The sequence below is a fragment of the Mytilus galloprovincialis genome, chromosome 1 (assembly GCF_965363235.1).
Source record: "Mytilus galloprovincialis chromosome 1, xbMytGall1.hap1.1, whole genome shotgun sequence".
Lineage (NCBI taxonomy): Eukaryota > Metazoa > Mollusca > Bivalvia > Mytilida > Mytilidae > Mytilus > Mytilus galloprovincialis.
The window spans coordinates 18,933,949-19,198,418 of record NC_134838.1 but is presented as its reverse complement, the minus strand read 5'-3'; the positions used below and the strand labels follow the sequence as shown (position 1 = coordinate 19,198,418).

The following is a 264,470-nucleotide window of genomic DNA, read 5'->3' as shown; positions in this document are numbered from 1 at the left end:
AGTGTTTTGAGGGTCCCAATTGGGTTCAGACTAAAGCATCCACTTTGGTTCTGGGTACGAGGGGGGCGAAGCCCCCTCAAGAAAACGAGTTATGGAGAAAGAGATACCATTTATGTCACTAAAAACTCACAAATAGCATAATACTTTAAAGTCTTATTTGTTTATCTCTTATGTTTAATTTACTAGTATTTATATTGTGTTGATTTGGAATCTAACAGTGGTGATTGGTTTAAGACAAAATGTCCAAACCAGTGACTTTGATATGTGTCTGAGACTACAGTACTATGACCACAAAATAATTACGTTTTGACTGGTCAGTACAGGAAGTGACCAATCTCTGTGTTATAGTAGTCTCAGTATGTGTATAAAAGGAGCCGCGCTCGATAAAAACCTCAGACTGCTAATTTTTACACAAAGGTTCGTGGTTCGATTCCCGTTCCGGGATAAAAATTCAGGGACTGAATTTTCGGCACTCCCTTGACACCATTTGCGAGTATGGTCTTAAGGAAACGATGATAGTCCGTCGGAAGGGGACAATAAATGGCTAACCCGTGTTAAGAGAGAGCCATATCTCTTGCACGTAAAAGACACCCTTGTAGATTTCGAAAAAGAGCAGGCTAATGCCGCTACAAGGCAGCATTCGCACTGACGTTATGACGTTACGCGCGATGTTCGTACATATACGACGTTACGCACGGTATTGCGTCAATACCGTGTAATCCACCAGGCCATACTAATAAACAGCTTTTCTATAAAATCATAACTGTTAAGTTATATAAAACTTGTATCCATAGACTAGACAGGTAAATACTATTCCGAAAAAAGTACAAATTGTTTTATCATATTTTACTATAGTCTAAAATAAGGACAACATATTGACAAAACGTCAAAAATATGCGTGTCAGACGTAACAGACTATACGCATAAGAACTTTAGCAGGGGTGTTTGTGTTCTTCAAAACAGTGTTATATCCACGAAAATTCGAATGAATGATATGCTTTATATATAAAGTATTACAATATTACTGAACATGCGTTCCTGTAACGACAAACGCTATTTTTTGGCAAAAACAAAAAGTGTTCATTATGGTCAGATTTTGGAAAATGTTAAGATATCAAAATTTATAGGTTTTAAGATATAAGATTACATGATATTTCGTTTGTGTAAATTAGGCTCACAAAAGTGCATAAATAGACCATATCAAAATAGAATTTTTGCAGCACTCACACTACATATAAAAATGCAACGACTTCTGGCAATTGTCTTGCAAGATGTCCAATGTCGGATTTCGCCGCTTTTTACAAATAAATTGTCATTTGCGACGTTATTTTTTGAAAATTTAGATTAGTTGCATGCTAAATAGTGCTTTTCTGTAATTGTGCTTTAACTTTACTACAAAACAGCTACATACTTTTTGATAATTTGCGTAGTCAAAACGACTCCGTTTTCAATGAAATGAAATGTCTTGCAAGTTTGTCCACTGAACGATTTTCATACGTTTTCAACGTTGTCGATTCGGGGTACGCTATTTATGGTGGATCATCTGTATATATTTCCTCAGATAGAATTTTCTTGATAGTCAGATAATAAACAATAAGACCACAAAGTATAAAAAAAATCCGATGACTGGGTTTGTTCGTTTAGATGAGGTTCTTAAGTTGTGGAAAAGTTTTGTATACCGAGAGGATAAAAAGTCATCTTTTTCAATTTTGGGAAGCGTAAAACTGCGATTTTTTTTTATTTCTCTGCAATAAGTTTCATACGTACAGAACTTGAAAGGGAAATTAAAATTGGTCCTGAAGCGTAGCTATATACCTCTCCATATCATACAAAGCTTGTAAACATATGAGATGAATTATAATTAACCTATTTTTTGGACAATCTTTCCATTTCTTTATCTAATTGTACCGCTATTAAAGAAAGTAAAATGAATTTTATAAGCAAGACCCGTTTAACTTGTAATTCCCGACAAACTTTGTATAAGTTAAAGCAAAATATATCTCTTTTCTTTTCGGATCTAATTTGGAAACATTGCATTTTTTTTTTCGTTTTATGTCAATTGGTCTCTAGTAGAGAGTTGTCTCATTGGTACTCATCATACCATATATATATCTTCTCATTTCATAAAGACTTATGCATTACGCAAATACGATATATTTTGTTGTTTGTTGCTTACGTTACTTCTAGTGGGAAATACTGCATGCATATTCAGTACAACTAAACATTAAGAAGTATCCATATTGCTGTGCAATACAAAAATTGCACGCGAAATTAAAAGACTTATCCCAAGTAATAATTAATCGCCGTAAAACGTAAAAATTGGACGTTACCGTTTGAGACGCAATATCGTGCTTAACGTCATAAGCGTAACACAACGTCGCGAATATTTCGTAACGTTTAAACCAAAACTTCGACTGAAACGTTGTTTTTAAGCAAGTGTGACATTCTTGTAAGACTCCACAAAGTCGAAGATGCGTTTTAACTACTTATTGAAAATTGATGTATTTTAGATTTTTGAAAAATTAAGAAAAATAACATTTTAAAAAATCATAAAACTCTATCATTATAAGAGCACTGATAAGCAAACAATTGACGTAAATTTGAGTTGAGTTCGTTTTTACGTCAACAAATGGCGGTGCGACAACCCTGTAAGCCTTAGAAAAATCGTCCATAAATTACCATATATCATTTTCTAGGATATTTGTCTTTAAATTCATAAAATTAAGCAAATTAACATTGATGTAGTAAATACAAATACTGACCTATTTCCATTTCAGATACATGTTTTTTTTTTATTTTTAAATCTGAAATCCCAATTATTTTTCCCGTGGGACAGATTTGTCTTTGTAGTATGGAATGCTTTTATTTCTATGATGTCATTATAGCGACATAAAAATATGCAATAAAGACTGAAGGAACCTTCCTGTTAAATAATGGAAAAAAAATGTATTTCAAAAATTTAAATAGTTTAGACGAAAATCATAGTTTAGTGGTTACAATAAATGAAATATGTTACGCGGGACAGCCTAAAAATGGCCGTTTTTTTAATGAAGCTTGTCGCATGCAGCATAAAACATAGTTTTAACAATTATTTTTTTTTTCGTTTTTATTTTAAAAAACATTATTTTTTAAAATAAGTAAAATTGCAATGAATATGATATCACAAAATTGTATATTTTGGACTTGCATCTTGCCAACTACATCGATTTTCCAATGAGGTACGAACATCGCGCGTAACGTCTAAGAACGTTATTGCGTCAATGCCGTGAAATCCGATAGAGCAATTTGATAAATAGCTCTTCTATGAAATCTAAATAGTTCAGCTTTATGAAATTTTTATCCATAGATTAGGCAGGTATTACTGTTTCCAAAAATATAAAAAAAATATTCTTCAACTTTTCATAATAGTTTCAAATAATGATACAAATATTGCCAAAAACGTCAAAAATATGCGTGTCAGACGTAACAAATTATTCGCAAAATAACTTTTGCGGGAATTTTTGTGGTCTAAAAAAGAGTTTAAAATCTGCGAAAATTCGCATGAATGATAAACGTCATATATAAGTTATGAAGTCATTGCTGTTTTTTGTGTTGATGGAACGGTCAATTAAAGCTGATTTTTTTCAAAAATGAATAATCCTCGCCATGGTCAGGTTTCGGAAAATGGTAAGTTATCAAAAGTTACCGCTTTTTAAAATATCAGAAGATATAAAATTTTGTTTTCATAAATTATTCCTACAAAAGTGCTTAGATAGACCATTTCAAATCCGGAATTTTACAGCACACGCACCACAAATAAAAACGCATTGGCTTCGGGAAAATGTCTTGCGAGATTGTCCAATGTCGAATTTCGAGCTGTGAAGTCGAAATGACTTCGTTTTTTAACCAATCAAATGTCTTGCAAGTTTGTCCACTGAACAATTTTCTTACGTTTTGAACGTTTGCGATTCGGGACGCTATACATATATGTGTTTTCAAATTATTTCTAAAAGTTTGTTCTTTGTTTTGGTGTTAAACAACGCTACATGTATACGAGACATTTGTTGTATTTTATTGACTTGTCATCATAGGTAGGAGAAGCCGGACATCAGGCGAACTTAAGTTAAAATATTTGCAATAACTGTCGATTAGGATCGGAGTCGAACAAATCTCGCCACGAGCGTATCTTAAAATCGCCGCAGGCTTTTTATCACTTTATATGAACTCATTATGCCAATCACCCTCCCTGGCCATCGAAATTGAAAGCAGTTTGTATTATCATATGATATATGAACGACATTTCATTGTTTTTAAATAACAAGTACGGTTCGATTTCATGTTTTCAGATCAGAGGACAAAACAAAATAACAAAATTACAAATTTCGAAAATAGATAGAATCATAGAAACCACGATAAAAACTGTAATATATAATAGTAGATATAATCAAATAGAAAATGAATAATTAACTTAAATGAAAAGAAAAAAAAAAACATATGGAAATTTGTCAATAAATAGGTAAAATATTTCAGATGACTGGGGTTGTTCATTTAACCAAGATTCTAAAGTTGTGAAAGGGCTATATTACTAGAGGATAAAAGATCAACCGTTTATTTTCAAGCTTGTGAAGCGTAGAACTTTTAGCGATTTGCTATTCATCTGCAATACGGTTCATTTGTGCTGAAATTGAAGGAGGCAGTAAAATTGTTGTACCTGAGGAGTTACACCTCGATATTATACAAAGCTTGTAAACATATCAGATGAATATAATTATTTTTCACGCAATCATTCTCTTTCTTGATTTATTTACTCCGTTGTAAACAATAGAAGTCTTTTTCATTAAAATCTTTTAACTTATCATCACACACACCCCTCCACCTCCCCCCAAAAAAACACAAAAAAAAACCAGTAACATTTAAAAACAGATAAAAGATAAAAGCACAAAACATAAAAACTATGTTATTTAAGCAACATGAATTGCTTCCTCCCTTCCCTCTTTTCTTAAATTAAAAGGGTGACCAACGCAATATATAATATACTATAGGCACTATTTAAAAGGGTGACCAACGCAATATATAATATACTATAACTAGTGTGGATCTAGCCGGCGTTAATATTCATGAGGCTAGCCGTCAATAATATTCATGAGATCAAAACCGCGTTCGATGAAATGTTTTGGGTAGTTATAAGATTGTGACAATAAAATAAATTTTGCTGTCAATATCCATTATGGTTATGCTATTTATAGCAATATAAAGTAATTAAGAAATATTAAGCCAATAGGTGTCTTCTGTAAGGTCCGCGTCATTTAAAATGAAAGTAAATGAAAAGTTTAATTGCATTGCCTCACACAACACAAAACAATTATGATCATTAAAATGTTGTTATTATTGAATCAATGTAAACTTTAATAATTAAAACAAGATGATTAAATAGAGGGTAATAGTTCAGTTCGAATTCGTTGTATCTTGGATTCTATATCCCCCCTTTGAACCCTCTACTGACAAACTCGTACGGGTCTAGGGTACAAGTGCTATGGGCCATTTTAAAGGCAATAAGTACCTCTTCCTCTGGTATCATTGCCCACGTGGAGAATCTCTTCGTTTGGCCAGCCGGCAATAGTTCATTTTCGAATTTGTGATATACCAGGGTACCCCCCTTATCCTTTTCTGACTAACTCGTACGGGTCTAGGGCATAAGTGCTATGGGCCATTTTAGAGGCAATACCAACCTCTACCTCTGGTATAATGGTCGGTGTGGAGAATCTCTTAGTTTGGCCAGCCGGCAATAGTTCAGTTCGAATTCGTTGTATCTTGGATTCCATATCCCCCTTTGAACCCTCTACTGACAAACTCGTACGGGTCTAGGGTATAAGTGCTATGGGCCATTTTAAAGGCAATAAGTACCTCTTCCTCTGGTATCATTGCCCACGTGGAGAATCTCTTCGTTTGGCCAGCCGGCAATAGTTCATTTTCGAATTTGTGATATACCAGGGTACCCCCCCCCCCTTATCCTTTTCTGACTAACTCTTACGGGTCTAGGGCATAAGTGCTATGGGCGATTTTAGAGGCAATACCAACCTCTACCTCTGGTATAATGGTCGGTGTGGAGAATCTCTTAGTTTGGCCAGCCGGCAATAGTTCAGTTCGAATTCGTTGTATCTTGGATTCCATATCCCCCCTTTGAACCCTCTACTGACAAACTCGTACGGGTCTAGGGTACAAGTGCTATAGGCCATTTTAAAGGCAATAAGTACCTCTTCCTCTGGTATGATGGTCAATGTGGAGAATCTCTTAGTTTGGCCAGCCGGCAATAGTTCAGTAAGAATTCGTTGTAAACCGGATACCATGTCCCCCCTTTGAACCCTCTACTGACAAACCCGTACGGGTCTAGAGTATAAGTGCTATGGGCCATTTTAAAGGCAATAAGTACCTCTTCGTCTGATACCATTGCCCACGTGGAGAATCTCTTCGTTTGGCCAGCCGGCAATAGTTCATTTTCGAATTTGTGATATACCAGGGTACCCCCTTATTCTCTCCTGACTAACTCGTACGGGTCTAGGGCATAAGTGCTATGGGCCATTTTAGAGGCAATAATATGAATTGTTAATAATGACTCAGATTGGTCTCCATAATTTTGAAGAATCATATGTCATTGAAATAGTAATTGACAGTTGTTATTTTTCTGTTATTTTTATTTCTGCAATTAACTATGTTTCTATTTTTCTGATATGTTTAAATAGAAAATACTGTCGTAATATTGTATGTTTTAGTTTCATGATTGGACTATATTTGTAGACAACGAACAAATGACCATCAATTCTCTGTCATTCCTAAATTTCTATATTTAATCAATTTTTTAAATTTATTGTAGCTTACATTGATTTAATTATCACAAAATTTTAATAAGAACTGTTCTTTACTTTATTTGTTTGTTGTAATGTCCCGTTTAATTTCTATATTTAATTATTTTTTTTTTAAACTTGTTATTGCTTTAGTTTACATTACTTCTCTAATCACAGAATGTTAAAAGACCATTTCTTTGTTTTATATTTATGGAGGCATTTACATTGTTTTTATTACATTTACAATGTTGTTTAAAGTCGCAGACCTTGAAGAAGACCCAAAGTTGATTCAATAAACGCGGACCTCGAAGAAGACACCCATTGACATGCCTATTTGAAGTAATATCAAATATAAATAGGAACGTTATTTAATTATAATTATCGTTCATAGTTTCTAACAACACTTCTTCGAACGCAAGTCATCTCATGAATATTATTGACGGCTCATGAATATTATTGAAGGCTGGCCTCATGAATATTAACGCCGGCTGCTATCGACGGCTAGATCCACACTAGTTATACTATAGGCACTATTTTCTCAACCAAATACCTATTTTGTATTGTTTATTTTTGCTTCCGTAACTACCAGTAGGACATATTTCATACATATTCAAGACTGAAGTATCCATATCGATCAAAAATGATTACAAACAAAACGAACAAAGTATACTCGATTACCGACGTAAAACGTCAAATTTTGACGAACTACCAATTGGGACGCAATATCGAGCGTAACGTCACTAGCAAAGTGGAAAGGGATTAAGGCGAAGTGTACGTAATTGCACGCCTCTAGCGGAATACGGGATTAAAAACGTTTGTCGTTAGTTACGCAGGTTATCTCCCTTACTCCAAGAAAGGACACATGAAAGAGAAACTACTTTCTGCGGTCTATAATGAATCCAACAAGCAGCCTGTGCTGTCTTAAACCTCATAGAAATTATCTAAATAACTCCAATTAGAAATCACAGCATTCTGTACGTTGTTCTGTGTGCAGCCTGATTTAAAAACACTTTTTTTTTTGTTTTAGACGCGTAGGAGAAGGTATTTCGAGTTTATGATATCAACAGAAAGAAAAAACGCCTCACAACAAAATTATAAACAAATAAACATGTAACAATTTTCTTCTATTGATATCAAATTAATTAAAATGAAACCTGAATTGACCCAACAATATCGTTTTAAAAAGCCGTAGTCTTGAACGAAAAACACAGTACTCAACGTAAAATTGTGTAATAGGTTACAAATAATTAATGAAAGACGTGTGAATTAAATTGTTTAAATAAAAAGACGTTGAAATGTTCGTATTTTGTGCAATTGAAAATTTTAGGACATGATTTATATTCATATAAGAAATCAGACGATACCAAGAGAATAATGTGACCACTAGTGCAAAACTTACCAGTCGGAAGAACAAAGACCGACAACAAACAAAAAATAAACAAATTTTGCCCAAAAAATTACTCAGTAACTTAAAAATTCTCTCTCTCTAACATTTATCTTAAAATAAGTAAAAATTACGTCATTCAACTCCCAGTTTTCAACTTTTTCTACATGTGCAGAAAATAAACAGGTGTCTTTAAAAAGTCAAAATATGCATAACGCTCCTGCCTGCAAAACGGAAGATGTCATGGTCGTATCGTGGTGAGGGCATTCCTATTATATACAATAGCAGAACATTTCCCGTACGGTTTGAATTTCAAATTTTCTACTTTATAGTAAAGATTTTTGGAATCAACAGAATATGCTCCTTAATTAAAGTCACCGAAAACTGACTATTTATCATGTGTCTGTTTTTTTCAAATATTTGCTTAGTATCTTGCATTGTAACTCAATAAATCAATGTGTTACCGGGAAAAAGGGTTTACAGTACACATATTAATTTTTTTTAAAAAGCAACCGTATACGTTTACATATTGACAGTGGTTTTTACCCTCAGATTTGCTGAATTTTAATAAAAAACGTGCAACGTTATTTTAAAAGACATGAAGAAAAATTAGATGATTATACACCGCACTCGCGTCTGCGAGCGTTAAAATGTATGAATGTCATTAGTTTTAATTTTATAAATCTCCAATAAATGGCTTTGTCTATGAGTGTCTATTTGTTTAGTCTGACTCTTGTGTGTATATGACTGTTCACAGCCAGGAGCCTATAATTCAGTGGTTTTCGTTCTGTAACTTTGTGATTCATTTTAATTCAGGCCGTTAATTTTATTGCTGAGAGGTTTATTTTTGAAATAATAATCGTACATGAACAACATTTTTAAAAGGATATACCTTTTTGGTCTTATTTGATTTATGTGATACTTGTTGTATTTTTAGTAATGACACTCACAAACGACACACACTCTCTGGTTTGATATCATTCTCGAATACATTTTTTTTTTAACCCCAGCCAACCAGTGCCGATCCTTACTTCTTAATGATGCACACCTTACGGAGAAGCATTAAACATAACAAAAGTATAGGTCATAATAGACAAATACATAGAGATTAATACATGGCCTTTTCCATATCAGCCTGGGTATCATCCCGAGACCCCCCATATCAGCCCGAGACGGAGTCGAGGTGCTGATATGGGTCGAGGGATGATACCCAGGCTGATATGGAAAAGGCCATGTATTAATCGCTTTATCATATACTTCCGACAATAGTTTTATGTAAGGCAAATAAACTAATGCAATAACTAAAACAGTCAAACACTTTATAAAGAAAATTAAAATTATGAATCAAATATACTATAACAGCATCATTAACTCCGTATATATTTATGGTAACATTTCCTATAGAGGCATTTTGAAACATTGAAAATTTGGAAGAGTTTTACGATCATTACTACTCCATGTTTGTTGTACTATAAAATGATTCATAATTGTCAATGGCATTTGTTAGCAAGTATCAAACTATCCCCACAAAAGTTCCCGTAAATTTTGACGTCGTCATAAAAAACATCTGACGTCACAATGGAAAAGTAAACAACCGATACCGGAAACACCGGAAGTAACTTGCACGAGAGGCACTATTATGGGTTTTGTGCACGAGATGCACCTGATATGGGTTATCAGCCCGGGTGGGAAATTATGGCTTGTGTACTTCCGCTCATTACACATATGCAAAAGCTATCATATCAATGCTAAGTATATGATAAAATACAATAGTACACAAAACGTAACATAAAGAACAAAGACCGAGCAACACGAACTCCAACAAAACGGTATATATTTCATACAAGTATAGGACTATATGAAGCGTCGTAACTGTTGCGGCGACGTCAATAACGTTGTCGTTGTTTTTTGGGTTTTTTTTTACACTCAAGATTCAACTTTAACAGGGTATAGCTTGAAAAGTAGCACGGTTGCTAAGGACTTTCTTTGCACCAATCAATTCCTCAGACATTTTAGAATCGTCTCATAAATTTAAAAAAAAATCGATTGTCTAATAAAATAGAAAATATTGGAAATGTAACAATTCCTGCCGAATTTCACAATTTTCCCTATATATCCTTTGTAATTTTGGTGTATGATGCTGTTAACTTCAACAGCTCGTATCTCAAAAACGAAAACGGTTACCCCCTTTTTTTATTTTATTTTCCGATTTATTTTTACAAGAAGAATCTACATGTAAAATTTTTTAAAAATCCATTGTGTAGTTTAATTACGTACACTTCGCCTTAATATAAGTTACAATAACTTGTTTCCCAATCCACTATAACAAAATATGTTTAAACTAAAAAACCCTTCTTTTTAATCTATTTAAATAAAAATATTTTTTTTACCAGAATTCAAGTGTACGCCCGGGCGTTTTGACGTAAACGTATAACTACGCGCCTGGTAACACAATCTCAATGTTCTTTATTTTTTCAATCGTAAAAATTGTTAACTAGTCTTTTCATTTGTGTTTTCCTCTAAAGAGAAAAATCTTTATCTTTCTATTTTTCTGATAGAAGGACCTTTTCGTGATAGACTTATTTTTCCCACTCTTTGACACCTCACCATCTTGCAAAAGATATGTTGCAAAGAAGAAAGCGGGCTGAATTTTCACATAGACGCAGTGAGACACATATAACAGTCGACGCCTTTTTGGAAGTAATTGTACCACATTTGTTTTTTCTTGATGTTTGCCTAACACAAGACTGCGAAGACATTTACAATAGACTTATAAATTCAATGCAAACAGAGAGCTAAACAGTCGGTGAAAAAGTTATTGAGGTTCTTGAAGCCGTGAAAAGAAACAACACTTCTATCTTGTGAAAGGACAAGCCATCAAAAACCAAGACATTCAAGGTCAGATAAATCATGTCAGACGGACATTTACTCCTTTCAATCATTATATCATTTATACCAAATTTATTACACGGGGAACGGACGTTATCACGAAACCTTAACGTTTTGTCACTGAACCATGGAAATAAGGTCAAAGATAAGAGATCATATGCCAGACAAAACTCTCAAACTAGAAGACGACTGTAAAAATTCTGCGACACACCGACGTGAAAGCGAGACGGTAAAAAAACAAACCTTAAAATGAAATCAGGTGAAAATCCCACCAAACACTTAGTAAAACATGTTTTAAAAAAAACTGAAAAAATTTACATTCCCGATAAAAAGAAAAGAAAATGTGAAACTTGTTTTCCTTATCATGTAAAATAATAAAAGTAATGGTGGCGATAAATTACTGCGTTACTTACACGAAATCATGTAACGGCAATTCATTTTGTGTACAATGATTTCTTGATAAAATAAAAACAGGTTTGGTAACATAGAACGTATAGCTAACACAAAGGACTATGTGGTCGAATGTACTTTACGTTCATGAATTACAATCGGTTGCTCTCCAAAAGCGTGCGAAGCCAAATCCCAAATATAGACATCGATTTGCATATAAATGACAATAAGTCAATGGAGTCGTTGTTGTGACGCTATTTCTAGAAAATACTAGGTACAGCAAAGGGAATTAAGTTAAAGTCTTCCAGAAAAAGGGCGACTGTTTGTAACTCAACTGCATGCCGAGGAGAAATTAACCATATCTGTGATTTCATCTTTAATCAGTCTGTAGTTGATCAGAGTACATAGGAACCAAAAGGTAAGTTGACCACTAGGTTTAGTCGGTTGTGTACTATAATTAGAGGATTTGACTCTATGATGCATCATTGGTATCCATTATATTAGCTGTTATGGCTCATGCGAATAAACAATTTTAACTATTCATTTTATAGAGGCAATTTTTATTAAACGGAACTTATTAATTCAGGTACAAATTACAATACATTTTGAACGAACTTTTTTTTTATGAATTTCGACTTATAGTTGAATGTTTGTTGAATGTTGTCAATTTCTTAGAAAAGTGTACTTTCTAAATGTGAATCAAGCAATTTCTACAGGATGATTTTTTGTTCATTGCCACATCGTCCATCAGTAGCCTGTAGTTTTTTCTCTCTCCCAAGTGCTGTCAATACGTATTACCCTCTCGTCAAAACCTGGACAAGTTGACCTGAACTTTAACATTCAGAGTAGATTTGTGATACAGTAAATGTAAAGTATATCTGTATCTCTGGTCATGTCAAAAAGGCGTGCCTGTAAAAAAATATTCCACGACTTCAGGACTAAAAAAATTGTATAAAATTGTAGCTATTGTACGACAAAATTGTACACTATATCAGAATATTTTTGTATATAACTACAAAAGCTGGGTATGACTTGACCTTTACTCTTTGGTGAATTTGAGCATATATGGCAAACAAAAACAAAAAACAAAATGAATAAAGCAAAAAATAGTAAAAAGGGAAATGATGATCAGACAATATATGCTATATAGAGACAGAGAATTCGGTCTAGGAGTACCCGTTTTGCAATACAAGAAAATATGGTTTCTCTTGTATGAAGGTTTATTCTCCACGATCAAAAAACTTAACTGGGTAAAAAAAATACTATGACTGAGGCAAAACGAACAAAATGTGCAACCCCGAAAATATTTACAGCAATTAAATTATAACCACACTGAGATTCTACTGAAATTATTTGATGGTTGAAAGTTGCACAGTTTATACTAACTTAAATTGTAATTTTGATAATTTTAGTGGTCAAATTGCTCAATTAAGATTTAGTCTTGATTAATAAACGTCAATGCAACAGCCGATCCCCAATATCTTTAGGAAATTTGTATCATAAATCACGGTACAAAACGTCTTCTTTTTATCATTTTCTAAAGATCAGCATTTGATCTGATACAACCAGAACCATGTCTATACTATAAGTAAACGCATCAATAACTTGGCGACCTTAAAAAGTCATTAGCTTGCAAGTGATAATTCCACCTGATTGAAACCGTATTCTTGTGACCTTTAATTGAACACTTTGCTGGAGATGGCGTTACACATGTAAAAATGTCTACATTTAAAGTGAAACATAGACGAATCATTACATGTTAATGCGATCCACAAAAGAAAAATCCATCTTAAGCAGGTAAAACTATGTTAAGCATACTATTTTAACCTACATTATGAATTAAAACAGACCCAGAAAAATTCAATTGCACGTGGTCGCTATCTATTTATATTCACAGAGTTTATGTTTATATCGGAATATATGATCATCGGTGGTCTTCGGAGGTTATCTCAATGATTAACTAGATGAATGATAAACAAAAATAATCACGAAATGCTGATACATTTTATCGAGTCTATGTATTATTCATTTCAGACTTTTTGTAATTTAGATATACCGTGATATACGTTTTTGTATGATGAGAATTTAAGTAAAATTGGTAAACATGAATTTGATAGCTAATGCCCATTGAACATATATTACCCAAAATCATTTAAAAGACAAAAAGCACCAATATACTACCAAAGACAAAAACTGACAACGTTCCTGAATTGGGACAACCGCATGAAATTGTAACAATGAATTATTTTTTTTAGTTTCACTATGGCGCGCGGAATCAGGGTCATAAATATCGATTTTAGTATATCCTAAAATGATTTCAGTATATACTAAATTACATTTTAGCATACCCTAAATTGATTTTAGGATATCCTAAAATGATTTTAGCATATACTAAAATCATTTTAGGGTATCCTAAAGTCAATTCAGTATATACTTAAATGATTTTAGGATACCATTCAGCTTATACAGAAATATATAGGCGCGGAATCAAGGTCATAATAAAATAACGATTTTAGTATACACTTAATTGATTTTAGTATATCCTTAATTCAATTTACTAATAGATTTGTTCACCAATGAAAATATCGCTTTCTGGACGAGTTGCAAAGTTACAAAATTGCAAATACGAAAATCGAACCAACTGAAAATACATGTTACATATTTGATTTTTTTGCTATCAGTTGAAATTCGCTGGTTACTGTGGTGGTCTGCAATTGAACGAAGAGTTGAGTGCAGTCATACAGACACAGGAAGGCAACTGCCACATCCTTTTCCTTAACTTCTAGTTAATTCACTCAATAATATCCATATTCCTGTTTTGACAGATTGTTTTCAATGTATAGCTGACCGTTCATGTCTTCAATACTCATAACTCGTTACTTATACCAATTTACTAATAACTGGAGTTCCTTGTGTATTTTTTCTAACTTTTATCTTTCTTCATAGCCATGTCTGTTGACGACAGTTCGGAGGCGTCATCCTCAGATGATACATGTTCTCCAACATTTAGAAGGAGAAGAAAGTGCTATAAACCAACTAGAAGTGCATCAAAAACAGACCCATCATTCAAAGGCGCAACAGTTTCTATGATGACCCACGTGAAAGATGGAGACAGTCACCTATTCATATCAGCACACTTCAGGTAGTTACAGTATAATAAATAGCGTAAGTCGAACCTCTGCCCTGCATCACCATCGATATGACTCTTTGTTGAACATTAAATTGTTTGCTTCTCCTCTAAATATATAGAATTTAGGAGCACGGACAAGCACTTTAGACTTTAGTTTGGAACAATTGTGTCTTCCTGTAATGCCTTTGAACCTCGAAAATTTTGAATATGGAAAATTATGGTGGCCGGATGCGGCCATTTCTATGGTGGCCAGATGCGGCCATTTCGCCTTTTCGCGTTTTCGTGTTTTCTTCCTTCACTTTGCAAACGCGAAATCGGGAAATCGAAAAATCGAGAAATCGAGAAAGCGAAATAAAAATAATGAGAAATCGAGAAATCGAGAAAGCAAAAACGCGAAAACATGAAAGCGAAAAATGAATTTCTCGATTTTGCGTTTTTGCTTTCTCGATTTCCCGATTTCCCGATTTATCGATTTCCCGATTTCTCAATTTTTCGATTTCCCGATTTTGCGTTGGAAAAGTGAGAGGAGAAAACGCGAAAACACGAAAAGGGGAAATGACCGCATCATTCATTTGCGTTTTTGCGTTTTCGCTTTCATGTTTTCTCGTTTTTGCTTTCTCGATTTCTCTATTTCCATTCGCGTTTTCGCTTTCGTGTTTTCTCGTTTTTGCTTTCTCGATTTCCCGATTTCTCGTTTTCGCTTTCGTGTTTTCTCGTTTTTGCTTTCTCGATTTCTCGATTTCTCGATTTCCCGATTTCTCGATTTCTCGATTTCCCGATTTCTCGATTTCTCGATTTCCCGATTTCTCGATTTCTAAATTTTCCTATTTCTCGATTTCCCTATTTCTAGATTTCCCGATTTCTCGATTTCGCTTTCTCGATTTCTCGATTTTCCGATTTCGCGTTGAAAAAGTGAGAGGAGAAAACGAGAAAACACGAAACGGCGAAATGGCCGCATCCGGCCACCATAGAAAATAGCATTGTTCGGTGGGTAGCTTTTACAGCTACCAGTTATGATTTTGGGAAGTATGAAAATCAATAAATTTTTATCTCATATCCAAATACATAGAGTCGTATTTGATAATTTTTAATAGTCAAATATCACAAATCTCAATGTTGGACGTGTATCGTCAGTTCGTCAATGTAGACCCCAAGACGGTGACGTTTGACATCTGTAAATTCGTCACGCAGCAACTTTCTAGTATCATTTCTAAATTTTACATGACTAAGATTGTGAATAAAACAATATCAAAAGTGCATTTATTTTTTATTTTATAGTAATGTGAATTATTTGCTGAATAAAAGAAACCATGAATGTGGAGAATCTTTCTATGGATTGTATGGCTCTTTGAGTGAAGATGAAGATTTACCAGAATCACAGGAAACAGCTAATTATTACATCCCTTGTTCGTGTAGGTTATTCTTTAATACCACGACCTATAATATCAGTATTTTTCAACAGAATTTTGTCTTTAGACTCAAACAGTATTACTAGTTATCATCGCTGAAATGCACAAGCCAATCCAGATTTTTTTTTTACTGTAAATGATTGCATAATCCTTTATGACATTAGGAAACTGCAGCCAAAAAACGGCTGTGACGCTCGAATAAAAGAAATGACCAATTTAAGTTCAAAGTTAAAGAGCATTGATAACCCAAAATTCCGATAGTTTTGCCAAATATATAGCTTAGGTGATCTCTTCCTAGGGTAGAAAATACTTGGGGTTTCGAAAAATTATAAGTTTTATCAACAGTTAATTTATGATTATGACCATATCAATGATAACTCATGTCAACACGAAAGTGCTGACTACTGGGCTAGTGGTACCCTCGGGAAAACAACCTCAACCGGCAGTGGCATCGCCCTAGTCTTTATATATATATCACAGACATGGTCGCCGATCTTCCTAGCTGCAAATTCATTTCATTTTTTTTTATAGGATTGCTACAGGGAACAAAATATGATCTTGTGAAATAAGTGGAAAAAAGCACAGGGACTCGGTTAGCAGATTAAAATTTTGTAAATCAATGTTTTTAATTTATTTTTTTATTATTTCCTGTCTATTTGCATTACTATATTAACGTATTTAACGTTGCCTTCACTATTTCTTTGTTTTCTGGCAATGTGCAGTTTACTATCCATATCCATATACTGAAAAAACCTAGGTTTTTTCAGTATATGGATATGGATAGTAAACTGCACATTGCCAGAAAACAAAGAAATAGTGAAGGCAACGTTAAATACGTTAATATAGTAATGCAAATAGACAGGAAATAATAAAAAATAAATTAAAAACATTGATTTACAAAATTTTAATCTGCTAACCGAGTCCCTGTGGAAAAAAGATCGACATAATATAGCATTAAAATAATGTTCCGAGAGGTAGCTTCCGTCTGATATTTAAAGAAATATGACGTATAAAAAAAATATATAATAGAGCTTTCTACACGTAAAAATATCGGAGTTATCTCGGGTTTCACTTTTCTCAAGATTTTTTTTTAGACTGTGGACAAAGAAAATAAGATTTATTGATTGGCCTATAACGCCACTTTCAGCCTTATACCATATTTCTTGACGGTAAGTTTTAATTGGTGGAGGAAGTCGGATTGCCTAGAGATAAACACCGACCTTTGGCTGAAAAACTGACCATCCTTGTCAATTAAGATCGGAGTCGAGCGCACCTGCCACATACGTGGTTCGAAAGCACAACCGAGGACCAAAGACACAACTTGAGAAAATATCTCCTTTATATATGTTGAGGATTGATAAATTCCCCCGTAAATGTAAGCAATATTACATGCCAACATAGGGCCTTCAACAATAAAGAAAAACACAAACCCTATCGTTTTAAAAGGCTAAAAAATGACGAAATGTAAAAAAAATATCAATAAAAAACGACCGACTTGACTTATAAACAAAACAAGAAACCAGATAATATGTTTAACCCGCCACAACCTGTATGAGGTGCCTCTACCAAGTCTAAATATGATATACTGCGACCAACGACAACCACTGAATTACAGGCTCTCCTGACTTGGTAGTCTAGAGGCTCTGCATACAGATTGTGGCGGGGTTAACATATTATTCTTATCATTAGTAGCCTTTAGCTATGAGCATTGTCTGCATGTAGTCAATGATTATCATTTCCGAGACTAATTTTTACAACTGAAACTGTAATCTGATTTGCATGTGTACATAACCAAGAATTCATGTTTTGAAACCAAAACAAGTGTGAAATCTGGCTCATGAATACCTGCTTCCTGCTTAGTGGTTGAAAAAAACCTGAGTTAATATAGAATAGAATATATTAACGGGGGAGAAACTTAGTCAGACAGTATTGCTTCTTGGTAGTCTTCGTTGACATAAATAATGGACTCGTCCAATATTGTCAGAAATGGTAAATAGCGATACATTGCTGTATTTTTTTTTTAATAAAAAACGTTACTTCCACTATTACTACCTCTAAACTGACTGAAGTTACTTTTGCTGAAGATCTGTTCCATAATTATCTTGTTTTCTATTTGATTACAGCCAAAATGTGTGCCTCCTGTTCCACAAGAAGAACACCATTATGGCGAGATGCTGAGGATGGTACTCCATTGTGTAATGCATGTGGTATAAGGTATAATTCTATTTCTGGAAGTTGATTAATTTTTAAATATGATATTTACACACCTTTCATATCTTGTGAGAATTTGTTAGCATTTCAAAGCATTTGCAATTATCTATCAATCAACGAATTTTGTTTTGCAAGATGTTTATTATATAAGTGTGGATATTATGTTTGGATTTTAGCAGTGTTTTCTGACAAAAAGAGTTCCCTGTTTTTATGCATCATTTATGGGTATTATGTTTTTCGGGCTGTGCGTCTGTTCGTTCGTTCGTACGTTCTTTCGTTCGTCCGTCCGTCTGTCTGTCCCACTTCAGGTTAAATTTTTTGGTCAAGGTAGTTTTTGCTGAAGTTGAAGTCCAATCAACTGTAAACTTAGTACACATGTTCCCTATGATATGATCTTTCTGATTTCTAATGCCAAATTAGAGTTTTGACACCAATTTCACGGTCCACTGAATATAGGGAATGATAGTGCGAGTGGGACATCCATGTACTTTGAACACATTCTTATTTCCCATGACAAACAGTTCTATATAACTTGCACATTGACAGTCAACCTGTACCAAACACTAAAAATAAGCAGAATCGTTTATTTAATAGTTTTTTTTGAATTTTCAATGTTGTCATGATGAAAACACGAAATTGTATGGATTACCAAATAACTCTGAAAGCGGAAACGAAAAATTTAAATAAAACTATGAACATGCATGGAGTGCAATAATGGATCCATGTTTTATATGCGCGAAATATGAATGTCTACTTTAAAATTAACTGTCATGTATCTCATATTTGTCCTTTCTTTTTTTCTGTTGCTTCTTTGGGTGATGAAGACATCATCATCGTTAACGTTTTTTTTCATAAGTAAACTCAATCAAGATTTTATTATTTGTCCTATAAATTGAGACTGTGGGGAGAACAATTTGAGAAATATTGCCGAAAACATATACTTTGTCGTTTTTCTGTAGGTTCAAGAAATATCGTATGAGATGTGGCCACTGTTGGCATATTCCCAAGAAGGATGTCAAGACTTATCCTAATTGTCCTGTATGTGGATCAGTCCTACGAATAACTGTTGGTCGTCGGTCAACGTGGTGAAAATACAGTTTTATAGCATGAGAGAATATTAGCTAGATTGAGAGTGTAATCAAGTGTGACGTTTTTTAAATGCAGCATCAGTAAAATTATAACAAATAGTCTTAAAAAATACCAGGTTTTATGTTGTGATGTAAAAAAACATTTTGACTTTAGCTGTTTATATTTTTTTTACGATAGGACCATCTTAAGTTTATAAGATATTTTAGATTTGTTTTTATTGTTTTTACAAAATATTGTAAATACATATTGGTTATTTTTTTCGATTCACGCAAAATTGCAAACAATTATTCATGCCTATTGATAGTTAATGTTTAACATCTTATGGTATAAAATACCTTCCGGCTTTTTAGACATTGCCCAAAATAATGGCGTTTGTTGTTTTGCTACTTCAAGTACGAGTTTGTGTTCCACTTAGTAGCATGATCAGATTATCTACCAAAAAAATATCGAGAAATAAGATTAAAATCTCCCTCTTTGTAATATTCTCTCATGTGCACATTTAAAAGAGGAGGTATGATAAGAATCCCTTTCAAGGTCCCAGACCCTGAAACTGCAAATGAATTGTTACAAATATTAAGCTGTGAAATTCTTGGCATAATATGATTTAATTTCACTATGCTAAAGTTTCACTGTGGTGAAATAGAAATATCAGAGTTTCCATATTTGACCTAAAATGGTCGTTTTTACATATACTGTGGAAACAAATTACTTGAGCACAGTCATTTTTGTAAAGAAATATTATCCACATTAACGTCTTATGTATAGTTACCTTGAAATAAAGAACAAAGACTGTGGCTAACGCTAAAATGCATTATAAAAGATCTCAAAACGAAGTAAATATAGTTAGACTTTTTGCTGTTTTGCCATTAAATGCAAGGTTTGAATTCTGTATGCAAGACAAAAACAAAATGAATACTGTCATGGCTTCTTACAACAGATCAAATGTCTTATGAACATCTGAAGAATGTCATTTGATTTATTTAAAGCTTAAATTTTTAATGTCAAGAGGGACATGACATTGACCGTATCGGTTCCACCTTATCATACCTCCCCCTTTCGGGGATTTAACTAAATAAGTCCTCAACCCTTTAGTTTGTTCTAGCATAACTTTTTTTTTAGTTTTTATTATTTTTGAACTATGTTAATTTTTGTTTTCTAGAAACACAGATAGTGTTTTTACATTCTTATTTTGTTGAACCATTCATGTGATACCCAAAATACTCTTTATTGTTTATTTTTTAGTTCTGATAAGGCAGTAACCATTTGATTTTCTGGGGGGGGCTATGGTTTTTTTTTCTGTGCAAACTTTTTTTTTCGCCTGCGGCGAAAAACAATCTATTTTTTTCGCGACAAGTCGAAAACAATTTTTTTCTTTCAATTTTAGCATTACATATAGTGGCAGCTGAGGGTGAAACAAACAATTTTTTTTTCTCAGAATCAAAAACAAATTATTTTTTTCTCCAAAAACTTGAAACAAACTTTTTTTTCCAAAAAAAACCATAGCCCCCCCCAGAAAATCAAATGGTTGCTGCCTAATTGTGTTTGTTTTTAAAGACATATCCCCCCGTGGATATAATAATTATCACATGTATGGAAATTTATAAAATTATTTTGTTCTTAATATTTAAACACAGGTAGTGTTTTCAATGTTTGGTTAACTTTTTTGATATACTCTGGATTCACATGTTTATGGGAGCCAGATATGACTTCCATTTATTTCTCGACTTCTGCTTAGGCTAACTTTTCTAGTGATTGCCTAACTAATGCGTGTTGACATTGTGTAGTGTAATGTTAACAATATCATACCTATTCATGATTTTTTTACAAGGACAGAAACTGTCCCTATCATGTACCAATGAGAATGATTCACATTGGACGAAAATCACTTCGAACAGTACATCGTGTTGTATTGACTTTGCTTATATTTTGACATTCCACTTTAAACACCCACAAATGATAAGAATCGTATCGTAATTGATGTTGTATTATGGAAACGCCAGATTGCTTTAATGTCCCTGCCAAATAAAACCTTTTTTTCTGAGTACTAAATATGTTATTTTTCTAACAATGCATATTACTAAATTGTATGCGGCTTAGATGCAATATATTTGCTGAAAAAACAAGTAGTTCAAAAATATGTTGAACACGACCACAAACTGATTTTTTTGGCATTATAATAGTGCAATTCCTCAAATGTATGTGATCTACAAAAGTGATATCTAAAATAATGAATTTGATATTTCAGAGAATCTATGAAAAATATATTTATTGTTATTTTTGTAAATTTTATGTATATAGAGTTATTTTTGATAATAAATTTATTAGTTAATACAGTGTTATTATTTAACAATTTGAAGAAAAATTAATCTTCTTATGTATTGTCTTTATCGGCAGTATTGTATCTCATGTATAGCTGAGTGATTGGAATTGTGTCACCATAACCTGGTTAGCTTGCTTGTTAGCTAAATTGTGAATTCATTGTAAGGTTAGGTAAACTACCCTACTTTAAGAATATTTTTTTTTTTTTTTTTTTTTTTTACATAAATAAGGCCGTTAGTTTTCTCGTTTGAATTGTTTTACATTGTCTTATGGGGGCCTTTTATAGCTGACTATGCGGTATGGGCTTTGCTCATTGTTGAAGACCGTACGGTGACCTATAGTTGTTAATGTCTGTTTCATTTTGGTCTTTTGTGGATAGTTGTCTCATTGGCAATCATACCACATCTTCTTTTTTATATAGTCCGACAGAAAACCAATCTATCTGTCTGTTGGACTATGCTACTTCGAAAGGAGGGTAGTATACCTGACCTAATAATGGCTTCACGGTTCAGCTAACAAACAAGCTAACCAAAGATAAATTTACCTTTCGCTACACACTCAATGGAATCCGCTGTAATTGTGATTACTCTTTTATAGGACCGTATAGAACATCCCCGTTTAGGTGGTATTCCACAAAGAAACGCCTGCAACTATTCAACATAATATTCTAGTGGCAACCTGAAGGGCAGCAGTAGTAATTCAATTATAATAGTTTTGAATTCCTGGACATATGGTATATCATTAACTTTTAGATATTTGAAATAGCTCTCGTTGCAACAAATGAAATTGAGAATGGAAATGGGGAATGTAACAGAGAGACACCAAGCCGACCAAAGGACAGAGAACTGCCAAAAGCCACCAATGGGGTTTCAACAAAGCGAGAAAATCACGCCTCCTTCAGTTAGCCCCTAAACAAAATGTGTATCTGAGTTCAATGAAAATGGACATTACACTTAACTCCAAAACATAGCATATGTGTGCTGATATGGCGTAAAGCAAACCCCGATCAATCAATCAATCATCGTACATAGACTGAACATTGGTTGAAAGTATGTGGGGACTATTTTTTTCACCGTTTTCCATGTATTTTCTATAAAAAGCTGATGCAAAACTAAACTCGCTGATGCGAATATTGGTTTGGCTAATAATGGCCTTGCTGACAAATGGAAAAATCTTCCGTTTTCGTGTCACACAGGAAGCTTTTTCAACCTTTGAATTTAATAAATGTAAACCCAATTCGTCTACCACACATACATTTTGCACACAATAGAAGAAGGCTGCATGTTTATTTGCTATATACTCAGAACGTTGTCGGTTCTTTTTCTTCTTGTACTCATGTATGCCCGTCATGTCCACTTTTTACATAGTGTAAAAGAATACGCCAAAACTGGCAAAAGAAAGAAAATGACAATAAAAGGACAGCGTCATGTATAAGTGTGAGCTATTTGTCACTGAACATAAGCCATTACATATGTCACATAGAACATAGTTATAACAAGGGTGTTCAAGACATTGACTACATAGGAAAATTTCACTCATCGATTTCATGTGACTATAAATTCCTGTGAATCTCACGTGAAATTCACTCTAAACAAGCTTATGCTTGAAACTCATGGAAAATTAGTTCATGTGAGTTTCACGTGAAAATCACATGAACTTTTTTCACGTGAAAGTTTTGAGAATAAGTAGTTCAAATAACATTTAAAATATTAGATTTATTTGAAATCATGAAAAATATCCACGTGAAATACATGCGAGATTCCTGTGAAATTCACGTGAGTAAATTTTGCCTATGTACCCATGGAGATCTTATACAGAACATAATATAGGGATAGTCAAGATAAATACTACCTATGATGATCTCGCATTGAGAATGTCTCATAAAGGGTATATGTTCAAGATATTGACTACCAATGAAGATCTAACAGAAAATTATTATAACAGGGTTGTTCAAGAAACTGACTACGGTATCCATGCCAATCTCATATAGAACCTCTCATATATGGTACATGTTCAAGATTTTGACTACAAATGAAGATCTTACACAGAACATTACTACTACAGGGGTGTTCAAGATATTGACTCCTAATGAAGATCTCAGAACTGAAGGTTTAAGATATTGATTATCAATGACGATCTCACACAGAACAGAATGTTTTAGATATTTAATATCCATGACGATCTCACACAGAACAGGGTATTCGATATATTGACTACCCATGATTATCCCACACAGAAAAAGGGGTTTAAGATGTTGACTATCCATGCCAAGCTCGCACAGAATAGTGTGTTTAAGATAGTTACTACTAATGACGATCTGACACATAACAGGGTGTTTGAGATCTTAACTACTTCTGACGATATCGCAGACAACAGGTAGTTTAAGATATTGACTACTCACAACGATCTTACACAGAACAGGGTAATCAAGAAATTGACTTTTCATTATAAGTTTACACACAACAGGGTGATTCAGATATTGACCACCCATGACAATCTCACACAGAACAACGTATTCAAGAATTTGACTTTTCATATCGCACACAGAACAGGTGGTTTGAGATATTGACTACTCATGGCACTCTCACACAGAACAAGGAGTTTAAGATATTGACTACTTATGACGATCTCACACAGAACAGGGTGTTTAAAATAATGGCTAACAGTGACGATTTCCCACAGAACAGGGGTTTTAAGATATTGACTACTCATGGCAATCTCACACAATTCATGATGTTTGAGATACTGACTACTCATGACGATCGCAGACAAACTAGGGTGGTTGAGTAATTGACTACTCGTGACGTTCTCACACAGAAAAGGGTGTTTGAGATATTGAATACTCATCACGATCTCACATAGATCAGGTGTTTAAGATATTGACTATCCATGATGATCTTACACAAAACAGGGTGTTCAAGATATTGACTATTGATGATATCACACAATACAGGGTGTTTAAGACATTGACTACTCATGACGATCTCATACATAACAGGGGGTTTAAGTTATTGACTACTCTTAGTGATCTCATACAGAACAAGTTGTTCAAGATATTGACTACTCATGAAGATCTCAAACAGAACAGGGTTTTTAGGATATTGACTTTCCATGTTGATCTTACATAATACAAGGAGTTTAAGATATTGACTATCTATGACGATCTCACACAGAACAGGATGTTCAAGATGTTGACTATCCATGACGATCTCAAACAGAAATAGGTGTTCAAGATATTGACTTCTCATGACTATCACACAGACCATGGTGATTGAGATATTGACTATCCATGACGATCTCACATAGAACAGGGTAATTGAGATATTGACTATCCATGACGATTTCACACAGAACAGAGGGTTTAAGATATAAACCATCAATGACAATCTCACTAAGAACGGGGTGTTCTAAATATTGACTACCCATGACGATCTCACAAATAACAGGGTGTTTAAGATATTGACTATCCATGACGATCTCACACAGAACAGGGTGTTTAAGATATTGACTACTAGTATCCATGACGATCTCAAACAGAACAGGGTGTAAGATTTTTACTATACATGACGATCTCACACATAATAGGGTGTTTAAGATATTGACTATCCATGACGATCTCACATAGAAAAGGGTGATTCAGATATTGACTATCCATGATGATCTCACATAGAAAAGGATGATTGAGATATTGACTATCCATGATGATCTCACATAGAACAGGGTAATGAAATATTGACTATCCATGACGATCTCACACAGAGAAGGGTGTTGAAGATATCAACTATCCACGACAATTTCACACAGAACATGAAATTTAAGATGTTGACTATCAATGATGATCTCACAAAGAACCGGGTGTTCAAGATATTGACTACCTGTGACAACCTCACAGAATATAGGGGTTTGCAATATTGACTTCTCATGACGATCTCACACAGAACATATATATACCTTATGGCTAAAGGGTTGTGGATAGTAAAAAAAACACAGTATGTAATGTTTTATGAAATTTATTTTTGTGACAACAAAGGCCACAGCTTACAAGACATGAACAGTGCATACAATATAGAACCTACACTAAAGTCCTGTAAGCCTTAGGATTACAATGAAGCAAAACTATAAACCTCACATCAGAGGCACTGATTTTATACATCAACTTCTTAACAAACTTGTATAATAAAATTCTAAATTAGTTGGTCTCTTAATTAGTACTTTTCAACCAATTAACAAACTATATCTTTTGTTTAGACAATGTCTTAACATGTAAATCTCAACAACATATTTCTCATGGATACTGTAAATCTTAATACAAAGTTGATTTAAAGAAATCTGATTTACAATCTTTTACAGTTGAAAACAAGGTGAAATTCTGATCTAATATTAAGTAACAGCTTGCTGAAAAAGACATAGCTGCTTAAGACCAATGGTTTGAATACAGATTATTTTAATTATTCATGGTTTTTAAAAGTTTTTTCTATTTTTTTTTATAATGTACCAGTTATAGATAATGGTTGATAATTTACAACTTTTTAACAATACTTAAGTGGCTTAAGTACAAAAAGATTTCAATTTTAAGCCAAGGTTCATGTTATCTCGCCAAAACTTTTTGTAAAAAGTATTTGTGTGTTAAATTCTACAGCATTATCCATTTTCAGATACATGTACTACTACTGTGCATGTATTTCTGATATTCATTACACAACTTATCTTGTAAGGATGATTTGTATCTTTATGTGAGAAAGGTAGATAACTCCTAACATAAACCATGTAAAACTGTAACATATCCATAACTATCAATGTGTAAGGCAAAATCTTCACAACCAATTTGTACAACAAGATTTTTGGGGATATGTAAACATATCCTCACTATTATATAGTAAACTACTCCATCCTTAATAATCTCATGGTATAATTTATAACCAGATTTACTGTAATACTTGTAGTTTAGAAAAAGTTACATTAACAGAAGATTTTAAATTGCTTTATGTTGCCAAATCAATATACAAAGGTCCATCTCTGTATCCTTTTCTTCTTCGATTTTTCCACATACAATGTCATTTTCTTAACTCAGCTATTTTGGATAAAAACAATAATAAGAAATTTGCCAAATGTGATTTGTATATAGAAACAAGAAATATTTAAAGGTCGATTCATTTTTGATTTTACATCTATAAGAAAACGCCAATTCTTTGAAAATAAATTGTTGTAAATTTCTTTCAATCACATGTTTGCAATTAGTTTTAGGTTTTAGGTTTTTGCTAGGGTTTTGTATAACATGCACCACATGTCTAACATGTGACCTAGAAAAATATATATCAATCCATGCTGTATGTGTCGAAGAAATTAAATGAACTGGTCTATTTTAAATTGTCAATTAACTTGACTTAAAAAAAAAGTAAAATATATATACATACACAGAATATCACTCAAATCTTAGGATTTCATCATAAATAATGGTGACTAGATCAGGTTACTTTGGTATTTGATTTTTATATAAAAATATACAGAAAACTAAGAAAATATGGCTGTGAACTATATACAAAAATGTTACCATGACAACTATATTCTGAGTAGACACAGCATTGAAATAAAATCAAATGTATTTAATGTTTTATTCTCTTACTGCCATTTAGACTTATTTTGATTAACCTCAAAACAAAAATCAAAAACAAAAAAGGGGAATAACTCAATAAAATAATCAAGAATACTGAAAGGCAATGTGTAAAATACAGTGAACTGAAATATACTCCTATTCAAGAAAACATGTCTCACAGTCTGAAATAAAAAAAAATAGCTGAGTGTTTTTAGTTACTCCACTAAATCTGTGACTCAGAACTAATATGTTGCATCTTTTTATCAAACTTAACTTGAAATTAAATCATGAAAATAAAATGATGATATATTTATAACTAATTGTTAAAATGAGTTGATAGCACACTTTGAAAAAATGTACTGTAAATTGGTTAATTTTTCGTGGAGTTAAAAGTTTCAGGCTAGAACCAGAATTTGAGGCTTTATTTTCGAGTATTTTTCATCTTCCTAAAAGATTAATTTGTATAGTGTGAATATTTTTGTAATTCAACCTCAATGGTGATTTTAGCGAAAAATAAACTCACGAAAAATATCCCATTTTACAGTAAATGATGGTAAAATGCTGTATCTACTGTAAACTTATACTGATATATTATGCAATGCAAAACAATACTGTCATCTACTTATATATATATATATAATATTCAAAAAACCAGCAACAATGGAATCATGATGTAATATATTGCAAAAAAAAAAAAATGAATATATCCCATCTTTAAGATGGTTTAGCACCTTCAAATCTAACTGAATTTTTAAATCAAAAACGATTTTTCTTAAAACCTATGTATTCTATTTTTCAACAATTTTTCCTGCCAGAAATGCCGAAAAGTGGAAATCAAATTATGGTAAAAGTTGAATACCTATAAACGATAACATTTTTATACAGTAATAATCAAAAACAAGAATTCCAAACAAAGCCAAAACTGGTAGTGATTTTGTAAAATCAAAACAAACAAATATAACAATCAACACAAATAAGCACTTTAATGTGACAATTTAGAGGCTGCCAAGCACAGACAAACAAATAACATTTCAAACAGTTACTTCCCTTTATGCCTAATTTTCAAATCACCACAGTCTTAAACTTTTCTTCTTTATTCCAAAGTTTTTAACAAATTTGACATCTCAATATTCCCTACATGAATTAATAAACTTTGTTTTATGTCATGTGACTATGTCATGTGACTAATGAGGTACGAGATGAGAAGTTGGTTCCTACATGTACATGCAAAGCACATCTGAGACCTGGTTTGTTTAATGAGCTCTAATACACCGGTCTGTAATAGTTAACATTATTTTTGATTGGCAAGGGGAGATAACTAATCACTAACACTCGTTATAATCTACCGTCCTTTGTTCTGGAATGTAACTATTCTGTGACATTAAATTTGAAAACTTTTGACACTCAGACACGTCTATTGTAGCTGGTCCAGTTAAAGTATTACAGTTTGAGACATTAGGTTTATAATTGGATGAAGCACCACTACTAGATGATTGTTTACTACTAGCTATTGAGCCAGCTGGTGATAATTTTGAAGGTCCATTATGGTTAGGCATCTGATTGGGTGGAGGTCCTCTTTGCATTAAAATAGGACCTTGACCAGGGTACTGTTGCATTTGTTGCGGACCTAAGTTAGGATAATAATGAACACGTGTTGAATCCTGGTAATTTGGAGGGGGTTGGCCCATTCCTGGATGGACCATTCCCGGATGGCCTATCATTCCTGGATGTGACATTGTTGATGATGGGTCTGATCCGCCACTACTTCCTGTCAGCCCAGTCAGTGCTGTTGTATTACTTGGACCAGTGCTACTATGATGGCTAGGTCCACTTTGAGAACTCTGATGTGTACTGCCTGAATGTGCTGAATGACTCTGACTTAAGCTCCAGTGGGGATTTAACATTAATACTTCCGTCTTCCATGCTCGAAGACGTGCATGTATTTCTCTAAAAGTGGGTCTCCTGTTGGGTACTTCATGCCAACATTCAACCATAAGACCATATACTCTTGTTGGACACTCCTCTGGTGAAGGCAAGATTTGCCGAGCTCTTACAACTTCAATAACTTCTGGATTAGAATAACCATAGTATGGCTGTAAACCGAAGCTGAATATTTCCCACATGACAACACCAAAAGACCAGATATCTGTTTCTGTGGTGAATTTTCCGTACAAAATGGCCTCCGGTGGCATCCATCTTACAGGAAGTATGGATTTACTTTGAACTCTGTAATAGTCTTGTGAATAAATATCTCTAGATAGACCAAAATCTGAGATTTTAACACACATATTGTCACCAACAAGTATATTTCTGGCGGCTAAGTCTCTGTGTACATAATGATGGCTTGACAAGTATTCCATGCCAGCAACGATTTGTGTAGCAATGTGTAATAAGTCACCGTATTCTAACGCATGTTTTAAACCTTCCGATTCATTGGATAACCCAACATCTGAATTAGGTGAATGAGTAACAAGGTATTCATGCAAGTCACCTAGTTGCATGTATTCAAATAACATACACATAGGTTCTTGTTTCATACAAACACCAAGTAAACACACAATGTTTCCATGTCTAAGTTCAGACATCAGGTCAACTTCACGACGGAAATCGTTCTTAACTTTGGGTAAAGAATTCTCCTTCAAAGTTTTAATGGCTACTTTAGAAATCATATTATCACCATAGAGACCAAGCACTTCTCCTTTAAACACTTTCCCAAACTGACCTTCACCTAATTCCTGTAGGAACCGGATAGAAGATATCGGAAAGTCTCTTACGTTCATGGCTGACTTCAGTGGAACAGTTTCCATGTTAGTGGCCGGCTGGTCCACTTTAGTTTTGACACCAGCATCTTTTTGTTTTTTATGTCTCTGACACAAACATGCAATGGCAAGTAAGATTATCAAAGCTAGTGGTACAATTATTCCTGGTACTAAATACATTAATTTGTTCACTGGTTCTGCTCCAATAGCTCCTTGACCGGGACCAGCACCAACTGAAAAGGAGTGAAAAAAAAATGGTTGATTGAAATATAACATGCTGTTACCTATCAAGATATAAAATGTTTTTTTCAAATTTATTACTATTAATTCAGAAATTTTTGCCAGGTTTTTTTTACTTCATCATTTATTCAAAAGTTACAAGAAAGGAGTCACAAAAATAACTCACTTTTGTATTTTGATAGGATATTTTCAATACTGCATTTTTTTAAATCGCTATCACCTATCTCATATTTTAATTTCAGCTCAATTTTTTTTCAACAATTGCAATAATAATGAAGGCAAAAATTTCTATTATCTTTTCTCTTTGGCAAGTATAATGCATACATTGATGATATTAAAAGTTTGTTGTAAGAAAAATGGATTTATGAATGCAAGTCATATTTATTATGTATTTGCTGCTGAAAAGGTCTGTTATTCTACAGGAAAGGAATGTTAATTTGGAGATTGTTTCAGTGATAGCACATTAATTTCATCATTGTAAAACAGCAAAAACCAACAATATCAAGGGGAAATAACCACTTAATATAAAATCTGGAAAATCTGGAATACAATATGAAATACTAACATATAACCAGTACAGAGTTTCTATTGCAGCAATTCATCTTGATAGTTGACTGTCTTGAACAATGATCAAGATGATCCCTGCCATAAACTTTTAAAGTATAAATTAAACTTTTTTTATTTTAAAATAAATGAGGTACAGATGATACTCTTGCATGTAATGTTATAAAGGGACATAACTCAAGACCTGTAAAAGTGATGCTATCCAAATTTTGTACTTGATATGAGTTTTTTGGTAATAAACATTATGTATAATATTTGGTTGAGGCAAACTTAAGTTAGAGAATGGAAACCAATCCTGACGTATTGATGGACAAACAGACAGATAAGGGTAAAACTTAATACCTCCTCAGCTACACTGGGGGCATAAAAATACATACCACATTTAGGGATATCACATAATTCTGTATGATGATATGAAGGATCAGTATAGCACCATGGTCCTGTATATGTACCATTCGGGTTTCTACACAGATGATGGTTTCCTACAAAACATTTTTAAATAATAATATTAAATATTATTCTTAATAAAAAGAACAAGAACATGTTTCCTTTGACCATATGTTACACCATGCCCCGCTCCCACAATCACATTTCTATATTCACTTCTCTGTGCTATCTCGGTCAAAACCCTAATTTGGTCACTCCATGATGAAAATGTGTACTAAGTATCAAGTTGATGTAACCACAAACTACCTCAAGCCAGATCTTGCACCTGATATAGGTTGGATAGATGCAAAGACCAGAAAAGTATCAAAGACAGGGCATAAAGAGAGGATGAAATATTTTGTTTTTATCCAAACAAAGCTGAGAGTCTCATATTTTTCTATACAATACAAGAAGTTCTAAGTTTGTGTCATTCATAAACAAGAATGTGTCCCCAGTACACGGATGCCCCGTCCGTACTATCATTTTCTATGTTCAGTGGACCATAAAAATGGGTGAAATCTCTAATTTGGCATTAAAATTAGAAAGATCATATCATAGGGAACATGTATACTAAGTTTCAAGTTGATTGGACTTCAACTTCATCAAAAACTACCTTGACCAAAAACTTTAACCTGAAGAGGGACAGACGGATGAACAGACAGACAAACAGACGTACGAATGAACGGACGGACGCACAGACCAGAAAACATAATGCCCATAAATGGGGCATAATAATGTCCATAAATAGGGCATAAAAATAAGTCACAAGAATCAGACCAAAATATTTTAAATATTCATATGTCATATGTTTTTTGAAATGAGAGCAAAAAAAGGATGAAAATAGATGAGCATATTTATATTTTCTATTGATGCAAATACAAAAAGTTCCCAGTTTTTGTGTGATTTGAAAAAAATCCTTTACATGATTCAAACAAGCTATGAAAATATTTTTATGTCATTAAAATATGTTACGCAATCCTGTTATCAGGGCACAGAAAATCTTTGTTTTGCTTCACTATATGATATATCGATCATAAATGGAAAAGAAATGATCTTAACTTATCAATATACAGATAAATGATGATTGAATCATTGAACTCACAAAAACTTTATAACTCAGACATAAATTAATGTGTCTGTCCCAAGTTAAAGCTAATGTCTGTACTTTTTTTTGTCAATTTAGATTTTAATGTCTCATTTTTACAGTGATAAAAGGATAAACATATGATAAAGATGTTTGTCTATCATGTATGCCACCCTTTCCATGCTTTCGCCTAGAATGTTGTTTGGTGAAAGTATCATTGAAATTTGACGAAACCTTTCATTTTTTAATCATATGCAAACTTAAGGAAGCTGGCTTGTCATGTTTTGGATTTTTTGTCAGATTTTCAGAATCCTCTGGTTTCATCTATTTGAATGCCTTGAAAAAATTTGCCCAGTGACCCCCATTTTTCTTTTTGTAAATCCTTTACATATATAATGATAAGCCATCTGTAAAATTTTTAATTATTTTTTAATAGTTTTTTAGATCTTAAACTTGTCAATGATAAAGCTATGAAAAGTCAAGAGAGAATAGTTTCCCGTTAAATTTCAATGGCTAATATCTCGAAAACAAGCCCGGTGACCTATATATTTTTTTTGCTCTTTGGATTCCTTTATTTATCCCTTATCAATATAAACTAGTGTTTTGAAAAGATAATTATTTTGAAACTGAGAAGCGAAATGCCTAAAAGGCTTACAGTTGTCTAACAAAAGTTGCAGGAGAAACATTTGCTCAATACAGAGCTTTGGTAGTCATCGTTAAATTAAAAAATGATGCTCATCTTTTAAAATAACAAGAATGTGTCCAAAGTACACGGATGCCCCACTCAATCATTTTCCATGTTCCATGGACCGTGAAATAGGGTAAAAATCTAATTTGGCATTAAAATTAGAAAGATCATATCATAGGGCACATGTATACTAAGTTTCAAGTTGATTGGACTTCAACTTCATCAAAAACTACCTTGACCAAAAACTTTAACCTGAAGCCAAAAACTTTAACCTGAAATTTGCACTATCATTTTCTATGTTCAGTGAACCGTAAAATTGGGGTCAAAACTCTAATTTGGCATTTAAATTAGAAAGATCATATCATAGGGCACATGTATACTAAGTTTCAAGTTGATTGGACTTCAACTTCATCAAAAACTACCTTGACCAAAAACTTTAACCTGAAGCCAAAAACTTTAACCTGAAGCCAAAAACTTTAACCTGAAATTTGCACTATCATTTTCTATGTTCAGTGAACCGTAAAATTGGGGTCAAAACTCTAATTTGGCATTTAAATTAGAAAGATCATATCATAGGGCACATGTATACTAAGTTTCAAGTTGATTGGACTTCAACTTCATCAAAAACTACCTTGACCAAAAACTTTAACCTGAAGCCAAAAACTTTAACCTGAAATTTGCACTATCATTTTCTATGTTCAGTGAACAGTAAAATTGGGGTCAAAACTCTAATTTGGCATTTAAATTAGAAAGATCATATCATAGGGCACATGTATACTAAGTTTCAAGTTGATTGGACTTCAACTTCATCAAAAACTACCTTGACCAAAAACTTTAACCTGAAATTTGCACTATCATTTTCTATGTTCAGTGAACCGTAAAATTGGGGTCAAAACTCTAATTTGGCATTTAAATTAGAAAGATCATATCATAGGGCACATGTATACTAAGTTTCAAGTTGATTGGACTTCAACTTCATCAAAAACTACCTCGACCAAAAACTTTAACCTGAAGCGGGACAGACGGACGAACGAACGGACGAACGGACGCACAGACCAGAAAACATAATGCCCCTCTACTATCGTAGGTGGGGCATAAAAACATATTTGACAAATAGATGTTTGTTTTCTTATTTCTTTATCAATCACTAACCTAGATCAGGATATTCACTGCCTTTAAAATGTGGATTATTTTTCCAGTTTATACATGGCCTTCCAGACCGACTGTGATTGATAGATCCTTTGTACTTCATGCCATTACCACCATAACATGTGTGAACTAAAAAGCAAGCAATCAGTAAATAAGCATTGAAATGTACACAATGTGTTGATATCAAAGAAAGTATAAAATCATGTTACAAATCCCTTTTGTAAATAATATATTACAGAAGTTTGAAAATAAAATATAACCACTAAGTATAGTGTCTGACTAGGGATATTATTGTCTACCATTTTAATTCTGATTGAATGGAAACTTTTAACAGATGTAGCCAGAATTAAAAAAAATAAAAAGTTATAAAACAAGTTTTCTCCTTTAATTTGCCAATATTTCATAAAGCTTTTTCATTGTACTATTACCTAACTTTTAGTGGTGTTATTAATGACAATTTCCGTATATTGTTTATAATGCATTAGTTTAAGTGTTCTTCAAATTATCAATAGTACAATGTACTTTACAAATAACATAAATCAAGCAATTTAGGTTTTAACAACTAGCTTTTTTTTTTTAAACCTTTCAGTACAATCTGAATAGCTTCTATAATTAACAAAGGAATCTTTGAATGGATATGCTTGACTTTGTAATTTCTCAATTTCTGTAAATCATAAAGATAATTTTACCTTCTGGTCGTTGTGTAGGATCAATGGGTACATTAATACCTTTACATTTATCTCCCTCTGGGGTACCTCTAGGTGGTAAGTCATAGCACTTAGGAAGGAATCCTTCCCCTTAAAAAAAAGAGTACTTAAATTATAAAAATAGTGCTACTAGTTCTGAGTTGTGTTCAATGCATGTGCTTTTGCATTTTTTTTTAATGTCTCATTAAGACTTTAAGATGAAGAACAGCAAATAAAGTTTTTCTATTGTTTTTAATTTTGTCCAATGCCTGTAGGGATTTTGTTTGGTGACTTGATACACCACGACCCCTGTTTTCAATTATATATATTATTTTCAGGATTTTTGGTATCTAAATCCTTCACTGTCCAGGAAACTGCACCTTATAACTACAACTGTAACAAATTGAATTCTGTTTGAAGTCATTTGCAAAATTTTAAAATGTATTTTATCTACTTGAACATCAAAAGACGTGTCCACTATTTACCAAATATCAGTGGTACATGTATATAGGACAAACATTAGAAGCAACAGGCATTAACATTGAAATCATATTACCGGTACATAGAGCAACTTTTAAATCATATTTCATTTAAAATAGATATCAACCTTTGAAACATCAAACTTACCTATCATTGGATGATGTCGACCAATGACATATTTCATTAATTAGATATCAACCTTTGAAACATCAAACTTACCTATCATTGGATGATGTCGACCAATGACATATTCCATTAATTAGATATCAACCAATGAAACATCAAACTTACCTATCATTGGATGATGTCGACCAATGACATATTCCATTAATTAGATATCAACCAATGAAACATCAAACTTACCTATCATTGGATGATGTCTACCAATGACATATTCCTTTTTACAGATAGTGCCCTCGAGCATTTCACACTCGTCTCTGCAGACTTTACGAGGAGTAGGGTTGATATGTTGACGATCACATAAAGGGAAGGTGTAGAAACATAGAAACTCTATGGCATACTTCTGACATTCAGCTGACATATCACTGGAGGCAGCAATCACAGTAAAAGCAGCTACAAAGATAGCAATTAAAGAATATTTTACTTACATGGTACATTTTCTGGATTATGTCCCTTTTCACATAAATTCTTTTGATCATTCTATTATGACAGTATTGGCTAAAAAGTATCTAAATATGTAAAAGATGATTGGTATCTTAGATAAATTATGAAGCAGGAAAAAAAAGGAAATAGGCCAATTTCCCATTGCATGACCAAAACCCAAATCAGGGAAATCTTAAAATTTTACTTAATTGACACTGTCTTTTTACCTAAGTGATCCATCTATAGATATAAAAATTAAGCCAATTAATGGTAAAATTAATCTTGCTTCATTTGTCTGTATTTTAGAGCACTTGCTTCTTACATTTAATCTTAACTGAGATAAAGAAACTCTTTCTGTCTTTGGTGGAACATAGTATTGTAGGTTATGTCCCTTGATTAAATTCAAGTGTTTGTCAAATACTATAATTATTACACTTGAGGAATTAAAAATCTGCATTTTCTATTTCTGATCAGTCCTTGTCCTCAATAAAATTTGTATGTAGTTAAACTACAAATTTTCAAAATGAAATACGGAATATATATTTCATTGATCAAAGTGGAGAACATAAATAAGTGTTGTTTACAAAATTATATGAATAAGGGATGAACCATGATGGGAGATTCCTAGTTTCAGACCTCAACTTTTCCCAGAAAAGCATGCATAAATTGATTAAAATAACAAATGAAACTCTAGGGTGCAAGCCCTCAAACACACTTTTTTGAAATATTGCTGAATAGGCCATTAAAAATTCATACATACCAATAAATTTTTCTTCCTTTACACCTTGAGCATACTCAGAATTGACATAAATTGTCTGATTGCCTATAAATCTGGCACACATGTTTCCTCGAAACGGTTGACAGAAACCATTGCTGTCATCTTTAGTACTACCACTGCTTTCCTCTTTCAATCTGTAAAATTAAAGTTAGTATAAAGAAAATCTGATAGCTTTCTTTTCTGTATCATTAATAAAATCATTTTGACAGCTAGAAAAATAGATGCTTTTTTATATAATGTATTGACAATTTTTTAATACTGTCCACATAACAGATTGGTACATCTATTTTACATGTAATTTTTTAGTCAAAGGCAATTGTTCACTGTAAAAAATAAAAATATTACATCTTTACATCACATTTTTTATACCTTTATTTGACAATTTTCCATTAAAATATGTCTTTTCCTACCATAAATGAGAAACACGTTTTCTTTGAAATGCATTTTTATTCTAATTATAATTTATGTAAAAACCAAATAACAGCAAGCATTTGCCTTTACACATTTATTTATACACAAACTAAAAAATCTAAAAAAAATACCACAAAATACAACATGCTTTAAAAATAATATGAGCACACAAATTTACAACATACATGTATTCATACCTGTCAACCTCTGAAAATGAAAAGTCAGGTCATGACCTGCATTGAGAAAAAAAATCTCAGGTCATAACGCGTACGACATTTTGCGGGCTCAATTGAAGAACAACAAGAATGTGTCCACAGTACACGGATGCCCCACTCACACTATCATTTTCTATGTTTAAAGGACTGTGAAATTGGAATAAATTCTCTAATTTGGCATTAAAATTAGAATGATCTTATCAAAGGGAACATGTATACTAAGTTTCAAGTTGATTGGACTTCTACTTTATCAAAAACTACCTTGACCAAAAACTTTAACCTGAAATTTGCACTATCATTTTCTATGTTCAGTGAACCGTAAAATTGGGGTCAATTTTACTAATTTGGCATTTAAATTAGAAAGATCATATCATAGGGCAGATGTATACTAAGTTTCAAGTTGATTGGACTTCAACTTCATCAAAAACTACCTTGACCAAAAACTTTAACCTGAAGCCAAAAACTTTAACCTGAAATTTGCACTATCAATTTCTATGTTCAGTGAACCGTAAAATTGGGGTCAAAACTCTAATTTGGCATTTAAATTAGAAAGATCATATCATAGGGCACATGTATACTAAGTTTCAAGTTGATTGGACTTCAACTTCATCAAAAACTACCTTGACCAAAAACTTTAACCTGAAGCCAAAAACTTTAACCTGAAATTTGCACTATCATTTTCTATGTTCAGTGAACCGTAAAATTGGGGTCAAAACTCTAATTTGACATTTAAATTAGAAAGATCATATCATAGGGCACATGTATACTAAGTTTCAAGTTGATTGGACTTCAACTTCATCAAAAACTACCTTGACCAAAAACTTTAACCTGAAATTTGCACTATCATTTTCTATGTTCAGTGAACCGTAAAATTGGGGTCAAAACTCTAATTTGGCATTTAAATTAGAAAGATCATATCATAGGGCACATGTATACTAAGTTTCAAGTTGATTGGACTTCAACTTCATCAAAAACTACCTTGACCAAAAACTTTAACCTGAAGCCAAAAACTTAAACCTGAAATTTGCACTATCATTTTCTATGTTCAGTGAACCGTAAAATTGGGGTCAAAACTCTAATTTGGCATTTAAATTAGAAAGATCATATCATAGGGCACATGTATACTAAGTTTCAAGTTGATTGGACTTCAACTTCATCAAAAACTACCTTGACCAAAAACTTTAACCTGAAGCCAAAAACTTTAACCTGAAATTTGCACTATCATTTTCTATCAGTGAACCGTAAAATTGGGGTCAAAACTCTAATTTGGCATTTAAATTAGAAAGATCATATCATAAGGAACATGTGTACTAAGTTTCAAGTCGATTGGACTTCAACTTCATCAAAAACTACCTCGACCAAAAACTTTAACCTGAAGCGGGACAGACGGACGAACGGACGAACGGACGAACGAACAGACGGACGAACGAACGGACGGACGAACGGACGCACAGACCAGAAAACATAATGCCCCTCTACTATCGTAGGTGGGGCATAAAAATATGTTTACATATAATTTATATAGTCAATATAGTCAATATGTATATGAAACAGTTAGAACATGTATACAAGTTTATTTCAGACTATTGTTATATTCCATAGTAGCAGACTTGGCATTCTTTAAAAGAACTGCACTTGGTTTCAGTTCATAGCAATGCAAATGTGTATTCATTTTACAAGAAAGAAGAGCACACAGTGTATCCTTATTAAGATCAGCCCTAAACTCTGTAGCTATTTTCTTTACTAAAGAAAATGCCCTCTCACTGTCTGCATTGCTGTTTGGCAAAACCAGTAATGTTTTAGCAAGTTTTGACAAAACAAAAAATCTTGGCTTGTTAAGAAAAATGTCATGCAACTTGGACATTTCTCCCCAAAATGTACCAATGTCAGTTTCAGGGGAAGTGCAAAGTGGAAGTTCATCTAATGGGGTCAACTGATAGTCACTGAACTCATCTTGTAGCTGTGTTGTCTCTTCATATCGTTACGTAGCTCAGGTAAACAGTCCTACATTTTGACTTTTAGTTACATTGAAAAAGACCGATAAAACCGAAGGTCGTATTACTTCTAAATACCGGAAACAATTCCGGTCAGAAATCCGGGTGAAACGGGTAATGTTAGAAATTCCCGGGACCCGCCGGGTAAAGAAAAACTCCCGGGTGAGAGGTGAAAATAACGGGTGTCACCCGCAAAAAACAGGTGAGTTGACAGGTATGATGTATTTCAGTAAATTATGTCAAATTTAAGGAACTTACACATTTGAAATATTCATAAATAAAAAAGATTTGAAATGGTGCATTTCTATCAATTTACAAATTTGTGCAACTGATTGTCTGAAGTCTTGGGTCCTCGTCTGTATTTTTTTTTAATATAAAATATCATATTTATGACATGTATATGCTACCAAATTAGTTTCAATCTGTATAACTGTCTAGTGTAAAGGTTAAGTAGTGTAAGGGTTAACTATAGTGTAAAGGTTAACTTGATAGTGTAAAGGTTAACTTGATAGTGTAAAGGTTAACTTGATAGTGTAAAGGTAAAGGTAAACTGTATAGTGTAGGGGTTAACAAGTGGAAGGGTTAATTATAAAGTGTCAAGGTTAACTGTATAGCATAAAGGTTAACTAGTATAAGGGAAAATGTTGAGTGTAAAGGTTAACTGTATGGTGTGAAGGTTAACTGTATAGTGTAAAGGTTAACTGTATGGTGTAAAGGTTAACTGTATGGTGTAAAGGTTAACTGTATGGTGTAAAGGTTAACTTTATAGTGTAAAGGTTAACTCCATTGGGCAAATGTTAACTATTTAGTGTAAAGGTTGGCTCATGTAGCGTTTAACTGTATAGTGTAAGGCCTAAGGGTTAACTGTATAGTATCATGGGTTAATTGCATATTGTAAAGATCAACATCTCTTGTGTAATAGTCTTATTAGTTGTTACATTTAGAGTAAGAACATGAAATTTTTAATGCAAAGCATTATTAGGAAAAGCTTGAGAAAAATGAATGAACATTAGCTTGAAGCTAACTGTTTTGTTACAAATAGAAAATATTGATTCACATTAGAGCTAAGAATGGATAGAATTGTAATATTTTCATCTTGCAATGTATTGTTAAATTTCAAAGTAATTTCCTTCTTTTTCTTTTTGTGCACTTAATGCTCTATGCACTGCAAGGATCATAGTTATTATTCAGGTTTAATAACATTATATATCAGGTATAGTCACTGCAAGATGAAATCTTTTACATAGGATTAGTTAAAGAAGTGGAAAGCTACTGAAGTTTATTGGAAACACAGATAATTAACAAAAGGCAAGTGCAAGCCATCAAAATCTATATAAACAACTGAATGACTGCTGCAGAATAGCCAAAAGCAGGATGACAATATATAGATACAATTAAGAATTAGGATTAAATATGTGCTTCTATTTACAAAGAATTTAATATGTTCTTATTCAAAAAGATTGGGCAATGCTAACTGACCCACTCTTTATTTGAAATTCGAAAGAAAAAAAAAATGTTCATAAATTAGAATTAAACATTAGCAATTAAAAATATATACCAGTTATGTATCAAATCCCACTAATGGTCAGGAAAAAAATTAATAAAAGATTAAAAAATGTAAATAGAAGCCATGATAATCCTCAATCCATTAAAATGATTACTTACTTTTTATATATTTCTGGATCATACTTCCCAGAAAATCTTTAAAGAAAATTTTCCATCTTAAAATGCAACTTAATACATGTTTTTTGGTCATAGTGTTAAACCATTTTTCAGATGTTTAGGCTTCTTTAGTTTATACACTTTCTTTCTCAACTACTTCATTTACTTAAACAATGAGTAAAAAATATTTTTATTAATACTTTCTTTTAATTCAAAATGAAATTTATAGAGAATTTATAAAATAATTTTCTAAATCAATAGAAAAATTTAAAGAGTTCGAGCCACGTGTTAAAATAAATCCATATACTGTTCAGCTCATAAAATACATTTGTCATATGAAACTGTAAATTGTCATATGAAACTGTAAATTGTCATATGCAACTGTAAATTGTCATATGCAACTGTAAATTGTCATATGCAAATGTAAATTGTCATATGAAACTGTAAATTGTCATATGCAATTGTAAAAATAAACAACCTTTTATTTCCAGAGATGGAATATACCTGGTATTTACTGAACTTACCTATCTGTATCATCACCTAGATCTGGGAATGATGAATCCACATCTGTCTTAGATCCTCCACCCTTGTTATCCTTTTTGGGAGGATGCTCTATGGAAAAAATGTGGAAATACAATATTAGAGAGGTAAAAATTAATATTAATTTTATATCATTAATTTGTAATGAAATGATATGAAATTAAATTTTTATAAGAAAATTGAAAAGAAATAAAAACTAGAAATAAATACAATGATATGGTAAAATTTGGTGGCTTGAGGATCAAAAAAACTATACATTAAAAGATTCTAAATAAAGACTAGATGATTTTTTTTAAAACATGTTGAGATATCAAAGAATTTAAAAACTCCATAACCTTTGAACTATAATGGCCAACTTATTATCATTATAGCTAAACAAATGTTCAGCTAATTCTGACACTATCAGCTGAATGCAGGTGAAAACAATTAAATATTCGGATATTTTTTAAATGTTAATTTAATGCTTTTTAAACAGATAAAAGAAATAATTTAGTACAGCTCCACCTTAAAATTAGGCAGGTGGTGGCACTGTAAATGGAAATTTAAATTGCATTCTGAATCTTAAATACCAATTAATTTTGATAATAGTAAAGCAATAGGATAAAACTTGCAAATACTAGAATTCAAATTAGTTACTGAAGAAGAAAAAAGTGAAAGTACTGAATACATGAAGCTACTGTTTTGTTAAAATACAGTGTGTTTGGGAGATAAACAGCCAAATCTTAGAACTTTATTATTTACTTAAGTTGTAATACAGTTGTCCCCCTTTGACCTACCATTTTTGATCTGTAGATAAGCTGTAGCATTTTTGGCCCCAGCCCTGTTGGCAGCTATACACATATAATAACCACTATCATGGGGTACTGATTTCTCTATCTTTAATCTGAAAAAAAAATAATTCATAAGTTGCTAATGAATGTTCTCTATAATTCAGCATCCTAGCTAAGTTTTTGTTTGTTTTCAGATAGCTATTTACCATTATTATTTGTTTTGAAACCATTACTGTACAGTGGCATGAAGTTCAAGAATACAAAAAACAACAAGCATGAAAAATACAAGAACAGTTGCAACCATCTTGTCATTAAATTGTTTACAGTTCTGAGCACTTATAATGTAAACTATGAAAACAGTTGTTTATTTTCCAATGTCTTATTTTGATGATTTTTGTTTGTAACTTTTAGTTTTGTCTTTTTATAAACATTTAAGATTAGAAGTTTTCAGAAGAGCTTTTTATCTATTATTGCTTGCTTTGAATCCATTCTGAACAGTGGCATGTAGTTCATGAATAAATAAATTACAAGTATGAAATGCATAAGACCTGTTACTGCTATCTTGCGAAAAATTGTTTACATTTCTGCACACCTAAAAAGTAAACTATGAACATGGTTGCTTATTTTACATACAAAAGATGTTAAATATTGCCAACATGAACAGATTTATAACTCCTTGCGACCAGATGATAGGTATCCCTCGTCTAAACATATAATCCTTGTATTAACTCCATATTACTTTGACTAATTTAAAACTATAGGCTGAAGAAGATATTACATCTGGTTTATTTTCTTACTCTTAACAAAAGTTTATTTTAACAGTTTTTGTATTTATCTTAATCCACTAAATGGTTTATTTTATGTTCGAGCATCGCTCCTTTGTTTAAATCATCAACAGTAAACTTAACCTTTTATACTTTAAAACTATACTTTCAATCACTCATGTTACTATCTACTGCTGTTTCCAAATCTTTTTAAAAATCAAAAATACAATGTTGAAAGAATACAATCTTCTGCAGTTACCAAATCTTTTTAAAAATCAAAATTACAATGTTGAAAGAAAAAAACATAAGTTTGTTACCTTGAACCCCATGGCGTCAATTTCACATTGAATCGGTCCTCTTTATCTCCAATTTCAATGCTGTCTTTGAACCAACTGTACTTGGGAAGCGGGTTTCCAGAAATCTCACAACGGAGACGTACAATTTCCCCTTTATATTTGGTGGTATTCTTCATTTCGAAGTCTACATTCAAGGTGGGTTGTCCTCCAACTGCAAAACACACAAAGATTTAAAAAATTTTGTTACAACAGCTGTTTTCTGTGTTAAATTTTTTGTTGCTGAACACGAAATTTAGATATCTTTTCAGCTTATCAAAACACCAAGCTTACAAGGGTAAACATAAAATGGTAGCTGATGGTTAGAATTAGAGGAAATTACAATCAAATTAAACAGGTCATTTGGAATGTAACAACTGAGAGGCTCTTAAACATCTAAATTCACACCCAAACACACAAGTTTGTAAGTGGCACTGTCTAAAGTCATACTTAACATTTGACCTTGAATGTGACACAGTCACAAATAATTCTATCTTGATATAACAACATGCTGTCAAAAATGTGCTTTTCTTTGAAATATTCTTCAATATAAACAATCATTAAAAGGAAGCCATGTCATCTCTAAGGAGGTTACTCCTCTGGAGCCAACCAACCATGTCTACCAATACAGACAAAGTTATCAGGCTTATCAAAGACATAAACATTAAATCCAAAAAAAATATCTTTTAATGTTGGAAGCTGATATTGCTTGTATGTAATTACAGTAAAACCTGTGTAAAGCAAACACTGTGAAGACAAGAAACCTGTCTAAACAGAACTATTGTATTAGAAAATGCAACGTATATTCTTTGGTAATATAACCTGTGTATACCAAACAGCTTTCTTATTCAAACAAAATCCTCAGGTAAAAAGAAGTTTGATTTTGGCTGATTTCACTGTACTATATACAAAATTTAATTAAAAGTGAGGACACTACAAGATGTGGGTGGTAGCTGTCAATACACCATAACATGCAAGAGCAGAAACTTTTTGAAAATAAATATCATTCTCAAATAAAATTCCTTAATCTTATTATAACCTTCTACTGGTAAGTAACATTTTAAAGATTGACAGATCTGCTGACCCTGTAAGATAGTTTGTGCTTCATTTGCCAGACAATTTGATTTGAGTTCAATAAGGAGACCAGAAGGTGTGAAATGCCAGAAATTTGCCAACTTGTTACAGGATGTTAAAAAACAGAGTACAACAAAACTGACTCTGGAGCAATGTGCATAACAGTGCTATAAACAACTGCAGCCCTGTCAAATTGGAATCTGACATCTAAATTAACCTACCCATCAAAATAAATGATGCATTCCCTTACAGAATGATAAAGCTATGCCAATGTTAATTAGGTGAACAATTCGTGTTTATATAAATTAAGAGGTGTAAACACTGGGAAGATAAGATCACCAGGACCTTTAGTACAATCAGATTCCTTAAATTTTTTTTAATTTTTTTTCATTAAAATGAAGGAAATGATACCAATACAAATAATGGTAAATCAAAGAAAACTAGACAACACAACGGAAAAGACAAAAACATTCAAAAATCTAAAGAAAAATGAAGATTGCAGAGCAACACTTACCCAAACAAAAGCTGAGGACGAACTAACAAATGGAAGTTTTTAACGACCTTGACTGGCTACACAGAGGACAAACATAGATAATCTTGATTGGTCAGTGGTGAATCCTACTCCACTAATGACACCCAGTGTATGAAATAAATTCATGTGATTTTTGAAAGAAACAAGAATGTGTCCCAAGTACATGGATACCCCATCCGCACTATAATTTTCTATGTTCAGTGGACCGTGAAAATGGGATAAAATCTCTAATTTGGTATTAAAATAAGAAAGATCATATCATAGGGAACATGTTTACTAAGTTTGAAGTTGAACGCAGTTCAACTTCATCAAAAACTACCTTGACCAAAAACTTTAACCAAAACTTTAACCTGAAACGGGACAGACGAACGAACAAACGGACGAATGAACAGACAGACGGACGAACGGATGCAGAGACCAGAAAACATAATGCCCATAAATGGGACATAAAAAATGAGATCATCCTAGAAAAGAAACATAAAGAATAACTAAATCTGACATTCAAGCCTAATATAGGTCAATGCATCCCTACAATCACAAATTCATTTGAAAAGGAAAGTACTTTCTATATGAATATCTTGTAACAGCTTGATATAACATAGATCACATACTTGTCAATACATATTCATCCCCTGATTGTTTAACCATAATCAGATGACCATTAGCTTAGTCATAGATTCCTGTTTATTGTGAACTCACAGCCAGGGCAGTATAAAACAATAGCTTTCTACAGGAAAGACATTTGATTTATCAAGTAATAGCTTTCCCGACAGGAAAGACATGGGATTTATTTTTTCAAGAAAATACAATAATAAAGACATTTGGTGTTTTGAATTAAACAGTTTATATATCTTGTATGTATAAAATAGACAAAATTTGGGAAATGAGTCTGAGACTGTTTCACCAACTAAAACCTTCATAATTAACAGATCAACATTTCCTTTAGCAGCTGCATAAATAATGGAATTGAAAAAAGGTTTCTTACAAAAATCAATTAATTCCAGAATGTCAGGATTCAGGTTTCTTTATCTCTTGTAAAATGAAATTACGAGATGTAGTGAATCATTATATGTTCAGATGTAAGATCTTTGTCTTAATCGGCATATAAATTGGCCGATGATGAGAAAAATGATGAGATAAAAAGTGACTTCAGATGATATGTATCAATTCCTAGGAGAATTCATTTGTTTCCTTTATTTCGCAGGTTTGAAACATTGCTAAAATTATCATAGAGTGTTTGTATTGTTCATAACTGCACTGCACAGTGATTGATCATTATCAAGGTCCAACTCAAACACTTAAATTATAAAACAAGTTTAAGTCACAATCATTGAATTCAAATTCAATATTTTATGACCTCTATAATTTGATTTTAAGATATCCTTAAATATTTATAGAGGTCCATGATTATTTCAGGACCTCAACAATAAGCTTTAAGTACATGTATATTCTTAAATAATTTTGACTTATTCCCAGCCTCATAGAAACCAGGTGCTCCGCAGGGCGCAGCTTTATACGACCGCAGAGGTCGAACCCTGAACAGTTGGGGCAAGTATGGACAAAACATTCAAGCGTGATACAGCTCTGAATTTGGATTGTGATCAAATTTTTGACATTATATGTTTTTTTTTTACACAAAACAAATGTCAAGATTTTACAAATCAATTAAAGATTTCTTCAAACTTTTTAAATCTAAAATTAAATAGTTGACACAGCATAGGTTTCTGACACAGAATGAATGTGGTCTAATGAACTTAAAAGTTTTTTTTTTGCCTTTGAGCAATTCACTATGCTGTTGAATATTAATCCTCTCAAAAAAATGTTTGAAGAAATTGTCTTTTTATTTATGAAATCTGAAATGAGAAAAATTTAACCCCCCCCCCCCCTTTTTTTCACATCCCCGTTTCCCTTTTTCCAAAACTGATATCAATTCAAATTTCTAATGGAGTTTGCAACAATAACTACTCTTTTAAATACATCATAAGATATTAAAATGTAAAATAAAGTGCTTGTTATCACTGAATGGTAAAGATTGGTTGGTAGTAAAAGTGAATATACATTGTTTATTGTATAAAACAATAAAAAAAACTTCATCAGCAACATTTTATATTGGCAAATTTCCAATGAAGTTATTTACATAAAGTTATTGGCAAATAAAAATAGAAAATGACATCATAGTCATGTCTGGCAAATGTCCAACATACATTATCTAAAAACATTTTAGATAAGATAAGGAAAAAAAGCTTCATCAGCAACATTTTATATTGGCAAATTTCCAATGAAGTTATTTACATAAAGTTATTGGCAAATAAAAATAGAAAATGACATCATAGTCATGTCTGGTAAATTTCCAACATATATTATCAACTACTATTCTATACAAAGAAAGATAACTCCAATTGAAAATTAATTGCTATTGCACAATATTGTGCAATTAGATATTTCTTGCTATTGTGCAATACTGTGCAATTGAAAATTTCTTGCTATTGCACAATACTTGATATGGAATCCTGATTTGGACCAACTTGAAAACTGGGCCCATAATCAAAAATCAAAGTACATATTTAGATAAAGCATATCAAATAAGCCCAAGAATTTAATTTTTGTTAAAATCAAACTTAGTTTAATTTTGGACCCTTTGGACGTTAATGTAAACCAATTTGAAAACGGGACCAAAAATTAAGAATCTACATACACAGTTAGATTTGGCATATCAAAGAACCCCAATTATTCAATTTTTGATGAAATCAAACAAAGTTTAATTTTGGACCCCGATTTGGACCAACTTGAAAACTGGGCCAATAATAAAAAATCTAAGTACATTTTTAGATTCAGCATATCAAAGAACCCCAAGGATTCAATTTTTGTTAAAATCAAACTAAGTTTAATTTTGGACCCTTTGGACCTTAATGTAGACCAATTTGAAAACGGGACCAAAAATTAAGAATCTACATACACAGTTAGATTCGGCATATCAAAGAACCCCAATTATTCAATTTTTGATAAAATCAAACAAAGTTTAAATCTGGACCCTTTGGGCCCTTTATTCCTAAACTGTTGGGACCAAAACTCCCAAAATCAATACCAACCTTCCTTTTATGGTCATAAACCTTGTGTTTAAATTTCATAGATTTCTATTTACTTATACTAAAGTTATGGTGCGAAAACCAAAAAAAATCCTTATTTGGGTCCCTTTTTGGCCCCTAATTCCTAAACTGTTGGGACCTAAACTCCCAAAATCGATACCAACCTTCCTTTTGTGGTCATAAACATTGTGTTTAAATTTCATTGATTTCTATTTACTTAAACTAAAGTTATTGTGCGAAAACCAAGAATAATGCTTATTTGGGCCCTTTTTTGGCCCCTAATTCCTAAACTGTTGGAACCAAAACTCCCAAAATCAATCCCAACCTTTCTTTTGTGGTCATAAACCTTATGTCAAAATTTCATAGATTTCTATTTACTTAAACTAAAGTTATAGTGCGAAAACCAAGAAAATGCTTATTTGGGCCCTTTTTGGCCCCTAATTCCTAAAATGTTGGGACTAAAACTCCAAAAATCAATCCCAACCTTCCTTTTGTGGTCATAAACCTTGTGTTAAAATTTCATAGATTTCTATTCACTTTTACTAAAGTTAGAGTGCGAAAACTAAAAGTATTCGGACGACGACGACGACGACGCCAACGTGATATAGCAATATACGACGAAAAATTTTTCAAATTTTGCGGTCGTATAAAAATCATAGCAATACAAACAATATGTTTTCTTGAAGAGAATATGTCACATCAATTCTTCAAAATTAGAATGAGTCATTGATAAAAACCCTGACAGCTAAAACTTAGGATTTACCAACATTTCAACAGCCAGGAAACAAATATTTCAGAGATATCAAATTAAAAAGACTATACTCAAGAACATTACAAATAGGAAGCACTCACAATGATAATCACATTTGTGTTTTCAAAACTTGACATCAAGCCACCAACTCTGCCATTTCTGACTGACTATTTCAAAAACGAATAAGCTCTAAATGTTGAGTGCTTCACATTTTCTAGAGATAAAAGCTAAGGCATACATCAACATTGATCAAAATAAATGTCTGTCTGAAATGGTATCTGATGTCCTTACTGACACAAGTAGTTATGCAATGTACATGTAACGAGGGTGCAGTTGTTCAAGTTTTTTGGAACCTTTTGTTCTTTTTTAATTCTTAGATTATCTTATCAGTTCTGATTGTCTGTAGTAACTTATCAGTAAATCAGTACCCCAAAAAAAAAAGAAAAGAAAAAAAAAAAAAAAGAGAAAAATTGATGAATGTACAACAGAGTGAAAACAGTACAATATTAGAACACCTTTTAATATAAATCAATTATGTATCAAATTTTCAATTACAGCAATAAATCAAATTGAGTACAGCTTGGGACAAAAGATTAATTGGTATCTAATGTGCTTTGGTAATAAAAGAATCAAGATGAAAAGTTAGTTGGGATAATATTTCTGCACAGAAGTAAATTGAAGGTAACTATGCACATATATCATCCAAAAACTGTCAGGTTAGCTGATATCTTTTAACAAACTACCCTTAAATTCTGTTCTACCTAATCTTGTTGCTCCACAATTTATGGTTTCTTTGAGGGCAGAAGCAAATAATAGATTTGGATTGTTTTCAATTACAATTCATAAATTCACAGCTGTTACAAAAAGATATAGCTTCTGAATACCTTGCAAATCTACTTATGTCTTAAATCTTATTAAAGGTTGTTATTTTCATATCACTTTGACTATGCTTTATCTCCCCTTATCCCATAAAAAGGGGAGGTAACTGGCAAGACAGCAAAAAAGGGAGATCACCAACAAAGAAACAAATGGAAACAAATTAAACCATTATCTGCACTCAGTTACATAAACTAATATTTTAACCATACTGTTCTTGGATAAAAATCAACAATGTTAATTAATTTCCGTAATTATTTGTTTCATGCAAAGCTTTGGAAATTTGAGTAATATAAGTAAAGCATCAACGAGGCATTAAATAGTGTCTTGATAGGTATAGAAACTGACAACTATTGAAAATCTCAGGACTAGTTAATTGACAGTATAATGAACAATCTTACATTCCAGAATGAATGGCTCTAACATGGACTTTTACACGTCATTATCATCTCTATCTTAATGTTCGGAAGAAGGCTGTACTAAACTTTAATTTTATCTACATGCCTGTATCTTTCTTGACAGAATATATTACTTTTGATACAAATTACCAAATCTGCATCCTCTCACATAACCTCAATATGTTTTGAATACATCTTTTCCAACTTTAAGAATTTCTCTACACATTTTTATCAGATATAATGTTCATTTTTTTCTTCTTCTAGAAATTCATTTAAAAATGTTCAAGGATCATATAGCAGTAGAAAGCAGACTTAATTAATCATCCTGGGCTTATTTTGGGAGTGAATACTGATCTATTGTCTACAGGTGTTCAGACAACAAGGTGTGCTACAACCAAGTATCATGGAGTTCTATTGTGTTGTCATGTAACAACAGAGTGAAGTATATGCATGTATCATGGAGTTCTGCCGAGTTCTTGAAAAGTATTGGTCTGAAGGTCCTGACCACGGATATTTTGCAAAAGACAGACATAATTTTGGTATTTTGCAATATAAATTATAGTGAGGACCAGTAGATTTTCTTAGAGGACCACCAGGGAAAAAATGTTTAGAACTCTGGTTCTGTTATAATGTAACAACAGGGCCTACCACAAGCATATGTCATGGAGTTCTGTTATACAAATGTTATATGTCAGGGCAATATTACTTGCATTTACCATAAGTTCTGTTGTATTGTGATGTCTAACAAGTTGTAGTACAAGCATGTAGCATTAAGTTTTGTTGTGTTGTCACGTGACAACAAGATGTTAGTCTTAAGTTCTGTTATGTTGTCACATTGACAGTAATATAGGCATATATCATGGTATTCTGTTATGTTGTCACATTGACAGTAATATAGGCATATGTCATGGTGTTCTGTTGTGTTGTCACATTGACAGTAATAGGCATATATCATGGTGTTCTGTTATGTTGTCACATTGACAGTAATATAGGCATATATCATGGTGTTCTGTTGTGTTGTCACATTGACAGTAATATAGGCATATGTCATGGTGTTCTGTTGTGTTGTCACATTGACAGTTATATTGGCATATGTCATGGTGTTCTGTTGTGTCGTCACATTGCCAGTAATATAGGCATATGTCATGGTGTTCTGTTGTGTTGTCACATTGACAGTAATATAGGCATATATCATGGTGTTCTGTTATGTTGTCACATTGACAGTAATATAGGCATATATCATGGTGTTCTGTTGTGTTGTTACATTGACAGTAATATAGGCATATATCATGGTGTTCTGTTGTGTCGTCACATTGACAGTTATATAGGCATATGTCATGGTGTTCTGTTGTGTTGTCACATTGACAGTAATATAGGCATATATCATGGTGTTCTGTTGTGTTGTCACATTGACAGTAGTATAGGCATATATCATGGTGTTCTGTTATGTTGTCACATTGACAGTAATATAGGCATATATCATGGTGTTCTGTTATGTTGTCACATTGACAGTAATATAGGCATATATCATGGTGTTCTGTTGTGTTGTCACATTGACAGTAGTATAGGCATATATCATGGTGTTCTGTTATGTTGTCACATTGACAGTAATATAGGCATATATCATGGTGTTCTGTTGTGTCGTCACATTGACAGTAATATAGGCATATGTCATGGTGTTCTGTTGTGTTGTCATGTAATTAAGGGTGTAGTATAAGCATGTTTCATGGTGTTACATGGTGTTACATGGAGTAAATGGACAGATCTGTTCTTGAACCAGGAGCAAGTGCATCATTTGGATGTTCAGAAAACTTACAACAGATGCATAGTTTCATTATTTCTATTGGCACTTTGAGTATTGAATCCAAACACAATTGTGGGTCTTTTCATTATCTTGAGATGAAAAATTGAGAAAATATTAATAAGACTACCTATATATTTGAAGGAAAAAAAACCTTATCACATACTTTTCGATTTTCCTCAACATACAACTTTGCTTAATGTTAGAAGTGCAAGGATGTTAGCAAATAACCAGGCCACCTTTCTTTAAACTTCTTTTTACATTATCAGGCAACCATCAGGTTCATACAACCAGAAAACGAGGAAATATGTTTCATTTGTGGTATGCAATTAAAGAAACGAGATTATTATATAGCTAACTGCTCACTTTGTTATAGAGTGCAATATATATTGTGTAAAAACTTCTCAGTTATGAAGGGTTTTAGGGTCCTGTATCTCTGTCACAAAACTACATTCAGTACTCAGTGTACAAAATTTGTGCCCCAAACACCAAATTAACTATTTTGATTCGTTGTTTTATGAGTTCAAATAGGATAATGGTCACCGAAATTTTAATGACCCAAAGCAAAGGTTCTGTTTCCTTATACCAAGAATAATTAAGGGAAAAAGCTCTTCACACACATACCAGTTTTGAAAGTCAGTAGAAAGCAAATAACCTGTCATAAATATCTGTGTCCACTATATTTTTTGCAACTGACATTTGTGACACATTTAAGTACAAGCCATTAAAAGCTGATGTTATTAACTATAAATGCCATGTTTGGTAGTCAGTCTATCCATTTTCTCCTTGGTAGGTAAGCTTTGAAGATGACAGAATTCATCCCACACAAAGTGAAAACTCCCAGAAATAATTGGATGGTAACAAATATCTACATAATTTAACTATATATCAAGATATTAAGAAATTTCAACAAAAAGAAACAATTAATGAACATTTTGACATAGTACTCCTAATGAATTAATATTGTGACCATATCTAGTTTTTGTCTTAATTTATGTGAACAATAAAATAGAATTGTTCCACTTAAGGGCATCAATGTGATTCTTGAATTCGTTTAGCATAAACCACAAAAAATCAGGTTAATGATCTAACTGGAACCTAATACATCTTGATTTTTTTAAGAGGCCAATGACAAATATACAAAGAAATACAACATTAAGTGCATTGATAAAATAGTTTTAACATGTATTTCCATTTGGGAGATTAATAATAGTGGTTTTTGAAATTTTAGTTTCTTAATATTTTACACATAAATAAGATACGGTTTGCTTAAAATAATTTACATGGCTCAATTATAAACTATCTAAAAGTTTTTTCAAATTGACATGCAAAAAATGATATAAATTTTAATTGGTGATTGTTTTAATGTCCAGCAGCAAAATATTTCATACATATTCAGGACGAAGAAATAACAGAAATATATGGTAATTCCACGAATGACAGTCACATCCACAACAAATCATTTATTCAACAAATTTCTTGCTTCTTCTAATTAATTACTGATACATGTTCTTAATAAGAAGGCACTGATTTATAAGTGGATGTAAGATAACTTGGTACAAACAAGCACCTGCTCTTTGTAATTTCAACTGTTTACAAATGCTTCTACAGAACATTGTTGAAAATTTTCAATTAACTTGCATGCAACAAAACATGAATGGAAATTTCATAAACTAATCGATTTTGTTTTAACAGCAAGACACAGTGCATGATGTTTTACAAAATGTATCATCCGCAAACTGCAGGAGGTTATAACTTAGGAAATGAGAAACTAAGACTGTCATTTAATAATGAGTACAAAAGCCCCTACTACATGTGATATTTCTGATCATGTTGTATTATTGTTATATATCATACATAATGAATGCAAAAACTGGCTCAATACAAACAATCTGTTATCATTTGACAGAATTTCTGAGTCATGGTCACAGGAAATAGACATGCTGTGCGCTAAGGGACCTGTATTTTATTCAAAACTCAATCTTAAATGCGATGGTATTTCAAAATTTCATCCCCAACACTGTGTTTCATGCTGTGAAGAATATGAAAATGTTAAGTTTCATGTAGCAGGTATTTTAAAGGGTATAAAATTACACCATTTATGTGAAACTTTTCAGAAACTTTCCTGTTTACTCTAAGTTTGTGCATAAATAACGTTTTGAAAGAAATAATAATGCCTATAAAATTTTCAAAAAAATTGACACCAAATTTAATTAAAAAGCAAAATTCAATCAAAAAGGCAGTGTAAAAAATAATACAGGAATTTATGAAAATCTAATGAATGACAGACATATTGACCACCAATAAGAACAGATGCACATTCAGGTCTGGCATTCACAAGTTAATTATGGATGTATTGAAACATTGAAATATATAACCTATACTAAATGAGAGTTTGCACAAACATCATATACCAAACAAATTAAGTGTTGAAAACAGCACCCAAGGGAGGTAACAATTAGGCAACTGTCAAAATACTAAAATCAAACTGTACTTACAGGGTCCCATCATGAAGAGTAAACATATGACTATACTGTAAATAATCCTAGAGTAGTACTTTTCTTACGTTTAATGCCTCCCTTATCCACTAACAGACTTAGAAGTAATAATACAGTGACTGAGGTCTATAACGACTTACTGATCTCAATACAATCTGACAGGACAAGACAAAAACACCAGATCATATCATTAACAACATGGTTACTTCCAGATATCTAGGGTCATCTTGTCTCCTGCAAATTCTTACAATCCTTAAAATCAAATTTTACAACTCTCAGGTTGACATAAATGTATATTACATCTCGTCATTGCATTATATATAACCTACCCCCCAAAATTAAGATGTAATTCTAGGAAAATAATTATACTATATAAATGAGGACAGAAAGGTTAAAGATATAATTTATATTTGTTGATGTTATCATACAATTATGTTGTTCAATGCTCAGTCGAAGCCAGATCAACATCTAGCAAAGAGTTGCATTCTTACTGATGCTACATGCTGTCCTGAACTTGCATTGCAGTGAAGTTTTTTTATCAGTGGGTTTCACTTTGACTTTGGGATGATGACCTGCTATAGAAATCTGACCCTTGTCCTTTCCTCAATATGCTTGCAGGGATTTTGTGTCATGAATTTTTACGATATATTTTATAGCATCATCATAGGATTATTTTAGTAACTTCAAAACTTGTACAGAATAATCGAGAAAATGTGATATATCAAAATAAAATATATGTAAATACAGTATCAAAAATATACCCCCCCCCTTCACAGGTATATCTCTGAAACAATAGAAGAAGGAAAAAACTTTTGAGATTTAATGATTTCATCAAAGAAAACAAGCAGTGTCCCAAAAATTGAAGTCATGTAAGTAGTTATTTGTCTGGAATCAAATAAAGCATAATGTTTTACTAAAACTGTCCTGTGTAATTGGTCTCTGGTTCCAGCTTTTATGTTTGTTGTTAACTCATGTAGAAAATTCCTCCTTCTTATTGTCTTTAGCAGTAAATAGTAAAGTACTTGACATTTACTCATTATTAAACAGGGATTAAGCTATGGACAAGTAAAGTGTTGTATAGTACCAAAGACTTGGATCGATACTGACCAAATCGAGGCAATAATTGGTACTTTAAAACCTGTCAAAATCTATAGTCTATCAGACTAATTGGTTTTTGAGTACTTGTAAAGGTAGAGAAAATCCTCTTATTGCTGCATGTATAAGAAAAAGTGATTGATAACAGATTAAAGTGACAGTACAACAAAACCAGCGACATATACAGAAATATTGATTCTGTGACCTTTTAAGGTTAGCGCTAGAGCGGATATTCCCATTATGTCCAATTTTGTCCAGTTATTTCACAAATAAATATTCTATGGGGTATTGATTCTCTTTGACCATCCAGCTAGTAACACCTCTGTTTCTCCGTGGACAACACTTTGTCTTATTTACATTATTAGCGTGGCAGTCTTTTAACTTTTGACTTTTGGCTATAATTACTTTGTCACATTTTCATGGCTTTCATACTTGTTTCTACAAGATTGTCACTTGATGACAATAGTTTCATCCATCTTTTTACAGAAACCCATAATTAAAGTCTGAAAAGTGTTCTAAGCAGATATTTTTTCGTCCAATTTTCCATTAAAGGTTCCATGACAATTACACATTGTACAGTAGCACTGTCATAACATCGATCACCACTTCGACACCTGCTGAGGCTTAATCTTATATTACACAATTTACTTTTTGTAGAGATTATTAAATTCTTTTTTTCTATAATCCATAAAATTTAGAGGGATCTGATTCAAACACATGCAGCTGAGAATATGGCCTTTTTCCTTTGTCCTTGTTTGACCTTGATAAAATTACTGGGCTGTTTGAATGTCAACTATACAACTGGTATTATGTCTCCAACTATTTTCCCACAATTTTTCGTTCATATTTAATGGAAATTAAGATTTTATATTATCAGATCAGATTTAACCTGTTGGTATTATAATTTCGTTTGTTTTTTTAAATTAATCCTTTTCCCTATTATGTGTTATCTATCTGAATTTAGATTTTGTATTGATACTCAACGAGTAAATCTATATTATTTAAAATGCAGTGTTTTAATTGTTTTTAATCATGGTAATTAACAAATTTTGTTCCTGCAATTTTTCTTTCTCAATATGGTATCAATTTTTGTTTTTGTTAACTATGGAAAATAAGATCCAAAAAGTCATTTATGGAGTTTGAATGCCCCTTTGTTATTTCTAGCTTCTCTTTTACCCCATATCAAATAAAAACACATCACCCAACAAACAGAAGAAGGCAGTGGCGGATCCAGAACTTTTCCTAAGGGGGGGGGGGGGGGGGGGGGCGCTGACTGACCTAAGGGGGGGGCCACTCCAGTCATGCTTCAATGATTCCCTATATAACCAACCAAATTTTTCCCACGAAAGGGGGCCTCCCCTGGATCCACCTATGGAAGCCAACTTTTTATAATTTTTTATTGGCAGATGGCCTATCATTATCCTATCCTAAATTGACTTTTCCCTACATTGAAAAGGAAAAGCTTTATAGATTTGAGTAAATAAAACATTTAATCAGCTAAGTTTGTGACGCTGCATGATGATTTTGTCAATTTATTCTACATTTTATATCAATTTCAGTATAAATCAATATAATGCACAAAGACCACACTTAAGAATATTTATTTAACAGATTTTCATGTAGTTCTTAGTTCTGAAGTTTTTTTTAACAAATATGAAATGACCAACTTATTATATTGATAATAATTACTGGGTTTTCTGTAAACAAATTGAACTATTTGTTTTTACTCAAATAACGCAGGCAAGAAACGTTTTTAAAAGATTGGATAAACATAAAAAAAGTACTCAGACTGGAAAAAATCAACAAAATCAGAAAGATTAAATGACATTTATACTCTATCATTATAAAATATTGAACAGGATATCTTTTTAATCAATTGAATAGAACGAAAAAAATGTAGTTTCCATTTAAATTCATTAAATATTGAAGTCTTATAATAAGTTGTAATTAAGGATACAAATTCTTAAAAGGAACAAACTCATTTTACATTAGATCATAAATTAAGAGTGAAAAGTTTTTGTACAATTATGAGCATGTTTTTCAAAGGTCTTTGCTAATCATATAATCAATATCACTTTTATGCTAATCGTTTAAATAATGATCATAAAATGTCATTTTTTAGAGATTTTATCCTTATTTTGTAATCTTTACTGCATAAATAAACCTAAGGCACACTTTAACACAATACAGCTGTACTCTTAGACATACACTTGAATCAGCACAGATTGTCTAAAACTTTCAATAACTGTACAAAGTATGAAAGGATGAAGATAAATAGACGAAGATTTATAATGCTCTTCAAACTAACACTCTCAGCTCATTTATCTTTCTCTCTTCAGAGATCATATTTTATAGAGAAAGTGATAGAAACTTGGAATTTGTTATTATTTTGATTTATTTGATACAATTGTTGTATGCTTTTCACCTGACAAGAAGAACCTGTTAAAACATTGCATGCTTCAGCCAATATGAACAAATCTAACACTCCCAAACAGCTGAAAAATTCTGGCAGATTTCTATCTTTTGGGTTTTCAGTGAAAATATATAAAATCTGATTAAATCCTACATTATTAAACTTACAAAAAAACCCCCAATCCTTTCAATCTCTGAAGATCTGTTTATCTTTAGGAGAAGGAATGACCTTCAGTGTCCAGCGCCAAATGCCCCCTTTTCACTATATATCATCAAGGACGTATATTAGATACGTATATGTTAGTTATATGTCCTTGATATCATGTTTTCATTTAGTAGACTACATTTTATGAAAGAAGCATAAACAATCGAAGTGAGAAAAGAAAGCTTATTTTATGCTATTGGCAGTGTAATTTCAGAGGCTTTTGGCACTTGACAATAGAGGTAATTCTTTACCCAAAAAAGAAGTTGATCTTCAAAGAACAGAAGGATTGTATTTTTTGTAAGTTATGATGTATATCCGAAAAAGACTATCAATGCGTTTCATGAAATTAACTTTGGTTTTGCAAGAAAATATATTATTTTGTTCATTACTAATTTTCTTGGTATGGAATTATCATTCCAACTTTTGATACAATATTTCATAGAAAGATTTGATATTCTAGTCTTAAGAACATGTCTAAGTGTTTCACTTGTAACCCTTATATCTGTTTCTAATCGACAATTACATGTATTAAGTAATCATGATCAATAAGTTAAACAGATATTACATTATCATTTCATTTCCAATATTTCTGATTTCCTAGTGGCTCATACTTTCTTTTCATAAAATATATGTTATAAAAGGATGGCTATTAAGCCATGGTTACATGGAAATTATCATCTATATCATAAACTTGAAAAGTGCCTTTTTTATGGTAAGTATTTCATGTAAGCAGTCAGACATATTCTGTTGTAATATATTCTGAGCAAACATCTCCTTAAAATCTCCATAAAACCAGCAGATATTTATTCAGAATGCTTGACTTCTTACAATGATTACATATGACTGAAGAATTTAAATGCAGATTTAGACCTAATTCATTGTGAATAAATTCCACATCAGTTATTTCACAGATCAGAAATGCGGAATTGAACATGCACATGCACTTTTAAATTGTGTCATTGACAGAATGATTGTACTGTATATGATTATTCTATGTCATGATTTTAGTGCTGAACTTTAGCTTTCAGTAAGCTCATTAATGGGTACTTTGTGTTCTTAAATTGTGCTGTAAGTCATCACTGTCTTAGGTTAAGGGAGGGTAGAATCAATAGCATGTTTAACCCGTCCACATTCCTTATGAGAATGTCACAAGTCAGGAGCCTGTAATTTTGTGGTGTTTGAAAATGGCTGCTGTCTGTAATATTTGTTTTTCATTAATCAGACATAAATTTATTTTAAGTTTAAATAGTTTGACAAATTGTCTTTCTCTGTTACAATTTTATAATTTACTTACTATAATGTATGGGTTTTGCTCATTTCTGAAGGCTGCACAGTGATGGCACTAGTAGTGGATAGATGTCTCATTGGAATTGTCAATATTTTTTTTATATTGAATATGTTTTATGTAACTATAAAGCATACAATATGACAAGTTATTTATATCTATGAAGTTGGTTTACACCAAGCAGTACAAATTTCACAGCATTACATATATAAGTTATGTAACCTGCCCTAATGTCAAAGGTAAACTTCTTATACATGTAAATAAGCTAAAATGATTTTTTTATTTCAAGATTTTGCGTCATACCTTATAACTTTTTACCCCTACTGACCTTATAATAATGTAAGAAAAAACATTTGATTTTGATCTACCGTTTCAAATATTTAAAGTGAGAAAAAAATTATGGGAAAACATTTCATATCCTGTCCTGTAATGACAGACAAACTGGTCTTCTTTTTATAAAAGTGCACACTAAAATCTTCTTGAGCAATAGAACTGACTGACATAAAGTTTAATAGTATCTTACTACTGTATATATTAAAATAAGCAAATTATAACCTTTCAGCTTTTAAAAATGCATCTACCTCTATCCTTTCCTTTTGAAACAAATATTCCTTACAAAAAAATAAGAGGGAGAAGATATGACAGGAGCAATTACAACACAGAAATCAATGCAACCCAGAAACATCAAAAGACAAAGAGTAACGGTCCATAAAATATTACACAGAAAACGACTAATTAAAATTGAGCAACATAATTTTCAACTAAGATAAATTCAAGTGCTTTGTTACGTAAAGAAGTTCCTTTGTAAACTTTCTTCTGCTTACAACTCTTTCATTGGTTTATCTTTTTTATAGTTTGGATTTGACTTTTTTGTACATTGGATTTCTAAATATTGACCCTAAAAAAATGCCCTGATTAAAAATAGTTCTTCTTTATAAATTCATCTCCAGTAGTACTGAAAGCAATAAAATTTCTGTTTTTTTTGCATTACATGAAATATAATTGGAATATTATTTAAAGTTAATAGTAAGTCCTGGAGTGGCCAATATAACTTGTTTGAATCAGATTTTTTTAGTGCCTCATAGCATAACAGAGGCGAAATTATGCACAAATCGCAGATTTCTAGACTTAACTTATACTAGTTTGATCTAATATTAATAATGGACTTACTTCCATCTCCGTCATTCGTTCCAAAGAAATCCCTGAAAAGACAAAAATATCATGTTATTTCATTATCTGAAGCACAAAAATATCATTAAGAAACATACAAAGCTAACAAAAGAAAATAAACAGATGACAACACTATACAAAACCTTCTGATGGCTACTTGAACATTATTGAATTTATCCTTATTTTTTGCTGAAAATTAAAAACTTGTCAATTTAATAATTCAAAAAAAATTACATTTCAGAGAAGTTTCATCAGCAGTATATTATAATCACATGTTTAAATGTCCATGATTAATCACAGATAAATACAGGAAGCAGGCCAAATGGACTTATGGTGTAGTCATGACAGATATCTACTATTTCACATAAACTTCTCCTAATTGGCCTGTAACAAGCTAAGAGAGGTGTAAATCACCAGACAAACTACATGTGGCTGATAGCGGTCAACATCTGTCTCTGGACACACAAATTTGTTTGGTCAGTGGATAATAAGTAAAACAAACTTCATTATCTCAACATCTTAATCCCTAAAGATTTGAGGAACCAAACCACTTAGATACATATGTAACATTTCAATTTAAATCTCTTATCAATTGTAAATATTATTTTCTAACGATTTTTTGAAATTTTTATAAGGAATGTTGTAAGAAAACATGTTAAATCTTTTAATTGAATTTTCCGTTTGAAATATGAATAGTTGATATCTCACCATCGAGATATATACTTCAGATAAGGTAAAATAATTTATTTATAATAATATTTATATATTGTTTTAAGTTTTTGTCTTCAGACTGAATGAAAAAAAATCATTTAATTACCTATTCTGATAATATTTTAAATTCTATCAGTGCCTCACTTTTCTGATATACTGAAAGAATTTTGAGTACCCAGTATTATTTTTGACAGATGTGTGTTTTTGGACCACAAAATCATTATGTTGACACATGATTTTAAATTATTTCATATCATTAAAAATCTTGGCATCAAGAACTCATCAAATTAACTGGTTGTTTACTGTATACCAAAGCATTTATCTGATTTTATCCTTTTGTTTTGTACCTATTAAAATAATTATTTTGTTTCTACAAAAGTACTACTTATGTAACTTTTACACCAAATTGCAGATACCGCTGATTCTACAGCAATTTTTCACTTAAAAAGTCCATAGAAGCCGAGTTTTTTTGGGCTATTATAGAAGAAAACAATGTTGTTTTTTTTCCACAGACCATTTATTTAGATTTTAGTATTCTTTTACAAGGAAAAGAGGTTACATAGAATGATAAATGTAACATATTAACCTCTAGTGTAGACAGCATACAGACAATTTGTTTCAAGTGAATCTTAAGAGCAAACAATTATTTGCCAATTTTGTTTCAATTTGTAAAGTACACAGTTTGTCAGAGAGCCAGACGGTACTCTGATAGCAATTGTTAGACTTTGAATAATACAGCAACTTCAAAAGGAACGTTCAATATCAAAATCAAAACTGCTCAAGGAGAATTTTGCCTGGTGTAATTTCCTTTTTTACAATACAAATGCAATTATAAGGTGCAAAATTGTATTTCAACAGAATCTAAATTAAATACAAATAAAAAGTGCATGACAACTATTTATCCAGATGCATAAACTCCATACAAAATTCAATAAAATTTTACAGAATATGAATAGTAAATGCAATAATTTTTATATACTCACATCACAAGGAAATTTAACAACACAATTTACATATTTCATAAAAATGTTCACTTCTTGCTTATAACAGTTGGAATATAAAAGTTCCAAATGGACCCATTAAGTTGAGTATTAGCATAACATAATAGGTATTACATTAGAATGGGGGATAGAAACTTTTTGAAAGTTATGTTTATATCTTCAAAGCATGTCTCTTAATTGTTGTTATTGTTAGGTTCAAAACAGTAATAAAATAGGTGTGAAGGTTACAGGTGTGCTTGGGTGTTGGGAGAGAGAGATTCAACACTTGACCCTAACACCTATTATCTAAAATTGACACTTAATACAAATTCTAAGCCTGCAGAGATTTTCACATTATAAATATTCCAATTATTGTTAAACCTTTATCCTTATAAAGGATTAGCATGTTATACTTCAACAAAAGTGTTACTAAATATAGCCTTTGATTTCATTCTGAAAGTCAGTTGCATCAAGAAAATGAAGAATTGCTATCGAAGAATATTAATAATAGACAATTCAAATATGAAATTTATTTATTTTTCTTTCATAGTTTACTACTACTATTGAGAAAGAAGGAACATGAGCTAAAATACTATGATATCAAGTTTAGCATTTACCAGTTTTTCCTTCCATTAACAATCTGAATAAAAGGTAAAATGATGAGTCCGAGACTTGCTGTCAATGTGGAGCATCAACAACCTCATGCAAGTTTCCAGTTTTACTGTTACCTTCTAGATTATATATATCATGTTCAAATTAATATTAGAAAAATTCAAGCCATTACATCACTTTTAAGGCATGATCAAGTTTGACTGTCATTCTGGGAAATAATTAGTTCCACAATGCTTGGAATAATTTGTAAGTCATTGGAAAGTAAAATTTCCAGTAATGTTAAACAAAAATTCTAGTGACTTTTGAATAACCGTCATATTCTCCAACTCATTTCAGTTTTTTGTATATGACTCTTATGTATTATGGCATAATTTGCATAATTTTCCTATTACATATGATGATGTTTCATTGAAGTTATTTAAACTTGATTGTGTAGTTATTCATTGTAAAAGTTAAATGATATTTTATTTCTTGCATTGGGCATCCATAAAAGATTCCTAAATATATATAGTATTATAACCATAAACCATATTTAGACCGGTACCCATTTTATCTTGGCAATAGGTGTCACTTGAACATTTATTTAATTTTTGTTGTTTTTGATGAAGTCTTTTTATGTAGAAATTAAATAGAACATCTTAGGTGTTTTAGTGCCCTTTTTACATAACACCTAAAACATTTATCAAACAAGTGTTACCTTAAACTATCTGAAAAAGTCAACCTTTTTGAAATTAAATATACAAGTAAATGTAATTCCTTCCTTGAAATGTGTTGAAAATTTTACTTCAAAGATTTTCAATTAACTTGAAAATTGTATTGAAACCAACTGTGTTTTAGTTGTGAATTAAAAAAAATAGAACACTTCTTTACTGCCTAGAGACATGTTAAGTTAGCAGAACTTTGTGTAATGAGAATATTGGATTTAGAAGAACGTGGAGAGGAATTTGGTGAATTAATAATTGATCTAGTGAAGAAGTATGTTCAATAAGCCGCATCTCAATTTAGACTCCATTAGATGACAGAATAATGCAATCCACAGCTTGTCAAAGTCAAGCAACATTTGCCTACATTTTTATATTTCAGAAATCTAGCAATGATTTGTTTCCTTTATTGCTTTATTATTTTGCTGATTGTCCCTTCACTGAAGCATGTTATTTTATTATATCGGTAGGAATTTCAATTTGTACAGCGATGACATTAATAGCCGACAGGGAGCATATTATTGATACAAAATGTAGATTAAATTGATAATCTTATTATAGGAAGTCATGTTATTTTTTCATTTTTGTACAGTAAACCATGAAACATGTATTTAGTTTTTGAAAAAAAATCTATCAAAGTAATTTTTGATCGGTCTCCTGCGGCTAACAACATATCGATTGACATTTTTTCTATTCTAATCTTGCTACTTTCTGCCTCAGCTGTTAAAGATACTCAACATTGATTTTGTAATAAAAATAAAATACCTTCCTGAAAATCGTAAATTCATTTTATATATATCATATATGGCAAAGATAAAGAGTCCATGACTGAGGTCCATGATTTACTCCCCACCAGAAAAGGATATGCAAAAATAAAGAAATTAATTTGCTGTCACTTAACAAGCATCCTCAAATTTTCCCATTAATAAAATGATAAGGATGAAATGAACTAAATACCTGGCCAAGTTTGTCATAAAACAAATTGAGTGTACATACGTTTCAATCTGCTATCAAAGATGGCCATTGATTTTTTTGCTGATATTTTTTTCCCCCACTTTTATATTAACTTGTTACAGTGGACTTATGTCAATTATGTGCGTTTCAGCTGTTTCTTGCAAAACATTTACCTGCTATTTTGAATTATAATGTCAAACTGTCACATTATCTGATGACCTTGCTGTTTATTAATGTGAATTGCATTATGTCTGAAACAGGTTGTTTAACTTAATGGAAGTCTGTAACTAAGAATCATTTGGTAGGCAGATTTTCTGACTTGATTACCATTTGACTCTGCATATAATATATTTTATTTTTTTAATAGGTCCATTTAGAAAAAAAATATCCTTGCATCCTTAAAATCTTCAGCTGACAAATCGAACTACAATTTCTATAAATAACAGACCTTCAAAATGACAAATCTGACCACATGTACAATATATCAAATTGACTGACACTCTGATGATGACCATTACAAATGGACATATTTTATGACAAATCTGAGAGTGGACAAATGACCACATATAATTCCCATTACTATGACCATACATGTCAACATGATTATGGGTATAACATAAAATTTGTATCTTTAATGGGAAGTAATTAATTCATCAAGATGATGTTGCTATGATGTATGATGGTGGGGAAATATATATAACATAACTTTCCATAACACATATGCCTAACATTTCATTTCATATGCCAATTAGATTGACATACATATCCTGTTTCAAATTGTTTCAGTTTATACAAGGATCTGAAAATGCTGGGTCTTTTTTGGTACCCAATGATCACAGTGTCCTCTGTGGAGAATGAAAGTCTTTTAGGGATCATAGAATTTTGTTGTAATGATACACTTTTTTAGTTGGAAGTAAGATTTCATTGGTTGATGTAATAATTATCAAAATCAAAAGAAGAAGAGAGCATTAATTCTTAAAATAGCATGGATGATCTTTATATAAATGATGACATTTTTCTCCTTTAACTAGACAAGTACAGAAGTCAGATTTAATCTAGATTTTGATAAATGCTGTCTGTATATGTGATCTTAAATATTTTGTATATCTAACATTAAAACCACAATAGAATAGGTGGTTTTATGGTATCAAACTTCACACACAAAGTTTCAAATGTCTTTGCTTACTATTATACGAACATCATAACTTTAATAACAGATGCTTCATTAAAAATATTAACAAAAACAGCATCACTTTAATAACAATTGCTTCATTAAACTGAAGTTAACAAATCTAACCTTTTTAAATAGTAACATACTACAAAATTTTGAAACGGTCATACACACAAACAGACAACAACAATTTCAACTACAAATTATTCAATGTTTGAGAACCCTTTCCTCCATAGTGACGCCTTTTGACGCCACCCCCTTTACTCCATAATGACGCCTTTTGACGCCTATGTAGTACCTCAGTTGAAACGCTTTGACTACAAAGTGTCTGCAGTAGACTTAATAAAATTTGTATCCAATATGTAAAGGAATATCGTAGGAATATCCGACTTTAATTTATTTGATGAATTATTTGTTATTCGAAATGCATTAAATTAAAGCATATTTTTAGCATTTTACTGAAAAATCCTTATGTGAATCAAGTATGCAAAAAAAAAAAAAATCAATGGAGGAAAGGGTTAGAGACACTTAATTTCCTCTCAGAATGACTAAGAACAAGGAAAACAATGAGGTCATAAAAACTTCCTGCATTGTGTAACCTAAGGTTTTATCACAATTTTAGGAAGTCTTTAAAAAATTAAATAAATGTGTGAGATTAAAATATTAAAGCTCTACAGACTTCAGTTTTATATCTTATCTATATTTAACACTTTTCAAATAATTTGACTATAATCAGATATCAAATAGAAGATTACTCAAACAATTGCTATCTATGTATACATGTTTACTTTATCACTATTTTGTGTACATATATTGTGGCACAATGTCTTTATCACAGTCTATACTGTTAATCCACAAGATAATTTGATAAAATCTACTTAAAGCCGTATATCTACCCAACAAATTATTCAGGGCGGCATTTGTGTCCTCGCTTTTCAACAATGTCAACATGATGCAGTATATGACGATATGTTACACCTAACGATCTACTTACTTGTACCGTAACTAACATGCCCAGCAAATTTACATGTTCGTCTTTGATTTTTTTTTTCTAACAAATTATAATATCTTATTTTGTATAGATTCATGATAGTAATCTGTCTTGTTTAATTTCCTCAAGTTTTCAGAGCACTATGTACTGAAACTACATTTATTTGTTGAATCCCCCCAAAATATTCAGTAGTAAACTGATGGAAAATTTTGTTCAAAAGTCCTTCATCTAAAACTTAAAAAATATTTACTTAAATTCAAAATAGAGTCATAAAAAAGTAACCTTTACATCAGTATTTTCAAGAGCTAGCTTCTGGTTCATCAATTCATTTTAATAAAAAAATAAATATTGTGATTTTTTTACGCAATGCAATATTAAGATCCTGAGGTGTAGGACACCTCAGATAGTTTTTGATTTTCAAACGATGTAATTGTCATTTTTAAAATCTTCTTAAACAGACTACTTATTGTAGTTATTTGACAGCGTTTTTTCACTTGAAATTTTGAGTTTAACCAAAATGTGTATGTACCAGGTACAAAGAACATGTTGACACAAAAATAAAATGTTTGTTTCTTGTCATTTTACGGAACTTAAAGGTAAATTCATGTTAACACACAATGTATGAAAAACTTCAATTACATTTTATAAGGACAGTAGCCTAAGTCTGAACCCCATCCATTATTTTTCATGTTATAAATGAAAACATAAAAGCAGGATTCCTGCAGTGAGAAAAAACAATAACCTTATCAACATTCCTTGGAGATTTATATTCATATACCAATTGAAAAAATGAAAACCTTTCCGTTTGAAATGGCCAACATATGGAAAAATCTTATCCATCAATCAATATAAAAAAACACAAATTATTTTTCAATCGATTGACCAAGAATAAAAGTCAGCATTCTTTAACATACATGACATAGCATTCATTAAAACAGTGAAGTTAATTTAGGGAATAGAAAGACAATGTTCTAGTTAATAGAATTGTTCACTCAAACCAAGAGAAATTGTCATGAATATTTGAACAATAGAATACATAATGTCAATTTCATTCTTTTATCTACAAAACAAGCTGTCTTAGCTCAGAAATAGATGAAAGTGGCATGTAAACCGTTTATTCCTATGGCAACCAGGTAGATAAATACAAAAACAATGGTCTTAGATTATATTTTTTTTCATTTTTTGCTGATAATGAATAGACTATTGGTGGTCAAATTAATTCTTAAACCAAGATGATTAACCTTTTCCCATTAATTATATTGAAAACAACCTTTTCTATATATCAATTGTCATATCATTGCATAATCCAGATTTTTCTCACAGAAATTTAATATTGCTTTTAAAATATCACTGGCAAAAATTTGGAAGATTGATATCTGCACATGGTTCAAAATTAAATAAACCCCATAACTGTCATAATAAAATTCTCACTAAACTGTTTCAACTTCATTTTTATAATTTGATTTTAATTTAAGATAAATGCCTACCACATTGCCTTTTGCTAACAAGACATGGGGAAATGTGATAAATGTACAATCACAGAAAATCTGAGAGGCTTTGGAGCCACAAATATACATTTTTTTTTTATTATTTTCAATTTTTTTTTTTAATCAAAGGTTTAATTTTAAAAAAACCAATTCTATCAAACTTTCAAAACCAGAAGCAGAATTTTAGCTTGTAGCAAAAAGAAATGAAATTCAAAATTAAGCGAAAAACTTTTTTCCCTTTAAAAAATAAAACAATTTGCAACAAAACTTTTCATTATGAATTTGAAAACTTACCCCAAATTAAGACGATGAATATCAGTTTCCCATGCATCATTTTTCTTTTTCTTATTGTTCCTCATCTTGTTTTTCCTATGATGTCTTCTACCCGACTCCTTGTCGTTTTTTGCCATTGCATAACCCCCTTAGCACACAAAGAACCAATTTACATAATGAAGCAATTCAATATCCAAAATGTTCTGTACAAGAATTGCAAAAAATTCACAAGAAATATAAATTATATCCTCTAAGTCTGACTGTAAGAACAAATTAAAAATTCCATATGACAGAAAGTGAAATAAAGCTCTGGAAAAAACAGGTGCTTGTTTCACTTAGTGGTCATGATTTACTGTGATTTATCTACACTACCAGTTGGTCAAAAATACAACATTTTTTTTATCTAATCACAAACTTGAAATTTTCTACCATTTTGATAATCACTCAACAATAATCAGTTAGTAAAGTATAAACATGTCCAGTATTGATATAAAAAACGTTGTCGACTACCTACACACAGTGTACAAGTGATGTAGGTAGAATAGTGTATTGATGTTTTTATGTTGACCTTATATCACACTCGGCCTCTGTCCAATGTTAATCAGACATTTATAGCTAGTAGAACCATTATATACATGTCCAATAAATTCATCCTTAACAAAGTACCACAAATTGTATCAATACACATTCAAGATCTTCACAATTTCTTCACAAAACGGAAGAAATTTCATAAACATCACATAAAAGTGGAAATAGATTTTAAAAGTCACATAAAACTGGAATTAGTTTAAAAGTCACATAAAAACAGTTTTTCCATCCGTTTAGCTGAGGCGTTAATCCCAAATTGACAAAGTGGAGGACCTGAACAAACTGTGAACAACTTTCACGCTAAAGTACTATGTAAATTTCTGTCAATAAAATAAATCCAACTGTGTTTGTCACAGATGTAATTATTAAATAGACTTTGGCACAAAGTTTATACAGAAAAGTGGTAATTCTAGATCCTACTTGTAATTCAAGAAAAGAAAATAATATTATGATAGTCTTTGTACAATACAAGTGTTAAATACAAAAACGTTTCAAATACAATGATACCGCCTTACACACTGACAAGTTATTAATTATAAATCTTCCTAATAAAAAAAGATAAAATAGGTCTAAAAATGCAGACGCCACCTATGTTAACATTTATCATCTTATTAATTTCATTATCCTTATCTTAAATAGATAAAAGATGATCTGTGTCTAATTTATCTTCCAACACATTTATATAAAATGACAATTTATATTTGAAATATTGAAATCAGTTGCTGAGATGCAGCACACTTTGAGAAGACAACAAAAGAAGAGGGCCTATATAAATGTTATAATGTAGCCATTAGTCCTCATAACACGGACAGAAGGGATCAAGCTAGTACTACAACATTTCAGGACAGCTCCCTGTGAATAAAATATGCAGGTTCATACAACAATGAAACCCAATCCTTCTGACAAATGTTTATTTATAAATTGATGAATTCTTTAGTTGACAGAAATCATGGTTCAATTATGGTCAAGGTATCAGAGTTTTAAAAAAATCGCCTTGTATTGATTCGTGAACCTCTGCAATTTTTTCTCTGATTTGGTGTTTGAAAGTTTAAATTTTTCTCCCCAATTTGATTGATGAACCTTCGTAATTTTCAACCTAATCTTTTATGAAACTTGGAATTTATATTGCTCCAATATTTAGCAATGTCTCTTGACAATTTTGTCTCACTTATTTGATGTGTACACTTAAATACAATTTTCCCTTATTTATTATGCACATAACCTCAAAAAACATTACTCTCGTTTATTTTTTTTAAGTGAAATAATTTATCTCCTTTATTTGATGTATGAACCTGTGTCACAAATTACATGTATAAACTTAAAAAAAACATTTTTCTTATTTAAGGAATATGGAGCTGAGGACATGTTTCCAAGAATTTATGATATATTCCAGTTAGACCACATTACATTTATATCTGAACCTTTAATAACATTAATATATTACAGTTTTAACATTTGAACTTCACCATTTCCTCAAATCGCTCTGATTTGACAACTTAAGCTAAAAGACCTTTACATCCATACAAGCATGTGAAACATAAGAAAGGTATAAGAAAAGTGTGTCATCTTGTAGTCAATGAAATTTCTTAAGATGTCAGCTTTAACTGACAAACAGACCGTATTAATGAATAAAAGTGAAAAAAAATCTGTTACATTATACCTTGCATCTAAATATTTAAAAAAAAATGTGATACTAGCTTGGATAGTCTATATAATTTATAAATAAAGCCAGTTTGCGAAAAAACCATACCATCTGTAAGCAACAGCACATACTTATCAAGCAGACTCAACCTTTTGCAACATCTTCAGTTGGGGATTCAAGGGAGGGGCAAAAGGCCTACACACTCCCTCTGTTACACTCATCAATATTTCAACCATCATGGCCATTTGTGACCCCTTTCCTTATTCATCCTTAATCAGCCTCTGATCTTGGTCATTAATTTTCATATAAAGGTGAAGAAATTAATTGAAGTGTTTTTTTCTCTTTGCACTGGAAAACAGCTTTTGAAGATAAAACGAAAATCCATGAGGGATAACTCTTGTCAAAACATTTACAATGAAGCATGAAACAAAATGGTCTTAAAAGCTAATGAGCTGTCTCCAGAATTTATTTTCTTAGATTTGTAAAAGTAATTTGTCTAATTTCCCTTAACAAACACTTCTCATCCTTTGTCCATTATCATCCCACTTAAATATAAAACTTCAAAGTCAAAATAAACAATAATATATTCTTTACATTAACACCAAAATAACTCTAATCCTTAAATCTGCTATTACAAAGTGTATATGTTTAATGGAGAGAAAAGGTATTAACTATGGATTTTCACCTTTAATAATGAAGTTGTATTTCTAGTTAATCTGATATTCCCCATCCTTTGATAGAATTTTGTGCTTTATTAACTTCAACAATGGATTATGTTTATACCTAAAAGATGTTGTTTATTTTAGCTTAGATAGGCTGAATTTACAGGTATTAAATGAAAGCGACTCCTTTAACGAGATTTGTACCTGTCAAAAATAAATGTATAAATTATGGACATTTGATATTGAATAATTCAGAGGCAATTTATATTCTAATTAAATTATTCTACCTCTCTCTTTAAGGTACTAACTGGGTGGGCAGGAAAGTGGTCTACACAATACATGTCATACAATTATTTAGCCTCCTGCTGCCTTATTGAGGCAGGTGAACTTTCAAAACTGCCCAATTCAATGTTAAACTGTGCCGAGAAAAAAATTACTATAAAAATTTTAGTTGGAATGTCTTAACATTTTTTTTAATAATTTTTTTCCAAACACATTAAGCTATTTTAAATTTAATTTTTTACTTAGTCATATTCATTAAGTTTAAACTATTGCACTATTCAAAACGTAAATGTTTAATGTCAAAATTTTCCTTTCAGTATCTATTAAATGCTTAAAAAGTAATGCTTTATGTCAAAATATTCTTTTCAATTAATGTTAAAAGGGGACATTTTTCTTTAAATTCAGTATATTTAATTTGAATGCAGTAATTTAAGTCTTGGCTATAAATGAAAAATTAGAATAATGCCAAATGAGAAAAAGTGTGAATTACTTCTGAAGTTACTATATTTAGAGTAAAAAAATTGAAATTTTTTATTTAATATGTATTACATTACAAAATAATTCTCTTGTTGCATTTAAAAATATATTACAATAGATGCATAATATGCTTTCTAATTAAAATATTTGTAAATTATATGAAAAAGTCTTCTTATATTTGCAATTTGAGAATCTGGACATCGCTTAAAATATCACTTCCAATTATTTATTTTCCAAATTAAAAAAACAAGGCTTTAGGGCATTATTGTGATTAAATAGCTTCTTCTAGTCAGCACTGACCTCATAAATAGTCAATGCAAATGTGGCATTTCAAATAGCCAATTAAAAGGTGGCATTTTTGTATCATATTCCTAAAGAGGCTAATGTGTTTGAGAAAGATCTTTTATTTCATTTAGAGCCAAACAATAAGAGAAAAAAATACCATCTATATTCAGACTAGTTAAAACAACTCTACATAAGTGATGAAAGTCTCAGTTAAAATCCTTATCCACGACTGTTAGGGGGTAACATAAAAAATGGAAGCATAAAAGTCCTACTTATTCTTTGAGAACTTTACCCTTGTATGGTTATAATATTTGTTTCCTGCACTCTCAATTGTTTGGGCTGTTGCTGTACTCTTACATTATCTTGTTAGTGCATTGTCATCAACAAAAAGCTTAGATGTATTACAATCATCATTAAAATTGGATAAACCTCTAACAATGACAACTGGTATCTGAAACCTACTGCTGTGAGAAAGATACCAGTCTAGATAATAGTTGTAAACCTACTGTTTCATTGGTGGATTGGGACTTCACAAATGTTCTGATAATGAAGAGCTGAATCAAATTAATACAAGCATATGTAAAGCACAGGAATGCAATGCAATCTCACTAGGGTTTTCATCAATAAAAGTACATAAAGATCTTTTTCTCATTATGAAAAATTGTGGACCATTAAATAGCAATTTGTTTGTGCTTTCAAGAATAACCTGTACAAATGTTTTAGCCAAGTCGCCAAGTGAAGTAAAAACCTCATTTCGCAGCATTATGTAAGAATTAATTGAAGGTTAATACAATGCAAAAATGGATTATTACAGAAGTTATCCAAGCTATAGTAGTGTTTTAGAGCTTTTTACACGATCATGATCAAGCAATCATGAAAAAAGGTCACAATCGTGTAGTTCACACCTAAATCATGAAAGTTGGCAGATATGTCTATTTTTTTGAAAATAAATGAATAACCTTAATCATGTAATGCCAATGTAAAATCTAAGTTGTTTTTGGATGTCAGAAACTAGTAATAATGTAAAATAAACCAAAAAGGAACAAATGAATAGAAGGAAATGAGACAGCAACCCAACAACATAAAAATCAAAAGACAATTTTTCAAAACATTGATCCAAGAGTATATCAGATAGATATATGAAGATACGGTATGAGTGCCAATGAGAGAACCCATAAGCACCTACCCTGAAAAAGAATCTATATTAAAAAAAAAATAATACAATAGGTGAAAGCTACTTACACTAAAATGGAACCTGTTATAAACATTACAAATACCATTTACCACCCAAATTTGCGGACTGAAAATTTCCAGTTTTTTTTATAAGTAATGCAATTAAAGCTAAATAAAATAACTGGACTTCAATTAGAAATGATTTACACAGAAAATTTGGTTTAATGCAGAAAACAATCGAATATAAAAAAACAAGAAAGCAAATTATTCATTCCAGCAGAAAAATCAGTGTAATCTTTATTCTAGCGAACATTTAATGACGACTATTTCCATTCTAATCTCAGATTTTAATGTATATCCTAGTAAATATCAAATAACAAGGAATCTTATGGTATATTATTGCGCAATTTAAACAGAATAATTTGATTCTGATATTGTCAAACAGGTCAATCAATTCAAAGCAATAACTGAAACAAGTATTCAATTCCATCTATCTGATACAAAACTCATTTATTTTTAAAACCAAAGCAGCAAAAATTATTAATAAATATTTTGCTAAGTGAGCTCTGACAGTTTTTTTTATTACTTCAGAAAATTAAAAGGCTTTTATCAATGTTAATCTTAGTAAACTTCCTATAATGCGATTCTGACTGAAACCATGCCTCATAGTACGTCATTTAGATAAATCATAATTACAAAATATTCGGTTATTTCATTATAGTTGTCAAAGTATGAAGGTACAGAAATTAAAAAAAAGACATACAAAATTATTACATGTAACAGAAACATGGCTTTTCATCCAGTGACATTGAGTCAAATACAAATGGCAAGAAACACGGTGAAAACCCTTCAAAATACCATTAGTCCATATTTAGATCTAGCATGTCATTTGACTTTGGTGGAATTAAGTTGTCCCATTGGCAATCATGCCACATATATTCTTATCTTTATATAAATGTCAAGGTAAAATAAAAATTCTAATATGCTGTGCAGTTTAAGAATGCACAAAAGTTTTCAATAAAAAAACACAATATTATGCTGAGTTCACACGTAATTCGAATTCGATTCGCATTAACTAATTCGAATTAGTTTAATTCGCATTCGAAACGTTTTACGTCCTAACGTCAATTCTAATTTGAATTACAATGCGTGTCAATTTCGCTTTACTGTCCAAACAACGTTAACTTTTAATTTGTATTAACAAAAACATATTTCTAATTCGAATTAGGTAATTCGAATGAGCCAATTCGAATCAATTCAAATTAAAAAAGAAGGAGTTTGTACAACTAAGAATAAGCAGGTGTATTGATATTGTACTGGTAGATAAAAAATAAGAAGATGTGGTATAATTGCCTATAAGACAACCCTCTACCAGAGTTCAAATGATGTTGAAAATAGCAATTTATATCAAAATTTATATCTTTAATATATAATTCTCTTACTGGTACAAAACTGACTAAACTTTCTTGAGTAGGAGAGAAACTATACAGATATTACAACCCACTATGTTAATGCCATCATTAAATTAATTTCCTGAATGGAAACTTGATCAAACTCTGATGATTTGTAATGATGAATTAACTTTGATCTACAGTGAAGCCCTATCTAATCAAGGATATAAACTTTGTAAGTACTTCCTATGTCATTACATATAGAATATGATTTGTTTTAATCAATGTAATGTGTGTGGCCGACTCAGTCTACTTCACCATGTCAAGTTGAACATTATAAGTACTGTCCAAAATAAAATTGAGAATGGAAATAGGCAATGTGTCAAAAGAGGCAACAACCAGACCAAAGAGCAGATAAAGCAGCCAAATGCAACCAATGGGTCTTCAACACACCAAGAAAATCATGCACCTAGAGGCTGGCATTCAGCTGGTCAATAAACCAAAAGTGTACTAGTTCAATGAAAATGACTGTCACATCAAACTCCATAATATATAAATGAACTATATTAAAAAACATACAAGACTACATTAGAGAACAGAGGCTCCCGACTTGGGACAGGGGCAAAAATGTGGCAGTCTTTTATAGATATAAGAAGAAGTGGTAAGTGCCAATGAGACAACTCTCCATCCAAGTCACAATTTGTAAAAGAAAAACCAATATAGCACAAAGTATGGTCTTCAACACGGAGCCTCGGCTCACAACAAACAGCAAGCTATAAAGTGCCCTAAAAAGGACTAGTGTAAAACAATTTAAAAGGAAAAACCAACAGTTTTATCTATACAAAAATTGTGAAACAAGAAACACTTATGACCCACATCAACAAACAACAACTACTGAATATCAGGTTCCTGACTAGAGGACAGGTGCAAACAAATGCCTGTTTGGTGAGATCTCAAATATGTTTAAGAAGTGGTACATGTTGCTGACCAAAAATATAATTGTCAAATTGTACATGTTGCTGTCCAAAAAATATGTTTGTAAAATGGTACATGGTGCTGTCCAATAATATATTGGTCAAGTTGTACATGGTGCTGTCCAAAAACATTTTGGTCAAGGGGTACATGGTGCTGTCCAATAATATATTGGTCAAGGTGTACATGGTGCTGTCCAAAAACATATTGGTCAAGGTGGACATGGTTCTGTCCAATAATATATTGGTCAAGGTGTAAATGGTGCTGTCCAATAATATATTGGTCAAGGTGTACATGGTGCTGTCCAATAATATATTGGTCAAGGTGTACATGGTGCTGTCCAATAATATATTGGTCAAGGTGTACATGGTGCTGTCCAATAATATATTGGTCAAGGTGTACATGGTGCTGTCCAAAAACATATTGGTCAAGGTGGACATGGTTCTGTCCAATAATATATTGGTCAAGGTGTACATGGTGCTGTCCAATAATATATTGGTCAAGGGGTACATGGTGCTGTCCAATAACATATTGGTCAAGGGGTACATGGTGCTGTCCAATAATATATTGGTCAAGGTGTACATGGTGCTGTCCAAAAAAATATTGGTCAAGGTGTACATGGTGCTGTCCAATAATATATTGGTCAAGGTGTACATGGTGCTGTCCAATAATATATTGGTAAAGGGGTACGTGGTGCTGTCCAATAATATATTGGTCAAGGGGTACATGGTGCTGTCCAATAACATATTGGTCAAGGTGTACATGGTGCTGTCCAAAAACATATTGGTCAAGGGGTACATGGTGCTGTCCAAAAACATATTGGTCAAGGTGTACATGGTGCTGTCCAATAATATATTGGTCAAGGGGTACATGGTGCTGTCCAATAATATATTGGTAAAGGGGTACGTGGTGCTGTCCAATAATATATTGGTCAAGGTGTACATGGTGCTGTCCAATAACATATTGGTCAAGGTGTACATGGTGCTGTCCAAAAACATATTGGTCAAGGTGTACATGGTGCTGTCCAATAATATATTGGTCAAGGTGTACATGGTGCTGTCCAATAACATATTGGTCAAGGGGTACATGGTGCTGTCCAATAATATATTGGTCAAGGGGTACATGGTGCTGTCCAAAAACATATTGGTCAAGGTGTACATGGTGCTGTCCAATAATATATTGGTCAAGGGGTACATGGTGCTGTCCAATAACATATTGGTCAAGGGGTACATGGTGCTGTCCAATAATATATTGGTCAAGGTGTACATGGTGCTGTCCAATAATATATTGGTCAAGGTGTACATGGTGCTGTCCAATAATATATTGGTCAAGGGGTACATGGTGCTGTCCAAAAACATATTGGTCAAGGTGTACATGGTGCTGTCCAATAATATATTGGTCAAGGGGTACATGGTGCTGTCCAATAATATATTGGTAAAGGGGTACGTGGTGCTGTCCAATAATATATTGGTAAAGGGGGTACGTGGTGCTGTCCAATAATATATTGGTCAAGGGGTACATGGTGCTGTCCAATAATATATTGGTCAAGGGGGTACGTGGTGCTGTCCAATAATATATTGGTAAAGGGGTACATGGTGCTGTCCAATAATATATTGGTCAAGGGGTACATGGTGCTGTCCAATAATATATTGGTCAAGGGGTACATGGTGCTGTCCAATAACATATTGGTCAAGGGGTACATGGTGCTGTCCAATAATATATTGGTCAAGGTGTACATGGTGCTGTCCAAAAACATATTGGTCAAGGTGTACATGGTGCTGTCCAATAATATATTGGTCAAGGGGTACATGGTGCTGTCCAATAATATATTGGTAAAGGGGTACGTGGTGCTGTCCAATAATATATTGGTAAAGGGGGTACGTGGTGCTGTCCAATAATATATTGGTCAAGGGGTACATGGTGCTGTCCAATAATATATTGGTCAAGGGGGTACGTGGTGCTGTCCAATAATATATTGGTAAAGGGGTACATGGTGCTGTCCAATAATATATTGGTCAAGGGGTACATGGTGCTGTCCAATAATATATTGGTCAAGGGGTACATGGTGCTGTCCAATAATATATTGGTCAAGGGGTACATGGTGCTGTCCAAAAACATATTGGTCAAGGTGTACATGGTGCTGTCCAATAATATATTGGCCAAGTTGTACATGGTGCTGTCCAAAAACATATTGGTCAAGGTGAACATGGTGCTGTCCAATAATATATTGGTAAAGGGGGTACATGGTGCTGTCCAATAATATCTTGGTCAAGGGGTACATGGTGCTGTCCAATAATATATTGGCCAAGGTGTACATGGTGCTGTCCAAAAACATATTGGTCAAGGTGTACATAGTGCTGTCCAATAATATATTGGTCAAGGTGTATGTGGTGCTGTCCAATAATATATTGGTCAAGTTGTGCATGGTGCTGTCCAAAAACATATTGGTCAAGGTGTACATGGTGCTGTCCAATAATATATTGGTCAAGGGGTACATGGTGCTGTCCAATAATATATTGGTCAAGGGGTACATGGTGCTGTCCAATAATATATTGGTCAAGGGGTACATGGTGCTGTCCAATAATATCTTGGTCAAGGTGTACATGGTGCTGTCCAATAATATATTGGTAAAGGGGTACATGGTGCTGTCCAATAATATATTGGTCAAGGGCACAGTACATCAGGTGCTATCCAAAAATTTGTTTGTCAAGTGGTACAAGGTGCTGTCGAAGACTACAATGGATACATGCAGCTCTTCAACTTATGATGTTAGCATCAGAATGTTATCAAATAACATATCATAGATATCAGGATTAAAATTTTGTTCATCTACAAAAGGCTCATCAGTGACTCTTTAACAATAAAGTTTGAAAGGCCAAATAAGTATGGAGTCAAATTTTATTATCTGACATTAAGTGAATTTAAGAAAGCAGTTCTAAATTTATAGGTGTTGTATAGTGTAGCACATTACGGTACATTGTGATGTCCCCCCTTTTTTTCCAGTGCAATATACTTCAAATTCACTAACAATCTGTTCTGCTTTGACTACTTGACTATTTCTTTTTATATAGCAACTCAAATTATCTTTAATTTAATGCCACTTTTATTTTAAAGAGTATTGGAATTAAAATGGAGAATGGAAAAAAGATTGCAAATCAGTAGCGTAGCCAGGGTTAAAATGATGTGGATGCGAAACAAAATTTTAGGACCTTTTATGCACTTTTTTTTTCAGACGTTTTTCCTGTATACATGTGTACTCCCCCTACAATCCGACAATGGCTAGATTTTTGTTTAATTTCAAAATACCCATCAATATATAAGTTTCTAACAGAATTTTGTTGTTTTCTCGTAACTACCATCATTAGATACATTAATATGTGATGTTAAAGTTTCACATCCAATTGAAATATGAAATCTCAAAATGGACCCATTACAAGGCCCTTTTGTATATGGAACTTCGAAATATAGGCTCTGAAGTGATACCCCCCTTTCCCGGAATTTGAGCCTCCACAAGGGATTTTTTTATTACTTGTCTTAACGCGTTGCAGGGGACAGAAATGCCGGGCGTTCGTCATGTGTTGACAGATTGTGAAATATATATCATCAGCAATGTCTTTGAAACTCGCGAAAATAAGTCCTGATCAAATAATTTAACCAACTATGCCCCCTTTGAAATATAAATCATAATTGATATACCATTGTATTTGGCCTGAAGCTTTTATTTCTCTTTAGATATTAAATTAAAAAAAAGAAAGAAAATGCTTTTTTTTAGTAACTGCCCTTGTATATTAGAATAGATAAATATGTGCACTACGGGGACTTTTGAACTCTTTTTTTGAAAATAAAATTAATATTGCCTCACATTCTCATTAAGAAAAAATTCACACACCTAATTAAATGGGCATTTAAAAAGTCAGAATGTGAATATATATGTTCAAACTCTTTTAGGTCATTTTTTAGTAGCAATAAACAAAAAAACTATGTCAATTGGACATGCTTTGATACTATATATGTCCTTGAATTTTTACTAGATAATATTTTTGTTCGCTTTGGGGATTCCGTATATCGTCAGATTATCGGAATTCCAATGGGGACTAACTGTGCACCACTTATTGCGGACCTGTTTTTGTATTGCTATGAGTTACAATTTATGACAAAAATAAGCAAAGACCCATCGAAACAACATCTGATAAACAAATTTAATAATACTTTTAGATATTTGGATGATATTTTGGCTCTCAATAATGACGACTTCAGTATGTATATTAAAGAAATTTATCCTGTTGAACTTACTTTAAATAAAGCTAATACTAACAATGACCACTGCCCTTTCCTTGATCTTGATATCTATATCATTAACGGAAAGCTGAATACTAAAATTTATGATAAAAGAGATGATTTTTCATTTCCTATCGTTAATTATCCATTTTTAGATGGTGACGTTCCCTTGTCACCATCTTACGGTGTTTATATATCTCAACTTGTACGATTCGCTCGTGTATGTAACAATGTTTTAGATTTTAACGAGAGAAATTTATGTATTTCTGAAAAATTATTACACCAGGGTTTTCGATATCACAAACTAGTCAAAACATTTACTAAATTTTATGATCGGTATAAGGACATCATTCGTAAATATAGCTCAACATGCAGACTTCTTATACGTTCAGGTATTTCACATCCAATTTTTTATGGAAATATTCTTTATAAAGCACAAAGGTGTCAGTATTCACCCCAAAAACTAACAAAACCTTTGAATAGACTTATTAAGAAGGGATATAGTTACGATACTGTTGTCAGGTCATTAAAAATTGCATATTTTGGTGTTAATATTGATTCACTTATAGGGTCTTTGCATCGGAACTAAACACATTTATTCAAAAACCAGTTGTTGGCATGACATGGGTTATGATCTTCTCATATATGTTATGATGGTATGATACTAAACCCCTAACGGGAAGGATTGTGCCTGATGTTCATATGATGAAATCATAATCTTTCAGTCAGTTTAATTGAAGTTTGGAGCTGGCATGTCAGTTAACTGCTAGTAGTCTGTTGTTATTTATGTATTATTGTCATTTTGTTTATTTTCTTTGGTTACATCTTCTGACATCAGACTCGGACTTCTCTTGAACTGAATTTTAATGTGCGTATTGTTATGCGTTTACTTTTCTACATTGGCTAGAGGTATAGGGGGAGGGTTGAGATCTCACAAACATGTTTAACCCTGCCGCATTTTTGCGCCTGTCCCAAGTCAGGAGCCTCTGGCCTTTGTTAGTCTTGTATTATTTTTAATTTTAGTTTCTTGTGTACAATTTGGAAATTAGTATGGCGTTCATTATCACTGAACTAGCATATATTTGTTTAGGGGCCAGCTGAAGGACGCCTCCGGGTGTGGGAATTTCTCGCTACATTGAAGACCTGTTGGTGACCTTCTGCTGTTGTTTTTTTCTATGGTCGGGTTGTTGTCTCTTTGGCATATTCCCCATTTCCATTCTCAATTTTACCAAGTTTGAAACGGGTATTTATTAGCCCAGAAATGATCACACTCCATGATAAATACTAGTCGTATTTAATGTCACAGGAAACGATATCAGGCAATGATGTGTTCGTTGTTAACTAGTAACGTTACTATGTCATCGCTCCGCTTGGTTCAATCTCAGACCAAACATGTCTGCAGGTCTACGTCTTATCATCCTCTGCACTTGCCGTTGCCGACGTAGACTTTTTACGAAAAAGTTGACAGCACTTTTCTGCGATTTATCCATCTTGTTTACATAAACTATAAATGATCTTAAAGGAAAGACCACGTATACTGCTTTGAAAATGATTGGACGATGTTCACATATCCTCACCCTTACATTCAGACACAACATATGCAATATTGTATCAGAGATCCTTGTTTAATTCCTACAAGAAGGTAACACCTCCCAAAACGAAAGCTTATTTTTTATAAGCTAGAGTTAGAGGAGGGGATAAGGTCTCTGCGCAATGCTAGGCGGTGTTGTCGTAGAAGTTAGAAAATAAAGTACAGGTTCCAGCCCCGGCGCCGAGGAGGAAGTTACGAATCAAATCTACTCTAACATCGTTAGGTTGATTTTCTAGGCACTTTATATATATATATATTTTTTTTAATTTTTTGATGTGGATGCTTAAGCATCTGAGCATACATGCAAGCTACGCCACTGCAAATGGTTGTAGCAAGTAAGATTTCAAAAAAAGATAACAAAAAGAAATTATTGTAATTCTGCGGTAAACTAATTTTATCAACATTGCATGCAGACAGCCTCCCATTAATGAACAGACCCAATTAATTTGTTAATTAGAGCACAATAGAGTCGTAAACAAACTGCTACTACTTAGCAACCATAGATATCAATTCCTGAAATACATTTTTGTACCAACACTTTATAGACACGTTCATGATTTAATGAAATCATTCTGCCATACAAATCCAAAAGCTTAAGTTTATCAGCATTTTTGTTTAATGATTCCCGAGAAACTATTTAACAAAAAGATATAATTAAAATGTTTTTGAGACAAGATTTTAGAGACTGACACTTTAATAACTATGATAAAGATTCTATTTACAAAAACAATCATAATCTGGGTCATTTTGTCTGTGATTTTAATTCCTAAAGAGCTTATGGTAGTCTGTCGAGACTGACTTGAAATATTCCTTTCTATAATTATAATTTATAAATGTAATATAGTGCCTTTACTCTAGATAAGCATTGCTATAGATCTATGTCAGGTCCATAATCATCGTCTGTTAAACTGGTGAAAGCTGAAGAGTCACTATTATGTTGGTTAACATTTTCAGCTGATGCTGGTATGTTTTATGTAGGATGTATGACACTCTCCCATCTGAGACTGACTTGAAATCTTCCTTTCTTTAATTATTATTTATAAATGTTAAATAGTGCCTTTATTTAAGATAAGCATTGCAATAGATCTAAGTGAGTTAACATTTTCAGCTGATGCTGGTATGTTTTCTGTAGCATGTATGACACTCTCCCAGCAGGCTGGTTAGTGTTAACATAATATATGAGGTGTCCAGACAATTTAAAGTAAATACAGAGTGAATTTTATTCCAGGAACTGCAGGATTACCTCTAATTACAACTGACATAATGCCATTCATCAGAAGATTTTATGTCTTAGTTTGCACCATTATTTTCAATATGTGGAGAAAATTAGTGACTCAAAGTCTCCAGATACATTGTCTAAGGAAGAAGTTTTATGACTGGGAGAGAGTTATAACAGCAATATCACAGAATAAAATGCATAGTATGTGACGAAATGGCAAAACTAGTTCAAATCACAGTTGCTCAAAAATAGAAAACTTAATTATAATTCAGTATAGTGTCTAAAAAAGTGTTGCAATAAAAGTACTGAACATTAGGCTTTTTTACTTTGAAATTTTGGCGCCAGATGAAATTACCCTTTTTCACCTACTAAAATCTGGAAGAAAATCCACTTGACAAGTCAAATATTGTTTAGGCACATAAATTTACCCAATTTCATCTACCATGGATAAGCTCTAACTGAAAATCAGGTTGATGGAAAATGGCATGATTAAAAATATCCTATGTAAATGGTTAAATATTCCTATGTAAATATGCAGTACTATAAAACAGTTCAATAACGGATTTTTATTATGTATGATCCTATTAATTTACTCCCCTAAAACAATATCAATATGTGCACAGTTTTCAATATCTCTGACATATTGCAACCAAATGTTTAATTTTGGATTTTTATAATACCTTCAATGTTGTACAAAGTATTAATTTCTGTTCTGTCTAAATTTTAATTAGTGAAAAAGCAATATGTTTTCTGTTGAAATCTGAGTGATTTTCTATTGCAATTTGTTGTGTTTCATAGCTTTTTGTCTCCAATGTATGTCGTAATAGATGACCTGGTTTTCAATATTTTTGTATTGTTTCAGAGTACATTACATTTCATTAAATTTGATACAGCAATGAGTATGACACAGAAAATGCATACATGCTATGGACAGATTTTTAACCACATGTTCTGAATAAAGTGGACAAACAGAACCCCTGATCTGCCATTAAAATCGATTCCATATAACCAAATCATTTAATAGTTAATCTTCTTTCTAGTCATTCATAAAAAAAAAAACACTTTTAAAATGTTAAACGCAATTGAAATTTCATACCATAATATATAAATCAGTCTATTTCAAAAGTCGTAATGCAAGGTAAAACACATCTCTTCATAATTGTACACAATGTTCTCCAAACATGAGCACAATGTTAAAATTAGTTTTTTTGTTTCCTTTTTTTCGGACAACAAAGCTTCGGAAAAACTGTGGCGACAACCAATGATCCAAAATGTTCAGTAACTATAATATGCCAAGTTTAATATTGATGCCCTACACACAAAAAAAAAAATCAGGATCATACTGAAGTTCTTACACAAGCAATGCATTAACTGCCTTATTTTGAAATTTATAAGGTGAAGTCTGAAAAAGATTTTTTTTTGTATCAATACTAATATCAGAACTATTACTAAGTGAAATTTGAAGTATTTTGGCCTGATTAAAAAAAAAATTGATATGTAGGGCCTTTCTTCAACATACGCAAATGTGAACTGAAGGTTCCAATACCATATCTTGATAAATGTCAACTGGTATACACAGAGAAACCTTCAAATATGATTTCTGATTTTCTACCTTCCAATGTAATGTTTGCCTAATGTCAACTTGATGACCTTCAGGAAATAATATCATCAGATAATGTTAATTCAAGAGTACTTAATAAACTGGGTACCATTTGAGAATTAATATAAAGAAGCTTTGAGGGATAATATGATCATATGAAAGTCACATAAGGACAATCAGGAATCAGTTCACTATACAAACATTCCGCTGCTAGGTATGATATTTAAATCTATTAATATCTTCAGCGTTTAATAATTGATGCTCTTCATTGTTCTTTGGCGGTAATTATTTCTGTCATCACGCAGTTAAATAGCATTGATTTTATCCAAGCTTATGAAAATCTTGATTCAATTTCAAATAAGAATCAAACTTTTTGTCTCCAGAATTTACTGTTGCTATGGATTCCAATTTATAAGCAAAAAAAGTTTAATTTGTTGCAGCAACAAGTTTAGATTTTACAAGACCAGATTTTCCAGGATCAGGTTTTAATTGCATGAAAACAAGATAGTGATGTATGTGTTTCTCCATACCTTAAGTATGGATCAAGCAAAGGAATTTGATCCTGACTTACAATGAAGTAGATCGATACTCGTTGCTTTGAGCCATGTCTTATTATATCTTTGTTTCAGTGATCAGGAAATAGCAATTAGTTGTCACAAGAAATCATGTAACAAGTTCTACTTCACCTGTTTGTTCAAATCACCAGTTTTAAGACTAAAATTTTCACACAATGTTAGTTTGTGACATTAGAATTAATCAAGCTAAAAACATTCTGCAAATAATGATCACCTAGAAACATTAATACAATATAATGAACAGAAAATTCATACAATTAAATTCACTTTTTTTCCTTTTGCAAAATTAAGCTTATCACGGTTTCATTGAAAAAGTCAATAGTATGATATTATAAGACTTTGTAGGATTAAGAAGAGACAACTGAAGCTTGTCAGCAAATGGAATTTCTAATGATGGGTAATTATTCTAAAGTTATTTCAAATGTGGTCGCCACACAGGATATACATTTGTAATTATATAATACAAAAACAATTTATTTCAAAATTGTTACCAGGGTACGGGCAATTTATTATCTGAAAATTTTAATATCTTGTTCATATGTTCAATTTTATTTACAATAACACCTGTCATTTGGTTCAATGAAACTTTGGTCTGTTATCCTGATTTTTGGAAATTGGTCTGTAAAAGGAGTAAAATACGGTTTTGTGTCCTTCCTAAGTCAGAAGCCTGTTAATCAGTGGTTGTTGTTGGTTACTTTCTGCCATATTCATTTTTGATTACATTTTGTTCCTGTTGTTTCCATTTTTTCAGGTTTTTTTTGCCTGGCTGTGGCTTTTTTTTTTAGCTTACTATTATTATGTGGTATAGGTTTTGCTCATTGTTGAAGTCTGAATGGTGACTAATAGTTGTAACCATGTCTCATCCCAAATCATACCACATCCTGTTATTTTCATATCTATAGAGATTTTCTTTCAAAATCATTTTTATATTAAAAGAGATTTTCTTTAAATCTGATTTTATCATTGAAATAAAATAACTTTTTATTGGTAAAATACATGCCTGCCAAAATCTTAGATTGCAAAACTAATGAATCAAAGAAATTTAAGTTTTACATCTTACTTTTGTCTAAATGAAAAAAAAAAACTTTCAGGAAATCTGACTTCCTGTTATGCTTTAGATTGGTATTTATTTCCATTTTCTAGACATCTATTTAATCATCCAAATAGGTGTAGCCACAGGTAAAAGCAATATTTTCACAAAATTACTAACAATAAACTTTAAAAGACTTATCTAGGTTGTAAAACCAGTGTCTAATCTAGGGGGTTGGGTTCTAGGGTCGGAATCCCTCCTTTTTTGATGAAAACATTATACACATTAGATCAGTATACTCTAGGTTCTTAGGATGTATCCAGGAAGTAAATGGAGGAGACACACTTTAACTTTAATGTTGAAGCTGTCAAGAAAGGTTGAACTTTTTGTTAGGCAGGATTATAGCCATCCTGTGTTATAGAATAAATTTATCAAAGAAAACCATTAATGAATTTGTATATCTTAGAAACTTTTAATTTTATACTTTGTTGGTGATTCTAAATGCAAAATCCAACTCACAGTATGAATGCAGACCAGATTAATTTGACTAAGCAGTAAAAAGAAACAATGACCTTCAGCACTCAAGGTGGACAAACAACCACACTTTTAGAGGAAATGGTGAACATGCTACTAAAAACAACAAGAGTGTACACGCTGAAATGTCTCGCCTTCTTTACTAATCATTGATATCATGTTGATAGTCCTAAGCATAAAGCTTTATTACAACTGTCACATAAACTTAACATTAACTAAGATAACTAATCAAAGACCAATGAATCATGAAAATGAGGTCAAGGTAAGATGAACCATGCCAGGCAGACATGTACAGCTAACAATGCTTCCATACAACAAATATAGTTGACCTATTACTTATAGTTTAAGAAAAATAGACCAAAACACAAAATCTTAACACTGTGCAATAAACCGTGAAAATGAGGTCACAGTCAAATAAAACCTGTGCGACTGACATATAGATCATAAATTATTTCCATACACCAAATATAGTTGACCTATGGCATATAGTACATTTGTATTAGATAAAAAGACCAAAACTAAAAAGCTTAACTTTGACCACTGAACCATGAAAATGAGGTCAAGGTCAGATGACATCTGCCTGCTAGACATATACACCTTACAATCATTCCATACAACAAATATAGTAGACCTATTGCATAAAGTATGAGAAAAACAGACCAAAACACAAAAACTTGACTATAACCACTGAACCATGAAAATGAGGCCAAGGTCAGATGACACCTGCCAGTTGGAGATGTACACCTTACACTCCTTCCATACACCGAATATACTAGCCCTATTGCTTATTGTATCTGAGATATGGACTTGACCACCAAAACTTAACCTTGTTCACTGATCCATGAAATAAGGTCGAGGTCAAGTGAAAACAGTCTGATGGGCATGAGGACCTTGTAAGGTACGCACATACCAAATATAGTTATCCAATTACTTATAATAAGAGAGAATTCAACATTACAAAAAATCTTAACTTTTTTTTCAAGTGGTCACTGAACCATGAAAATGAGGTCAAGGACATTGGACATGTAAGTGATGGAAACTTCGTAACATGAGGCATCTATATACAAAGTATGAAGCATCCAGGTCTTCCACCTTCTAAAATATAAAGCTTTTAAGAAGTTAGCTAATGCTGCGGCTGCGGCTGGATCACTATCCCTATGTCCGTCTTTCTGCAACAAAAGTTGCAGGCTCGACAAAAACCTTCCAAAAATGTGCTTGTGTTCAATACATTGTATGTGTAGGAGGAAGGCACAATATTTTATATGTTAATACTGTTTACCTACATAGATAATCTTTTCAATCTGAAAATCATCATTAAATACTTTGTCTACTACATCTTTTGAGAATTTAGAAGTTTACCAAGTCCTGCCACCAAATGTAATGATATAAACCAGGGTTAAGTTGTTATAATGTGTTTATGACATTTCTGTCAATATATATAATTGTATATAAACTTTGATAGATTTTTGTCATCACAATTCCTTTATTCTACTCCCTACAGACTCCTTTCAGATCCAATATACATATAAGGCCATTAATCCATACAGTTAATGTCAGCATACAACGATGCCAATGTTTGTCATCTCAGGAAAACATCCGTCAGAAATCCTCCGTAATTACATTTCGTTACTTAGCTAAAACCAATTGCATTTATGTGTTACTCTTGGTTCAGGTGATCCATTTCATTATGATAAGACTCTAAAGGGAAAATCATAGCATATATCTATGGTATTTCATCAAGGGAATTCATTTTTTCTACATCTTATGAGTTTGAGAAAATATCCAATTGTGTAAATATTCTTAAAATGGCTATAAAATATTTCAAAAAGCTGAATAAATATAACCGCAAACCTTAATTATCCTCAAGCTTTGTTTTTTTCTGGATGATAAACATCAAAATACCTTTTTTATAGATGAACTTTTAGAGTAGGATTGGGAAAACAAGTAATCAAACTATATGTCATGAGACAGGAGAATGTCATGCATTACAATATAAAAAGCTTCATTATAGCTTGTTTAATCCTCAATCAGATGATTTTACTATGTTTCTCAAATTGATTCTGGCTAAAAACAAACAAAATTCATTCGATTTAAATGTATGCGACATTTCAGTCTGTTTTGTATAAGTTCAAAGTCATTATCAAACGGAAAACATTTTAGGGATAAAATCATTCCTTTCCAATCAGTAAAATATTTAAGTACAAATTATTATGGCTGAATTAAAAGAGAATGAAGCAAGACTATTAGGTTTTGATCTCATTTTCTTCTTTAAAAGTTCAAGCTCTAGGTTTACTGCATGAAAGAATCGAAGACTATTTATTTCTGATTAAATACAAAGCTTTAAGATATTGAAGCAATTCAAAGCTACCAACTTACAAGTTCTTCGACCATCGATCAATAGATAGTTTGCTGTAATTTCAATAATATCAAAAATACAAAATTAGTGATTATAGTGGTATGTCATAGCACCAGTATGACAATTTAATAAACAGCCAGGGACTTCCTCAGAAATCAATTATCTATTTTCTATAGATTACATTATAGGTGACAATCTTCCTCAATAATAAGTCTGTGACCAGAGTGTGACTATTTATCATTGCTGACAGAATATATTACACTAGTCTGCTTAGATATTGTCATACTTATAACTTATCATTGTTACAATCTAATGCAAGTATTATTGATAAATGTCTGAATCTATTGAACAGGAAGCTCATTGTAAGGATTTGAAATTACAGAATGTATGCTGTTGTTATGTGGAAAAACTGTTGTCAAACAATTTCTCTCTAGCCAATATAAAATCGAGATTAACAGGGAAATGGGAACAAGGGAATTAAGCCAAAACCCACTCCACCTTGTACTTGTAAAAATAAAGTCTCATGTTCACCCTGCTTTCATGATAAGCAAGTGGAATTGTGGATATTTCTTTTGGCATAACAGTTTATTTTGGAGTCCTCTTGGCCGTTCATGTCTAAACTAAGTTGATTTCTTTGAAAAATCAGAGACAAATATATGAATTTACTACATCTTAAAGTGCTGGGAGGAAATTACAAGATAAATACAATATATGTACATAGTGTTTGAAATATTAACATTGTACAAATAAATTTTATATTTTTTGGACAATGCACATATATTGCATATAGTTGCAGAATATAACTGTGTCCAGGATATAGTACTGTGTAAAATAAAAACAGTCGTATTATTCACTTATTCAACTCTTCTATGACTACGTGCTGCAGTTCCATGCAGTACTAACCATTACCCTTTTTGTTACATAATGCTAGATATCATGCTGTGCTGTGACAGAACTAAAAACAAGGTCTTTGATCAATTTCATAAATTAGTTTGATTTTTTAGAAAGTTGAAGATAAAAATCTAAACTTTAATTTGATTTGGAGAAGAGTGAAACTCTTGGCATCTAGATATTTCTTAACTGATAAAATCTAAGTATTGCACTATCAATGAAAGATGCCAGTTCTATTATCCTCAAACATTGAATGTATATAAAACATTTTAACTAAACTAAAGATTCCTAGATTTTCTAGGCATTGTGACCTAGTCCTTAGACCTGCTAACCAAAGAATCATTGTTCTTTTCATGGAGATCATTCAAGTTTGGTTTAGATATTGTATGGATTGTCAGCAAGACAGCATTCAGGTCTTTTTATGAGCAGTCAGACTATTTCACATCTCAGCCTAAAATTTCAACATTTTTTTTTCTCACTGAAACGGTAAAGAGCGTACAATAAATAAGTCTATGACTTACTGTGAGCTGTCAGTTTGTCTGTAGGATTCATCACTGATATCAGCCCTTTTTTCCATCTGACCATATACTGAAAAAAATTTAAAAAATTGAGGTTATGGAAATGTCATACAACAACAACCATATACTGAAAAAAGAGGAATCAGTTTTTAATGAAACTTCATTCATCTGTATTTTAAATAGGCAATAGAATATTTATAATATTTTCAAATAAACAAAACGATATAATCTCTGGGTGCGTTTTTTTTTTTTGTCTGCTTTAAAGACCCATTGGTGGCCATGGGTTGTTTTCTGCTCTTTTGTTTGGTCATCACGGTCTCTTTGTCTTTGAAACATTCCCTGTTACAATTTTTTTTCTCTCAAGTTTTCCCAGGTCCTAAAGTCATGCAAGCTTACACGAAATACTTATTGCTAACTAAATACTTATATCATGAGATCTAAAGTGCACCTTATAAAAAAAATTAGAAAACACTGAGTGGATTGATATTACATTTTTATTTTATCACAAAAAAACCTGCATCTTTGTGAACTAAATGAGGCACTATATAATGTTGTACTTGAGTATGACTAGTATGTCTTTCAACAGGCTGTTATTTACAGAAGACTTCTTAAAACAAATCAAAGATATGCTTATCAACACCAGGTTAAGTCATTCAACCTTTCCAAGGGACATAACTCTTGATGTTATTTGTAGACTCAGTAAGATGCTAACAACAAAATAACTGTCTTCAAACAATGTTCACACATTTGTGAGAGAAGCTATTCAGAGACATAATTATGTTTGCTAATGAGTTCTTTATATGCATCTGATTATGTCTCACATATCTCTTATATTGATCGACTCCCAAAAAATCTTAACCCTGTAATAGTTATGTCAAGCAGCGAAGCTTTTTGAACTAACAAAAAGCTTCGCTGCTTGACATATGTCTTGTTTAATAATGAATGATTATGTAGGCCTCATTACACAAGTATTTAGATATGTTTGTAGAAATCTGATCAAAGTTTATCTGTATGCAGTTCTTAATTATCTTGTGTCAGATTCGAAGTCTGATTTGGTTAACAGATTGAAAAGTTGAAAAAAGGCATAATTCAAAATGGTGAAGCACATGCAATGTGTAAGTAGATTTAATACGATACTGTCTATTAACCATGTTAACCAAAACCCTAGAAATGATTACAGAAAGTAACTTAAATCTTCAACAATGATTTTTTCGACACTATTCTTGGATTCTATTAGGAGAATGCAATTTATATTTCAACAGAACCACGATGTATGAATCAATAAGAAATTAAATGCAATTATCTTATGTCTTTTCTTTGGTAAGCCTTGTGATTTACGAACATAAAATTATCCCTTCCATATTGCTACTGAAATCTATGGTCTTATAAAGAAGAAAACACAAACAGATTGATTGATAGCATGTAATACAATAGGACATGAATGGCAACCAAATTTGGCAAGCTTTTGCAATTTTATTCGTAAATCTAATGAGAAAAGTAAACTAATCGGATCCCTTTATCAGGGAGACTTCATTATTCAACCATTTAGAGGTGTATTCAAGTCATAAAATTACAACACTGTGAGTCAGCCTATTGATTCTTAAGACGTTTGATTGTTTGGAAATGGCTTTCTGTTTTTTCTTGACATTCAAACACTTTGTACAAGAATTATAAGGTTTAAAATCTAATTATCAGCTCAATAACTGAAAGTGATGTAAGAGCTCAGAGAGAATTAAAAAAATTATATTGAGGCTATGAAAGAGAAGACTATTAGTCTTATGATTAACCAAAAAAAAAAAAAAACTACATTTAAACATTATAATTATATTTAATCGACTAATCAAGTACACCAAATTACAAAATAAATTAAAAAATAAGTGACCCTATTTACATTTTGTGGAAAAAATTAAAAGAAAAAAAATATTTGTGAATCACTATTTATATAAATTCATAAACCAAATACTATTGGAAAATTTGAAAACGATAGTTGCTTCTTTCCATCCAGCGGGCAATATATTCAAAGCAAATTCAAGAGAACAGAGATATAAGTTTAACTCAGGTCAGAAATGAAAAGTATAGATAAGAATCTTAATTCAACAACAGAAGTTCAAACCGCAGAGTTAAAAAAACATGAAAATATAACTTTCTCTAGTTTTAGAATATTGAACTCAAAACTCAACCTGAAACACACAAGAAATTTTTAATTTGAGAAAAATGCTGAGACTGACAAGCCTATAATAAAATGGGGAATCTTTTGATAATAGTTATCACAAAATATTACATCACTAAACAGAGATGGCAATTATAACTTTGTGGCCACCCATGGAACACTTTATCAGTATTCATGTGGTCTATGGCACCTTGTCACATCCAATAAATTCTCTAAGCTTGTTATCAACTCCAAAATTATCAGCTTTGTCAAAATAAAATTGCCAAGTATTCTGCATAATAATCAAGAATAATTACATCTTTTAAGTTCTTCATAGGCTTTTAATGAAATTAACCAGTAAATATGAGTTATCTGTGGGAGACTTACAAAATGTTTTGCATCTATAATTTTATAGCTTTCATACCCAAACATTTACACAGATTCTCCAGATAATGCATCACACTGCACTCTCCAATATTGGAGGTCTGTTTTATCTCAGGCAAATCATGCCATAAAAGGAAACATTTATGACTTTTTTTATATTGACAATGAATTTAAATTTCACATGAAAAGTACTAGACACTTAACTGTAGGAAAAAGTCATTAACTCAAAAGGATTTTCAAGATTGCTTCCAAATGATAAAGTTCTGAACTTTGATGTTTTAGATATCTTATAAGAGTTGCCTCCCCTATACCACTGTCAAAATCTGAATATTTTGTCTATCAAAATCATTGATTTGTATAAAATGTTTCAAGAAAATTGGAGATTCAGTTTGTATCAAAAACAAGAATCATGGTGTATATCACAACATATACTGCATATTTATATCAAAAGCATGACAATGAATTAATCAGAATGCTTTCATGTAAATTTATTTATATTTCACTGTTAACCTATAAACCCTATTATCCAGACAAAAATGCAGACAATTGTAAGATCTTTTTTACTCTGGCATAACATATTAAGATTGTTGTTTTGATCAAGTACATCTTCTGAATGTAATTATAGTTTTCATTAAATAGGATCATCCTGGTGACCACAAAATGCCAAGATTTGCATATATCAACAATGGCCAGTGCAAATAAACAATTGAGAACTATTTATTGTTTCTGTATTGCCGTATATATTTACATTCTTGCATTTCTCAACTAAACAGTTGTTCTCATTACAACCAAATGGCAAATATTAAATTCTAAATTGTACTATACATATGATAATCCACTTGAGATAGTTTTAAAAATTCTTAAACTTTAAAATGCAAAGTTAAATGATCATCCATTTTTTTTTTAATATTAATATCAAGAGTTAGATAAATATTGTAGTAAATGAGGTAAAATAGTAGGACCAATTTCTCAAATGATTCAATGGATATTATGTAGATTGCCGATGTTCTGAATGGAGGTGACAGGCAACAAAATAACCTGCAGCCTGCAATCCACAAATTATTAATACATTGAAAATTGCCATACTTTGGTCAGAATGGCAGAATATGCTGGATATTTGAGACTATATATTCTACATAGGGAATTCCCTGTGTAAAGTCAGGAGTATGGCAGTTGTTTTCCATTTGTTTGGTCTGTTTGAGGTTTTTATTTTTGCCCTTTGATGGAGGACTAGCAGTTATTTTCCATTTGTTTGGTTTGTTTGAGGTTTTTATTTTTGCCCTTTGATGGAGGACTAGCAGTTATTTTCCATTTGTTTGGTTTGTTTGAGGTTTTTATTTTTGCCCTTTGATGGAGGACTAGCAGTTATTTTCCATTTGTTTGGTTTGTTTGAGGTTTTTATTTTTGCCCTTTGATGGGGGACTATCAGTTGTTTTCCATTTGTTTGGTTTGTTTGAGGTTTTTATTTTTGCCCTTTGATGGAGGACTAGCAGTTATTTTCCATTTGTTTGGTTTGTTTGAGGTTTTTATTTTTGCCCTTTGATGGAGGACTAGCAGTTATTTTCCATTTGTTTGGTTTGTTTGAGGTTTTTATTTTTGCCCTTTGATGGAGGACTAGCAGTTATTTTCCATTTGTTTGGTTTGTTTGAGGTTTTTATTTTTGCCCTTTGATGGAGGACTAGCAGTTATTTTCCATTTGTTTGGTTTGTTTGGGGTTTTTATTTTTGCCCTTTGATGGAGGACTAGCAGCTATTTTCCATTTGTTTGGTTTGTTTGAGGTTTTTATTTTTGCCCTTTGATGGAGGACTAGCAGTTATTTTCCATTTGTTTGGTTTGTTTGAGGTTTTTATTTTTGCCCTTTGATGGAGGACTAGCAGTTATTTTCCATTTGTTTGGTTTGTTTGAGGTTTTTATTTTTGCCCTTTGATGGAGGACTAGCAGCTATTTTCCATTTGTTTGGTTTGTTTGAGGTTTTTATTTTTGCCCTTTGATGGAGGACTATCAGTTGTTTTCCATTTGTTTGGTTTGTTTGAGGTTTTTATTTTTGCCCTTTGATGGAGGACTAGCAGTTATTTTCCATTTGTTTGGTTTGTTTGAGGTTTTTATTTTTGCCCTTTGATGGAGGACTATCAGTTGTTTTCCATTTGTTTGGTTTGTTTGAGGTTTTTATTTTTGCCCTTTGATGGGGGACTATCCGTTTTGAGTATCCTTGGAGTTTGGTGTTTTTAATGTTTTACCATTTAGAATTGTCTGCAGTGACAGCAGTGTGCAGTGGTTTACCATTAAAGCCCCATTAAAGGGGTATTTGGCAGGATAGACCTTGCTTTCTTTTTGAAGTATGTGGACTTTTATCAAATCAAACTAAAAACACATATTAAAATGACTCACTCTTTACTTGCTTCTAAACAACCTTTTCTGACCTTTAACACTTCATTATAAATGCTGCATTAATGTCTCTGAATTGTGAAGAAAATGCAAAGATATATTTTTTGTTTGAATGTCAAACGACAAAGAATGTTTAAATCAACCTGACAGCCACTATTTTTTTTTTACAGTCCTTGTATAAACTCATTTTTTTTTTCAAAACTAAATTAATTAAATTAGGGTATCAATTTTCAGTAACAACTGTCTGAAATATCATAACATTGAAATCATTTTGATATTTTACACAAAAAAATGTAATGGTAACACCCTGATTTTATCTCTTCCCTATCAGAAAAATTAAGTAAAAAAATCAACAAATGTCAAGATAGTTTGGCCATGTTGAGAACCTAAGCTGATAAAAAAAGTATTTATTTTATGTTCATTAAGAAAAAAATATTGTTTTGAGTATCTACTGATAGGTCATAATCTGGTAGCCTATGTTTTGATGTAATTCAACCTCTCTTTTACCACTTCCACATCAGGAACATCACTCCAAATCTGATCTATCTTTAATAACGTGCAAATGAATCTAAAAAACTCTACTTTATCTAGACTTTTGGCAACTATAGTTTCACTTGGTTAGCAAATTATGTACTTTAGATTTATGGGATTTGCTAGTTAATTTTTATTGCAACTTTTTAATTTGCTTTTTACTTTTTCATTAAAACTGGTATGAAAGAGTACTGCCTTAAAACAATTTTTCCATCATTCATTGGCTACACTGTTGTTATACCTATTTTTTTTAGGTTTAAAGATAACATAAAGACTAAAATAATAGAAGATGCTAAATTTGAAATAGACATTCTGTCATGCATACGATAGGAACTGTCATGCATACGATAGGAAAAAAGTTGACATCTATTATGATTGGAATGGATGTAACAAATAAAAAAAAAAGAAAGTTTATGCATGTTCATTTGTACTGCCAAAATTTTCTGTTCTTAATTCTAAACAGATCAGTTCTCAATACACCAATTGATGAATGTGTAACGATCAACAAAAATATGTGTTTTGCATTTCGACACATAAAAGCAAGATATCTAAAATCAAGATAAAGAATTAAAGTACTATTTTTTTTTAAATAAGCTTTGACTGGAATATTTTGTAATGTTTTTCGATACAAAAAATATAGGGTTTCTTCCCTTTAAAATTTTATCTTTTAAAAATATCAAATCAAAGTGCAAAATGTCACAAAATCTTCAGTTTTCTTAATAAATGTCAGGATAGCCTTTCAAACATGTCTCCAATCGCCTTTTTCATTTTGATAAACAAAGTGCTGAAAATTACAGGGTATCTCTAAATGAAATGCAATTATATGTCTGACTGTTGGTCTTGTTCTAAAGGATAAATTAAAGTAAAATGATATCAAAATACAGATTTGCATTTCTTAAGGATACCATCTGACACTGTATTTCCAATATCTCTATTCAAATATTTTTCTCATCTAAATGTTTGGGGAATGGAATCTAATTTCTTTTTATTCAGTTTTTTTTTTTCATTTAGAAAAATATTTTTTTCGTGAATAGTGTAAAATACCTTAGTTTTCCAGTGGGATCTAAACATCACAAGGCATTTTAAATGGGTTCAAAGTATCTATTATAATTTAGTGTCATTATATGTCATGCTCAAAGTTAGACCCCACTAAATTAAAAAAAAAAACAAGAAAAAACTATTTTCAAACGTTTGCAATTTAATTTACAGCTATAATAAAGTTGCACCAATTGGCTTTTAATACAATGTCATTTTTTAAGGAACTTGTAAATAGTCCAGTCAAACTAAGATTTAACCTCAAACTAATTGCAACAGAAAATGTTTTAGTTCTAATCTATAGCATTATGCCTTTAATATACACAGAAATAAGTCCCATAAAATCTAACTTGATAAAAACTCACAATCAGCATTTTTAATTTCCTATGGAAATTAACATTTGAAGGGGAGATAACTCCGCAAAAATGAGTCTTTTTTTTGGTCAGTTTTTGATTGATTTTCTTGAAATTTATGTAAAGTATGATACTTTGATGGGGTTATAAGTTGGAATTTGACAAAACTATTTTATCTTCGGCTCATGAAATGTTCAAAACCGAAGTGTTATGGGTAGTTTCATCTTTTTGTGCATTTTTCATTAAAGAAATTGCAAATTTGAAGCTTTGAGACCATTTTGAAAAAAATAATGTCAAAATTTGGTATTGTTTATATATGCATATTATATTTTTTCAGCATCTTACTTGTCTAAAGAAACTTTAAACCACAAAAAGAAGAATACATGCTTAATTATTTTTCAATGATTAAATTTGAGATTCTTTACCTTGACATGTTGAAAAATTAAAAAAATGGTCAACTAATGAATTACAAAATCTAGATTATAGCTTGATAAAAGATATGAAAACACCTCTAGAGTTGTTTGTTATACTCTAAAGACCTCTAAAATATCAAGAATAAATACATTCTGATGAACAGAAGCGGTAAAGTTATAATTTTGTATCAATTTTTATTGATATTTCTTTCTTTTTTGCAAGAGTTATCTCCCTTTTCAATGCAAATCTCCATAGGAATTTTAAATGGTGATTTTTTTAGTCTTCCTCAAGTAATATTTTACGGGACTTTTTTCTGGGGTATAATGCTTAAGATTATAACTTAAAAATCTTCTGGTGCAATTACTTCCAGGTTAGGGTTAAATTTAGACTAGATTGACTGGACTAAAATAGCATTTAGACAAACATGTAAGCACATAAAAAATGACTACCAAGGTCGTTGATTTTCTCCAGGAACTCTGGCTTCCTCCACCAATATAAAATGGCTGTAGTGAAATAGCCTAAATTTTTATTGTTGTCAATATTTGTGCTGCAACCTTCAGTCCCTTACATCTAATTTGAATCTCATTTGGTCTCCGTGACCAATAGTTGCTTACATCTAGTCATTTGGTCTCATGTGGATGTAGTTATCTCACTGGCAATTATGTACTACAACTCTTTATTCTGATATTGCTGTCTCATTGACAATACCACATCTCTTTTTTCATTACCAGTTATTCAACCAAAGAAAACATGTATATTTGAGAATGTAGAGCATCCATTGCATCTGGCATCTTGGTGGTATAAATATGTGAGAATATTGTAAACAAATTTTACACTAAAATCAATGAAATGATCAGGATCTATTGATCCATCAAAATTCCTACACATACAGATCTGTTGAAAACATCATTTTTAATCATCATCAACAAATCTCATGGGTGTCATTATCAAACTTTAACAATATATACTTATATATGGCATGTGTGCCCAGAAGCTTGCACAATCTAATTTGTATTTTTCCTATATCTATCACAACCTTAAAAAATCTCACTAACTTTACTCTTGTGACTGGTTTTTTTCTAGAGCATTTCATCAATGTTCAATTAAAAATTCTAAACAATACATCAAGCATCTCTGTTTACATGTTATATGTTATTGTAGTTATGTAAGGTCAATTGTACTTCACTTGACCCTTTTCATGGACATTTCCTAGCATTATTTAACTAGAGGCTCTTAAGAGCCTGTATCGCTCACCTGACTCTACCTGGGTTTTTGAAATCATATAAAAAAAGAAAAAAATTGGCTACAAAGTAACAACACTTGGCCAGCACTTCATTAAGAAAGGAACATTTATGCTATGTTTGGTTTCATTCAACTTAGTGGTTCTCTAAAATATGAAATTTGTATGTATTTCCCATAGGGTCCTATGTTAAACTTAACTCCCCGCTGGCGGCCATCTTGGATGATGGATCAGCTACAAAGTAACAACACTTGGTCAGCATCTCATCAGGAACATTATGCTATGTTTGGTTTCATTCCATTCAGTGGTTCTCTAAAAGAAGAAATTTGTATGTATTTCCCATAGGGTCCTATGTTAAACTAAGTCCCCCCCACTGGCAGCCATCTTGGATGATGGATCGGCTACAAAGTAACAACACTTGGTCAGCATCTCATAAGGAAATTCATGCTATGTTTGAATTCATTCCATTCAGTGGTTCTCTAGAAGAAGTCATTTGTATGCGTTTCCCATAGGGTCCTATGTTAAACTAAGTCCCCCTATCGGCTACAAAGTAACAACTCTTGGTCAACACCTCATAAGGAAGATTCATGCCATGTTTGGTTTCATTCCATTCAGTGGTTCTCTAAATGAAGTCATTTGAATGCATTTCCCATAGGGTCCTATGTTAAACTAAGTCCCCGGCTGGCGGCCATCTTGGATGATGGATCGGCTACAAAGTAACAACACTTGGTCAACACCTCATAAGAAACATTAATGCCATGTTTGGTTTCATTCTATTCAGTGGTTCTCTAGAAGAAGTCATTTGTATGCATTTCTTATAGGGTCCTATGTTAAACTAAGTCCCCTGCTGGCGGCCATCTTGGATGATGGATCGGCTAAAAAGTAACAACATTTGGTCAGCACCTCATAAAGAACATTCATGCCATGTTTAGTTTCATTCCATTCAGTGGTTCTCTAAAAGAAGTTCAAAGTGTAAAAAGTTAACAACAACAACGACGACGGACGACGGACACCAAGTGATGAGAAAAGGTCACTTGGACCTTCGGGCCAGGTGAGCTAAAAAATATTTGGATATGACAAAAATGCAACTATTATGCTTAGTTAAAGTTTTTTGTATAAATGTTCCTTCAATTTTCAGCAGTGTTGAACATAGTTGAATATGTAAAGGTGAAAAACTCCTTTGATTCAGAATTTCTTTATGCTAAGAGAAATTTGACTTAAGTCTAAGCAATGGGATGTTTGGCTTAAGTCTATGCTAGGAATTGTTTGATTTAAGTCTAAGCAAGGGAATGTTTGACTTAAGTCTATGCAAGGGAATGTTTGACTTAAGTCTGTGCTAGGAGTTATTTGACTTAAGTCTAAGCAAGGGGATGTTTGACTTAAGTCTAAGCAAGGGGATGTTTGACTTAAGTCTAAGCAAGGGAATGTTTGACTTAAAGTCTATGCTAGGAGTTGTTTGACTTAAGTCTAAGCAATGGGATGTTTGGCTTAAGTCTATGCTAGGAATTGTTTGACTTAAGTCTAAGCAAGGGAATGTTTGACTTAAGTCTATGCAAGGGAATGTTTGACTTAAGTCTGTGCTAGGAGTTGTTTGACTTAAGTCTAAGCAAGGGGATGTTTGACTTAAGTCTAAGCAAGGGAATGTTTGACTTAAAGTCTATGCTAGGAGTTGTTTGACTTAAGTCTAAGCAAGGGGGTGTTTCACTTAAGTATATGCTAGGAGATATTTGATTTAAGTCTCAGCAAGGGAATGTTTGACTTAACTCTGTGCTAGGAGTTGTTTGACTTAATTCTGCTAGGAGTTGTTTGACTTAAGTCCATGCTAGGATGGTTTGACTTAAGTCTGCTAGGAGTTGTTTGACTTAAGTCTATGCTAGGAGACATTTGAGGTAAGTCTATGATAGGAGACATTTGACTGAAGTCTATGCTAGGAGACATTTGAGGTAAGTCTATGACTTAAGTCTATGGTAGGAGATATTTGACCAAAGACTATGGTAAGAGACACTTGACTAAAGTATATGCTAGATGACATTAGACTTATGCCTATGCTAGGAGGCACTTGACTTAAGTCTAAGCTAGGAGACACTTGAGGTAAGTCTATGCTAGAACATTTGACCAAAGACTATGGTTGGAGACACTTTACTTAAAATCTATATATGCTAGGAAATGTTTGACTTGTCTATGCTAGGAAACGTTTGACTCAAGTCTTTGCTGGAAATGTTTGACTCAATTCTTAGGAAATGTTTGACTCAAGTCTATGCTAGGAAATGTTTGACTCAAGTCTATGCTAAGAAATATTTGACTTAGTCTATGTTAGGAAATGTTTGACTTAGTCTATGCTAGAAAATGTTTGACTCAAGTCTATGCTAGGAAATGTTTGACTTAGTCTATGGTAGGAAATGTTTGACCTGTCTATGCTAGGAAACATTTGACTCAAGTCTATGCTAGGAAATGTTTGACTCAAGTCTATGGTCGGAAATGTTTGACTCAAGTCTATGGTAGGAAATTTTTGACTCAAGTCTATGGTAGGAAATGTGTGACTTAGTCTATGCAAAGAGATGTTTGACTTAGTATTTGACAAGAGATATTTGACTTAGTCTATGCCAAGAGATTTTCGACTTGAGTCTATGGAAGCTACATTTGACTTAAATCTGTGCTAGGAGATGTTTGATTTAAGTCTATGCAAAGACACATCATTATGTCTTGCTGCAATAGTCTCTACTCGGAGAAGGCCACCTGTTTGCCACTACCAAGACTTTGAAAAAGTACATGATTGAGATTTATCATGTCAAATCCAGGTGAGGTAAAAAAAAAGATGCTTTATAATATGATCTTTCCTGAAAATCTGAACTCACTGAAGAAATATTTTATCCTTCAATCAATGAAATCAAGTACTTAGATATTTTTTTCAATGATTAGAAAAAAATTAAACATCAATCTAATGTTGATATTACAGGAAACGAGCACTTGCAAATCAACGATCTAATCAAAAATAAAACTTTATTTATATTACAAAGAACTGCATAGTCTTGAGCAATTTGTTAAAGGACTAATATTTATAGAAAGTTATCTCAGCAACTGTCACATAAGTCTTACTAAATCTCCATCTACAAAAGACTTCAAATAAATAAAGTTTGAAATGCATCATAAACAAGCATTTAACAAGATTCAGTTTATCAGAAAGAATTTATAAGTAAAATATTTGCATGTTTTTAGTTCCAAATTAAAGAAAGATTTGTGAGAGGTTGACTGATCTTGTCCAAATATTTGACAGAATAAAATGGTATGGCGGCACCACAAAGCATCATAAATCAGTCTATGTAGATAACAATAATATACCTTTCTACAAAAAACGACAGTTTACTTTTTTTTTCTTTTTTTTCTTTAGAATACAAGAATTTTCGTCTTGAAATAGATCAACAACTGAGCACACCTAGTTCAAAAGATTTAACTACATCAAAAACAAATCTATTACATAACTTATCAATCCTATAATGTATTTTCACTTACAGAACATTCACATGTAATCAACTGTTTCTCTTAATATTTACACCTAAGAGAATGAAGCTTACTTTCAGTCCAGTAAAAAAAGAGCAAATTATTAGAGTGTTAGCCATTTACCCCTCCTTGAGTTCTTATATAACCAGGCTGAGCTTAAATTGATTAAGAATGCCATCTTCAACATATATTAGTCAGTAATTTATTGATTGATTGATGATAATTTTTTCATGTTTAGACAGCAATTTTAAATGCATGTCCAAAAATTCTAAAACATCCAAAACACCCTCCTGGAGTTCTTATATAACCAGGCTGAGTTCAAATTGAGTAAGAATGCCATCTTCAACATATATTAGTCAAATTTATTGATTGATTGATGGTAATTTTTCATGCATAGACAGCAGTTTTAAATGCTTGTCCAAAAATTCTAAAATCTTGATATATTGAACAAAAATTGGGCAATTATTTTGGAGCAATTGCCTTTGATTGAAAGGTAAGGCAAGTTGTGAACTAGAGGTTGAAAATTAAGCCGTTTAGTGTGACTTGCTTTGTTGAGATTAAACTTAAAAGTCAAAATGTGCAATTTGCTTTTGACTGATAGGTAAGGAATGGTAGAGAATTAAGTCATTTACCATGACTTTACTGTAACTTAGTTTTATTATGCTATTTGGAATTTAGCTGTGACTGGCCTATAATTGCTTCCCTCTTTCTATTATAGTGCTTATAATGTAACCCAATTACAGTTCCTATCATAAATCAATTATTTCAACTGATATGAAAATTTGGCAAACTTTTTAAGAGGGCAACAGACACTGACTGTCATTATCATTAGTACATATGAAAGAACAAAGCAAACTACTATTTTCATCAGATTTGAATTTATCCTTAACAAATATCTTCTACCTTAATGAATAAAAAGCTTTCTTCAAACACATACTACCAGTAAGTGATCTAGATCCTTTAGCTTTAATAGATTTAGAGTAATGAATGAAGTATCAGTTCAGAGCTTGTTCCTTACATAGGACAATCTAATAATTCTACAGCTTGCTGACAATAACTATGCATTACTTCATCATTCAAACTTATAGTCTATTGTATATTGCATTTCAATACTTGAGGTCACAAATAAAAAGAGGAGAAAAAATCAGCTCAACAGAAACACAATGGGAAAAGATAACCAAAAACAGAGGTAATTGTACAGACAGACTTCAATGAAAGACAAGATTCCACATCAGCATGTAGCAACTGGTGATTTTAGTGACATAAATTCAGTTTTAGAACATGTCAGCATAGCTCTCAAAATTTTTTCAACTTCAACATTAAAATGATTAACGTCTAAGAGCAGATGTTTATCGCTGTTCAATATAATTTATATCAGTATTAAAAGATCGAATTAAAAAACTTAACACACTGTCTTAGGTCCCAACTGACTTTACAAGCTTTGGATTCCATCTACACAATGATTTCTTGAAAGTTATTATTATAAAACCATTCTGTTAAATTAGGATAACAAACACCTTAAAAGTATCGATCAGTCTTAATTACAAGTGTGTATCATGCTTAAAATCTATGGAACAGAAACATATTGTAAGGGAAGCAACTCCAATCAGGCTGTATTTTTTGTAAACAAATTATTCACTGCATACTATTTGACTGAAATGGGCACCATCATTTTAATACATAATTTAAAGTTTATAGTTTGTCTGAATGAAACTGAATTTATGATTAGAATGGATTAGTTTGAAACAATGGTCTTGTCTTTTTTTGACTATGTGTTTTGTTCTGTTCAGACTGAGTCAGAAATTCCTTTGAATCAGATTGTTTGGGTCAAATTGAGTTTATGATTAAATAGTTGTGATGTGCTAATGATAAGGAAAATGACATTTCCAATAGATAATATCTTTATTGACACATATTTAACTCAATAAATGTCAATAAATACTAAATTTAATAACTCAAACTTATTTCTATCAATTCATGAATTGGGTACAGTAACCTAAAAAATAATTGGTATCATTTATAAGGAAGCATGAATTTCATTACAGGTAAAATTTCCAATAAAAATATTTCAATAAAAAACTGAATTGTACACAAAATACTTTTTTTTTAGTTTTAAATTTATTTACTTTCAAACAAATTTCAAGTTTAATAAAAGAAATTAATCATCTGTAAATCAAATTTCACATTGTGTGTAAGTTTACATTTAAAATGACACATGTTCAATAAATAATCCAGCTTCCTTTCATTATTAAGTGAAAACACATGCCTCACTTAGTAAAATCAACATAAATAATAGTGAATGTTTAAGAAAAAATATTGACTTAATAGAAAGCCAGGAAGTTCTTAATGGCGTAGCTTGTGTGTCAGTTACATTTACTATCAAAAACATTTCTGACGTCTCAGTACTGAATCAATTAATACTATGAAACCAATAGAGGGAGTAAATTTACATAAAGTACTAAATGGAATGCTATTTTTATTTATTTATCTATTAGAATTTGACAAGGACTAATGGGAAACTAATGTGTATATAAATATTTGTTTTATACTTTTATTAGGTTAGAGTTATCTCCCATTGCACAGTAAACAGTCACTTAGCCAGTACAAATGGAAGTTTTTAACGAACTCAAATCAAATCAAATCATTTTATTGGTGTAAAATCCAAATATTGGATTGTTACCAAGACAAACATGACAATCATTACAAACATATAATATCTAAATTTAAACAACATTCATATTCTTATAAGACTATATATTTAAATGTTTTGGAGGAGGTGATACCTTTGCGAACTTGACTGGCTATACAGCCCTTGCACGGTCGGTCCAAACTTAGCCAGTAAACAATGCATAGCTTAGCTGGTTGAGCTATGAAAATGATTGGCCTTAATATATTTACTATCTGACAGTGAAGAGGTTGGTTGATCTTCTAGTTTGAGCTGAGAAAGATTGACTGTAATGTAGGTACTATTTGTATATGTTTGATATGAAGGGACATATTTCCTTTTTTTTGCTTGATTGTTTGAATTACATAAGATAAGACACCTTTTCATATTTCTTATTTTAGGAGCAGAGGCATGCTGAAGTGTCAGGGTGTTTTGTTATGTTCAGTATTCATATCAAAATATGTTGAGCAGGTATCTCAATTGAAGACTACGTGAAATAGCAAGAACAACAGATGAAAACTCAAAGCTCAACATGTGAATTTTTAAAAAATATTTTTATTAAAAATCCCACCAAAAAGGCACCATAATATAAATAGTGCAAGAAATGTGAATATATTGCTATGCAGGTTTTGAAAATATTACAGCTGTATACTTAAACTACAATTATTTATCACAAAATCTAATAAATTTTAATGACGATATCATGATGTAGTTCTGATAGCAATTTTCCCCAAAAAACATTTAAAAAGCCCACATTAAGATATACAAGGAGTGTTTGTAGAAGTTTGTATTATATGCCTCACACTCAAACTGAAATAAAGCCAGATGATATGCAATGAGAAAGCTCGACCCTGTCAGACAGTTTAATAAGTAAGATGTTAATACACCTGTCAAACTGTGTTTAAGAGCCTCTTCACATTCTCTATTAACACATGTCTTCACAGCTGATCTAAAACATTTTATTACCTTATCCCTTTTCTAACTATAATTTTGGCATAAATAGTCCATAAAATTATGCAGAATACAAACTAAATTGATAACTAAAATGTAATTACTTTGTATATTATATCATTTTGAAAATGTTAAAAATTATGATTTTTCATTTGAGTAATGTGTATGTTAGATAGCTGTAACAAATATTTTCTGCCTGAACCTTTTATCTACATCAATAGACCAATTACACATATGCTGTACTATATACAGCTAATTACAGTCCAACCTTCAAATACACAGTACCATTTTCTATCACTTTCATGTCTAAATTAGTATAATTTAAGGCCAATATTTCGTCTCATAATGCTGAAGATTTCTTGGTATAATGTTTGAGTAATCGTAATCAAAGATGCTCCAATTTGTAGTGTTAATGTAACCTTTGATATAACATGTGAAGTTAATTTGATCAGTGTAAAGTAGGTTGATGAATGTCACTCATGGTATAGCCTTTATGATTAACATGATAAATGTTTGAAATCAGTTCAGAGAAACCATACTTTCCAGTTCTGATATACCATGATAAAATAATTTGAAATATTTCATGCAAGTGTTGTCTCCCTTTAAAAAGGAGCGAAAGATACCAGAGGGACATTCAAACTCATAAATCACAAATAAACAGACGAGGCCATGAAGAAAAAGACAAACAAACAAACAATAGAACACGACACACAATATAGAAAACTAAAGACTAAGCAACATGAACCAAACCTAAATGGGGGTGATTTAGAAAGTCTTAACTTCGCATAGTTCTGATAATTTTGAGTGTTTTAAGCACACTAAAAATCTTATAATAAAATAAGATTAGTCACTAAAATCTCAAATGAATATCATACCTGCCAACTTTTCAAAATGACCATGGGAGTTTTGCACGCAACATAACTCTTATAGTCCTAAAATACATTCAAAGGGGCCTTCAAATGTATATTAATGTTGTTTTTTGGCTTCTTCATACTTTTAAAAGCCTATAGCAATTGTAAAATTAACTGTTTGGTTTAAAATTTAAGACAAAATTGCTCGTACTAAATTGCCATTTGGGAGCTCTAATGGGGGAAATCCCCTGCAAATAGTGACAGTTGGCAGGTATGGAATATATTTTGGCTCTGACCTTTCTAAATTTGCTTGCAACGATGACGCCATGCGGGATGAAACAATTACACTGAACGTTTTTACTTTAGTATAACACAATAACTTTGTTTTTTGCCATAAACTGGATGTATCATTGATTGATTTTTTAACACCACGTTTAACCCTCTTGGCTTTTTCATGATTGTCAGTTTTTATTGGTGGAGGTATTACCCATATGTAAAGCAAAATTATATCCGGATGAAATTTGATCCGGAGGAAAAAATGTCACAGTAGTTGTTGTTATTTTTTTATCCGGAGGAAAATATTTCCCTGCCGTGAAATTCTATCTGGGTAGTTAACTTATTGAATAGTTATTAGAAAAAACTTATCCTTAAAAATACTATGAAATAATAATAGTGTATTTGAAATAAAGCGAAATTTAAAAAAAAAATGTATTATAATGGGAAATAATTTCACAAATTATCCTTGAAAAAAAATATATACCGGTACATACTATCCGCATAACACAGATAGATTTTCACTCCTCTGGAAAAAATCAACCTGTGAAATACCATGCCTGGAAAAAAATAATCGGGACAAATTATCCTCAGGATAAAATATCACAGAGGAAGAAATAAACCGTTACACATGCACCCAAAATCACTAAACTTGGGCAGGAAAACTGGCAATCCTACACAATCAAGATAGGAGTCAAACCAATCTTGTCATGAGCAGGATTCAATTGCATGACTAAAGAGTAAAATTTCTAGTAATCATTTAAGATAAACAAAATAAATAACACAGCCAACTGGATGGTAAGCAGCCAATGATGAAAATTCTTCAGACAGCATATATGTAAGATTACAGTATATTTTGAGAGACATAAAATGTTGAAAGTACAATGGTAAGAGGTACATTCACATTATTGTTATACCGATTTATAACCACGCCTGTCTTAATGTGTGTTGCATCTGGTACACAAAAAAACAAACTTACCAGAATTTATGTTATGAAGAAATAAGTCACCCAAATTAATAAACAGTACATTGAAACTATGATCTATGAGTAAGTACTATATCAAACTGTCTAAAGGTGTCAATGGAAGTAGACATTTAGGTCCTGACATGTGGTACTAGGGATGCTTATCTTACAATACATATGGTTCTTATAAAAATAAAAAAACTCAGTGTCTCCTCATAGAGTGTATTGGATAACTTTATCTCACTTCTGATCATTCCTCATGTCACCATTGATTATTATCAACCATATTACTTTGATCTGATGAAAAGCATGAACATATCTCTGACCTTATGTAACCTTTATTATATGCATGCTGCTACTGTGAAATTGCAACTTCTCATAAAATTCACATCTTATCAGGTTAATGGATTTTTTTATTCTATGGTAACTGTCATCCATTGCAGACAGGAGTCAAATACATTATCAGCACAATAGTATCTTTAAGTTACGTATATGAAATGGATTAGCCGATAAAACCCAAAACATGTATTTTATTCTTTGTATATAATGCACTTTGTCAAAAAAAAATCTGTGCACAACTTTTTTATTTATTTGACAACTATCTGTGGATTCATTTATTTTCGGGGGTACCAATTTTCGTGGATTCAGGAACTTGCATGTTCGTGGATATTTTAATTTCGTAGTTTTGATGAAGTCTACATACATACAAGTCTACAGAATGTTTTGCCATTCATTGAACATTAGATTTTGTGGTTTACCTGTAACCACGAAATCTTTGAAAATTGGTATCCAAAGAAAATTTATGAATATACAGTATTAAATGTTGAAATATTTATGCACAACATATTTCTTTTGATTGATTGATTGATTGTTGGTTTTTAATGTCACTTTAAACTCTATTGGCTATATTGTTGTGGTCAGTATTTACTGATGGAGGTAGCTAGAGTGCCCAGAGTGCCCAGAGTGCCAAGAGAGAACAATATTTCTTTTGCAGAAGGTACTATTAGGTTGTAATGGTTTTTTTACCATTCAGATGATTTCATTTGTTAAGTTAAGATTCTTCATTCAGACTTCTTGATAATTACAGGACTGTTTTTATTTCACTTTTAAAATGTGTATGATGTTCCTCTGTTGGAGAAAACATAGGGAACATTTCTGGAAACTTGTCTGTAAATTAAAAATAAATTTCTCACAGAACCAACAGATGCATGGTTCGTGAATCAAAATCACATTTATATTTTGATCTACATTAAGTAACAACTGCAAAATTTTTATCTTTCCGGATGTTCAAACTTTGATTAAGTTTATCAATTTGGTTATTTTTCCATTACAATATTCATATAAAATACAAAAAAAAAAATAGGTTAGTTGCACTTTTATATTCGTTTTGATCTTTTTATAAATTTTTCCGTGATTTTCTACTTACGATGGAAACATGTGTTTGGTATGATCTTTAGTACAACAGTTGGACAAGTCATTAACCTATTGATATATTACTACTTTTACATTCTGTCAAAATCTGCTAATCTCTTTGATAATTTCTTATACAAATGTGAATTAAAAAAGAACATTAGGCAGCAGCTTGAAAAATACATATAAGTGAAACTTACAAAATTTATCATTTTTTTTTCTATTTTCTTCATTAAAAGTGTTGACGCTTTGTATAAAAATCAATTTAACGAGATCAATATTGTATCTACTATAAAGCAGCTGTAACATTAAACTCAATCTTTAATATCATAAACATCTATAAAATAATTACTTGATCACAAATCAATCTGATTTGGTAAATTTTACAAAAAAAAATACTTAATAATCTGTTAATTTGAAAATCTCATTGAGAAACTCTTATAAAAGTACTTAAAGGATCTAAAGGTGAAAGTGATATCTTACCTAATCCATTAACCATTTTATACTATTACTTGCTATCAGAATGGTGGATTCAATATCCTTATTCTGTTACACAAAAGTAAAACTATATAGTACATAGCTAAGTTACATGCATACCTTAAAATAGAAATGCTCATATTTCTGTCTTAATGGTAAAAAATATTTTTTTTAAAGATTTTTTGCATGATAATAAAATGCATTAAATTAAGATATGTTTGCACAGGCGAATAATACATAAATTACTATTAGTCACTGCAATTTCTGCAATGAGTTGTTAAAAAAACAAAAGGCACAGACTACCTGCTCAGATATCAGTATGTGATAAAAATCTTTTCTATTATTTGTAAAAGAATTAGTTCTCATTGGAAAAGAAAGATAACTCTCCTTATCTCTGATATAGATTGATCAGTTCCCAATAAAATTATTTAATGCAACCCTGTACCTTTGTGCATATCCTATTATCCAGATTATACTAAGAGAAAAGAAAACCTAAGTTGTATTAATACAGGAAATCGCAAATATACTACCCCTGTATAAAACAAGAAATTTGTGCTTGAAGCATCAACTTTCAGACTTGGCAGGGTCACCAGTAAATAGCCAACTTGGACCTTTCTATGAAACCCTAAAGACAAGTGGAATATGTGAAATATGTGTCAGTTCTTAAATTTGCCACACCTTTAGTTAAAATGAAGCTACAACTGAAAGTGCATATTTTTTGGTGAAATCAGAAGTAGGAGATTCAAATAAATGTTTCTGAGAGATTTTAAATCTTTGACATCATTTTCAAACTTTAACATTTTATAACTATGTTAATAAGCTTTCAGAAATCTCAAAATTATGTGGAATCGTTCCTGTAATTAATTTCACAATATTAACTAACAGTGAGTTTTTGCTGACAATCTGATGTTATACAATGAAAGGCAACTTCTCATAAACAACTGATTACAGACACAGAAAGGATTTAAATAAGCCAGCCGTCTTTTGAAATCAATTTAATCCTGAACAGCCAAACAATGCAGTTTTCAAAAACTATTTTCAATACTCCATTCACTCCCAATCTTAGACATAAAACATTAACAATTCATGTGAAAACTAACGCATGATAATTTAATTTATAACATAAAAGTGACCCGCACTTCCGTGACTCACGTAAGCTACATATATTAGTTGATCCTTAAGGATTTGTGATGCTTGGAAACAAAGGAACAGAATAGTTCAGTGCACTAATCCTAACATCAATATCTCTCTACTGTATAACATTTGTTTTGTCAATACTAAATGATAAATTTTAATCAAATGCAATAACACAGTGATTATTTAAGACCAAGTACTTGTGAAGTTCTTTGTAGTTGATTAAAATGTATGCTTCAGTCAATTTTATAAACCAATATTTGTGACTAACCATCAGTTTTACTAAGATCACAGATGACAGGCTCTAGAAACGCTGCCAACTCTCCATCAACAAATATCATGAACGAAAATGTTTTCTTCAAAGCAATTTGCACTAAGATGAAAATCAATATTTGATTCACTTAAAAATCTAAAATTTTTAGTTATTGCAGTCAATTCACAGCTCCTAAAGTATACAAATACAATCTACACTTAACTCAATAAAGTAATTTGTAGAGAAAGTCAGAACCAATTGAATTGTATACAACACAGATTAGGTTTGATTTTACTGACTGGAAATTCAAGTTGAGATGAATCAACATTAATGGAGATTTTAATTACTGCTAATCCTAAGCAAACTGTGAACAGAGCAGTGAAACAGACAGTTTCATATAGAAAAGAGGAAATTGTGCAGTAAAATAATTACAATAGGGCTGATTCAAGGCCAAAGATGGTTACAGAACCATACCACTGACGAACAATATTGTTCAAAGAGGGCAAGAAAAGTAAGACTATCGTAATGATTTAAGGTAACAGAACCGTACCACTGACATTCAGTATTGTGTTCGGGGGAAAGAAAAATAAGACTATCGCAATGATTTAAGGTTACAGATATCAGAACTCAAATTGTTTGTTTGGTAAAAAGAAAATAATACTCAAATGCTGATTTCAGGTCATATGGGCTTACAGTTATAGTATTACTTTATTGTCAGAGGATAACAATGTTAGTTATGCTAATCTTCCCTCGGGCTTCATTACAAAAAAGTACCAGTTTTAGCTAAGGCTATTAGGTCTGACTCAACCTCATATATTTAACAAAGTTAATGCACTTTTTTAGTATCTGAAGTTTCAAAAGGAGTAATATACCAACAGCACTGATTGAAAGCCAACAACCTTTAAAATAGTAATGACATAGTCAATACCATTCAACTGTTTAAAGGACAGCAACAAAATAGTGCTTATTCAAAGTCAACAACAACAAAATTAGTGATGTTGACAAAGGTAATGCCATAAAAATAGCTAACAGAAATAACACACTAATCGTGATTCCAAAAAATACTTTTAAGATTAAAGTAGCAATAATCAGTTGGGAAAAAATATTAAAATTTGCCCTTATAGATTTTACCATCCCCTTTTTATTGCTTTCTTGCAATATCAAGCTTACTGTTTGTGTCATATATGTGCATATGTATGTAATCAGAATCTTCCATAGATTTTATATCCAGTATATAAAATGGTAAAATATAATTTCTTTTGGGTGTATCCATGGCAACAATCTGCATTTATTTGTCATAAAATATTGCAAAAAGGGGGGAAAGAATGTCACATATTTCCCCAAAATTTGGCTAAAAGTAGAATTTCAATCGCTTGAAGTAATACCTTTTCTGAAACTGTGTACATATATCATTCAGCAAATCCAATGAAAATCATATGTCTTTCGTCTCATTTTTTTGCAAAATTGCGTCAAAAACTTCGTGTAGAAAAAAAGTGTTTGCAAACATTACATTAATTTCTAGAGCGATAGCCGGTCTAGCTATGAAAATACGGATTGTCAAACAGAAAATAGCCTATAAAACATGTAAAAAATAATCTTGATGCTCTTATAAACCATCTTTGAAGGCTAAATTAGCATTTAGCTGTCTAAAAATGAATTTTATTACACAATAACTTTCCTATTTGAAAAATCCACCGGGGCCAAAATGCGAAACTAAACTCCTCACTGTGTGTTGCTACCTAAGATGAAGAGCATTGGAGCTGATACAGTCAGGAGACTCTTTTTTTGTAAAGCAGATTTGCTTGTTTCGGAATTCGATCTTATTTATTCATGGTCTATGTAATTTATCAACATGCAATGATTTTTTGTCGAGCCTTCGACTTTAGTCGAAAAAGCGAGACTAAGCGATCCTACATTCCGTCGTCGTCGGCGTCGTCGGCGGCGTCAACAAATATTCACTCTGTGGTTAAAGTTTTTGAAATTTTAATAACTTTCTTAAACTATACTGGATTTCTACCAAACTTTGACAGAAGCTTGTTTATGATCATAAGATAGTATCCAGAAGTAAATTTTGTAAAAATAAAATTCCATTTTTTCCGTATTTTACTATAAATGGACTTAGTTTTTTCTGCGGGGAAACAAAACATTCACTCTGTGGTTAAAGTTTTTAGAATTTTAATAACTTTCTCAAACTATCCTGGGTTTGTACCAAACTTGGACAGAAGCTTGTTTATGATCATAAGATAATATCCAGAAGTAAATTTTGTAAAAATAAAATTCCATTTTTTCCGTATTTTACTTATAAATGGACTTAGTTTTTTCTGCGGGGAAACATTACATTCACTCTGTGGTTAAAGTTTTTAGAATTTTAATAACTTTCTTTAACTATCCTGGGTTTGTACCAAACTTGGACAGAAGCTTGTTTATGATCATAAGATAGTATCCAGAAGAAAATTTTGTAAAAATAAAATTCAATTTTTTCCGTATTTTACTTATAAATGGACTTAGTTTTTTCTGCAGGGAACCATTACATTCACTCTGTGGTTAAAGTTTTTAAAATTTAAATAACTTTCTCAAACTATCCTGGGTTTGTACCAAACTTGGACAGAAGCTTGTTTATGATCATAAGATAATATCCAGAAGTAAATTTTGTAAAAATAAAATTCCATTTTTTCCGTATTTTACTTATAAATGGACTTAGTTTTTTCTGCGGGGAAACATTACATTCACTCTGTGGTTAAAGTTTTTAGAATTTTAATAACTTTCTTTAACTATCCTGGGTTTGTACCAAACTTGGACAGAAGCTTGTTTATGATCATAAGATAGTATCCAGAAGAAAATTTTGTAAAAATAAAATTCAATTTTTTCCGTATTTTACTTATAAATGGACTTAGTTTTTTCTGCAGGGAACCATTACATTCACTCTGTGGTTAAAGTTTTTAAAATTTAAATAACTTTCTTAAACTATCCTGGGTTTGTACCAAACTTGGAAATAACCTTATTTATGATCATAAGATTGTATCCAGAAGTAAAGTTTGTAAAAAGATTACTCTGTTTTTTTCTGTAATTTACTTTCAAATGGACTTAGATTTTCTTACAATCATAAAATAGTAACTAGAGGAATATTTTTATTGATTTTTTTCCTCATTGTTGTTGAGCCTGTGATTTACAGCAAAAATAGGCGAGACACTGGGTTCCGCGGAACCCTTACAAATTTTTTCAAGTAAATATTGTTAAAACTAGAATAAAGAAAACTGCTTACAGTTTGATGATGCCATCCATTTACACAGAAAACAAAAGATCCGAGAAATCGCAGTGATCACAATATGGTAGTTTAATTCAAAAGACACCAAAAAGTCCTTTGATAAAAAACTGTTTTGTCTGATATACAAAAAGACACATTAGAAAAGAGTAACACCACTGACATTATAAGATTAAGACATCATCACCTCTGCTAATAGATATAACAGTTGTAATTTGTTTGGATTAAAAGGATTGTTGTTGTGACAGTATCCTAACCATAACATACAAACTACAGATCTCTATTATGAAAAATAATCAAGCAAGTATAATAACGTTTCTCATTCATAATATTTAAGTATTAATGCCAAGTTCTACTGTGTATATCAATACAGACATATAACAAGACTCATGTATAATATTCTTATTGGAACAAATAGAATGTATCCCCAAGCCAACATAAACAATACAGAAATTAACCGCAGGTTAAAGCAAATTAATTCATTGCAAAAAAACATATCCATAATACCTTCCACGAATACTTTCTGCCTTCTGTAATATTGTGCTCATTATATCAATCAGAGATACACATAAAGTCTATTGCTATCTTTTCTATGGGAAGGGTTTAAGGTTCTCTCCAGATATACTGGCTCTTCCACCAATGGCCACCATCATATATACAAAGATACACTGGCTCTTCCACCAATGACTTATGGCCACCATCATATATACCAAGATACACTGGCTCTTCCACCAATGACTTATGGCCACCATCATATATATGTTACAGTGAATTTGTATAATCAGGGATTATGCAGAATCCCTGATTTTTCAGGGATTATCTAGAATCACTAAAAACATTAGTGATTATATAGATTCCCTGAAAATGACCAGTAATTATAGATAATCACTGATAATTTTAATTAGTATTCTACAAATTCCCTAATATGATATCAGGGATTATCAATAATTAAAAGCTTCAAAGATGATATCTCAAACCAATTACACTAGTGGTTCCAGCAAGGATTTGTATAGTCTTACTATACAAATCATTGGTTCCTGGAAAGGGAGATCCCAAAAAACTAATGGTCAATATAAAAGTTTAATATTAAAATATTATACATAACATTAACATTTATCAAAACAGCTGTAAGCATAAAAATAGTTTTAATGACAATTTCATTTAAAATTATTTCATATTCTTAACCTAAAAACAATTGCTAAAACAATACAATAAAAAGAATAATCATTATGCAATTTAATATTTTCATACTGACTTCATCAACCTGCCCGTGTGGGCTCGCTTGATATTATTATTACTAATAAAGTCAATATCAAAAAGGGCTCGCTTGATATTATTACTGATAAAGTCAGTATTAACAAGAATGTGTCCTCAGTACACGAATGCCCCACTCGCACTATCATTTTCTATGTTCAGTAGACCGTGAAATTGGGGTAAAATCTCTAATTTGGCATTAAAATTAGAAAGATCATATCATAGGGAACATGTGTACCAAGTTTGAAGTCGATTGGACTTCAACTTCATCAAAAACTACCTCGACCAAAAACTTTAACCTGAAGCGGGACAGACGGACGAACGGACGAACGGACGAACGAACAGACGGACGAACGGACGCACAGACCAGAAAACATAATGCCCCTCTACTATCGTAGGTGGGGCATAAAAACAAAACATCAATTATTCCATATATATTTTGCTTATCATTTAATTATATTGTGCTCATCATTTGATTATTTTGTGTATAACATTTCAATATTTTTGTGTCTTTCATATTAATAAATTATGCCTAACGTTTTACAATATTAAGGTTATTATTATGATATATTAAGGTTAACTTTTAAGATATTTCAATATGTTATATATTTTAGTATCATTTCAGTTATTCTGTATAATCCCTGACGTTTTTTCTAGTGATTATACATAATCCCTGAAAGTTTTAGTGATTATATATAATCCCTAAACTAACCAATGATTATACATAATCCCTGAAAATTTTAGGGATTCTACATAATCCCTGATTAAACAAATTCACTGTAACATATACAAAGATACACTGGCTCTTCCACCAATGACTTATGGCCACCATCATATATATACCAAGATACAGCTGGCTCTTCCACCAATAACTTATGGTCACCATCATATATATACCAAGATACAGCTGGCTCTTCCACCAATAACTTATGGTCACCATCATATATATACCAAGATACAGCTGGCTCTTCCACCAATAACTTATGGTCACCATCATATATATACCAAGATACAGCTGGCTCTTCCACCAATGACTTATGGCCACCATCATATATACCAAGATACACTGGCTCTTCCACCAATAACTTATGGTCACCATCATATATACCAAGATACACTGGCTCTTCCACCAATAACTTATGGTCACCATCATATATACCAAGATACAGCTGGCTCTTCCACCAATAACTTATGGTCACCATCATATATATACCAAGATACAGCTGGCTCTTCCACCAATAACTTATGGTCACCATCATATATATACCAAGATACAGCTGGCTCTTCCACCAATAACTAATGGTCACCATCATATATACCAAGATACAGCTGGCTCTTCCACCAATGACTAATGGCCACCATCATATATACCAAGAGCACTGAAAATGGCCTTAGTCACCAACAATCAACCAATCTATTGCTATCACATTAAAATGATCTTAGTCAATAAAGGCAATAAATAAGAAATTCTTAACATAGAAAATATCAAATAAAATTTAAGCTATTTTGAGAAGCAGAAATTGCATGACTTCCAACATTAGAGGAACATTAGCATTCAATGTTGTTTCTTTGTTGTTTGTTTTTAAGTTTGTATTTGTAATTGCAGTGAATCAAGCACTCAAAGAATATTTTGAGGCCATTACATTCTTTTAATTGATGCATTAAAATCTTTGAAAGGGGGAAATGCAGAAAAAAGTAATTTAAAAGTATGAATACATTAAAAAAAGCCACAAAAAACCCAACACCACATTTGTTTATCACCTATTCCAGTTAGTTTTCTTAGACAAGCCTACGTATCAACCTGGAAAAGTAAACCATCACAAATATTTGTTTTCAGGATCCAGTGATAAAGCAACACTGAACTGTTATGGTGCCAGCACTAAGTGTTAATTATTGGTGATACCTATAAAAATAGCTTTGACGGTACTGGTGAACCATGATTTAAATGTTCAAGGAATTACAAATATTTTATTTCAGGTTGTATACAGACTTTGGCAAAGCAACAAAATCACATTTCCAGGAAATGACAAGTTTTCAACAATCCACGAAAATGGTACCCACGAAAATAATTAAATCCACATTATAAATGTATAATTATAACTTATTATAAGAACAGTAGGATAACTCTTCTTTTTGCAACATCTTGATAAATGAATTAAATAAAATATGAAAGCTTTAACCAATGTATCTCAAACCTTGACAATTCTTAGTTCAAACAATAACATAAATCATTTAAGCTACTATAACATCAATAAGATTCAAGCTCAGCCACACAACAGTAAAAGAAATGTAGAAAACAAGCTGGCATCTTATACATGACTTGCTATGTTTGTTGTCAACATCAGAAGGAATACTACTACTACAAATTATGTAATGTTTACTAGTTAATAATTCATAATAACTGATAATGATTAACTTGGTTCTTAATTCTATTAAGAACAGGTTCTTCATGCAAGAAATAAAGCTGCATAATGGTGCAAAGGTATTACTGAATAACTGTAATAGTAATACACAAAAGTCAACATTCATCCTGGTAGGATAAGTTTGGGATTAAAATAGATATTGGGAATTTCCTAGTATGTTTCAAAATCATTAGTTTTCAAATTTATTGTAATATTGTTACCTAATAACTTATAAACCTTTCATGTATTAAACAGAAATGCTGTGGTCCGGAAGGGTAAGCAGATCCTGCTCCATATGTGGCAACCCATCATGTTGTTCATGTTAGACACTGCATGTACATACTGTACAAGTTTCGTGGGTAGTTCATGTAGTGTAATACTGTTCTCAGTAAGATATTATATGATAATGTAAGTATGATAACCCATGTTCCCTCCTTTTGTAAAAACAGCTAATTCATAGATGTTCACAAATTTTTGCCGAGATAGTAAAAACCTGATAATTTTAATTACAAATCTGCAATAAAATTGGCAGGCAGTTCATTTTACATCTTTCATAAAAATTGATCAAATTTTCTTTTCGGTAAAATTTAACATTCAATTAAAATGATTACATAACTACAGCAGTTATTCACAGCTGGTAAAATCTTTTGAAGTTTCAAGAAGAAACTTAATTGACAATTTTCACAACAGCATGTACATATTGACATAAGCTAAGAAATATGAATGTAACTATTTAGGTGGAAGTAATTCTTATTAATGTGGCATAAAGCTATTTCTGATAAGTATGGTAATACTTTAGAACTTAGCTGCCAATGCTGATGATGTTAGTAGCTTTTTGTAAGATACAGAACTCCTACAAGTTCATTTTTTATAAAAAAATAACTTATCAAACTTGGAATAAGCTGATAGCACTAAACAGTCTGTTGTTTTTAGCATAAAAATCTTCCTAGGAGTTAGGAGTGGAATTTTCGTAGTCAAAAGCCCATAATATCCGCAAAAGAAAGCACAGAAAAACCAAACATAATATTGATTTGTAACAACATCATAGTTACAGACTCACATACTAAAAATCAGCTCAATATGTGAAGGTGTTTAGGAAAAAGGTCTGTCATAACTAATTGTTGCAGAATGAGGGATAAGGCCTAAGAGTAACACTATATTGCCATGACAGCAGGGCCATAAAAAAAGAGGGACAAGGGCTAAGAGTAACACTATATGGCCATGACAGCAGGGCCATAAAAAAAGAGGGACAAGGCCTAAGAGTAACACTATATGGCCATGACAGCAGGGCCATAAAAAAGAGGGACAAGGGCTAAGAGTAACACTATATGGCCATGACAGCAGGGCCATAAAAAAAACCTTAAAGAAAACTACCAAAATCATCTACAAAGAACTTCATGAATGAGTTAATGGATTGTTTCTCAATGAAGACCTTATAAGTAAATCTTGTAAATTCTGTTACCATGAAAGGTCAAGAAGGTACAACATATCAAGGAACTATTGCATATGCAACCTATCTCCAACACTGCTAGCAGGTCTGGGACATTTACAAAAGTGTATATCCTAATAGGAGCTTTAAGCATAAACATCAACTCCAATCTATGAATAAAAAAAAAATCAAAATAGGCATGTTAGTGTAATGAATAAATAAACCATAGAAAAACTGATGAAGTCATATTGCAACGAAACACAATCATCCACGACCCCATGTTGGCATGACAAAATTAAAAGATAATAAAGAAAGAAAATCCTAATTCAGATGTTTAGATGCCTGAGAAGACTGTTTTATGTTGTAGACAAAAAGAAAACTCTAAATTAATTTGTATTTATTGTATAATTGTTATAATATCAATGATATGGCTGCTTTAAACTGTCTCTCTTATGTAATCAATTAAAGCTTTATATCAATGTACAAAATTAATTCACTTGCCCACCCATGGAGAATTTGTAATACTGCTTTAAATAAAAAGAATAGGGTTTTGTTCAAATAGAGGAGTTTTATTTGTACAAAAGATAGTTGCTCTGTCTTTTTGATTTTATATCATAATATGATACTTTTAATTTGCAAAACACATGTTCCTACTGAGCTTGATCCTGCAATCATAAAATTAATTTTCTATTTAATACAACTTCTATCTTTTCACCGAGATTTAATACCAGTGGCAAAAAAAAGATTAGTTTGTTTGTCTTTCCGGCGCCTAGTAATGGTAAAAGTTCCATATAAAGCCCTAATATTTGACTTATGTTATGCAATCACTTTATTGTCTTATAAGCCATTTATCTACATGCAAACAGACAGTTTATTCCTACTATTTTAATACCGTAATCAACTTTCCAAAAATTCAGTTAATATTTTCAATTTAATCTTCTGATTTACTTCTGCAAATATTACATCGTCAGGTCTTGGTAACAAAATTTAAAAACTTGAGCAATCACGAAGCCCACTAAAACGTTGGTTCAGGTTGCTTCTGCTGGTAATGTAATGCTCAAATGTTAGGAATTTAATTCGAGATATTTTACACCAATTTAAAAGATTGGTGATCCTCCCTACATAGGAGGGAGTTGCAGTTTAGATAAACTGGTAAGCAGCTACTGCAGGCCTTCAAATATCTATTTGTTGGTATGAAGCATTTTATCTTCTTTTTGTAATATAAAATAGTAATTGACCAACATTTACCATTTTCTAAATTGTAAAAAAGAACTTTGAAGAGATTTTGTAGCTATTAAAGTGTCATCTTTTTTCTTTTCTTTTAACCAGATGGCTAGATATTTTTTCAGAGTTTTATCTAATTTAAGTTTTATTTGTTTTACTCTTAATCTATAAGAGAACAATTTGTCTTGAAATCTCAGCTGCATTTACGTAATTTTCTTAAAAACAAGTTCTGTTGCATCAAACTACAGTCTAAACATTGAACACTGAGCATGTTATCATTTGTTTTGTGCTGTTTTATGGCAGTGCAAAGTTTTTTCCTTTCTCTTTATTTAGGTCTGAAAATTTATCTTTCAGTTAATGTTCACATAAATGTTTAAATAAATAATTCAATATCATAATTATAATTGCATAAAAGTTTGTGATGCTTAAACTGTCATCTTTTTCATTTGCCTACAAGATTTCATAGTTTAGAATTCATCTGGGGCTTTTGACTTCGCTCTCTATTTCTGTGCTATTTGATATAACATTATTTTGTTGATTCTTGATCTCTCATCTCGAGACAATGAGAAAATATGAGGCACACGAACCCTCTTGTATAAACCAATTGTATTTAATCATGTGTCAATGAGGTTTCATTAAGTACTGTGTGTGAGGTTTAGTTATTCATTATCTCTTGTTTAGAACTTCTTCAGACTTCAATCTTGAATTAAGAAGTTCATCCTCTCACTTAATTATAGTATAAAGAATAAGTTGTAATTGACTTCTTTTATATTACTTTATACATGTGTTTTAGATTTAAGTTTATTCAAATTGCTTATAAATTAAGGGGAAATAAACCAATTCCAAGTAGTTTCACAACAATGGTTTTTGATGAATAGCACATTTGTAATGTAAACCTATTTTCTGTATATTATAGTGTCTTTAAGCATCACATTTACTTAGCCTAAACTAACTGAGAATCTTAAGAGCAAAATTTAAACAAAAGACTACCACCACTTGAATTCCAGCATAGAAGTAGTGCTATATAGCAGATTTGGGGTGGATTGATTGATTGATTATTGAACTTTGATTAAAATTGAGAATGGAATCAGGAATTGTCAAAGAGACGACAACCCATCCAAATAGTAGAAAACTGTCATTAAAGGCCACCAATGTGTTAGCATCCAGTAGCAAACATTTCATGAATATTAAGAACGACAGTAGATCTCAGACTATCTATTATAGTCACCTAAATAAGTTTTTTAATTCACACATGTTCTAATTTGAATTTTTTAAGAGAACTTAAAAACTGATATAAAGTTATTATACTACAGAAATCGATGAATCATGGTGATATGTAACAAACACATATGGTAATAAGAACAGTAAAACAGAAGTGCTGCAATGAAATGCAAATCAAAAAGTCATAAAAATCTGCAGCCAAATATTTATCTAATACATGTCTAAGCAAAACTCTCCATTTTGCAAGTAAATTGAGTCATATAAAAATAAAAGCGCATAAATATTATACAATAATGTCTGTTTAATGTGATGGGAAAAGAGTCTGCAATAATTGATCTTCTTATACCATCACACATATAAGTATAAATCATAAGTTCTCTACACAATAAATCATAAAAAGTCTGATCCTCAAAAATATGCTATAATCATTAGAGGTAGTCAAAATAAGAAAATTATCCATTTGAAATCTCATTTATTGAAATGTTTTCCGTTTTTTGTTGTGTTACCTAAAATTCCTGCCATATTCTGAAGGGAGTATTGATAGACGCTGCAGTTGGCAGATCATTTGTGTCTGAACAGGCTCCCTGTCGGCCATCACAGTACCAAAACTACCGCAATCCATGCCAGTGCAAGCTACGCTTGACTTTGATACTAAAATCACCTGCTGCCTTTACAACTTTGTATAAAGTTGATAATTTAGATGCATTAAAATAGACCTATAGTGGCAATCACTCTATTATCATCTAACCATGAAATTTTGACAGGCTGATGCGAATTGCAGAATCGTTATCTCCCATTACAAACAAAACTCACAAGTTATTATTATCAGATAGTTATGTAGCAAATGTGCAACTTTACTTATATTTTATCAACAATCAAAAATATACATTGAAGCGAAATATTGGTTTTGTATGAAGATGTCTTTATCGAAATCATCATAAGATCCTTAAGGATCAAAAAGCTGAATATGAATCATAATCGTAGCTTCTGTCTGTTACTTATGGGTATACGTAAGAGATTTATCTTAAGAGATTTATGGGTTAGTCCAAAGTAATGGTCGATCAACTTGATAATTACAAGTGTATAGCATTAAGCAATTAGTTGTTGACTTATCCTATGCCTAGGGTTATAAATATAAACAAAGATACTATCTATATACACAAACAATAAAATCATACTACCCTAAGCCTGATGTAAAGCTAGAAAGTTCAGTAGTTAGTTAATCCATGGGATTCTGAATAAGGATTCCATTATCCTTCAGTTTAATTCTGTAAGCCCCTGGTTGATCTGTTAAAGTATTGTTTATTTATCCTGGCTAGGATTTAAATTCCAAAACAAAAACTAAAACAAACCAATTTGACTAGTTATTGACTGAGTTTAATACCAATATAATTAGAAGACAGAACTTAAGGGTCACATATAGGTAGCAATGACATTTTATCATGCAGTCAGTAAAATGTAAAATCACAAAACTACTCAACTCCGAGGAAAATTTTAAACGGAAAGTCTGGCCTAAATCAAATGGCAAAATCAAAAGCTCAAACACATCAAACAAATGGACATCAACTGTTATATTCCTACTTGGTACAGGCGTGTTCTTGTGTCGAAAATAGTTGTATTAAACTTGGTTTTATAGCTAGCTAAACCTCTCACTTGTATGACAGTGGTATAAAATTCCATAATAAAAAAAATCCTATTATTAAAATAGGTGATATACATGGGATTCAATATGACACAACTATAACTGTGCTTTCACATTGTAATGTTTTAGCAATAGAAGACTATATAAATATATTTGCCGGCAATTTCAAAAATAAGTTTCTGTAGAATTTTAACTTTTAACATTATCAAAAAGATACAACAATGACTACTAAACATAAAAAAAATACAAGGAAATAGGAAAAACACCCAAGACAACTTCATCTTTTAACAGACTTTGTTTTTCACATGATAAAAAAGTTATCAAGGCTCTTGTAGATTATAATCCCTATCTCTATAGAAATGACTTTCAGGCAAATCTCTTGAGAGAGATGCCATGATAAAAGTGAATATCATATTTTCAATTTCCTCAAAATTAAGTTGGTTGTGAATTAATCATAAAATTATAAAAATAATTAAAAAATATTCAACAAGTGAAGAATAACACATTAATTCAAGAATGCCTGTAGCGAATGAGATAATTATCAGTGAAGGTCATTAATAGTTTCTCCTTTTCTCTTTTCTCTATTCTCTCACTCTATTTATCCTTTCTCCTATCTCGATCACTCTTCTGTAATCTTCCATATAGTATTCTCTCTTCAGCAACGCCTCTTATTCCATGTCTACAACCTCAAATACGTATGAACATGAACAGCAGCTAAGACCCACAACTTGTGTAGGGAACTCAAATTATTTCAACTTTCCTATTCTTTATGTTATCTGTGAGTACAGCATTGGCATTGATATGATAAGGTAAAAGTCAAAGATAAAGAGGAGAATTCATCTGGAACAAAAAATGCCCATTAACAGTTCATTCTTGATAACAACATCATTAGACATCTAAACATTAAAGAGTAACTGTCATGTACTGGATTGGAATTTCTATAAAAGAAACTTCCTGTACCAGTTCAATTTCTGATTTATTTCTACACTGATTAACTTTCATTATCATTGATTTATTAAAACAATTATTCTATCATGCCCTGCCTTCATCAGACTATGCTTATTTTAACATGGGTAGGCAATGTACTTGTCAATTTCATAAAATGGAACAAATGTAATGCCATGTTAATTTTGAACTTTTGTAATAAGAAGCGGACCCATCATAGACATCTCAGGAATTTTGCACTTGGCTTTGATTCCAAAAGTATAGGATTATTTTCCTATAAAAAATTGTTATTAATTGCACTGTGTTTCTTCCCAACAACATAATAACACTTTTCACATAGCCTTTTCTTTGTGATCTTCACTAAAAATATATTTCAAAGCCTTTTGTATTATTAACCATGATATAATAATTGAAATTAGCCTCCAATACAAGTTTACATGTAGCATGTCTCTGTGTCATCCTTAATATTATAATTCAATAAAATATGTTTGTACTTACATCTCCAAACTAACATGCCCAATCTAGATTATAGCTCATCATCATCCAATAAAAAAATGGGAAAACAACAATACTAGAAATATGTTCCTTTACAATGAATTCAATTTTCTTTTTTCTAATTTTAATTTTTCTACAAAGGAAAACAAACCCACACATGCACTGACACCTTACCCATTGACCTAAAACACCAGAAAGTGTCAAATGGCAGATAGAAGTCTGCTGGACATTAAGATTTATACAATAAACTAGTGACCATACAAAAATAATATACCATTACTCACACCAAGACAAACCTGCTTTAAATATATTTCAATTTAAATTCTTCTCAATTACTATGTGTAATTCATTTACTTTGGCATGTTCAATTAGACAAGTTATTTATGGGAGTCAGACTGCGACCTGATACTGACCTTAAGAATGACCCAAGACGACCTTGTTAATAGATTGTGATATTTCTATTGAAAATATCTAGTGCATTTAAGTGGTCAACCCTGGTTCTCCATAAAATTACAGGTTTGACTGTGAAACTATTGTTTGCAATAATTAAATGGAAGATGAGTACATTTAATTTCTCCATGTCCTATTTGGTATCCATCATTCCTTACAAGTTTAATGATAAATCTATTGTTTGCTGTGATTAAATAGGAAATGAATAATGCTGTTATTGTATGTTCAAGTCATATCAATCATCCTTCAAAAGAAATAATATTGGTAAAGCTAACAATCTGTTTAAATAGAAATATTATAATTTAGTAATCTTTCTGTTTAATTAAACAACGATCTTATAATTGAATACTAGTGATATCAATATTTCTCGGATCAATGTCTTTGGAATAACAGTGTAGTTGTAACAAGGTTATGTGAATTCTGGATATTTGAAAGTGTAGAACAAACTTTAACATGAAATAACCAAGAAATCACTTCAGCAGTATAAGCATACTTTTCCAAATCAGATTTTAGAAAGCTGTCTAGATCTCAATTTATTTCCCAGGCTGGTTATTCTAGTGATTACAAAATCCATTTTAAGAACCAAATGACTTCATATTTCTAACATGATAATGGTTTCAAATTAAAATTTAAGGATAAATTGCTACAGAAATAAAACTAGATATCATTGAGATGGGAGCCATCTCTGTGGGCCCCGCTGTGAATAATGTGCATTAAAAAATTGTATCTTTACCATAGGACATGGGTTTGTCAACTGACCTTTGACCTATGAAGTTGTAAATAAATTATGACACACCCTTTGGTGTTGGTTTATAAACATGTCAAGTATAAACTTTGAAATGATAAAGGTTCTCAAGATATAGAGCGGACACGATCTTTACCATAGGACATGGGGTTGTCAACTGAAACCAAAGTTTTTGACCTTGACCTTTGACCTAGGAAGTTGCACATAAATTATGACACACCCTTTGGTGTTGGTTTATATACATGTCAAGTATAAACTTTGAAATGATAACGGTTCTCAAGATATAGAGCGGACACAATCTTTACCATAGGACATGGGGTTGTCAACTGAAACCAAAGTTTTTGACCTTGAACTTTGCCCTAGGCAGTCGTTCATAAATTATGACACACCCTCTGGTGTTGGTTCATATACATGTCAAGTATAAACTTTGAAATGATAACGGTTCTTAAGATATAGAGCGGACACAATCTTTACCATAGGACATGGGGTTGTCAACTGAAACCAAAGTTTTTGACCTTGAACTTTGCCCTAGGCAGTCGTTCATAAATTATGACACACCCTCTGGTGTTGGTTCATATACATGTCAAGTATAAACTTTGAAATCATAACGGTTCTCAAGATATAGAGCGGACACGATCTTCACCACAGGACACAGGGTTGTCAACTGAAACCAAAGTTTTTTGACCTTGACCTTTGACCTAGGAAGTTGTACATACATCATGACACGCCCTCTGGTGGTGGTTAATAAACATGTAAAGTATAAACTTTGAAATCATAACGGTTCTCAAGATATAGAGCGGACACGATCTTCACCACAGGACACAGGGTTGTCAACTGAAACCAAAGTTTTTTGACCTTGACCTTTGACCTAGGAAGTTGTACATACATCATGACACGCCCTCTGGTGGTGGTTAATAAACATGTAAAGTATAAAGTATGAAATCATAATGGTTCTCTAGATATGGAGCGGACACAAAGTGTTACGGACGGACGGACGGACGGACGGACAGACTGATCACTATAGGGGACCGCCTTTGGCGGGACCCTAATTAACATATTATTCATGGACTGTGAAAGAACTACTAGTACACTGTAAAAACAGCGTTTAGATTTGAAACGGATCTACAACATGTTTAGGTCTAACAGTGTTCTCCCCAGATATTTCATATAGCATCCTGATAAACAAAGAAATTTGAAATACCATCTTGTTTCTAAAAACTATAGCATCACATCCATAACACAATCTATAAGAAAATCAATTTAGATAGCATCACATTCAGAAATATAGCATCACATTACCATGATGCTAAAAGGCCCTAGGGAGAACACTGTCTAAACGTGTTTAGGAAAGCGTTTAGGATCTAAACGGATATTTATCTAAACACATAAAAACCTAAACGTGTTTAGAATTGAAATGTGTTGCAGGGGTATTATTAGTGAATGTTATCATTAAGCTAAACATTAAATTGCATCTAAACAATTCTGAAACACTTTCCTAAACACCTAAACACTTTATAATATTTCAGTACTGGTTTCACCTTTTTATCCGATGTCTCCTACATATTCCAACATTTTCTGTGACGCTATGATATCTTGGCAGTCTTGAAATTAAAATTATTTTCAAACTTCAGTCCCAAGTATGCGGTATGCGGAGCTTCTTTACTTCTTTACAAATCATAGCATCTTCCCCGACCTTCTCCAACTGAGTTTCCCTTTTTTGTGTTGTAAGATTATAAAATTACGTTCAATTATTTTGTTTATAAGTTTAGCAATTAATTGTTTATACCAGGGACATATAAAATAATCTTTTATAGTATTTATAAGGAAGATGTGAGTGAATATTCAGTCTCTAATTTCCAGAGTCGTTGTCCGAATATGATCTTATATTAATTAACGAACAGAGTTATCTATCGTGGTAATTTGATACGGACGCCTTCGGACCCGCGAAAGACAAACAACATTTAAATCAATGGATCCCATCTATCAAGCATATATATCTATTGACGATGCAACAGATACAGAACTTCATATTAGAATATTGACGGAATCAAAAGCAATCTTAACAGTTATTACAGCAGCGGAAGGTAAGCAGATCCAGATTTCGTAAAAAGGGGGAGGGGCAAAAAAACCATAATTTAACAGTCTAATCAAAGAAATATGTGCATTAAACTGTTAACCTATGCTAATTCAAGTTCACTATTGTGGTACGAATCATATAATATACATACATAATCAATCGGAGGGACCAAGCATAAAATAAGAATGAGCTAGTTCGGAAATTTAAAATGAGATTTAATAGTCTAAACTGTTACTGTACATAATATCATAAAATCAGAGTTTCAAGTAATTTAACTTTGCAAGGAATAAGATCCCAATGGCCCATAGTGCAACATCCTTTACACAAACAGTGACTATTATAGTTTCACTTCATTTGTCAAAGAGAAACAAAGAATATCAAAAGGACATTCAAACTTATTACTTGAAAATAAACTGACCATGGCTAAAAAGTTAAAACTGACCACGCCATGGCTAACAAGTTGAAACTAAACTGACGTTCTAACTCCAATGTCTAAAATAAAATGTCAAGTTGTTCTTTTTTATTTAAACCTTTACTAATTATTTGTATGTATGCAATTATAGGACTGTGACACTGTAGACTAGTAGTTGAAATGAAAAGACCAAGAATAATTCCATATCATAGATCAAAGTGAAGAACAGATCAGAAACAAAGCAACGAAGAAAGAAAAGGATGACTTAATTTCAAGAGCAGATGTAAGTAAAAATATAAAGTATACTATTAAGTTGCCAATAGAACTATAATATGATTGAAAAATGGAGGTTAAATCATTCTCTAATATTTATCCTGTTGAATATATAGGTAAAAAATGGGCAATTTAAAAAAATATATTCATAATATTGGGATAAAATAGGAAAAACAGGCTGTAGTTCTCAGAAATCAAGGATTTTGTTTTATAATATAAAAAAAACTTGCATGCTTGTTTTATATAGTGTTCCCTTTGATTAGTTTGTCTTTTGATGTGTAATTTTCGAGCAGGGATTGAACGTAAGACTTTGGCAATTGTAGCCCACAGCTTAAATTTTGTAGCCCACATATATAGTCCAAGACGAGAAAAGCTGAAATTTAAGTAGCCCACACCAAATTTTTGGGGGCCATTAGCAAGTGGGCCCCTGCAAATTCAAACCCAGATTTGTACAAGGTGTAAAGTATTGTCATTTTAACTACAATTTGTATTTTTCTTTTGTAAGAATCTTTTTCAAGAAGCTTGTTTAATGTATTTTAATAAACATGATCTAAGAATAAGTGACGGTTGCATACAAATCTACATGAAGGTTTCATTTTTTCATTTCAGGATACTAAAGTTCACCTGACAACCAAAAGGAACTGCACATTATCATTCAAAAGAAGATTGGTTTGCAATGAAAAATTCCTGTATGATAGGAGATGAACTGACAATTTCTGTTTTGTTGAGGATAAAAATCATCAAATTTTATAATTGTATTTTTTGTTTGCATTTAATGAGACTTAAAAATAAATTATTGAAATAATTTGAATAAATTGTATGTTATGTTTAAGACTAGATCAGAAAAAAGAAAAACAAAAGAACCAGACTCCAAGTTGTATAAAAAGGTGGAAGGTCCATCAAAAGGAGGAATGAATAAAAAAAAGTCATATTCCTGACTTGGTACAGGCTTTTCCTTTAAAATTAATGGAGTGTTAAACTTTGTCTAATTGTTTACAGACTTTTCAAAACTTGGTCTTATTGTTTACAGATTTTTCTTAACTTGGTCGTATTGATTACAAACTTTTCTTTGTAATTAGGAAGAATAAAATGTGTAAACCTATTATTGTTTATATTATTATTATCATTACTGAAGTTTTCCAGCTTTAATATACTATATAGACAAGTCAAATAAGCTTATTATGGTACAAATCATTGCAAGAACATTAAAGCAGAAATGTACACGTTTATTGTATATTCTACAATACAGTGTTGACTATTCAACCTGTAGTGCTGTACCACAAGTAGTTCCTGTGAAATCATAGTACTAGTAGGCTCACCGTTGGAAGGTCTAAACACCATACATTTCTAAACATATAACATCTAAACACTTTTTGAAATCTAAACACTTGTTAAAATCTAAACATGTTTAGATGCTAAACGTGTTTCAAAACGTACACAGAAAAAGTGTTTAGATAAGTGTTTAGAATCTAAACACTGTTTTTACAGTGTATCTGAATACTTTTATATTTCAGCATTTTTTCAAGGTCAAAGCATTCTTTCAAGGTCATACCACACAGAACAGACAGTACAGTACAAGTCTTTCTGTATAATAGAAAAAAATCTTTTTCCAACTGATTCAAATCAAATATTCCAAACTGACACTTCACAGAAAATAAAAATTACATGATTCATATTATCACCCACACTTGAAGATAACAATCTGTATCCTTAGAAATTTCAAGAGCATCACCATATATTTGAAATATTTCAATTTTACAAAATGTGTGAGTGAACTTTCAAGTCATCCATAGATTTATAGACATAAAAATGAATAAATGAAATCATATAAAATTTCATTAGCACAATGAAGAGAATAATGTTCTCCTCAATTAAAGACAAATTTCGGAAGCGATTATAATCTATCTAGGCTTGTTATCAGAAATATCAGTCAAGCATTCTATACAAACCACAGCTTTCTTTCTTTTCATTCTTTCATTTTTTGTAAAACAAAAAAAAAGATAATTCGAGATTATGCATGTTGCTTGGTGAAAAGTTTTTGATAAAAAGGTGAGTTTTACATCTGAATGAAGTAAACAAAATTTTAACAAAAGCAGTCTGTTAGGTATCTTTCATATTTCGCTATTTGGCTAACTTTCTTAAGAGTATAGTAAGTAAAGTTGAGAAACTGTATATTAAAAAGAGGCTCTGATATTTTGACAAATATATCATTCAATGCCTTCTGATAAATAGATTTATAACCAGAATCAATTAACCCAAATACAACAGATCCTCCCCCTAATCTAATTGACTGCTTTACGCTGCCTTTAAGTGCAAAAAGGCTATATCTTGGGAGAGCTTATTCAAATTTTTTATAATTTCCTCCCCCAATCAATCTCTCCTACCAGCTCATCACAGTACAGAACAATAAAAGGACCTATATTACTTGGTTAGAAATTTATTATCTAACAGACATAGACACAAAACACCAGATGATGCAATTCTTACTGTTTTATTTTTACAAAACCATTATAATAGGAATAAAATCAACATTATAGACCAGTTTTCACACTGTATTTACAAAGCCTATTGAGTTATGTGCTTTTTATAAACATATTCGATCATTAACACATTCATTTTAAACCGAATTTAAGTCTTCAATACTTTGACTTAGCATTATTTCGTCAGTAAATGAAAGTATATGCAGATTTCTACATCCAAATATTCGCAAAAAAATATTTTTAAGTTATTGTTTTCTAAGTTTTACCATGTTTCCATGCATTAAACAATTTTTTTAAGAAAAATTTGTTTAAGCAGTTGACATGTAAAAGCTGCTCATGTTAACGCATTAGGTTTCTCTGGGTAATAAAACAATGCTTCACGTCTCCATTAAACATTACTTTATAAACATTTCAGGAATTCCAGTAAACTTCTTCAGAATGTTTTACATGTTTATGAGCTTTATACTCCCTAAATTAGGATGAAGAATTTTCTGTTTCAATTTGCTCTCACAATGTGAGTAATTTGATTATTCTATCTAAAGCATAACTACGTACAAAACTATTTGTTCCTATTTTTCCCATGCAAGCAATGATGACTTTTTGACACAATTTAGAGATAATATGAATAAAGATGTACATTATCAAGAACAAACAAACTTACATATTCGTTTTTCGATCATTTTTTTAAAAATAAATAAGGCTGTTAGTTTTCTCGATTGAATTGTTTTACATTGTCATTTCGGGGCCTTTTATAGCGGACTATAAATTATTCCACAACAAAGGCATGTACAACCTTCTATTATTCAAGTGTATAAGAGACCCCTATACTTTTTGTATATATCAAGTCACTGCAGGGATATAGCTTTAAAAACAAAACATTTTCTTTTAACTGGACGTTGATCTACAAAATCTTTTAGTTGGGATACTTCACCACACGATTGACATGTTTTTTGAAGTTCAAGATAAATAGCAATACACACACTCTAAAAGGATTGTCAACACACATATTACATTATATAAACACTTACCTTGAAGAACCAATATAAAACATAGGCCTATTACAAGATGCTGTGACTTCTTCAAATCTGTCAAAAAATATATAAATAAATTAATTTAGTCATTGGAGAAATATGTGCATAATTATATATAAAGATAATTGATAGATTGATCATTGGTTGGTTAACATCTAGTGCTATAATCAGACCTTGGTCAAAATCACCATTGAAATAACTTTGTATTTCATAACAGGAATAGAAAGTATGACTGGCTTGGTAATGTGGTGGGCTGAAACTAGTTTTACTGCGGCACAAACCTGCTATTTGGTCAATTTGTTGTCTCTTTGCTTTTATAATACAATCTCAATGATAATCCCTTACCCTTTCTAGATTATATGTTGTAAAACTGAATTAGTATACATCGTTTATCTAATGGCCAGATTGGTCTTGCAATTGAGTTTTTATTTGAGAAAGTGGGAATTCAGTTTTTAAATTTTATATTTTTGTTTATGAAATGGTTATTTAGTCATGGACTAATGATGTGATTTATTGAAAATACTATGAAATTGGATGCTCAGAAATTAATAAATGATTACAAATTATGTCATACTGATGCTCAATTGTTACACAGCACTTGTGACTGTATTTCATGAGAGCATATTGGTGACAAGAATATTAGTATATCACATGTTTTGATAATAAAAACAAGATAAGAATAAGAATAGAATAAGAATAAGAATATTTTATTATTCCGATCAAGGGCCATTGATGGGCAGCATAACATGTACACGTAACACAATACATCATGATTTGTAACAGAAAAACATTGTTATAAACTAACAGATATGAGCTGTCAATTGACAGCAAACCAGATTTCTGTATTTTGAAGGTAACCATTGTTGAAATCAATATATTCATAAGTATGGCACTTTCAGGCATGTTTGACTTTCCAATCTATCAAGGACCATAACTCCTGACAGGCAAAAGTGGAAATCATTGAAATCCATATTGTTACAATACATAAATGTTTGAAAAGCATTGGTCCAACGGTTCATAATATGTTACAGAAAAAAGAAACTGTTGGCAGCTGTTTAGTTATTTTTTTTCCTATAAAAAACCATGTAAAAAAAGAATCATAATGATTCTGTTTCTATGCAATGTTTTTTTAATAAACATTACCAGGTATTTCAAAGACCAAAAACTAACTATCTATTGGTTCAATACTATTCTATGAATTGAGAATGCTGATATATGAGAGACATCAACAGGCATACTGATAGTTAAATAAAATGGTCCACCCTGTAGATTTTAGAGTTTTGATCATATTAATTGTTGCTGTTATCCATTTTTAACTGGCAATAGTTTATAGTCTCCCCCTTGTTTTTATTGATGTACAGTTTTTGATCTTCAAAGTTATCCAATACATATTTTAAGAAACGCACATGCTGATAAAGAATAACTTATTAACTTAATATAAGGTGAACTGGGAGCAAAGTAACCTTGTATTACACGAATATCTACTGGATACAAATGCCTTATCTTCATAAATAAATATTAAACTTATTAACTGAAATATAATATTCCTTAAATACTGAAATAAACACCTGAGAGATATGATAAAAGATATTAATTTCGATCCATCTCCCCACGTTTTCATGTATCTAATATAATTTAATTTATCAACTTTCATAAATGCCAAAAATATAACTTTTTTACTCCTCAAAAAACAACAACACTACTTAATTCTTACAAAAAATCTGACATTTTATCATCAACTTAAAATTCTCTTGAAAATATCTTGAGCTTCATCTCTTTATCATTTCAGAATCATACAAAGGAGCAATTCACGGAAATAGACTGTTGTATGATGGGAATGTCATTGTCTTTCTGTTTTAGAGACTTGATGACCAATGGACGATGGCCAATGGATGATGGCCAATGGATGTCAATGATCTAAGTAGTTACCTTTCCTGTCACCACTGGGATTATGAGTTTGTCAACTCTACCATTGGCAGTTAAAATAAACTCTTGATCTTGATTTACTTAGATTGCCAGTTTACCTGCTTATGTCATGGTTCTCCCCATGTATTCTAATTTCTTTATCATTTTACATCTTTTAAATTCGAAATAAAAACCTGTTTCTTTTCAAACTTTTTTCTTACTGAATATAAGACCACCATTTTAATATTTTCCTTATCATGAGCTAATGTATCAGATTTGTTACCACATTTCAGTACAATATTATCAAAAATTTTGGCACATCAGATATTCTTATATGCAACCTTGCATTTAACTTCTCTTGTGAAAAGAGGCATTTTGATCAGAAGTTAAAACAATTTAAATCTGACCAATAAAAAATTGACCCTCTAATGTATATCTTACAAATCAGCTTTTTTAAGGTGCTCAGACAGGTCCATTTTTCAGTTAGAACTTGGGTAGGCTTTTGTATGAAATCAAGACATTTTTTACACAGACTAAGTGGATAATCTTATTAGGTCCTTAGGTAACGTCTTTCAATCTAAATGTGGGTCCCAAAAAATGGATAAATCATGCTAAAAAAGTCCCAGGTAACAATGACTCACATGTGGGATTCACAGGGCTCAATGTAAAGAACTTTTTCAATTAATATTACATTGAAATATGACTTATTTGTGTCCTGTGGGGAGAGCAGTTGTTGTTGCAATAAAAAGCTAATGTTAAGCAGTTTTTATTGGCCATTGATTTGCATGTTATGTTTTATTTGTATGGTATATTATCTTTAAATCAACTTGGTTGCTTTCAACTGTTGTCTGCTCTTTGGTGGGGTTGTAGTCTCTTTGACACATTCCCCATTTCCATTCTCAATTTTATTGTAATTTAAGTTGAGCTTAATGAGTAGACATTATGAAGGACTTGTTAAAGACTTCAATGACTGAATTGTTCATCATTTTCTTTTTGGATATCATATCTCTTTCAAAATTACAATTTGCTTGTAAAGGTAATTCAAGGCAATCACTGAAACCTAGTGAAACCATGATAAGATTTCATTATTATGTGCATTTCATAAATAAAAAAAAAATAAATTAAAAAGTGCTATGAAAATGAAATTTTGCAAGCAAAACGTTTCCAAAAATGAATATTCTTCTAAAAAATTGTCAAGGTGATCATGTCAGATAATGTTCATGGAACTGTGCTGTATTTCAAGAGGGAATATCAATTTTGAAACAAAATATTGCAAAACATAACCAAGTCATTATCTACGAGTTGACAAACACATGCAACCAGTAAAACATCAAGTCATGACAGAGAAAAAATACTTTTCTTTCGTTTTGAAATACTGTACCATGATTATCTCAAAATAAGAAAAATATTTTTTTTTACAAAAACTGGGGTTTGAATGTTATTCTAGCATTATATCTGATGATTGTTCATAGCATGAGGTCCAGTCTACATTCTACATTCACATATGTGAATAATTTTACATGTCAAAAATATATTACTCCATGACAAATAAATAACTAACCTGGGAAAATAAACAATTTTTATCAGCTTGTTTGTTGATATTCAGGGTGGTTAATGGATATAGTCAGTCTATGTAATTTTTATATACTATGCTTCAGCTATTTCTCAGACCATCATTGTCACTAAAAATCATTTACAACCCAAATAATCAGATTATTTTTTGTTTAAAAATTATGCCGTTACTTTAAAAATTTACTTTTGATCAGAAAATAAAATATTAATCTATCTGACTTAGATTAACTTTGATACATGATATTTAAAAAATAAAATAACTTTAAAATTTAGCTGATTCACCCTGGTTAAAAGGAGAAAAGTTATGAAGTTTATGATAAAAGATAATATATTCATATTTAGAGCTAAAGGCACTAAAAAAATAAGACTTTTAAGATGAATCTAACAAATTGGATTTAAATTGTTTCATTACATGTGTAACCACCTAGAATTTAAAATATCTAAATTCCATAAAATGATTACCAGAAACTTTTAGATTTGAATTTTTTAGACTGTTGAACATATTTTTAGTTTTCATTGGATATAAAGTACATCACTTACATTACAAAAAACTTACAAAAAATTAAGTACAGTTTACACAGTAAATCTTGTCCAAGCAAAAAATCCATAAAATATTAACAGTCTTGTTGATGGCGATTAAAAACCCTTTAAAAATGAGGACCAACTGATTTGAAAATTTTAATGCCTTTTCCCCCATTATGTACAGACCACTTGTGACTGGGTAATTGTAATGACTTTTCTTAATTAGGAAACATTTTGAGTTAAATGATGATAAAGGTGACCCTGGGAACACATGGTACAGAACGACAACAATACCCTCCGTCAGGATTGTAGTATCGGGTTTAACCGAAAACCTAACATGGAAAAAGGCTAAATGATTCTGTCATGCAATTCTCTTTTATGTACACTCGCACACCTTTTTGTTAGATAAATGTGCAGTTAATTATCCAAGACACGTAAAAACCATCCTCTATACAGGTATTGGGCAACTTATGACAAAAAAAGACCCATCACCTGTCCATCTATGACAGTCATCTTGGGTTTTTACACATATTTTCTCCAGTAAAAAATGTTCATCTATGTAAACCTTGCTTTCATGAAATATATATTATTCAAGGTAATTGGAATAGATAATGAGCAGAGACGTTTCTAGCTGATTAGTTTAGACCCCATCTGAGACAAGAATGCAACCTCCATACCAATACTGTCATAAAATACATTAAGGTTACATTAGGAAGCCTCATAGTCAAATAATTTTACTTAACCATAGCATCAAATTGTTTTTGTATCTATTATTTAAGGCTAAATCTATAATTTATATCTGAAAAATATTTGACCACATGATCATTAGAAATACCAAGTTGTAAGTGCAAACAAATAATGTAATGGCTTCAATGAAGTTTGGCACTTTTCAGCAAATTCTAAAAACAGTATCTTATAAATTAGTTGTAGTATAATTCAGATGTGGATTAAGAGGGGGCCCATGCCCTCCCCCCTTTTCTGGGAAAAATTTGATTGATCATATAGAGAATCACTGAAGCGTGACCAGAGCAGGCCCCAACTTATTAATATTTCTGGATCTGCCACTGTAATGTCAAAAGACTGATCATATTAGATGGATATTAAACATTACAGAAAGTATATGTCTAAATATAAAAGATTCCTATAGAAGGTCAGCAGTTTTTCCAGGCACTCAGGCTGTCTCCACCAATAAAACTGGCTACCAAGAAATAGTACAAAAGTGTCTTTAAAACACAAACAAGAGTGCACATGCTGAAATGTCTCGCCTTCTATACTAATCATTGATATTATGTTGATAGTCCTAAGTATAAAGCTAAGCTTTATTACAACTGTCACATCAACTTAACATTAACCAAGATAACTAAACAAAGACCAATGAACCTTGAAAAAGAGGTCCAGGTCAGATGAACCATGCCGGGCAGACAGGTACAGCTAACAATGCTTCTATACAACATATATAGTTGACACATTACTTATAGTTTAAGAAAAATAGACCAAAACACAAAAACTTAACACTGTGCAATGAACCGTGAAAATGAGGTCACGGTTAAATAAAACCTGCTCGACTGACATAAAGATCATAAAATATTTCCATACACCAAATATAGTTGACCTATGGCATATAGCATTAGATAAAAAGACCAAAACTCAAAAACTTAACTTTGACCACTGAACCATGAAAATGAGGTCAAGGTCACATGACATCTGCCCGCTAGACATGTACACTTAACAATCATTCCATACAACAAATATAGTAGACCTATTGCATATGGTATGAGAAAAATAGACCAAAACACAAAAATTTAACTATAACCACTGAACCATGAAAATGAGGTCAAGGTCAGATGACACCTGCCAGTTGGACATGTACACCTTACAGTCCTTCCATACACCTAATATACTAGCCCTATTGCTTATAGTATCTGAGATATGGACTTGACCACCAAAACTTAACCTTGTTCACTGATCCATGAAATGAGGTTGAGGTCAAGTAAAAACTGTCTGACAGACACGAGGACCTTGCAAGGTACGCACATATCAAATATAGTTATCCTATTACTTATAATAAGAGAGAATTCAACATTACAAAAAATTTGAACTTTTTTTCAAGTGGTCACTGAACCATGAAAATGAGGTCAAGGACATTGGACATGTGACTGACGGAAACTTCGTAACATGAAGCATCTATATACAAAGTATGAAGCATACAGGTCTTCCACCTTCTAAAATATAAAGCTTTTAAGAAGTGAGCTAACGCCGCCGCCGTAGCCGCCGCCGTAGCCGCCGCCGCCGGATCACTATCCCTATGTCGAGCTTTCTGCAACAAAAGTTGCAGGCTCGACAAAAATCTAAATCTAATATACAAGACATAAATTTGTCATTCCAAAATTTCAACTGTTATGTGTTACCACTATTAATCAAACACCATATCTGTTTTATAAAAAGTTCCAAGAATGAAAGCCTTCAAATTCACTACCAACTGAAATAAAGGGTTTAGTCCTGGTTTGAGACTCAGTTATTGCTTAGTTTGTTCATAAGTATAAAATACTGTGAGTCAAGGGTCTAGGATTCCATATCTATGTAGTGATACATATATAATTTGGAAAGTAAATCAGGTCTATCATTAAACATTAGCAGGCATCAAGTGTGTCTAATTTCTTTAACCTTTCTGATGATTTGCAAAATATACTGTTGTTCAGGGTAATTTCAGGCTCCTATATAAAGTTTTTCTATGCCTTGGCTATTGTATTGCAATAAACCACTTGAAAAAGAAATTTGTATGGTTGCTCCATTCATTTTGTTGAGTTTAGACTATAATATAGTCACTATGTAAAATGAAATGAGATTTGTTTTGATTAAAAGTGCATCACAATCTCATGTTGAATCAAGTACTTAATGTTTGTATAAGGAGACATGAATAATGTTAGATCAAAACAGAATTATTTGAAGTAGGTAATAATACTATGTGCAATCATACACTGTCAATTCCCTTTAAAACATTTTTATATGCAAAATAGCCAGGTACAAATTCATAAACCCATTTTTTGCAGTTTATAATGGGAATAAATATTATAGGCGGAACACAATTTCAAAGGTATTCGTCTTTGAAGTATCTTACTCCATGTGAAATATACATAAAAATAATAAAGAACTTACATGCCCTGTTATCAAGAAACTTGATAAAATATAAATGTATGCAACAGAAATTAGTAAAGAAATATTTGGTTCCCTGTAGACTTGGATCCAATCTGACATAACATTTACAGAGTCTGACAGGAGTCCGTATCTCTTTCTTATCAGTTTTTGTGTCCTCTTTTATCTTCCTAGCTGTTTTCCTTGCCAAAGTGCCTAATTCTATTCATCATAATATCTAGGCTCTTCATAATCTCAATATAATTGGCAAATTAGCTACAGTTCATATACTTTAAGTGCCTCTCTGATTGTTATCGTGGATTTACACTGTGTGTCAATTGAAAGGCAACCACTTTCAACTTCAAAGTACAAATTATTGTTAACTTACACACCAAATAACAATAGGGCTACCATACATAAGTAAAATAATGATACTTTTTTAATGATATGAAAGACTTCTCGAATACAATGGTTAGTAATTTATGATAATGACATATACTAAATAATAGTTTGACTACACATTGTAAATTAGACCAACAATAAGTCTACTAATGAGAACATATTAAGAAGCTGACAATCAAACAATTCTTACAACTTAAATTAAAAAAAACCCTTACCTCAAACACCAAATTCAACATTTGCAGTTCGTTAAATTTTCTTATGTATCAGAATCCAGAAAAAGGGACATCTATCAATCTATGGTGATAAAAAGTCTAAGAGCCTACAATGACTTCTTCAGAGTATCCTGAAGGAAGCAGAAACTGTCTCAAAAAGAGCAGAGTATATCCTCAGTTTTTGATAGGGTTCATTTTGCTAAATCTTAAATTTTCAATGTAGACTGTTTTTTAGACTGTTGGTTCCCCCTTTTTTTCTCTTGGTCAAATTGATTCTTGCCTTTCTTCACTTATTTTTTCAGATGCCCCCAAAAGAATTGCCAGTTGAGCATTTTAACATCACCAGAAACAATGGTATATACTAGTATAACACCAAAGACAACCATCTCATTTTGCCTTCATATTGAAGCACCATTAACTGGTAATTGCCTTGATACAACATCAACAACAATTTCTGTGTCTTGATAACAGACAAACAACAATGTTGTGTTATGATAAGCTACACAACAACATCTCGTGTCTCTAAATAAAACATCAACAATAACTTTTGAAACAATCCATTGTGACAAAACAAACCCTAATATGAATGGCTCTAAGTACACTGTTAATAAACTGACAACCACAACATGGACTTTCAATATTACATGTACAAATTTAAAGATCATGGATTATTTCTCTACCAACAACAAGAAATAAACTGATAATAACAATTGATATGCTTGTTTACATTACACCAACATTAAATGAAGTAGTTTGACCAAATGCAGAACAATGATAGATATATCCTGAAACAGCTTAAACATAATTCATACATCTCATTTGAACACCAATGATCACTGATATGCTTGGATATAGCAACAGCAATAATGCATACAAATGATGCAACAAAAAAATTCAAAATATCTGTGCTAATTGAAGATAAACAATATGTGCAATGATTTGATACAAAATCAACAATAATTGTATTCTTACATAACAACAATAACAATACATTTATTGTATAACACTTACAGAAATCATCCGTTTTCTTAGCTACAAGATTTGACACAATTTTTTTTGCATCACTAAAAGAGGTTCACAGTTTGGACAACAATGACTAAATTTATACTACAGACTAGAGTATCCTAACTTTTAAAACAATCCCCAAACTAAAATGACTATCAACATCAAGTACTTGATTTCAATATAAAACAAGTGAAAAAGAACATTATAAATGACACGTTTATCTCAGTTGGACACCAGAAACAGTAAATTTTCTTTCAAATCCAACAGCTCACCAATTTATAACATTTGTTTGAAAACACCATGACTTATGATAAGCATTCAAATTTTGGCATATGATAACCAAAAGACCAACAGCAACATCTTGTGTGATAAATAAAGAACACTATAGCCAATAATGTTGTTTACAGTATAAACAATTAAGCTATTTACAAAACAATAGTTTTTGTATTAGATACTGGGAAACAATTTGCAGATAATAGACCAACAGCAAACAATCTGAACAGAATGATTATTTCGAATAAGTTAACTGTAGGAAACAATGGCTTAACAGCTGTTTATATATGTCAATCATTTAAAACATCTAATTCTGAGTTTGACCCAATTCCTGATTGTCAATTTCAATGGTGCTAAGAAGAATACCATTATAATAAGCCATTCCAAGTTTTCAGCACCAGATGCCAATTTCAACAATAAATGTCTCTTCAGTGATGCTCAAGGCCATAATATCCAAAACCAAATACAAACTTTAAAGAATTGATATAACTGGAAAGGACAAAAGGTAGCCAAACAAGTAAGAAACTGGTAGGAAAAAGTTGTTCCTCATACTTTGATGTCCATTCATTTATTCCCCATAGTATTTTGTCTGTTTAAATTGTCAGATTGGCCTGGAATCTTCTCTTTGTTCTCATTAAGTTTTTATGTTTCCAATACAGATCTGTCTGTTCTTGCTTAGTATGACTAGTTTGATCCCCATTCTGTTTTGTTTTTTCCAGCAATAGGACTGATTTATTCAATGTGAGCTTTGTTCCCATACTGGTTGGTCTGTTCCAGTTTTAGTAGAATGGTATAAGATCAGATTTTTGTTTTGTTTCCCATACTCTGTACCAGGATAGCACTGATATATAATGTGAGTTTTGTTCCCAAACAGTTCTATGTTCCAGTATAAGTACAGTTTGTTCCCCATACTTAGTTCCAGGATAATACTTATATGTACATGCAATGAGAGTTTTGTTACCAATACTCTCAGCCAATACTATTCTTTCTTTTCACATGTATATCCATCCCTTAACTTTTATTAATGACCATTTTAACCTAACTTTTTTATAACTGGTAAATAAAAATAGTACAGAGACTTATAACTTATTACATAGGTCAAAAGTTGTACTGTGAGGTTTATTTATCAAATCAAATACATATTTTCTCCTATAAATAACTACTAAGTACCATGCTTTAAGAAGACAAATAAAACAGCCCTAAATTGTTTCATTTAATTAAAGTTTATACTTATTGAACTTTGTTGTTTCAGCAACAGATTGCAGAATAATGGTGATCTACTGAAAAGATAATAGACCATACATTTAAACAAAGTTGAACAAACACCGGTGGTTTTATGCTTTATTGATACTTTAAAGGTTACATGGTTCATTTTGATTTATTTTTTTAATCATTTTTATAGACTATATCATAAGGTCAGAAGAGGAGATACTCAACTATGTACATTAACTATTCTGAGAAAAATGACCCTGGTTCTTAGTTTCTGAATACAATATTCTTTAAAATGTGCAAAAGCTTATTCTACTACTATGGCTGAATTGATAATTCTGTTCCCTTATTGAAGCATATACTATGTAAGTGCTGAACTTTAGGGGTCATATTTGTATTTATGCATCAATAAGGTCTCTTGAATACAGCATTTACATCGTCAATATGATGGTCCCTCTGCATTCAGTAGGCCACTTGAATATTTTTAACAGGGTTTATTAAAATTGTACTGAGTACATGCGTACTGAATGTACACCAGAACTGAGTACAAGTGCCTTTACATTGGTTGGGTCTATTGAGCAACGCTAATGCTGTATTGGTCTATACTATAACTATACTGATGTTTAGGGATCAATATTGGTGCTTTTCTCTTTTATCTGTAGATGCTGAACAATCAGTGATTTCTCGGTTTCTCTTCTTGTACTTCTAAGTGTAATACTGGTACAAGGAAAGGTTTGCTATTAGAATTTGTGGGTAGTGAAGAGGGGATAAAAAAAATCTGTTCTCTGTGAGTTTGGTAACGGACGACATGACAGTGGCGGATCCAACCATTTTAAAAAGGGGGGTTCCAACTATATGTCCCCATTCAAATGCATTGATCGGCCAAAAAAAAGGGGGGGTTCCGGGGTTGGCAATTTCTTTAATTTGGAAGTCATGAAATGTAAGGCATTTTGGGTAATTAAACTGATTCACTTCATTTCCATCATAAATAACAGTATAAATATCTGAAGTATGTGTAACTAGCAACCATTATCATTCTAAATATGGAAAAGATTACTTTTGTCAGCAACACCAGCAATTTAAGGCTATTACAAGTCAATTACTCCATCAAAAAAATTATATATCATTGTTTAATTTGGTATATTATTCATATAATAGTGAAATAATTTGTCAGAAATACATGTATGATTGATGCCTGGTATAAATGTCAATGATAATTATAACAATTGATATTTTTTATGTTACCTGACTCCTTGTTGACAAATATTGATGAGAATTGCATCAAGTGTCACAAGAATGTGTAAATGTTAATGATTGGCTTTCACATTTGCTGTGCCATTTTCCAGTTAGTTGACACTCAGCCATGCTGAATCATTGTTGAAGGCCATAAGGTGACCTATAGTTGTTAACTTATTTTCATATCGTCAGGCATTGAATTGAGCGCATAATATGCCCCTCCACAATCACTGAGAGTGGACAATGTATATTAATTAATACATGTTACAGAATTCAGCTCTCTGAAAAGTACTTCTGTACTTTAGTCAATCTTGTATACCCCTTAAATAAATACATGGCATCAAAAAAATTAAACTGATAAAAAATAAACTAAAAAGTGCAAATTGTCATATTTCATAGAGGAATCTTTGTGCAGTTTGGTTGAGTTTGTAAAGCGATTAAAAGAAGTTGAGGATTAATAATAAGTGGAACACTGACAATGACATGGACTTGACCAACTGTGCGAAGGCTATATAGCCAGTCAAAGTTGTTAAAAACTCCCCTCATTATCATGGACTTTGACAGAAGAAATCATCATATGTCATAACACTTTTTGCTGTCAGGTGACACAAAAAGTTGCTGTAAAAGCATTTGTTAGATGTTTATTACCCTTACACAATTTGACATGATAAATCTATTAAAAATCATTAATTATATATGCAGTTGTATTTTAACTTATTCTAGTAGGAACTAGAATAAAATTTAAAAAAAGACTAGTAAATATACTAGTATATATTAATGAAACTTTCCTTTATCAATAACACCATGAAAGTTTGCAGCTGTATAAGAACTATAGTGAATAGATATGTTTTTTTATTAATAATCAAACAAACATTGAAATACTAGATAAATTCTTTAACTTATATAATGTGTCAGTTAACAAATGCTACTGGTTCAATTAAAGGACAAAATCTAATGTTCCAGTAAATGATGCTATCATTATGACGTCCACTCTCAAAAAAATTAAATTATGCAACAGCAGAAATATTTCACCACTTTCAAACATGAAATAAGAAATAGTAAAAGTTGTATGACTTACTTTTCTGCTCTTTCAACATGTTTAACTATTTCATATACAACATACAAAAGCATCATTGACCGAAGTTCCTGACAAAAATCTATTCTGGTCAAAGTGATATTGTGCAAAAGAGCAGAAATATGTCTTGGGAATTTCTTTGACTTATAGACTGTTTTACGAAAAATGGTGGAGTGGGACAGACAAGCAATGATGCAGCATAACGGGATACCATTCAACTAAAAGAACCCATCTAGAATTATGTCATAATGAAATAAAGTACCAAAACATTCACAATTTCCCTAGGTGCAGGTTTAGGACAAAGAATCGTGAAATGGGTAAATAAAACCATTAATAATAAAAGAAATTTTAGCGTTTATAAAATTATCTGAATTGCATTTTATAGACTCCTAATAGATTATTCTTCAGACTGAATTTGTTCTCTCACTTTTCATTTCTTATTTAAAGATACAAGTAGGATTGATATTTAATTAAGGTCCAATATCATCTAAAAATCTAACTCAATTTTACACATTTCCATGAAAATATATTATTCCATTATGAAATTTCCATCAATTTATGAAAATATTTATTCCTAATCAATATCCACTTGTTTGATGATTAGGTTTTTTAGATGATGCTACTTGAACAAGATCGTAACCTCAATTTTCCCTGGATGGAAACAGTAAATGGCAAGTATTTAGACCAATATTACCAAATCATTATAGGAACCATTGATTTACATGCTTTTCATGGTTAGTTTGTTAACAAATGTTTCTCTTCAAAATCCTACCAGGCTTTAATATTATCTACCTATCTTCAAAGAAAGCTCTATAATTAAATCATTTATGATTTATTTCCTCTTTTCAATTTCTTGTTGTGAACCCAACATTAAGAAAATCTAATTGGTATACAAAATGTGAAAAGCCTGCATAAATTGCAACTAATGCCAAAATATTCACATTTAGGATTATCTAGGCTGAATGCTGGACATACTCTAGAAATATAGCACTGAATAAAATTCATATTTCCCCTATAATGGGGCTATCTAGTCTTGCTGTCTTGGTTTCAATAACTCAGTTACACACTTTCAGAGTTAAATGTTTAGCATCCAGTGGTGTGAATGCATGTTCATGACAAGAAAAAAGGAAAATAATACAATTGTTCAGCAATTTTCATGCAACTGATCAGTCCAATTTGAATAATATCTACAGTTGTTTTAATACAGGTAGTTGTTGAAATCAATTTACAGCTTGTTCAGGTGTCATCATTTTTACATTTTTAGTTTTACATGAGTTTGACATAAGCAAGTTTTAGTTTCAAGGTCTGACAATATTTTGAAACAGCTGTTGAAAAATTATGATTTAATCGACTTATTGCAAGAAAACAATGTTTTAATTTAACGTGTATCTGAGCACCAATTTAGTAAGCATTTTTAATATTATGTTAGTATGACAAGTGTAGTTTAGTTTAAACATATTTATTTATAGTGGATTGGGAAACAAGTTTTGCAACTTATATTAATCCCTTTCCACTTTGCGGGTGCGAGTGCTGCCTTGTAGCAGCATTAGCCTGCTCTTTTTCGAAATCTACAAGGGTGTCTTTTACGTGCAAGATATATGGCTCACTCTTAATACGGTTCACCCATTTATCTTCCCCTTCCGACGGACTATCATCATTTCCTCGAGAGCAATACACAAATGTTGTGAAGGGAGAGCCGAAAATTCAGTCCCAAAAATGTTCAACCCAGACGGGAATCGAACCAGGAACCTTTGTGTTAGTAGTCCGATGCACTAACCACTACACCACGACTCTCAATTGTAATATAGCAGATATGTATGTAATATGCTAAGCTCTTTGCTGTAAGTTAATATGTTGGCAAAATGATTAATAAATACTGTCACAAAAGAAACCAATAGTATAACTTTCACTTTTGTATGATGGCAATTTCAGTGTAAATTGAAAACAACAGCTTACTAAAAAATTGAAAACTTTTATGTTGGACAAACAAAAGACATTAAAGTTATAAGGGTTTGGCTAGATAGCTGAGACATCTTACAAATGAGAGTCAAGTTTCTGAGTAATATAGCTCACATGATCAAACAATTTATGACTCTAAGGCTTCAACAGAAAAAAACACAAAACTAACATTTTTACATCACAGCTTCTAATAACTCCAAACACATTTCTCAGTAGACTATCAGAGCCATTGTAAAAAAGAAAACACATTCTCATCTTATATGTTAACACTGACAATCTGTCAACAGGAATTTACTGAAATTAACATTAGAAAATCCTGCAACAAAAGGCCAAGAATCACTGATTGTAAACTAGATGACACAAATATGATGGTAGTCTCACATATCAAAATTCAGCTCAAAATCTGGAGGCGTATAGAAAAAGAGTCTGTATAACTGTGATTTTCAACAATTTTCAAAGTTGTAAACCCTTAACTTTTGCAATAATTAGCGGAGTGGAACGAAACTTAAACTTGATCTGTTACTCATCATGAGTAACTCACATACCAAAAATCAGTCCAATATCCGAAAGCGTTTAGAAAAGTCTGTATAACTGTGATTTTCAACAATTTATCAGAGTCCAAAGCCCATAATTTCGGCAAAAATAAGCAGAACGGAACAAAACTTAAACTTCATCTGTAACTCATCATGGTTAACTCACATACCAAAAAATCAGTTCAATATCTGAAGGCGTTTAGAAAAAAACTCTGTATAATGGTTTGTTGATGAATGACGGAATGACGGAACTATGGAATTACAGAATTACAGAATTACGAAATTTCAGAATCACGGAATTTCTGACAAGGGTAAAACAATATGGCACCAACAACTTTGTTGCAGGGCCATAAATTCTTTTATACTGTCTCTGCCTGCCTATCTAACATGTATTTAAAGGGGAAAATATTAAACTTTATCTAAAACTCAATATTATTAAGTAATAACTCCTGTAAGAAGTCAAACCATGGTTTAAGTCTTTATAGATATTTTTTAATATCATGATTTTGCATTAATGATATTTTTTGCTGTTTATAGTTTATGTCTATCTATATTAGCTTTCAAGACAAAAGGCAAGAGTATGTGTTTATTGGACACCTTGCCCACAATATTGAATTTCCATGTACAGTGAACTGTGAAATCTGGGTCCAAACTCCAATTTGGCTTTTATTTTCAAACTCATACCATATTGAACATTTGCTTTAGGTTTCAAGTTGATGTAATAACAGACTTAGCTTCATGGTAAACTACTTTATACAAAAAGCTTAACCTGCTTTTTACCTAAACTTTAACCTACCAGTTAACCACAATTAAGGGTTTCGAGGGTTGGAACCCCCCTTTTTTAGACAGTCAATGCATTTGAATGGGGACATATAGCTGGAACCACTTTTTTTATCCTGGGTTGTGAACCCTTCTTAAAATGGCTAGATCTGTCCCTGCATAGAATTGGCAACATACACCCTCCCTACAATCTACAGAGGTGCATAAAAATAGAAGCACTCGAAATATAATGGTATACATTTGTGTAAAGTTGAAGGATGGTGGATGTCATGTTTGGCAGTGCACTATACTACTTGATCTGTTGTCTCACCATGCTAATGATGCCAGGAAAGTATGTGTTTACCCAGCAAGTCACTGTCGGTAGGACCTTAAGTTTAGAATGTTTTTCTTACAAATTTAACAGGGTTATGAAGTCTGCAGTGTCTGTTAATAACCACAATCATTATAGCTGTGCTGTGAGAAAATAAAGCATGGCTGCTGAAAATTTGAATCAAAGTTTGTTGGAGTACCCCTGAGTAAAACTTGATTTATAAAAAGTTTAGAGTTAACTTAATACCACAGACTAACACCATTTATAGGAAAGACTGATGCCACATTCCTACATGGATATATCCTGATTAAAGAGATAAATAGTTAATGCCTGTTTACACCCATGTCTGTTGGTTTATCTGATTCCCTAATAGTATTTTAATGAACATTTAAAAACATCAAAATTTACACTTCTATTATGTAACACAAGTTTTCATGAAAAAAAAAAGATTCTGAAATAACTTTCAGAAGATTTATTTCTTAAAATATAGTTAAAAATATTACATTTGGATTATGGAACCATTAAACTACAAAATTTAATAGTGAAATGAACCACTTTCAGCTATCAGAGGTTCATAAAAGTACATCACATTTGGAATGTTCTCAAGATTTACGGAAACCCTTGATTTCAATGATTTCAGGAAAACCACATACTTAGAGTAAAAGAGCAAAATTTCCGTTTAAAATTTATACATGAACTTATAATAAAGGATAGATCTAAGAAAAAATTCTCCCCCTTTTTGACCCTCTTAGAAGTAATTAGATTAGAGTTTCATGTTGATTTTTCAGATACCACTTCTAACACCTCATTAAATGTTTGTAAATGAAGAATCTTTATTTTATCTCCCGTTTATTATCTTTCAAAACAAGCAGCATATTTTGAGAAGCATGTTTGTTATTGAGACATTATTACCTAACACAGACAATTTGAGCATAACAAAATAAACTGCTATGTCAATAAAAATACTTTCTCTACACATAATGTTCTCACGATGATGAAATATTTAGTATGGCACAAGAGAACATTTATAAGAATGCAAAATCCATTTGCAAATGCTACATAAGAGGAAAGAAAGTGCTATTTACTGAATAATTGGTGTTGTTTTTAAAATATTAACAACAATTTCTATATTTTCTTGTAAATAATAAATGATAGAATGAAATTCAAAACAGTGTGGCTGTGGTCATTGATTGACACATTAAATTCATTCATTGACTGGGACAATTTAGGTGAACGTTTGTATGTAAAGACCACTGCTCACTATGTACTTTTTAAAGACACTTAAACTATGGAGTCACCAAAGGTTCTCAACACCTTAATAAAATAATTCGAAAAATTAATCAGAAATAACACGATGTTTTGATTTATATCAATTATATAAATCAAAACATAAAGGTTATTCCTGATTGATTTTTCGAATTATTTTATAATTAAAGGCGTTAAGAAACCTTTGGTGACCCCACAGTTTAAATGTCTATCGTAGGTACGTCGTGAACAGTGGTCCTTACAGACAAACGTTCACGTAAATTGTCCCAGTCAATTGATGAATTTAATGTGTCAATCAATGGCCACAGCCACACTGTTTTGAATTTCATTCTAAACAATAAATGGAAGTGGCCTATTTTAGTCACAGATCCTAACCTGTACAATGTGTATACTTTTATAAGAATGCAAAACTATTTCCCAAATACTACATAAGAAGAAAGAAGGTGCTATTTACTCAATATTTGGGGATGTTTTTTTTAATGTTAGATACAGTTTCTAAAGCATGTAAAGGAGGACATATGAAAAAACAAGTTTGAGAAAAGAAAAAAAAAATTGTTTTAGAAACAAACAATAAGGTCTTTCCTCATGTAGGGGGAAATCAACTTAAAAATGGTCACTGTGATCCTAACCTGAAGACAGTGTATTCTTTTATATGCTATTTTGATTTTCAGAATGAATAGGTAATTAAATTTGTCTTTTATACCCTGTTGTCACAAGAACAAAAAATCATTGTTATCTATAAAAGACAAACTTTAAACTATCAGATTTATTTACCTTTAGTTCTGGACCTTTAAAAGTTTTCTATATTATTATTATACATTAAAATGATGAATCAGTGCAAAATGTTACACCTGAGTCATATATATATACAAAACTGTATGTCCTTAATAAAGTATCAAGTAACTGATGTAATTGACAACCACATTTTTTATCATCTTTTATCATTTTTTTCAGATATTATTTTCAACATTATTCCCAAACTGTCAAAAAGACAATTGTACAAAAACTATATTCTTTCAAACACACAGACAAAAAATGAAATGTGATAAATTGTAATTAAATTTTCTCACCTGAATGACAACTCACAAGAAAAACTATCCACGCTGACATTTTAGCAGATAAATAATTTTTTTTAAGATCTAAATTCTTATAAATCTTTACCCATAATTTTATCTTGGTAGTTTCCACTTCAGTCTGAAGATAATCCAAACATTATATCACAATAGAATTCTCTAAAAGTAAACACACGATCAATCAAATTATCATCAAGGTGCACCGCTCGTGGTCCCACAAAACTTGTGCCATACATCAGAGTAACACTGGGATATATATCTCTAATCAGCTGCTGGCTTTTCACTTCAGATGTCATTCACATACATCTACGCTGCCTCAGTCAGTCATCTTCTGTAACACAAATACAAAATATTTTAATTTTCCTTCACAACATCAGTTACAGTTTGTTATTTAATTTATTCCAAAGTCGTGAAGAACACATGGGTTATTGTAACTTTTTTTGTTTGGAGTTAGTAAAATCAATACCTCACTTATAACTTTTCAATGCTGAGATTATGGAAATTGCTTTCTCACATGTGGTGCCATAGTATGCCAGAGACTTAGTCAAGTAGAAAGCAGGTGAACAATAGCCAGAACGCAATTAACTTCCAAAATCGTATAATCCACTGTTTTTATTTTTTCCCAATCATTTAGTTGTCTCCAACTTCCATGCACACATAAAACTTCAAAGATATTATTTTCTTAAATCAATATGCAAAAAAATACATCAACGGAAATATACACCTTAAAAAGGCAATAACCTGGAATATTTCAAGTCCTCAGTGTATTATTTTCTGAAAAGTTAATTGAATATGATTATTAATTTTTTTTCTTCAATCCTCTACCTGCATCAAGCATGCAATCTGTCATTAAAAATTACATTATACAATTCAGAAAGGAAAAGGGAAAATTGATTTCTAATTATATTTCTGACATAATGTAATTTTAATTGAGAATCAAACTGTTCCTTGTATTTGGAAATATTATTGTCACACTGTAACAGTTGGAATTAATGTCTTTTTTAAAATTTAAATGAACATAAAAAAAAACACATCTGAAAAATGAAAGAATCATTTGTTTTTCTCACTCTCAAACTACAAAGCTATTTGATCTAAAAATATTGCGGATAATCTTTTGATTTTTTTTTTACTTCACTTACTGACTTTAATATATTTTTTCTATTGTAACAGTTTTCTAGACCTCAGATATCAGGCAGGGACTTTTCAGCTCATCTTGTCCTATAGGCTAGTGTGAGCAATCAGTGAGTTTTTTAAAGGTGCTTAGGATGAAACTGTGTAAGCTCATCCTGCTTTTAAAAAAGAGTGCATTGAATTTTGGTGATCCTATAAAATTCCTGTTTTATTTTGTCATCCTCTATTAAGGTTCCATCTTTGCTAGGAGGAGAGAAGTGGATTGTAACCCTTGGCTAGTGAAGATGATATGGTTCCTAGTCCCATGTTAACAAGACTCCGACTAGATTGTCGACCATTCAATGAATGTATCTTAAAAAATGTACATCCTAAGACTACTTTTTTTTTATTTTTAAATCCTACCTTAAAATAAGCTGTGGTCCTAAATGGAATTTAAAGTTCCCCTATATTTCAAACACACAGATTTATCATTCATTCCTGATAACGTAATGGAAAGCTACTCTTTACTAGAATGGTGAAAATTAATAAACGTTTCAGAAAAAATTATTTCTCTGGCACAAAAATGGATATAGTAGAACTAAATGACATAAATTTTCATCCTATATGAGCAGATAATATAGATCATGCTATAATGGCACATAACTATTTAGAAATTATAAAACTTGATTGAACATTAATGTTCTACAATGAGGAAATTAATTTCAATTGTCTGAACCATTTGTTTACATTGCCTTCAGAAAAAAATGGAGAAAATAGCCATGCAATATTTAAATAGTTATGGGAATTTGTCTGAAGACAAGCAATTGTTATTGCAATTGACTATCTCAAATTATAAATTGCAAAAGAAAATTCAATTTGAAAACAGTTGTCACAGTAAACAAGTTGAAATTTATGTTTCAATTAATCAAGTTTTCATAAATGTTTGATTTTCTATGTTTCTATCTTTTATAGATCATTATGAAAGGTAAAGGATCTGGTGAAAATAATATATAGTAAAAATACTACAGAAGTTCCCCAAACCTGAAACCAACTAGAGAGAGATACTGTAACACAAATAAGCAATATTTTCAGAGCCTATTTTTTAAGGATTAAGTGATGCAGCAAACCATCAAGATTAATTGTTCCAAACATTATCATATCAAAATTTAAAAGGTGGTACCTAACACTACAGGGAGATAACTCTGTAAAGTCAGCTAAACGTTTTAATTACGTTGTGTTGTAAAAGGAATATTAAGTTTCTCGATGATCAAAATTGGTGTTTGTCAAACTGCTATATAATCAGTGTATTTTTTCTGATAAAACTGTTTGTTCAAAATTTTTATATTTTTGTTAGAGGGTCAAAGTAAATACTTTGACAAAATTTTATGAAAATTAAATGAGCCAAATTAATTTAAGTGAAAGTGTTGGGTACCACCTTAATTGGACACTTAATAAAGGGATCCCCAAATACACATCTGGTTATTTGAACAGAAAACTCCCAATTTTTTTTGTATATTACAAGAATTGTACCCCATTGACTTCCTAATATTAAAACAATCTTTAGTAATTATCAGCCAGAAAACTTCAATATTACTCACTTTCATTATTTCCTGAAATATACCTCCTGAACAATAAAACTAGTGATGCTGAAAATTAAACTTGACTGGTATCTAATGGTTTAATATATATAAACTATATTTCTAAAATATCAAGGAATATAGTTTACTGAAATAATACCATCCAGAAACCATTATTTTTAAAGACTTTGCCTTCATTTTTAAATTAACAGAACTTTGAACAGCAGAAGCCACTCAATATGAAAATTTGGTTTTGAAGGAATTATTATTGAAGTAACAAAAGTTTACTCTCCAGAACTTGTACAGATGGTCACAAACAGGTTAAAAAAAATATGACAATATGCTAGGAAATGTTTGAAACATAACCTCCGTCAATACTAAGAGCATAGATGTAATACCCTCAAGGTAATACCCATCTATGCTATGAGAGTTAAGATCCAAGAAACCTTAGTTTCTAAAATTAACCTTGAGAACAGGTCTTTATGCATTAAAAAAATATAATGACCAAGCAATAAAACTGCAAATTCCAGATCTCAAATGTCTTTGAGGATTGAGGAGGAGAACAAATGTTATTCCTAGATGTGATCTGTAAACAAATTTAATATTATTTATAGAAATATTAGCCTACACTTAGTCAAGTCATAAATCATAAGTATCAAACGGGATGATTTAGTGGCCTGGATGTTATTTGTCAAATAACAATGGCTGTCAGATAAAATCAAACTAAGTCTTCACACTTTATTTAACCTTAGCTAAAGAAAATTTCCATAAAGTATCACAGGTATTGTTCAACTTGCTTTCAATTTTCCCATTTCTTTTTCAAAATTATAGATTTTTCAATAAAAATGTAATTATGTTGACATCTTGCATGTGACAAATGTAATGAACTTTGCATATGTAATAATAATTCTATACAGTCAATTTGTAAGCCATTATTGTAGGGGATTTGTCAAAAAATACATTAAGTCTACTTCAACTTATTATGTGTGAATTCCTACTACCATGATTGGCTGAAAATAAGGGATACAGGGATAAAATGAGCAAATGTATTTAACAGTATTGAAATACGCCTTTTTTCTGCACGAAGTGTCTTAAATAGGATCATTTGGTATTCAAATCATTACATGGACAAATGGATAAAATGGTGTTTAAGGCCTTACGGTGACCTATAGTTGTTAATTTCTGTGTCATTTGGTCTCTTGCGGAGAGTTGTCTCAATAGCAATCATACCACATCTTCTTTTTTATATTTAACGTCCAGTGGTAAATATTACATGCATGTCAGGACAAGAACAAGCTGATGATTTATGATGAAGAACCCTACTTTGAAACAGACTGACACACCAAGTTAGATTATTTATGGCTAGTCTACAAGGTTAAGCAGTCCTCAGGAAGACATGTCACACTAACCCTCACACAATGTCCTGACTTCAAGCTGATTTAAGTCTTTTCTTTAACTCATAAATACTAGTGTGTAGAAAAATAGCAAAAACAAATTTTCAAAACTTCAGATAAACCGCAAGCTGGGTAATCATCATTTTTTGGAACAGATTTCAAAAGATACAATTTTTTTTATTAAATCAAAGCCCTGTCATACTGTTTACTAGCTTAATTCATTGCTTTAAAAAAAGGGAAGCAAAAAGCAAAGGTAAAATATTGTTTTAGACTGATCTGCTGTTGTTATAAATAATGTGGACAAACCTATCAAAATGTGATTTCGTATAACAATAATCCAAATTTCATATAACAATAATCCAACTGAAAATATTTCAGGGTTTTAGGTACATCAACTCTAGTAATTATATAGCTGACCTTTTTCTTACAGTATCTGAGAAGCTGACCTAATCAGAAGAGCTTAAACACTGACCAATTGAGCATCATAAATGAGGTTAAAGTCAGAAGAACCCAATCAGACAGGCATGAGCATCTTAAAATCATGATCAAGATCAAATATAGTTGACCTGTTCATCAATTGATAAGACAAACTAACCTAAGAACAAGACAAAAAAAGTTATCAATTAACAATGGAATTGAGGTCAAGGTCAAATGAAATCATTAAACCATTAAAAGGGACGTGGCAGACCCCAGTTTCAGACCAAAAGGCAATTGTATATAAAATGTTGACTACAGTATCCAGCCCTTCTATATTTTGGAATATTAGGCTTTAAACAAATATATATACTATAAAGTGGAGTTTAAATTTCAGGATTTCTAGGGTCAGCTTTGCATTGTATGTCTCATATTTTGTAGAACATGAGTGTTATCAAAATCCGTAAATTCATGGCCTGAAACATTCTTTGACACTGCATAACAAAAATATTTGATACATATTGAATAAATAAAAAAAGCTTCCTTTGGCTGCAACATTTTAAAAACAACAACATGAAACAGCTTGAAATATGTAACATTGATTGGACAATTAATAGTGATGTATTTAAATTGAATGGAAAAGAAGCAATTTATCAAAGGAAATATTTATATCATTTCACCGTATAAAGCTGAATTTCATTTACTTCAATAAAGATAAATGATTTCTTTCACTTTTATATAAAAGTATGAAATCCTTAACTTACAGTGAAAACTGAGTTGAGAATAAAGGGGCCTCATTCATCTTTACTCGATTAAAGTATAATTCAATTTATAAAACTGCATGAAATTCTTATTCGATTAAGTTTGGGTAAAAAAAACTAGATTTTTACCTTTCAAACAATGAGAAATGATCATAAATCATAACAAATTGCCAAATAATACGGAAAAAAAAAAGAAAATATGTCCATTATTTTACAAAGAAACATCTTGTTGTAACATCTGCTTAATGATGAAGTTATCTCCCCTGTGAAGCCATTTTTTGTTCCAAAACTTCTGAAGCATACATTGTGACATTAATGTAGCATGAGAGTCACACATGCCAAATTCTACACAACATGCAGATGCTACACACCATCCTAAAAATGTAACATGTTACTGGAACAGTTACAATAAATGTCACTACATGACATCAATCTAACGTTTTTTTGTTGTATAACATTTAATTGACAATACTGACAATAGTCAAGAACTCTTTCTGCAAAAGTACTTGTTTTAAAAAGAGTTATTTTACTTGAAAGCAAGACTATTGTCTGTATAGCCTTTTGTGTAAAAAGTTAAATCACAAAATGCTAAACTCCAAGAAAAATTCAAAACACATAATCCAAAATCAAATGGCAAAATCAAAAGCTCAAATACCTAAAACAAACGAACAACTGTCACACTACCAACCTGGCATAGGCACCCTCCAATGAAGAAAATGGTCGAACAAACCTGGTCTTATAGCTAGCTAAACCTCTCACTTGTATGATAGTTGTATAAAAAAAAAATCCATAATGTTGACAATAATGTATTTTATAACAGTTTTAAGGAAACAAACAGAAAATAATATTTTCGACCGTTTGAATGCATGGTTTAAGCTTTGATCACACAAACATTTCTTTGAACCAAATCTTGTGCTAAAATTGAAATATACTGGACTTTAGCCAACCTAGAAAATCATCATAGACATATCATTTCCACATTCTTGTACATTGACATAGATGTAAAAAGTAACCTTCTTTTTTCTTCAATAGAAACAATATATTTATTGAAGTGCAATATTGCAAGAGAATGCATCTCTTGTTATAACATAAGATAATTTGAATGCACTTTAAATCACCCATTTATCACACCTGCCGTTCAAAGTAGTGTAATTATAAGGTATTTCCCATGTAACTTCTTCTATTGAGTATATGGTTGGGTAATTACAGAAATAACTGTGTAGTGTAAACTGTATACCCCTTATGTGGTCAATTTAATGAAGATCTTAATATGGAATTTTATACAGTAATTTATACCTACATCAGAAGTATACTGTTTATGTAACAATTATGTTGTCAAAAACATTTGTACAGCAGACAAAAAACTTAAAATTTGATAAACTACTGAGAAAAGTAGTAATACATGTGACCTATAGATGTTAACGTCCTTTTCCTTCTGTCTTTGAATAGTTAGTGGTTGTCTAATATGTAATCATACCTCATCTCCTTTTTTGTAGATGTAAATTAGACTAAAAACACATCATTTAAGGCTACAGTGTCCATAAATTCTCACCCTTTTTTTTTTTAAGTTTCAGTATTTCTCATGTTATATCTATTCAAAACGACTGATGGTTACTTGCAGAACTTAAAATATGTATATTTATATTCAAATACTAGTACAGTTATTAAATATTTCAATGATAAGTGTTTCTGAAGTGTGGTATATGATGTCAAAGAAAACTTTAATCATTCATCACTCGGTACACAATTGTAAAAATGATAATTTAGTATTTTATAAATACTGGGTTAAAAATGCCTTAACTTGCTGGGAAAATATTTACCTCCCTAACTGCATATTTGTTGAAAAAAAAATCAAGGGTACATAATGCTTTCATAAATAAACAATTTTATCACCTGTATGTAGGTTATTACAATTCATAGTAAGATACATTATCAAAATCCCAAAAATAGTTTTAAAGAAATTGACCTTGAGCTTTGCATTGGCGGATCCAGGGGGGTTCGGGGGGTTGGAACCCCTTTTTTGGCTGATAAATGCATTTGAATTTGGACATATAGTTGGAATTTCCCTCCCCCTTTGTCCTGGGTGTGGAACACCCCCCCCCCCCCCTTTCCCCTTTTTAAAATGGCTGGATCCGCCCCTGCTTTGAGCTAAAAATCAAAATGCATTTCACCTTTTCATATATTTTCCATCTGTATAATAAAAGAAAAAAATCCATTCAGGTTACCACCCAAAAAAACATGTTCAACATTATATTTTTGATTTTTTAGTTACTGTGACCTTGACCTTTGACCCCAAAAAGAACAGACTTTTTCTTATTCTCTATATCTTCCATCTGTAGAAGTTTCATTCCAATAAGGCAACTCATATTATCATTCAAAAACCATTTTCAAATGTCCAGATATTGCATAATTTATATAATTCTTGTTATTTTGAGACTGAATAACCCATTTTTTTTTTCAAAGTACATGAATTCAACATTAAATACTAAAAATCACAGATATTTTGAAATACAACTGATTGTATAGCTAATTTGGTCCAAAATTATACCTTTCCATTTTTGCTCTTTTCATAATTGTTGAAATCTTGTTGTATTTGATATTCAGATTTGTTTTCTGATGATGATACAATAACCAAACAATAGTAGTTGTGATTCTTTCCTAAATATCAATAATTACTATAAAATAACAAAGAATGAATCAGCTGGACAACTGACCAGAAGTCTGGTTCCTACCCTCTAATTATCTCCCCCTAAAATAAACACATTCTCACAAGGGAATCATCAAATAGCCTTACAAAGACATTCTGGTCAAATTTCATTACAATCCATTGAGCAGTCATGCAGTAATGTCAAAATGTTAACCCTGGTCATTTTGATTTACTGATTAAATTCTTCTCCAATAACAATCAATGATCAAATTTGACTGTATAGAACATTAATATAAGGAAAATGATGTTTTACAATCGATAAATTTGACTAAATAAATATTAATTCTCTTTCCATCCTTTCCCAGACAATACATATGTAAACATAGATGAAAGCTAATATTTCTTCATTAGTTTACATTGTGTCAAAATGTCAAAACCAAATATTATTAATTCACAAATATATTTTTGTTATCCATAAATATAATTAAGTAAGCTTTTTCATGTAAAACTGCACAGAGCACCTGTTGTTAATTAAGGGTACTTGAAAAGGGAAGATTCTATGGCTTGTATTAATTATGGGACAAGATAAAATGATGTAGTTAGTCAGAAATATAAACTGGATATAGCATTTAAGTAACAGCAGCTTAATTTCACTGATTGCCTCTGACTCTATAGGCCCACAACAGTCTAAGAGCTTACAATAGTCAACCGATTAGAGAATATCTATCAGAAAACCCAATTAACTGCTGCAATATTCTAGAAAAAAGGTATCGCATAGTATTACAAAAACTCTATAAGCCTATAACACAACAGTCAACTTATTAGAGAATATAATCAAGTAATTGCCTCAGACTCTACATGCCTACAACAGTCAACAGATTAGAGAATATCATCCAGAAATTGCCTAAGACTCTACATGCCTACAACAGTCAACTGATTAGAGAATATCATCCAGAAATTGCCTCAGACTCTACATGCCTACAACAGTCAACAGATTAGAGAATATCATCCAGAAATTGCCTCAGACTCTACTAGCTTACAACAGTCAACTGATTAGGGAATATCATCCAGAAATTGCCTCAGACTCTACATGCCTACAACAGTCAACAGATTAGAGAATATCATCCAGAAATTGCCTCAGACTCTACAAGCCTACAACAGTCAACTGATTAGGGAATATCATCCAGAAATTGCCTCAGACTCTACTAGCTTACAATAGTCAACTGATTAGGGAATATCATCCAGAAATTGCCTCAGACTCTACTAGCTTACAATAGTCAACTGATTAGGGAATATCATCCAGAAATTGCCTCAGACTCTACAAGCCTACAACAGTCAACTGATTAGAGAATATCATCCAGAAATCGCCTCAGACTCTACTAGCTTACAATAGTCAACAGATTAGGGAATATCATCCAGGAATTGCCTCAGACTCTACTAGCTTACAATAGTCAACTGATTAGGGAATATCATCCAGAAATTGCCTCCGACTCTACAAGCCTACAACAGTCAACTGATTAGAGAATATTATCCAGAAATTGCTTTAGACTCTACAAGCCTACAACAGTCAACTGATTGGAGAATACCATTCTGAAATGCCAATAGATACTGCAATATGCTATAATATAGTAATACATTAGTATTACTTTTATTCACTTCTTATTCAATAACCATACTGCAAAAAGTTTCATCTATAAAAGACTCAATAGTAAAGCTCGAAATAAAGAATTTAAAAGCCCAAATAAAAAAAAAAGTGAACAGCGTTGACCATCCAAAAATCTGACTGATTTTCTATACACAGCTCATGAGCTTAGATTACATTTCCTGGTTAAATTCAGAAATGTTCTCTCCTAATTTTTTTTGTAACTTACATCTTTATAGATAAACCAGCCCTTTTCAGGATTTAATTTGCCCCACCGGACATGTGAAATTGTCAATAACAGGGATATTGCATGTTATTCATAATTTGCACATTACTTTTTGAAGATCTTTGAATTTTTAGTATTCCGGTCTACCAACAACATCTAAGATTATTACTCTGAGGACTACATTTTAAAACTAAGGAATTATACAAGGATGTACCAAAATATTGGATAGTACTTGACAGAACACTAAGCAAGTTTAGGACTTGTTTAGGTTAGGTTATAGATATGATTTACAATAATCATAAGGATGTAATAAAAGGTACTTTAAGAGTCGAAATATTACAACTCTAATTGTTAGAGTTCCCAAAGTGCAGAGAACAAAACTCAGGTAGAATCAAAACAATTTTAAATAATTCAAACAAAAACTTAAAGCCCATCAAAGTTCTTCTTTGACCTAGGAAACTTGGTCACAGTTTTTGCTGAAATTTTGATTGTGACAACTGTCAAAAAAAAAAAATCTTTGATCTAAAACTTTCAAAGACTTTGATAGTCTATTTATCTTTAAACTTTGATGGACAGGAAGAAGCCAATGGTAGCATAGATTGAGAATGAAGCAATTTTTGATTACAAAACAAAATCACATAGTAAAACTGGTGCGAAAAGTATGCTTGATACCAAAAGTTATGAAAATCAAATACATAAAACATTTACAGTTAGGAGTTACACTGTTGGGTCAACTGAAATATTGTCTGCAAATTTCAGCTAAGATGAAAACGCAGCAAGCAGCACCATGGATGTGATACCAGTTCAAATACCACTGAAAGGCTGGGAAAATAATGTAAGGATTTCAGATCTGATTTGAGTGCTCTCTAGACTAGGTCTTATCCCTTAATAGTTTAAATAATTCCAATTGTCTTTTTATTCTTTTATCTTATAAATTAATATACTCCCATAATATCAGTACTTAAGACACCTTATATAATATAAAGTGCTAATTCATCTTTGTCAGTTTAAAGTTCAAGTTTACTTAAACTAATTCCGTTTGAAATGGATAAAAATAAAGAAATTTCTTTGATGAAGAATGAAGCAACAGATTTTAATTCGTCATTCCTACTAAGCCCTTCTTTTCATTTTAATTAATAGTTCTAAAAAATATAATTAATTCATTATAATCAAATCTCAAATTTAACGTAATCAGATATGATAGATTTCAATAGTACCTTTCAAAACTAAATTGATTACTTCTGAATCTAACCACTTTTTTTAAATACACAATTTAATGAAAATAATTGCCCCTCACCTTATGGCTAGTTTGTGTATTGTCAAGACATCAAAGTAAGTTTCTCCTTTTGACAAAATATCCACTTTATCAATAAATCTTAAACGTGAATCTGTGTATTCAATTATTTCTTTTTAAAACCAATTTGAAGATCATTCATTTCAATTTCATTCGTATAAATCCCAAACTTGTGTCTGGTAATATGTTGATACTAGTTCTACTACGATGGGAAAAATACTGTTGAAGCTGTGTCCATAAAAAATGTTAATAACAGGGTAGACTGAGAGCATGACAAATAACATACTAAATTTTGTACCTGGTCGTACCTGTAAAGTAAGCTCATCATTTACCTAAGTGTCACTATCATGATTACATAGCCAATGTTTATAGCACCAAAATTAGACCATAATTTTCTATTTACATCTGTGCAGGTGCACTTCACAAAAAACTAATTTAAAACCCAACAAATTTACATGGTCCAGCACTAAATGTAATTGTAAAAAAAGAAGAGATATTAATTTAGATGAGAGTGTCAGATACATGTAGTGATGAAATGTATCATAGGGATACTTAATTAGAAAAATTTACAAAGTTTTATTGTGTGTCAACAAATTGGTATCAGATTTGGACAGGATATTGTGTTTTAACTGAACTCATTCTTTTACAAAATTCACAGTTGGCCCCTTAAACAAGAACAAGACACAGGGTAGATGCTTTTTTCTAATGCAAATAAAAAATATCATACATGTAACTGCTTAAATGATTCCATTGCTTGTTGGTATTTAACAATTTTCAGCACTATTGGCTTTATGGTTGTGGCGGCGGCTATGTGGCCAATGTATATTGGTGGAGGAACCCTGTCTGAGAGTCCCTAGAGAGTACCGTCAGCAGGAAAACTGGCAATCCAAGCCATTTATGATCAGTGTTGAATTCACCCAGAGGCAGATTTAGGGGGATCCCAGGGGTCCTAGGCCCTCTTTTAGTGGGAAAAATTTTGTTGAAATATTTAGGGATTTATTGAAGCATGACTGGAGCACCCCCCTCGTAAACAGTGAGTGGGCTGCCACCTGTGAAAATTTCTAGATCCGCCACCGTCATCTGCCACAGGCAGCGTTTGAACTTTCAGTTTTTGGGCAATAGTTGACAGAGGTGGGTGGACCCAATTCAATTTCTTCAGAGTCTTTTAGGATCCTTTTCATTTCAATCTCTCTAGTATGGTGTATCAAGGATCATGTAAAATTTCTATAGTTTTTTTCTTCTTAAAAAAACGAAAAGGAAAATAAATTTTGCTTTTCTTTAAAATATAACCACATTAAAATGAAGTTAAATTGTAGACAACTATTGAATATTTGACATCAAATGCAATTATAACAACAAAATGTAAAGCTTTAGAAAAAATAATCATTACAAAATTAATCAAAGCAATTCTAAACTCCTTCCTAAAAAAAAGTCATAAAATCAAAATAAGAAATAATTGGTTAAGTGTTTACCTTATATATGAATAACTTCCAATCCAACTTCTCAAGATTTGTACAGTGGATTTAATCCACAAGATATCCACAAGATGAGATATACTATAAGATACTTAAAAGCTACATATCCCTATAACAATATAAAAATACTACACCTAAGTGCCAAAATGATAAAAGGTCCTGTATGTTTTAATGTAAAACCTTTCACCTCTAAAGTCACTTGTCACAGAAGTATATAATTGTTTATTCTGGTTTAATAGACTGTAGCCGATGAATTAGCTTTGATGTGTTTCTATAGACCAATAGTTCTAAACTAAAAAACATCTATCATTGCCATGCATTTAAGTCATAGGTTTCACTTAATTGTAAAATACAAATAAAGTTTTTTCTACTTCAGTTACAGAAATTGGATGAAAAGAAATTTGATAACCAACAATTTTCTGAGTGAAATCATTGCTTTTAACTACAATTTTGTCATTGACTAGGAATAGAAATGAAGGTAAATGCAATAATTTACATAATTATGTACGAAATAAAGCTTCGGTTTTTTGTTTAAACTAAATATCTGTGGTTGTTTTGATCAGATAGTATGAAAATAAATTTGATTTTCTAAAAATACCACATCCCGTGTTTAAATATAAGTATCAAAAGTGTCCCAATTAGTCAGGTACCCCTGTAATATTTATTAGAGGAATTTCTAACCAAGTTTTTTTTATTAACAATATACATGTTAGTCCATATCATCTTTAGAGTTAACTTTGGTTTTGAATGTAACAGAAATACAGTAAACCAGCATATTTTCCTTGATCTAATATCAGCTGTTGGCCCTTTCTAGATGATTTTGAGGCAATATAATTTCACAACTCTTTAACATTATAATTATTTATAAAAGAAGATTGAACAATAGCAACTAAGATTTTGGTTGTTAGAGACAAAAAAATAACTTGCACCAAAATAATCAATTTATTTACAGTCAAGGAGAGAACACAATGAGTTTGAACTTTAAATAAAAGTACATTTTTTCTTCTGTACTTTTCAGACATATGATCTAGAGGTCTGGATAGGCAAAGGAGAAGATCAGAGTGCACATGTATTATTACTGGTTGAACCCCACCTAATTTAAGTCAGAATATCTGGATCATGTATTGTTTGAGGGGGGTCATGGAGGGGTCTTGATCCCCTAATCTGGGGCTTAAAAACATGAAATCCTGAGGTCTCATATTAAAAGAAATTTAAATCCAGATTTCCCGAAATTCGAAAAAAGAATTCCCTGATCACGAAATCCCAAGCTTAAATACACCCAATCCCAGAGTCCTGATAAAGGTCTGACACCCTTTTTGTTTAATTGTGATTATCTTTGTCTGGATCCCTGTTTTCTTGGAGGAGACAGATTGTCAGTGAGATCTGTTATACCATGTATATTGACTTTCATTTTACTTCCATAGTTGTACTTTCCAATATTGTTAGACATTTTTGTTATATCCCATATGTATTTTGTTTCTACCAGTTTTAAAAGGATATGGAGTACAAACATTTGAAACAATTTGGACTCAAATAACAGAATTTTAAAAGCAACTTAGTCTTTCTATAATAGTCCATAAATTCTCTGGCTAATGTTTTAAACTTATTTTCACTCATTTGAAAAAAATATAGACAATAAGTTTTATTACAATTACACTTATAATATAGTTGTAAAATTCAAAGATTTTTCAATTAGATGTAAAAATTCTTGCCAAATATAATTTTGCATAATTGAATGTTAATTGGCATTTGAACACCACCTTAGCACATAAAAGCTACATCTACATAAGAAAACATATGACTGTATGACAACACAATAAAACTAGGAGTGGTTTCCTATCACTTAAGTTAAACATTTTTTAATTTCTCATTCCAATGCTTATAAATTACTGTCGTAGTTTCTCTACATCTTCAAATTCTGACATTAAATTTTAATAAAAGGACTTTTATTTGCTTGTTGATTTAGGCAACATAATGAAGCCCTAGCAAAACTCCACCTCGTTTTTAGCAGCATTAAAATGAAATCCACATTAACGGAGACCACCATTGTGCACACTTTTAAAATTTGATTATACATGATATATTTGATGTCCTACAGCAACCAATATTCAATCACGACAAATTGTAGTCCAATATCTGTAGGTGTTGTTTATCAAGGACAGTCAGCTATTTTATAAAATATATGCTCAAATGTTGATAATCATAGAATTTTATAATTTGGTGTTGTTTACAAAAGACCGTCAGCGATTTTATTAAATATATGTTCTAATATTCATCATCAGTTAAGTGCACACCCCCATAATGGAATAAATCTTTTAAAAATGAATAAAAGCAAAAATATCACAAAATATATGCATAACTATTAAAGCCAAAGAAAAAGCCTTGTGTATAGCGCTATTCGTCAGATATTGATAGTATAACAAAAAAAGTTGTGTTTGTATCTTAAACCATACCTTTCAATGGTAACATCTATTCTAAAACACCTGTAATTTTCTCTGTTCCTATCCTATATTTATTTGCTATCTTCTTGTCACTTAAAATCTATCAAACTATTTAATCAAAACTCATGCATACAAAATATGTTTTACGTAAGTCAATAAAATTTCACGAGGGTAACAATTTAAATAAAATATTCATGGCAACCTTTATGGGCTATTACAGAATCAAAAGTCTCTTTAACTGCAGATAAAATATCATTATTCATGAAACAATTTCATAAAACATTACAAACATACACTTCATTAAATCTTTTTCACACAAATGATTCTATTCCTTTTGAAATAAAGATAAGACGGATGTTGTAGGATAACAGCTGTTTCAATTTCCAGCATCCGAAAAAGATGAACAACTTTGATCAAAGTATGCATGCAATTTTGCCATGTATGATATTCACACAAACATGCTTAAAATTTTGAAAAAAAATCGGTTAACATGTATTTCAATAGAATTAGATTCCTTTTTTAGTTCTAGTGTATTTTGCAGAAGGAAAGGTCAAGAGAATCGCTAACAATATTCATAATTTTCCACTGATACTCCAAAGAAGCTCTTCTGTAAAGTACAAAGTACCGGTATGCCTTTGTGGCACATTTGCCTGTGATGTATTTATAACTATTTAGGTAAACACAGTTTTGCAAAAAAGCCATGTTACTCAGAAAGCATAGGAGTAACATGGCTTTTTACTCCTATCTTAGCAAAACTACCTTAAAAGACAGTAACATTACACAGACAAACCTCAAATTTCATAAAACAGCTGATTTAAAAGTAAGAATGTATTAAAGGATTGTTATGACTGATTATGTAGATCATATCAACTTTTTTTGTACTGCCCCAAAGAAACTAGAAGCTTTACAATTTAGAGCCAAATTTCTTGCATCACTTTGAATTTCCCTTCAAACTGATTGACACCCATTGAAAATGTATCATTAGCTTGAGGCTGACTTCAGTGATAACAGATATCTGTCATTCAGATCTTCAACCTTATTTTTAATTAGAAAATGATGACAATTTTATTTCTAAACAAAAATAAGACTACTGTTTATCCTTTAGCATAACATTAATGTAAAAGCATCATATAAAAGGAATTACAAATAACACAATTATACCAGGTACATCTGAATGGCCAATATACCAGATTTTTAAAACACAACATTTTCAAATTCACAATATATAAACATGCATTGTACAAGCTACCACATACCATTCAAGCTGAACAATTTGCCCAAGTGACCCATCCCTAGATTTTCCATGCAGTTCAACATTTTCCATGATAAAATGATGGAAAATGATGGAAATTTCGTTTTTTTCCATGAATTTCCATGGAATTTCATGGAAAAATAATCCATCTCAGATGGAAAACTTATATGTGTTACTTATTCCATCATTTTCCATGACAAGATGGAAAACTTTCCATGGAATTCCATGGAAAAAATATTTTTTGGATGGAAAATGGGATGGAAAGTAGACTAATAAAACTTTGTACATGGAAAAGAGGATGGAAAGTGGACTTAGAATATTTTTGAGATGGAAAATAGGATGGAATCTTGACTTAAAATATTTTTAACATGGAAAAATTATAGAATCTTAACTTAGAATATTTTTGAGATGGAAAGTCATGGAAAAAATGTACACAAATTACATACATTAATTCTTTATCACCAATTAGACAGTGAAAGAAATGTAAAGTGCCATCTGGTTTTCATTGGTCTTTGTGTAGAAGACAAGAAGTGATATGACCATACAGTGTGAGGCCAAATGTAGGGTAGAACATGAATTTATACATTTTTGTGCAATTATTATTACTTTAAACATAAAAATGGTCAATAAACAATAAATGGATATCTTTTATTTAAATATATATAAAATATCCAAGATATAGGTAAATAACAGTATTCAATTGGGGCTCTTTTAAAAGAAATCAGATAACTCCTCATACATTGAAAATTTGAACTTGCAATGGATATGCTGGCAACAAACAAAGATGTCTTCTCTCCTGAACAAAATGCCAAATTTATATTGGACTTAGATTAAATAGTTCCAAATAGTTCTTGACATCAAATAGTGCAGATTTATTCTCTGATGACTTGCATTGACTGTTGGATTTAGGAGCATATTTTTTGGTAAGTACACTGAATTAGATTCTACCATTTTGAGTGTGTGCAAGCTCCTTTAGTTCAACATAACAACATCATGAAAACACCTATAGTAGATTTTTCACTTATAATTATAATGATTGGGTATTAAGACAAGACAAACTGTATACATGTATTATAATAACTAATAATCCACTAATGAAGTAATTTGGTTATAAAATTTAAGATCCGTTGAAATTGGTTGCCAATGAGAAATAGATCCATAAAAGTTAAAAAAAAATGTGCATCTTTACAGCAAACTGCAGATCAACACTAAGTTCTAAATATATGGAAAATACCAATGAAGACATTTATATACACCAATAATTATGATTTTTTTTTATTTAGGACAAAGACTAAAGTTGTTAACCATTTTTAATAATGTCATTATTTAAAGAATATCTCTTTATTTATAACAGTAAAATTATTTTTAGGTATCATGTGGAAGAAATAAAACTCCAATGAAATGGTTAATGCTGTTCTACAAGATGGATCTACTGAAGTCTGGTGTTGACATAAGTGACATTTATAACCTTAATTTCTTGATATAAAGGCAGTGCAAACATATACCAATATTGAAAGTTTTTGCTTGTTTATTGATGGTTGAGTCTATTGCTTATTACTGACCATTGCAAGACTCAAAAGACCTTACCAAACCGAAAAAAGCATGGAACCTAGTTTTTTTTTACCTTCATTATTACAGATACGGTTAAACAGGGTATATTGTCAAAAGGTTAATTTGGGCAATTGATTTTAAATGGAAACGATGGAAATATTTCCATGGAATTCCATGGAAAAAGAAATACTCTGTAATATATTTCCATGGAATTCCATGGAAAAACATCATGGAAAATATTTTCCATGGAATTCCATGGAAAATGTTTCAGATGGAAATATTAATATTTCCTTTTTTTCTCTTTTTTATTTTCCATGGATTTCCATGGAAAACAGGTTCCAATACTCCATGGAATTCCATGGAAAAATATTCCATGGAATTCCATGAAGTTTTCCATGATAGGTGATGGAAAATCTAGGGATGGGGAGCTAAAAACAACAGACACAACAAACTAAACTCCAGAAATTAGAACCCCATGACAATTTTCATTTTCAGTTCTATGACACAGTTCTCAATTATAAATCAGCTGCCAGGTTATACTAGAATTATTAAAAAATACAAAGAGAAGAGCATCATTAATAAGACATCAAATGTTTTCAAAACAAACTCTAGCAAAGAGTTAACACACAAAATAACAGCTTTTAAACCTTAGCCTTTTCATTTATCTAAAATTTTCATCAATCTTCAAAACCTTGCATAGAACAACATTTTATTAACTTTTACTTGATCTTTTAATCAAATCAACAACAAAAAATGTACAAATGTGTATATACATGAGATAAGCAGATATCAGATACATACTTTAAATATCAGGCTTTATACTGATATATGGTTACTTATATTAACAGAAACAGCAAAAGCAAGACCAGTGTAGAATGTCTAACCAATTATCGTTTACCCTAAGACATGTGAAAAATGCTATAACATATGCTAAACAGACTCCAAAGCATTCATAAAGGCTCACTCATTTTGACAGAGCTATTTCACAATAAGAATTGACTGTTCAAAGAAAAGAAGATCTATTACTATTATCATTATTACAAGTAACATGAAGCTTGACTGCTAAATTCAACTAAAAAAAATAAAATTTTCCATGCATATGTTTTTTTGAAACTAATTATTTTTCTGGTTAAAGTAACAGTTCCAGCTGCAACTGCAATTTTTATTGAGCATCAAAGCGTTAGATAATTATATTTATGAAAACTGATGTTTCTATTACAAAATTATACCCCATAGGGGTAAACAAAAATTTAAACAGACTAGTTTATAACATAGCACTTCTAAGATCTTTCAAATAAAAGCCGTGAATGGGCTATGAAACAAAAATTTTTCATCCACCTGCTCCGCACTTCCTACATCCTATGCTGACTTCAAAGATTGGTAAATGTTACGCAGATATCCCAAGAGTTAAAAAAAATTATGGTGTGTTAACATTTCTTAGTTATTTTCTCACCAACGAAATTGCATAAAAGTACAATACTATAGATTACTATACAGCCTGCAATAAGAAGTAAAACCCAAAGGGGAAAATAAGCTATGAAATGTCTGGGGCATAACAAAGTGTCAAACAATTCAAGAAAGAAACCCATCCACATCATAATATGATTAATTTGGGACCAGCACAGAAAGGCGCCAGGATCAAACATGACTGAATGCTTCACGCCTACACCCTCAATGCCTTTTTAACCTGGAACCATGAAGTAACAGCAATGCATAAGAATAAGCTGCAACAATTGTTTGGATACAGTTTGACAAATGAGATAAGCATGAAAAACACCAACCATCAATAAAAAACAAATAACACTTTGTATCAATCTAAGAGTATTCACAGTTACTGAAGGCTTATCTGAAGCCAATTTCAGCTAATAAATACCGTGATTTCCTAGACAAGAATATGATAAAATTGAGAATGGAAATGGGGAATGTGCCAAAGAGACAACAACCCAACCATAGAGCAGACAACAGCAGAAGGTCACCAACAGGTCTTCAATGCAACGAGAAATTCTCGCACCCGGAGGCGTCCTTCAGCTGGCCCCTAAACAAATATATACTGGTTCAATGATAATGAACACCATACTAAACTCCAAATTGTACACAAGAAACTAAAAGTTAAAATAATACAAGACTAACAAAGGCCAGAGGCTCCTGACTTGGGACAGGCACAATAATGCGGCGGGGTTAAACATGTTTGTGAGATCTCAACACTCCCCCTATACCTCTAGCCAATGCAGAAAAGTAAACGTAAAAATATGAACCTACATATCAGTAAAGAAAGTCAAATCTTCAGAAATAAACAATGTTTTAAACTTTTAATACGACAAAGATTAATATGTTGTGAGCCCTTTCCTTGCCTTCTTGCATAGATGTAGATGTTAATTCTGAAGTATATAGTGTTATAGGGTTGCTACACTTAATGGCAGTCATATACTGTAGTGTTTCTCTCTGTCTATTTGACCATTTTAAGAAAAGTCTGTTTGTGTTGCATGGCCTTGGTTTCAATCTTTACTTATCAATATTTTCGTTATGATGTTACAAGCAGTAATTCTACTGGTTATTATACTTTATATTCAAAGATAACAGGCCAATTTACATTGGTTATCAGGATTAAAAGCAAAAAGTGCCTGCATCACCAAAAATGTTTTTGACTAGTAAAATTAGTTTGTGGAACCCTGAGCTTCCTATGTTCCCTATGCCTAAATTTGCTTGAAGTCAGGTTTGGTAAATTTTCACCCAAATTTCTGTTTTGACCTATTTAATGTGTAAATGTCAATGTTTCATTTGAAAAGTTCTACACAAATCCTTCTAATTTCACTTCTTAAGGATGTACTTAGGTGAGGTTAGGTAAAAATTAAGAAATTAAGAAATTAAAATTGTTACTACATGTATTAGCTGGTAGAGCATCAATTAAGGATAAAGATAAGCTAAACAAATTGATATGTCATGGACCTCCTTTTCAAGATATTTGAGATTTAAAATATGGCGGGAAAAGGCTGACTCAGACTTTTACTTTATATTTGCATTGGTCTTATTTGGGTCTCAAAACAAAAGAAAGAAAATCAAAAATCTTCTAAAATTTTGGTAAATGACCTTTAATGAGCTATTAAGTCTTATATGAAAAAATAAATGGGTGTTATGGGGCAAAATATTTTATATTGTATTGTATGAAAAAACACCAAGGAGTCCGAACATTTGACACAAATTCCAAAACCTCACCTAAGCACATCCTTAAACTCAAAATAAATGTAAGTCTTGAAATAAAAGACTTAAAAATTGATCTTTAGAATCAAATAAGGCCTTTACCACACATAACCCTTTATTCACAACTTTCCTATACTTATGCACATGAATGGCAATTTAGTTGATTAAGGAATCACTGAAGTATGACTGGAGCAGGCCTCTCTTAGAGCAGTTAGTGGGCCGCCACTTTAATATAAATATTTCTGGATCCACCACTGATTTTCCAAAGAAATTCTTAATCATAAATATACATCCTCACTAAATAACAAGAGGGCAATATTGATTGGTGTGATGTCATTGGACCTGTAACAACCCAAACCAATAAGGCTCTCACTCTCTTGAAGATAGTCATACATCTTCTAATATACTTACTCTTTCTTATCCATACAAATAATAAAACAATCCCATACATACCTTAAATAATATGCAAGTTCCTTTGCACCATCAAATGGAATTATACTCTATAATGTTCGATTATGTAAAAATTACAATGTATAGCTTTCAATAATTCTCACATAAAATTTTTAAGCTTCCTTTTTTAAATTGAAAGTTAACGATTTTTTCCCCCTAAACATATGCAGCTGAAACTGTTATCATGCTTCTAAATTACAATTTGCACATTTGAACCTGGTATCAAAAATCATCTGCATGTTTCTTATGTGCTCCTCTTAAATGTTCAAAGAGATTTTATAATGTTTTAATTGTAGAGGAATGATTTAGACTCATTACCTGAATTATGACAACATGTGCTATGTCCTTATGACAGAAACCATTTATACTGTGCATGTGTACACAAAGTTCAAAAAGAAACACACTCATAACAACGTGTATATTCAAGTATGTCCTTTGCGACAAATGCATGTTGTATGTATGAACTTAAAGACCAAAGGTATAAAGTACATCCAACTTATAAACCTACATCAATAATAGGTGGCCAAGTGATCTAAGGTATAAAGTAGATCCAACTTATAAACCTACATCAATAATAGGTGGCCAAGTGATCTAAGGTATAAAGTACATCCAACTTATAAACCTACATCAATAATAGGTAGCCAAGTGATCTAAGGTATAAAGTACATCCAACTTATAAACCTACATCAATAATAGGTGGCCAAGTGATCTAAGGTATAAAGTACATCCAACTTATAAACCTACATCAATAATAGGTGGCCAAGTGATCTAAGGTATAAAGTAGATCCAACTTATAAACCTACATCAATAATAGGTGGCCAAGTGATCTAAGGTATAAAGTACATCCAACTTATAAACCTACATCAATAATAGGTGGCCAAGTGATCTAAGGTATAAAGTACATCCAACTTATAAACCTACATCAATAATAGGTGGCCAAGTGATCTAAGGTATAAAGTACATCCAACTTATAAACCTACATCAATAATAGGTGGCCAAGTGATCTAAGGTATAAAGTACATCCAACTTATAAACCTACATCAATAATAGGTGGCCAAGTGATCTAAGGTATAAAGTACATCCAACTTATAAACCTACATCAATAATAGGTGGCCAAGTGATCTAAGGTATAAAGTACATCCAACTTATAAACCTACATCAATAATAGGTGGCCAAGTGATCTAAGGTATAAAGTACATCCAACTTATAAACCTACATCAATAATAGGTGGCCAAGTGATCTAAGGTATAAAGTACATCCAACTTATAAACCTACATCAATAATAGGTGGCCAAGTGATCTAAGGTATAAAGTACATCCAACTTATAAACCTACATCAATAATAGGTAGCCAAGTGATCTAAGGTATAAAGTACATCCAACTTATAAACCTACATCAATAATAGGTGGCCAAGTGATCTAAGGTATAAAGTACATCCAACTTATAAACCTACATCAATAATAGGTGGCCAAGTGATCTAAGGTATAAAGTACATCCAACTTATAAACCTACATCAATAATAGGTAGCCAAGTGATCTAAGGTATAAAGTACATCCAACTTATAAACCTACATCAATAATAGGTAGCCAAGTGATCTAAGGTATAAAGTACATCCAACTTATAAACCTACATCAATAATAGGTAGCCAAGTGATCTAAGGTATAAAGTACATCCAACTTATAAACCTACATCAATAATAGTTGGCCAAGTGATCTAAGGTATAAAGTACATCCAACTTATAAACCTACATCAATAATAGGTGGCCAAGTGAACTAAGGTATAAAGTACATCCAACTTATAAACCTACATCAATAATAGGTGGCCAAGTGATCTAAGGTATAAAGTACATCCAACTTATAAACCTACATCAATAATAGGTGGCCAAGTGATCTAAGGTATAAAGTACATCCAACTTATAAACCTACATCAATAATAGGTGGCCAAGTGATCTAAGGTATAAAGTACATCCAACTTATAAACCTACATCAATAATAGGTGGCCAAGTGATCTAAGGTATAAAGTACATCCAACTTATAAACCTACATCAATAATAGGTGGCCAAGTGATCTAAGGTATAAAGTACATCCAACTTATAAACCTACATCAATAATAGGTGGCCAAGTGAACTAAGTAGTTCATCAATTGTATTTCTGGGCTGCCAACTTTGAGGGTTGTGAGATAGAACCTCACAGTGGGTTACAAGAGCGCAATTATTCATTCTTAATGCATTTTCCATAGAGTACCCCTGGTGTTCTGTATTTTTTCCCTCAAAGACTAGACAAACTAGGGCAAAACAGGTAGCAGCAATTATGGTAATAGTGGGGTAACATACTAACAATCAAATCAAATCAAATTGTTTCTCTGTTAAAAGATCAATCTGGCCTTAAAAGTTACCATATCAAGATAATGTAGAAAAAGTAATCTGTTCAAACAATCAGGGTAGACATTGCCTTCAACAACACTGCATGAGTCCATCGATTTCAGAAATTTTAGCAGAGGAAAGAAGGAGGTATGATAAGAGTAATTATTTGAATCAAGAAATTTGTTATAAAAGTTATACCCATAGATCCATTCAAAAGGTTGTGCTATTTCATGGCTGTGAGTTTTTATTGGTGGAGGAAGCTAGAAGTCCCAGGAGAGAACCATGAACTTAAGTTGGAAAACTGTCATTATTTTCGTCCGTCTGATGAGTTAAGCCTTTTTCAACTGATTTTTATAGTTCGTTCTTATGTTGTACAGTTATACCACTGTCTCAGGTTAGAGGGGGGGGGATCCTGCTAACATGTTTAACCCCGCCACATTATGTATGTATGTGTCTGTCCCAAGTCAGGAGCCTGTACTTCAGTGGTTGTTGTTTGTTTATGTGTTACATATTTGTTTTTCGTTCATTTTTTTATATAAATAAGACAGTTAATTTTTCTAGTTTGAATTGTTTTACATTGTTATTTCTGGGCCATTTATAGCTGACTTTGTGGTATGGGCTTTGCTCATTGTTGAAGGCCTTACGGTGACCTACATTTCTGTGTCATTTTGGTCTCTTGTGAACAGTTGTGTCATTGGCAATCATACCACATCTTCTTTTTTATATTCATGGTCAACTAAGATTGAAGTCTCTAGTGCACCTGCTACATGTGGATTTCAAACTCACAACCTCAGTGCTGACAGGCTAGTGATACAGTATTTCCTTACGTGAAAAATTGTCTGTTAAAACTGGTTTGATAGCTTGCTCTAAATCTTTTAAAAATGCTATATCCTTATTGGAAAGGCAGCAACCATCATTTAGTCTTTGATTAAACCTAGACAGAGTAAATAACTCTAACAACTTCCTGCACTTGGGGTTGATCACCCTACCACAAGACCAAGAAGATATTTTACCCACATTATTTATATGAATGAAATATCATGAAGCAAAATCTTTCCAGGTGAGAGGGTCATCCCAAATCCCCCCCTCCAAAAAGTATTCTTTCCCAGATCTTGCAAAACTTATAATTGAATAAAGGCAAATCCCTAATTTCAACAAAAAGGGTCCTTCAGCCCCTCAGGTAAATATTGCTGAATTTGGCTCATGAAGAAATATAAATGTAAATTCAGAACGAGAATATTTTAACAGTTTTGCATAAAATGAAAGAAGATTTAATCCATAAAGCAAATATGTGAGGTTGGCTATCAACTTCAGATTCTATATTTCAGAATAAAGACATCAACTATTTCCAATACATAACTTAATGTTAAAGTCACAACATAAAAATGTCATTGACGTAAGATGCAGACATTTTGGCCATATTAATCAACAATTATGCAGAAAAGTGTCACATGTTTTTGCAAAGTTGAAGCGATATCTGCAGAGTTTTCCATTAGTTTTATAAGAAAAGCAGAGAAAGTACTTACAAAAAATATTATCTAATAAGCGGTTGAGACTATTTCTATAGAAACTATGTACTAAATTATGAATAGGGAAGACTGTTTTTGTATGAAAAGATATTAACACATCTGACACGGAGGAAAAGTAATGTGTTCTAGTGGCAAGTCTATTTCCTCCTCAAAAGGCTAATATCAGCAGGGTTGACCGGGGCAATAATATATCATCGGTAATGTGATAGTATACAATTAATTTCCTTTATTGTACATACAGTTTTAATGTCTACGGCCACTAAAGCACTTACAACAAAATATTATTTGTGAGTTTTTTTTATAGTAAGATGGACATCGTTCTCAGTTAATCCAATCTGATACTCATACGTTATGCTCATATTACCCATTTATCATAATCATACAAAAAAATATGTGTAAAGTACCAATAAATCTAATTTTGACATAAATGTCGATTATACACTTATAACACTAAGAGCAAGTTTGGAAAGAACCAATCCCTTATAAGAATTTAAGAATTTAATTTTCTCAGGATCACTCAAACCAACAAAAACAATAAAATTAAAAACCAAGAATGATTTATAGTTAAGTTCTTGAATATGTTAGAAGTGATATGACCAAAAGGAATTTTAAAATAATAGCCAATCATGAAAGTCATCAAAGTTTTATATCATAAATACAAATGAACAAATTAAAAAACAAAATGTATAATTCATTGTGTGCTTTAATTACAGAGTTACTTCCCCTTAGCTTAATGAAGATACTGACAGACATCAGAGGAGGTAAATAATACTCTGGATGATGAGTACTCAAAATAAACAACAACTGTTTGTCTGCTTCATCCATTACTATAATGATTTCTTAATACCAAAACATAATTTGTAGAGGGAACACAAGTCCAATTAATATATCATCTCATATAGACAACAACAGTAACCCTGTCAAACTTACAATTCAGGTTTTCACATCAGGAGATGTCAAAATTAAGGTCATTCCACACAAAATGTACAGGGAAAATGTATGCTATGTATGAAATCAATTAATATAAATGAACATGTAACTTCATAAAAAAACAATTTATAGTTTTATATTTACAAGTAATTTGCATTACTAATAATCTTGAATTGTATAGTTATCATGCACTCTATTGCATGCTATATCTTGGGCACCATCCTATGTAATGATGATTCCTTCAATAATCTAGTATAAGTAATTTCTGTACAAACAATAGGGGAGAGACAAAAAAAAAGATGTTCTATGAGCTATTTCTCCCTTATGATATCCCTATCCATATTTTAAAAGTAAACATAAAGTTAATATAACAAATCACATGGAATATGATGCTCAGATGAAGTCTTATACAAAATATCAGAACGCCCTAATTTGTAGTTCCTGAAAACAAATGTGAACAAAACAAATTCATAATTCCTAAGAAAATCCAATGAAAATTTGTATAACTTAAGGCAGACAGACAGAGGTTAAGTGGTAAACAAGAATATTTTGAATCCTTTTGAGCACTAAATTAGACTATTAGGTAAGTATTACAAAATACCAAAAAGTACAAATTTATAGTAACTAAAGTACATTAAATTTTTTTTAAGAAGAATGTGTCCCAAGTACACGGATGACCCATCCGCACTATCATTTCTATGTTCAGTGGACTGTGAAAATGGGGTAAAATCTCTAATTTGGCATTAAAATTAAAAAGAACAAATCATAGGGAACATGTTTACTAAGTTTCAAGTTGATTGGACTTCAACTTCATCAAAAACTACCTAGACGACAAACTTTAACCAAAACTTCAATCTGAAGCCCCACAGATGGACGGACAGACGATTGACGAAAGGACAAACGGACTAACGAACGAACAGACAGACGGAGGCACACACCAGAAAACATAATCCCCATAAATGGGCCATAAAAACATGTTAAAAGTCCAAATATGGCTGTGTTTATACTGGTTAGATCAAAATAGGACTGATATCATTGACATCATAGATTTTATTCTTTTCCTTGATTTTCACATAATGTAAATAAATAGTTTACTTTGCTAGTGTTGATTCCAATTGTCTAGATGAACGTTACCTTACAATTGAAATCACAACTTAAAGTACTGGTTTGACAAATCTGTTTTCAACCTTTTATTCCATTTCAAAATTTAACAAAAAGTAAAAGTATTCAAATTTGATAAATATGATTTTAAACCAAATTTGCACATTCTGAATATAACAGGATGCAAATGCATAAATGCAACAAATGCATGTTTTACATGAAAAATGCATTACCGTTCTTTACTATATTCCTGGTCCATTTACCTTCAAATCTGTCAATAAATTATACTGTCACTTTTCTCTTATTTAAATAGATCCATAAAATGAATAAAGGAAAGAGATCTTTTTTTTGCATGTTTAAGCCTTTCATCATAAACTTGATATTTGAATTTGTTGACGGATTCAAATATTTCTATATTTAATTGTTAAACATTTGTAATTAAGTTGATATATGAAGATTTAATGATCATGATAAACCATTAGCGCTTACATTAAACTATTTGTTTTGTTATTTCTTTATATTTCAAAGACCAAAAATTATCATGCTTTTAAACTAATGAATATACCACAACTGTGGCAGAACCCATAAAACTGGTATGTTTAAAAGAAGATATTTATAAAATATAAAAAAAAATCCAATCTAAAATTGTCACTTTAAATAATAAAAAAAAAAAACGAAAAATTATAATCTTAAAATGAAAACACAATTCACAGAAGATGTATTGTAAACTATTGACAACTAATAATGTCCCTGCTTAATGTTGTTGACTATATTTCACTTTTCATGATACAAGTTTTTGTAAAAAAAGAAAGTAGAACAACAAAGGAAAGGAAATTATATCTTTTGTTATTGAATAAGCAGACACACAAAGCTTGGCACCATATATTAAATAACTATCACTATGACATAAGTTACTGAGAAAAATGTGACACAATTCCATATATATATGCATGACATTTCAAAGCATACAGACACAAAAACATTGAGGGAACTGTATAAAAAGATATATATGATGGCACAATTCTTGACAAAAGACCAAACAAAATGATTCTGATGGCAACCCCTTCTTAGATTCCTGTCAATCCTGATATTAACTTTGTAAGAAGTTTATATGATGGAAGTCCTAGAAAAGGAAAGCTTTGTAATAATACCACAGTTAGATAAAAACCTGGTGTTACATATAAAAAAAAGTTTGAGACAAGTGAAACTGCGAGTTACTGCTCACTGATGATACCCCTGCCAAAATATTTGTTAAGTGATGAATTTGAAAACACATCACACAGTATAACTAACTAATATAAACATTGAAAACAAATTTCAGAAATTCTTATGTAGACGTTCCTGAGAAAGATGCAACAAATATAATTCATGGGATGGATGGACAGATGGACAGACTGACGGACAAACAGAACGACAGGCTGACAGCTGAGGTAAAAAAGTATACCCCCACTTTTTGCGTCGTTTACTTTAGAAGTATCAACAAAAGTCTTATTGAAACTCCTATTTAAAAAAAAGCTTGTTTTTTGTGTCAGTGATAAAGTATGGTTTACACTACATATGACAGACTAGTGAGTCTTTCACACTGTAAAAGACTTTTTTCTTCACAGTACTATCTGAAGATTTCACCTGCCTTGTTAGTTTTAACAGATTGTCAGTATAAATGATACAAGTTTACAGATGATATGCGAAAGCTGCCAACAGTTACAATCTGTTTATTTTACTTGCTTTTAAATATTCTCAATTTTCAAAAACAAAACTCTTTTAAAACTGTTTCTTTTGAAAACATTATAGAAGCAACAAATAATTATTAATTTTTTTGTGTAAAGAATGTGAAGTTAAAATACAATCTTACGAAAGGTGTTGATTTTTTGGAATACCTCAAGATTCTTTAATGCATTTCAATATGAATTGTCTTAGCCACTTTACTTATCAAAATATTAAAATTCTAAGCACATTACTTCAGTTTAAACATTTTATAAACTTTTTGATCTAAGAGTTATTGATCGAGAAATTGGCGCTGTTATTGACCCTTTTAATAGGCCATGCAAATATTGTCATTTTATTTTTCCCTATTACAGTGAATTTATCATTTTTGAGGGTAATAATTTTTCATAGCTACATATAGATACTTGAGGGTAATAATTTTTCATAGCCTACCTTAGATACTTGATTTCATGGTTCTGCATAAAAGCCTCATTTAAATTCGAATTTATTTGAACACTTTTAAAATTTTGAATTTAACCTTCACCTGCAAAATAAGCAAAAAATGGTAACCCACAATAAAAAATGAATTTGGTGCCTACACATAAACTTTGACTTGTTGTTCATTTTAAAGTTTTGACTTGTATTTCAAGCATTAAAACAAAAAAAAAGTTTGCCAAAAATTGTAGACTATAGAAGTAGTAAAATATTTTGAAATGATAAACAGATACCAAAGTACTTAATTGTAGAGACTTGAATTGTCTCATACTGTTCTAACCCTATTTCTTTTCAACTTCTACAGAACGTTCAAATAAATGGCATGTTTCCAGCTTTTCCATTTAACTAAGCAAAGATGGGAATACTCTGAAGCATTAAAATTTACTGACAAGATCACTTAAAAGATTAAATTCTTTAGAAATCCTGTTAAATTAGTCTATATGCTATCACTTGCATAACAGGGTAACAAAGTGGTGATTTTCTCCTTTTGTAGTCAAGTCAAATAAATCTTGTTTCTTATCTTCCTTCAAGTTGATATCTCTTTCTTTACTTAGTAATAAAACTACAACTGATGTCTAAAACACTGAAAGACACAGTTTAAACAAATCTTTTATGACTCTAGAATACTGTTAGAACCAAAATGAACCCACAGAAATTTTAACATATGTAAATTTTGAAAATGTATACCCTTTGTGTATCAGTGCTTTCATTCCATTTTTTTTTTTATACTTCACCAATTCAGTCAACATTACATCAGCAAAATTTTTTTCAAAACTACAAATAACAAACCTTGTTTTATATGATATAATTGTGTCAAAAGCTATACTAGGCTTTCATGTGTTTTACAATACCACTACACGAAAAAATCACTTCAGATCATTCTTTTAAGACAACACTGAACCAGTCTGTATTCAACCTTTACAACTGAAGATGTTATTAAAGTCGAACTATTTTACTCATTACAGAATATTTGGTTTAGAAAATGTTATTACAAATTTAAGGATAATTTTACAAACAATATAGAGAATGATTACATTCAAAGTTGATATTATAGGAAATAGGCCTATGGCATCTAAGTTTACCTTTTTTACTTTTATTACATTTTGATCCCCTGCTTGTATCCATACCTTAACAGTACAATCAATATTTAATTTGTGACTATAAAGTACTATTCATTGCATACTTCTGTAATGAAGCCAGGAAAGCTATATACGTTACAATACAGAGATAGAACATATGAGTCTTATCTTTTCTTTACTTTCCTACATTTTATAATGACAAATTAAAGAGATACTTTTCACTGAGATATTGGTATATCATTAAGTAAAATGCATTAATAATGTCCAAAATCATCATTTTCCCTGTAAAAAATAAGCATGTCCGCATGTTAACTTGTTCTAATTGGAAGGATACAAGATCAAAACAGAATGAGCATTCTCTCCTATCCAATCTCTTTTTAATGGATGCTGTTATGTAATATTATTTGCTAGGAAATGAAGACTTCATTATTTAGATTTATCTTATGCAATTTGTATTGAAACATTAATTCTAAAATTAAAGAAGAATAAGTGCTTTTGAGTTGTTATTAATTGAGTATTCAAGGAACAATAAATAAAGCATTGATAAGAAAACACATAAATTAAATCTCTTAGTGCAGACTTCAAAATCTTTATGGACATTTAGTTCAATGAAAAAGACATTACCAGGTCCAAGCAATTATTCACATTTTGGATTGAAGGCAAAAGTACAAAACTGTTAACATAGAAAAATTTCCCCCCTGCCTTGTAGCAAAATCTACTAGAACTTTGATATTAGAGACACATATTTAACAGAATAGAGTGCTAGGAATGGTCAACAGGCTGTTTAACATATCTGACATAAGAATTTTCAGGGCAGTCAAACATTTTTGACAGAATTAACTTTCAGAGTAGTGCAAAAGGCTGAAGCACACATTTAACAAAATGGAGTTTCATGTTAGTCAAAAGGCTATTTGACATATTTGACAGAATGGAGTTTTGGGTAGTCCAATAGTCTGTGGTACATATTTGACAGAATGGAGTTTTGGGTAGTCCAGTAGTCTGTGGCACATATTTGACAGAATAGAGTTTTGGGTAGTCCAGTAGTCTGTGGCACATATTTGACAGAATGGAGTTTTGGAAAGTCCAATAGTCTGTGGCACATATTTGAGAGATTGGAGTTTTTGGTAGTCCAATAGTCTGTGGCACATATTTGACAGATTGGAGTTTTGGGTAGTCCAGTAGTCTGTGGCACATATTTGACAGATTGGAGTTTTGGGAAGTCCAATAGTCTGTGGCACATATTTGACAGATTGGAGTTTTTGGTAGTCCAATAGTCTGTGGCACATATTTGACAGATTGGAGTTTTTGGTAGTCCAATAGTCTGTTGCACATATTTGAAAGAATGGGGAGCTAGGGTAGTCAAACAGGCTGAAGCACAATTTTTACACAAGGGGGAGCTAGGGTAGTCCAACAGACTGAATGGAGTTTCAGGGTAGTACAAGATGGTTGAGGCACATATTTGACAAATTGGAATGCTAGGGTAGTCATTATAAGAGTCATGGTTATATTTATGTATCACAGACAGGCAATTTTTTGAGATGCTGTATATTTTTATTTGCTATGAGTACTTACCAAAAATCCCCTAGTCCAGGTTTAGAACTTGCTGATCTTTACTGTTTATGAAATTCCACTGAAATAAAACACTGAAAATGAATACATCATTATTTTAAAGTTAATTGCTTGAAGTCAGACAGATGCAACAGGTTAGAGAAATAATGGACTTCTAGTTTCTTTGATCAATGCATTTACATAGAAATATGATCTTCTATTTTCATCTCATAATGGACAAATTCAAGACATTATTTATAACATATGTTAAGCTTTCTTAATTGATATTTAACAAGTGCTGATCACCTATTAATAGGAAGTAACTGACTTGTTATTATAAGATCTAAGTTGTCATTTACCTGAGGATAAAATTTATTGCAGAGTTCTGACTTGCAAAAAGCACAACTATATAGACATGCACTATAAAAGTGGAAATTTTTTGTGAGAGGTTTATTTTTGATAATTGCATTTTTGTTCAGAAAAAGTCATGAAAACAATATTTCATATGAAAAAATTAAAAAAAGAATACAAATTCGAAATTTTTTTATTAATAGATTTAGATAGATACATGATATCAAATTTTATAAAAATAAGAATAAGTAATAGTTATCTAAATATTGAACAGGGTAGACACCGTAAATTACAGTTGGAAAAAAGATTATGTCCTCTCTGTAAAAAGGATGTAGAAGATGAATATCATTTTACTTTAAAATGTCAAATTCTAGAAAAATGTAGGCAAAATCTTTTTCAAGAAGTAGAGAATATAGTTCCAGATTTCACCAAAATGTCTGATGAGGAAAAATTTGTATTTTTGTTTACTTTTAATGAGTATGACGTAACTAAAATTATTGTCAAGGGAGTTAATGACTTATATGTATTAAGGAACAGCCTAGCTGATAAGAAAAACTAGTCAGTGGCGGATCCAGGGGGGGGGTTCCGGGGGTGCGCACCCCCCCTTTATTTTTGCCGATCAATGCATTTGTATCGGGACATATGTTTTGCACCCCCCCTGCACCCCCCCTTTGCCCTGGGTTAGCACCCCCCCTTTCAAAAATTCCTGCATCCGCCCCTGCTAGTGGATGTAAAACAAAAAAAAAACAAAAAAAAAAAATTATGTGACTATTTTATATTTTCTTATAGTACTTGTAATGATATATTTTATAACAATTGCATTAATATGATTGTTTGTACTTGTACTTTCAAATTTGCAAAGGTATTACCTCCTCCAAAACATCTGAATATATAGTCTTATAAGAATATGAATGTTGTTTAAATTTAGATATTATATGTTTGTAATGATTGTCATGTTTGTCTTGGTAACAATCCAATATTTGGATTTTACACCAATAAAATGATTTGATTTGATTTGATTATGAATTTGGTCTTAAGAAAAGATCAGAAAATGAAAAATGCTACTAAATTGCAATTTTAAACTTCTTAAAAATAAACCACTCCTTACTCTGACATATGTACTTAAACTTGTTTTGTTTGTGTTGTTATGTTTGTTCTCCTGTTTTTGATTTATTTGTGTGGTTGTCTTTTTTGTTCCCAGTGATGTTTGTTTACATGCTAAGTGTCCTTTAGGCTCTGAAGGACAGTAGACTCATTATACCATAAAAAAACATCTCCTTATTTTATATCATGTATACCAAATAAACATTAATTTTGGTTTTATGTAGCTGTTCTTTGAAAAATCAAAATTGATAATGCAAAATTACACCAAAAATAAAGTTAACCTATTGCTTATAGTATCTGAGATATGGACTTGACCACAAAAACCTGACCTTGATCACTGATCCATGAAATGATGGACACGTAGACCTTGCAAAGATCCTATATACATGTACCAAATAAGTAATCCTGTTACTCACTTATTAGTATTTTGCATGAAAAAAAAACCTAATGGTAATCTTTTTGTTTCAAGCAGTCACTGAACCATGAAAATGAGGTCAAGGACAGTGCACATAATACAGATGGAAACTTTGTAACATAAGGTATCTGCAAACAAGGTATGAAGCATCCATGTCTTTTACCATCTGATGTATAAGCTTTATACAAATAGTTCAGGCCACTGTTGCCACAATTTGTAATCCCTGTCTGGCATTCTGCAATTTTCGTTGCAGACAAAACCAAGTATAGCTTTAACGTAAAAGACTGTTGTTTTCATTTTGTAGTACTCTCTGCCTAAAAAACATATTGGTACGAGACCACAATTGTCGTCCCTTGATTTTCGTTTTCCACGAATATAGTCCCTAGTGTTGACAGTGGGTTACTTGCCATTAATTTTCATACCCCTTTCAAATTTATTTCTCCATGTTTAATGCCTCAAATTCCAAGTAGGGGGTGAAATTACACTGTAAAAAAAAAATTTGGGTCCAGAATTTTAAGGGAAAGTAATGATTTGGTCCAGCTTAAAAAGGTTAAAAATTAGCACTTCGGAAGCTGTCAAAAGATTTCAAGACGCCCTAAACATAAAATTGTCCATATTTTGAGTTAGAGCCGATCAAGTTTTCTATAATTTTGATATAATTTGTCCCAAAAGTAGTACAACACACTGTAAAAATTTCATTGAGAAAGCGGAGGGGGGATTTTTTTAATTTTCATTTATGTTCTAAAAGAAATGCACTACGAAATAATTGTGGTCTCAGACCTATTGAGTTTATCATCTTCTTTAAAGATCTTTCAAACAATCAAATACAAAAATCTTAGAATTCTAAAAATTTGTCAAACCCTATGTACAAAACAGAAATTATAATCCAGAGGACAAAAATTAGTCTGTCAACAAGATCATGAGTGCAATCATCAGTTTGGCCCTTCAAGGCTTTCAAAAATATTTGTAACTTACCTTATGCTAATTTCATTTTATATTCAGAAATTATTTCTTAAAAATAAAAAAAAAGAAATACAAAATTCCACAAATTAATTCCAGCTAATTCAGTTGTTGTAAAAATTCCTGATCAACAGAACCCCAAGAGGGAAGTATTTTTAAAAACACCTTCTATCCCTTAGCATAGGTACTTTATTTAAGAATGTACTGTAAAAAGTTTGAACAATAGCAGTGACACCTTTAGCTTAAGTGATAATTTATCAAAAGAGTAAGGTGACAAGCTTAATTAATCAATATAATCTGCATAAGTACGAGCCATCAACTGTCATGTTACTACTGTGTAAACCATGTTCTACACTTCGCTCTGTCACATATATTATAGATTGGTTCACTTTGATAGCAACAAAATTACCCCTTTAAACTTTAAATCATTATACATATTAAAATGAAACGATATTGATGTTTAAATAAGATTAATAAAAAATCGGATGTGACATACAAAATGCCGATGTTAGGGAGCTACCAACAAATTTTGTAGTGTTGTGATACTATAATAGTAAATCCCAGGTAAAATCCAGGTAAATCTTGAGAGCCTTTGATGTTTTTTTAATAAAAGGTTTCTGAGGAAGCTGTTGATATCTTGGAAGTTATAATCCATAAAATTAGCCATATTAAGTTTTTATTCAACATGCTGAACTAACAAACCACCATTTAAATTAATCTGATTTTGTTTCATTTTGAAAAAAAAATGTCAAATGTATCATTTTAATCTTTTTAAGTATTGCTTGTGGTACAAAAAACAGATATAAAAAATATTTGTCTGGAATTAGTTTCTGCATTAACGCTTCACCTTTACAAAGTTAGTTTGATATTTACAATAAGCATTCATAATGCTGTGGGCCAACAATTAACTATGAAGATGAAATTTCTGAAAGTAAAGCTCAAAAAATTATATCTGTCAGTTAATGAGCAGTTGCAGATAAAAAGTTAAGGACAGAGGGACAAACAAATGAAGGTAAACAAAAACCAGAGAGACAAATGAGTCTCCTCACACTTAAAACACAAATCTTAATAAGTGGTGGTATAATGAAAACTTGTAAGTGGGTTCAAACTTACATATCCCCATATAAAATATTATGGGCTATATTTAGTTCCTAAAAAAAAAAGGATCATCAAAATTTGAGAAGAATCTTACAAAAACAGAAAGCTGTGTCCAGAAGATGACAGTCAAAACTTTGTTGTGGGGGTATAACTATTGACTCTAGATGCTGTGTGCCTGTTGAGTTTACTATGGCCATTTCTCTTTTTTAGACAAAACATTTTTTCACTTTAAAGCCTTGATAAATGAATAGCATATATACAATTGAACACTATTACTATCAAAACTTCATTTTGTTCACTAGTCCTATCAAGTTTGTTTGTATCCTACATTGAACCACATGATGCCTGACATATAATCATATTAATACATGTAGATTAAATGAAGCAAAATATAAAACCTATTAACGAAATTAGCCGAGATATAACTATCACCTGTAGACATTAAAATATAACAATAAAGTGATTTTTACGATTGACTTTTATTACTTCCTAACCCATAATATACAGACTTCATGCCTCAAGCTTCTGTTTATAACCAACAAGAATCTGGAGATATTTAAAACTTTTTAAATATGGATATTTTTTTCAGAAGATAATCACTCAAACAAAGCTAATGACTTTGGTCCACATGTCTTTATTTAATTAAAAAGTCTCTCCATTCAATATCCCATCATAAAACCCCTCCACTGGATATCAGAAAATTTTATTAATCAGCTGCACAATCGATACTTTTTTACATTAAATCAAGCAATGCAACATTTATTTAATTCACAATCAATTCCAAACAAAGATATGACTTTCGTTTTAAGCTATAGTTATTTAATGTGTTGATAACATCCCCAATATAATTGAAGTTATTTTGCCTTTCATCCCAATAAACAGTTCAAATTGTTGTCCATTCATACCCTTATTTTATGCTGAATTAAGGTTCTGCAACTCTTTTCACAAAAAATCTTAGGATTAAAATTGATCATATGTTATATTGAAACGGTATGACTTACAAGTATTTTTACTCTTAAGATTTTTTGTGAAAAGGGCTGCTGCTTCTTCAGATAATCAAGAGACACATTTTTCTTCAACAAATTAATAACTGAGAATAGACACATTTTATATTGTTGAAGATATACTGTATATTCAGAAATCATTGCACTTATCTTTATATGATGATACATCAACCATCACTGTATCTTTGTCATCTTTAATCAAGTTAGTTTTACAATTTTTTTGTCATTTCATTTTACTTAGAGCACATTTGTTTCCAACCTAAACGATGTAAACGATTACGCACTTAATCGTTTAATCCATTTGTTTCTTACATTATTTGGTCAACGTTCACATCGTTCACATAAATGATGTACGCGCAAAATAGTCGTGTAGTCGTTGATCGTATCGTTGAGACGTGTTTACGAAAAATTTGTTTCTGAATCTGTCAATTACGAGCACATGTTGTTTTCGCAAAGTCCTGGTTATTTATTTCCCGCACTTTTACCTGTTTGTTTACAGTGCGTGAGTGTAATCTATTTCTTTCTGACTATGCGGGGTTGATAAAGTTTGTTAAACGATGTATTTGTTTCTAGCAGCTTAAGGTTTACTAAACAAAAGTCATCGATGACAAAATTTCGGGTTAGAAAAAAATGCAGTCTTATTCTACATTTGGTTGATTGATTGACGATTGCTTAATGTCACATCAGTAATCATAGTACTGAGGTACTGAACATGGGATGACAAGTCCTTGTAGATTGTCAAAAGCACATGTCACAGAAAAAGATCACATCTCTTTACCTGAAACTGAGGTTAATGTACAGAGATATATTTTTTTCGAGACAAGTTCGTGCGTGGATGATGAATAAATGACAGGAAATTCAACCCCACCGTAATAACTGTTATATTGTAGAGATACAAATCAGTATACCTGGGATTATTATACTAATATAGTGCAAGTGCATGGTGAACACTCTTCTGTAAAAAAAAATCGATTTTTCTAAAACATTGGATTTAAGAAGCCGTTCATATTTTCCAGCAAAAATAATTACAGAGTTACCGGTCCTTGCAGGGAGTGTGGCAAAACGTTCTTGAGATATTCTTCCACAAGCTGTTACACAATTTTTCTGTATGTGTGAATTGATATTATCAATGATTTTTTACTTTATATATTTATCTAACGACAAAACATTTTCATATTATTAATTTGTGTTTTAAAAAAAATATTTTTAGGAGTATCCATTGAAAAAATGAATTTAAAACAAGCGATAAGAAATGTTCTTTCGCACTAGATAATGTCTGCGGATGTATAATTTTTATAGATCGGTTGAAAACCCAAAACTAATTTGCATAATGAAAATTAAGGCGATAGCAATACATCGGAATGACCTCAGGGTCATCTCGATGTAAAAACAGGTTATATCAGTTAATTCTACATTTTTGAAGCAAGCATACTTCATTTTCAACACCAAGACAATTCAAACAAGCAGGATAATTTTCTTATTAATGGTGGACTATTCATTTAGCCTGGGGCTCTTTTCACAAAAAATCTTAGGACTAATATTGATCATAAGTTATACTGAAATGTTCATGACTTGAGAATATATTTTGGAGTTGCAGCTCTCTATTCTTACACAAAATAAAACAAATTTTCATTTATTGTTTTATGGTTAACATTTGAAGAGGGAAATCAGTAGCAGATCTTCAAGTTGCAGTGAGGTGACTTTAACAAACAGCAATTCAAGAGGTTTACCTTTACTTCAAGTTTGTTTTGAGCTATTTTGAGCAGAATATCATCCAAAAATTATTATTTGCCATGCTACATTTGGCAATATAACTTCACTTCTATCATATTACACCAATCTTTCAAAAATCCTGGATCCTCCCCTAGAAATGGTGATGAAATAAAGAATAAAATATTTCAGGACGATTATATTATTTTCAAGAAATTTTTTTGTCATAAAACCAGATTTTTTAAAATTATCAGGTGGTAGCTAACAATTTGTTAGAGTGCAGAATGGTTTAATTTGTAGCTGTGTGGAAATATCAAAATAATTGTTTTCTCATACAAATAATATAATGAATCATCGCTTTCAAGCCTAACAAAGAACTGAAAGAGAATACGGTAAAAAATACCTTACATCGAATCAGTAAAGCAAAATCTCCATAAAATCTATTGAAATTTATTGATGCATAAACCAAATTGCATTATTTCCTCTATAACGGCATCAATGTGCAGGAGACAGCACCCTACGTTTGTCGATTTGTTCTACAGCACAACAGGACAGCAAGGCACAGAAGTTGAGATTTAATATTTAATTACAAACATAAAATACTTTCTAATAATGTAATCAATAGGTTTTCTAAATGACATAAAATGCTTTAACTTTCAGAAATTATAAATAACACATTTACAAAAGCAATGTGATATTCAGCCATTTCAAGCTTCAAAGAGGAATAGAAATGCTTAGAATTCAGTCAACACAAGAAGCTGATTAACCTAAATAGTATTAACACTGTTCAACAGATGGAACATTTCTTCATTTTTTTTTTTTTAATTCTTGATTTATTAAATATTTTATAAATTTACACTTTATAAAGCAGAGTTCTATTAAAACCATCATTAAAACTCATCCACCAAATAGTTATCAAATTCTTCTCCTAAGATGTAAATATGATTTTTTTTGTTGAATTCCAGTAGTCCAGAATTAAGATGGTGGTGCTCAATGTGATTTTTAAAAGAAATCAGCAATGTCTCTGTTTTAATGGGTTTGTTCTTTTAGTAGCAGCATTCATTATGTGGGCTGTTTTTTTTGTGATTTTTGTGGCTATAATCAGTTGTGTGGTAGTAATTTTGGTTTCAATGTTCATAATATAAATTACTGAATTTTCATCTTAAGAACAGGATATTATGCTGTTTACTATTGAAAAGTTAAATACATGTACCTGTGTTCACCTTCTACACTGGAACACCTCTTTCTACAAATTGTCTAGCCAATTTCTAAAAAGAAAAGATTTTATTTATGATTATTTCACTTTTAGTGCAAGTGGTAAATTGTTCAATTAAAGTATTTAGCTATGTGATCCTCCTACAGAAAGAACTCCTGGAGTAAGGCATGCTTTTTAAATGCAAGAACTCATAATTCATAGATATAAAATGACAGCCTAATCATAAAACCTTCATTTCATTTCTTGAAAAACATATCTCAAATTTTTATCTGAAAGATGAATAATGGCACATGAAGACATAACAGACAAAAAAATACCCAGTTTAATGTTTAATTTTGGCAAAGATTGTTCCTCGACAGTTGTTAGGCAATGAATCAACCTAAACAGACATGGGATTGAAAATTGGTTAAGCAGAACCTTACAAAATTCACAAAATTTAAATTTCTTTTCAATCTGCAAAGAGCTTTTTATCACCTGTGTAACAGCTCTCAGCAGACTAAAAGAATGAAGCAAAATTACTTAAAAACTGTCAAAAATTGATTAGAAATCTAATAATTTATCCCCAAAGAGGCAAGTTTATCTGTTCACCATACAGATTTTCCATCTTCAAACAGTTTTAGCTTCATGGAGTTAGGGTAGTACATCTTGTCTGATAATAGCTTAATAATTTGAATGATAATTTCTACAGTTATCACCATACAACATACAAATTGCATGAAAAACTGATAAAATGCACATAAAGATTAAATTTTCAATATTTTGCAATTACAATGCATTATGTTATAAATGTTATGTGTTGGAGTGCACTTAATATTGGCAATTATTTCAGACATGTTAAAAAAAAATCAGTCAAAGGGAAATAACTCCAAATCTTATTAAACAATGGAAAGATTTTTTAACCTGCAAAATGACAAATGAAAAAGGCAAAATTCATCTTAAAGTTAAAACTATTATTTTAATATACTGATCAATCTGCACATGGTTGATACAACAAAGCTTAATATTACATTTTGATGAATTGTCATTCATAGAATAATGTTTTTTTTTTCTTTCTTTCTTTCAAGTATTGACAAAAACCTTTTCAAAAATTTAACTTTTTGCTGTATTCAAATCAGCAAATGATTATAACTCTGGTATTCTCAACACAGAAATATGATGGGAATTTTTTATGAGGCAGCATCCTATAAAAGAAATAAGACAAGACAATTCTTTTATGATGGTCCCTTTAAGGCCTTTAAAAATGAGTTCATGAACTAAGATCAGAAGGAAAAGTTCATGATCATACCCTTAAAATTTATGTTTCAATTAGCCATACTAACAATAAAGGCTCCTAAATGCTGTGCATAAAGTAAATATCCCTATCAGGTATAAAGCAACATTGTTTTTTTTATTCAAGTCATTATCAGACTGTGGTTTCATCACTTTTCTAATGCACTAGTGATGGAAAGAGTAAAATTTGTTTACAGACATAATCAACATCTTAGCATCTTCGCTAACAAAGGGTTACGATCCACTCCCTCAAGAGCTAAGGAAGATGACATCTTAGAATACATAATAAATATGAGTGCCAAAAACAATTATGATATTATGGTTTTATCACTTTTTATCATTTCTACATTTGTACATACACAAAGGATTGCCTGTTTCTTTGAAGGCGATGATGTGAACATATTGTTAATTACTTCAGACTTTTATTATTTTATAATGGAACAGGCAGAAAAGATAACGGGAATTTTGAGATGCATGCATCAGGGGTAAAATAATTCAAATCTTTTGATTTGAACAGGCATTTTAATTTCAGTCTCATATGATCATCACAGGAATTTTGAGACAAAAGAGTTTGAGATAATATAAGTCAACTGTTACATGATGAACAGGACCATATTAGTATATCTATATCTGCAATCTTAAAGTCCATATATCTGAATAAACCCTACACAGAAGTATATACCTGTATCCTGAATATGGAAATTTTAGCAACGAAATTTTTTTTTTTTTTTAGCGATAGACACTATTGTCAAATCTGTAATAAAATTTTGCCCAGTAAACTATATTTATTCTTAAAAGTAACAATACCTTTTAATTCATAGAAGAAATAAATAATAATAATTGATATCAATTAAAAAAAAAAATATTTACCTATAATCTTTTCCTATTCAACCTCTGATGTTATAAGTTTAACTTTTCAGTCTATATGTTACTGTGTATAACAAGTCTATCCTGATGTTTAAAAAAGAAAACAATCAAATAAATAAATTAAACAAATAAACAAAAAATATAATTTGCCATTGTAGCGCATCTTACAAACATAATATATTACAGACATCGTAATAATCAACATACACTTAAAAGATATGAACATTTCTATTTAGCTTCAAGGTAATTTTAACTTATTTTGAAGATTTTGTAAACTTAAAAAAATCATTAATAATATTTACCATAAATATCTGTCTCTGATCAATCTGCTATACTTTCTTTGACTGAAATCATTGTAGCTCGTCAAATTATCCAAATCTTGTAAACTTTCTCCACATTGTTAAACCTCTTTTCTATAATAGAGAGATTTAACACAGGATTAGAATCAATTTGTAGCATCAACAACTTCTTCATGTGAACAATATAATCTGACGAGGGGAAGGCAACAAGGTGGGAGTCACATTATGCTTGACCACTTTTCTTGTAGGACAGGTGACCCACAGAATCATTAACTTCTAATCATTAATTTTCTACGCCAGGGCTTCCATTGTTGTCACCAAAACATGACCTGTTAGTTTATCTGCTATTAGACAGTTGTAGTAGTTTGATTTACTAATTTGGATAAAGGTGAATTGTCGACAGGTGTCTTGTCTAGATCCATTCATCTACGGAAATGATGTGAGCACTTTGAAAGGATGGTTATTAGAAAGTTTCTTTCAGAAAAGCTTTATGAGAATTCCTTTGGTCAAAATCAGACACTTTATAGTGGATGTTCAACAAATAATACCACATAGGTTTAACATAGCAAAAGAAAAAAATCAAGAGACCTAAAATTGGGAAGTGTGATGGTCTTCAGACCCATATATATATACACCTAATAGCTATTTGTCTGCCATTACTGGACATCACACAGGTTCCAGTAAAATTTTGACGTCACAATACAAAATATCTGACGCCACAACGGAAAAGTGATTGTTGTATGACGACAATTGTTCAAGCAGGACAGATTCTCAGGTCAGTCGGGAATAGTGATAAGGTGTATTCTCAAGTCAAGACACATGTGAAGAATATTATAAAATGTTTTGTTATTGTTGTTTGTTCTGTCCTTCTTTTATTCTTTGTCATGGCATTGTTTGTTTTCATTTGACTTCTGTTTTTCAAATGACTCCTTTGTTTTTTCTATCTATAAAAAAAAACAAACCCAAAGAAGTTTTGAAACACATTCAGAGAGAGAGAGAGAGATAATTTCATGCTTTAATGTTTATTGATGAAATTTGTGCCCATCAATCCTCAGCCAATATCGTGACTTGGGATAGAGATGAATCATCTCCCTTTATATTGACCTTCTAAATGAAGAGGAACAGGTAGAAAGTCTTTGAATGTGATAGTAAAAGTATTTGATATTACCTTAAATAAAATGTTTGTTTATTTATCATCTGTTCATAAAGAATATTCATATTGGCTTCATCTGCATCTGAAATTATGTAAATAAGTGTGTTGCTGTACCTAATACTTGTTTTTCATTTATAGTTTTGTGAATAAAATTATGCAATTAGTTTTCTCATTTGAATTGTTTTATAGGTTACAATGAGTTATGGGATTTGCTCATTGTTGAAATCTGTACGGTGACCTATAGTTGTAAACCTCTATGTCATCTGGTAACTGGTGGAGAGATGTCTCATTGTGGCAGACATATCACATGTACATTTTTCTATTTTTTTTATATAATTATTTATAAAAGTGCCTCAACAGTAAAAATATAGACGACTTGTAAGTTTTTGGATAATATATGAAGAAAAAAAATAACTCTAAGAATATATAATTATTGTCTTCTTTCAATTTGTTTTTTTTAAAGGATTTTTCCTAAAACATCTTCATGTAGCATTTGAATTCACAAATACCATGTATTTCTGATTTCTGAACAGTATGATTGTATGGATGGGACAATAATAATAATTGTAACCAATAAAACCTTTCCAGAGCTTGACGGACTCAACCAGAGGCGGATTTAGAGGGCTTTACAAGGGGCCTGCCCCCCCCCCCCTTTTCTTGGAAAAACTTAGTTGATTATATAGGGAATCACTGAAGCATGACAGAAGTGTGCCCCCTCTTAGGCAGTCAGTGGGCCCCCCTATGAAAATTTTGGGATCCGCCACTGTCAACTGCTAGTTCCTACCTCATATTAGGATTGAGCCTTCAATCAAGAACAAGGTACAGATATCTACAAATTAGTTTGACAACAGCCCTGGGATAGGTTGTGAATGTTAATTATTTGTAAAAAGCCTTTGACTTTGGAGATAAGAATTATGAACCTTTTTGTTTTTACACTGTTAACATAAAACTATTAAATTTTTTATAGAAAATCTACAGCCTTTCCATTTGCATACTTGTATTTGACAATTTAGCACTTTATAGTGAATACTTGACTGCTAGCAAATGTTTCTCTTTTAACAAGTTTTGAAATACAGATAGATCAAACGAAGTAAACAAGTTGTCATATTCAAGTGCACCTTCCAAAAGTGCACCTGGAAGGTGCACTCGACTTTAGAGATTCACCACATGTTTTTTTTTTTTTTTGGATTGTAAAAGTTGTAAAGAATATTTTGAAATAATAAACAGAAACATATCACGTACAAATAAGTGAATATTATATGTGTAAGTGTCATAAAGAAAATCTCTGTAATAGTGTGGATTTTCTATAACTGTTTGATTTGTCACAAAGTTGCCATTGATCAGAACAGTTGGCTGTAAATGAAACCAGGGGGTGGTTGACATAGTAAACACCATTCAGACATGAAACCGACAATTTTAGAACATTTAGGGCCGGTCGTTTAGGGTTTTTAAAATTAACGTTGTCACTTTTCCAACCGGAAATATCTTTATTAATATTAAAGCCGTGTCGGAAAAGAAATGATTCAATTACGGATATATGATAGTCGACTTGTATCGGTCTTTAATGATCTTGTTGATGCATTTTTTCTGTTCTTATAGTTGCTATAACGAAATTTATTTATGTATGGTTTTTTTTTTTTATTAAATTCCTTATCGAAAACGCAGACATCTTTTAATATTTACAATAAAATATATAAATAGAAAAATATAAACTGGAATAGAAGAGAAAAGATGTGGTGTTGAATCCATCCATGACACAAAATCCGCAGTGAGAACAGTTTTTTTTTTTTCAAAGTTTTTATTTAGGGAATCACTGAACCATGACTGAATGATCATCGGGTCTCTTCTCAGGTAGTCAGTGGGCTCATAAATTTTCTAGATCTGCTATTCCTTCAACTGGTCTTCTGGAATTAAAAGAGTTGTCTCATTTGCACTCATACCACATCTTCATGTTCCTATAGTCTAGTCTTGATTTATTTTTTTGCTGTTGAAATTAGAAATAAATAAGTTATAAAACAAAATGAAATATTCAAGGGATGAATTAGCCTGGGACCAGGTGTGTTACTTCTTATCTATTCAATCAATCTTTTGTTATTTAATTAGTCCCAGATTGTCTATGTTATCACCCTAAACACGCAAATTATAAGCAATAATTACCTGCAAAAAAGACTATACAAGGTAACAAACGTAACTTTATTTATTATTTATACCTCTATAAGTTTTCTACCGATTTGCTACTAGTTTACCATTTTTAGTCTGAATGAAGCAATGGCCGGCGGTAGATTAACTATATGTATATTATTTTTTATGTCAACTTATTGTAATGGGCAAATTTACAAGTTTTCGAGAAATGAAACGTTTTCACATCCGAGGAAGAAACTAAACGGCCATATTATCTCGGAATTTACGACAAAACATTTAGTTACTCAGTGTGCAATGGAATGCTTTCAAAACAAAAGGTGTGCATCTTTTAATTTTGATCAAGAAGCTCATGTGTGTCAGCTGAACGATGCAACGCATATAGACTATCCAGGCGATTTTGAAAATAATAATTCTGAATTTGATTATCATCTTCGAGGAGCATTTTCTATAGACCCAGTAAGTAACGGCAATTAATATCGTATTCAATGGTTCATTTCTTTTTAAAGATGTGTATCCTCCCAAAATCCAGACTGCGGTGTATCGCAGTTATTTTTATTTTTATTTATTTATTTTTTTTTAACTTTTTGAACTATCTGACATTTAAATTAAAAGATTTAATGTAAGGTGTTTTTTTTTTCCAGTTCTAAGATTTTTTGAGATCTTTATTTTAACGTCAAGTTGTCAAAACAAGATTTAAAATTCAGAATAAAAACTTTGAAAATGAAAATGTAATCAGACTATGAAAGTGCATCATTAACATCATTTATACGGTCACATCATCATGATGCCTCAATATTTGTAACAGCCCCACGTTGACTCCATCATTATTACGGGCACATGTTGACTCATAAGTTTTTTCGACCACATGCATGTTACCCTAAAAGTTGTTACAGCCCCATGTTGTCTCGATAGTTGTCTCGGTCAAATGTTGCCTCAATAGCTGTTACGGCCACACGTTTATTCAATAGTTTTATCAGCCACACAATGACTTAAAGTAGTTGTTGACTTGTTACGGACACAAGCTGCCTCAATAGTTGTTTACAGCTACATGCTGCCTCAATAGTTGTTAGGACCACACGTTGATTCAATAGTTGTTACGGCCACACGTTGATTCAATAGTTGTTAGGACCACACGTTGATTCAATAGTTGTTAGGACCACACGTTGATTCAATAGTTGTTAGGACCACACGTTGATTCAATAGTTGTTAGGACCACACGTTGATTCAATAGTTGTTAGGACCACACGTTGATTCAATAGTTGTTACGGCCACACGTTGATTCAATAGTTGTTAGGACCACATGTGCACGTTGATTCAATAGTTGTATCAGCCACAAGTTGACTCAATAATATACACCTATTGACTGGGTGTGAGGGTAATAGCAAGTTTGTTGTCCCTGAGGTACCAACTATTGCTCGAGGCAAAGCCGAGAGCAATAGTTGGTATGCGAAGGGACAACAAACTTGCTATTACCCGCACAACTAGTCATTAGGTGTTTTATTATACTGAACAACACAGCCATTAAGTGTTTTTATATACCAAATAACTAATTTTCTAAAAGTGTATATATCTTATCTGAAAGAAAGAAAAAATGTGACATAACTTTACATGCACATGATGAACTTTACTTTTTTTATAATTCGTTTTGTATTTATAAATATTTCATTAATTTCAATCAAGACTACAAATACTTGTGTTAAACTTTCCGTGCTTATTATAAATCCTAGTTAAAGTACACCAAACGCAAATTCACTTTTAATATACGGAGAGCGAACCCATATTATGAATAAGGTACTATATTTTAGATCTTTTAAAAAATTTCCATGAAGATTTTCTTTCTCTTTTATAATTGCTTCTTGTAAGTGAAATTACAATCAAAACAAACAGATTCCACCGTTTACAATATACGAGTGAGTTTGACGTTGCAAAGCATACGTAACCAAGCAGAGTAGTCAATGACATCATTATCGTCCAATGAAAAATAAGCATGGAAAAGTACAGGAAAGATGATTATGAAACTATTAACCGGGGCAATAGTCTTTGAAACTATTAACTGGCAAATTGTCTTTAGAATGAAATAGCACAACTATTTCATTTATTTTATATAGGAAAAAAACTCTTGAAGTATAATAATTGTTGTTACGGCAGGGGCGTAGCTAGGCCAATATGATGTGTACGCAATGCCGGGGAAAGAAGTCATACGGCGAGGGGTCTGGGGGCCGCTCAAGGCCTCAAGAAGCTCTAGAGTAAATGGTGCAAAATCCTGCATTCTCGCGATTTCCTGGGACTGAAAATGACCTCACAGAAATCTTATTTTCATGAGTAACAAGTCAACTTTTGAAAAAAATAGAGAAAAAAAACTTCTAATGTGTAGTGGGTAGAGCCTATTTATATATTAGGGAACAATTAAAATATATAGTGCCACCACTATATATTTTAATTGCTACCTTATCAGTCTCAACCCACTATACATTCACTGAGAAAATCCAAATTTCTAAGCCTTAAAGGGTATTTTTTTTATTGAGAAAATACATAAATAAATCGAATCACATTTCTCTGTTTTATTTTATAAGAGAACAAGCAGTCTTTCTTTTAGCTTTTAATTCTCAAAGTTAGTTCTGAAAGTCAATGATCCTTTCCTTTCCAGTTATCCAAAACCGTGTCTGTTGAAATTTGTTTTTCGTGGTATGTTTTTAATAGAACAAGCCCAGATAAACGAATGGATTTCATTGTATTTCTTTAGTCGTCTCATGGTACTGAAAGAGTCAGTGGCGGATCCAGAAATTTTCATAAATGGGGGCCCACTGACTGACCTAAGAGGGGGCCCGCTCCAGTCACGCTTCAATGATTCCCTATATAAGCAACCATTTTTTCCCCAAAAAAGGGGGGCTCGGGCCCCCTGCCCCCTCCTAAATCCGCCCCTGAGAGTGTTCTATCGTTGCCGATCAGACCGACATACATGCATATTATATGTTAAGTATTTTAAAGATGCCCGGGTATAAATCTTGTTTATTACATCATAGTTTGGAAACCTTTAACTATACATTTGTATATAAATACTTTTGAAGTCCCAAAATCCACAAGGAAAAGCTTCAAACTAAATCCGAGTTCTTTTTATCAACTTCCAAAAACGAGTCTTTTATTTTTACAAAGCAAGGAAAACAAGCACTTTGAATTTTGCACATGGAGAATAAGCACTTTTAATCTCGAGACACGTATAATTTTAAAATGATCGAGGCACCCATCTTGTACGACCGAACATAAAATAAAAAAGTAAAAAACACGTTGATCGTAAAAAAAAACGGCGAATAGGTTGCAAAAATATTACCCTTAATAGCACATCACGTTTTATTTCATCAGTCATTTTGAAATCTTCAGAAAAGATGTCAGGGTAAGGAGGCATAGTAGACGCACGTATTGTATTGTGAAACCCCGAGGACTCAGCTATTTTAATTGTTTGCATCAGCAGCACAATCACGATGCTGGTCCCGAAAATGTAAAGAGAAAACTAGTTTCCGGAACGGAATATAGTTACAAAGTGACTATTAACATATTTTTATAACACTTTATAATTAATTATATTACTTAAGTTTTATTCAAACTAGATTTACCATATTTTTATTTTTGTCAAATTTTCGATGTGTACGCAACTGCGTTTTTGCGTACGGGTTGCTACGCGCCTGTACGGACACACGTTTCAATCCAATAGTTGTTACGGACACATGTTGCCTTAATAGTTGTAACGGCCACACGTTGATTCAATAGTTGTTTACGGGTACATCTTGCCTCAATAGTTGTTTCATATGTTCACAGTTGCCTCAATAGTTGTAACAGCCACACGATGATTCAATAGTTGTTTACAGGTACATGTCGTCTCGATAGTTGTTACGACCACACGTTGAATCAGTCGTTGAGTCAGCTACATGTTGCCTCAATAGTTGTTAAGGACACACGCTGACTCAGTAACTGTAGTGTGTCGGTTACACGTAACTCGTTGGTTCAAGAATTTACTTATTGGAATAAAAAATTTTCTTGGAATGGGCATCTGATTTTATACAATGATTTGTAATAATCAGCGAAAACAAATTAAAAGACTAGACAGAAAAGAGGAAAAATATTTTTAAAAATCGTGATTTTGAAGATTAAAAAAAATATGAAAATTTTGTTTGTTTTTTCTTTGTTGTTCTTTTTTTTTGATAGTATATAACAGGAACATATATATATATATATACGAGTCTAAATTGAAAACAACTTCAAACCTATGATTGCGTTGGATAAAAACCGAAATTTTTATACGTGTGCATGTAAAACAAATTTCGTTGTAGAAGGGTCTAAAAACAGCACAAACAACATTTTCCAAAAGACCAAAAAAAATGAAAAAGTATATTTAAACAAAACGCATTTGACTAACAGGTCGAACAACTGATATTCTTTAACCCTGCCGACTGCCATTGGCGATTGCCAAATAAAATTGATCACAAGATGTAACAAAATGGATCTTAATATAAATTTAATACTAAACAGAAAAAATTAACTTGTGGCCACGAATTTATGCCACAAACATACGGTGTCAATATGATGGCAAGGTTTTTGAGATCAGCTTGTGTGTGCCCAGGTGATCTCAAATGACGACTTACGGGTAGGTCGGGCTTGCAAGTGTAGTCACTTCGATGACCATTCATGCGTTTGTTGAATGGCTGCTCTGTCTCGCCAACATACTGCATGCCACATCGACACTGAAGGAGGTATACAACATTCTGGGTTTTGCAAGTTACATTGCAAAATATAGTGTACACAGACCCAGTCGAGTGGCAAGTAAATGTTTGAGTATTAAGTATTTGCATGTTGACAAGTCAGACAACGTCTGTTACCAAATGACTTGCACCATCCTGCAATTGAACAACTTGTATTTGAGGAGACGTCAGCTCTAACAAATAAGTCTTTGAGACTTGCTGGTCTCCGAAAAGCTAAGACAGGAGGATTGGGAAAGATCTTGGATAATTTAGGGTGTTTGGCAATATATATATATACGTAGTTTTCAATTTAGACTCGTTTATATTTTTTCGTTTGGGCTTGTATCATATTTTCCCTCCGGTTTATATGATTCGTTCATCCTATATTGACTCTTAAAATTCAAGAGTCTATCTAAAAATGAAGGTACTTTTCATATGGCCTTCCAAATACCGTTTTGATCGTTTAGTATTAAACTTATATTAAGATCCATTTTTTACATCTTGTGATCAATTTTATTTGGCAATCGCCAATGGCAGTCAGCAGGGTTAAAGAACATCAGTTGTTCGACTTGTTAGTCAAACAACTATATATATAGTTTTTATCCAACGCAATCATAGGTTTGAACGTAGTTTTCAATTTAGACTCGTTTATATATATATATATATATATCATTTTTAGATAGACTCTTGAAATTTAAGAGTCAATATAGGATGAACGAATCATATAAACCGGAGGGAAAATATGATATATATACTGTTCCTATGTCGAATTAGGTTTGGTATCATTGAAAGTACAGTCTACACCGGCGATAATATATCATGATTAAACTCAATCATTTATTATGGTTGAATTGGAAATTAGGTCAAACCAGAGACATATAAAAGAGAGACGAAAGATACCAAAGGGACAGTCAAACTCATAAATCTAAAACAAACTGACAACACCATGGCTAAAAATGAAAAAGACAAACAAACAACAGCACACATGACACAACATAGAAAACTAAAGAATAAACAACACGAACCCCACCAAAAAACTAGAGGTGATCTCAGGTGCTCCGGAAGGGTAAGCAGATCCTGCTCCACATGTGGCACCCATCTTGTTGTTTATGTTATAACAAATTCGATAAATAGTCTAACTCGGTAGGTCACATTCGTGAAAGGGAAGGGGTTGTAGTTACGACGTCAGGAACATATCCGATATCATTTGTGAAACGGTTATTCCATAACGGTCAACCAACTCGTGATGGCGTCCGTAAAATTTACGAAGGGATGTTTTCAACTTCACCATTTGGAACTCTTGGTTTAATAGCTTCCTTGTGAACAGCGACCCTCTATCAAGAAAATCATGATAGGAAATGCAAGCACGGGAATATCGTAATATGTCTCTGGCCAAACTACTATTCAAAAGTTCTCTTTTCCCCTAATATATTTTTTTCTCAAACGAAGTTTTTTTTTTTGTGAGAGGTAGAAACAGTTCTTTACTCTTCTCGAGAAGTTGCATCCTGTAATATTCAATTACAAGGAAAAGAGATGATCCGAGATGGACTCTGTTGGCAAAAGTGCACTAAAATATAGACTAATTTGAAAATATGTATCCCTTTGTTGTTATAATTGTTGTAATATTCAATTTTATTAGAAAGTTTGATTTTGATAAATTGGATAGGGGTGTCTTGGTCCTTGTAGTGTTCTGCAGCCTATGCTCCTTCTCTAACTCGTTTTCTGGCGCACCAGACGTTTTTCCCGGATGTCTTCCCGCTGTTGACTTTTCTGTTTAGAAAAATGATTTCCGGTTGAATTTTTACATACACAAAAATTTTATTTCATGATTTGATCAGTTGCTGTTACATATTAACTGTAGAGTAATTAAAAACATTGACAGAACAGCAAAAGAGATACCCTTTCACCAAGAAAAACATCTGAGGGTTGGCAGGTATGTCCCAACCTGTTGTAATGTTTTGGAAAGAAACATTAAAGTTCAGTTTGCAGAACATAATCTATAAATTTTAATAAAAGGGGGCCCACTAGTTTTGTTTAAACATATTTATTTATAGTGGATTGGGAAACAAGTTTTTCAACTTATATTTTATCCCTTTCCACTTTGCGGGTTCGAGTGCTACCTTGTAGCAGCATTAACCTACTCTTTTTCGAAATCTACAAGGGTGTCTTTTACGTTCAAGATAAATGGCTGTCTCTTAACACGGGTCAGCCATTTATCATCCCCTTCCATCGGACTATCATTGTTTCCTCGGGGCCCACTGACCCACTGACCTGCTTATGAGGGGACACACTCTAGGCATGCCTCAGTGATTCCGTACACAGGGGCAGATCCAGCCATTTAAAAAAGGGGGGGTTTCCCAACCCAGAGTAAAGGGGGTTCCAACTATGTGCTCCCATTCAAATGCATTAATCGTCCAAAGAAAAGGGGGGGGGGGTTCCAACCCCTGGATCCGCCAATGCTACATAATCAAACAATTTTTTTCCTACAAAAAGGGGGAGGGTGAAAAAAAAATTGTAAAGTTTATAAAGAAAAAAAAAATTATTTAACTTTAACAAAACCTCACTCAGGCTATGCTGGAAAGAAATCTTCAAAAATTGACAAAACATTGATGGTTTTCTGTACCTATTAGAGGAAGATCAGCTTTAAATGAGAACTTATGTGAAGGTTTGACTCGGACATTCAAGATATTATAAGCAATTTGTGGAAGAGATTTTTTCCTCCAGCAGTATTCTGTTGTTTTCTCTCCTCCCTCATCCCAGTTGCTACAATTGGAATTTTGCAGATCTAACATGAGGTCAAGGCGTCTAGAAGAGGCAAATAGGCATGTAAAATTTGCTACTGATCAGTGGCAGATCCAGAACTTTTTCTAAGGGGGGGCCTGCTGACTAACCTAAGAGGGGCCCGCTCCAGTCATGCTTCAATGATTCCCTATATAAGCAACCAAATTTCTCCCACAAAAGGGGGGTCCGGGCCCCTCAGGGCCCCCCCTGGATCTGCCTATGCTGATCAGTATTTGGTACAGTTATATACATGAACATGTTCTTATTCATTCATGCTGGCTTTAAAGTTTTGATAATCTGACTACCAAAAATGAAAAAGCAGTCATTGCCTTATCATGATATAAAACTCATCATAGATACCAGGATCCAAATGTTGTACGCTAGATACCAATTTTGTCTACAAAAGATTCATTAGTGACGCTCAAATCAAAAACAGAACTTTGTAAGGCCAATTAAAGTATCAAAGTACTCACAATTACAACACAAACAAATACAAAAAATACTGTGACAGAAATGACATGAAATTGAGTGTATATATATATATATATATATATATATATATATATATATATATATTCCATAAAAAAAGTTGAAAATGACAAAATTTCATGACCCAAAAATTGGCCAGAAACTTAACACAAGAAGTAGGACAGTGATATAAAATCATCATGTATTTTAGGAAGCAGTAGGACCATGTGGAAGTTACCCCTGTAAAAATGATGGCCGATGTCTAGATAATTATAGAGATGAGGATGGAAACAGAATTTATCTATGTTTATGTAGTAATGGATGGGGAGGACACAACTGTGATATACTAAGTAAGTTTGGTTATAGATTAAACATGTTAAATTAAAATTATATGATTGAGATGGTTTGATTTATATCAAATGTCTAAACAATCAAATTAAAAAACTGAAAGTAAAGAGATGTCCATATCATTTTCATTATTCAATCATATGGCAGGCTTTATTTAACCAAAAGTCCAATCCGCTTGAAATTAAAATCTCTTTGCTGTATAAGGATCTGACTATGGTCTGCAACGACACATAATTTATAAATTGTTGATATATTTAAGATCATGAATGCTTTGATACCATAGATGATCTTAAAACATTTTAACCAATTTAAATTCAGTAGAAGTAAGGAGTTTGAAAATCCTACTGCATGCTAAATTGTTAAATAAATCATCATTTCTATTTTCAGAAAATCGAACACATTAATTTATTCTGTAAATTTAGCTTAGATGTTCTTATCTTATTTTTTTCTGTTCTGATTTCAGAACACAGATTGACCTGGTCTGATTGGTCAGGATGGGGAGAATGTTCAGCTTCCTGTGGAAATGGATATCAGATCAGAAATCGAGGATGTAAAGATACAGTGACTGATGAAGATAGACCAGACTCAGATTGTTATGGGTCTGATATTGAGTACCAAACCTGTCCATACAAAGATTGTCCTCGTAAGTTATCTCCCCTTGCACTAATTGTTATTATTCAGATATTTGATCAACCAAGAAAGATTTTACTGGTGAGATATCTCTACGGACATTTGTGTTACAATTAGGTACTGTGAACCACACAGTCTTGCCCCTTTTGGCTATCTCAACTGACTTACATTGTCATTGATAAGATATTAAACGATCAACAAAATTTGTTATGCCTTTTCATTGATTATGCAATACAGTGTAGAGATAGATATGTAAATATTAGACTGTTAAGTTCTGTAATCTTCCAATGCATATTATTATACCTTACATATATTTCAAACAATTCTATTGGGTGAAACATTATCACGTGACATGGAATAATTCAGTTAATTTTCATTCAATTGCAAGGAAGGACGAATAACCCTAAAAATTTACACCAGCGGTGAATAACCCTAAAAATTTACACCAGCGGTGAATAACCTTTTCAGTTTGTTGATTTGTACTTGAGTTACCTCCCATGAAAATGACGTCACAGACGTAAATAAACAAAATGGCAGCGTTCACGTTACACCTGTGAAAGCCGATCGAGAGACGAGGAAATAAGGCATTGGACATGAATAGAGCTGAGAGTGCCAGCAGCTCTTAATATGAGGCAGGCATTACCTGGGAATGGGGACGAAGTCTGTATGATTTTTTTGTTGTAACTTTTTAAAATATTTGTGAAAAAAAGAAACGGAAATACCGTAACGTTTCCGATTTTGGTTCTGTTGTTAGGGATTTTACTTGTGACGACACGTTATTTAAGTTATGACGTCATGTTCAATGTAAACAAAATAACGCAATGCATCAGGTAACGTTTATTCATATCAAAGACAAAGAATGATTAAAAATGAAATATTGGTATTGTGTTCCTTGAGTTCCTATATTTTACTAGACTAATCAAAGTCTCACGACAACAAGACCGGGAAAAGGAAGTAGATTTCTGCGTTCTGCGCAGATCCGGAAATTAAAAAACACGACAAAAAAAATTTGAACGATTTTGAGTTCATTACTACAATGAAAAATTCAGGAAATTTTCCCTGATTTTTTTTTTTTTTTTTTATTGATTTTTCTACTGTTATTGGGGACTTCGTCCCCATGTAAACGGTCCTTTTCAGGGCCATCAATATTTTACAAAAAGATTCTACTGTTGTTGTAAATTCGAGAAATTCGAACACAAATGTATTTTCAAACGTCAGGCTGTGTGTTACAGCCCGTAACAGAGAAGTGATCGAATTGATGTTTCTTTACCGTCAAAATTAGCTACGTTATCGACAAACTTAATTGAGTAGTGACCGAACTATTGGTACTTTAACGTTAAAAAGATTGACAATACTGACAACCTTTCATGTGTCGATAATCAAGTTTAATATTGATAATATTGAAAATAATTCTAATAATATGAAACAAAATATGTCCATGCACCATTTCGATTGGGCGAAAAGTAGTCATTTCTTCAAAGTCAGAACAGAAAAAAAAAAGATTTATGGAAGGACGTCTTGATAGTATTATTTCCTTTTCAATTTTACCCAAAACTAAAAGAAATATACTGGCAAACAATTAAAAAGATGTTTCAGTCAGTTTAATTGAAGTTTGGAGCTGGCATGTCAGTTAACTGCTAGTAGTCTGTTGTTATTTATGTATTATTGTCATTTTGTTTATTTTCTTTGGTTACATCTTCTGACATCAGACTCGGACTTCTCTTGAACTGAATTTTAATGTGCGTATTGTTATGCGTTTACTTTTCTACATTGGTTAGAGGTATAGGGGGAGGGTTGAGATCTCACACACATGTTTAACCCCGCCGCATTTTTGCGCCTGTCCCAAGTCAGGAGCCTCTGGCCTTTGTTAGTCTTGTATTATTTTAATTTTAGTTTCTTGTGTACAATTTGGAAATTAGTATGGCGTTCATTATCACTGGACTAGTATATATTTGTTTAGGGGCCAGCTGAAGGACGGCTCCGGGTGCGGGAATTTCTCGCTACATTGAAGACCTGTTGGTGACCCTCTGCTGTTGTTTTTTATTTGGTCAGGTTGTTGTCTCTTTGACACATTCCCCATTTCCATTCTCAATTTTATTGATAGGAATGAAGTCCTTTATTTTTTTGGACTACAAGTGTACCGTATGTGTTATGGATTTGAATTCAATCAATAACTTTGAAATGTTTTCTCATATGCATACACAAAAGGGAGGACTTGTATTTGTACTTCTGTTAGAATATGTCTTCGTCCGTTTCAAGTGCCAACACTTTTTTCTAGTACAGTTTAAACGGGAAAATTTTGTTGAGATTTTTTTTTAATATGACAAAATAACGACCAAAACTATTTCTTGCAATGGCACACACAGAGAATATTTTGTTTTTGCAAAAATCAGTAAAACAAAATTTCTCCAAAATATACCATGGCCAGGACCTGACAGTTTTTAGCAGTGTACAAATGAAAATCGTCCGGAAAACTGCGCTTGCTGTCATTTTGAGGGATCATGCAACATTTCACCTATTACCCATAAACAACATAGGTTCTCAATTACTAAAAAAAGTTCTAAAAGATAATTTCAAATCAGAGTTAACATATTAACTTCCTTATATCCAGTCGAATTTGTCTTTAGGTTACACAAAGCTGGTTCTTAAAACGTTTGTATCAGGGAAAACATTTTTCTTTGGCTTTAAAAACATGTAGGGGAAACGGATTTCCTAACGATTCACATATGATATTCCGTATTTCTGATTTTTTGTTCGATAACGTAAATTATACGACTTTTTTTATGACTACGTGAACTTGTGCCATTTATTTTTGCTGGTCTTTAGGAAGACAAGTTACAATTGTGCAGTGAACGGAGGCACTTATACATATCCTTATAATTCTGTTTGGAAACAAAAATAAATTTCCAATTTATAAATATATATAAATATACATGACTTTTTTGTATTATATGTCGTGTACATGATTGGATTTTGTAGATATAACTACCGCACAGAAAAAGTATCATGGATTTCGAGGCTTTCATATTCAAGGTTTTGAATTCTACCCTTCTTGAAAACCTGTGGAGACCTCTACAGTTCCTTAAAACATCAATTATTTTTTTGTAAATTGAGTGCCGTCTCCGTGAAATGCTAACACTTAAGTCATATCTTTTCATTTTCATATGTTTTTCCATGTTTGTCTCTGTTGTCTTGATTGTTGGAACGATTAGTGGTATCTAACAATATTTATGAAAACTTTCTGAGAATTATGAATACTTCTTCTCTGTCAGATATGGATCATTACCAATGATAAAATGAAATGCCGTACATCACATCTTATAGAGGTTTAAATTTCAAATATTCGTCAATAACTTAAGATATAGAACAATTTTGTCTTCAACATTTCAAATGTTAAAGGGTACATTTGTATTTTTTACTTCGATTTGAAGGAAATTTATTTCAGTTTTTTCTGTGACAAAGTACAAGAATGTCGGTATTGCAACAATGTATGATTGACATAATCTCGGGGACATAATAAACAGATAGGTATGAAAAAGAAATGATATGGGGTATTCTGTATCAGACGAAAGAAAAACTATTACAGTGTTGAATCCCATAAATATTCACAGTGCAAGCAGTATATAATATCCAATTGAGCAAATCGATGAGGTCATGTTTATTGTAGAAACGTTTTACCGTTAAAATGAAAATGCCAATGACAGAGGTTGATTATAAAAAATGTTTTACTGTGTTAGAAAAACTTCGACTTAAACAATGAAAACTTACACGTTGCACATTAAATATTTTGTCGATGAAGAAAATTAAATTATGTCACTTCTGAAATAAGTTTGTCGATAACGTAACTTATTCTGACGGTAAAGAAACGCGAATTCGATCACTTCTCTGTTACGGGCTGTATGTTAAAAATATAGACACTATAGTAAGTGTTCGAAATGCCCTTCCACTGTTAGTTCGGTATAATAAAACAATTGTGGCCCCTTAAAATCGATGAATATCCAAAATTGTCAACCCTTAAAAGTTATTTCACTTCGGGCTGAGCCCTCATTGAAATAACCTTGTCGTGTTGACAATTTTGGTTATTCACCTTTTCAACGGGCCATAATTGTATATTATTGCATAGCAATATAATATTACCCACAGAAAGTAACCAAAAGTTAGCGTGCAATAAATTCTAATATTGCACTAGTGCAATAAATCTTCAAAATTTATGACGTCATCAACGACAAAATCTTAGTTTACACCAATTTTTACTTTCAAATATTATATTTCTATACAATAAAAGGGTTATTGCATGAATATTGGGGAATATTGTCCCTCGTAGAACATATAGTGCACTCGCAAGCTCGTGCAATATAAAATTCTACTCGGGACAATATTCCCAAATATTCTTGAATAACCCTGTATTATTATTTTTATCAGGTTGGGATGAATGGGGAGGCTGGGATGAATGTTCAACAAAGAAAACATGTGGTCCTGGTACAATGGTGAGAAGCAGGAACTGTAGCCATGGTGGTGTGGTGGGTGTAGACAGGTACTGTCTGGGTCCAACATTAGAATCAGCTGTCTGTCACAGCCTAAAATGTAAAGGTGAGTATATAGCATTTTGATTATGTTAAGTTTTTTCTTAGGCATTAACATACATTTGCATTAGGTTTTTGGATAAGAAAAAGGCAGCCATTTTTTTTAACATTTTTTCAAGTTTCAAATTTCTCATCATGCTTAAAACACATAAATGAAGTTGAAATCCTCTTTAAAATTTCTTTATTAAACTTTGATTTTTTTTCCAGTGTGTTAAAACAATTGGCATAAGTAATTCAATAGAGAATAAGTATTAAGTAATTTTCAATTTATAGGAAAACATTAAAAAAAAATTCATATAACACAAAAGTTTGACAAAAAAAGTCCTCTATACATACAAACAAACATAACATTGAGAAAGGAAATGTGGAATATGTCAAAGAGACAACAACCCAACCAAAGAGCAGATAACAGTTTACATGCAGTCATACTCATCTTTATATCTTGGGTATAGTGTGACTTCATAATGTTTAACTTTTTTTTTTAGAGAAATCATTATCTTTTTACTTCAGGAATGGTGAGAGTAAGACTTTGTAATGGTACATTTTTTGAGAAATCTTTATCTCTGTATTTCAGGAATGGTGAGATTTCGTAATGGTACCTTATTTGGAGAAGGTAGAGTAGAGCTACACAATGATATAAGTAGGGAGTGGTTGCAGGTGTGTGGTGATCACTGGGACTTGCCTTCTGCTCAAATTGTTTGTAAACAGAGAGGATTCATTGGAGCTTTCAATGGTAATTAATAAGTGAGATTGTTACTAGATAAGTGACATTGTTACTTCTAGTTTTTTTTAAAATACTTGCTTTAGATGTTTACTTACATGTGAAAAATAAAAGCAACAGTAGTATACCGGTGTTCAAAGGCCATTTGAAAAAAAAACACAATAAAAACCCCACAATTTGCCTCTGTTTTTCTTAGATTCTGCATTCAGTGCTTTTTACCATTAAAAAAAAATAAGTAGGCTCTTTTTGGAAAATATGTTTGGGCTATTTCATGATTATCTTAAAAACTGTTAATGATTAATAAGATGATAACCATGGTTGATCTTCTTCAACGAATTTCCCCATCTCATAATACTTACTATTATGTTCATTCTTTATGCTCTGACATCATGCCTTAGAATAATTGAATTCAGGTTCAAGTGTTATTTCGAAATAATATAAAAAATCTTTGTATTTTTTTCACAGCTATTTCTGATAGTTCTTACCCAAGTAATGCAAGTCAGCCAGGTATTCTTGTGAAATGTAATGGTACTGAGAAAACACTACAGGCCTGTGAGAGACATGATATTGACTCATGTAAGACTGTTGCTGGGGCTCAGTGTAGAGGTATATTGTTATTTCTATCAAGCACTACATATTTTTATATATCCAGAGAATCAAGATCAAGAGTAGACCTAAGCTCTTCTTAAAATCAACAATTTTTTAGTTATGATAGAATATAATTCTATAAGATACTTAAAAAATCATTAAACAACACAGTCAGTTAATGAAAAGACCCCTTTTTTCTGCTTACAAGAAAGTTAATAAGCTGTTGAAAATGAAAATATGAATTAGGAATTAAAGAACATAGTTTCAATATAACTCTTTTAAACCTTTTAAATTATAACAGTGACATTATAGAGACTTTATGAAGGATTTTTAAATAATGAAAATATTCACTGATTTTTTCTTTCCAGAAAGTTATATTAGCAACCCTTATTTTTAGAATACAGAATATTTGAAAAACATTTTGGAAATGAAAAAAGTTTTTATATTTTGCAGAGATATTTGGAGTGAAAAATTAAGGAATAGCAATATTAAGTACCCCATCTTGGAAGGGCCAATTCCTACTGTGGATTCATTTATTTTCGTTGGTATCAATTTTTGTAGATTAAGGAAAACACATTCATGGTGATTTGATTTTGTGATTTGGTCAATCTGTGCACACAGAGCCATGGAAAATTTGTAATTTGTTGAACAATTGAATTCCTGGTTCACTTGCACCCACGAAACCTACCGAAATTGGTATCCAACAAATAATAATGAGTCCACAGTATATACTATGTGATAGGTCACCTTTTTAAGATTGTAATTATGTAAATAGATTGAGGAAAACTATCAAAAATATATGATTAGGTCAATAAAGTCCCATAACTTGTTCATCTCTTTTGGTAGTTGGGTATTCCAATCTTACATTACAGACCATTACATACCACATGAAACCCAAACAATATAGGAAAAGGTCACATTTCACCTATGCAGTATATGAAAAGATATACAATTTTTCAAATCTAAATTATATGAAAAGGGTGGGGTAACAGAACCCCAGCGACACCCCCTATCAATTAAGTATTGAATTAGCCCGAGTACCCCATAAACAATGTTCACAATAACATGTATTTGGTACACATACTTACCATATATTTTTATAGTTAAAGGAGTTTGGAGTTTATGGGCTTCCTGGGGAGAATGTTCAGTGACTTGTGAAGACGGGATAAGGACGAGAAGAAGAGAATGTAATCACCCACCACCAAACAATGGAGGAAAACCCTGCCCTGGCAATGATGTAGATTATAAGAACTGTACAATGATCATGTGTCCAGGTAACTATCACAAATAATTTGGATTTATTTAGTTATACAAAAATAATAAATAATTTATAAATTTTATTAATTATCAATAAATTGAAATAAATTATAATAAAATAAAATGATAATAATAATAATTTATTGTTATTACAGTCTTCATGCTGAACCACAGGCCCAACAACCCTGGCTAGTAAATTTGCTCTTGGGCCTGTAAAAATTATATCTACAGGCCAACAGAATCCAACCAAAATTTTCAAAAATTTAGCACAGGGCTTGTTGATTTAAAGTTCATATAAACGCCAGATGGATAAATCGATGAGGGAATATAGAAAAAAATTTCAAAAACATATGGAAAACCTGAGGACAAAAAATCCGAAGGAATATTGGAAAATTTTAAATAGGGGAGGGAAAAGAAATAAACCTAACATAGCATTAGATGTACTGTTTGATTTTTTTTTTTAATTTAAATAACGCCGAGAATACAAATGAAGTCACAACTGAGGCGAATGACATTCAAGGCGTAAATGAAGTTTTGAATTCAGAAATTACCGCAGATGAAATTATTAAGTGTATACGAGAATTGAAAAACAGAAAGGCCAGCGGCGATGATTTAATAATCAATGAATTTATTAAAAGCACATCACACATCTTTATACCCGTTTATGTGAAACTTTTTAATATGATTTTTGATTCTGGTACTTTGCCTGAAATATGGCTTATGGGAAATATTATACCGTTTTATAAAAACAAGGGAGACCAATCTGATCCCCAAAATTATAGACCAATTACTATACTCAGCTGCCTAGGAAAACTTTTCACATCTGTTTTAAATTTAAGATTGAGTTCTTTCTTAGAGGATTTTTTATTATTAAATGAAAACCAGGCTGGCTTCAGAAAAGGTTATTCCACAGTAGACAATATATTTGTTATTCACATATTATTTGAGTTGCTAAAGAGGAAAAAGAAGAAACTATATTGTGCTTTCGTTGACTTTGCGAAAGCTTTCGATACTATTTGGCGGTCTGGTCTCTAGTCAAAACTTATAAAACATTCGATTAACAGAAAGATGTATAACGTTATTGTCAATATGTACAATAATATTAAATCACATATTCACTTTGGATCAGATTTTTCTGAATTTTTCCCTTGTTCCATTGGTGTTAGGCAGGGAGAGAATCTCTCTCCTTTTCTTTTTTCCATTTATCTCATCCATCTGGAATTGTTTTTACAGAATAATAATATAGAAGGTTTGTGCACTATCTCTGATAAGTTAGAAATAGAGTTAAATGTTTATTTATAATTGTTTGTCATTTTATATGCTGCGATACTGTCTTAATGGCAGAATCTCAGATAGATTTACAAAGACAACTGGACCAATTATATGAATATTGTGATTTATGAAAACTAAGAGTAAATGTGGAAAAAAGTAAGATTGTAATTTTTTCACAAGGTAGACTACCGCAGAATATTGTTTTTAAGAATAATATAAAACTAGATATTGTGAGTGAATTTACTTATCTTGGTGTATTACTGTCTAGGTCAGGAAATTTTTCAAGAGCTAAAAAAAAGCAATGTGAAAAAGCAACACATGCTATGTACGATATTATTCGAAAAGGTAGAGTACATAATCTATCAATTGAATGCCAACTTGATCTATTTGATAAAATTGTTAAACCAATACTTCTGTATGGGTGTGAAGTCTGGGGTTTTGGAAATAATTCAATAATCAAGAGGGTTCATATTAAATTTTGTAAAATATTACTTGGAGTAAAAAAGTCTACTCCTGATTTTATGATTTATGGTGAATTGGAAAGATATCCACTAGATATTTCAATTAAGTTACGAATGATAAACTATTGGTTCAAGTTGGTAACCGGAAAACCTGACATATTGCCTTTTATTTTGTATAACTTAGCAACTGCCAAATATGGTACAAATATTTTATGGTTAAAACAAGTCAAATCAATTTTAGACATGTGTGGCTTGTCATATGTATGGGACAATATCTTTTTTGTAAATAAAACATGGCTACATGTAACCATCAAACAGAATTTAATAGATCAATTCAAACAAAAATGGCTAGCAAGCCTACAGGAATCACCAAAAGCATTAAATTATCGCTTATTTAAAGATACTTTGGAGTTTGAGAAATATTTAAATATTTTGGATGACAGGCAAATATCCTTATTTCTTAAATTTTGAACTTTGAACATGAAATTTCCAATAGAAACTGGAAGATGGCAAAACATAGAAAGAGAAAACAGAAAATGTGTATTGTGTAATTCAGATGCCATTGGTGATGAATACCATTACATTTTTAATTGTTCAGCTTTTGATAATTGTAGAAAACAATGTATTGCATTTTACTATAGAAATAGACCAAACACATTGAAGTTTTATGACTTAATGAATTCAAAAAAAAGTACAGAACTGAACGAACTATGTAAACTTATTAAGGAGATCAATAACAAATTAAACTTTTCTGGGTGAACTATTGTGAATGCCTCTATCTACTTTTGTACATTATTTATGTATGTAATTGTATTGAAATATGTATAATTATCTCTATACCTTTGTAATTTGGTTTGTGAGAATAAAGATATATATGACAATTTGACTATAGATGGTAACATCTATTTAAATGTCATATATATCAAATACAGTGTGGAGAATACAGTGTGAAGACTACTTGCATGATTGCATATACCCTATATTAGCCTTTAAACCTGCATGCATGAACGCTGTTGAATAATCGTAGGAAATAAACAAATGAAAAAACTGTATCATTCAGTAGTCTTTTAAAACAAGTTTTATTCATTTTTCAATACTGTAAAGTTGGCCTTTTTAGTGGTTTGCTGTGCAATAATTTGTCTATGAAACTTTTCAGTAGGATATATAGATATAAGACTATTATATTGTAATATTCGAGGCATGTCTTTTGCAATAATAGAATTTTGGTCACAAAGATTGTGCATTTTGCAATGGAATCTGTATAGTCATTGGTTAGTTAACTTTATTATATTTCCAGCCATTTTATGTAAATGATGTCTTTGTGACTACACTCATCCATTTAGAAAGAGGTGAAATTCTATTGAACTTATCCATGCCAATGTTGAGCAATCTATAATTTACATATCTTCAAAAATTAAATTTTAAAAATTATGTGTACTGTAAGTGTATTTCATCCATTTCCTGTAACTGCGGTATCACATACTTTTAGTCAGACATCAAGACCACCATTACACTTGAAATTGGTTTTTGGGGATCAAGAAATATTTTTTTTATAACACTGCAATTATGGATGAAGAGAGATAACTCAATTGAAAATATTGACTAAAAATATTTCTTGATATGCATATGATTTGTTCTGTAATTTTAGGAAAAATTGAATCAACCAAAACTATTTTGTTTATCTTGTTGTAATCAAGAAAGTATGTGAAAGTTTTTAAAAAGGCAAAAATATATTAACAGCTCTATTATACAAGATGTTAGCACTTCCATGATTTATTTTGGTAATTTGAATTGCAGTGGATGGATTTTGGGCTGCCTGGTCCCCCTGGTCAGACTGTTCAGTCACCTGTGAGAATGGTACCCAGTACAGAACAAGGAAGTGTAATGCGCCGGAATATGATGGTGCTGATTGTCCTGGAGATGACAGAGAAGTTAGAGGATGCTTTCCAAAAATGTGTCCAGGTATATTTCTTATCTCCAAACTGTAAATAATTTTATCTTTATTAATATCTGGTAAGTTTTAATTTTCCCCCAAAATATCCAGGCAACATTATGCTGTCTATGTCAAGATATACTTGTGCTTTCTATAATATGTGTATGAAAGGTTTATTTACTTTTCTAAACTATATTCAAGATTATTGCCTAATATCACTTAGTAAAACTATGATTTTGAGAAAGCTTAATAATTTCAATAGTAATAACAGCCTCCTGAATCAATATTTTTTGTCATTTATATCATGTAACATTTTTAATGAAATAAAATGTAGAATATTTCTTCAAAGAGAATTATTAGTCTCTAAAAGCAATACTAGTAAATAGAAAAGCTATGATTATTATTACAGTGGATGGTTATTGGACAGAATGGAAAAGTTGGTCTGAATGTTCTGCTACCTGTGGCTATGGAAATCGTAACCGTTCCAGGACTTGTATTGAACCACTATATGAAGGAGCTCCATGTCCTGGTCCAGACTCTGAAATTGAAGCTTGCAACTCTTTCTCCTGTCCAAGTAAGTAAATTTTATTCATTTTTGGATACATGTATTTGTTACGTAATGTTCAAAGATTACAGAATAAAAGGGGATAAGGTACCAGGGGTAAATAAAAACAGAACATCATATCCAATCAACAACTCACTGCAAAGATTGAGTTACATGAACTGAACTAAAATAGATGATGAACTTAGGTGCTCTTAGAGAGAAAGCAGTTCCTCGCATCCATAGTTATACTTTCTTATTTGCTCACCCATAAGGATATAAATTTATGCCTTTTAAAAAGGCATTTAAGGTCAGGTTACTGTAAATATTTTGCATATAAAATTGGCTCGCTAAACTTTAACTGAAAATTAAAAAAAATTATGCATTTATTTCTTTTATTGATGAAACTTAATTGATTATAGATGAACATTTGTGAAGAAAGCACATACAATCAGCAAAAAAATTTCTTACACTTATAGAATTAGGTAGTAGGTGGCTATAAGGACTGAAATATGTATATAGCTTACAGCTTATTTGTGTGATTAAAAGTAACATTGTTTTATAAATCTGATACCAATAATTATGCACACGTTTTAGAATTTCATTAATTTTTATACGCCCGTCGTCTTTTAGACGGGACGTATTATGGTATACCGTTGTCCGTGCGTCTGTCCGTCCGTCCGTCTGTCCGTCCGTCTGTCCGTCTGTCCGTCCGTCCGTCCGTCGTCCACACTTCGGACAATAACTCAAAAACACTTTCACCAATTTCCATGAAACTTTGGTGAATTGTTTATATCTATTGACGTAAGCTCCCTTTTGTTTTTTTTTTAATTTCAGATTTTAAGTTTTGGATTTATGGGGCTTTATTCATAAAAAAAGGGGGATTTTCAACACTTCGGACAATAACTCAAAAAGGCTTTCACCAATGTCCATGAAACTTTGGTGAATTGTTTATATCTATTGATGTAAGCTCCCTTTCAATTTTTATAAATTTCAGATTTTAAGTTTTGGATTTATGGGGCTTTATTCATAAAAAAAAAGGGGGATTTTCAACACTTCGGACAATAACTCAAAAAGGCTTTCACCAATGTCCATGAAACTTTGGTGAATTGTTTATATCTATTGATGTAAGCTCCCTTTCAATTTTTATAAATTTCAGATTTTAAGTTTTGGATTTATGGGGCTTTATTCATAAAAAAAAGGGGGATTTTTCAACACTTCGGACAATAACTCAAAAAGGCTTTCACCAATGTCCATGAAACTTTGGTGAATTGTTTATATCTATTGATGTAAGCTCACTTTCAATTTTTATAAATTTCAGATTTTACGTTTCCGTGTTATGAATTTTTATGCTTAAAAAAAGGGGGGATTTTCCAATTTTGGGACAATAACTAACACTTTCACAAAATTTTATGCAACTTTGATAAATTGTTTATATCTATTGACATAAGCTCCCTTTCCATTTTTATAAATTTTAGATTTTACGTTTTCTTAAGTAATGAATTTTTATACTTAAAAAAGGGGGATTTTATGAAACTTTGGTGAATATATTAATGTAACATCCCTTTTGATTTGTATATATATTTCTAGTTGATCATATAAATTCATTTAAAGCATAAAAGACAAGTTAAAAGAGCAACGGGCGTATCATGCGCTAAAGCGCAGCCCTTTATTAGTTTTTGTACCTTTTTGCATGGACTGGCTCATACAATATTTTTATAATGCAGTTGATGGATCATGGAAACTTTGGGAATCCTGGAGTGATTGTAGCACGACCTGTGGTGGCGGAGGTCGTAACAGAACAAGAGAATGCAATGAAGCCATGCATGGAGGTGGTGATTGTATTGGTGTTTCCTCACAAACAGAGAGTTGTAACACACATAACTGTCCAGGTAACATTTTTTATGAAACCCAGATTCCTAGTGTTGCACATGCTTTTTCCCTTCCTATCCCATTATAATTGCTTATTTTGCATAATCAGAAAATAAACAGTCACACTTGACGCAAAAATAATATGATTGAAGTTGAAAGATTTGAATACTTTCAAAAATTTTCTTAAATCAATTTTTTTAAGGATTGTCACAAATATTTCTGCATTTTGGTTAATCTTTGGTAGAACTCAATTTATAGCTATTGATAGAATATGAATTTAGTTGACCAATTGAAAGATCATATGGAGGGGTTTATGGCAAATTTTTCTAGTAAAATACTTAGATAACATCTACTTGTCAAGTATGGCTGTCCAAGCCATTAACTTGAAGCTTATTTTTTTATTTATTTTAAACCAATTTAAATGCTGGTATGCTAAAATTGCTTTAATATTAAAGAAAACCCTGCAGTGTCTGCAAATATTACATAGTGTTTTCCTTGGTTAGAAATTAACCAGCAATTTAATTGGACCACACAATTACTGTATACATTAACATTAACATGCATAGAAACCATAACTTTTGGCTTCAGTTGATGGTGTGTGGTTAGAATGGGCAGGTTGGACCGATTGTTCTTTATCCTGTGCCATGGGTTGGCAGTCAAGGAACAGAACTTGTCTTGGACCTTTCTATGGTGGTGATAACTGTACAGGAGATATATCTGAAGTACAAAACTGTATGTTGGTAGAATGTCCTGGTAAGTATTATTCTAAAAAATGTGATTATCTCCCTTTACTGATGTTACTGACTTACTTGAAAATGACATTTTATTATCAGGTTGTAGATTACACATGTAACAAATGAACTTTATCAGTTTTTGTCATATATTTTTATTAACCCTTTATACACAGCTACTTTTGCATAAGTACTATTTCTGTACTAAAAATTTGCAGTACTGGAAATCTACTTTTAAAATTCAGTATTATTTTGTTACTCTAAAATTATTGTAATATTTAGGTACCTGTATTTTACCGTACTTTATTTGTACTTGAAATTTAGGTACTACAGATTTTTGGTTACTACCGTTACATTTCCAGCATTTTGAAAGTTTTCTATTTCAAATCTCTTAAAGTTATGATTTTCAAACATGAAATATTGTATTATTTCTGTACCAAAATATTAAGTACAAATCAAGTACTGTAAATTAAAAGTACCTAAATATTACAATAGTTTTAAAGTAAAGAAATAGTACTAAATATTAAAAGTAAATTTCCAGTACTGCATTTTTTGAGTACAGAAATAGTACCTATGCAAAAGTAGCTGTGTAGTTTTGAAATCAAGATTCAAGCTTGCATGTTAATTTAGACCAAATATTTATAAATATTGATAAACTTTATAAAACACTCTAACAAGAATTTAAGTCAACCAGTCCTTATTAAAATATGTCATGTATTTTAGTTGATGGTGTGTGGCAGCCCTGGTCTCTGTGGGATAGCTGTAATATTACATGTGGTGGAGGAGGACAGAATAGATATAGGACTTGTATACAACCTCAGTTTGGAGGTGCACCTTGCAATGGATCGGAGATTGATTATAGAGATTGTAATACACACCACTGCCCTGGTAATGCTTCTTATACTGAAACACATATTTGCTAGAGATATCATAGATGGTCCACAGTTGATATCATTGCATTCAAGGGGTCAAAATTGTTTTATTATATCTTTTTGTTTGTTTAAGCAGCTGAAGAACAATAAAAAATAAACAAGTACATTTGTACATACATTTAATGCACCAATTATATTAGAATTAGCAAATATTTTATTTTTTTACATTTCTTATTGGGTTGCAGAGTGGTTCAATTTTGTAATATAATAAACACTCACTGTCAAACATATACATATATATACCAAAATCACAAAGCTAAATAGGAGTTCAAACATATATAGAAAAGATATTTTATTATTAATATTAAACAAAGTTACAAATTACTGTAAAGTGGTATTTTTTAGCTCACCTGGCCCGAAAGGCCAAGTGAGCTTTTCCCATCACTTTGCGTCCGGCGTCGTCCGGCGTCGTCCTGCGTTAACTTTTACAAAAATCTTCTCCTTTGAAACTACTGGGCCAAATTAAACCAAACTTGGCCACAATCATCATTGGGGTATCTAGTTTAAAAAATGTGTCCGGTGACCCCACCAACCAACCAAGATGGCCGCCGTGGCTAAAAATAGAACATAGGGGTAAAATGCAGTTTTTGGCTTATAACTCAAAATCAAAGCATTTAGAGCAAATCTGACAGGGTAAAATTGTTATTCAGGTCAAGATCTATCTGCCCTGAAATTTTCAGATGAATCGGACAACCGGTTGTTGGGTTGCTGCCCATAAATTGGTAATTTAAAGGAAATTTTACTGTTTTTGGTTATTATCTTGAATATTATTATAGATAGAGATAAACTGTAAACAGCAATAATGTTCAGCAAAGTAAGATTTACAAATAAGTCAAACTGACCGAAATGGTCAGTTGACCCCTTTAGGAGTTATTGCCCTTGATAGTCAATTTTTAACCATTTTTCGTAAATCTTAGTTATCTTTTACAAAAATCTTCTCCTCTGAAACTACTGGGCCAAATTAATCCAAACTTGGCCACAAGCATCTTTGGGGTATCTAGTTTAAAATATGTGTCCGGTGACCTGGCCTTCCAACCAAGATGGCCGCCATGGCTAAAAATAGAACATAGGGGTAAAATGCAGTTTTTGGTGTATAACTCAAAAACCAAAGCATTAAGAGCAAATCAGACAGGGTAAAATTGTTTATCAGGTCAAGATCTATCTGCCCTGAAATTTTCAGATGAATCGGACAACCTGTTGTTGGGTTGCTGCCCCTAAATTGGTAATTTTAAGGAAATTTTACTGTTTTTGGTTATTATCTTGAATATTATTATAGATAGAGATAAACTGTAAACAGCAATAATGTTCAGCAAAGTAAGATTTACAAATAAGTCAAACTGACCGAAATGGTCAGTTGACCCCTTTAGGAGTTATTGCCCTTTATAGTCAATTTTTAACCATTTTTCGTAAATCTTAGTAATCTTTTACAAAAATCTTCTCCTCTGAAACTACTGGGCCAAATTAATCCAAACTTGGCCACAATCATCTTTGGGGTATCTTGTTTAAAAAATGTGTCTGGTGAACCGGCCATCCAACCAAGATGGCCGCCATGGCTAAAAATAGAACATAGGGGTAAAATGCAGTTTTTGGTTTATAACTCAAAAACCAAAGCATTAAGAGCAATCTGACAAAGGGTAAAATTGTTTATCAGGTCAAGATCTATCTGCCCGGAAATTTTAAGATGAATCGGACAACCCGTTGTTGGGTTGCTGCCCCTAAATTGGTAATTTTAAGGAAATTTTACTGTTTTGGGTTATAATCTTGAATATTATTATAGATAGAGATAAACTGTAAACAGCAATAATGTACAGCAAAGTAAGATTTACAAATAAGTCAACATGACTGAAATGGTCAATTGACCCCCTAAGGAGTTATTGTCCTTTATAGTCAATTTTTAACAATTTTCATAAAATTTGTAAATTTTTACTAACATTTTCCACTGAAACTACTGGGCCAAGTTCATTATAGATAGAGATAATTGTAAGCAGCAAGAATGTTCAGTAAAGTAAGATGTACAAACACATCACCATCACCAAAACACAATTTTGTCATGAATCCATCTGCTTCCTTTGTTTAATATTAACCAAGGTGATATCACCAAGGTGAGCGACACAGGCTCTTTAGAGCCTCTAGTTTTATTGATTCTGAATTTTCAGATAATAACCTAACCTGTTCAGAGGTTTAAATTTTGTGAATTTTTTTTTTGCCTTATTTTGTTCTTCTTTAAGACTAATTCACACAAGAGAATATTTCAACAAAGTAACTTGGCCAAGAAATTAGCAATGCATATAATAATATTAAAGCCTCAGCAGAATTTATCACTTTATAATAATTTTTGTATTTACAATAAAATAAGAAGTTTATGAGATATTTGTAAATAATAAAACTACAGTATTTGTTTGTGTTTTTTTTCATAAATGCATATACATTTGTAAATCTAACTTAACTTAAAGATTAAAAAAATAAAAATATTAGGAATAACTGAACTGTCATTAATCATATAGCTTTAATTTTCTGTGATCGATGCAAAGGCAGAAACAATATTCAGTTTAAATAGAAGGTCTCTCTCTAAATTTATGAGTAACCTTTTTTCAAAAATATCATAGTGAATGGTACTTGGTATGCCTGGAGCAACTGGACTGACTGTACAACAACATGTGGTGGAGGGCTACAGACAAGAAATCGGACCTGTGAACAACCACAATATGGAGGATTCTATTGTGAAGGTCCTGATCAGGAAACAAGAAATTGTAGTACTCATAACTGCCCAGGTTTGTTCAGAGTTCATATAGTAAATGATTATAGTGTTTGTTGGATTTATTATTTTAAAAGTGAAAATCAGACATTTATTGATTGATTGATTGTTGGTTGCTTTACGCCGGATCAGACATTTAACACTTCTGGTAATTTTAGAAATCTTTCTCTTTAATAAATTTGCAATCTGAAGCCACACTTTATTTGTTTGACCATAGCTTTTGATCATGCCTGTTATAAATGTCTTTTAGATCTAAACTACAGAAAAAATAATATTCTGCAACATATTCTGAAGTGATAGAGGGAATATGATAAATATGTTTTTATGGCTAAAAATAGAAAGAAACCATTCAATCATTTTGAAGAAATAATTATTTATTACATATACTATAAATAAAATAATTCTTAACTTGGTCAATTTTCATGTTATAGCTGAAAAATCAGTTCATATTTGATTGGTTATTATATTTTGGGTCTTAATGGTTTAAAAGGGATATCCTTTACACTAAGGTTACATGCTATTTCATTATATCCTATTTCTTTTCTTAATTAGGATTCAACATGCTCAATACTGCATATCAACTTGTACTAATATCATGTCTGGATGATTTTAAAAATGTGTTTTCTTTGCTATGTTTGATTTTCACTGACATTTTATACCTAATCTATTATACTACCCTAATGCATGGTACCCTTATATTTTCCCTCCCATAATCTGCAGTGTTGTTAACCATATGGTAAGTTCATGACTTGCTTATTTGCAGTGATAACACAATAAACTGTATTTGAGCTTGTATAAATGTATTTTTTTTTATATAGTAGTTAAGAAAAGAACAATTGCATTTGTGATGTTATTTAACAAAAAAAATTGCAGAATTATTATAAATTTTCCAGGAAAAAAATGTATTATTATTATTATATGAGGGTTTGGATGGGGTTAAATGATTAAAGAATAATGACCTTAAAAAATGAAGATTAGAAAATAATGGGCAAAAAAAAATGAAGATTAGAAAATAATGGGCAAAAAAAATGAAGATTAGAAAATAATGGGCAAAAAAAATGAAGATTAGAGAAAAAAGGGGTTAATTTTTTGAAGATCAGAGAAAAAAGGGGTTAATTTTTTGAAGATTAGAGAAAAAAGGGGTTAAAATTAAATGTTTACAGAATAACAGACCCCCCCCCCCCCCCCCCCAATCCAGATCCTTTTATATTTGGTTTTATAATGCGACCATCCGAGAGGATAAAAATTATTAATGGAAAAGAACTTTTATTCACAAACAAGTAAACTGATAATATCTAAAAGCCTTCATTCATACAACATTCAAATAACTATTAAAATACAAGTCTGACTATGTTTTTATCACTGGTGAGTACTTAGTAATTAGAATGTCCAGGAACTCCTCCACATCCACACTGTGTTCTATGATTGATGTGGTTGCAGTGTATTAGTGTAGTTACACTTGTGTGCTGTGATTTGACTGCACATGTGATTTTGTAGTTGATGGTTATTGGGAAGATTGGACTGACTGGGCAATTTGTCCTGTGACCTGTGGAGGAGGAAGACATAACAGGTCAAGGACATGTGTTGAACCATTGTATGGAGGTCAATATTGTGATGGGAATAGCTCTGAAATCCAGGATTGTAACGTGCAGGACTGTCCAGGTATGTATTCATAGTCCAAAAACAATTATTTTTATATCATTGCTAATTATACAATTTATGCAAATTAAAATTGGTCTTAAAATTTGAAAAAAAATATTTAATCATTAAAATTTATAAAGCATGAAACTTATATATTATAAACTATTAAACATAGATGACTCAAATTAATGGCTTCATCACTGACAACCATTATAACTTTCTACCCATTTGTAAAGTATCTATTTAGTTGTCTCTGGGTTTTTTTTTTCTAGCTAAAAATTAACACTGTTAACTTTTTGTTTGCATACATTTAGTTGCAGAAAATATACATTGTATTATTTTACTTTTAATTTTGAAGTTGATGGTCAGTGGGATCTGTGGACTGACTGGTCAGATTGTACATTAACCTGTGGGTCTGGTACACAGATGAGAAACCGTACCTGTGTAAATCCTAAATTTGGAGGATCTTCTTGTATAGGGGAGAGCACAGAAGAAAAGACTTGTAACAAACACCATTGCCCAGGTAAGTGGACTATACAACCTGTGTAAATCCTCAATTTGGAGGATCTTCTTGTATAGGGGAGAGCACAGAAGAACAGACTTGTAACAAACACCATTGCCCAGGTAAGTGGACTGTACAACCTGTGTAAATCCTCAATTTGGAGGATCGCTTGTATAGGGGAGAGCAGAGAAGAACAGACTTGTAACAAACACCATTGCCCAGGTAAGTGGACTATACAACCTGTGTAAATCCTCAATTTGGAGGATCTTCTTGTATAGGGGAGAGCACAGAAGAACAGTCATGTAACAAACACCATTGCCCAGTTAAGTGGACTATACAACCTGTGTAAATCCTCAATTTGGAGGATCGCTTGTATAGGGGAGAGCACAGAAGAACAGTCGTGTAACAAACACCATTGCCCAGGTAAGTGGACTATACAACCTGTGTAAATCCTCAATTTGGAGGATCTTCTTGTATAGGGGAGAGCACAGAAGAACAGTCATGTAACAAACACCATTGCCTAGGTAAGTGGACTATACAACCTGTGTAAATCCTCAATTTGGAGGATCTTCTTGTATAGGGGAGAGCACAGAAGAACAGTCATGTAACAAACACCATTGCCCAGGTAAGTGGACTATACAACCTGTGTAAATCCTCAATTTGGAGGACCTTCTTGTATAGGGGAGAGCACAGAAGAACAGTCATGTAACAAACACCATTGCCCAGGTAAGTGGACTATACAACCTGTGTAAATCCTCAATTTGGAGGATAGCTTGTATAGGGGAGAGCACAGAAGAACAGTCGTGTAACAAACACCATTGCCCAGGTAAGTGGACTATACAACCTGTGTAAATCCTCAATTTGGAGGATAGCTTGTATAGGGGAGAGCACAGAAGAACAGACTTGTAGCAAACACCATGGCCCAGGTAAGTGGACTATACAACCTGTGTAAATCCTCAATTTGGAGGATAGCTTGTCTAGGGGAGAGCACAGAAGAACAGACTTGTAACAAACACCATTGACGAGGTGAGTGGACTATACAACTTGTGTAAATCCTCAACTTGGAGAATCTTCTTGTATAGGGGAGAGCACAGAAGAACAGTCGTGTAACAAACACCATTGCCCAGGTAAGTGGACTATACAACCTGTGTAAATCCTCAATTTGGAGGATCGCTTGTATAGGGGAGAGCACAGAAGAACAGTCGTGTAACAAACACCATTGCCCAGGTAAGTGGACTATATAACCTGTGTAAATCCTCAATTTGGAGGATAGCTTGTATAGGGGAGAGCACAGAAGAACAGTCGTGTAACAAACACCATTGACGAGGTAAGTGGACTATACAACCTGTGTAAATCCTCAATTTGGAGGATCTTCTTGTATAGGGGAGAGCACAGAAGAACAGTCATGTAACAAACACCATTGCCCAGGTAAGTGGACTATACAACCTGTGTAAATCCTCAATTTGGAGGACCTTCTTGTATAGGGGAGAGCACAGAAGAACAGTCATGTAACAAACACCATTGCCCAGGTAAGTGGACTATACAACCTGTGTAAATCCTCAATTTGGAGGACCTTCTTGTATAGGGGAGAGCACAGAAGAACAGTCATGTAACAAACACCATTGCCCAGGTAAGTGGACTATACAACCTGTGTAAATCCTCAATTTGGAGGATAGCTTGTATAGGGGAGAGCACAGAAGAACAGTCGTGTAACAAACACCATTGCCCAGGTAAGTGGACTATACAACCTGTGTAAATCCTCAATTTGGAGGATAGCTTGTATAGGGGAGAGCATAGAAGAACAGACTTGTAACAAACACCATTGCCCAGGTAAGTGGACTATACAACCTGTGTAAATCCTCAATTTGGAGGATAGCTTGTCTAGGGGAGAGCACAGAAGAACAGACTTGTAACAAACACCATTGACGAGGTAAGTGGACTATACAACCTGTGTAAATCCTCAACTTGGAGAATCTTCTTGTATAGGGGAGAGCACAGAAGAACAGTCGTGTAACAAACACTATTGCCCAGGTAAGTGGACTATACAACCTGTGTAAATCCTCAATTTGGAGGATCGCTTGTATAGGGGAGAGCACAGAAGAACAGTCGTGTAACAAACACCATTGCCCAGGTAAGTGGACTATATAACCTGTGTAAATCCTCAATTTGGAGGACCTTCTTGTATAGGGGAGAGCACAGAAGAACAGTCGTGTAACAAACACCATTGCCCAGGTAAGTGGACTAGATAACCTGTGTAAATCCTCAATTTGGAGGATAGCTTGTATAGGGGAGAGCACAGAAGAACAGTCGTGTAACAAACACCATTTCCCAGGTAAGTGGACTATATAACCTGTGTAAATCCTCAATTTGGAGGATAGCTTGTATAAAGGATAACATAGAAGAACAGTTTAGTAACAAACACCACAATGTCAGTCTAAAAGATATGTGAATGTGGTTTAAAAAAACATTTTCTGATTGTGAAGTCCTTTTAAGATGTCAAAGCACCAAACTTTTTTTTTTATTGGAAGGGAACTTTTAAGTCAATATAATGCCCACATACCAGGTGATAAACACAACCTTTGATCCTTCTTATCAGAGATTTTACTTTTTTAGAATTAACAATCTTATATATTTGTTACAGTGGATGGGTATTGGTTAGAATGGTCAGAGTGGGATGAATGTTCTGAGTCTTGCGGTGATGGTGAACAGACAAGGAATAGAACCTGCATGGAACCCCTGTATGGTGGTAAACCATGTGACGGAAACATAAATGAAACAAAACACTGTTACATTAAAAGCTGCGCAAGTAAGGAAGAAATAATCCTATTGTATACTATGAATTCATTTATTTTCATGGGCACCAATTTTTGTGGATTCAGTAAATGCATTGCATTTTCATGGATATTTTTGGGGGGTTTCACCAAATTCAACAAATAAGCCTATATAAATTTTTTCTTTGTTTAAACATTGAATCTGTGGTTCACCTGTTACCACAAAATTCAAATAAATTGGTATCCCATGAAAAATAATGAATTGACAGTTGTCATTTTGTTTAAACATCCTGTTATATGTATATTGGAAATCTGAATAGTATTTGTTGTATCAATTTATATCATGTATTTTTCAAAGTATCTCACTATTTATAGACTTATATAACAATTAGTAATACAAGCTTTATATTCACATTTTATACAGGTATTTATCATAGTTTTCTATGTTTAGCTTGAACCTACCTGCTTTTCTGCTTAGTGTAAATGTTTTGTACATCACAAAGTGAAATATTCCTTGAAAATTGAAACCCGAAAAACCTTATGTTCCTTTCAATTAACCTTTGTCTGTCTTTCCTCCCATCGGGACCTATCCATGTATTCATTTGAATGAGACACTTAAAATAAAAAATACTTGTAAGTCTTTAACATTTCAGTATGACCTATGATTGTTTTTAGTCGTAAAATTTTTTGTGATAAAAAGACAGGGGTGCATTTTATATCTATTGTTGAACCTAGAGGTTAACTACTTGACCAGTTTCAAGAAAATTGTGATAAGGTCAGAAAAATTATACAGTAATAAAGTCTAAATCTGTCTTTTTTCATTTATTATTTGTTTCCCCAGTTATTTCTCATCACTTGGCGTACGGCGTCTGTTGTCCGGCGTCCGTCGTCCGTAAACTTTTACAAAAATTTTCTTCTCTGAAACTACTGGGCCAAATTTAACCAAACTTGGCCACAATCATCCTTGGGGTATCTAGTTTAAAAAATGTGTCCGATGACCTGGCCATCCAACCAAGATGGCCGCTATGGCTAAAAATAGAACACAGGGGTAAAATGTATATTTTGGCTTATATCTTTGAAACCAAAGCATTTAGAGCAAATCTGATAGGGTAAAATTGTTGATCAGGTCAAGATCTATCTGCTCTAAAATGTTCAGACGAATCGGACAACCTGTTGTTGGGTTGCTGCCCCTGAATTGGTAATTTTAAGTAAATTTTGCAGCTTTTGGTTATTATCTTAAATACTAGATAGAGATAAACTGTAAACAGCAATAATGTTCAGCAAAGTAAGACCTACAAATAAGTCAACATGACCAAAATTGTCAGTCAACCCCTTAAGGAGTTATTGCCCTTTATAGTCAATTTTTAACAACTTTTCGTCATTTTTTGTAAGTTGTACAAACATCTTTTTCTCTGAAACTACTGAGCCAAATTTAACTAAACTTAGCCACAATCATCATTGTGGTATATAGTTCAAAAAATGTGTCTGATGACCCCGCCTACTAAACAAAATGGCCGACATGGCTAAAATTAGAACATAGTGGTAAAATGCAGTTTTTGCTTTATATCTTTAAAACTAAGACATTTAGGGCAAATCTTTCAAGATTTAAATGTCCATCAGAATAAGATCTATCCCCTCACAAATTTTCAGATGAATCCGGCAACCCGTTGTTGGGTTGCTGCCCTAAATTTGGTAATTTTAAGGAAATTTTGCAGTTTTTTATTATTATCGTGAATACCATCATAGATAGAGATAAACTGTAAACAGCAATAATGTTCAGCAAAGTAAGATCTACAAATAAGTCAAATGACCAAAATTGTCAGAGGACCCTTAAGGAGTTATTGCCCTTTATAGTCAATATTGAACAACTTTTCGTCATTTTTGTAACTTAAAAATACGAGTGAACCAACACCTGAAGTGGTGATCGTGCGGTAGGGTAAAAACAGTGAGGTGTTGTCCAATTTGGAATTCACTGACATGATTATTAGATAACAATAACGTACAATACCACCAAAGACCTCCCATGAGATTAACTACACAGAACGGGATAGATGTCAACCACACGAGATGCTGTTACCTTTCAAGAAAACACTAACATTTCTATTTATTTATATATTTTCTATTTTAATTTACTTTCACTTTCACTTTCTATTTATATAACGTCACCATAACTACTATTATGTAACTTACACTTCCGGTTAAAACCGCTAACCGCTAAATTCATACTTCACTGTCATATTTCTTTGTACAATTGTCCTGATGATGCCTATCGATTAGGCGAAACATGTAGACCCAATAAACAGATACTATGCGGTAAAAACATGAGTGTTGTTGTCTTTATTGTCGACACATTTTTGTAACTTGTACAAAAATCTTCTTTTCTAAAACTATGGGCCAAATTTAACCAAACTTGGCCACAATCATTACTAGGGTATCTAATTAAAAAAAAGTGTCTAATGATCCCGCCTACCAACCAAGATGGCCGACATCAGTAAATACAGTAACAGGTGAGCGACACAGGCTCTTGAGAGCCTCTAATTAAATAGCCATATACAGTTTTCCTTTTAATAGAAACATATTTCCTACATCATCCAACACACATTCAACATAAGATGTCTACCTCTGTATTAGTTGTTGTAACCCATAGATCACACAGCTTTTCACTGCTATACCTAGGCTTTAGATTATTATGTTTAGTAGTAGAACGTTTATTTAGTTGATGGTTTTTGGATGCCATGGACAGAATGGTCAGATTGTGACTTAACATGTGGAGGTGGGACAAGATTCCGTAACAGAACCTGCAATGGACCGTATTTAGGTGGGGAGGAGTGTAATGGAACAGCCTTAGAGACAGATTTCTGTTCAATGACACCTTGTCCAGGTAAGATTCTTATTAGATATAATTGTAGGCAAAAGGTGCTTTATACCATCAAGTTTCTTATGTACTAATTTGTGAACATTTTGTTAAATTGTTTATGACATGAGATAAAAAGGCGATTTTCAAACAATATAAGTTAAATATGATGTGTTTAGGAATGTTTAAGTTTCTGCCGTTTAATGAATGATTTTCCGGACTTTAAAAAAAAAATGAGTTAATTACATTCTTGTTCATATGTCTTTAGTAAGTAGTTGTCTCATTGGCAATCATATTTCTTTTTAGCTCACCTGACGCGAAGGGCCAAGTGAGCTTTTATCATCACTTTGCCTCCGTCTGTCGTTGTCCTTTGTCGTCCTTTGTCGTCGTTAACTTTTACAAAAATCTTCTCCTCTGAAACTACTTTGGGCCAAATTAAACCACACTTGGCCACAATCATCATTGGGGTATCTAGTTTTAAAAATGTGTCCAGTGACCCGAACATAGGGGTAAAATGTAGATTTTGGCTTATATCTCTGAAACTAAAACATTGAGAGCAAATCTGACACGGGGTAAAATTGTTTATCAGGTCAAGATCTATCTGCTCTTAAATTTTCAGATGAATTGGAGAACCCGTTGTTTGGTTGCTGCCCCAAAATTGATAATTTTAACAAAATTTTGCCGTTTTTGGTTATTATCTTGAATACTATTATAGATAAAGATAAACTGTAAACAGCAATAATTTTCAGCAAAGAAAGATCTACAAATAAGTCAACAAAACCAAAATGGTCAGTTGACCCCTTAAGGAGTAATTGCCCTTTATAGTAAATTTTTTTGTAAATTTTTGTAATCTTTTACAAAAGTCTTCTCCTCTGAAGCTACTTAGACAAATTTAACCAAACTTGTCCACAATCATCATAAGGGTATCTATTTTTAAAAATGTGTCCGATGACCCTGCCCGTGAACGAAGATGGCTGACATGGCTAAAAATAGTACTAAGGGTAAAATGCAGTTTTTGGCTCATATCTCTGAAACCAAAGCATTTAGAGAAAAACTGCTGGGGATAAAATTGTTCATTAGGTCAAGATCTATCTGCCCTGAAATTTTCAGACCAATCAAGCAACTTGTTGTTGGGCTGCTGCCCCTGAATTGGTAATTTTTAAGAAAATTTTGAAGCTTTTGGTTATTATTTTGAATATTATTATAGATAGAGATCAACTGTAAATATCAATAATGTACAGCAAAGTAAGAGCTACAAATAAGTCAACTTGACCAAAGTGGTCAATTGACCCCTTGAGGAGCTATTGTCCTTTATAGTCAATTTTTAACAATTTTCATAAATTTTGTAATTTTTTGTAAATTTTTACAAAATATTTTCCACTGTCACTTCTGGGCCAATTCCATTATAGATAGAGATAATTGTAAGCAGCAAGATTGTTTAATAAAGTAAGATCTACAAACACAACACCAACACCAACACCAAAACACAATTTTGTCATGAATCCATCTGTGTCCTTTGTTTAATATGCACATAGACCAAGGTGAGCGACACAGGCTCTTTAGAGCCTCTAGTTTATCTTGTGATGGCTATGTTTCTAATCCTTTCCTGTTATATCCACAATATGTAGTGTGTACTGATTTCTCTAAAAAGTAAACTGATTATTGTGGATTCAATTCCACAAAACCTGTAAAAATGTTTAAATAATGTGTAATTAACTTTTTTGATAGTTGATGGAATGTTTACTCCTTGGATGCCATGGACTGCTTGTGATGTCTCATGTGGAGGAGGGTCAAAGTCACGTAAAAGGTTTTGCAATGGACCATATTATGGAGGAAGAGATTGTAATGGCAGCTTAAGTGAAGTAGAAGACTGTTCAACAGGACCATGTCCAGGTTATTATTTGAAATATTGGCTGAATTAATCATTCTTTTAACTTCTTTGGTATTTGGTAAAATTCTTAAAGCACATATTGCAAAAAATTATAAGAGCTTATCCTTTTAATGAAACATTCAGTCATTCAGCTTTTAAACTTCTATCTTTTTGGTTATTTTAGTTAAATTTTTTTGTGCGTTTTTTATCATGAAGAGGGGGATGAATGACATTCGTTGTTCTTGTATTTTTTATAGACTTTTTTCTTATAAAGTTTGATTGTAAACCATTGTAGTGGATGGAATGTTTACGGAATGGACTCTTTGGCAAAGTTGTCCTGTGACTTGTGGTGGAGCCGAACATCAGAGAGAGAGAATTTGTGTTGGACCTTTCTATGGAGGAGCTGATTGTGATGGTGATAGTATAGGGAGCAGAAAATGTAATGAAAATCCATGTCCAGGTAGGTTTCAGCCCTTGGGACTCAGACAGATATGTGTACTATCAGTATAGTTCTGTTTTACTTTCCACATGTTTAAGTCTAAACTTCAAACACTTTTAATTTATTTTGAAATGAGGGAACAATAAGGGGACTCAAACAGCACTTACTTCAACTTCACCTCTGACGTATGTGGCTTGTCTTTGATTGTGAACCGTTCTTGGTTTTATCAATGATGTGGCTTGAAGGGGTTTGTCTTTTAAATGTGTTAACAAAACTTTTAAAGTTACAGTTGTATATAGCTGTTCAGTTTTTCTTGTTTCAAACAAGACCTGAACATAGGTCTGATGAGATTAAAAATGAAAGAAGTATTTTCACTTTTTTTTTTTAATTACCATATCAATAGTCAAATACAAGTTTTGGTTGAAAAATCAGTGTCAGGAAGGTAAACATTCATCACATCTATATAGAATTTATTTTTTAGTTGATGGTCAGTGGAGTCTGTGGTCTCAATGGGCTGACTGTACTGTAATTTGTGGTGGCGGTACAGCAAGACGATACCGCTTCTGTACTCCAAGTGCTAATGGTGGAGAAGATTGTGAAGGACATGGTGAAGAACTTATGGAATGTAACAACCAGACTTGCCCAAGTGAGTTTAATTTCATCATTGATTAATCTTTACAAGAAAGAAATTCTCAATTTGAATTTAGTTTTTCTATCATCAAAAATAAATATGCTACAATTTTGTAATCTCAATTAACTCTAAATTTTGGAAGGTTTTAAACTTCTGATCAAGCTGTTGAAGTTGGCAAAAATTATAAGCATTTACAGCAGAATGCAATAAGTGTATAGATACAGGTAAAATCTTTGGTAAGCTTGCTTATTAGCTGAACTGTAAAGTTATTATTGGTATACTACTCTCCTTTCGGAGTAGTCTAGTCCTACAGACATAGATTGGTTATCTGTTGGACTGATTGACTCTTAAAGAAGGGTAGTATATCTAACCTAATAATGACTTCACTATTCAGCTGGAAAGCAAGCTAACCAAAGATATCATCTTTACCTACACACTCAATGAATTCTGCTGTAACAAACTAATACAAGTAATGCATCATATCTGGAATATTTTAGTTGATGGAATATTTGGAGAATGGACAGAATGGTCTGACTGCACTAAAATGTGCGGTGGAGGGGACATGTATAGAAACAGAACCTGTATTGGTCCATGGTTTGGTGGTCAGCCATGTGATGGACAAAGGAATCAAAATAGTACTTGTAATGAACATGATTGTCCAGGTAATAGTGCAAAAATATAATAACATGTTACTGTGTATAAAAAAAGTGTGTCTGTATCTGTATCTGTATGAGTACGTTGATAGATACCAATTCTGGCTTTTACTCAACTAAATAGTGTATTTTTCATAGCATCAATTGTGAATTGATGCCATGCAAATTGGTGATGTTATCCAATCAAAATGAACTTTACAAATGATGTTGCATTAGAATGTGATTTTTATGCAACATGCCTCTAGATGTCTTTTGGGTTTTTTGTGTCATTGTGTTGCTGCCTCATTACAATATATCTCTCAAACCTAAAGGGCTGACAATTAAAATATATATCTCTCAGCTCCTTTACTCATACTTAAAAAACCTAAAGGGCTGACAATTAAAATAGATATCTCTCAGCTCCTTTACTCATACTTAAAAAACCTAAAGGGCTGACAATTAAAATATATATCTCTCAGCTCCTTTACTCATACTTAAAAAACCTAAAGGGCTGACAATTAAAATAGATATCTCTCAGCTCCTTTACTCATACTTAAAAAACCTAAAGGGCTGACAATTAAAATATATATCTCTCAGCTCCTTTACTCATACTTAAAAATCCTAAAGGGCTGACAATTAAAATATATATCTCTCAGCTCCTTTACTCATACTTAAAAAACCTAAAGGGCTGACAATTAAAATATATATCTCTCAGCTCCTTTACTCATACTTAAAAATCCTAAAGGGCTGACAATTAAAATATATATCTCTCAGCTCCTTTACTCATACTTAAAAAACCTAAAGGGCTGACAATTAAAATATATATCTCTCAGCTCCTTTACTCATACTTAAAAATCCTAAAGGGCTGACAATTAAAATATATATCTCTCAGCTCCTTTACTCATACTTAAAAAACCTAAAGGGCTGACAATTAAAATATATATCTCTCAGCTCCTTTACTCATACTTAAAAAACCTAAAGGGCTGACAATTAAAATATATATCTCTCAGCTCCTTTACTCATACTTAAAAAAACCTAAAGGGCTGACAATTAAAAAAGTCCATATTTTTGTAGTTGATGGTTTCTGGGACAAATGGAAGGCATGGGGTGTATGTAATGTCACTTGTGGTGGCGGCATGCAAATAAGATTACGCGAATGTATTATGCCACTCCATGGAGGCCAGGGTTGTGATGGTACTAATACTGATAGTCAAGAATGCAACACAAACCATTGTCCAAGTAAGTATCTTGTTCTGCTATTTTTAAACATGAAATTAAAAAATTAAAAAAAAACCTACCAGAAGTTCATTCACTGTCCCTGTATTGTTCTTCTGATATTGATTATAAAAGTACTATAAATAATTTAACCCAACTTTTTAGCTCACCTGGCCTTAAAGGCCATGTGAGCTTTTCTCATCACTTGGCGTCCGTCGTCGTCGTCGTCGTTGACGTCGTCGTCGTAGTCGTCGTTAACAATTTTTCAAACACCTTCTCCTCTGAAACTACTGAATGGATTTTAATGAAACTTAAAATGATTGTTCCTTAGATTATCCTGCACAAAGTGTGTGCTTCGTTTTTTGATCCGTCAAAAAACATGGCCGCCGTTACTTAAAATAGAACATAGGGGTCAAATGCAGTTTTTGGCTTATATCTCAAAAACGGAAGCATTTAGAGCAAATCTGACATGGGGTAAAAATGTTCATTAGGTCAAGATCTATCAGCCCAGAAATTTTCAGATGAATCAAACAAACCATTGTTGGGTTGATGCCACTTAATTGGTAATTTTAAGGAAATTTTGCAGTTTTTGGTCATTATCTTGAATATTATTATAGATGACGATAAACTGTAAACAGCAAAAATGATCAGCAAAGTAAGATCTACATATAGGTTAATATGACCAAAATTGTCAATTGACCCCTTAAGGGGTAAATGTCCTTTAATGACAATTTTTCACAATTTGTTCATCATATTTGCTAACTTTAAAAAATCTTCTCCTCTGAAACTACTGAATGGATTTGGATGAAACTTAGCATGATAGTTCCTTAGATTATCCTGCACAAAGTGTGTGCTTCGATTTTTGATCCGTCAAAAAACATGGCCGCCCTTACTTTAAATAGAACATAGGGGTCAAATGCAGTTTTTGGCTTATATCTCAAAAACGAAAGCATTTAGAGCAAATCTGACATGGGGTAAAAATGTTCATTAGGTCAAGATCTATCAGCCCTGAAATTTTCAGATGAATCAAACAACCCATTGTTGGGTTGCTGTCACTTAATTGGTAATTTTAAGGAAATTTTGCAGTTTTTGGTCATTATCTTGAATATTATTATAGATGAAGATAAACTGTAAACAGCAAAAATGATCAGCAAAGTAAGATCTACAAATAAGTTAATATGACCAAAATTGTCAATTGACCCCTTAAGGGGTTATTGTCCTTTAATGACAATTTTTCACAATTTGTTCATCATATTTGCTAACTTTAAAAAATCTTCTCCTCTAAAACTACTCAACCAAATTCAACCAAACTTCATTTGAATGATCAGTAGGGTGTATAAAATAAAGTTTGTGTTTTATTTTCTATTTCGTCAAAAAACATGGCCGAAGGCATTGTTTACCAGGTGAGCGATTCAGGCTCTTGAGAGCCTCTTGTTTTACTCCATGTCATATGTTTATGTACAAATTGAACCTGCATGCTGACATGGACGAGTTTTGACCCATTTGTTGTCCCTCTTGGTTTTATATGGGTACATGTTATTCCATATCTGAGCACAAAGTCTAACCCTGAATTATGCAAAACATTGTAAAGCATGAAAAGAATAAAATGAATTATGAAAACTATTTCGAGATTACAGCTTACCATACCAACAACCAACACTTTCAGGAAAAAGATATACAAAAATCAGACAAAATCTATACATGGTTCATATAGTCTTACTTGGTTACTGTAACACATACAAATGTGTGCAGCAGGGTTAAACCAGTTTAACATTAGCCTTTGCTGTTATACATACAAATGTGTGCGGCAGGATTAAACCAGTTTAACATTAACCTTTGCTGATATAGACCATATCATAAAGTTAACACAAATCTGACCAGTAAATGTATTTAAGATTTATAATATTCAAATGTGTTGAAGTATTGTAAATGCAAAGAGCTGAAAATCTACTTTAATTAAAAAAATATGTTACATTTTTCTTATCTTTTTCTTACAGGTTAAATGATAAATAAGGTTTTTAGTTGCAATAGTTAGACAGATTGTTTCTTTTAAGTTGCGATTTAATTCATTTATTAACCAATGCTTCCTTGCATGATAGATGAGATAGTAGCGAAATAGAGTAGTTCACTTAGTTACTTTATAGAGTAATGTGCACATATGATACACATTTAGAGTTAGAATACAAGGTCTAGTTAGGTTGTAAATGACTTACATAAGTATGAGCATTGATTTCAGAAAATGTATGAAATATTTATATGAATTTTTTTATATATTTGTATGCATAATTATATTGATATTCATAGAAATGAATCCAGCTAGTGATGTTTAAGAGACAATGTGTGAATTATTTTGAAAACAATTGGCATTAGATATATAATCTTGCCATTTCATAAATCTAAGTTATGATGTAGTTCAGGAACATATATATTGTTAGATATTTTGTTCCCAATGTATTTTCAGCAGTTATGGTATACATTCAAAATTGCATTACCTATTACCTACAAGTAGTACATGTTTATTCCTTTTCTTGATCCTTATGAACTAAATGTGTTATGTATTAATCAGTTGATGGAGAATGGAAAGAATGGGGAAAATGGAATCACTGCAGTACAACATGTGGCGGTGGCATACAGACCCGCAATAGGGAGTGTATAGAACCACAGTATGGTGGTGCTCCTTGTCACGGAAACAACACAGATTATATGTCTTGTAATGACTTTGAGTGTCCAAGTAAGTCAGTCTGTTATCAAGTAGGTGAATGCATATATGAAATATTAAAGTTTAATTGAGGACATCAAAGACATTCTTAGTTTTAGGGAAATATTTTATCTTTTAATTTAAAAGAAACAACATAGATATATTTCTGGTGTACCCTTAAATCAAAATTTTAAATTTAACCTGTTTTAAAAATGAATATGCACTTACGGTATTCAGTTTTCTGTAAATATATTAAGATAAATCATAAAAAAATTTAATATTATTCATTAAACTTTAGAAAAATAGTAATGAATAAATATTTCATAAATGCAAATTCTCATATTTTGTTTTGTTTCAATTAAGAAATAATTGATGTAAGCTATACTTTATTGTAGTTTTAACATGGGTAGGCATTATAGTCGTTATTATTTTTGCCCGAGCGAAAGTGAGGGCTAAAATAACATGAATATAATGCCTTCACATGTTAAAACTACAATAAAGTATAGCTTGCATCAATTATTTCGATTCTGATTGGGACAATTAAGGTAATTTCTATGTCCAATATGTATAAGTGTAGAGTGTTTGTATAAGCTCTTCCATGAATCTTCCTTTTTTGTTTGTAAACAAGCAAACGACAGGCAATGTGATTTTTCAGAGGGGAGGTTTTGAACATCCAGCATGAACGTTTGTCGTATCTAGGTCAAATATATCAATTTCTAATTGCAACACATTACAGTAACGATACATGAATTAGTAACAACATGTGCATCATTTAAGACTTTGGATGTGTTTTAAGTTAATGAAATATATATTAAATACATGCCAATTTGCTAAAATTCATTATTCTGCAGTAGTCAATTTACGCATGTGCAAACAAATTTTATTGGATTTAGAGCATGGGTTTATTCACAAAGCCAAAGAAGCATGTCATATTAGAATTAAGAAATAATTCATGGGGGCTTGAATATATCGTGATTTTACCACGGGTTGGCCCTTTATGACAAATATTTTACCCCTGAGCGATAGCGAGGGGTAAAATATCGGCATAAAGGGACAACCTGTGGTAAAATCTAGATATATTCAAGCCCCCATGAATTATTTCGATTCTGATAGGACACATACGGCAATTCTTTTGGATCGAAGCGCTCTAGGTGTAGGCAAATATTTGCCGTTCCCATAAATAAACGCACTAATAAACTAGCGTAAAAGAACGGAGCAAACTGCATTAGTGACATGCTTAAACTATTTAAAATAATGTATTTAGACAGTTTTGAATGAATTTGAATGATAATTTATTTATATGTCTTATATGATGTACAATAAAGGGCTTTTGCCACATTTTAGCATCATTTGTGTATGTTTCCTTGTGATGATTTTCGGATTCACAAGCGTGTATTTTCCCGTAAAATGCTTACATTCTAACGTCATTGTTCTATGACGTCGGGTATCTCATTCATAAAAAAGCATATGACGTGGGAGTACAATCGGAACAGCACTGGCAATATATTCATATTTTACCACGGGTGTGTACTCAAAGCGTTTGAAGGATGTCATGTTAGAATATCAAACTAATATTAATTTTATTAAATAATTTTGATAATTAGATACTTAGAAATAAAAAGAAAGCATCCATTTTATACCATATATGGGTCGTTTTCAAAAAATGTCGAATTTTCAGTACACCCATGCTAACTTTTTAATTTCTAATGGAAATTTCAGTTGTAATGGTTTAAATGAAAGCTTGTCGGATTTGTGATTCAGAACATTAATAATAAACACACCTTACATCTATTTTGATAAGATTAAACTACATTTAAGACCCATTTTGGGGGTATTTGTCTGCGTACAGTGTCAGAAAAACACATTTCAAATAATTTTTTTGCAATTTTCTGATCGCCTTGATATCTGCAAAAGGGACTTTTTAAGAACGTTTAATATTACTCTAACGAAAAATCGTAGCTTCTATATCATTGTATGTAACATATTATCTACAAACTAAATTGAATCTGCGTACAGGAGGTTAATGTCTTTCCTGTTACCGCTACTTAAATCAGCCGTGAAATTATTCTCCCTATGAATATTGAATCAGTCAGTGTTGATCTCAAAAGTGCAAAATAATCTTTACATTTAAAACGCCTCGTTTCTTGAACGACAGTGTAGAGAAAAGAAATTTCAAGAAGTTTAGTGAAAAAAATATAGCGTACTTTTTTTCATGTCTATGCTGTTACCACCAATTTTGATTAAATACACCAACAGTATACTTGTAAAAAGTGCAATAACGTGTTGGAAACCAAATTCACAATAGAAAAACGTAATCACTTCACCAAAGGGAGTAGTTATTTCACAACAGCAATCAAAAACGAAGAAATTTGTCTATCCTGTTATGTCTATCCTGTTACTATTGTTGCTATGGTTACAGTAACAGGATAGACAATTGTAGACAAAAACGTCGTTAATTTTTTTATCTGAACATATAGGTGCAAAACGAATGAAATATTTCGTTGTTTGAAGGCATCTTAAGGTTATAACGTATTAATCTTCCCAATTAAGCATTCACAGGTGCAATACTGATATCGGTAACAGGATAGACAAAAAGGTAACAGGATAGACTTTTATATAGTAATATATCAGAAACGTACGTTCCTGTTACCAATGAAATATAGAAAAAAGTAAACTAACTTGTGAGGGATTTACTTGATGTTGGGCTTATTTGAAAGGGTGAAAAAATGCCGAACAATATAAATTGCTATCTTAGACTTGCATTACTGGTGGTAATTTTTACAACCTTTGAAAACCAATTTTTAGAGGCATTTTTCAGTACAACCTTTTAAATTGGCAAATAATCTATTATATTACAGAATGAATATATATAGAAGTTTATTCTCTTGAAAACCATCTAATTGTCTACGTAAAACAAGCTTAACATTTTATCTAAACCTTTTCTTAATAACCCAAAATTTCTTTTGAAAATGGTAACAGGATAGACAAAATAATGTACCACCGATCAAAAAATGTTTCAACATATTTTTGTATGACATCATTAAGATTGCATCTTTTAATATGTTGTTCTTAAAGTACTGTTTGTTTTGATTTGCTTATGTAGAGGGTTGTTTGAACAAGTAACTTTTAATATTTTTTTCAATTTCAAAATTCGACATTTTTTGAAAATGACCCATATTATCATTTAATTTAAACAGATGAAATAATTATTAAATGTGCATCAATGTAAAAAGTCTTGTATTTTTTCTCTCAAGTTGACGGTGTTTGGGAAGAATGGGAGTCATGGAGTGAATGCACCTTAACTTGTGGTACTGGGACACAGTTTAGGAATAGAACTTGTGATGGTCCTTACTTTGATGGTGCTCCTTGTAATGGGAGTGATTTAGAAACACAAGACTGTAATACACACAACTGCCCTTGTGAGTAAATAGAATGTTTACATTAAGACAGACAGAAACAGATTTTATGTTTTATGGCTCACAGTAAGAAAAGAACTTCAAAGTATGAAGAGGATGTTTTTTTAATTTAAAATTTCGGTTGCATTTTTCTTAGAACCTACAACTAATATCTTCCTGAAATTTGCTATGAGGCTTTTATGCTTAACATTGCAGTGTCTTTTGTCATTTAAACCTAACTACCATTTCCTTCTATTTAAAAATCAGTTTTATTAAGAGTTTGAACAATAATGATATGGTAATTTGATTTGCACAATAAATCTCCTAAAGAAAAAGAGTGGGATAATGGTAAAAAATCATGTCTTAGTTCTAAAAGCATTCATGCTATAACAAAATCAATCTTAATATATTTAAATTATTAAGTGGATGGAATCTTCAGTGAATGGAGTGACTGGTTCCTCTGTAGTGCAACATGTGGTGGGGGAGAGCAGTCAAGGAACAGAACATGTACTGGTCCATACTATGGTGGTGCTCCCTGTGAAGGGAGGTATAATGACTCACAATCATGTAATGGGCATGAATGTCCAAGTAAGTTATGACTTATCTATAGTAAACGTTAATCACAGTTGAAATACTCTAACAGAAAATATAGATATAGGAAGATGTGGTATGAGTGCCAATTTGACAACTCTCCATCCAAGTAACAATTTATAAAGGTAAACCATTATAGGTCAAAATACATGTGCAGCCTTCAACATGGAGCCTTGGCTCACACGGAACTACAAGCTATAAAGGGCCCCAAAAAATTACTAGTGTAAAACCATTCAAACGGGAAAACCAACGGTTCAATCTATATAAAAACAAGAAACGAGAAACACTTATGACCCACATAAACAGACGACAACATTGAACATCAGATTCCTGACTTAGGACAGGTGATGTTCACTTACAACCAAAGAGGAAATATTTTAATCATTATAAGATTTCAAATAGTAGTAGACTTTCTGGATACTCAGGAGATAATTGGGTACCTACCATGCAAAAGTCAATAACATACACATTACCTTGGAGATTTCCTCATGTATTTTTTGCAAATTGATGTTAGATGATAATCATCTCTAGGTAGACCTTGAATACAAAAAGTTGTGGGTTAAATAACAACCATTATAATAGTTTGCAAATGAATTGTCAATTTCAACAGGTGGTAGGCTAGAATGTGAAGAAAGCTTTAGATTATGGATAGTATCATTAATTTAATGCTCAATGGCAGATATGCCATGATTGAAGTTAAACTTTTACAGTGACTTGACTGTTAGTGTTGCTCTCCACCAGTTGCAACTTATTCAAAATTCTCACCAAATTGCAATTTGTTTTATAAAATCAAATTGTTCAACTGGTCAGAAATTTGAACTAACTGCTGTAGAAAACAACAGCCAAGTCATGAAAGTGCAAGGTGATAAAATAAAACATACTCACAATCCTATAACACTTTAACTCCACTTTAATGATGTTGTGACAAAATCATTCCAACAGTTTGTATAGGTATATTATAGTCATTTCCATGCTGAAGGAACTGTTATTATTTTAAATTGCTATAAAAATGTCCAAACTAAGCTTTCATATAGTTTTTCTTTTGAAAAGTATTCTATATTCATAAGAATCAGACATTATGTGAATTAAAACATTTCATATTCAGTAAAATATGTGTAAAATTGCAATATGTTTGTACGAAGTTTCCATGGGGAGATAATCATTTTTTTCTTTCAAAAAGTCTTTATTCAAAAGAATAATATTTTAAGTTATCTCCCCATGGAAACTTATCAATAGCATATTGTTATTTCACACATATTGTACTGAATATATGATATTTTATTTAAAATGATATTTGATTCTTATGAATATATAATACTTTTAGAAAGAAAAACTATATAAAAGCTAAGTTTGGACATTTTTATAGCAATTAAAAAAAATAACAGTTTCTTCAGCATGGAAATGACAATAATATACCTAGACAAACTGATAAACTAAATTTGTCACAACATCATTAAAGTGGAGTTAAAGTCTTAAAGGATTGTAAGTATATTCTATTATATCACCTTGCACTTTCACATTTTGACTGAACAATTTGTTCAATATTCTGACCAGTTGAACAATTTGGTTTAATAAAACAAATTGCAATTTGGTCAGAATGAGTTGCAATTGGTGGAGAGCAACACTAACAGTCAAGTCACTGTAATTATTTAGTAGTAGAACAGTTTTGGTAGGCTAGAATGTGAAGAAAGCTTTAGATTATGGATAGTATCATTAATTTCATGCTCAATGACAGATATGCCATGATTGAAGTTAAACTTTTAATTATTTAGTAGTAGAACAGTTTTGAAATTTAGTATAATATACACCAACCTTAGGTAAAAATATATAACATGAACGTATAATAACCTTAGTTACTAAGTTTCAAAGGATTATGTATTTGTAGTTGATGGTGTGTGGACAAACTGGACATCTTGGGACACATGTAATGTAACATGTGGTGGTGGTATCCATTGGAGATACAGATCATGTGATGGACCTTTCTTTGGAGGGGCTAACTGTTCTGGACCAGCAGAAGATAGTCAAACATGTAATGGTCATCCTTGTCCAAGTAAGTGTCCCTCTCTAAGTTCTTAAGCTTTTAGTTTGAAGTATGTCTAAGATACAGGATATGGTAACAATGAAGTCTATTTGTTTCAACTGAAGCAATGTTTTTTTAAACAGTAGATATTTTATGCTTTTGATTTGATTTTATATCTTTCCATTTGAGAAAATGTGCTATGATTGCTTTTTAATCTCAATTACTATACTAACCAAACCTTTACAAACCCTACAAACAATTTTTGATAAGCATACATTTTTTTTTATTCATAATTATTACTATATCAACATCAGGGTCTTTTTGTAAGCATTTGATTTTAAAAACAAATCTTAGTAAAGTTGACATGCAACATATAGCAACTTTACCTGACCATATAGGAAAATAGGTATTTAGTCGGATCTTAACACGTACTTGTGATTTGGTTAAAACCGGTTTTGTTCAAAATATACGAAGAAATGTCGAAATGTTCAGGACTTAATTAAATCCGTATTTCGGTAGGATGGTGCAAGCATACGATTTTTATTGCGTCTTACACTTTGAGAAGCGAATAATCTTCAACTACTTTATTCAAATATTGTGTAAAAACGTTAATTTTGAGCTATGAAAGTCAAGTGGCTCGAGTATTTTTCTGAGGAAGTTTTAAAAAATTGCAAAGAAATATTTTTACATTGGGTTAGCTTTCATTAGTCTTAACTATCTATAGATTAACAACTTTTGGTTATATTTATAATTTAGAATCATTATTGAAGGTGGGGGACGATTTCGCAGATAATTAATTATATTGATGTGCCATTTGCATGCAAGAGTGACATTTCGTTTTATTATGTGCCAATTCGAAAAAGTTATGCGAGTATTCTCTCCCCTTAACAGGTTCATTATTTTATAATTAAGTTTAGGTTTCTGATATAATTTTGAATAATTATAAAATGTATCAATTCAATATATTTCAGTTTTTGTTATTGGTGTATCAAAAACATTGATGTACGAATATAATTTCATAAATTTGAAACGTTTAAAATGATTACATACCAATATAAAGAACCGTTCATCATTTTTGAAAAAGACTATGAACGAAAATCGACTTATTTATCTTCCCTTGGTGACAGATTGATTGGGAAATGAACCAGCGTAATATAATGGTAATCACAGAGAGGGACCACCAAGCAATTTTTAATTGTAGCTTATTCAACGTTAAAACAATTTTCCACTATAAACGAATGTAACTTTATACAAATATAAGGACTTTGTTAGCTAAATCTACAAATTGTATTAGATATTATGATTTTTTATTGCAATAGATTAATATGCTACAACATAACAAAATTAAATTTTCACTTAAACTAGATGTTATTGAAATAAATAACTTCTATCAAATGTTTCTTGTCATCTATTTTTTTACAGAAGTTGATGTATGTTAACTCATTACTTATTGAATAACTTAGCACTAAAGTATCATTTTTAGTAGATAAAACATAATCCTTAGTATTTTACTGAATAAAGATCCAAAGGGGAGATAATTCAGTAATTTATGAATACATGATCATTTAGAAATTTGGCAGAACGATAATTACTGCAAGAAGTCAAGTTAAATATATGAAGGCAGATAAAATGATATATATAAAGTTAATATAGGAAAGGCCATCCTTCTTGATTTACAAATAGATGCAGAAAAGCTAAAAAATAAATAAATTATATTCCAATGTTGTGATTTTTTTTATTTCAGTTGATGGCTATTGGAATGATTGGAATAATTGGGAAACATGTAATGTCACATGTGGTGGAGGGATACAACAGAGGTCAAGGACATGTGTGGAGCCTCTTTATGGTGGAGCAGAGTGTACAGGCCCTGATACAGACTATCAAGATTGTAACACACAGAGCTGCCCTGGTCAGGACCAAAACAACATTCATATACTTTCTATTTCAGCTTTTCTAACCCAAATTCTCTTTCAGCATTTTGTTAGATTTGATGAAATTGTTGAACTATTTAAAGATTTACATTAAACTTTATCTTTTACTTACATATTTGAGAAAATTTTAAATTATTTCCAAATTCTATTAAAGTAAAAGAAAATAAACATTTTCTATATCACACCAATGTATAATCACAGCTAACCTTGTCTAGCTTTATACAGCGTCTTATATCTATCATGTAACCAGCTTACTCCACTGCAGTATATATATATATATATACATATATTCACTAAGTATATTATTTAAAGACACTAGTATATATATACTTCTTAGATATATTATGAAACAGATACGCTTTATCAGTTAAAACAGTCACATAAATTAGGTTGTTAGTTTTCACATTGGAATTGTTTAACATTTGTCATTTAGGGGTCTTTTATAACTGACTGCAGTAGGACTTTGAACATTGTTGAAGGCCCTTCAGTTACCTATAGTTGTTTAAAATTTCTGTGTCATATGGTCTCATGTGGATAGTTGTCTCATTGGCAATCGTTCCAGATCATCTTTTATATATATATATAAAACTGTAGTTTGGTTATAACAATTATTTATATTAGCTATTCTATACTGACCCATGCTATGGTTGTTATAGTTCAATATATAAGCTATTCTATACTGACCCTTATTGTGGGTATTACAATTCTATATACCGGTATATGCTTTTCTATACTGACCGGCATGGGGTTATTACAATTCTATGTAAAAGCTTTAAAACCCCAAGTCCCCAACCCATCCTTTGAAAATTATTAGGCTTGTACACATTATGCTTTCTTTTCATACTGAACTGATATATACCAGTAACTATCCAAACTATCCTCAATTTATAGACTTTCTACAATGATCCTCTTGTATTGGTAAGTGATATTCATTTCTGATTATCAACCTGACCTTTAAATACCTAGATATACAATTTTGTTTCTTTCCTTCTAATCTTGCTTTGCTTTTATCTTGCCTGCAACATAAGTCATGTAAAGCAATACATAGGTATTGTTCATGGTCCAGTGACTTTAAATTAATTAAAGATGTTGCTGTCCTTAATATTGTCTTTTTCTGAATTTAATGCCGACAAGCAAGACATATCTCTGTGTTATCAGTTTTTTGATTAAATGCTTGCTGACCTAGCTTTTTTTCTTCATTGAATACTTGTTATTTTATGGCGTACAGTTGAAATGAGCCTATCTGATGCACGCTTTCTTCCTTTTTGGTCTCTGTGGTGTAAGTTGTTCATATGCAGGGATCCTTGTGCTTTCTACATCATTTTCATAAAGTTTCTCGGTATATATATATGGGTTTGTTACTTTCAATATTAAGATTTACAAGCTGAATGGTCTTGTTGTTAGCTGACATCATTGTATGCATAAAACTTCAGCAGCTCAGCCAATCACTTTCAGTTGATATCTTTTAATACATAATACATCAGCGATCAGTCAATCACTACTATGCTTGCAAGTAGACACTTGCTTAGGTCTTTTATATATAGTTATATCAAGATGCATTTGAACAATAAATATGTTATAAATTTGACTTTAACTTGATGATATCTTCAATTTGTGTAACTCTAAAAATGCAAGTTTTCTCAACAAAAATTGCAATACAATCTTATAAAATTAATGCTTAGAAAATGGTGTTAAAATCTGTCAAATTAATAGGCTAGATACATATGATTACTTACATTGCCTAAGCAGCTAATAATTTTATCTTTTATTAGACATCTCAATATGAAGCTATTTTGTAAATCTAATTATATGTAGTTGAGGTATGAATTTATGAATATGATACTATTGCAAGATAAATAATCTTAAGAAAATTACTAAAATGATTCATTTAAGTTAGATCTTGTATTATTTTACATGACAAAGTATTACTCTATATGACAAAGTATTGTATTACATGACAAAGTATTATTTTACATGATAAAGTATTACTCTATATGACAAAGTATTATTTTACATGATAAAGTATTATTTTACATGACAAAGTATACTTAACATGACAAAGTATTTCAATGTAAAAGTGTAAAAGTGTTATTTAACATGACAAAGTATTGAACTTTTATTCAGAGTTGAACAGTTGTTTTGTTATTTCTTTCTTTCTATCTAAAGCTATATTGCTGTTGAAGGGTGCATTATTATACAAAACGTTTTAATCTTGTTTATTTTCCTAATCTAATTATTAGATAAATTACATAAATTAGAAAATGAATATTGAAATATTTGAGTTGTCTTACATGTTCTCTGTTTTAAGGTCATTTTTTTGTTGTTTCTTAAATATGAAATAATAACAGAACGTAAAACAACTATAGTTAGTAAAGTTATACACCTTTTAATGTAAACTTGGACTGTAATTTATTCATGGACCTGATAAAGTTTTTCTCTTTGCATCTTTAATTGCCAGTCTTGGTAATGATCAGACATAAAAATCCTTATCATATATAATGAACATTTATTTTTAAAACTTAAACAAACATGTTCACAAGTTCCAATTTTGTAGTTGATGGATATTATGAAGATTGGGGACAATGGGAAAATTGTACTGTTATTTGTGGAGGAGGGACAAAAACTCGAAGAAGAACTTGTATAGAGCCAATGTATGGAGGGGCTAACTGTACAGGACCCAGTGAAGAAGATACTGACTGCAACACACATAACTGTCCAGGTAAGCTTTTTTCTATAAGTCAAAGAAACAACTGCTTCTGATATATAGTCCCAGCTTACACATACAAATTATAATCTTGAAAACACCTCTAGAAAGTTAGAGAGGCAAAGGGGACTTTATATATATGTCCCAAACCCTCTATTACTTATGTCTAAGAAGCTAGATTTCTAGAAAACAACTATACTATCTTCTTTGAATATTGTGAGTGAGAAACTCTATATGCTTTGTGTTTATATTATAGTTGATGGGGTATGGAAAGTGTGGTCTGATTGGACTGACTGCACCACTTCCTGTGGGGGTGGAACCAGTACTAGAAACCGTACATGTACTGGTCCTTATTATGGAGGTGCAGATTGTGAGGGTGTAAAAATAGAAGACACAGGTTGTAACACTAATCCTTGTCCAAGTAAGTCTGAATACTAGTGTCAAAAAAATAATTGTGCATACAAATAAACAATGAATTTGATTTTGCTTGTTTCATAGATTAATTTCAGTACCATTAGTTTATATTGAGCCTAAACATGTTGTTGTTATACGACGTCACATCATAATTTTAGGTATTGTTAGCCCCAAATTTGATTGAATGTTTAAGAAATAATTCATGCAAGCCATAGGTGTAGTGGACATTTTCACATGGCTCAGTCCTTATGTTTAACCAGTTAAGGCACGGAACAGTTAGAAGACAAAGACTGAACAACCAGTTTGAAGAGATTGTTCCTATGCTTACAGTACCTATAAACAAATTCCTGATTTCTCTAATAAACAAGCAAATTTAACTTTCATATATAAGTTCACACTTTAAATAAAGTAGTTTAGATTTGATTGCATGAATAGTTAATAGATATTGTTCTCTGTGCAAGTTTTGTATCCAAGTAAAAGCATTTTTTTTTTTGCCAGGATTGAAGAATCACCATAACATAATATAACTTTAGGTTGAACGAAATTTTCTTTCATCTTTTTATGAGAAAAGAATAAAAGATGGTGTTCCCTATTCCTAAATAATAAGAATACCATTGTATCAAAGCTTCAAAGTCTTCCACTGAAAATAAACAGAGTAGAAAGATTATAACACCATAAAAATGGATAACCATATTGATTTTTTTCTCAAACAAGGTTACAATATCAAAAGGATATCAAACCTGCATTCTACATTGGCTAGAAGTATAAGGGGGAGTTGAGATCAGACAAAACATGTTTAACCCAGCCACATTTTGAATATGTCCCAAATTAGGAACCTCTGGCTTTTTTTAGTCTTGTATGTTTTTAGGTAAAGATTGCATGAAATACAATCAAAACTTTATGGGACTGACTTCATATGACAGATATAAGGCAGATGACTACCTTTTTTCATACACAAAATATAGTGCATTGACCATAACATTGTACACATACTATCCATGAACATTTCCAGAAATTTGTCAATGTAATATATGCTCAGATATTCAAGGTACAAAATGATGTTTCACTTGAAAGAAAATTACATAACTTTTGCAGGGTGCAGGATTCCAATAACTGTTCTAAAAATATAAATTATGTCATTGTTAACCTCATCTTTAAAAAATGGAGTTATCTTCCTTTCGTGTAGAATAGTTGTTTAATCAACAACAATCAATGCCATATTCAACATTACTTCCCACTGATAAATTGAAGCAATCTTTACCTTTCAGTGCTTTCAAGCACTTTGGTTTTAATTTTGGTTCATATATATGTTTCTGACTTTAGTGTGGACACTATTTTTGCTGAACTGGCACACAATTTTGAAAGATTTTGCTAAATGGTGCCTCTGAGTGCAGGATTTTCTCACTGTGTTAAAGACCCGTTGGTGGCCTCAACTGTTTTCTGCTCTTTAGACGTATTGTTTTCTCTTTTACACAATCCCTATTTCCTTTCTGAATTTTAATTCATTGTATATGTTTTTATTGTGAAATTACAAATAATAACTTGATTTGAATATAAAATGGAAAAGTTTATTACAGGATTATAAAGATTTGTCATATATTTCACAGTCACTAACCACTATATAACCTCATACATAAATATATACTAAGCAACCAAAAAACCTTATCCACATACCCTACCAAAGCAAACAAAAACCCCATATACCATTATATAATTGTTGTCTTGTGTTGTCCATTATTGTTCAATGAGTATTTAACACCATTGATTTTTTATTGGTTTTGAGTATATTTATTAAGAACAGATTTTTTCTAAAAGTAGATAGTTATTAATATATATCTTGTTTTAATATTTATTTCAAAGCAGATATGTACAGTTTTTCTATTCCAACATTAATATTTGCTTAGATATATATGTATTTAGAATATTTTTATTACATATTTTAATATTATTGTAACAATTTTCATACTTTTAATATTTACTGCAATAGATAACAATATATTTATAAACAGCACTGCTGAAGCTCACTTGAATTATTTATAACAAAAGTCTCAACTAATTATAGTTAACGGAGATTGGTTTGAATGGGGACCATGGAGCCTCTGTACAGTAACATGTGATGGAGGACTGAGGTCAAGGTCACGTGAATGTGACATGGATTCCTATGGTAATCTGACTGCTGCATGTGCAGGAGATGCCACAGTAACAGAAGCGTGTCATACATTTTCATGCACCCCATATGGTAAGTTCTTTATTAAGAATTAAAGGTAAAGGAATTCACTACATACTATGGAGTCTGTTGGTATCTAACAATTTTTAGATTAGATAGAACAACAATCCTATTTGTTTCATCCTTGATTTAAATATCTTTATTCACATCTTCTGCAGTTTCATTTTTGACTCTATCGCCTCACAAACCAATACTACTAAAAGAATCATAAAAAAAGGCACAAAATTGCACCTAACTTATCAAGATATCATTTAGATATAACTAGGCATCCTATTCTTCTTTTATGCTTTATTGATTTTATTAAAGGACATGGGGTATCCATCCATGTCACAATATCAGTATATGCACAGGAAAAAAAAAACACAAGAAGCAAAGGAACAGTGCTTTTATTGCTGTTCTTCATCTCAAAGTCACAGTGAGGCCCTTATCTCTGAGCTCAAAAACTATGACTTCACTGCAAGTTTAAGACAGCCCCTAGCACATACTTGAGTGGAATTATTTGCCAAAAACAAATGGATAGACTTTGTAAGATGTAAACCACCTAATTGGGTCTGGTACATACTGGGAAGTAGTATACAGTTCCGAAGCATAAGGGTAAATCTTAAACTATGTATCATATATTTGATGTCAATCATTGTTTTCAGATTATCAAACGAGCCTCAAACTATATATATTTTGAAAGATAACCTGTGATTTTACATTTACAGAACCACATTGTAATGGATGGGGTCAACGAGGACTGGTGGACAGTGCACATGCCTGGGTAGCACCTGTAACCAGTAATGGATATCAACTGGATGAAGTTGAAGTGTACTGTGATATGGATTCACATAATGGGACAGGAGTCACTGTCATTGGTAAGAATACATATATAGTTTTAATTACAATAACTGTTTGATTTATTGATCTATTTGTATATGAACATGTTGGCTTTGCACCTTCTACTAGCAGTATGCAATTTGGAAATGTATAGGTTGAAAACGTTTTTTTTTCATTAGAAGCATTACAGGAATATGTACCAAATTCTATGTTACTTTTTTTTCTCAACAAAACAAATTACAGCAAAGATTCATTTACTGCAAAGAATGCATGTCAAATTTAAAAAAAATAAAGACTGAATTATCAAATCTACAGAACAAAATTAAAAGAAGTTATAAAGTTTTTATCTTTTTGTAAGTCTTTTGGGTTTTAGTGTCTTGTCATTTCCATCTTAATCTAATCATCATTATTTTTACAACATAAATTAAAATTTGCATAAAGAAAGTTTTTTTTAAGGAAGTCAACTTTGATATTTCTTCATCTTTCAGGCCATAACAAAGAGATGAAGACTAGAGTGAGTGGATTTGAAGGATCAGGAGACTACGCCCTAATTCTAACTTACAACATTAGTATAGGACATGCAGCATCCATCATTGATGCATCCGAAGATTGCAGGCAGTTCCTTCAGTGGCAGTGTAAAGGTGCAGTCATACATAACCCAAACCAAGAAGGCCATTGGACGACATACTGGACCAATCGAACTACTGCTTACATTCCTGATGGCCAGCAAAAGCCAGCAGCTGATTACTTCCCTGGGGCAGTACCTGGCAGTGGGATGTGTGCCTGTGGATCCAACAACAACTGTAATAGATCTGATGTCACATGTAACTGTGATATCAATGATGCAGATTGGAGGTCAGATGAAGGTTATGTAACAAACAAGGCAGAATTACCTATTGTAGCATTTTATGCTGGTGATACAGGTGAGAATTTTATAAAAACTGTCAGACTACTTTTTAAAAGAGTTATATCCCTTAAAGACAATTTTTACCATTTTCTACATTTTTTCCTTTTTAATAGAAAGATAGAAAAACTTTTAAATAGCAAATATGATCAGCAAGACAATATCTACCAATAAGGACATGTACAAGATCGTAAGTTATCTCCTTATCAGAGTTATTGCCCTTTAATAATCTTTCAATCTGAAATAATTTTGCTTCAGCAGTACATTGTCCAGCTCTGACCAGCATTACAATTTCTGAAAAAAAAACAACACTTTTGAACTTTTTCATCTATTGAATGATCGTGTTTTGTAATTGCTTTTAGCTACAATTATAATTTCATAATTTGAGACATTTATTTTTATATGCCAAATATGCATTCTGTTCAAGGTGAGGTTAGTATTTACTGAATTTCATTTCAGACAGAATATCTAGTAAAATGCAATATGATTGCTCTAAAACGTCTCTGCTTTCTGTTTATAAAACATGCTTGATAACTGATTGCAGAACAGCGTATTGCGAAATCACAATAAAGTATTATACAGACGCATTGCAGGAAAGCGATATGCAATTTTTATTTTCAACAATTCAAATGTAAACTTTGTTTGCTATCTTGAAAGTTGCAAATACAAAGAACAGCTGTTTGTTTTTGATCATTTTTACATATTGATATTTATTAATTTTTTATTTCCATCTATACTCTGTTGATGCTTACTGACACCATTTCAATGTTTTAAGGTGGTGCCGAGGAGGATGCCTATCATGTTATTGGACCATTAGAATGTTATGGAACAGCCTAAATCATCTATCCAATTCCAGGACTCATCTGCTTTCATTTGATGAACTCTTTGTGATCATAGTTGTCATTTTCTTTCCTCTTATTCTGCTTTCTAAAGGTTGCATTTATCAATCCCATCTTTAATCCTAATTAGATTTAGATTTCCTCTAGCACTCCGTTCTTACCTTTCATACATTTCAATAAGTTTTCTTTTGTGTTCTACCTTGTTTAATCCAATGTAGATGTTTCACTGAAATACCTTTTTTATTTCTGGATTTACAAAGAAAAAAATATTATCAACACTGCATATTCATGATTTGTGTGTGAATTTGGAAATATCAATAACTTCTCTGGTCAGTACCAAAAAAAAAGTTTCTGATACATCATATTCAACAATCAAAGGTCAAACCACTGTCAAGGATCTGTATCTATAAAGGTTAGCACCATCATCTCTTCTAATGTACACAGGAAGGTTGACCTCACTGACATTTAAAGGTCAAAGGTCAAGTTTATGTCAAATGTAAAGGTTGAAATTTATTCACCACAATGCTGATTAATTAGATTTTGTCAATTTTGATCAGATTTAGTATACATTTTACTATCAGATAATGACCCACACTGTATATGTCAAGGTTTGAGATAAAAAGATTCATAGCAACAAATTGTCTATATTTAAAAGACTTTTTTTTTTATTAAAGGCCTACTTTCATCATTTTTGATATACATTTTTAGCTTAAGGATGGAAAAAAAAACTTGTTCTTTGTCAGTTCAGTGGTTTAAAGTCAACATTCTGCCCTGAATCACTATGAAAAAGAAATCAGAATTTTTCATTGTTGTGAGGTGGTACCTCACTATGCAGTTTCCTTTGGTGACAGCCTGTCAGTATCTGACATTTTTATGGCCCCGCAACAAAGTTGTCGGTGCCATATAGTTGTACCTTTGTCCGTAATGCCGACATTCCGAAATTCCGTAATTCTGTCATTCCTCACTCCGCAACAAACCATTATACAGATTTTTTTTCTAAATGTCTTCAGATATTGGGCTGATTTTTGGTATGTTAGTTAATCATTTTTGCCGAAATTACAGGCTTTGAACTTTGATAAATTGTTGAAAATCACAGTTATAAGGAAAAATTCTGTAATTCCTTAATTTTGTCATTCCGCAAAAAACCATTATACAGAGTTTTTTTCTAAATGCCTTCAGATATTGGGCTGATTTTTGATATGTGAGTTTACCATGATGAGTTACAGATCAAGTTTAAGTTTTGTTCTGCTTGACTAATTTTGGGCAAATTTACGGGCTTTGGACTTTGATAAATTGTTGAAAATCACAGTTATATCATATATGGACTTTTTTTTCTAAAGTCTTTTAGATATTGGGCTGATTTTTGGTATGTTAGTTAATCATGATGAGTTACAGATCAAGTTTAAGTTTCATTCCGCTCCGCTAAGTTTTGCCGAAATAACAGTCTTTGGACTTTGATAAATTGTTGAAAATCACAGTTATACGGACTTTTTTTTAAAACTCTTTCAGATATTGGGCTGATTTTTGGCATGTGAGTTAACCAAGATGAGTTACAGATCAAGTTTAAGTTTTGTTTTGCTCCGCTAATTTTGCCGAAATAACAGGCTATAAACTTTTATAAATTGTTGAAAATCATTGTTATACAGACTTTTTTTCTAAACGCTTTCAGTTATTGGGCTGATTTTTGGTAAGCAAGTTACTCATGATGAGTTACAGATCAAGTTTAAGTTTCATTTCGCTCTGTTTATTTTTGCCGAAATTACGGGCTTTGGACTTTGATAAATTGTTGAAAATCACAGTTATACAGACTTTTTCTAAACTCTTTCAGATATTGGGATGATTTTTGGCATGCGAGTTAATCAAGATGAGTTACAGATGAAATTTAAGTTTTGTTCCGCTCGGCTAATTTGGCGGAAATAACAGGCTGTGGACTTTGATAAATTGTTGAAAATCATAGTTATACTGACTTTTTTTCGATATGCCTCCAGATTTTGAGCTGATTTTTGATATGTGAGACTACCATCATGTTTGTGTCCACATTTGTTACTGAAATTGCAAATTTTTAACTATTTTGAGACGGGCCATTCTTGTCGCTTTGACACATCTAGTTCATATTTAAAAGAGCAGCATCCTAACCTGTTTCATTATCCTTGCTTTAAATATCTTTGTTCACACCTTTTGCAGTTACATTGTACAAATTGTACCACATCACTCCTTTCCCCCCATAGTTTATACTTTTTAGTGACAGTAGTTCTATTTTTTTTTCAGATTATCATGCTTTTTACTTCCATTATTATAGTTATGATGATTGGTTTATATAATCCTTTAGCAATTTTTTTTTTTTAATCATAAATACTCTCACTTCCTATTCTATTTATATACCTTCAATACACTCTTTTATTTAAAATTACTTTTGATACCTTTTTTGTACTTTTACCAAAGCAAGAAATATATCAACTGTATTTATTCTATATAGTCTTTAAAAAGATAATAAATATAATCTAATCTGATATATATATATAAAGCTAATTAATCATTTTTATGAAAGAGGTAGGGGAAGGGGGGGGGGGGAGGGCTTCTTTGACATCAACTGATTCACAGGATACATTTTTAAAGAGATTCAGGGAGAAAATAAGGAATTTCTTTATATAAAGATAATTATGTCAAATTAGAAGCAGCCCATAGATGTGGGTCCACTGGGGCATAGAAATATGGTCTTCCTATCTTTTTCTGATTGGCAGTAAAACCTTTACCAAAGTGGGGGTTTCGATTTGGCTTTCTGGGATGTATGAGCTTGCAGCCATGCATGTCCAGTCAGAATAAGGTCAATATTTACTGATTATATGGTGTGGAGAGAATGGCATACTCTCTGTACCTGAAAGAACCTGAGCAACAACTTGGAGCGGTCTATAGGTGGCTTCTTGCAAGGTGAAACCTCAGTTCCTACCCAACATATTATTGTTTTCCAGTGCAAGTCCATATTTCCCAGCCCATCATCCCGATTGCACCTTATGACAGGACCTACCTCTTATATTGATAGTTAATTTGTTCTTGTCCTTAACATTTATAAAATATTTACCCCTGGACATAAGACACAACAATCAATCAAATTAGAATTATCAGTTGATATTATGCAAATCTTTACCTTTTAACATTGCACTGCTTTACATTTAACTCACTGCTTAAATTGATTTACTGCATTTTAGGTAATGAGGGAGTTGAAGAAGGAGTCGTTACCATTGGGAGAATATACTGTACAGGAGATTCAAATCTTTAAAAGCGCTTACAGATATACAGTATATAGCGCAAACAGAAATCACCATAAACTTAGATATAGACTTATAAAGTGCATACAGATATCACAATCAACCTATATCTAATCTTTACACATAGATAGCGCTGTAGTGTATTTTATGCAAATTTTATACCACCAAACTCTTAAAACTTTAGATTTATTTTCATATTGTTTTGACAATCGGTTTTAAAATGAAATTTGTCAAATTTCAATGTTTAACATTTTCTTTAAAATAGATTAAACTATTCAGTTTTGTAAAGCTGGTTTAGAAATTAACTTCAAAAATGGTTTGACAAATTTTCCTTTATCTATCAACATATTTTTGAATTTTAATTTATTTTTTAAGGTTGACATTTATTTTGAACATTGTTCTTTAATATTATTATTTATATTTATCATATTTTACATTTTACTTATATTGAAATGTATTTGTTAGATTTGTTATTATTCTATTTAATATTTAATTTTTATTATTGATTTTTTAGTTTTTTTAAATATGCTTTATTTACAGTGTTTTATATACAAGATGCTTTTTTTTTATTTCAAGATCTACACTTTTTTCATCCACTCAAATGTATTTATATATAATTGGATGCAAATAGCGCAAGCAATTCCATATATTAATGTTATATAGGATATGGCTTTTTAAATTTACTGCAAATATTTCAATGATATAGAAGCAGCGACTCATTTAAGCAGCGAATTTTGCTAGCATTTTATAAGTTCGAAAATTAAATGATATTGATAAAGCACTTTCTTGTTAAAAACAAATCAGAGTTATTTGTGAGGTCCCTCATGGGATCCTGGATTCTGTGAATACCAGGCAGATATATATTGAATATCTGATTAAATCTGAAAATATTTAAATGATTTTTGATTTCTTACCATTAATTTCTACTCTTAGTGAATACCAACATTTCAGATCATTTAACATACATCATAAAGATAGAGTGACTTTTTTCTCAACTGATAACTTAGCAAAAATTGTGAGATACCCTCCATTAGGGGCCTCGTAAGCAGTAAAAGGAATGTTGAATTATTTAGATACTTTTCTGATGTATTCTTTGTAAAATTAAAACAGGCACTAAAAACGAAGAGGAGGGTTACCATGTAATTGGTCCAGTACGATGTTATGGTACAATCACGTCAGTGTAGATAGATGTTGTCTTTCATTACCCTAAATGTTGTATTCCTCACCATGTAGAAGACAATTTACGATATAATAGTACTTTTAAAATTATTGATTATTAATAGCAAAACATAGATATTAGCAATGAAATGTAATAAATAATTTGACTCAATGTACTTGCTTTGGATTTTTGACATTATCTGCAGTTAAATGCTCTCTCTTCTAGTATTTCAGGTTCAACATGCTACATGTATTGCTATATTGATATAAACTTAATGTTTGTTAGGATTGTTTTATTGTTATTTTAAAGCTACATAGTGAATATGTTGATCTTATGACACAACATTCAAAATTCAGTTTGATATAATGTGCAAGTCCAGCTCAGTTTTTAAAAAGCAATGGGAAACAATTTGCAGAGAACCTTTGAGACTAAAAAATAGATCATATGTTTTATTTTCTTAAAAATTGCTCCTAAATATTTTCTTTCGGAATCTACAATTTTTAGTCTCTTTCCTTTGAATGTTAACATATTTTAAAAGTTGTTTTTTTCGAAAGTTGGCCAAATAAGGCGTTGTCCCAAATATCAAATTTCATTCATTCTGCTGCTTGAAATGGGTAATGGATATACTCTTGTTCTCTGATTGATTCTATAAAAACCATTATTTGCAATATACAAATGCAACTAGAGTTTTCCATTAATCTTTTGATATTTCTTATCTTTAATAAATAAATTATTCCATGTCAAATAATTACATGGATCTTGGTCATCAAATATTTTTAATATTACATCATATGTGTATATATTTGTTTGAATTATTAATATCCTGATAAACAATATATTAAATTTAAGGAAAAAAATCACAACTATTCAATTTAGTATACTAATCGATGGATTATGATATCTTTTAAATTTTACCTTTTGACAAAAATCTAGATCAATATACAGGCCAGTAGCCAGGAATTTTCAAGGAGGGTTACAGCGACTCAGTTCAAACAAAATCTCAACTTTAATATTTCTTGTTTTCAAAACCCCTTGGCTATGGGTCATGATTTATTTATTTATAATACATATGTTAGCAGAATATCAATTTGTTCATATATATATTGTGTATTTAACAAACATAATTGTTGTGATAAGTTAACTGTTATTGAATTTACTTTTTGTGAATGATTAATTGGACATAATTAAGCCTTCCCATCCTAAACTTTTCTTTGACTGAATCTAATTTGCTTACCAGTCTTGTATCTTTGTGTTTATATAAAAAAAAATATCCTTATGTAATACTGTTCTAATATGGACTGTGAAGAACTTTTTAACTGAATTATTAATCGATTAGGACTTGATGAATTCAGTAAGAGAGTTAGTGAGAGATTTTTAAGTAGAGGAATCTAGAAGATTTGATACATACGTATGAAGATGTGAGGAATATGTCAAGAGAAAGCAACAAAACAAGCAAAAATTATTAAGATAGAAGAATTTCATATGAAATATTACATATAGATATAATATACATGAAATATCCCTGTTTTCACATGGTTTGTCTTTCTTATTGGACAATATAGAAAGAAGATTCTTTATAGCCCGTATTAAGATATGAATAAAAGAAGAAGAGGGGCATATATCAATGATAGAGCAATCCAGCAAAATATATAGTGTGCATGAACTATCATTTTCTACCTGCCTGTTCCTACACCATTTGGAAGGTAGAGAATTAAAAAAAATGTCATTTGAAATTATCTTTTGAAAAGAAAATCCTGTTTATCTAAGCAATTACACTTGTATGCTTGAATTGTCCAATTAATCAAAATATGAATATTTATAAAGTTGTTAATTTTAAAATTGTTGGTAGATATATACAGATAAGATTTGAATTTTTATATTCAGTTCTTAAAGTTTGTAGAGCGAAAAACATATTTTAAATTCATTCATTAAGTTCCTTTGGCTAGATGAAACACTTCCCTTACTTAAATCTCCATTTCTTTGAAACATTATTTACAGTGTTTCCTGTAATGTCTCTTCTGTTTATCAGACCTATATTCCATATAATTATATGTTAAACTGTATCCATCTTGGATGCTGCATTGATAGAATCCTGATGGAATTCATCAAAATTCTAATTTATGATATCATGGTAGATATAACAGCTATTTATTTAATAAACTCATCATAGATACCAGGACTAAATTTAGTATATACGCCAGATGCGGGTTTCATCTGGGACAACATCCCTAATGCGCCTCAAAATGAGGAACTCAAAAGTCACGTGTAAAGAAAAAATCTCTGTGTAATGATATTGGACATGTTTCTATTTTTAACAAATGACTGAACTTAATTATTTGTGGTGATTAGGAAAGTAGAGGAACATAGAATAAATGTGTAAAAACTATGGAGCTATTGAATGTGTTCAAAGTATTAAATTTTCAAAGAACTTATTGTGTTAAAAAGGGGATATTTTACCACAAGGAGCCGCATCACAAAAGGATGTTCGGGGTTTGCTAATTTACGGAAAAGGTAATCTCACTTCGTACCCCGAAAATTTAACCACATATGTGAAAATGTCACAGCTTCGAAACGAGCTATCATACATATCCAAGTTTACGATATGGACTGAGCTACAGGAAAAAACGTTACCATTACCGCCTATGTAAAAACAATTAAAGATATTGAGCCATCTACATCAGTGAACCTCAAATCCAAAAAAGTTAAAAAGGCCAAATAAAGTACGAAGTTGAAGAGCATTGAGAACCAAAATTCCTAAAAGTTTTGCCAAATACAGCTACGGTAATCTATGCCTGAGATAGAAAAACCTTAGTATTTCAAAAAATTCAAAAATTTGTAAACAGTAAATTTATAAATAAAACCATATCAATGACAATTCATATTTAAATGTATTTGCCATCTGCATGCAGATTTCTCCTAAATTTTTCTACAACTGAGAGTATTTTTATATAGAACAATAATTATTTGAAGAAAAGCCCTTAATAAAACAAGATATTTATTATTAATAGGTTGGCTAAAATATTTACCACTACAAAATTTACTGTCGCTATCAAGACTACCAACAATTTTAATAGTATTTGATGTTATTATTACTTGTTTTGTTCAGCTTGAACACTGTTATTAAAAATAATAAAGCACATGCAAATGAAAGATGTTTTGTCTTTACTGAGAATATGACTGCATATTCAAGTTATTTTTATGGTGTGTCAATTAAGAGATAACTGTATTGTATTTGAAGCTTTAAGGCCATGGACTTCCGCAAAGCTTCAAATACAATACAGTTATCTCTATTCTAATGCAAAACAAGTTCACAATTAAATTTCAATCATTATTTCAGCGTAAAATCTTCATTAAAGAAAATTCCGCGAAAAGATGTTATCTTTGGTCCCTACACTAGGTGATGTCATAGGTATGCTTCCGGCGTCAAACATAAACAGCGGGCGTTTCCGGCTTCTGTGCTGCTTCTGAATGTAATAAGATTTGATAAAAAGAAGATTTTAAGGTGCAACCTGTGAGTTTTTTTGGCTTATTATTGTAGAAATTACATGTCAATACATTCAGCAATTCAAAATGTCGGCTTCCTTAGTTACAGACAAGGAGGTAGAGAATTTTAGACTAACTGTCATCTAATCAGAACCATTGATACAAAATAATTGGATTAGAATATATTATTCCCCTGAGTGTTAAGACTGGTTACTAGGAAATTGCCTTCCCATTTCCAACAGTAATGGACTAATTCAGAAATGTGTTTTATCATGGGAGCATAGTTTAAATCTTTACATCTCTGGTTGGGCAATGGCAGATTATATAATGTGATTGAGGTAATCCATTCATTAAAACATATCAAAAGTTTCTGGATAGTTAGGATTTGAAATTTGAAAAGGCTGCCACACTTTACAACTCATCACTGTCAAGCTGCTGACCTAGTATGAAATTATTCTGTTCAGTAGTACAAGAAAAAATTGTAATAAAAATATTTGTTGGATGAATGAGTAGGGTGTATCAATTCATGACACAAAATCACCATGTGTGCATTTAAGAACCAAAAGCCAAGGAACAGTGCTTTTATTGCTGTTCTTCATCTCAAAGGCAATGATGTAGTGATCTGTAGTTGTTAATGTAAACATAGATGATGTTATCTGTTTAAACAGACAATTTTGTCCCTATTATGTTAAAGAGGAATGTGCCTTTCCATCAAACAGTTTCTTCCTAATCACCCCTGGTTTTTTTTATGCTCATTCTTTGATTTCTAATTTGTGCTTTGTATACTGTTGTTTGTCCTAAGGTCTTTTTTTTGGTTTTTTTTTGCCAAGACAATGTCAGTTTGATTCGTTGATTGTTGGTGTTTTAATGCGACTTTTAAGCGCCACTTATGTTTTTTTTTGTGGCGGCTAGTTTTTATTGGTGGAGGAAGCCAGTGTGCCTGGAGAAAACCACAGACCTTCCATAGGGAAACTGACAACCCTAGTCAATAAAGATTGCAGTCAAGTGCACCCACACAAGCTGGGTTCAAACTCAAAGCCTCGGTTTTAACTGGCTAGTGATTACAGAAGTAACTACATAGAGCCACCCAGGCTAGCATTGTCAGTTTATTTTAACTTATGAATTAAAAAGTCCCTTTGGTATTTTTCACCTCTGTTTTAAAAATATCTTATCAATCAAAAACAAATCAGAGTAATAACTGTTTTTCAACCCATTTTCCATAACTGAAGTTTATTGGTGGAAAAAGACATTTTTGCTGGTGAGAAAAAAAAGAACAAGGGTAAAAGCAAGTTTACCGATCTTTAAGTACTGAATGAAAATGTAACAGTTAACTGAACAAAGTGAAGTTTTATAATATAAATAATTTATTCATATATTTTTGAATTGTTGACAGAAAAGACCTGTCATATCACAGATACAAATGCATAGAAGGAATTAATAGACATTATTCTGTTCTCTCATTATGAACCAATATAGTCCTGGTTTTAGTTTTTCTGCAGCAGCTAGTACTATCATTAAATCTCCATCTGCAGGCAAACATAGGTCATGCCGAATTTTCTTCATTCCTCCTCTAAATGGTTGTACACCACTATTCCTGAAACCAAGATGTGAAGTATGTTTAAAATAAACTATTGCCACAGAGATATGCTTCAAAGTCTAAATAACATTCAGAAATAGACAACCTGATGAACAGCAACATTACTTATAAATTCTAAGTGGCTAGACCATGATCATGTGGGCAGGACCTAGAAATGGTCAACAAACTGAGATGTACTGATAGTAATGCATCTTTACCAAATATGATTGATGTGT

The 264,470-nt window shown here is 31.7% G+C and overlaps 4 protein-coding genes across 4 annotated transcripts in view; 2 read left to right on the top strand and 2 right to left on the bottom strand.

Annotated features, from left to right (window-relative positions):
• The first annotated feature begins 11,451 nt into the window (after positions 1-11,451).
• Positions 11,452-20,807, top strand: LOC143068250 (GATA-type zinc finger protein 1-like). The gene is made up of 5 exons (XM_076242163.1): positions 11,452-11,902; positions 14,431-14,626; positions 15,893-16,026; positions 18,147-18,237; positions 19,194-20,807. The coding sequence occupies exons 2-5, from the start codon at positions 14,433-14,435 to the stop codon at positions 19,321-19,323; spliced, it is 549 nt and encodes a 182-aa protein (XP_076098278.1). The 5' UTR covers positions 11,452-11,902; positions 14,431-14,432; the 3' UTR covers positions 19,324-20,807.
• Positions 20,808-25,636: 4,829 nt separating this feature from the next.
• Positions 25,637-193,869, bottom strand: LOC143068244 (tyrosine-protein kinase transmembrane receptor Ror-like). Its single transcript, XM_076242149.1, has 19 exons — positions 193,756-193,869; positions 193,457-193,537; positions 191,315-191,369; positions 183,484-183,541; positions 151,369-151,611; positions 132,814-132,870; positions 90,511-90,577; positions 89,119-89,151; positions 60,564-60,595; positions 43,366-43,555; positions 42,291-42,397; positions 41,499-41,586; positions 40,978-41,013; positions 36,675-36,826; positions 35,675-35,884; positions 34,835-34,942; positions 34,149-34,274; positions 31,176-31,280; positions 25,637-30,227 (listed from the first exon to the last, which is right to left on the bottom strand). The coding sequence occupies exons 5-19, from the start codon at positions 151,370-151,372 to the stop codon at positions 28,561-28,563; spliced, it is 2,982 nt and encodes a 993-aa protein (XP_076098264.1). The 5' UTR covers positions 151,373-151,611; positions 183,484-183,541; positions 191,315-191,369; positions 193,457-193,537; positions 193,756-193,869; the 3' UTR covers positions 25,637-28,560.
• Positions 193,870-197,175: 3,306 nt separating this feature from the next.
• Positions 197,176-262,325, top strand: LOC143068235 (SCO-spondin-like). The gene is made up of 33 exons (XM_076242136.1): positions 197,176-197,503; positions 205,241-205,379; positions 205,841-206,020; positions 210,430-210,597; positions 211,165-211,323; positions 211,777-211,917; positions 213,003-213,173; positions 216,687-216,851; positions 217,232-217,396; positions 219,091-219,255; positions 219,824-219,988; positions 220,690-220,854; positions 223,505-223,669; positions 225,151-225,315; positions 225,653-225,817; positions 228,438-228,602; positions 231,284-231,448; positions 233,150-233,314; positions 233,587-233,751; positions 234,212-234,376; positions 234,859-235,023; positions 236,068-236,232; positions 238,775-238,939; positions 242,161-242,325; positions 242,725-242,889; positions 244,778-244,942; positions 246,657-246,821; positions 249,398-249,562; positions 249,804-249,968; positions 252,024-252,200; positions 252,896-253,045; positions 253,496-253,930; positions 257,957-262,325. The coding sequence occupies exons 1-33, from the start codon at positions 197,213-197,215 to the stop codon at positions 258,025-258,027; spliced, it is 5,712 nt and encodes a 1,903-aa protein (XP_076098251.1). The 5' UTR covers positions 197,176-197,212; the 3' UTR covers positions 258,028-262,325.
• A 1,679-nt stretch (positions 262,326-264,004) lies between these two features.
• Positions 264,005-264,470, bottom strand: part of LOC143068218 (guanine nucleotide exchange factor C9orf72-like) — an 18,704-nt gene continuing 18,238 nt past the window's right edge. The window contains exon 9 of the mRNA XM_076242113.1: positions 264,005-264,252. Coding sequence (XP_076098228.1) covers positions 264,093-264,252 — 160 coding nt within the window. The 3' untranslated portion in view covers positions 264,005-264,092. The remainder of the gene's footprint in view (positions 264,253-264,470) is intronic.

Excerpts from the sequence above, each read along its gene's own strand:
- LOC143068250 (XM_076242163.1), top strand. The coding sequence starts at position 14,433 with ATGTCTGTTGACGACAGTTCGGAGGCGTCATCCTCAGATGATACATGT. Across the intron at positions 14,627-15,892 it reads TTCATATCAGCACACTTCAG|TAATGTGAATTATTTGCTGA; the intron begins GTAGTTACAGTA and ends TTTATTTTATAG. Across the intron at positions 18,238-19,193 it reads TGTAATGCATGTGGTATAAG|GTTCAAGAAATATCGTATGA; the intron begins GTATAATTCTAT and ends GTTTTTCTGTAG.
- LOC143068244 (XM_076242149.1), bottom strand. Across the intron at positions 43,556-60,563 it reads AACGAATGACGGAGATGGAA|TTGGAGGACAACCCACCTTG; the intron begins GTAAGTCCATTA and ends TGTGTTTTGCAG. Across the intron at positions 30,228-31,175 it reads ATGTGATATCCCTAAATGTG|TTGGTGCTGGTCCCGGTCAA; the intron begins GTATGTATTTTT and ends ACTCCTTTTCAG.
- LOC143068235 (XM_076242136.1), top strand. The coding sequence starts at position 197,213 with ATGTCAACTTATTGTAATGGGCAAATTTACAAGTTTTCGAGAAATGAA. Across the intron at positions 206,021-210,429 it reads TCCATACAAAGATTGTCCTC|GTTGGGATGAATGGGGAGGC; the intron begins GTAAGTTATCTC and ends TATTTTTATCAG. Across the intron at positions 246,822-249,397 it reads TAACACACAGAGCTGCCCTG|TTGATGGATATTATGAAGAT; the intron begins GTCAGGACCAAA and ends CCAATTTTGTAG.